The sequence below is a fragment of the Astatotilapia calliptera genome, chromosome 22, assembly GCF_964374335.1.
Source record: "Astatotilapia calliptera chromosome 22, fAstCal68.1, whole genome shotgun sequence".
NCBI lineage: Eukaryota > Metazoa > Chordata > Actinopteri > Cichliformes > Cichlidae > Astatotilapia > Astatotilapia calliptera.
Genome location: NC_137442.1, coordinates 4,427,423 through 4,715,780, shown reverse-complemented (window position 1 = coordinate 4,715,780; position 288,358 = coordinate 4,427,423). Strand labels below are relative to the sequence as shown.

The 288,358-nt window shown below is 39.6% G+C and overlaps 3 protein-coding genes and 1 long non-coding RNA gene across 4 annotated transcripts in view; all 4 read left to right on the top strand.

Annotated features, from left to right (window-relative positions):
- Positions 1-44,615: 44,615 nt before the first annotated feature.
- Positions 44,616-51,262, top strand: LOC145423660 (uncharacterized). Its single transcript, XR_013904718.1, has 2 exons — positions 44,616-44,756; positions 51,059-51,262. It is a non-coding gene; the product is annotated as an uncharacterized LOC145423660 (long non-coding RNA).
- An 80,969-nt stretch (positions 51,263-132,231) lies between these two features.
- LOC145423726 (uncharacterized) lies at positions 132,232-153,451 on the top strand. The gene is made up of 4 exons (XM_080296477.1): positions 132,232-132,287; positions 140,998-141,616; positions 143,749-143,886; positions 152,910-153,451. The coding sequence occupies exons 1-4, from the start codon at positions 132,232-132,234 to the stop codon at positions 153,336-153,338; spliced, it is 1,242 nt and encodes a 413-aa protein (XP_080152603.1). The 3' UTR covers positions 153,339-153,451.
- A 12,136-nt stretch (positions 153,452-165,587) lies between these two features.
- grin2da (glutamate receptor, ionotropic, N-methyl D-aspartate 2D, a) lies at positions 165,588-264,136 on the top strand. Its single transcript, XM_080296374.1, has 12 exons — positions 165,588-165,769; positions 173,370-173,510; positions 214,351-214,465; positions 225,752-225,957; positions 230,103-230,271; positions 236,810-236,963; positions 250,601-250,726; positions 253,218-253,330; positions 257,472-257,588; positions 258,456-258,616; positions 263,161-263,230; positions 263,877-264,136. The coding sequence occupies exons 1-12, from the start codon at positions 165,666-165,668 to the stop codon at positions 264,036-264,038; spliced, it is 1,638 nt and encodes a 545-aa protein (XP_080152500.1). The 5' UTR covers positions 165,588-165,665; the 3' UTR covers positions 264,039-264,136.
- Positions 264,137-277,596: 13,460 nt separating this feature from the next.
- The window catches only part of LOC145423659 (uncharacterized), an 11,012-nt gene continuing 250 nt past the window's right edge, over positions 277,597-288,358 (top strand). Inside the window, exons 1-3 of the mRNA XM_080296373.1 lie at positions 277,597-277,770; positions 279,070-279,240; positions 285,301-288,358. The exon at positions 285,301-288,358 is cut by the window's right edge and continues 250 nt beyond it. Of these exons, the coding sequence (XP_080152499.1) occupies positions 277,720-277,770; positions 279,070-279,240; positions 285,301-288,358 (3,280 nt within the window). The 5' untranslated portion in view covers positions 277,597-277,719. The remainder of the gene's footprint in view (positions 277,771-279,069; positions 279,241-285,300) is intronic.

Below are 288,358 nucleotides of genomic sequence, written 5' to 3'. Positions count from 1 at the left end.
GTCTCACTCTAAGCATAATCGGGTAACAACACTGACAGAGGTTCAACTCTTAGCTGTTGTAATGTGCCGTAAACAAGCTGCAACAACAACATCAGCTAGTGTTCCCATGGCTGTTTATAGGAAGTATTTTCCTATGTTGCTCCCAACATTACAGCTGGAATAACTTCAGTATTCTCCACTAATTAGCAGCTGTCAGTGTCTGAGTTGCAGTCATACACTCTATCCCTCCAACTTGTTAACCCAGTAATCTACTGTTAACTTAATAACATAAGAGGAATGCAAAGTCAGCAGACATGATGCTAAAGTTAAGGTTTTATGTTCTTCTATTTATTTAATTGATGAACTGTTGAAGGACTTATGTTAATATTTTGGTTCATTTTTTTTTTTAAATCTTCTAACCTTGTACTCTGTACTTAAGCCCTACTTCAAGTATTGTGTTACTATCGTGACAGACAGTGTACATCTCTTTTCATACATGAGGGGAAAACCACTCTTAATAGGAGAGAAATGCAAAGTGTACAACTTCTAGTGACCTTTTTAAAAAAAAATACTTCCACTACAAAAATGTCATCTGTGGTTCTCAGAAATGCTACTTTAATTTCATGTATAATACTCGATGCCTGGGCTCCTATTTATAAGCTGTGGATAGCCTCTGGGGAGTCTTATTTCAAAAATGTCAGTTTTATCTGTCATGATGGTAATTGCATTTTAATTGCTTAATTGTTTTGTGAATAATCTTGTGAATTGAATTGAACTGAACTGATGTCATTGTGGCTACATGTTTTATCTACCAGAATGTTGTTCTCAGGTGAGCTTAGGTGGTATAATTTCTGATTTGTTGCCATCATAGAAATGATGCATGCAGTATATGTAGAGATATGCAGCATCAGGCTGCCCATCTACATTGTTTTCTTTTCCTTTGTCCCATGTGGGTTTGAGATTGTGCTCTGTGGTTATGTGATATAAAAGCGAAGGAGCCTCTCTGAATGATAATTTGCTGTCAAAGTGATTGGATCAAAACTGAAAAGAATGACTTTTCCCCATTTTGCATAGAACAAGCATACTTGAAAAGGCAAACTATCCAACTCTGTGACATGATAGCGCATAAAAAAACAAGCAGCAAACGGAATGAGAGAAAAATTTCAGGTCGACTGTGCAGATCATACTCCCAGAGGCATTCATGCATTGTTTATTTTTCCCTTCATAGGAGCCCTGAGGGAGGAGGAAATTACCTTGTCGCTCATCAGCGTGCTGCTATAATAGCTCTGTGTATTGGCCGTATGGCAGCAGTAAACATGGACGCTGGAACGTGTGCAGCTGTAGGCGGGCGGGACAGGTGCTCGTATGAATCAAGTGGGAGAGTGTGTGTATGTTCAGGTAAGTCAGCGCTTGTGTGTCGCTGAACCATCTGGGCACACTTTGCTCCAAATGTGAGGATGGCAGAATTTCTGTGTGTGTGTGTGTGTTTGTGTGTGTGTATCTGTTAACGTTTCTACTTCTATGCAACTCTGCATCTGTTAGTGGAGAATCAGCACGTGTTAATGAGGGAGATTACACTTCCACGCTGCATTAGACACCATCACTCAGCCACAGTCAAAGGTCAGCTGATGTATTTTGTGAGGGTAGTTCATTGTGGCGGTCGATGACATTGACTAGTCTCATAGGTCAAATCCCAAATTAGCCTTCTGACCTCTCCACTTTGACGTTTACTCATGAACATTGACTGTAAGCGTGTCTGACTTACACTTTTCTGTTTTTTGTTCCTCTAGTTCTGTTTTTGTCAGCTAACTCAAAATCACGGTTTTTAAGGTGCCACTTTGACTTATTTTTCCTCACTTGCAGTTGGTTATGATTACAACCAATACTTATATGTGTCAGAATTTCAGAAGTCTGTCTATATTTGTTCATATGAGCATATTTTAATGCAATCTTCTTTACTAAAGGCAGGTTCAAACACCGGAATTGGTAAAATTAGGGTAAGTCTATGAGCGTCTTGACAACATAAACTCAATATTATCTGTTGTTTGGTTTTTCTATTGTATGTGAGTAAACATCTGAAGAAAAAGACAGAAGAAGCTTTTGAGAGTGCAGTCTCACAGTTTAACCAAAATTTATAGATAAAATGTCAATCAGGATCATCAGTATCTAAATCAAATAGCAGATGAAGAATAAGGCCAAACTAATTTGGCAAGCTAAATCTGTTTAATATTTGCTGTACCTATGTAAGGATCAGGATTAGAATCTATACTTTTACTATAATCTCCTGGCACCATGCATGAGAGCAGAGTGTAGGTAGTGCTTATGACTCCAGCATCAGCATATATTTTTCCAGTCTTGCTTTTAGTTACTCAGTAACAAAGATTGTATATAAAAGCTGGACATAGTTGAAATGAGGTCAGTCCCTGCTCAGTGAAGTCCTGTTGCAAAACCATCACCATCCTGTTGTTTTTGAAACTGCATATGAAGAGTGAGGCATGACTCTGACTGTGAAATTGAGGGATAGTGGCTCACTGAGGATTTGTTAGACAACCAGAAGTCATTTTCCATTTAGAGGTGTCGCCCGCTGCTGGTCAGTCTAATGTAGTCTAGAAATGTAATTTTAGCCATGTCACCTTCACAGTTTGGTTTTTTCTGTCACACGTGTTGACTGTATGTTACCGAGATAGCAGTAAAAACATATATTCAGCAATTTGCTTTCATCAGTTAAAGCAGCATTAGATCAGACATGATGATCTAATAAGCCAGTTTAACATGCTTCATTTGCAACAAACAACACCAGCGATGAGCTACGTACAAACCCTGACCAAGAGGATAAATGATGAATGGTATGGATACTGAAAGGAAATCTTTTCTGCCTGCACCAATAGAATCAAGGCTTATGAGCAAAATAGAATCTCAACAGCAGCAATCACAGACTTCTGTTTTCTTTTCCTATCTTGTGGTTCCTTTAAGTATCACAGACCCGAGCTGCAGAACACGAGGCTGCTTTGTGGAGTTTAGTGACTTCGGTTTACCAACCCAGAACAACTGTGGGTGACACCTACTGAGATTACCAAGTGCAGCTTTAAAACACCTGGTGTGGATAAACGTCACAATCAGTATGATTTTTCTTCATGTACATGCAAAATATGATTTACTGGGGTAGTATTTGTGGAGACTTGTTGACAAGCAGATCACTGACACATTTGGTTCCTGGGAAACAAAACCTCGCACTCTCAATGGGGAAAACAATAAAAACTCGGAAAATTTCAAACTGTTCCTCAGCTACATCTAGACTAAAAGATGTGTCAGCACTCAGAAATCACAGATGCGTGTCCTCTTCCTCACGAGGAGTGCAGAGTTCTGTCAGATGCAATTGCCTTTTGTTGTTTTCTGATAACTTGAAGTAAGGAATGAAAAAGAATGACACTTCATACAGTGTGAAGCTGAGTAAACATAAAGGCGTACACACTCGGTTTCTCTCTATTGAGAGTCACAGACTAACACAGATACAGTGCTGTGAAATGCGAATACTTTCTTCCTGTTTTCTTAGTTGTTTTGCACATTTGTCACACTTAAATATTTCAGGTCATCAGGTAAATTTTAATATTAAAGATTTTCAGAGTCAATAAAAAATACAGTTTTTGCAGGAATCACTTTCCTTGGTTAAGTTGAGTTTAAATGGAACACAAAGGTTCATCTCCTCTTTCAAAAAACATGTTGATGATCCCCAAGAAAATATTTTTTTTTGGAAGGTCTGAGTCCTGTTGCATAAAACTAGCACAAAATTTCATGAATAAATGATGCCAACAGTCAAATGGTGGTGGAGGTGTGATGGTCTAGGTCTACTTTGCTGCTTCAGGACCTGGATGACTTGCTGTAATTAATAGAGCCATGAATTCTGCTCTCTACCAGAAAATCCTGAAGGAGAGAATCCGGCCATCAGTTTGTGGCCTGAAGTGAACTAGGGTTATGCAGCAGGACAGTGACCTGAAACACAGCAGCTAGTCCACCTCTGGATGGTCCCAAAAAACGAAAACATAGGAAAAGTAAATGTACTGTGTTTAAATATTAAAACCTAAATTATAAAAATAAATCCATCCTGTATTAACATTTATTAACAATACCTTTTTGCTTTTTACTAAAGTGACTAAAACTGCAAAAGACTGTGTGATTGCCTTTTACATCCATGAGTGTTTGCAGACACTAAATATGAGTTACAATTGAAAGAAGATCGTTATTTCCATCCACACTAATTAAATTTGCCATTATTGCTCTGTTCTGGATGCTCTTTGCCCTTCCATGGTTTTGCACAGCAAGCAGAAGGCGGCAGCCAGACCCTCCTGTACAGAACAGAGCCAGCATCAATGACACTAATTAAGGGTGTACTCATGCTGGAATATCTGTAATGTGCCTGAGTGCGCCGAACTGCCAAAGTTCAGTTTGTTTGACTAGTTCAATCGCTGTGTGCTTTGTCTGGGCACGGTTACGTGAACCTGCTCTGCTTGAAAATGTGGGTCTGCTCGGATAGCGCCATCATTGTCCCCGAATGACAGCTGCCTCTGTAAAATGGCTTAATTGAAAAATATGTTCCGGGACAATGCGTTATCACGTTTCCAATTAAACTACAAAATGGATAAAATCATTTACTTTTCAAAGGTGTGTTGAGGGGTGTAGGGGATGGGAGGGGGTGATGATGTGATAAATGGATGTGTATTTTGGCCTGGATTGCTTTTTGGTTGAACCTGATACCAGGCAGCTGATTCTACTGCACGTTAGATACAGCATGGCGAGGAGGAGCTGGGGTAGAGTTGTGTTGCAAAGCAGCTTGTAGATGTACATTCATTTGCACTGGAAACTAGTGCATCAGAGGAAAACCACACCCATCCATCCATCTCCTTAACAATTTATCCATTTTAGGGTTGAGGAGTGTTTGGGTCTATCCAGCTGTCAGAGGGCAAAACGTGGGGTTACACCCTGGCTAGAACGCCAACCTATCCCAGTGGCTAATACAGTGAGAGAAACAATCATAGTGGATCACATATCTTCTACCCTTTTTTGGAAGATTATTATGGGGTTTTTAAGAGGAGAAAAAATAGACACTGTTATTAGAGCTTGCATTTGCATTGCGTTTATAGAACAAGCTCTTATCATGACTGCAACTTAAATGTTTCCAGGTCATCTAACTCAGTTAAGAAGCTTCCTAAGCAAGAAAGAGTATTCCACCACAACCTGGAGTGAATTTTCCACCGCACTGGCTGCCTAGCATCAGTTTGTCAATGACTTTGTTGATACTAAATTGAATGGGAAGAACTTCCAGGTGCGATATATTGTTGGATGGCATTGCTTAGCTCAGTCTTCCCACTTTTCATCGTTTTCCTCATCGTTGTCACCTGCTCTTTTTCTTGTTTCTCTGCCAAATATGAGATAACATCCTATATATCCCGTCTAAATTTATGCCTCACATCTAGTAACGATGTTGATGTGGGGTTTTAGTTGTTATGACAACACCAGAGTGTCGTGCGGCATGGCTGCAGCAGGATTGTGTGTTGAATGTCCAGCAGTGCGTTGAGCCACCGTCTCTCTGCTTGTTTGTCTGTCCCTGCCATCCTGTCTCCCCCCTCTGTCTCCCTGTCCATGTGTCTGCCCGTTTGCCCTTCCTAATTGTCCCCCGGGGACAATAAAGATTGAACTGAACTCTGTGATCTGTGAGTGACTGATCAGCTGTTTGTTGCTGGGGTAACGCAATCTCACTGTATGAGAACCTGTCGACCTTCGCAGCTGTCTATCTGCCCGCCCGTCCGTCCGTCCGTCCTTCTCCTCGAGTCTGTCAATCAGTCCCGCCGCCCCACCCCCCCTCCCCATGACTCCATCGTCTGGCTGTCGTCGTGCCGGTTTTACCATCTCCCCGTTTAATGTCTTCCCATCTCTGCTGCCTGCCTGTCTGTCTGCCCACATCTCCAGTTACATCTCCAGCTTGTCAGTCACTTCTTTAGCCCAGCCGCCTGCCTACATGGCAGGCTTTGTTCATATTTAATTCACAAACTCCTGGGTTGTTCACAGCTGCAATTTGAATTTGTTTGCTTTTTTATCACAGGCCATCAGAGAGGGAGAGTGTAGAAAGCGATTAATCAGGAGCCAGAGCTTCTATTACTGAATGGGGATCCTAGAAAAAGGCTTTCCAGCTTATCACTGGCTGATAGTAGATCTGAGATCAGGAGGTTTGGAAAATTACATTTTCACATGGCAGCTTTGCCAGCTGGAAGATTTTCTGAATGAAAAGAAATGATGTTTCCACAGGCTGTGGTGTGCACGCTGCCATAATACTGTGTCAAACGCTCCGTAAGCCTCGTTTGGTGCTTGTTGGCATGACATGAATCTATTATCACTATTGTAATCTTGAGCGTTTTTCACAGTTTACAGCAGTGTTGAATTGAAATTTTACTTGGATTTCAAACATTAGCGCCACATTATTCCTCAAACATTTGTATCTGCTCCTCTTCTCCATTAGTAATGCAGTATTAGAGAGCGACATGCAGACAGAGGCTATTTGGAAATTGGATTATTGCACCATTAGAGGAATTACTCCATTACACCAAAACACATGAACATTTCCTGCAGACTCATGCCTTCTTGTTTTCTATGCTTAGCGTTTCTGAAGATCAAATCATCTTTCTCCACATTTCATTATAAACGTGGCATCATAATGGGCCAGGTTCAGATTAAAGCTAAGGTGTTCTTTTTGTGAGCGTGTGTGTTTTTCCTCCTTTTCCATTGTTATTAATGATAAAAGATAAAACATGTGAACTCTAATGTGAAGGGAAATGCAGTACCATGAGGTGCTACAGCTGTGGTACTGGAGCTGGCTTATATTAGGTTGTAATTAGTTTTAATTCATCTTGAGTTTTTTCCAATTTAGTTTTACCCTCTTCAGCTCAAATCATCACAGCTGCACATTGGGCTTTATTAACTTTTCTTATTCTAACTCTGGTTTCAAAAGGTTTGATTTCAAAAATGTTAGATTCGATTAGATTAGACTTGGAACAGAGGGAAAGAGTATAGTCTAGTCTTGCCAAAAGTAAACAAAACCTTCAAACCAGGTGAGTCTTCTTGGATTTTTATTCAGACTAACAAGTGTGAAAACTTGGCAAATTTCAAAATGTGTTGTTAAAATGTGAAAACTAGACAGAAATCAGGGCTGTTTGCAGCAAAGTAAGCTTTTTCTTATTACGTCTCCCTTCAAGACACTGTGGATACAAAGACATGAAATGCAGAACTTCACATCCTGTCGTCCGTGAAGTAGCTTTGATGTCACTTTGTTAAGTTTTCCTGGCCATTTTAATGTACTTCAAAACAGCCATCCATCTCAAGAGCCCTCATTATTTCAAAGACGAACTATATTTCATTGAAATTTACTTTAATTGGCAAATTAAGAGTCTGTTTATCTACTGTAGTCTTCAAGTGATATCTGCATATTTAAATCTGGGTTAGATTACCACACTTTACAGTAATCCCCTTACAGCTTGGGTACAGTGAGAGCAAATGTGTTATTTTTAATAAACTTTACATATGTGGAAATCTTGCCTTGTGACAGTCTTCAAAAAGCCAAAGGTTGTGTCTGCATTAGCACTGAGAGAACCACTAGTAGCTGCTGTTATTTGTACATCAAAGGTTGTCAAATAATTTTAAAACTCCCTTTCTTTTAAAGATGTGGCTTTAAGAAACTCATAAGTAAGTCAAAGGCATCTGTTCATTATCAGAGAAAAGCAGAAAACACAGACGCTGCACACTTAGACACACATTTTCTATCCATTAAGCTCCAGTAAATGTCGTGGGAGAGCTTGTTAAGGCCATTGAGTGCCTCAATGTGCTGGGGGACGAGATGAGTGATGGAATAAAACAAAGGGAGGGTTGGCATTGTGCCTTTCATCCTCCTGTGTCTTTAGCAGCAGACATGTTATTAGTTTGTACTCTGATTAGACACAGGACTTGTCTAAATGCCCAAGAGTCACTCATTCTATTAGTCCTCACTATCCAGTATGCTTTATTCAATCACTACCTTCTTCACTACTAACCTTCTCCCTTTTTTCCCCCTTTGAGTCACTTTTGATTACTCTGCAGATTACAGTGATTGCTTTATTGATTAAATGAATATTAATTTTTAACCTCAGCCTTTTCTGTACAGCGGCATTGTTTGTGCAATGTGTTATGAAGAGACTGGTGCACAGATAACACTGAACCTGTGCTATTGGATTAACTCAGTAACAACTTCTTTATATCAGTGTGTCCCAACCTTATTGTTTCACATTAGAAAAATCACACGGCACATCACCAAATAAAAATGTTGCAGAAAGTATATTGAGAATTTTTCCCTGCGCACCAGGTATTGGCTCGGTTTGTCCCCAGTATACCTGACCACACCTGATCATTTCTCACAGCACATAGTGGTTGGAAAACACTGCTTTAGCAGATGATTATTTATTCATTTATTATGACCACATTAAAAAAAAAAATAAAGATGTGACATTAGACCAGGGGTCTCAAACTCCAGTCCTCAAGGGCCGGTGTCCTTTTCCATGTGTCCCTGTAGCAACACACCTGAATACAATTAGTAGGCCCTCGAGGACAGGAGTTTGAGACCCCTGCATTAGACTATACAGGGTGGGCCATTTATATGGATACACCGTTGGATATTACATCACCAACAATTCTTCCTATTGAAATCTGCTGCAATGACCCGGTTACTGCGTTCACCAGATATCAACACAATTTCGATCCGTTCCTCACGTGTTAACCTCTTCGACATGTCAATGGCTGTGAACAAAGAGAAACTTGTAAATAACTCATGAAAGAATAAAGTTACGTTGAAACCAAGCACACCATTGTTTTTCTTGTGACATTACCAATAAGTTTGATGTGTCACATGGCCCTCTTCCTATGGAAAAAAACAAAAGTTGTATCCAAGATGACCGACTTCTAAATGGCCACCATGGTCACCACCCATCTTGAGGAGTTTGCCCCCTCACATATACTAATGAGCCACAAACAGGACTTTAATATCACCAACCATTTCCATGTTATTACGGTGTATCCATATAAATGGCCCACCCTGTATATTATTAGATCAATGATGAGCTGACAAAAGAAAAGTTGATTATTGTAGTGTGTCACATGAATAAAGTTTAATATATACAGTGAGTGTGTGTATATCTGAGTGTGTATTTCTGTTAAATTTTGTGTTTACTGAACATGAAAGTGTGCCTCACGTTTTAGTGTTGACCAAACAATCAATACCCAGATGCCTAGGTCTACATCTGATCGATTAAAAAGGGCATTACCTCAGGAAAAGCCTCATTCCTTTGTGGCCACAGATTACTACAGATCAGATCATTGGATTACTAGTACGAGCTGTCATACTGATCAATTCTGACAGAAAAATAAGGACAATTCTGTGCTTTCAATTTAGGGCATTAGGTGTTTCAGTGCATACCTCTTTCATATCTCATATCATAAAAGTTGACACAAACGTCATCCTACTGCGGCCATTATGTGTTCAGCAGAATCTTGATGAATTTATATTGAATTCAGCTCAGTGGTACCCCAGCACAGACTGCCGTCTCATTTTAAAAGAAAGCAGGTCACACCGCAGCAGCTTCTGATTCTTAAAGCTTCTGACAGCTACACTGCTATCAGCATCTAAAACTACACTATCGTTGTAGCACATTGTCAATTGTGCTTGTTTTAAGCAGTTTGACACAGTATTTGAAACGACGTCGATATATGCCACATGCGTAGACATCCTTTTGTGCACATTTGACATTTTCCTCACAAAGGCAGCTTTTTTCACTCTGAACTCTGTGCCTGCAGCTACCTGGTGATGAAGTGAAAATAAATAAATAAACATAAAAATAAATAAAGCAAAATTGAATGTGAGATGTGTTTAAAGACATGTCATAGAACCAGAAGATAATGTCACTCCTGTCACGTCTGAGACGAGGGCAGTGCGGCAAGACCAACACTTGTCAAGACCAAATGCTGTAGTGCTAATATGGGTTAAGGTGGGATTTTTATTTTTTATTTATTTTTTGCTATGTTATGTAGTTACGTTGATAAAGTCTGACAACTCAAAATCTACAAGCTGTCAACGACTTACTTAGAGACTTAGAGTTGCTTGATGTTACTTTGCAGTAATATCAGTATGCTCAGAGATTTCTTTTTTAAATTTATGGTCAGACAATGATTATTTCAGACACAGCATGAAAAGTGTAGCTGGTGTGTTAGTGGGCTAAAAGATGTACAGACACTATAGCCTCAGTCACACAGGCCTAGATACTGGTTGCAACATCCTGGCAAGCTCTGGTCGCTAATAAAACATTTGTATTCCCCAAATGGCTCGGGAGTGGTTGTTAAAAGTTTCGGGCCGTTGCTAGGTGAAACTGGCGGTAAGGAGGGAGCTACTCCAAAAAAATCCTTGTGATAACTTTAATCACTCACCCGTTGCCGCAGTTACCCATAGTTTGCATGGAAGATGATGATTTGTCTGCAGGCAGCCTAAAGCAGCTTAAACATCAGATTTTGTAACTTCATGATCAGTTAAAACTGGAAAGGTTTTCATTTGTGCCAATTGTTCTTACTAACTCTGGGTCTCGTGTTTGAATACATTGCTTTCCTATAGTATCCAGTCCCACGTTTGGGTCACAAACCGCAAAGGAAGCTGAAATAACAAAAATAATAATGAAATAAAAATTTATGTCCATCCAATACCATTCTTGTACAAATATACTGATCAAAAATGGCATGTTGGACCTGTTTGAGAATGAACTTGTGCTTTTTTCACAGTGCAGTAAATGTTCATCTGCTCTGTCTGCTAAATCACTTTTGTCATTGCCAGCTTACCTGACATTGTGAGAAAAGTCCTGCTGTGCTAAACACCGCCTACCTCCTGAGATGATGACAAACTAAATGTTAAGAAGCATAATCAAAATAGCATTTAAGAGTAGAAAGGGTGGCCTCGGAGGTAGGGAACAGGAAGCTATAGGGTTTAATCTCTAATATCACACTGTACACCCAGCAGCAGTGCCATTAACAGTAGCTGACCACTGACTGACTCATGCTGTGACTGAAGGTTCCTTTACATTCACACAGCTTTACGTCATCCACTCAAACAGAAGATGTTTTCCTCTTCAGGGTTACTGAGACTCTTTCATTTCTCTTTTATCATCATACCTGCACGTAAATCCACATAGAGCTGTGGGCAAACAGGATCACACTGGAGTGTCAAATTTATTCATGTTACATGAATATTTAGCTTTAGTGAGGAAAAAAGAAAAAGACAGCTTTACATCCTAAAATAAAGGTTACATAACAATGACTTGGTAAGGTTGGTAAAGTTTAAAGATGATGATCTTCTGTAATGTGGCGAGTTTCATTCAGCCCTGGTCTCCTCACTGCATAGATGTTTGCCACTTTCTAATAACATCACTTCACTTTTTTTCTTTATAATAAATATTGTCATTTTGTGGCATTTTTTAATTCACTTATTTAAACAGGACAGTCATGATAGTTTATGATTTATTGCTTAAAGGTTTAAAATAAGTAACACATGGTGTCTAGCACTAACAAAAGAAAAAAGAAAAATGGAATATGCACTCTTAGAAAAGTATAATTGTTATATAATACACTCCCATCCTATAGCCTACCTTAAACCTTATTTATTTCTCTGACTTGCTGCTTAATAATAAAGTGCTGTCTGCCTACACCAATGCTTTATAGAGTACTTATTGAAATACTCAAACTCAAAACTTCATTTGTCTCTACTTAACTTATTCCAGTGTTTTTAGTAAAATTATGTGTTCACACGCTTGCACGTAACCTGCAGCTTTGCAGTGCACTACCATAATCCAGCACTTATTGCACTCAAAAAAATGAGTTTGTACATTATTTTGTTTAGATGTTGGACCACAAGAAAGTCTTCTGCCAGCAGCAGAATGCATACATTCCCAGTGCTGATGGTGCTGTCAGTGATTTGTGTTTTTACCAATATATCTACATATATGTTATAAGTAAGGATGCAAATTCATAAGAACTTAGTGATTCCAATTCCATTATTAAAATAACAGTTTGTCTCTTTATCAAGTCTCATTGGGTTCTTATTGGCTCTGCTTTCAGTGTCACCAGTATCGCTAAGCAGCATATCAAATTAACTGCATGCTTTGTGGTCAAATATTTGTGCTTATTGAGGGTGTGTTTGCATTTTCTCCCAATACAACCGTGGAGGGAACAACCAAACTCCAGAGTAAGAGCACAACTTGCACTGCTCATGTGCACTGCTCACTGCTCATGTTCTACGACTCGCATATAGTGCATATAGCTGTAGCAGTGTTTGCTGCTACAGCTACACATGTTTCTTTTCCAACTATTTATTTATGAGTGACTTATGTATGTATGTATGTATATATATATATGTATATATTGTACTATTCTTAGTTAGCGTATTGTCTGTCTTGTCTTAATGTTGGTTTAAAATGGAGCACTGTAACAAAAAATAATTTCCCCCAGGGATCAATAAAGTATTCTGATTCTGATTCTGAAAGTGTTCTGCAGCATGTGCACTAATGTGAGTATTCTGATTGAGGGAACGTACTCTTGTCCTCATTTTTAAAACTTTTTCCTGAAACCAAAGTTATATATTTGTTGTACAGAGTGGACAATAATTGGTCTATAGGGGTCCTGGAGTGGTTTGAGGAGACAGTAAAAGTAGCTTACAAGTTGGCAGCTCCAGGTGGCAGTAAGAAGATTCTGTTTGAAAATGTGAACTTCAAAACCCCCAAATCCAGTGTAGTCCATTTTTGATGCCTCATATCAAAGGGAAGTGAACACACGAGAGAGGCAGCGAGATCTAATGTTGGTGGATGGAAAACTCTCTGTCTGGGCTTCTTTTCAGCTGGTCAAAAATGTGAGGAAAACAACCACCAGACATTAAACTGAGCAACTGATCTAGATGGCCTTGGTTAAGAGAAGGATGACCTATTTATAAACTATTTAATGACACAATAAATGTCTTTTTTTGTACAACATGTTTGAGCCCTGAACTGACAGCAGGCTGCTGAAAACAAGACTTCCTCTAAAGAGCAGCCGCTCCTTCAGTAATCTCCCCTTTATTCACCACTAATTGCGATCATTATTCCACAGAGGCGGTGAGTGATTCCATTATAGCCATCTCTCCAGTCGAGGCTTCTCCATTTCGGTTGCTCTCGCCTGAATCTCCCCATGGCTGTCAGATCCCCTCAGATTTCCTCAGATCTATAAACATCCTGAGCAGCAGCATCAGGGGAGCGGGCGACAAAAGACTGGAAAAGAGAACAGTGCTGGGTATTGCTTTTTTTCAAGAGCGGGAACCGAGAGAAACTGCAGGAGAAAAATGGCTGAGACACACGTACCTCAGGGAGAATTCAGTCATCTTGCACAGTCTCTCCTTCTTGTTCATCTCTGTGACAACTTTATAAAGATGAATTGCACAGAGGTTAAAGAGGTGAACTTATGACTGAAAGGAGTCTGTTTGAGCCCCAGAGAGGCTATGAGGATATGCTGTAGTTCCACTGAGCAGGAAAATGGACCCAGCTTGCTAAAAATAATAGTCTGTGATTTAAAAGTGCCATAAGAATCAAGTCGAACTCAGTTAAATCAAAGTGGTGCTAATGAAGTAGTCACATCATTTTCTGAGGATATATAAAACCTCTGTATGACCTGACTTAAGTTGCTCATAATACTACGCAGCAGGAGATGGAGAAGGCTCACGAGGCAGATAAGACTTAAATATAGTGTACACTGCATATAGAACCTGTTCTCTATTCTTAGTAAAGCGGGCAGAATTTCCTTTCACTGCTCTGCTTTGAAGAAAATATAGTCAGTTTTATCAAAGTTGGATATAAATATGTGAACAGAGCTCAAAATAAATCTGCTGTGACTAAAATGGAAATTGAAGTGGAGTCATTATGTTCACTCCAAACTCCATATTTGTGTTTGTAGACTGAGAGTAGCTTCATATGCATCAGCGTGACTTTGTGCTGAACATTGGGGGGGGGGGGTCAAGATCTCTGTCTAAATAAATAAATCTGGGTAAATTTCAAGATGATTAAACATGCAAACATGCAACTATTTTGTTGGTAATAACTGAAATGAGTAAAGAAAATCAACAGCCATTTTATGCAAGATAATTCATAATTTTATTGGGGGGGGGGTTATTGGTTGGGTCTGATTTTTGGAGGGTCATGACCCCCCTAAACCCCTGGAAATTATGCCCCTGTTCATATGATTTTCACAATAATTATAATCACAATAAACGATATTTATACAGAAGCTTTAAAAACAGGGTAACATTATGTTGCTTTAATCTTATTCTGGGCCTATACTGGGTGCACTTCATCCACTGTCACCCCTCCTTTGAAGGCTCCTCCTCATTTACAATAACTTTCTTCTGACTGGCTGCCCATGGCAAACAGAAGATTTTAACATTAGATCGATGGGACTGTTGTATTTATACTGGATTCCATTAACCTTGGAAGTCAGATTTTGGAATTGAGAGTGAAGTCACTCCTGAGTTGAGTTGGACAGGCAAAGAAAAGCACGATATGTTTAGCGATGCGCTTGCTGTTGCATCATGCTCATGGATAGAGTCTGTGTATGGCTTATTTAGTGAGTCGCACACACACATTAGCAGCAGCAGCAGCAAAGATTACAAGTTTCACAGTTTTCCTACTTTTTACCTTTACTGTTGGATTGTTAAGTCGTGGGGACTCCGCATGTTCAAGTTAGAAATCGGACTTGAGGGGATGTTCCAGATGAAAATTACAAGTGTTGGAATTCAAAAGGTGATCAAAGGGTGCTACCTTTGATGCTGCCTCATTATTTGAAACCTTTGCCATATACATGAAGTCGGTGAGTGACTAAGAAAAAGGGAAAATAAGGAAAAGTGGCTTCCCTGAAGCTGTATCCTGCATTTTTAACATTTCACTGTAGAGTAATGTCAAATGGTAAACACAGTTGTTAGTAGGACACTGAGTATCTATGGGGTGTTTTCAAGTAATATAGTAGTGAATTGATCACGCTTGTGAATGATCCCTAGAATCACTCATCATAAATAATTTAAAGATTTTAAGCTTCAAAGCTGCCCCGTTTTCAGTAACCATCACTCCTTTGCCCCAGTGATACATGATGTTACGTGATGACTGTTAATTATGTTAAAAGCCTGATTTATCATTAGAAAAAAACAAACAAAAAAAACAAACAACTCTTTTTGAATAACACTGGTGCAGCTAAAAATGCTGTGCTGATTAAAGAAGTAATAAATGTGACTACTGGAGTGTCTGGAGCATCCGGCTCTGTGGGTTTGATTAGTTCAAAATGGTCAAAAACAAACAAAACAAACAGAAAAAAGTTCTGAAACTCAAGAATGATTGTTCTCAGAAATAAAGGCAATCCAGGAACTGACTCTAACTGGATGAGAAAGAAAAAAGTTGGTGATGTCACAAATGAATATGTTTAAGAAGCATTTTGAGACCCGAAAACACCGGTGCTCCAGACGGAGACTAGCTCAGATTTCTCCGTCTTTAACATTTTTCAGCTGAGCTTACGTGATCGATTAGACTTCTAACATGAAAAACTGTCACTGAGTAACTCAAAGTGTTACTGGAACACAAAAATAATGGTTGGTGAAAATTGCCCACTTCACACCTACACATATATTCCATTAAAAATCATGAATGATTTATAATTCCATTAAATGATTAATTGTCATTAAAAGGTTTCGATCAATCAATTTCATGTGATATTACTACAGAAATATCTATCTATCTCATTGATAAGAAAGGAACAGAAAGGCTATTTCAAATTTTTTTTTTGTCCTTTTTCAATAAATATAGTGAAGAGTGACAGGAAAACAGAGGAAGAGAGAGGGAAAGACAAAGGGCCACAGGTCGGATTTGAACCCGGGCTGGCTGCCATACAGCATATGGTCTCCTGCTCATCCTAGTAAGCTAAACCGGCGTCTTGACTCGTGTCTATTTCTATCACATAATTTGTACCATGGATGTATTGACACGCACGCAGTAGGCTGAATATGAATGATCTTTATAGTGAATAAATTGAAAAAAATTGCTGCATATGCTGCTCCTGAATGTGTCAAGCTTATAAAATATAAAAGAGGCTGACTGCACAATAAGCTAAAATATCTCCGTTGTACTACAAATACTTTAATTCATCTTGAGGTTAAGTTATATAATGCAAATTCAAAACAATATTTGAGCACAATTTAGTGATAAGTAATGAAAAAAACCCAATTATTCCATTATAATTGACCCTGATAGTGAGACGAAAAAATACCATTTTAACAGTAAGATGCCTGAGATAGAACCAGAATCAGTACAATACCTATAAGATAAAAGCAGAGTACAAAGAATCAGTAAGGACAAGTATCTGATATTTCATTAAGGAGAGATCAATTTGAAGGAACTGAGCATGATTTATTGAAGAGTGAGTAATAAAATATTTGGTGATTAGACTCTGACAAAGCTAGATAGCCGAGTCCAACAGTGGTAGGAAATAGGACAGGACCCCCTGGAGTGTAGGTACTCATGGTGGCAGAGATGAAGCAGGTGGAGGCTTGTACAACAATGTGTCTGACCAGGGTGACGTGGAGATGGGGAGAAGGCAGGCTGCATGAATGAGAAACTAAATGACAGAATAACGGAAGAGTGCTGAGATTTAAAGAACATGGGACAGAGGCTGATTGGTTCACAGAAGGTGGGAAAGAAAGTGATTGGGCCAGAGTGATGTCGACAAAATGAAGTTTGACAGCATGAGAAACAGAGTAGAACAAAGAGGAATTCAGGTACATGGGTAAGTACACACTGAGCTGTAACACAAGCACTGAGGTCGAGTGTAGAGGAAACTGACAAATGAAGAGCATAGAGAAAGAAATTTACAATACACACTCCACAGGTTGGTCGGTACATGTACACAGCTCCTACAGACACTGCAGAGAAGTAGGAAGAACAGGAATAGAAGCTACATTTTAAAAACCATTAGCCACATTAAGTCTGTTAAATTTAAAATGTGGACATTGGTTTATTATTAATATTTAATTGTACAAGAAACACTCTTATGCAAAATATATTGTAAAATTTTAATAAAAACAGAATGCTGGGAAATATAAACTTCCTCTCCATTCACACAAGAACACTGAAAACATCCAATCCTGAAACCCTGTAAATCCTGAAAATGAAGGTTATTTTGAATTTGATGGCAGCAACGTAGCTTGAAAAAGTTGGCACATGGTCATGTTTTCCACTGTGTGGCATCTCCTCATCTTTTAACAACAGCCTGCAAGCAGTCGCTGGACTTGTGGGACAGGAATGTTGTCCCATTTCTGACTGATATTGGATTCTCGCTGCTCAACAGTCCTGAGTCTTTGTTGTATTTTTCATTTCATGATGGGCTGAATGTTTTCAGTTGATGAAAGGTCTGCACTGCAGGCAGGCCAGTTTAGCACCTGGGCTGTTCTGTTCCAACGTTGTTGGAATAGATGCGATACGTGATTGAGCATTCTCTTGTTGAAATATGTGAGGCCTTCCCTGAAAAACACGTGATCTAGATGGGAGCACGATTCAGCACGGATGATGTCTTTCCAGATCTACAAGCTGCCAACTCTATAGGCACTAACGCATCCCTGTACCATCAGAGATGCAGGCTTTTGAACTGAGAAATAACAACAAAACAGATTGGAGCCTGTCCTCTCTCGTCTGAAGGGTGCCTTCCAAAAAGAATTTTATATTTGAATTTGTCTGACCACAGAATGGTTTTCCACATCACCTTATTCCATTTAAAGTGAGCTTTGAAACAGAAGAGACGGCAGCATTTCTGGATCATGTTCAAATATGGCTTCTTCTTCGACTGGTAGAGCTGTAAACTGCATTTGTTGATAGTTTAGAGAACTGTTTTCATGGAGATCACTTCTTGAGCTTATGCAGTGACTTCCATGACGCAATCATGTCCTTTTTTGATGCAGTGCCACCTGCAGGCCTGAAGATGATAGACATCCAATACTGATGTTTGCATTCATTTCTAGTCTGATTTCTCCAGATTCTCTGAATGTGTGATGATATTTAAAGCCTTCTCACTGTTATATTTGATTATTCTGAATTGTTCCACACAGTTTTGAACATTGTTGAACCTGTGGGTATTTTTACTTCTATAAAGTTCTGGTTCTCTGAGTTGCTCTGTGTATATCCAATCAGATATAGAGATGTGTTGCTGCCATCACACTAAAAACGAGCTGATATATATATATATATATATATATATATATATATATATATTTATTTTAATCAGATATTGAAATATCTCTGTATAAACAACAAATTTGTCTTTGATTCACTGCTGTGAATAAAACATGACTTTGAGATTCTCAGATCATTGAATTCGGTTTTTATTTACATTTTACGGCACTTCCGGGCTTTTTTGGAATTGGGGTTGTATGCAACAGTGATGATGTAAAGTGTTTTAAGCATGTTATATAAACCAAAAAGTTACATCCAGGTAAAAGTGGTGATTCTAACTGTTACTGACAAAGCAGAAAAAATCAGTTAAAACCAGATACAAAGGCTTGAAAACGAAAAGTTATCAGAATCAGAATCAGAATACTTTATTGATCCCTGGGGGAAATTATTCTTTGTTACAGTGCTCCATTATAAACCAACATTAAGACAAGACAGACAATACGCTAACTAAGAATTTAGACTTTAATTATGCAAAGGCACCATGAATCAATACAAGCAAAGCATCCCTAATACATTTTTTCCACTCTGTTCAACTCAAGCGCAGCTTCAAAAAGTGTACGTGTTGTCTTACAAGATAAGACAAATCAAGCTTGCTTCATGTTTTATTCAAAACGTATGCCAGTACATTTTCGCCCGAGTCTGAACTAGATCCACATCTGAGACCGTATCTTGGCCGAGTATTACAAAAAAGCGTCAGCGCCAATCTGTCAGGGACATGACCACTTCATCGGAAATCAAATTCATCAGTCCTGACATTAGCTGGAGGGGAAATAGAGAGTTTCATTAAAGAAGAGGCAGCAATATTGGTTAATTGACAGACATTGATGGAGTTCGCTTGCAGCATAATTCTCAAACTGCCTCTTATTTTTGTAGCATCTCAGAAATACCCAAACAAATCTCAGTTTGTAATGTTATTTATATACTTAGGAGGACATTTATCCATTTATGCCTCGTACTATAAAGTTAATTGGCACTTTTATATGACAAAGTCTGTTCACCTAACAACTGTCTGAACGTAACTGTAACCACTTACATTATATTCATAGAGGAAACTTTGTTTTGGCCCCCGGATGGATGCAACTATTTCATGTCCCTAAAACAAACTGTAAAAATGTCCTTGGACCCACTGATGTTGTGAAAACCAGACAGCTGGTCCTCTCTCTGAAAATTCAGCTCGAGCGGTGTGCAAGCTCTAAAATCAAAAGGCACTGGATTCCATTTTCAAATTTTCAAACTGCATCTTAATTGCCTGAATCCCATTTTTAATAAGTGCATGTTCATGTGCATACAAGACCATAAGTACACACACACAGACATGCAAACACATGCACACACATCGCATACAAATCCTCCTACTCGTAAGAAAGTAATTTACATATCACGTCTTTGTGTGGACCAAAGAGAAATGAATAAATTAGAAAACACGGAGCCGGGATAAATTTCTCACAGAGAGAAGATAGAGAGGGTGGATAGAGGGAATTATTAAGAAGAAAGGTAGAATTAGAAAGTCTAATGAAACCGGGAAGGAGAAAGAAGAGCGCCTTATTAAAAATTGAAAGAAGATGGGACAGAAGACACAATAAACAAAGTAAAATCTGACACTCATGTTGAATTTACAAAGTTGTCAGCCAGCTTACACAACACTCAGCATTTCTGCTTCAGGACCTTGTCATGTTCTGTGATTAAAGTAGCTTTGAGCCCCCTCCACATGGTGAAATCATAGTCAAGCTGGAGAGAGTTGTTGAAGCCATCTGCCTCATTAGGAACGCCTTGGCATGCGAGGCGTACACACGCTACCTCCTCTGAGGCTGGGGATTTAGATGGCTTCCTGCAGTACCTGTGGCATGAAGGTTTAAAGTACAGCTCCAACTTTTCTGATCCTCAGAACCTTGAAATACTCATCACGAAATTTCAAAACACTCACAGGTGTCAGTAAGAGAAATGTGAATTCATGTAATTATACTTTCTTTAGATTTATGCTTTTTTATATTTCATTTGTGGAGACTTATTGTACCAGAATGGGCATGTTTCAAGAAATATAATGCCAAAATATTGATCTTTAGCATTGTGGTCACTGGTCCAAATAAAACAGGCTGAACAGGGAGTTTTCTCCTGGGTCTCACTGTACTGAAATTTGCTGATTATACCCAGATACTATAGCTGTAGACATGTTTATCATTCTTTTATCTAGAGAGGACTATCTGAGTATGTATGATTGATGAGTGAGCCTTTTACTGCTGAGGTCAGTACTTATCTCTCCCTGTGCTTGGTCTGTTGGCAGTCTTTATTGTTAGTCAAACTTAAGTGCTTTTTGATTCACACAGAGAAAATCCTGATTTGATGTTCATATGATAGGATGTATGTTGTAGTGAATGCTGAGCAAAAGTACAGTCTCTGAATTCAATTTCCTCTTTTCCCCTAAACACTGAGTGATTCTAACTACTGAGGATGAAATTCATTTAAATCATATTTCACATTCATTTCCCCTTTATAGCTTAACAAGTTTATATGATGGTGAACGATAGTGTTGGGGAAAACAGATTAAGGTGATAATCCAATTTTATTCACAGCTAATTCCCTTTTTTATTTTTAGCATTTTTATCTCACAAACAACTGAAAGAGTGTATCCAATTTGTTGGAAAATACCTAAAAAAAAAAAAAAGAAGTTAAAACAGGGACTATATTTCTTGGTTTGAGGGGTTCAAACAGAAGAAAACTTGAATATAACAAAAGGCCAGCCATTTAATTAGGCTGATAAAAAGGTACAAAACAAAAAGCAAATACACACTGGGGGCGGAAACTAAACGCTGAACCAAAACCTTGAATGTGGTAAAAACCTGAACATGGAAAACTCTGGAGACATGGAAACATGACGAGAACAACAGATGACCTGACACTGAACAAAGGGAATGAGGAGATGGGGGAACAGGTGGGAACACAGCTGGGACAAATCAGACCTAACGAGACAAGGGGAAGCAAATCTGCACATAGGGCAGGGACTTTCACAATAAAACAGGAAACTGCATGGAACGCAGACACAACAATACAAACTTAACAACATGGACAAGAAGGCAAGAAACATAATTAAACTAAACTTGAGAAAACCAAATGATAATCCTGTTACTCAAAATTTAAAGGGATAACTTAAGAACTCAAAATGTAAACTGAAAACGCTGGGTCAGAGACCCAGAATCGTGACAATTTCTCCATTTCTAAAAGGGGGCACTCTATTGAGATTTGAATCCCCTAGGAAAACCACGGGCTTGTTAGCTCGGATTTTCCAGCCCTGCAACTTGCGGCTCATCCATGCTCGAAGGTACGTTGGCGTATGCAATCGCCCCACCCTCCGCTCATCTCGCACTTAATCCAAACTTATCTTAAATGGACACCCTGGTCTGTGGCTATGCACCCTTTCACACAACAAAATGCTGCACTGCGACACCTTTCTATCAGAACTGTCAATTAGTACTTTTTTGGCAACCGGACAGTAGCAGTGGACAAGCAGAGGAAGACGGTGGTAGTGAGCATCACTACCACCGTCTTCCTCTGCTTGTCCACAAGAAGCAAATGACAGCAAAATCAAGAAAGAGGAACACGAGAAGCTGGAGAGGTACCAAGGGCTCAGAGAAGAGCTCGAGAAGATGGGGAGGGTGAAGGTAACAGTGGTTCAAGTGGTATTCAGAGCGCTAGGTGCAGTGCAGCTTGAAGGATAAAGACCACCCACAAGGGACAGATTTATTATATAAATCAATAATTGCATCCTCAAATTTAACTAAAAAAACAATAAAAAATAATCCCTTGCAAAGTAGACTAATTATTAACAGTTTTGAATGTAAACTGACAAAGTGTAATGGGTGACCTAGCGTGACCATTTTTGCCACATCAGGGATCACTTGGACTAAAGTGTCCAAAACGAATCCTTTTTTCGTTTTGGACAATAATTAGTCACATTTACCAATAAACTAACTACACGCTACATTATTACATGCTGTACATATGTTCAAGTTTTCACAGTAGCTTTCAGTTCTTGGAACACAAACACATAGTCTGAAAGAAACAGCAGTAAATCTACCTCGTCGATCAGCCATGGAAGTAATGTTACTTCTGATCTGGCATTTGAATCAGTCATTTCAACCAGGAAGGATGTGTGTTCTGCTCATAGTGTGTGGTGGCTTCATTTATTTAGTACCACCTGCACAGATTTGTACCATTATTATACTGACAAATGAAGCATTTACAACTCCAGAGTTCTTCTCTAAAACGTGGACTTAAAGCCATCTGCAGTGTGTTCTGTCTTTGCTCATTCAGTATTGAGTTACTCATCAGATGCAGACTTTGCAAACCAGTCTGCACAGCAACATGTGAAACAGAATATGAAATCTTCTCACCCTTTGATTTAAAATGAGAAAGCCACCAATCTGAAAAGCATGTTTTATTTGACTTTATATAAAACTGAAATAAATACATGAAAAGAAATAAAAGTTGACTTTTAAACTCCCACACTGTCTCCTTGGGTCACCACAACAGGCCGGTTTGCCCATTTTGCCTTGATTTGATTTCATAGGTCACACTTGTGCTGCTGATAATCACCTTGCTTTCAGTGGTGAGCAAGAGTCTCACATGATTGTCTCAGTTCAGAGACTTGATCCACTAAAACAAAATCACACACCTCAATTGTTCATCTGATTCAAAGGCCAGACTGGTGCTCAACAACTTGTTGAGATAAAGCTTATTTAAGATTTCAAACTTTAAAACCTAGTGGAAAGGTTTGTGATAACTGGGATTCCAGTTCTTATTGGGTGGTGGTGGCTCAACAGGGTCACCCACTAGAAGCTGGCTCTAGGTTTGATCCCACATTTCTCCAATCCACATTAAACTGAAATGTTCTTGCTTGTGATGTTTAGGCCTTTAAAAATCATTCAGTCTAACACAACAGCACTGCCATCAGTCCTTCATAAGTGCCTGTTGTGTTATCAGCTGCAGTATAAATGCATGCATCTGCTTACATGAAAACACAGATAATCATTTTGACATTTACAAGATAAACGAGGAAGTCAAGAGTGTGAAAGGCTGCAAGTGAAAACTGCAGCGTCTCTGCTGAAGGAGGAGAAATAAAGTTCAATCCATCAAACGGCAACTAACTGCTACTCCTGTCAGTTTGATGACATTTCTATAGATCAGAGCTGTATGGGATTTGATCTGCCGAATAAGCATGTTAGTGATGGTGGTATTCTTGGAGTTGCTCCCGTGGTGAGTTTTAAAGTGATTATGAAGGATCTTGAGGCAGACTTGATGAGAATTTGCCTGTGTTTGGTTTGGCTGGGACTTATTCCGGCTTCCTTCTGCTGCTATGCTGCTGCAGCTGACTCTCTGAACACTGACATGATGTTTTCAAAAATGGCTTTTTGTCAGTGATTTCTCAGCCTGGGCTCTCCTGACAAACACATTCATACTCAGGGGAACCACCTAAAAGGAAGATAAATTGACCCTTGATATTCTTGTTGTTTGTCAGGATTTGGAAGCTCTGAATATTTAATTTAATTTCATATGTTTTTTAAGTTTAACTTTAATTTAAAATGACATTCTTATCTGAAAAAAGGGAGTGGTACTGCACTCCTTTTAGTATATTACTGATAAGAGTGAAATGAATGTACTGAAAGTTTGTAGGCAGCTTAATAACTTGTTAAACAAATAAAACAGACTCATGAGGCAAAATGACTACACTCAAAAATACATCTTATATAGACTGTTGTATAGTAAAGACCCTTTATTATTATTATTATTATTATTATTATTAATTCATAAAGCACTTCGAGGTTACTGCTGTTGTGATTTAGCACTATATTAATAAAACTGAAATAAAATTAAATATATACTATCAAATATGACATACTCAACATTTGGAGAGGTCAACCTTAGGATTTTTGTTTGAGTCCTCTCTGTATTGCTTTATTTTGAAACGTGTATTTTTGCTGCAAACCACTATGTACACAAATGCAAACTGTAACTAATATAACTCATTAGGTTAACTGATGATTCTAAATTGACTGGCTGTAGGTGTAAATATAAAACTGTTGATTGGAAACAACCATTCACAATCTTCTGTTGACTAATTTTGGTGAACCTGTGTGAGTTGTAGCCTCAGTTTCCCATGTTCAGCTGGGACCTGGTGTGGTCTCTTTAATGTTCAAGGTACTGCTGCTCGCAGGATTTTATTTTATTTATTTTTTCATATCGTTCTCTTTGAACCTTAGAGATTGTTGTATCTTTCTAGGAGCAAACCTAGCCACCCTGTTGCCTTTGGAGCTCCCCTGTGGAGTTATTTAGGAGATACCAGATCAATATAAAAAAAAAAAATGTGCAAGTTTAGAAACACCAGTCAAATCTAATCAAAAACATCTTCAGAAGATTAGAGACCAAAAAATAATAATCTAGGACATTTTCCATTCTTCTTTCTCAATGAGCTACTGTCACCGATGGCACACCACCTAATATGAAGGCTAATTCTATTAAAACAAGGTGCAGCAGCAGTAATAGCAGTGCAATAACTTGAACCACAAACGTAGCCTATGCAATTTTATCCTCTGGAAATTGTTTTAACAATAACTAAAGTGACTTAACCTTGTAACTTCAAGAACTCCATATTTTGTCACATAAAAAGTGAAACATGTTTCATACCTGGAATGTTGTCAAGCCTAACCAGCTGCTTTTCCAACACTAAACCGCATCAGTAAATTCCCTCGACTTTTGGCTCCTCCTTTCATATGAAGTGCAGCTAGTTAGTGGTCCAGTGACACTTGATGGAGTCATGTGTTTACATTTGGCTTGCACATGCTAGTATCACCTCCTCCGTAGCCTGGTTGTGCTCAGCGGTGTACATTTGCCTGAAGTGGTGAAACACATTGGATGCTTCCCATTTTGGTGGGAAAAGTTTTCTTGCAATTCTTTCTTAATTACTGTGCTTTGCTGGAGGTTTACGAAATAGCTTCAATTTAGGTACCAACTCACTGTAGGCCGATGTGCTGCTCTTGCTCCTAGAGTATTATTACAGATAATAGCATATGGCACAGCCGTAATACTCATGGATTTGGTTATTGCCATGACTTGGCTGTTATGTCTCTAGCCCCCTAACATTTTGGGAACAGCTCAATCATCTTATCTATGAAGGACTCTTTCTGGGCTCCTAGATATCTTGCCCATGCCTCATAATGTCTGGACTGTTACATAGCTTTTGTCTTAAGCACCTGGTTGCCTTTTTTGGCCCTTGTTCATGGCAGTGAGCTCATTGACTGATCAGAAGTACAGAAAAATGACAGCTTGATTCCTTTTGAAGACTTTCTGCTTTCCTAACAACTCTAAAAACTATTCTGTCTAATAAAAGCTAAGAGAGATTTGAGGAAATGACCTGGGGTGGAATTGAACCCAGATGCTCACAGTAGTCTTTGGCTTACAGGCCACCATCTCAACCATGTGAACTATAAAGGCACCGAGTCACTAACAGAGCAAATACAGGCTGCATAGTTTCTTCCATTATTCATTAAACTCTTTGCTGCCAACAGGGTTGGCAAACTGTAGAGTTACTGGAAACAGAAGGGCTTCTCCTTACAGTAACTTCAAATCAAATGAGCTTATTTTAGCAATCTCAGCAGCTGTGTAAGCAAATCTGAGAATTAAATTTGTAATTTAAAGTCAAAGAATTATGAAATCATAGTCTTACCAAGGATGGAAACGGATCATAAAACATTCCTGTAAACTGTAACTGTTTTTCTGTTAATTTTGAATACACTCAAACAACAAAGCTTATTATTTTTGATCACATGAGATGACACCACAGCTGTACCACATGCAACAATTTTACACCGAGCCCTTTTTAACTGAAGAAAACCAAAAATTCGAACACTGTTTTAATTTGTCAACTGTAATCCTCCCTGTAGACTGCAAATCCTTTAAAATGGACCAGAAAGGCGTTCATGTTTTCTTTGGCACACTTCCAAGGTAATTCATTTTCCTGTTAGTTCAATAGATTGTTTTGACTTTCATTTTGCTGGCTAAATTTTCAAGATGATAAATGTGCAGCTTTAGGATTAGCTTATGGTAATGCAACGTTTTTATTCATTAAGCACAGGCAACACACAGCTATACCCTCTGTATTTATTATGCTCTGATAAAGTCTTGTTTCTATGCTGTCAGTAAGGATTCAGACACTACTCATTACGTTTTTTCAGTAATTTAAAGTGATGCATGTAAGATTAGGTGACCTAAAGTTATGAACAGAATGACATAAGTCGTAATTGTTTATTCTTCACTGACAGTTTTGATGCTGTAGAAATATCTTCTGGGGTGAGAATGCTAACTTTAATAAAACAACTTTTTTCCTCATGAGGCAGCGACAACTCAGTGAAGGATCATGCATTCATCAATCCAACATGGCGGTGTATATTGCAATTTCTTTCACAATGTCAAAGTACAGGAACTGTGAGGATAAAACAGCAGGATAGTGCATATATAGTGCACTTCATGGTGACTGACTCGAAGTTGGCCTCCAGTGTTGTGCTCCATAGTCGCATTGCTAATGAATGTTATGAACACACTATTACCCACAGTGCCAAGCACTCCAGTATCCGTATGTGGTGCACTGAGATGTAAGCTTTCTTGTAATCAGTGCAGGTGCTGCACAGGTTGATCTGTCTGGTCTCAGAGTCCTGGAGTCAGATTTACTGATGTGTTGCATTACTGCAAACTTGGTTTCTGCATTAAAAAAAAAAAAGAAAAGCACTGCTGGTATTTACAAAGACAGCCGAGTTGAAACATGGGAACTCAGAGATTTTTGCAACTCACCCTGTTGCAAATGTATTTCTAGGAGTTCCTTTCTCTAACAAAATATTTATAAATTTTAGGGAGGGAATCATTTAATAAAAACATGACACACATTTTTTTGCTGTGTTAAATGTAGTTGCTATATTTTTTTGTACTTGACACCCAAATAAAGGCAAAGAGTAACATCCTTCTGGGCTTCTCTGTTTTTGTTTCCAACCTACTTTTCCACTTTCTCTGCATGCAGCCTTGTTTTTCTCTAGGATTACTGTGGCAGTAGCATAAATATGCTCACTGGTTTCAGCAGCACCGGTGGTGAGGATGGTTAGTAGAGCTGTGTGCAAGCACCTTCTCTGATGGGTGAGTGAGCTGAAGGAGTCATGCCCTTGGCTATGTGACTGTCTTGAGCCTGGCCACAATCTTTATACTCAGCTTAGTAGATTGATCTGTCAGTATAGGTGATTGTGCAACATCTAGCTCATTTAGCCTTTGGACCTCCAGCTTTGATAGTAGCTTTCTTTTAATGATGTTACAGCACTGAGCTATAAAGTGCATCTAGATCAGTGCAAATATTGGTCTTTTGTTGGCCCATAGTTCCTACATGCATTTTATTGAGTCCCTCATTGGACATTCTCAAAATAGCATCCAGTCACTTTCATGTTCTCTGTCCTCGTCCATGTAGCCCAGCTGCCAGTTCCTGACATGGATCTCTCCAAAGAAAAGAGAACTTCGGGGCCTTCTGTGATGATAAATAAAGAGCATTTTTGTTGCGAGATCGTAACAAGGTTAACATCTACATATCAACTTTGAATTAATGACAGCTAAGAGCAGGTGGATTTAGGGGTGAGACTCAGCAGGAACAGGTGTCTTGTAGACCAATTGCGGGGTTGGCAGTTCAGTCTGTCCACATTTTGAAATGTCATAAAGTAAACATCAGATTACTAGTGTTAGTCCAGCCAACATGTGTGAATAGGATACTCAAATATTAAAGTGTTTTAGAGACAGTAGAAGCAGCACAAAGGAGCACAAGAGTAAACAGGGCAGCAGAAGTACACTACCATCATTAAAAAGCAGTATTGGATTTATGTTGCAGAGAGAAGAGTATGCTATTCAGATGAACTGCATTTCAAGCATTGTTTCTCTGGCAAACATACTTGCTGCAGTCTCTTTCAGGTTCACTTGAGGTTCATGCAGGTGGTGTTTCTCTCTCTAGTGTAGTTGTGATGGATAGGGATAATCTACTGGCATTTCTTCCCCTGTTTGGAACCGTGTAATTTGATTTTGTTGTTTTTTATTTTATTGAAGTTATGGTTTTTGCATGGATTTGAACATTTCATTTACAAAGCTTTTTTTTTTTTTTTTTCTATAGAATTATTTTTCTTTTTGCTCTTTTTTTCCTTTTGAGGATGTGAATTGCTTTGTGTTGAATGCAAAGATTTTTCTTCTTTTTATTTCTATTTGTTTCCCTGTTTCTAATAAATTACGATATTCTCTGAAAAACAAATCTACATTTGTGCAATGGCCTGGATGATAATGAAAATATTCTCTTTATGGAAGCTATTTGTACCTTTTGGCCACATAGGGCTAGATTTACTAAACAGGGCAAACTTGTGTGTAATCTCCAGAACTCTACAACTTGTGTTAACAGTATCAGCACAGGTTTTCTATAAGGGGATTTTGTGGGGGAGTCGTGTTTGTGTGTGTCACACAAACTGCACACAGCTGGATTTGTGTTGGTCCACCACTAAAAACAGTCAAACGTCAGAGCAAGAAAAAGGTTATTAAATCTTGCCCTTGACTCATATTGTTCCTGTCATTGACTCATTAATACGGAAATGAGTTATTTCTTGCAGGAGCTTTCCTCTCTTCAGGAACTCTCTCTGCAGGAGGGGGAGATACAGGAGAGGTGGAGGAAGATCTCAGCCTGGGCGTTTACTGTCTTATGTAGTCTGGAAGATGAGTGGATGGTGGGGTGGGTGCAGTTTTCTCTGTGGTGGGGTTGGGTGGACTGTCCCGGGCTCTGTGGGGCCGGGGGGCGCTGCTGCACTGGGCCCCGGTCTGGATGGGCCTGGGCCCCCTTTCTTGGCTGCTACTTCGAAGCACATCTGTCCTGCGTGCTGCACAACAACATTGAATATTTAGTATTTACTGCTGTTTACACTTAGCTAGATTAATGCGATAGTGTTGTGTTTAGTATGTTGCTTTGGTTTTTTTTGCTTGTTTTCTATTCTTCTCTCAACAGGTGATCCAGGAGATTTTTATTTTTTTTTCTCCCCCCCTTTCTCACTGTCCCTCTCCCCTTCTGTTTTTCCTTTCCTTCCTCTTTCTTTCTCCCTTTCCTATCCCTCACTCATGTCTGTCCCGTCTGTAACAACTGAAAATAAAATATAATAAATAATAAAAACAAAGATCGACCAAATGGACCAATATGGCAATGCCACGATGATCCATTTGGCAAAGTAAATCCATTGGGTATCCTTGTTGGTCTTCAGACAACAATTCTGATGGCTAAAGAACCAAATGGGACAGGCAAAAAAAAAAGAAAAAAAAAAAGAAAGGAAATGAGTTATTTTGCTATTCAACACATGACCAGTCCAACACCAAGACAAAAAAATAAATAATAGCTTGTTTTTGTGCTTTCACATTCAAAGAGCCACGTACTGAATGAGATTTAAAATGTTATTCTGTTTGTTGACATGAGCAGGAACTGTATTAATTAATTTATTAACAGTTCCTTTTGCTGTGTATAACTGGATGTACTGGGAACTCTCTCTGGATTACTTTAAAATGAAAAACCTGAAGGATTCTCAGACAAGTTTTGTGTTTCCATACATGCCAGTACATCCATATGAGCTGTAAGTTCACTCTTTTTTTTCTTTTCTTAAATTATTTTTTACCAAATTGTAGACAGTTGGCAGACATTAGATTCTAATACACACTTCATCCCACTATACGTCCTGTGATACATTGTATGGACTGGGCTGTTTATACATTACATTATACAGGACCTGCTTGGCATTAGAAACTCATGGCACGGAGTCTCCAGTGCACAGTTTTTGTTATGTTAACAGCTTTGGCTGTTGGTATATATTCAGAAATACAAATTTAATGTAATTTAATACATTTTTAATATTTATCAGTATATGTCCCTACCCTCATGTCAAGGTCACGAGCTCTGGAAAGTGACCAAAAGAATGAGATCAGAAATGGCAGAGGCAGAAATATGATTTCTCCCAAGGGTGGTCGGCCTTTCCCTTAGAGATGGGGTGAGGAGTTCAGTCATTCGAGAGGAGCTCAGAGTAGAGCCGTTGCTCCTCCAACCCCAAGGAGCCAGTCGAGGTGGTTCGGGCATCAGATTCGGATGCCTCCTGGGCGCTTCCTGGGTGAGGTGTTTCAGGCATGTCCCTCTCAAGGAGGCCCTGGGGCAGACCCAGGATACAATGGAGAGATTATCATCTGGGAACATCTTGGTGTTTCCACGGATAAGATCGAAGAGGTAGTTGGGGAGTGGGAGGTACTGTATTTGCCTCTCTGCTTAGGCTGCTGCCCCCAAGACCCAGCCCCAGATAAATTGAACGAAGTGGATGGATGGATAGATACAGTCTTATTTTAGATTAAAGTGAAAGTTGTGGCTGGAAGCTGCTGTCATTTACAGTCACAGTAGTTTTTCCCTTTTCCTTTTCACATACAGGTGTGGAGCTGACAGAAGACAACGGGTTTGAGTTTAAACACATTAAGAATAGCCTGTTCTGTTATCATAATTATAATAAAAGCTTAGCAACAACTAGCATCCTTCTAGCTTCTTAAAGTCTCTGACTAAATAGGATGAAAGTGAACGGGTAAGACAGAGAAAAGATCCTCATCACTGGCACTCATGTCAACTCTGGTCAAACATGCAGTTACAAGCTGTTGGTGTTGCAGCGTAAAATGCCTCCGAACTGCTGTCCCTTTACTGTCAGACTCCTCCATGCTACGTAGTGAACCATGGCTCAGTTCACGGTCACTGGTATACATCCCAGCTTTTGGATCAGTATTGGACTGATATTCGATCCAAATGCCGGTTTGGTAGAACCGTACTGTGTGCATCACCACTTGATACCCCCGCTCTCCAATTTTACATTTGTAAAAGCAGACTGCATGAGGGACTTGAATTTATATATATCTGTGGGAATACGACTGAAAACACCTGAGCTCAAAGATTAAAGGTTTTTAAGGGGTTTATCATACTTAGCAGACAAGAAAACTTCAGAACCAGTGATTGAGAAACTCCTGCTGTTTTAAGACACAAAATGCAACTTGCTGCTTACCTGAGCTTATTGCCCAGAGCATTACTCTATAATATCCTAGCACATTAGTGCTATAAAAGTTGGTTATGCCACAATGTCGACACCTTATACAAAGAACACATCGATATTAATATGGCTTGGTGACATTTATTGGAAATTTAACTTCTGTCACCTATATTTACCTACTGAGAGCACAAGGAATAATAAAAAAAGTATCCCGAATCATAATTTCCCCTATGTTGACATTTCAGTGCCTTTCATTTTGTCCGTTACGTGTTAACATCTTTCATCAAAATCCATTGTTAATCAGGCCGACTCGAGCACCATTCAGTGAGTCTGATCCTGATTAAAACTCCAATTACAGATATTGTTTCATACACCTTAGCCTTTTTGTTTCTTCCCCCCCCGCTGACATTTCACAAACTGCTCAGACATCTTGTCACTACTGGCAGTAATATTGAAGTTGCTACTCAGACTTGTATCCCAGACTTTTCGTGCTGTAAGTCGATTCCTATAACGTTAATTTCTTCCTCACTTCATTTTACTTTGCCCTTGGCTAAACTGACAAGCTTCTAAATGTCATAGTAAGTTTTGGTGGAGCTGGAAGGTGGTCCGTGTCCACTTGTTTAACACAATGGTTTCACAAGTTAGATTTCCAGTCTAAAAATAGAAAACAAATATAAAATGAATTAAATGAGACTCGACCTGATCGAGCCGTAGGGAACAACAGCCAGGCCTGACCTGATGGTTTTGGGCTACGATTCAAAATTTAAATATCTATCCTCAAATCCTCTTACACTGTTATGTCATCAGTCTGTAGGGTTCAGTGAATTCTTGTCATGTTTATGAAATGTTGTTCTTCTCAGTGAATATTTTTTCCTCAACCTAACCACCTTCGACATTTACCTATGTGCCTTTTTTCCTGAGAGAAATGCTCGAACATGTTGTGCTCTGTTTCGTATATACTGTATGTGTATCAGAGGAATAAAAGACTTCGCTGTGTATTAAAATCTCAACACTCACACAAATCAAAGAACTAGTTATGTTAATTGTATTCTAGGATACATTAGTTGCTTTCATCATGGTATAATGTTTCTTTGCTTCTCTTACTCATGCCTCATTCTTTCATCTTAGCTCTTGAGAGACAGACACAGAGAAAGAAAGATAAGCCTAGATCCTTGCTGGGAGCTCATCTCAAAGATTCATCTCTCCTTGCACCTCTTCTCCTTGAGGACCAGTTTAAAGAACTAGAAGATCCTCTGTGATTGCAGAGCAGAAACAGAGTAGTGGGAGGAGAGAGGATGTGAATGAGCATAATGGTGTTTATAGACCGAGAGCTAAGCAAAAGTTTTTGTGCGGCATATAAAGTCTTTGCAATGACACGAACTGCCTAAAAATTGTACAGGGTGATGCAGACAAGGATGAATAAGCCTTCCTGAATTGTAAGTATTTCAAATTTGTCAGAAAATTCACTTGACTGAGGCTACGTCCATGGGTATTTTTGAAAAACGCAGCTTTTTCTTTGTGTTTGGGTCGTTTGTCCTCACGCAAACGGCGTTTTGGGTCACTGAAAACAGAATTTAAAAAACTCTTGCCAGGGTGGACATTTGCAAAAACTTTGTTTTAGTGTTTACGTGTGGACGACGCAAACGGAGATTTATTCACGCAACGTCAAAGGTGTGCGCTGTTTTTGACGTCACGTTGTGTGTGCACTATTGTTTATATGAGATTGATTTCTACAATGGTGGTTAGAGGCAAAAGATTGTTGCTGTTAATCTTACTATCTGCAGTTTTTTTTTACACACTTACACACACAGTTACTGTTCCTCCATTTACAAAGACAGAGGTGTCAGAGTGAACTTCAGACATGGCTTCCAAATTCAACACACACTCTCACAACCCAAATCCTGACGCCAGCGTCACTGTCAGTTTTGAATACATAAAATAAAATTAAATGTATGCATTTTGTCCACTCCTAAGTTGTGAGTCTACACCAGCCAAAATAAAATTTTAGTAATTAACATTTGAAATGTTAATTGAAAAGTAACACAAAATTAGCTGCCTTAATATTTAACCCTTGTGTGGTGTTCGTATTTTTGTTACTCAGCCAGTGTTCATGGGTCTGGTGGACCCGCTAGAGTTTTGGCTTTCCAAATTAACACTATCAAACAATTTTATGTTAAATTACTCAACAGATGTTTACTTCATCCCAATTACAAGACATATGAACAGCAAACATGGTTAATTTTTTCCCTTTACCTTTGTTAGATCACATTTATGAATTAATGTGCTTCTCGTTTTTCTTTTATATGAAATGTTATAAATAAATCAGTTATAATCAAGTGGAGTGAGTGGAAAGACACAACACATTTACACGTGAAAAAATAATTAATTGTTTAATTTTTCTTTTGAAAAAAACTGAACACGGGTCTCACAGACCCGAACACCATACAAGGGTTAAGGTTTTGTGAGGGCACAAATCCCCGTTTACTCTTTCCCTCCCAGGCTTCTAGACTTCTGATCGGCAAACATTTCTACATGGTTAAGATTTGTCATGTTCTTGAGAGTTTGACTTTGTTTTTGGCGTTTACATGTGGATGGAGATATTTTTTTTTCAACACTGAACATGTGGACGGGATTTAAAAAACAAAACAAACAAACAAACAAAAAAAAAGCCGAAAACGGGAAATCTCAGTTTTCAAAAATACCCGTGTACGTGTGGACGTGGCCTGAGATTCTTCTTATAAGAAATGGAAGATGGGATACTTAGCACTTCTGTTTGTGAGCAGTTGGAACAACATTGTGATTCACCTTCTCGGGGAGCCGGGGGGGAGGAACAGGTAAGTTCTGAAAATGTGCTACTGTTACTTTGAGCCCTTCCTGCTTTTTTTCTTTAAATATTTGTCTCAGCTAAATGTTTCCAATTATCCAACAAATTTCAATATTAGACAATGGCAAGTTAGCTTTTAAAAGAGTGCCAGGTGTTGTAGGGTTTGTAAACCTTTATTTATTTATTTATTTAATAAATAAAATAATGGTTTAAAAACTGATAAGTAAAAAAATCCCAGCACTCCAGCTATGCATTTTGCATCTTGGAAGAAAGAGTCTGTCTTTCTCCATCTCTACACGATAAAACACCACGAGCCAACAGAATTAAAGCACCTGTTATCCACCTTGTGCGCAAACCTTGAAGGTCTGTTTGAATGTTCACAGCCTTTAATTCCAACATGTCCAAAGTTTATCAAGTAAAAATATTTTATCCTTGTTTATCAAGTAAGATTTGAACTTGCAACAAACAAACTTATTTTCACATATATTATATCTGTGCTGGAGGAATACTTTCACACTCACTGACTCTCATGAGTCATAGGGTTTCTCTGCAAAATAGGTAGAATTTATCCATTTGTTGCTCATGAAACCCCGGTGCAAAGATTTCTGTTCTCCTACTCTTTGCCTTTTGTGTTGTTGGTATTTCACCACTGAATGTCAAAAAAGAAATAGTTACTCTAAAAATAGTGAAGTGACTATTTCTGGGCCCGTTTGGCCAAAGTATGACTTAAAAGGGAAATAGCTATTTTCTTAAATGGCACCTATTTCTGACAGAAATTCAATATGATAACGTTTTAATAACAACAGGTGATGTTTGAAATAAATGGTAACCACGTGTAGGCCAATATAATAAGGCTCTAGATAGCATTGCAATAGAAATTGTTGGTGGTAGACTGTGGGTGGACAACAAAACATTTGCTTGTTATTATCAGCACTGGTCTTTTTAAGCACTGAGCCTTTAGTCCAGCTGTTTTTTTTTTTTAAGTAGAAGATTAAAAAGTGTCTCAGTGACAGTGTTTACCAAGGTCTCAGTTCCATTAATTGTAGTTTCACAGTTGGGAAATTTTATATGTTACAAGTGTGACATCAACAGGTTGTTCTCTGCAGCAAAACTATGCTGTTTGTCATAATGTCATGTTGTCTGTCTGCCTTTATCTTCATCGTCTGTATTTTGTCTCCTGTTTGAGCTGGCTCCTTGTCTGTGGTTTGTAGTTTCCAATAGAATTGTTCAAAATCATACTAGAAACAGTTGAGACTGTACTCATGACTGTCCCCAGGGTAATCCAGCATTTAATTTGCATTGTCAGATGAGCTTGTCACACACAAGTAAGATGGCATGTTCAAATGAATATGCAGCTGATTTAGTCACCCAGTATCCCGACTTAATAATGTGGGAAAGCTTTTCAAAGCTACAGAAATGTTTCAATTGTAGAATTCACTTCGGTTGGTACAAAAATCTAAGTGCATGTTAGTTCATTTAGCAGCATGAAACCTACCTTTTTATCAAAGTTTTCTTATGTTTGCTGAGCACAAATTCAGATATGTAGAAGTGGCAAAAACCATCTGCAGAATTAGAGCGGTACACTGTTGGAAGAAGGTCCTAGGTTCAAATCCATCATCCGGCCCTGTTCTCCCCATGTCTGCTTGGGTTCTCTAAAGGGACTCTCTTCCTCCCATTGCCCAAAGACATGTAGTTAGCGTGAGTGTAAGTGTAAATGGTTGTCTGTCTCTATGTTTTAAGCCTGGATTATACTCTGCATCCATTTTAACGGTTAAACAATATTCAGCTCCTCCCTCATTTCAGCCCGAACCTTGCTCCTCACTCCCGTGGAAAGACTTTAAAGAGATGGGGCATTTCCAGGCTTCCTCTTTGGACACTATTGATTCAGTTTCTTCTGTTTGACTGCCACAACATCTTCAGCTGTTTTCCACTTCATCATGACATAAATATTTCCTTACACAGAGAAATGGGATGTAACAGTATGCAGACTGCAGGTTCATGAGGACAATGGTTCACTAACACATGCACAGTGTCTTCTGGCTGACAAATCTTTTTCTCCGGCAATACCTCTGAGGTTTAACAGAGCCTATGAACTCTTAATTTTGAGTCACAATTTTAGCTTTGGCTCCAAAGACAGAGAAGTGTAACACACCTGAAGACAGGCACTACAGTCAAACGGACCCTTTCCAAATACTGATCCTTTCCCAGTTCTGTATTAGCAGTCCTTCTTTATCAGCACAGTAGCTCCCTCACGATATCCCCTCCTGATTCACTTCACTGCTTCACTTTAGTCAGATCACTAGATTGGACAGTACATTTACTAATAACAAGCTAGCTGCAAACCACTCTGAAGCCAGCACGTTTACTCCTCGCCTGTCTGGAACTCCTGGTATCTTGGGATGTGTGTCACAAAAAAACCCATACAGGTCTGTAAGAAACTGTTTAGTAACAGTTGAAGTCAGCCATGATCTCTCTTTTTGGTGGTCTAAAGCAGGTTGTAGTCATGCTACGACGTCTTTCTTGCTCCTTGCTATTCAGTTCTTTGAATGATATAATTAAGGACAGACAAGGATAAGTAGCTTTTAGTAACAATGATAAGCATCCTGCTATTTGAAATCACCAGAGCTGCACTGAGGAAATACATCTTTGTAATGGCATCAGCTTTGACCATTTATCAAACCAGGGTTTCGATCTATGTGCAGGTCATGGGAGCACCGTTTACCAGACCTTTTTCTCTGCCAACAAATGCAGATGTATCATCATCTGAGAAGGCATTACACTGCACATTATACAGGATGTTATTACAAAGCCATTCGGCAGGTTAAAGGGAGAGCTATTTCCAGACTGAAGTGCTCACCCATCAACATCCACTGTGCAAGCGTCAGAGAAAGTGAGGACACACACATATTATTATATGGTTAGCATCCAGCCTCCAGACACCCCCTGACAGATTCATGAGTATTTCCTCTGTTGTGTCCTGCGGACTCTGTTTTAGTTCACCACGTGTGGTAACGGCGCTTCTAGTCTTACTAAGATGCTGCTATTGAAATACTTTAATGATTCCAATCTGCACCTCTTCTCATATGTATCATCTACTAAGTCAAATATGATTTATGCTCACAGCTGTGGTTGTAATTTCTCACAGTTGTAGCCCACAACTGCTGAATGACACAAATGCACACAAGCGTGTGCACACGCTCGAACACACTTTCTCACTCTGCAAGCTAGAGACATGACCCAATTTATCAAAGCTTCAACTTGTTGAATGTTGTTAAGACTGTAGCAAACCTGCTTTGGATCAGTATCCCAACTTAGCTGGAATGTGTGCAGCTTCCATGTTTTTTGGGATGCAGAATTATTTTGGATTTTGTGTGGAAAATGAATCTGAATTGTACCGTTAATAAGCTTTCCTCCAGTCTATCTGTGTCATGACATTTTTAACATTACATGTTTTATATGGACAGTGGATCAAATATTTTAAGAATGAATAAAGCAGTGTATACATGTAGCAAATTAGAGTAAGAGGGAGGTGGCTGAGGTGGACAGTAATTCTGAGTCGACTGGCAGATTTAAACCAACCAACCAACCAACAAACAAGAGGGAGAACCTATACATGTGACTCACAAAAATGTGAGTTGAGTGATCCACTATATTATAGTTGCAACTTTATTTAATTGAAATGCATTGTACTTGCTCATGGTACTGTTTTAAAGAGTGAAATGCACGTAGGAGGCAAGGAGCATCACAGGTTTCCTAAACTGCGATTTTGTGTCTCCTTGTTTGACTTTTTGATTTGTCTCTCTTCACACACAGCTGGGTTTGTTTTAGGCACCAAAAACCACTGGGTTGTATTTGGGTATCAGTAATTACTTAGATTTAAATGAATCAATTGTGGTTTGGGTTAGGATGTGATTGGTTCTGATGGGTCTATTTGTGAGTGAAACTCTTATCATTATTGCCATGACCAAGTATATTATGGCACCTGTGCCAAAAGACACTTTCTACACATCTCTGAGATGTCAGAGGGGCTGTTAAAAATGAGAACAAACTGGAGTGTCTGACATTATGAGTTATTTTTTTCCTGGACTGTTTTTTTTCCGGTAGTTTGAAAGTGTCAGTGTTTTGATAAAAGAAGAAATTATAAAGTGTTTTTCTCCTTTCAGTGATGTGCCTGGACATCTATGTCTAAACTGGCTTTATATAGTTGACAGGTGAATGTTTGTGCACTATATTGGAAAGTGGAGCACATCTGACAAGCTGCAGCACACATACTGAAATGCCACTGAAACAGCAGACAACTCCTTATTAACTTTATGGGTAATTTGTTATTTAGGAAGTCAGTTTTAATCATTTAAACCATATATACTGTTTAAACATAAGACCACAGAGCAGTCTGTGACATCACAGTGATCCCAGGCCCATTGCAGACAATGGCAATTAAAGGCGACTCAACTACTGCTTGTTATTTTTTTGCTTTACACTAAGACAGTGTCACAAGAATGATCTAATAAACTGCAGCTTCACTGTCTAAAAGAAATTACTTTTTACCAAAGTTAGGCCTTATTTTTAAAGAGATGTCTAGACTTGTTTTGACCTTAAGATGCCTAATGAGATGCTGAGTCCAGTTGTGGACCAGCTGTGCAGCGATAGGAGGGAGACGTGGTGATATTAATGCCAGGTGTTCTATTTTAGTACTTGTTCGAGGTAGTAAACTTTATTATCACTTTATTTCATTTATTTAGTAGTTTATTTGTGAAGAAAAAGAACAAGAAAGCAGTGCGTACATAGATTTATAGATAGATGTAGAGTAATATTACAGAGTCATTTGTTTCATGCTGTTCAATTGTGCAGAAAGATTAGTATCTATAAGCTGCTGGTGGAAAAATAGTGGCAGGAAAAATCCAAAATAAAACAACTGATCACCGAACATTTCTAGAGTTCATGTACACAACTAGCTAATGTTGTTTTTGCATTTGTGGCCAGATTTTAACCAGGACTTGACTGTTTTACAGAAAGTTTAAAATCCTGACTTTGGCTTAAACTCACAGTTTGGAAGTTCCAAATTTTTCTCCTTAATTAAGAATGAAATTTGTGCAAAGGAAGGCTGCGTTGTCTAAATCTATTTATGATGTATTTCATGTGACTAGTATGGTATAGAGACGTCAGCACTGACAGCACCTAATGATGAAGAACTGTAAATCACACGAGTGACTGATTAAGGTAATGAATAAACGGATCAAAACTGAGAAAACTGCATATTTTTATTAAAAATTTAGAAAGTTGAAATATGTATGGGAACATAGGTATGAAAAATTAGATTATGTGAGCTCTTTGAAATGGTGAGCAGGGTCTGATTTGCTTAAAAGTTTGAAGATTGGCCCTAATTTTACAACAATGTTGTTCATAGATAATTCCAATTTTCTGTATTCCTTTATTTTTGTCATCTCTCATTCATTACCTTTAATCTCATATTACAGTGTTTATATGTGGGACTTTTTTGATTAAGAACCACATAAACAAAAAAACCCTTCTGGTTTCTTCCATTTCATTACATTTTAAAGAATCAATATAATACATACGCTTAACAGGATGAGCTTAAAAGATGCAATTTTCTGCAAGCTTGACAACCCATTAGCAAAGTAGTTAAAAGCAGATGAACAAACATTAAAATAATGCTTAAATATGAGTGCAATTAAAACAAAAAACATAACAGTTGCCCCTAATGAGTATTTTCACTTTTGATATTTAAAGTAGATATTTTGCTAATAATTCAGTGCTTTGAATGCAGCTTCTCTTATCAAACGCTAATGATCTAGATACTAATGACAGGTTAACATCTATTTGACTCGAAAAACAAAAATGGATGAGTAATGGAGCTAGTGTCATCCCAAGAGGGGGATTAGTCATTAGAAATAGTTGTGAAATGCTTGCATGAGTGAGCGCCTGCATGTGACAGTGTGTATTTTGTTTATTTGCCGATGCACAAGTGTGCGTACGTGCCATCTTAATCTGTAAAGTGTGTGTATTTGAGTGTTACCCTCTTTGTATTTTGCCCACCAGTCTCTCTCCACTTTATTTGTACTCTGGCAGGCAGGTGGGCTTTTTCGTTTCGAGCCCAGAAGTCGATTCCCGGAGTCCAATTTACAACAGCACCGCAGCGTAAACAAGAACCAAGATGGCCGCCTGTCTGTCCGCCTGAGCCTTCATCTGATGATTAGGGCCTATTTTTAAATGTCTGCGAACCGGCTGACTGGCCGAGCGACCGGCTGCTGCTTGTCTTTTCTATATTTATGCCAAGAAGACAACATGTACTGTGGCAGCCATGGAAAGAGCAAGTGTTGGGAGGAAAAAGAATGAAAACACACACACACGAACAACAACAATATCTCTTTCTGTCTTTCTTTCTTTCTCTGTCTCACACACACACACACACACACACACACACACACACACACACACACACACACACACACACACACACACACACACACACACACACACACACTCGCTCAGGTCCATTAACGATGATGGGCTGGAAGATAACAGTAAGGCTGTGGGATCATTCATTTCTTACTCTCTGCTGCTGTGTAATAGTTTCAGTCCAGATAAGGCAGAAAAAAGCTAATTTTTCACCTTTTAGCGCTGAATGTACTGCAGACTTTACAATGAGGTTGAAGCTAAAAATAAACCCCGCGCACTCACAATTACAAGCATCTTACAATGAAACGGCTTTCGAGCATTTGATGATCAGTCAAAGTGATAACAAGGACGCAGTTTTCATGCAAATATCTTGTGGTGGGAACATTTTGTAGTAATTACACGTGAATGAGAGTCATTCTGACAACTGAGGAAGGTAGTGATTTACAGAGATACAAGCGATGTTAAATTAAGCTAATTGGCTAAAGATTTTTCTCATTTTGACGGCTAAATCTGAAACTGCAAGCCGGTGAATGTGACAGGAATCTGTTAAAGAGAGAAGAGCAAGCGGGGAACTTGTAAAGAATAAACCACAGCAGCAGTCGCTTTCTCCGCTCTGGACGGGAGAGAAAGCAGCCGTGAGAAAGAACTCTGGTTCCACAATTAGAAGATAAAACGGCAAAATGTCAAGTACATGTTTTTCATCACACCTCATTAATTATGTTTATAAGCAGCGAATGCTGATTCAAAATCAGAATATAAAATGAGAAATGCATTGTTTCACATTCATAACAGCAGAGTCCAGAATAACAACTCGATTTGAGAAACAAGTGAAATGAAAGAAGTGTGAGGTGAAGAGGAGGCAAACAAAAGCCGGAAAAACTAACAAAGCTTGGTGTTTTTTGCTTATCTGTGTGTTCCTTTTTACACAGCGTATATATATCTCCAATAAATCAACTTTAAAAACTACCAACCTACAAATCCCCATTTTTATATCACTAAACTCCTTATTTTTCTTAGCTTAGAGATTGAAATAGTTTATACATTCAGTATCTTTTTTAATTAAAAAAATCAGCCTTGAACTTCAGCTATTTTCTATTGTACTGAGTTAGACGCTATTAGTACAGCTTCATCATATTCTGCAAGCTGTGTATTAATTATCTTATATGAATTATGTCTATTTAGTAGATTAAAGAGTTCTAAACTACATAGCAATAAAGGAGCATGAAATAAAAATACTTGAGCAATATGAAGAGAAATGATATCTGATTTATACACGTCACCCTTCTAACTTTAATCACTGTGTTTTTAATCATTAGTTATTATTTCTGTCTGGCTCTCTTCCACAGCGTGTCTTTTGTCCTGTCTTCCTCACATCACCTGGTGGCTGTAGCTCAGGTGGTAGAGCAGATCACCTACTGCCTGGAAAGTTGGTGGTTTGATCCCAGTCTGCTCCAGTCTACATGCCAAATATCCTTGGGCAAGATACTAACCCCCTGTTGCTCTGTGATGATCCATCGAGTATGGATGATGTGTGAATGTTAGTTAGAAAGCACTTTGGAAAAACAGTTTAGGAAAAAGTGCTTGTGCGAATGGGTGTGATTTGGTGAATGAACAAGTTGTTTAAAGCACTTTGAGTGTTCAGATGAGTAGAAAAGCGCTATATAAGAAACAGTCCATTTACCTCCATCCGGTCACAGCAGATGGCTGATTGAGCCGGAGGTGTCTTCCTGTAGAAAGGGAGTTTTTCCTCCCCACTTTAACTAAGTGCTTGTTCAAAAGGGGTTTGATTGTTGGGGTTTTCTCTGTATTATTGTAGGGACTTAAGGTTGCAGTTGTTGTCATTGACTTGAACTGAACTATGTGGTGCAAATCAGCACTTCTCTACAAAGCAGTAGTTGTTAGACTTTGGGGAAGACCACAGTGGTGGGAAACAGAACCACTGCAGACAGGGATGCTGACCACCAGGAAATTAGGGTTTAAACTATTAGGAATGTTTATTTCTGTAGAAAAAATATGGTTTATTTTCTGTAGGGAAGACAAACCAAAAGGAATTTGTGATGATTATTACTTTTTTTTTTTCAGAAATTCCTCTTTGATTCTCATTTTTCTGTTTTGCTTGTATGCAGAATATAGGTTGTGATCTTTTTTTAAGCTTCTGAAGCTGGGCATGCCAGAAAAGGACTTCTGAGCTGTGTTTGAGGATGCTTATACTGGAAGCAGGTAAACAGTTAATGTGAAGAGCAAAAAGAGGATTTCAAAACCACCACCGTATTAATTTTTTTGTATGCATGTACATCAGGTAGCAATGACTGGAAGACAGAACAAGTCTTAGCGCTGATAGCGCTGATACCCACATGCTACACTGTAAGCGCTGAAAACTGGATTACATTTGATAATTTACCAACTTTTTCATTTACAGAACCTAGGGACTTAACATATTTATATTCTGCTGGGTTATACAGCATCAGCAGAGCTGTGTTGTACATATTGAGGCAAAAATCCCTGAAAAAATGACTCTCACTTTAAGACCATGAGTCAGTATTAGTTATGTTTAATGATTGCATCTTACATAACTCAGTTCATATAAACTGAAACTTTGTGGTGGGCCCAGGTGCTGATGGTGCTGATGAGGACTGCAAAAATACATCAAAATGAGTTTGCTATGATCATTAATCATCATGAAATTAAGCTTTAACCCCTATTTTTCTATGTTTGATTGACATTGATTGATTGATATTTGTTGTTACAAAAAGTTTGAGAAGTGCCACTAAACTGATACCTAAATGTTTCCATCTGTAGTCCAGTACGACTGACCAATCATGTTTGAACAGATTTTTGTTGGATGCTTGTAAAAAGTTAATGTGGAGAGAAACTGACAGATTTCAACTCTAAGATATTTATTAAAAACAAAAAAAAACAAGCAGACATGAAAACATTGACAATCATCTTTTAATAAGTGTCATTTTATTATTTTGTTAAATGCCTCATCATGAATGATGACTGATAGACAGATCAAGAACAAAAATCCTGGTTCTGTTATCGCCACTGGAGGCCATGAAAAACTGGCTTTTGCCCCCAGAGTCTAAATCAGCACACTAGCCGTTGGCTTCCCAAATTATAAACATCTGATTATGCAATTATGTAAAAATACTATCTGGATGAAAGCAATAACAAAGGCCAGCCAAAGTTCTGTTCTAGGCTAATGAGCTGCCTCTCTATTTCTTAATTTCCATAAACAGTGATTACCAAAAAACAATCTGTGTGCTGCACTCAGCAAGTGCACTTCTAAAATACATATTCAGTCATCAGAATAAGAAATATACTAGTGTAGATAGATACAAGGTTAAACTGAATTGCATAAAACATATTTGGATTTTTACCTTTTTTTTCTGTACATATGTTTGTGTCCCTCAAATTTTAGTGTGGACTGAAAATAGGAAGATCCGCACGAAAACACAGGTATAAAAAAGACGTTTGAGTGAATTGGTGAAAAATAAAGGAAGAGGAAAAGCATCCCTGGGGAGTGATGGAGAGACAGAGGTGGAGGATGAAGGAGAGGATGAGGTCTATGGTGGGGTAGGGAGAGAGATTAGTGATGAAGGCTACAGGAAAGAAGAAACAAATATTTAGGTGAAGTTAAAATAAAACAGTTTACATCGGACAACTTAGTTTAGCATTCAACACGTGTCGTGAGGAAGTAATGAGGACCCAGAGAGGTGGATGGGAGAGAGAGGGAGGTAGAGAGACGTTGCTAGGTGACGGAGCGTACATACTGAATTTTAACAAAATAACGGGAGAGGAGAGAGTGAGTGAGAGGGACAGAGAGGTAGCAGTCAGCAACATGTAGCCTCGCCGAGTGGAGGAAAGGTCGAAACTGTGCGTGCGCGCGATTCTTTGCTATTTTCTTTTTTGTCGGGAGGGGTGAGCTGTTTCGCTTTCATCCCGAGGACATTATCCCGCAACATTAGAATCGATCAGGCTCTATGCCGCAGGAAATGTCCAGCGGAGGGATGGACGGATGGATTGTGGTGCACGGAGAGAAGACGCGGAGAGCAAAAAGAGAAGAAAAAGAGTGCGGGGCTCCTGAAAACAGTGAGTAGATTCTTGTCATGTCTCAATTTGGACCCTCTTCTCTTCCCCCTTTTGCTTTCTTGTCTTTTACGCTGAAGGTGAAAATGTTGCGCCGTGTCTCAGACAACTGTCTCTGGCTTTGCCCTTCACATTCCGGCTGTTAGATGTGAGATGTTCTGCTGCATTTCTACGGGGCTCGTTGTGCACGTATGTGAATCCCGAGATACTTTCTACTGGCTCGTGCTGTCACGGCTAGGACGCAGCCTGCCGGTGCGCGAGGCTTTGACCCCTCTGTCATTGATGCGCGTGCTTGGTTACATGGCCGTGCGTGTCTGTCTTTCACCCGGACGCGCACACACGTAAGGACCGGTGCGCAATCCTTCCATCCCTCCTCAATCAGCCTGTCACGCGTGAAGTCAGAGCGCAAGTTGCTGCCAGTGACAGACAGATGAAAGCAGCTGTGATTCAGATGTGACATTTCTAAAAAACCGCATACATGCCTTTTCGCGTCCTCACCATACAGGCATTTGCATTCTGCAATTTTCCAACCGGTTGTTGCGCATATGTGCGTTTTGCCCTCTCCAGCTTCTGTCTTACTGCACCTCAGGGCTCTCACATATCTGTTACCCTCCACCCACTGTTTACCCCACCAAACCTCGTCTTTCTCACCCCTTTTGCTCTCCCTGCTTCAGTATTATTAGCTGTAGGGCAGCTATCAGATCCGGGATCATTCGTCTGTGTGTGCGCGCGCGCATCAGCAGCTGGTGCACCAGCAAGCAGCAGGCTGTGTGCGTGAAGATCACTCCCCAGGACAGACAGGGGAAATTGGGATTCAGAGCTAGGAGAATGAACCCCTCCCTGCTCCCTTCTCCTCCTCCTGCTCCTTCACTCCAACCAACACACACACACACACACACACACACACACACACACACACACACACACACACACACACACACACACACACACACTTCCTTAAAACATAATAAGATAAAACACTTCTGGCACTGATGATGATTTAGTTCCAGCAGTGTGTGCGTGTGGCTGATTCAACAGTTTGGATATACGCTTGGCTTGAGCCCACTGTGAATTGAATTTCTAGTCATGTAGTATAAACACACTATTCATCCCGTCTATTTCTATACAGCAGACTGTATGAGTGTGGCTGAGTCTGTAATTGAGTTACATGGCAGAGTGGGAGTTGATGGTCAGTGTGACATTAACAGTAAAGACTCCCATTTTCTATTCCCAGGGAAATAGAAGCCTTTCAGATGTGTGAAACAACTAGATAGGAGTGTGGATATGGATTCCTTTCTTACTTATATGCTCATAGGTATTGTTTACTGCCTTTCACTATAAGCTTCAAACTGAGATGAATGGATATATGTTGGCATGGTTCCTTTTTAATTTCATGGTTTCAGAAACTAGAAGTGCTGGAGCTATTGAGGGTCTATACCCAAGCTGAGAGCAACAGTATCAACATTTCTGTCTTATATTCAATCACGATTGACATCTTGGACATGTTTGTGTGACCTTATGCCCCTCGTAGTAGAGGAAAAACATCTTGGCTGTGCTGATCTCCTGCTTCCACCGTTCAACTGCTGAGGCAGCAGAGTTTTCATTATGCTGTTTCTGACGCCAGTGGGCTGTTTGGCCTGATCCAGGCGTTTTATCTCTTGTTAGGTACTTAAGCTGGACAAGGTGTGATGGATAAGGATGGTAGCTTTTTGGCTCAGACTATCACACACCGCAAGTCTTATTCCATATTCCCCCCCCCCCCCCCCCCCCCTTCCTTTTGTGAAGCCCTCAACTTGCCAAAACATCATGTGAGTCTGAGGTCATACACGCAGCATGACTTCAAAGGTGATGAGGATAAGGCGGCCTTTTGTCATGTCAGGGACCTTGAAATGAAACAAGAGAATAAATGGGGCAACTGCAGTTGCTGTCAGATTCACTGGAGGTTAGACCATGACAGATAATGGTCCAACAGCAGAAAAGGTGATAAAAAAACCCAGAGACTACAAATATTCCACTTTATAGGGCAAACACTTGTGATGTTAATTAAGTTTAAAATATACAGCTGCAGTTAAAAAGTTGACAAAAAGGGCACCATTTCTTCTTCTAAATGTACAAACTGTCCTTTTTCCATGACAGCCAGTAAGACTTAGAAACTTACTGTATATATATATATATATATATATATATATATATATATGTGTGTGTGTATATATGCATCACATATGTTTACATCTGTAATTCATCCCCTCAGAAGATTTTCAAGCTGAAAAACTGACCTCTGACACAACTGATAATCGCTGTATTTTAACCCATCCATCCATCCATTCGCGTCCGCTTATCCTTTTCAGGGTCGCGGGGGGCGCTGGAGCCTATCCCAGCTGTCATAGGGCGAGAGGCGGGGTACACCCTGGACAGGTCGCCAGTCTGTCGCAGGGCCAACACACAGAGACAGACAACCATTCGCACTCACATATTCACACCTATGGGCAATTTGGATTAACCAATTAACCTATCTCCACTAAGTGCATGTCTTTGGACAGTGGGAGGAAGCCAGAGTACCCGGAGAGAACCCACATAAACACGGGGAGAACATGCAAACTCCTATATTTTAACCCAAAGTGTGATATTTTCCTAATGCTAAAAAAATCCCTGATCTTCAGTGATCCATTTGAAATAACTAATGTTTCTTGTAGTGATCTGTAATGAAAGTACCGTATTACTATAATGACTTCTACCGTAGTTAGCATGTGCATTAAAAAGAAAACACTGAATGTTTGTGAAACACTGAATGCCTGCAAAAGTCTGGCAATAACCAAATAGGAGCTGAGCAAAATTGGAATTAATTGGTGGTTGAGCTGCACAAGAAAACAGAAGGTGAAACTGCTCTCTAATCTCCAGTGTGCACTGCTATCCAGTGGTCTTTATTGCCTTGTAGGTTCTACACCAAGGAGTACTGAAATCAGTGTAAACACTGCTTACATTTTGCTATTTTTAAGGGATTTTTGTCGAAGCAAGAAATTTTTTTTAGGAGCTTAAACATATTTAACTTTTTAAAAGACACAAGCAGTCTGTGGCTGCAGACCAGTTGCCTCTAATTCTTAGCAGGGGGAAAAAAGGGACAAATCAGGTCTGAAGCTGCAACTAGCAGCCTTTAGTTTCAAGAACAGCAGGATCATTATAGCTGCTCTACACCACAGAGCCATGATCTCCTGCACTAACAAATTAGCACAATCATTCATTCTTACAATATTCATACTTTTTCCACAATGTTACTGCACCAGAGCACGAGATTTAAAGTAGATGTCTACAGGTAGAGGAATCTGTGGGCTACGAAGTGGTGCATGTTTAAGCGAAAGGAAGAATTGCAGACTGTACTGTACTATATTGAATTCATTATTTGTGAGGATGATGTTCTGGGGATGTTTTCAGAAAATGTGTTTTATAAAGCCTGGTTGCCCTGCTGACATTACTCATTTCTCATGAAGGAGATATAGACATGAGGGCAGATATAAACTCTGCACAGCTATGCGCAGATGCAGCCTCTGCACACATTAGCATACTTTAAACAAAAACTCAGGATTCAGTGATTGCAAGGCCAGTTATTGTTGTACATTTTAATTATACTGGGAAATATAACAGCAGACATCAATGCAAATTTTGATGTGTAACACCACCTGCACATGTTCACAGAGGCCCAGTGTGATGGATACCCACAGCTTCTGGGGGATTACATCTGTCAGTGCATAATTCTGGTTTATTACAGTGTTTTACACACCATGTGAACAGCCAAGATCCAAAAAAAGGGCCAGAGATGATGATCAGACAGGTTGTAAACAAGACAAGAGATTAGCCAAATTTACTTGGTGAACTGTGAAATTACTATCCAGTGCTTGCCCTAGGTTGAATGCTTTAGGGATGCGGGTGGTTCACCATACTCATGGGCAATGAGTATGCTCTCTGTTGACATTTCAGATGCACATACTGTACTTTAAAGATTATCAGTACATAATTTGCTTTATGCAGTTCTTATACCTGCATTGCAGTCCCAAACCTTTGAAGGCATTAACCAAAAGAGCTGAATGTGAGAACGCAAATGCGTAGTTCAGTCAAATTGTCCATCAAATGTCTTTTTCCTGCCAGCTTCCTCGTACAAAGTTCCATATGCACAAAAAACTGAAGTAAATGTGTGTTCTTCATGTGTCCCACATCCTGAACATTTAAACATGGAGGACCAAAGTATTTCCAGACACGAGGCTGTCTGGTAAGCGGGCTGCCTTCTGCTATGTGTTATATTTGTGAAAGAGCAACTTCAGTCGATGTCTTGAGAAGCCTCAAGTTTGTTAGTTTGTTTGCAGTCTGCTGTTTTGGGCAGCAGGCTTCAGAAGTGTTTCTGTGAGCCTGAATGTTGAGGGCTGACTTTCAGTACAGCAGACATTTTACACTGGTGCAGGGAAAACAAGTGAAATTAACCAGGACTCACTACACTGTGACAGTGAACCATCATGCAAAAAAGGATGGGCCCATCTAAGTGGAACTGAGCAATACCTGTACCTTCCTTTGGGACAAGGCCAGGTGTCTGCTATGGAAAAGGTCTTTTGTGAGTGCAGTGTTAGAAACAATAGTTAAAGCCATTAAAATAAGAAATATTTCTTATCTGTAATTTTCTTTTAACTTGCCTTGAAGCCACTTAGACTTCCAGGTTACCGAGCGAACAGACTGTAAAATTAGTTTTAAAAATTGTGAGGCCAACAGAGTTTAACAGCATCTGGTAGCTTGTTAGCTACAGCTGTCGGGATGCTGGTAAGGCTAAACCGTGTGACTGCTGTCACCACCTGTAAAGTAAACGAAGAAAGAACGAAATAAGAAAATCTAAGGAGTAGGAGGAGAAAGGGAGGAAAGAACGGGTCAAGAAAGAAAAGGGACTACAGAAGCAAACTGACAAGGAGAGAGATATGACTCAAACCCCCCACTTAGTGTGCAGAGGTGCCTCTCTGAAGTTGCCACCTGGTCTGCTGTGTCTCTGTGTATGAATACAGCAGTAGAAGTTGTCATGTGTCATCACTTCCCACAATCCATCACAGCATAGTGGTGGCGAAGCAGAGCGAGTGGCAGACAGACAGAGCGACCGAAGGTTGACGCTGCCCGTCTGTGTGTGTGTCTCTTTCACCGTTCGCTGTCAGTCTTCCTCTCTCGTTCTCCGTCTCTTTGCCAAAATCATACACATTTAATTGTGACACTAAGCTGTCTGAATACTTCATTTCAGTCACATAATCCCCAAGTGTTGTTGAAACACATTTACACACACACGAGAGTGGGAGAGAGAGCGCAGGAGTGAGTGTGTGGCAATGACATCATATCCACTGAAGGGCTGCGACAGGCTAAATGAGTTCAGCCATTTTGGGTCATTTTCAGGAGTCGGATGGACTTTATTCAGTTTTTGCTTTATTGATTAACTTTGTTTTTTCTTGTTTTACCTTTTTTTTCTTTCCCTGTCTTTTCTGTTTTCCTGCTGTTGTATTCTTTCTCTCCCTCATTCATTCCTACCTCTCTTCCAATATCTTTGTCATTTTTATACTTTTTGTTCCTCTTCTCCTAACTTTGTTTATTTTTTCTTCTTGCTTTTTGTGTGTTCATTATGCTGATTATTTCTGTTCATCTTTGGTCTCTGATTATACTGCCACCATCATGCCTTTCATTCTTCCTTCCTTCTATCCTTCACTCCATCCTTTTAGTACTCGTTCCTCTATTTCGTCTTTCATTTTCTTCTTCTTTCCTTTGTCCATTATCTTCCTTCAGTTCTTCATTTTTGTCTTCTTTCCTTTTTCTTCTTTTTTCCCCATTTCCTGCGTGATATTCCTGAATTACCTGTGGAACATTTCTGTTATTTTGTGGCATTAAAGGAAGGTTGGTGTAAGGGTCAGGTCTAGGTTGTCCTTAATTGAAACCACATCCTTAAAATGTATTGTGATTGCATGCAGTGGTTCATATTTCATGCTACTCGTCTTCTATTTGCTTTGACCTTTTACCTTTTCTTCCTTCCGTTGCTCCACATTTTATGCTTACTTCAGTTCCTTTTGCATCTCTCTCTACTCCTTTTCAATAAATCTCTCCACTTCTTTTCCCCCATTCTCCCCATCCCTCATCCATGTTTTTTTCCTTCACCTCAGTACTTTTCCCTCACATCCTTCCTTCATTCCATTTTAGACTACTTGTTGTCTACTTGTTCCTCGCTCCTCTGTTCCCTCCTACTCACAGTCAGACCGTTCATGTTTGCTGATTTTATTTTCTTCATCCTTTTTTATCAGTGCGCTCCATCAGCCTTTGTGAATGGATGCCTGAGAGCAAGGAGATGAATGGACCTGCATTCATCTCTAGGTGTGTTTCATCATACACTGACATGACTCCCCTTGTCCTCCATTGCCCCTAACACACACACACACACACACACACACACACACACACACACACACACACACACACACACACACACACACACACACACTCACTCTTTGAGCATATCTGATTCAGAACCTGTGCCACTGTCAACAGTGTAGAGAGGGAACTAAGTAAACCTGCAGTGCCAAATCAAGAGAGATTGGCATGGAGGTGGGAGGTGAAGGAGGAGAAAGAGAAGGAAAGGCAAAAAAGAGATGATGACAGGACGTTGGAAGATTAAAGGACGTACTGTACTGTGGAAAAGTCTGGAGTCATCCCTCATGTCTTTAGATTTTGCAGGGGAAAATGGATGCAACAGTTATGTGTGAATATAGTTGAACCTTTCAAATGAATTAAGCATACTTCAGTCTTTTTGTTTCTCCCTGTTTTCTTTCTTAAAGAATGGCTTCTTGATACCCACCCTTCCACTGAGGTTTCTCATGAGGCTTGGCAAACAGTAGTGGATCTGTTGAAGGGCCTCTAATGTCCTCTAATCTTATATGTATGTAAATGGAAAAAAAAAACAACTAATGTCAAAAAACCTTTGGTTCTCCAGGCTTTCCCAAGAACATTCATAGTTCAAAACCACTTCAGAAATTACAAGAAAGTCTGGGTTCTTGGAGACAAAATAAAGAAATGAGGGGTGGCTCCAAACTGTTACACAGCACCGTAAACAGTATGGGGGCAAGAAGAAAAGAAAAGGCAAGGAAAAATGCAGAATTGTAGCAGAGGAAGCAAGGAAGCACTGAAGTTAAGTGAAAGAGGAAAATTGATAAGGTCTGATGGGATGGCAGAGGAGGGAGGAAAAAAGGAATACTGTGATAGAAGAAGGATGGTAGGAGTAGGACAGAAGTGATGAAATGAATGAGAAATAAAGGAATACTATTAGAAAGAAGTGGTTGCAAAAGCAAGAAGAGGTGAAGAAAAGAAAGGTGATGAAGAAGGGAAGGAAGAGAAATGGAAGGGATAAAAGACTGACGTGAAAGGAAGGACTGTCAGTAAGCAAAGGTAGGAAGAATGTAAAAAAAGGAAATGAATGATCTGCAAAGGGGGAGGGAAGGAAAAAGAGGGAAGAGATAACAGTGGATTGAAAACTGGATGAAAAAGAAAATGAAAAAAGTAAATTATGTAGGGAGACAGGAAGAAGGGAATTAAGTTGTGGGGAGGGAGGAAATAGAAAGAATAGGAAGAGTGAAGGTAGACCAATAAGGTGATAGATGACAGGTAGAGGAGATGGTGGGCACACTGTGAGACAGGTGTTACAGGGTCAAAGTTAATTGATGCACACCAAGTTAACATATCCCATTTGTGGACATGTTGTCAGGAATGTGTGTGTTTCTGGTTGGCTTGGCATGAAACAGTGGGTGAGGAAAAAAAAAAGGACAACAGAAAACATCTATTGTACCAGAGTCACCAAAGACTGATGTGACACTTAATGACATAAATTTATGAGGTGTAGATTAAATTAGAGCCAAATTAAATTTGCTCTCTATCTTGATGATGATGATGATGATGGCACCATATGTTGGCAGGAGAGGAGGAAGGACAGGAGGGAGGATGCCTGATTCATGTCGTCCTGATTCATGACTAACAGCAGATTTCTGGTTGTCCCAGATGAAAGTTTGTGAAATGGTCACAGTGGAGACAGGTATTTGTGGCAATCCACAGCTCTCTATCAGTGTGACTCTTCATTAACCAATATGCATCATAATTATTAGGAAATGTAGCGAAAATCAGACATTCAGGGGCGGCTCTGGCTCTAGAGGCAGACTGGTTGCTCACCAACTGAGAAGGTTTATGGTTCATTCTCTGGCTTCTCCAGTAGACAGGATGATGTATCTTTGGGTAAATAACCCCACATTGTCCCTGATATATCCAGTGATGTATATGTGTGATAGATAAAGCAATTAGAATACAAAATAAAATACTGTATTATTGTGTGGGTGAATGCACCTTATAATGTGAAAGTGCCCAGAGTGGTCGGGAAGGCTTAAAAGAACTATTTCACTATTAGATTATTTGCCATTGGTTATGGAGACCAACTGTTCTGCTAATTCAGTGAGGGAAGATGAATTGGTGGTGTGAATATAGCTAGTTACCTCTACGCTGAAACAGCAAGTGCTGTCAACCACAAGAAAAAAGAAATCTTAAGTAACTTTTAGCTAACCACCTTCCTCAGCTGTAAGACTTTGGAATATTTACTGCATTCTTACCAACCAAGAAGAAGCAGGAAAACCATGTGTTTGGGTTATAACCCCAGGTCTGTCCTGTCTTTCCACTACTAGTATTTTATCCCCTCATATTACAGAGCAAAACCCCAAAGCTCGACCCTTTTTTAACTTCTGTATGGAGGGGAATGACCTCTTGCCATTAATCCTGATGTGCTATGATCTTTAGGGCCACATTTACTGACATATTGTTAGTATGTTAGTAAATGCCTTATTTTTTGTACTTGATAATGTAATGAAATGACCATGTTTAATCTTAACTTAGTTTATAATGGCGGGACAGGGATATGTGTATGATTTTGGTTCTGTCCAAAATATCTCCCCCCAAATTGTTTATGTTCTAACGTGAATTGTGCCTTTTAAAACACACCAGAATTTACTTCACATAGACTTTGAACACTGCTGTAACTACCTAGGTTGTAATGTTAAGAGATTCTTTCTAGTTTAAGCATCTCGAACAACCAAGGCATGAACTGATTTGTGCAGCAGCCCAAAAACCTCTGTTATAAAACAAATGTGAATCAAGTATCTCATGAAGTTATCACACCAAAAGCCTTGTGAGCACAGACTTAAAAAAAAGTCTCCCCGTTGGGCTTTTTTAAGACTGTGGTTCTTTGCATAGAACAGCAGAATGGTTGCAGTTTATCTAGGCTACAGGTCATTTAGAGCTTTATTGTATAAGCCATCACTAAGACACTAAAACCAACCAAAAGACACTGAGAGCCAGTGGAGTTCAAATGCATGAGATCGAAATGTGGATTAGACCATCGGCATACTTTCAAGATGTTAGGTTGATCACTTTAATCTCAAATCAGAGTCAAAGATAACACAAAGGCTCATAGCTTTTGATCGAACCCAAGAAACCACCAATTCCAAATCCCTGGATGGTGCATCTCTTCTTCACCCGGAGGCCAGGACTTTCTGTTTTGTCTTTGCTGAACTTTAAAAGAGTTTTCCTGACTTTTTTGCTTGGAAAAGAATTATAGCTGCACTCAAACCATGCATGCCATTTGGCTCTGCAAAAAATTAGACACGTGTCATCAGCATAACTTTGAATTTATGTTAAACATTTAAATCGTGCACAAGTGAAAATTATGCAAAGATGTAAATGGAAGCTTTCTGAACGCGGCTTACTTCGAAACCCAAAATCAAATTTTCAGTCGTTTAGAGCGAGACAAAAGGCTTTCTCTGTTCCAAATAAGCCATACTTGTTCAGTCTGTCTTTCTAATTTTAGTAGGACGAACTTTAATATTTAAAATACTAACTGAGGGCTGCAGAGTCTCTTGGAGGGGGTTGTTAGTTTTTCTGATAATTGTTCATGTCCACTGTAATGTTAAAACACACCCGAATGAAACTGTCACACTTCCTGATGATCAATTATTCAAGTGCATTTTATTAGCAGCAGCTGGTTAATTTCTGTGCAAGCGTCGCTGCACTTATCTTCCACAGGACTCTACAAAGTCCTCCGACAACTTTCTTTTTCATTTGACTATATGAATGAAATTTATTTACAGAAGTTCACAGAAGCTTTGTGAATGTGTTCCACTTAGAAAATCATAAAGTAGAACACGCAATTTAATATTTAGAAAGACATTTGTGTAATGAATTGTATCAAACAGAGCACTCACATGAAACCTGAGGGAACATGCTTGTATTAAAACTAAAGCATTTTTTAACAAATTCAATTCCTCCTCATCAAATATTGTTATTGCCAGGCCTAAAAGATGTAGTAATGACTACAAACAGTAAATGAATGGCTTGAATTAACAGAGTTTTCATGTATTTGTTTCTATCAATATTTTTGCACAGGGTGAGCGTTTTAAGAGCTGTATATTTTTTTCTAATGGAGCGGGCATGTCAATGTTAATTTAAAACATTAATTTTACCAACATAAATGAACAATTAGCTTTGGGTTGACAAAAATTATATATCTATCTAACAGTGTATTGTTGGCTGTAGATTCTTTTTTTCTTTCCACATTTTTCAGACTAAATTGATCAGGCTTGAAAAGTTAACTCAGAGAGCCTGTAGTGCAGTTTGCTTTTTGTGTTAATGGAGACACTTGCTGGCATGTGTTTATGGTAGCACTGACAAAATGACAGCAATGATGTTAAAATGGAGAGACAGATCAATGCACCCAGGCCCATTAAAGTAGCAAAAACAAACAGATTTAAATCTGAAAAGCATTTTTTATAATAAAACCAAATATATTAAAAGAAATCATCCACATTTAGCATCATCACTGGTTATATTGCAGACTTTCTTCCACCACTGACCCACTTCGAATGCAGTTCACTCATTTTTGGCTGGACGAACCCCAGTTGTCCTCTGTTAGCCAAAAACCAGCTGGAGGCTAAGTGCCTTGCGTGCCTGCACTTGGGTAGGAGTCTTTAAGCAAGGTGAAAGTATCATTCATTCAGCTTTCCCCACCGCGCCTGTGCAAGGATTCGAACCCTGTCTAATTGACTACATTGCATTCACTGCACTGTAGTCACTGCAACCTTGAGATGTGGCGTGAGGCAAGGATCTCATCTAAACTGCACCCTAAGCCTCTGACACTGGGAAGAGTCACGCAGGCATTTTCTCAACAACACATCAAAAATTGCCTCCCTCTCCAAAGCTCCTCTAACAATATTCAGCTCTGATTTTGGGAGAGAAGGGTATTCAGGCTGGCTGTGGGCTAATAGCCTACAAAGTCAAAAATGCACAGTGGCTGCAGGCTAATAGGCAGCCGCGGCTGAGCTGACTGAATGGCTGAAAAGGAAATAAGGCTGGTAGGAGAGGGATCGAAAGGGAGACATGAGCAGGAAGAAAGGAAAGAAAGGCCAAGGAAATATAGGATGACATGGAGAGGGAAAGCGATGAACAAAAATGAGGTGAAGTAAGAGACAGAGAAAGACTGCTAATCCTCAGCTGATGCAATGCTACAGGTGCAGGTTTCACCCTCACCTCAGTATGCTCAGTCGCTTTCTTTTCCCTTCATCCTTCATTCTTTTTCTCACCACTCGCCTTCTGTTATTCCCTGCTGCCCTTGTCTCTGAGAGCTACATCAGGTGGGGTTACAGGTGCAACGAACAAATCCCTCACCTCCCTCCTCCCCAACTCTCTCCTCAGCTGGCTCAAGCCACATTAATCCAGTGATGTAGATTTACAGCGACAGGCCGGCCCAGTGAGCCCCTGGTTAGTTCTCTTCAATTCTAGAATGTTCTTCTGAGTGTCCTTTTGTTTTTTACCCTGGTCTTTCCTCCTCCTCCTCTGCTCAAGATGCCTTTCTCATGTTCCACAAGCTGTTGTGCCTTTTTCTCATTGCTACTGATGCTTTTGACAAATTTCTTTCAAATATTTCATGTAGCTGCTTGGCTAATCCCAAGTGAAGGATTAGTGCGACACCTGACCCAGTCAGTAAGTAAAACCAAAGATGAAGAGCAGCTCACTCTGCACACGTATTCAGTCTTATTGCCATTATATCTTTTGATGGAAAGAAGGTGAATTAATGCTTGCTGAGAGGCAACAACCACCAATAGTCTTAGATTTTATACAGAAAAGTGTCATTGCTTTCATGATTTTTTTGGTAATAAAGTTTGGGTCTGTTGGTTAAGGTGCATAATGCACTGTGCAAATGTGATGGCCTGGTTTTAAATCCCTCCCAGAAATGTTACTGCATGACATCCACTTGAATTGCTTCCTTATCCTTCACTCTCTTTTTACCTTGAAATGTTTTACAAAATAAAAGAAAGCTGAAAAAATAAATATATTTATTAGAAAAGCACAGCATCGTTCTTGCCCGTAAGTGTAAAAAGAGTATATTTATAACAGCTGGTCAAATTTAAAACCTGTAGTACAACATCTAATAATGGTCAGCTGTACAATAGTTATTAATGATTTGGTAATTTTCAAAAGGCAGAATGAGCACATCAGCAGCTGCAAAGCAATCTGAGAAAATTGTAAGGTTGCTAAATATTGATATGCCCACATATTTGTGTCATGTAGGAAAATATACAGAGAGGACGGTTAATAAAATAATCTGATAACGATTTTTAGCAGAACAGGCTGCTGCTGGCACAATGGGTTTATTCAATGTGTATTATTTGCAGTAAAACAGAAAACACTTAGATGTTTTACTGGATTTAGATGTTAACTCCAGAAACTACTAGAAAACGATATACTACAATATAGTATTCTATAAACTATTATTTGTATATACTATATATTTTTGTCAATTAAACTCATAAAAAGAATTTAACAATTGAAAACAGCAATCTGTTAAGTTAAATGTGAAACGGTAATCACCTCAATGCAATGTTGCCCTGAGAGCCCTTGTGCCCAGATGGTTATATGGATGTTATTTCGGAATGGTCTGTACCCCATGGAAATGGAGCTGCCTACTGGTTGAAGCCTCCAGCAGCAGGACGATGCTGCCAGGGCATAACTCGAGGAACATGATAAAGAAAAAAGTCCAAATTCCCAAAGTTCAAATCTGATGAAGCTCCTGTGTACCTGATCTCCAAAGGCCTTATCCACATGTCTCAGTGACAAACACAGAAGGGAGACCTAATTCACACGTGGTTAAACATACTATCAAATTGGGTATGTATCTGCGGCTGAGTAAAGTTTCCCATGTTATACTGCATATGCCCAAGTGGCCAGAAGAGAAAAAAAAAGTAAATTTAATAGAAAATATATGCATTAAAGAATAAGAAGGTAAGGAAAGAAGGCTGTATGTGTAACAAAACAAACAACTTGTTCTCCCATCTGTCTGCATCCATGTTTTGTATTACTGACATCTTGTGGCTGCAGTTGGCTTTTGTCTCTGGAAGCAGGATTAACACTACTTGCCCCCAACTTTACTGGAATCAAGCGCACTAGATTTCATAGATAACTGTGTCCTGTTAACAAGAGCTGGAGCTTGTCAAGTTGAAAGACTCATGGATATTGTAGATAACCCTCTGGTCTTCGACAAGAGATTTATGGTACTTAGTGTGCTAGACAAGCTCTGCTTTCACTGATCTGAGATGATTTAACATCTGCACTTTATGTTGAAACAGCTAGCCTTAGAAAGTGAATTATCATCTTATGATTTATCATCATAACACTTATTCTTTCTCTAACTAACCACCTTGGTCAAAATCTGTGCTGTAGTGGAATCAGCAAAGAAAGCACTGACAACAGAGAGGAGGTGTTAGCTCTTACTATGTGTAGTTTTAATTTAAGAAAAAAAAAAACAGACAAGTTGAACTGGTGCAGGTGTCACCAACACTTTTAGATTAGTGTCTCTGAGTAATCACTTTAACCAGCTGTTTTAATACACCACCTTTATTCGTCATTAATGCTTCTTATAGTAGAGATCTTTGGACAGTTTGCCAATAGTGGTTCCATAGTGTAGTAATTGACAGTTTTATCTAACAGTGACCGATCCCTAGTTTAATGCCAAAGGGAGCTACTTTTGATATAGGAGTGGTCAAAAAAAAAAACTCCTCTGCAGTTTTCAGCTAATAGTTAATATGCAGTAGATAACTATAGAGGTAATAACGTTTTACAATTCTTCAGCAGAAATCAGTGCAGAAAGGTGAAAATACCCTGGATGAGTGAAGGACGGTGGAGGGTGTCATCTTCTCTTCACAGGTGCTGTTACCACTGGTTCATTGAATCTTAAATAATGATTAGGTACGTAAGTAACTTCAACACAAATGCCAAGATCCAAGATTTCCCAGTTGAGCGTTACATTGTAACAAGGTGATCAATGTTACTCACTTCACCTGTCAGTGGTTTTGAAGATGACCTATGTATTGATTAATATGTGCAGGGATGGATTCAATGCAGCCACAACTGTTGGGAACATAAAAAGGAAAGATTAGTCACAAAAAATTAAAGGCCCTACTGTTGTAATGAATGTGGTTTTTAAATTAGAGAGTATTAGAGTGATTAAAAACTGAATAGTTAATACACATTTTTAAAAACCTACTTTTGCATATGCATGTAGATAAGAATTTTGTTTTGGTTTTGTTTGGGGTTTTTTTTTTTTTTTTTTTTTTACCAGAATATGTATCTAAAGATTGGAATCTAGAGTTATAAAATTGAATATACAGTTAATTTATTGTAGGGTTTAGTCCCAGTTGCTAGTGTCCACTGAAAAGCCTTTTTTTGCGTATAATTTAATTAAGGTGGCTTTAATTAAAGATGGATTTGGCACAAATTATTGAACATAATCAATAAATTGTGGACTGGAAACTGTCACATATCATTCAGTTTGACAGGTATTCATTATGAGTGATTGAATTCTATTATGGAGGGAGTAATGAACTGACTTCTCTGTAAGATATTGTGATGAGGTGGATAAACAACACTCAGACTGATTGATAATCACAGCATAGCAGCACATGCAAATAATAACTCTGGAAAAAAAGTAGGTTTCTTCCATTGCCAAACAGGCAGCATGTGGCATTTGTGTCAGCAGATGAGGAAAAATCACTTTGGCATTTAGAGCACATAAATAGCTTTGGTGCAACACAAACAGAGACTATAGGAAAAGATCAGGTATGTTCAAGCACATGACCTCCAAACAGCGAGCGTATCATCAGCCTGCGGGATAAGCAATGGTGAAGCAGCTCTGCAGCAATGTTTCATTTGGGTCTTTAGTTAAAATGAGTTTCTGTAGACATCACTGACTGTAACTGTAATTTAATTTCACCCAATGTCTTCTTCTGCAGCTCCAGAGCTTTTTGCCCAAAGCAGTTTCTGCCCCCTAGCTGCCCACAGTCCAGCCGGCTAATAAGATGATAAGCACCATTTGCTTGAGAAGATCTCTTTAGTTCTACCTAAATCCCTTCTAATTTGCTCATTTACCCACTTTAGTAACAACCTTTGTTCACTTTGGGCAGAGATGAAAATGCTATTGCACAATCAATCAGCTGTGCACAATTGACGATTACATTCAGACAGACTTTTGTGCCTCTTACTTTCTGTATTTCCTGGTGTTTCTATCATTGTGTGGAAAACGGATAAGGAACTTTTTTTTTCTTTGCTTTCCCTGAAGCTGATGTGACCTGTGCATTCTTGAATAACTGCCTCCTTGTAATATTAGTGAATTATAAGCTTATTATAATCGCTGCCGGGTGTTTTGGATGACTGTGTCGGCTATATCCATGAACCCAAAAAGCGACGTTCCCGTCTTATTTGCTCCAAGCTCTGCTTGTGACAGGTATTAAACTCGTCTGCTTCCTTTAAATCCTTTGTTTACACACAAAAGATTTGCTGAACATTTTTTTTGTTTTGTTTTCAACAAAGTATTAAATCTCACACAGTTTATAGTGTCTATAATTTTCTAGCAAAACATTTAGGATTCAGCGTTTTGCTCAAAGGCACGCTGGCAGCAGTTGTTAAAAACATGGAGCTCTTAAACTGTGATTCATGTAAAAAATAATTCGTTCACTAGACTCTATGCAGTCCCACCATTACTGCTTCCATAGAAATTAGTAGTATATGTAGCCGCTAAGTGCTTGTATTTAAATATGCTTAAATAATTGACAATCAGCATGTCTGACACCATAAAAGCTGAAGTTTTATTGATTTGCTGTTCCTTTCTGAGCAGAAACCAATTCAATTCAATTTTTTGTACACCAAAATCTCCCCCAAAGTAGATTGAACAAGTATGGTTTGTTTGGAAGGACTGACCTGAAAAAAAGACTTTCCTCTCAAACAAGAATATGGTAACACAGCTTAGATTTGCAAAACTGTATCTGAACAAACCACAAGCCTCCTGGAGTAATATCCTTTGTACACACCAAAAGACCAAAGTCATGATATTTGCATGTGATGCGGTGGTGTGTTCAGAGAAAATCAAATACAGCATATTTCCTCATACAAACTATTATGCACAGCCTTAGAACCTGGGCACTTTGCAGTCATTTAGTTGACCACCAACTCTTCTGCATATCAATGTATTTTAAAGGCCATCTGTATAAAAATATAGCTTGATAAAACTAGATCTTGGTAGAGGACAATGATCCCCTGCACATCAACAACTCAGAATGGCCAAAAACGAAGATAGATAAGGTGTTGCTGTGGTGAAGTACATGTCCAGACCTCAGCCTGATTGAAATGCTGTGATGGGACCTTAAAAGAACTGTACATAAAACACATGCTTGGAAAGCTCAATCAACTGAATGGGCATTGGAAGCAAGGAAGTAAGAAACACAGAAAGTCATATAGAAAATTATTATTTTTCTCAGTTCAATTCAATTTTATTTATACAGCACCAAATCACAACAAGTTGGCTTAAGGCGCTTTATATTGCAAGGTAGACCCTAGATTAATGCATACAGAGAAAAATCCAACAATCATAGGACCACCTAAGAGCAAGCACTTTGGCGACGGTGGGAAGGAAAAACTCCCTTTCAACAGGAAGAAACCTCCGGCAGAACCAGGCTCAGGGAGGGGCGGGGCCATCTGCTGCGACCAGTTGGGGTGAGAGGAAGAAGACAGGATAAAGACATGCTGTGGAAGAGAGCCAGAGATTAGTACACACAAGTCTATGAAAACGTTCTTCTTCACGTCTAAAAAATAAAACATGCTTGCAGGGTGTCGGCTAAAATGTGAGGGCTACTGTTTTTCTTTTTTTCTTTCTTTCTTTTTCTATTTTTAATTAAAACTCGTGATTACATGAAATGATAATATGAGTTTACTTCAATGCAGGGATGCATGGCTGTCATGGCTCCAGACAGGGAGCAGTTTTATCACATTCACTTGCAACAGTGCTACCTTTTTGCCATTCTGCCCGTGTGAACTGGAGACGTCATCTGATAATGTTCTGACCTGATTATCCCAACATTGTCAGGATTTCATGTGTGAAAATGGATTTTGAGTTGCAGTAGTTACTAACAAAAGGTTCTTTTAAGCAGTGACTAACAGCCAGATTCTCCCAACTCTGATTCAAACTGGTCATTACCCCAGTCGATTCTCTGGAGTTATAAAGGTCAAAATCGCTGTTTTCTATGTAAGACCATTTACTGGTGGCAACTACTATCCTATTTTCCGCATTAAGCAATTTTATCACATTTGCCTGACATGTCCTTTACTAATGGACATTTGATGCCATCTAAATTATTTGTGTTAACTCATAAATGATACAGAGCTTACAGGTAAAAATGAATCAGCTTGTTCTCTCAGACTCTCAGCTTGTGAGCAGGCAGGTCAAGCTCAATCACAAAGAAGGTTCTTCTATCCACGAGCAATCAAGTGTATAGATAAAAGGCTGTTAAAAAGTAAAAGTAAAACTCGAGGCAGTCAAGGCTAGAGGAGGTAAATGTTGTGTCAGCTCCACTGCTGTAGATGCAGATGAGTCACAATATGAAAGTGCCGTTGCCTTATCCAGACTCATAATGGTTATGAAGCGCATTCTCTAGATAGCTATCCGAGCTCTGTGGTTCTCAAATATTTTTGACATGAGGCCACATCATTACTTATAATTACACCTGTGTAAATCATAACTAAGGCTAATTACAAAGTGCACCTGGGCATCATCTAAAGGCACATTTTAACTTAAATAGACCAGAATAGTGCATTCATATTTGATTTTTGCATACTTTGATGCTGTCTTTGAATACTATCTATATTCAAACAAATTGCTAAAAAAATTTATTAATTAAAAAATGAATTATATTTTATGATTTAAACATTACCCTGCAAAATGGGGAATCTGGTGAGATTTTGGGTGGCATATGTTGACTGCATCCTTTTAATGACCAGGACTGAAGAGAGGAGGAATAAAAGGCACGGGGGATGAGGAGTGTGAAAGACAGATGAAATGGAGCTGCTGGAGAGGTGACGAAGAGGACAGTATCAGACAGATAGGACACAGAGTTAACAGTTTGTCACAGATCAAATTTGTCACAGTCAAAAAGGAGCCCTTGTAACATAATAGAAGCACGAGGTATGAAACCAAGGCTGGTCGGCTTTCAGAACCGAACAAGGTATTGACACCATACTATCTGAGGGGACATTTTTTTTGCCTGCTGATGAATGCAATAATAACATGAATCACTTTCCATTCAAACACAAATTTGCAGTAAAAATCATGTAAAGTGCTTCTGGACTCATGTAAAGGTTCAAAGTTGTTTCGGCAGCAGAGGTGGGTGGGGGGTGGCGCCATGCAATATAAGGTAGGTGGTGATGTTATGTGTCATCGGTGTATCAAAAATCTTTCACCAATTCATAAGACATAAATATTGGTGCCACCAATAAGCCTGTGAAATGCACATATCAATAAACAGTATTCACTCTCCCATCCAAATCATTGAATTCAGGCGTTCCAGTCAAGTCCAGGGCCACAGGTGACGACAAATCTGCAGAGTCAGAAAGTTTGGTGGAGAGGGGGATTATGGTGTGGGGATGTTGTTCCAGGAGTTGACCTCGGCCACTTAGTTCCAGTGAAATGAACTCTTAATGCTTCAGCATACCAAAATGTTTTGGACAATTTCATGCTCTCAGCTTTGTAGCAAGAGCTTGGAGACGACCCCCTTCAATTCCGTCATGACCGTGCATCAGTGCACGAAGTAGTTCCATAAAGACATGGATGAGTGAATTTGGTGTGGAACAACTTGACCGGCCTGCACAGAGTCCTGACCTCAACCCGACAGAACACCTTTGGGATGAATCAGAAACTCCGAGCCAGACCTTCTCGTCCAACATCAGTGCCTGACCTCACAAATGCACTTCTTGAAGAATGGTCAAAAATTCCCATAAACACACTCCTAAACCTTATGAAAAGCCCTCCCCGAGGAGCTGAGGCTGATATAGCAGCAAACTGTGGGCCAACATGATATGAAATCCTTTGAAGGCAGACCAGTGAACACTTTTGGCAATATAGTGCAAATATTAAAATTTTAATAGAAGTGAAATTAAGTCAGTATCGCCATTATTTTACAACTGACCAAATTTTAACAGACTTTCCAAATATGCAGCTGCTAACTCGGCAGAGACTTGTCTTCATTTTCTCTTTCTGAAGACTTAAATGACACACGTCTCTCTCGACACTTTGTGGCTTGTTTCACCAACTTAACTCCTTTTCACACTTCACAGTTCAGCACCATTGCAGCATATAATTTGCTATTAATCTTATGTATATGAGTGTTTTTAATCATATCACTAAGCACTGCCCACCATGTGCCCTGGCAGGAGTTTAATTGGAGACTCTAATCATCTATTATCATTCTTTCGCAAAGTGAGTCATCCACTCTGAGGTAAAGCTGCCAAAAGCCTGCAGACTCTTGGCCTTCCGAGGTTTGTAGTCAGCTACACCTGCTTCGGTGGGCTTGGTCAGGGATTTGGGAGATGCTTCGTGGGCGGGTGATTAAATATGGTGATGGGCCACAAAAGGAAACTTGACAGCTGCCAGTTAGTGAGCCAGTGAAACGTGAGAGGTGTTTAAAAAACAAAAACAAAAGCTGTTTTTAAATTCTCATTTAAGCGACGAGCACAGAAACAAAGCTACAAAAGAATGACAAAGATGGGAAATTCCAGAAAACAATGTGTGGTTATAAATAAATTTAGAAGCTTAACCTCGGCCACACACATTTCACAGTGATGTATAAACATTTTTCTGTATTACTGAAACATAAATCAAAGGTTTCCAGTGCTCCTTCTCTTAAGGCTTCCTTTTTTGTTTGCTTTTGTTTGTTTTCAAGGCTCCTGAGCTGACAGCTTCTATTCTTTAACCTGAGATAAAAATGACCTTGTGAGTTTGTGCACATCCACGACGTGTCCTGTTTGCTAATTTGTGAAGAACCAGTCTGATTATCTGGTGTCTGAGGTAAATAATTCACATGTTTTCACTCTGCATGGCCACTCCTTCGTGACTATGTATTGTGTATGAGAATTTATAAATATGGACCAAAGCAGTGTTCTGTAATGATATTCTAATCTTCTGACTGCTGTAAACAGTTGGTGTACATCAAAAGATACAAATACACTGCATGAAAGGAGGGGGGGAGGGGGGTTATCAGGCGTATGCTATATTTAATATACATGCCATGAAGCAACTTGAACGATTTTAAAACAAGTAAATATGTCAAAAATGGTATTATGCTATATCTGTGGTACACCATGAATTATGTGAACAAATATTAATCAACAAAACTTAAATAAATTTTGCCTTAAGTGCTCTTTTCCATCTCTATTAACCATGAAAGCATCATAAAATCCAGTTAAGGTAATATGCAGGTCATAGCAAAGACACCATCTCTACACCTGTGAAATGCTGGTATTTGCTATCTGATATTTATCTTCCAGGTGGTATATTGTCTGTGTTCAGTGCTGAGTTTTGCCAGATACAGTTTAAGGCTGCGCCCTATTTTTCCGAGACTCGTTTTTCAAATCTTCATGTCTTCTTTTGGTTCGCCTCCTTTGCTCTTTATTCCTTCTCTTTTCTGACAGCGAAAGACTCTGAGTGACAACAACAGACACCGTGGAGCAGATCTCAGTCCCTAAATCACCCATGGCAAATCTTTTTTCTGCCTTCACCTGTCTTTCTCTTTTCCAACTTTGTGTGAGCTTCTTTGTTCGTGTCTGAGATTGTCATTCTCTTGGTCTGTCTTTCAGTCTTTATTTATCCAGCCTTGGGTTTTGCTGAGCTTGCAGCTCTTTTATTAATTCAAGGTCCTCATTCACATCTCTACAGTTGCACACGTCATGGGTAGGAGCTGAATGTTTCAATGTTTTAAGTCTTTTTGTCCACTAAGGATGTAATACCAGTGACTTAAGCATGTGTTTGCCATTTCAGTTGCTAGGCGTCTGTCAGTTAAAACGAAAACAGATATTTATGAATGAATTCAATACATTCATAAATATCAATTCATGCTACATTTAGTCATATATGCTCAAGTAATTTCACTCAAATGCATTAACTGCAAATAGATAGCCCTTTATTTGTCACGTGCATATGCAATGAAATTAGACCCCTTCCGACATTACTTACATTTCATGTACATCACATTGGGAAAACAGGTCGGAGAGAGGTAGGATGGAAACAATGAAATATGAGGAGGAGAAAAAGGAGCTCCACCCAGACTGAGCTCCTACAGGAAGACGGTTTGAGAACAGGAAAAACCACGTCAGCACAGAGAGCTCATGAAGCTTCACACAACATAAAGGACGTGCAGTCATTTGTATGTGATCAACTGAAGAGAGTCTACCTGTGGTCAAACTGACAACTTAATCAATGAAAAAATTATTTTCAAATTGTTGTATTATTATCCAGTGTTAATTGTTTAGAGCATATTGCCATTTACAAGCAGCCTAAATTTTATCCACTTTATTTAATTGTATTAATTGATTTCTGAACTTACTTATACTATGTTTCTAACACTGATATGTATGAAATTTCCAGGGGGAAAAAAATCACACATTATATGTTTAAATTAAACTTGTGCACTTGTGTTAACTAAACCCACCACACTGTACAGGCCACAGCACTATTCTCAATACAGAGTTTGCAGCTTATAAAAGGTTACGGGTTCTTTTTTGACCTCGTTTCCTGCTCACCTTAAACATCCCCGTTTATTGACTCTGCCTTAAAAAAATAGGCCTTGTGAGTTGCACCTGTGGCCCTTGATTTTCATCAAATAAAGCTGTGTTAGCAAAAAAACAAGGAGGAAAAAGTCCTTAAGAAACGGTGTCTGGTGCTGAAGAAAAAAAAGCAACTATAATTCAAAATGTCATCTCTATACCTCTCTAGTCTCTGTTGTGAGTAATGGTGCAGAAAAAAAAATCTTCCTGACCTTCAAACTTTAAACTCTGTATTATTCCTCTAAGTTAGGTTTTTTTTTTTCCCATCACTTCTTTTCTCTTACTCCATCTCTTCCTTTCCACTCAGATAATTTTTTCTTCAGAGTTTGTTGATTGTTCTAAAACTACCTTCCCTAAATTTAACTTAAGGATCTCAATCATGTTTTCACACACAAATGGAGCAGGATGGAAACTTTGGTGTCTTGAGGCGGACTATGTAAAGATGTACAGCAGTTTGTTCTACAGAAAGAGGAAAACAGGAAAGTGTCTGAGGACATTTTAAGGATTAAAAATGCTCAAAATATTCTGCAATACATTCACTGTTTGAATGATTGTTTTTTCACCTCACATAACTGAAACATAGTCCCTCATTTCATTTTAAAAGATGTGACCTTCTGGGGGACACACTGTTTGGCCTTGGCAAAAGGTCAGAATCTTGATAGTGAATTAAAACATTTTAAAAAATGCAGTAATACAAGATTCACAGTAGGGAAAAATGGTTTGAGACCATGACTGATCAAAATTATGAACAAATGTTTTATCACTTTGTTGTGATCATGTCGTCTTCAAAATGTTTGCTGTGTTTGCGAACACTTTGGTGCATCAAGACAACAGTGAAACAGCAATACAATGGAGTCAGTTGTTGTTTGAATTCGGTCAAATTGGCACACAAATGCATAGAAATTCATTTTAAACAGAAATTTACATAAACTAGTTATAGTCAGAGTCCAGCCGAAATCTCAAAGAAATGAAAAAGAAATTTCAGAAAATCTCTTCTTGCAAGACAAGTTAGATTCATCAGTGCAGACTGAGTGTGAATGATTGCAATGTTTTGGCAGTCTGTATGCACTTATACATTAAATGTCAATTATTTCTAAGTTGAACAAAACATTTTTTTGGAGACAGACTGACCTGCAAGCAGATGCTGAATGCAAAAACCTAAATCACCAAACAACCACTGATTTTTAATATTTTCAAGCAGCTTGTTTTTTGTAAATTATGAATCGGAATTTCAAGAGCGGCACCACGCCTCCAAACACGCTCCTTCCGGTTGTCATCTATATAGGTTTCACCAGTTCATTCTCACTTACGTGCCCCACCCTCCCTCCTTGTTTTCAATTATTTAACTTCTTCACTTCTATTTAGTACACAGGGATCTGCCAGGCCCGGGAGCCATCGCCAGTCCCCTTCGAGGTCTTCCCCAAACTGCAGCTCAAATCATGTCCAAGTATTCACTTTTACCTACTAAAATGCTGTCAAACCTAAAATGAGGACGTGGTCCCAGCTAGTGCATTTGTACTTTTTTTTTTAAACACCAGTGGAACTAAGCACTGGGAATAAGAAAAGATCACTGAAGAAAGATGAAGACAATTAATTGAAGCAAAGAGTGCGATGATTAAACTAGACTCCAGTGAAACTAATTAGCAGAGCGGAGGCCCAACAATGGTAGGAACCAGGATGCACCTCCACCTCATTCCCCTGAGAGCCACACATTTGCCGTGGTGAAGATGAAGTAGGTGGAAACGTGGATGAGGGTCTCTTGAACAGGTTTAGGTGGAAATGACGAGGATTCAGGTCACACAAATAAGAGCCTGGATGGCAGAATGAACAGAGGCTGATTGGTTTGCCAAAGGAGGGCAAGAAAATTATTGGACCAGAGTGATGATAACAGAATTGAGTTTGACAGCGTGTGAAAGTGGAAGTGATGTAAATAGTAGTCTAGCAGGCCAAAATGCAGATCTCCCTTACCAAACTTAAGTATAAGCTTCATTATATGACTTTTAAAAATAAAGACAAACTTTGTTTTGTGTGGTGGCCTTCTGGAGATTTTCTAATTTTGAAGATTGCTTTATAAAGATCACATACTTCTCTGTGGTTCAAAACAATGTCACATGTACCCTATAAGTAAAAAATGAGGAGTCAGCAGCTCTGTTCATTCCTGACCTTTAAAAAGGAAAAAATATTCCTAATTTTGTTTGTGGATTGATGAGATGTAGGTGGAAGAAAACAGAAAGTGGGCTTTGAGTTTCATTATGAAATCATTTCAAGGTCAGCAATGAATTGGAATGATTACTAAAGCAGAGAAGTGCTTTAAGTGCTACGAAACTTAATAAAGGTATTGTTTGCTTCATTTGAGACCTTATTTGGAGACTTATGGAATGACAAATAAAAAAAGCATAAACTATCTGCTGGGGAGGATTTTTAGCCTTCTTTCTGAAGTAAAATACTAGACAATGTTCAGCTGCAACTAGCCTCTTTAAAATTCAATGAAGGTTGGCGGCATCCAGCTACAAGGTCACACAAAAAATAAATAAGTAAAAGGACATTACTTGATTGCCAGAGACAGAGTAATTTGCCCGGCCTTGTCCTTGCATCCGATGCCCAGACCTCTACTTTAACATTCCCCCAAGTGCAAGTAAAAAATGACTTATTTGGACTTCATATATGTAGCTGCATAATACCAGAAAAATCCTTAGTGTTTCCTGTTTAATTTAATGTTGCAAAGGGGCTTGTGGTTTATTTCTTGTTTCTGTCCTTGTTTTGGCCCCAGTCTAATGCAGGATGCAGTTCTAAAACTCTTTGTTTTTTATGTTACATCATAATGAAAATAGTCATTTCAAACATTATGATCCAGCCTACGTTTGCTTTACTGGGAAATTATCCTCAATTATACCATCATATTGTTAATTTGACATTCTCAGCGAGGAAATGAGGGGGATGCCAATGACATATTGGACTAGACTCTTTCAGTACATACAGAGGAAAGCTGATGTAAAAGGCTTCTGTCTGGAAGCAGTCAAAATGTGCCATTATTCAACTAATGACAAGTTTCCAGACTCATGCTCAACTCAAGGACGTAAAAGTTAATATGTGCGCCGTTCTGTGAGTCAATAGCCAAGGCAATATTTTTTCCACTATCTGAATTAACAAATGCAGCAGGTTTTAATCGCTACCATTTCTCAGCCTTAGGTCAGAGCAGAATGACATTAAAATATGTTTAACGATAATTACACCGTCAGTAATTGTTCAGGTGTTGTACCAGCTCTTTTTCTTCAAGGAAGGTTTTGCAGGGTGAACATAATGTCTAACAGTTGTGCCCTGCTTCACCATGTTCACATCTGTACGGCCCTCTTTTACTGAGCAAAAAGCTGTTTCACAAGAGAAGCTGAGGGTTTACTGCATTGCTCAAGGGTACATCAGCGCAGTACCAGCTGACTGAAGATACTGCTACACAAGCAGTCTTGCTGTTCAAACCTTAGAGCTCTAAAAGCATTTTTTTTCACATTTAAAAGGATTATATATAGTAATTTTGAGAATTTGGGCATTTGGGAATCTACTGTTATCTTCCAGATATCCCATGAGAGTTTGTGTTTATGTTTTGGAGGTGCTGTATTCTCAGAGTTAAATCATGTGGGGTATTTCCATCTACCAGTTGACTAAATATAGAAAGCCTTGATATTCTCTTTGGTAGGGTTTCCAACTTTAAAGCAGCAGATTTTTTTTTTTTACCTTTATTTTTCTCTGCACTTGGAGGCAGAAAAGAAAACAGAATAAAAGAAGAATGAAATAAAAACTTGGCATAACACAGTCTAGCACCTTTGAATTAATAAGAATGTGTTTGGCCACATTTGCCTGTTAACACATTCCACCTCATCATCACTGACTTGTTTCCGTTGGCCCAACAGTTGGGCTACAGCTCCAATATTCACTCGTCTTTAATGCGTGGTTTGGCCTTTATCAGTGTCTGACAGGGAACTACTCCCTGCATTGAACAGGCTAGCACTAACCTTTTTTGCCATTGGGCAGTGCCAAGAAAAGAGATCAATTTAACCTCTATAATGTCACCTACTGGTTTTTAAACTTGTGTTTTTAGTAAGGCTGTTGCTTTTTTTTCTTATTATTATTATTATTCAGTTCAGTTCAATTCAAAACACCCTAACACAGAGAAAACAGAAAAAAAAAGCCAAACAATCATATGACCTCCTATGATCAAGTGCTTTGGTGACAGTGGGAAGGGAAAAATTCCCTTTTAACAGGAAGAAACGTCTGGCAGAATCAGGATCAGGGAGAGGAAGCCATTTGACGTGACTGGCCAGGGTGAGGGAAGGAAGGCAAGAAAGCGACATGCTGTGGAAGAGAGACAGAAATTAATAATAACTAATGATTAAATGCAGAGTGGTGTATAAAGAGGGGTGCACATAAGTGGTCCGCAGGTGCGCATTCGCTGTCAAAATAAGACACGCACCAGATAAGGAGTTGCAACGCCCGTTTGCAGACATAAGACTTTTAGTTCTGATGGAATTCCAGTGGTTCCAGTGTTCATGAACAAATTCTAAAAGAAGATTTTGAGCTACTAAATGTTTGATTATGTTCATCAGGTAGTTTCTAAAATGATCAGTTGTTTATTACTGGGCGGGCGGCCTGTGGGTGCCAAAAGTTAGTAAGATCGGAGTGTTGAGAGTCATTTTGTTGAGCACCAAAACAAAAAACTGTCATCACTCATCCTTCTCTGTTTGTTCTTTTTGCTTCTCACCTCTCCTCAAACGTGTTTTGGGGCTCTTTTGTAGTTGTTAATTTTCCCATTGCAATTTTAAGTGTTCCTGTAGTTTTGACCACTACCTACTGAAATCTACGTCTGTTCTTGTAGTGATGTAACTGTCGGAACTTCCACTGTAACCGTCTGAATATGTAATCTTGTAAGAAAGTTCCTACTCTGCAGGCCTTTGAGGACGTGCTCAGAAAGCTTTTGAAGCAAGAAATTGTTTCCCCCAATGTTGCTACTCTTTTACAACCTTTTGCAATGACAGAGTAGATAAGAATCCCAAGCCATTGTTGTGTTATTTTGTTAATTGCCTTGGCTGCATAAGTCCCCACCAGCGTTTGTGGTCTCTTTGTGAACGTCAAGCACAAATCAGACCAGTTTCAGTGTGGTTTCCTAATTAGTGGAAAGGTGGTGCAAATCAATGGATGTTTGTATAGCAGGAAAGCAATTTATTTCCAGTGTGATATCAGGAGGGAATTAAAAAACTGTTACTGAAAATGACTGGGGCAATTTTAAGCCAAAGACAATTTACACTTTGTTTCCCTGTTGCTTAGGCCACATTATTCACGTTGTTTTTGAGTAAGGAGACCAATAACCATTTGATAATTGTTTGGGGTTTGTTTACCAGTCCCTTTGTTGCTGTTGACAACACTCTAGGCTTTTGTGCTGCCTTTACTTGCACAGGGCCAACATTAGTGGCACACTAAAAGCCCTACAGCAGAGAAACCAATTCTAATACACCAGTGTTCCACAGACATTTATTGAGAGACAGTGAAATATGAACTATATCCAGTTTTATCTACTTTATATCCTTCAGTCTCTTAAAAAAGTTCTTTATTTTCTTTCAAAAAGGGGGAGACAGTGCTTTGCTGGTGAGATTTTGGGTTTCTTTTCCCTAAATGGAAAGTTCTGTACAAATCAGTGTAAAGCTTTTTCGGAGAGATATCCTTTATCCAATGATGAAACAGTTCTATCCTGATGGGAGTGTACTCTTTCATAATGAAAAGGGCCCAAACATAGGGTAGAAAGAATAATTTGGTAGGTGAATAAGTTTTGTGAATCTTAAGTTTTGGACTTTTCAGTCATCTGTTCTCAACCCTGCTGAACACGAAGGTTTTGGATTCTGTGTTTATAAGGTGGGGGGCCAAAAGTCCCACCCCACCCCACCCGAGTTTTATAGTGGCATCTGAGTGCCTCATCAAATCAGTTCAGTTTCAATCCACTATTTTTATTTTTTTTTTGTGAAAATTGGGTTTGTCTTGACCGTGGTCATAATAAAAAAATAATGTAAGCTTTTGGTCTGAAGTCTCTTATACCTGAATTATTTTCCTGTTATTCATCTGCAATATTTTGTGACTGCAAATGAATAACTGGAGACTTTACATTACAATGTACCAAGCCCATATGTGCCTCAGTTTACAGACTTGCAAAAGCTTAAACAGGAATAACTATTCAACAATGGTGTCCAGGCTGTTCATATCAGTGTCTGCAACAGCAAATAAATCAATAACGTGGTACTCTTCTGCTGGGACAAGTGCATTCCTTTGAGAAGTAAGTGGTCCAATCTAGGACCAGTCTGTGAAGGATTTAACACAACTGGACCCCTAGTTTTTCCTTCCCCAACTTATCTCGCATATGGCTTGAACTCCTGTCACAGTGAGTGATGGGTCCATGTTGTTTTTGTCTTTTTTTGAAAAGAGCCTGAGTAGGCCACCGTATATTTGCATTCAGGACTGAGTGCTGTAGCTCCCTTTCCACCAGTTTGTTTTGCTACTGTCCTTCCCCCTCCTGTAACCAGTTTGTATTGACAGACATTACCAGGACACAAGAATCCATGGTGGGTCTTCAGACAGGTGAAAAAAAGTTCACTGACAAACAATTTGAAAAAGCAAACTATTAATATAATTTGGCTGGTCCTTCAAAGTGGACATCATGGTGGAGTTCTCTAAAATTCTTTACAAAAATGTCCAAATGTGAGCCAGTAGCAATTGGACAGAACACAGATCACTGGGGAGTTTAGGCCACCAGAAATCCAGGGCAGCAGCGGACTTCAAAGAGTTCAGCTTTTGCTGTGGATTCCCCACCACCCCCATCCACCACCTCCCATGGCTTCTCTGTAATATCAAAGCTGTTGACAGCTTTGGCTCTTGTTCACACAGACCTTTAAAGTATAATGATACATGTTGCCTCCTGAATTAATGTCCTGTTAAATTTTAACACCTATGTTTGGAATAAACTTCTACCCCCTAGAGTAAACTCCATCTCACATGAATGTGCTCTTATCAGTGCTTTGGTTACGGTGTGAAATAAAAACCTTCACATACTTCAGACGGTCACATTAATAATCCGAACACACTTTGATGACCTGTCATTCTGACAGTTTACAGAAGTCTGTGGGAGAAGGTAAGTAAAATCAGTTACCTTTCCTGTAACTGACCTCTTCTAGAGTGTACAGTATAATACTGACAAAAGTATTTCAGTGTGAGCAGTAGATTACACAGTAATCCACAGATACTCACTGACATACACACACACATGCAGACACAATCACAAACCAGGAAGAATCAGTCCTAATAGCAAACAAATGTCTTTTTGCTGTTAGTGACAAAGAAGTTAGAAATGATTCTTAAACCATTTACAAACAAATTAAGCTCATCACATTAGATTGTTCCCATAAGTTTAAAACATATATGGTCGATGTGAGCATTGTATTTTGTGTATACTAAAGCTGATGTTTGGCATCAGTTGGCTGTGACCGTCAGAGATGGGCAGTAACGCGTTACTTGTGACAACAGCTGTGTGCAGATCAACAATGGATCACATATCGATTGTGGGAGAGAGTATGAGCATGCAGCGTTTAAAGCGTGGAAGTACTGACCTTACTTTGAGTTTGATTCCATAAAAAGTGACAAAAACATTAGTGTCCGTTGTGCGTGGGAAGAAAACTTCTTTTTACAGCGAAAAAAACCCCTAAACTTCCAAGCAAGCCCGAGTGCGCAACGACGTAATGGGAAACTCACAGAGAAACTCGCGGATTCTTCAACTGACCGCGGCACACCTGCAACAGGGTAAACCTCCGCCTACCGCAGTCCTGCTTTACAGGTGAAAATAGAGCAACAGGACCGCTGAGTCTTTGACTTTATTTATTTTCTGCTGTGTTTTACTTGCATCTATTTGAAAGACTGAGTGTAAACACAAAAAATATTTTATTTTATGTGCTGGAATGTGTAGAAAATAGGTTTAAATGTTAAACTAATTTATTCAAGTCAGAGAATGTTGCATATAATTAAATTTTTGCTTGATGCATAAAGTTAAAAGATTAAAACTGATAAAACAAGTTAAAAAAAGAGACTTTTCCATTTGATTACATTTTGTATGATGGATTATATAGAAAAAGTAGAATTGGGCTGAAAGATCTATCACTTTATCACCTATTCAGGTTGTAAATCGTGTTTTTAAAAAGTAACTAAGTACTTTTGAAAATAAGTAATCAGTAAAGTAACGGGATTACTTTTGGGGGGAAGTAATCAGTAATTAGTTACTGATTACTTTTTTCAAGTAACTTGACCAACACTGGTGACCGTGTCACTTTCTGAAAGGATACTCCAGCATGGTACAGTGGAGATTAAGGAGTAATGACAATAACTTCCAATCTACTGTGCAGGTGGATGCAAGTGGTGAAGTGGGCCATCTGAAATGTTGTTAAGGACAATGGCAGCAGTGTTTGTAGCTGGTACAGCAGTTTCAAGCCAGCAGAATGACAGTACGTACAGCTAGCAACGGTTGTTTTTGGTGTTGAGGTCCTAGCACATCTCAGCAAATTTACAACATTCAGCTCTATACCTCATCTTAAAAAGGAATCCAAATTCATTTGGCTTCATTACAGACCATTCATCCATCCATCGTCAGGCTAGAAGGCTAAGAAGAATATCCCACTTGCTTTTCAGCAATATGTTTCCAGTTCCTCCCAATCTCCAAATTCTAAAGCCTTCCCACTCCAGTTGAGATATATCTTTTCAGCAAAATGCAGATCTACCCTGAAGTTTCGTCCAAGTTGTGTGTCCCTAGAAAACCTCCAAGAGAAGGCGGCAGCAGTTATAATCTGAGCTTTTCCAGATGTACAACACTACAAGGCTGAGGCCAGAAACTCTACAGAAGCAAATGCTAACTGTTAGCTCTTTGGGGTTTTTTTTCTCTTTTGCCAATGTAGTAAAAGCACACCTGGTTAGAAAACCACACGATGGAACGCTATCAGTCATGGATTGGCCTCCCCAGAGAGTTATTTTTTGTTAGCTCATTCTTTAGGTCAGTACATGCATCATGTTTGCTTCTCTCCCTTTAAGTTGGCTTTTTTTTTTTTTAAAAGATTGGATTCCCCTCACAAATAGCTAATTTGAACAGTAGGTAGATTCTACTTCTACAGTGTGCCTGAGATGACCCACTAAGGATACCCCACCCCTCCACACCCACTGACATCATACAGAGCCAAAGTATAAAAAAAATTGTTAAAAACAAAGCATTTAAAGCAGCCAGACATCTGACCTTCTGGATCACAGGGAGTACCTGACCTGATATTATATGACAGAAAATAGGGAAATGCTTGAATGGGAAAATAAAGGACCAAAAATAAAGGATCAGTCACTGTGGAGAAGACTTTAGCAACTATTGATGTTTAGTGTGAAAGCATTTTAGAGCATTGAGATGTGCATACAACATGGCATTCAGTAAAGTATATCACCATAAAAATACCAGAACAAAGCATGCTAGTATTACTACTGTTTAAAACAATATTTCTAACTGCTCAGAAAAAGGCAATTTTCACTTTGGTCAGCAGGGGCTCCGCTGTATTATCATACCTGCAGTCAGTCACACGTGCAGGATCCTTTTTCAATGCAATCAGTGCAATCAGCTGAGCTGCTGTGGCCAGTGTCACTTGGCAGTGAGAGAGCGACATGTCCCAGGCTCAGATTAACTCTGCAAATGCATTGCGAGTACCTCGAGCTGTTTTTCTGTGTTGTCTTATCCTTTCTCCAGTCCTTTGACAGGCTCGTAAATAATGCAGGACGACTTTGCAATGATAACAAGCTTGGAGGCAAAGCAGGCACACACAACAACAACATGCTCACACACTTTGTTTTTTATAGGTCTCCCCATATCACTTTCTCTTGCTCCAGGAGTTTAGCTCATTTTAACAGTGATTAAATTTACACACTGACAGTGTTCTCACTCTTTTTCCTTATACTCAGTTTGTTATATTTACAGTTCACACCTTTGTTATTGCCCTGCTTATAGACCTAAAGGAGAACCAGGTTCTCTGTAGTCCAGTGGAGCATCGTGGTTAATGGCTATTTCAGTCAGGTCACACACATATAATCATGGCGTGGAGTTTTGCAGTTGGATTCTATGTTCACATGTGCATTAATTAAAAATACTTGCTTTTTTGCTTTTTTTTTTTTTTTAGCTTTATAGTGAAGTTGAGCTCGCTGCCTGGCAGTGCATGCAGGCCTCTATCCAGAACCAGAGCGAATAACCTTGCAGCTTATTGATTTTTGCTCTTGTTTTTTTCAAATCCTGTGGAAACACCTGGATGGGAGCTCTTTGTAGTGTGCTGAGAGAGATATTACACTGAGACAGGGAAGGGTCCATAGAGGCCATCAGGAGGACTCTCACAAGTGAAGGAGTAAAAACAGCTACGGTTCCTATGGATTAGGATGTTCTTAATAGAGCATCTTAATCCTGATATTTAGTTTCATTGTTGCTTTGTTATAATAATGCTAATATAAAATTGATTCATTTCTGAATAAAACTCACTCATCTGTCCTTGTTATTATCTGATATTTACATTATTACATTTCAGGTATGACGGCAGCTACAAACTTTTGTTGACAAGAAAAAGCAACCATGAAGTCCTTAAGCAGGAATCCACAAACACCTCAGTGCCCAGCATGCAACTATTTTGTTAAAAACAAAGGCATCATTGTTGAAAATGAGCGTGTGTAACAAACTTAACAAAAAAGGGAAAAGACAGTTTGCTATTATGATGACACTTTCGTAAAAAAGATTAATTGGTTCCACATAGTAAACTAGAATCACAATAACAATATTACAGACACGTGTCAATGAAACAGAATGAACGCGGTCTTAATAGAGGCATTTTGAATTGAATATTCCAGGTGACCTGACTGAAATAGCCATAACCATGATGCTCCACGGACTATGGACAACCTGGTTTCTCCTCCAGGTCTATGTGTGGCGTTAGACCGCTGACTTTTACAGATTTATTTTAAACAGCATAAAACATAAATAGCATAAAACTGAGGAAGCACACTAAATAATAATGAATAACTGGTGAAAAGGACTCGCGTTCTGGTAAAATATTAAAAAGTTGCTGCTGCTGGTTTCCAGAAAAATGATGGCATTCAGTGACTGTAACTGTTCAAATGTGGTAACATTTGTGAAGGAACAGCCAGAAAGAAGTGGGGAAAAAAAAAATTTAAGAAGAGATAAGCCAATGGAGAAGTTTTGGCAACATAGATTGTAAATGGTAGAAAGAAATTGGAGATCGTATGGGTTCAAACATGCTCCTCTACTTGGGTCTTTGTGTTTGGATCTTCCAGGTTCTCACTGTGCCTGTGGGGGTGTCCTCCAGTTGCTCCAGCTCTGTCCACAGTCAACAGACATCCATGTTAGGTTAACAAGTGACGCTGAAGTGTCTGGTTCTCTTTCCGTTAGCCTTTGTGATGAAATGGTCACTTGTTCAACGTATACCCGATTCAGTGTCATCTGGTATAGCCTCTACCACTTAGCTGTATGAATTGTTAAGAAAATGGGGACTTCATTGATGGATCAGCGGCAGTGGTGAAGTGAGGAGTAGCCAGATCACAGCAAGACGTTTTTGTGAAACTTGTGTGTCAACACAGGTTTTATGTGGATGCTCCAGCTTCTTCTGAGAGTCAAAAAAAACATGTGTCCACAATGAACCTAAATCTCCCACAGGTGTGTAAAGTAGACAAAGTGTTAGAATAAAGTGCTGCATTAAGAAAGGGGATGTGGTTTTAGTGTGAAGCATTTGAAGATGTCTGTAAGACCAGAAAAGTGCTATTTGAATGCCAGTTTATTCCATTTCATAGATGGAAACCTTCTCAGCACATTTTTATATCAGCTGACCTGACCAAATTGGTCCCATCACTCTTCACTACCAAATCGTCCATAATTGGCTCACCAGTTTTATTCTCTGTTCCTGCCGTAAGGCAGAATGCTGCAGTTTCTTGAAAAAGGGGATTTGTAATGGAATCATTTTTAAATTAACTCTCTGTTTAGACGATTTCTTACACTTGTCTTAGAAAAAGAAGACATTTGGGACTCAGTAACAGAGAAAATTAACTTGATAAGATAAAATTTTGCAGTATTGTTTACCCTTTTGCACTTTGACTTCATTATTAAAACAAATAAGCAGAAGATAGATGAGAACATGTCAAAGTGGTAGATAACCATATTTACAGCCGAGCATATTTTCACAAAGCTACACACATTCAGAAACCCACACATAGCATAATCCCCTTTGGCACCTTGTCTTCACCTTTACTATCTGGTTCAGCTGTGTTGATGAGGTAGCCGTCTGCCAGCCTGGTGGCTGGACAGTCTTCAAGGATGTGAGTGGTGGTTTGGCTGCTGCAGCGTTCAGGGACATGTGAGGTCTGAGCACCCGGGTAAGGGGATTGTTACGGCCCTAGCAGGGCCTCCTCCTGAAGGTGCCTGTGTGGGCGTGTCACACTACCTCTTCTGCCTGAGGTGCCACCTTTCCCTTTTGTGCAGCTGACTCTCGTCAGTAATCAAGGAGATTTAAGCCCAGGGAAAGGTGAGCTCTGGGCCAGAGTGCCATTTGTGTGGTTTACAGCTAGTGAGCTGAGTGTTTTTGTGGTGTTTCCAGCTGGTGAGCTGTGTTTTGTGGTTGTCAGCTAGTGAGCTGCGTTTTCCTTTTGACTTTTTGCCTTACTGACCGACGCCTGAGTTTTTGTTTGTTTCTTTTATGGTGATAACGGCTTGTCCGTCTCTTTTAGTTGAATTACTTCAATAAAACTGTTTTATTTAACTGTTTTGCCTCCCTGACTCCTTTTTCTGACCCGGTCACTTTCGTTACTTCCCCCTCCCCGCCTAGACCCCTCAGGGGAACGTAACAAGTGGGGGCTCGTCCGGGATCGTTGAAAAGGGAGTTTTGAGTTGGAATTGGTTTTTGATTATCTGGCTGTTTTTTACCTTTGGAGATTCAACTTCCCAGTTTAGTTAGGTGAGTGTCCAGCTGAGCTTTGTTTTAAGTTCTTCCTTCGGGCACTCTTTTGTTGTTTTGCCTTTTTTATTTTCGGAGTAATCCTGGGCGGGGATTAGTTCCCTGTTGGGGGTAGGCAATTCAGGGCTCCAGTCGCTGAAGTTTCGCCTTTCAAGTTGCCTCGAGCCCGGCACGCTCCAGAAGATAGGTAAAGTTTGTTGTGCTTGGGAACTGGGTAAGTTGTGTTTGTTTATTGTGTAAACTGTAAGAGGTAAGTTGGTCATTTAAACTAAGTTGTGTAGTTTTGGAGTGAGTTGGCAGAGAGGTGTGGTTGTGTCTTAATTAGGGTGTGTTTTCTAACCCTTCTCCGGCCCCTAAAATGGCTGATGAAGCCATCAGTGCACAGGTGTCTAGAAGCTCGTTTGTAAGCAATAACGTCCACCTGGTTCCCGTTTTCTGTGAATCCAGTGTTGAGAGCTTCTTCAGTGTGTTTGAAAGCATAGCAACTGCATTACAGTGGCCTGAAGATGTGTGGGGGGTGATGTTGCTGTGTAAATTCACAGCTAAGGCTCAGGAAGCTTGCTCTGGTCTGTCTAGGCAGGACAGCCTAGTTTATGAAAAGATTAAAAGTGCCGTCCTCCAAGCCTATGAACTTGTGCCTGAGGCCTATAGGCAGAACTTTCGAGGTTTGGAGTTGGCACAGGGTCAGTCCTACCTTGACTTTGCTCGGGAGAAGGCAAAGCTTTTTGGTAGGTGGTGCTCTGCAAGCCAGGTTAACAGTTTGGGGTCGTTACGTGAGCTCATGCTTGTGGAGGATTTCAAAAACTCTGTTCCTGAGTCTATTTCTTGTTATTTAAGTGAGCAAAGGGTTTCCACTCTACAGCAGGCTGCCATACTGGCGGATGGGTTTACCCTAACTCATAAAACAAACGCGGTGGAATGTGACATCCCTTCTCACGGTAACACATCTTGGAGAGCTAGGAGGGAGCCAGCTAACAAGGCTGAAAAAGTTGTGGTTTCGAGACCCAAAACAAAACTTTGTTTCTTCTGCCACAACCCTGGACACCTCATTGCTGACTGTTCAAAATTGAAACTCAAACGGAAAGCCGACTCAAAGCAACAAGTGCCTGCTTTGAGAAAAGCTAGTCGTGGTTCTCAAACCGACCAGGTTGCCAGGCCTAGTAAAAGGCTACACTTGGAGCATAATTGCTCAATCGTGTCATGTAGTCAGTGTGAGAGGTCAACTAACCCTGAGCTGCTGCTGGTTGACAATGTCCCCGTTCCTCAACATGACCTGCAGGTGGACAGATCATGTATAACACCACCACTCAGACCTGCACCCCTGACTAACAAACATGCCTGTACCCGTGACCTGAGCAATCGTCTGAAAACTGTTGCAGTAAGGTCTTCTGACTGCCTGCTGTGTTCTCCACATGTGATGGCTCAAAAAAGCCCTAGCCACCACATGAGACATTGTTTTGAGGGTCTGCGGCCACCCTCAGTCAGTATTTTGAACCCGTTGAGATGGGGTTGGCAGCTTCCGCAGGCAATGCCTAACCGTTGCTATGGGGTTTGGTAGGTGGAAAGCCTGCGATTTGTTGATGCGATGGTTACGGACTTGATTAGTTGTTTTGGTTATCATAATCATTTGACAAACCACGGGTTTGTATTTATGGGAGGGGGTGTTACGGCCCTAGCAGGGCCTCCTCCTGAAGGTGCCTGTGTGGGCGTGTCACACTACCTCTTCTGCCTGAGGTGCCACCTTTCCCTTTTGTGCAGCTGACTCTCGTCAGTAATCAAGGAGATTTAAGCCCAGGGAAAGGTGAGCTCTGGGCCAGAGTGCCATTTGTGTGGTTTACAGCTAGTGAGCTGAGTGTTTTTGTGGTGTTTCCAGCTGGTGAGCTGTGTTTTGTGGTTGTCAGCTAGTGAGCTGCGTTTTCCTTTTGACTTTTTGCCTTACTGACCGACGCCTGAGTTTTTGTTTGTTTCTTTTATGGTGATAACGGCTTGTCCGTCTCTTTTAGTTGAATTACTTCAATAAAACTGTTTTATTTAACTGTTTTGCCTCCCTGACTCCTTTTTCTGACCCGGTCACTTTTGTTACTTCCCCCTCCCCGCCTAGACCCCTCAGGGGAACGTAACAGGGATGGTCAGGAGAGAATATGCACTAAGCTCCACAGCTGTTAATGCAGTATCAGTACAGTGTTCAGTGCTTGGGTTGATATCGTCTGTAAGTGCTTATGGCTATTAGGGAAAGAAAACAAGTCTGTGTCTGGTTCTTACCAGATTCTTTCATATTGCTGGCCCCCGATAGAGCGAGAAATAACCTTAATACCCCCCCCCCAAAAAAATTATATGTCTGACCTAGCTGGCGTAGAAGCTACTGTGTTTCAAGTGTTTACACAAAACAGATGCAGTCCAGATTGCTGCATATCTTTTGTACTGCTCTAAATCTGCACCTTTATGTTTCTTCAGTTGGTCAGTCAGTAAAGAAAGTATATTCAAATAGAGCTGTGCATATTAGTCCACTACCTTTTTTGCATTTGCTGACTTGTAAAAGCCTATATGACATTTTTTATTTCACCATTCATTAACCGCACAGTGAAGCCATCGTTTAACTATGTTAAACTTTTGTTTAAGCAAACAGTATTATTTAAGTTTTTTATGACTGGGCCAAGTGTCCTCTACTTTGGAAATCAAAATATGGTCACCCTAGCTAAGCTAGAAGTTGAAACTTTTGATGCATTGGTTGTTCAAAGTTGGAACCCTAACCTATGCTCATTAGCTCTTGGTAATGACCTAAAAATTAGCTAACAGTTAAAATGAGTTTCCTCTGTAGGGTATCTGGGCTCAGCCTTAGGAAGTAGATTAAGGAGTTGTGCTACTGCCCCAATGCAATGAAACGGTACCAGATGATTTGTTTCCAGCATCTAATCAGGAAGTTATCATTTTTTGAAGGTTTTCCAGGCACACACAACTGGAAGATGACTCCAAAGTAGAAACTAAACCCACTGAAAATATACTTCAAATACTTTTTGCCCCCTTTCTTTTGCATTTTTCTCACACCTAGATTTTCGGATCACAAAACAAATGTTAATATTAGACAAAGGTAAACTGAATGCATACGAAATGCAGTGCTTTCAAAGGCAAAATAAGGTATTCAAACCTGCCTGGCCTTGTCTGAAAAAGTATTTAACCCACCACTCCCTGTTAAATGATGGATTAGCTGCAATTAATCACGTTGTTTGGAATGCTAAGTGCAATTTCCACATCTAGACCTGATTACTGTCAGAACCTTTGTGACCCGTGTGCTGAAGTAGTCTTAAAAATCTCCAAAGCAGCACATCATGCCACAAACTAAAGAACCAGCTGAGAACAAAGTCATTGACATGGGAGTTGGAGAGCTATTATCCAGAAACAGAGAAAACTTGCAACAAGTGGCCAGGTCACAAAAAAATCCCAGAACAACATCTAAAGAGCTGCAGGGTTTACTTGCCTGAGTTAAGGTCAGCGTTCATTATTCAACAATATGAACGAGACTGTGCAAAAATAACACATGTGGGAGAGTTGCAAGGTGAAAACCACTGCTGACCCCAAAGGAAACACAAAGGCTCATTTCTCATTTGCCAACAATGTCATGATGATCCCCATGACTTCTGGGAAAGTTAAGAGAAAACGTTGAACATTTTGGAAAGTTTGTGTTCCATTACATCTGGTGTGAAAACTGACAGAATTTTCCAGAAAATGAACATCAGGCAAACGAACATGATGGTGATTGGGTGATTATCTGGGACTGCTTGGTGCTTCAGGATCTGGACGACTTGCTGTAACTGAAGGAACCATTGATTCCAATTTGTACCACAAAATCCTGAAGCAGTAATTAGTCATTATAAGAAGCGTTTGTGAACTAAAAGTAAAGAATGTGGGATACTGTTTGTCTGTGGTTTGCACTGCCCAGCGCATTCTCCCGAAGCAGGGGAAACAAATTCTGCCGGGGAGACCTACCTTGGCACTGCTGTTGTGCAGGTGGAGCCAAAGGCAAGATCAACACATTCTCATCCCAGCTGGTAACATACTGATGCTATTTAATGCAAATCATCGGTTACGCCGACGATTTGCATGTTACGCATTCGGAGGCATGAATTAATCTATACATGTAAATGTGCTCTGATATGGCTGTATTAAAATAAAAGTGTGACCAATATGCAAAAACCTAAGAAATCAGGATGGGTACAGGTACTTTTTCACGCTATACTTGTAATCTCGTCTGGTCTTTTTTTTTTTTAGCTTTTTAAACAATGAGTAATGTTTCGCTCATATTTTTTCTCTGGGCACGCTGGAATCAACAAGTCTTTTGTTGAGTCCATTTGGAGTTTGGTGGGTAAATGCTTTGCTTATCTGAAGAAACCAAAGAAGATTGCTTATTTACAACCTTAAGTCCACTTTGCTTTCATTTCTAATCATGCATGAATAGACAGTACTGCATCTTTGCTTTCTATGCTCAACTTCTTCAGGAGATTCATTCCAGCAGTTTTACCAGTGCTTACCCTTATGCCCCGTGGATCAACAAAACTGTGCAATAACCAACTGCTCCTATTCACACAATCAACCTGAAGTTGTTCATCCCTCCAAGATACTGTCAGCGTACGGACTGCAATGGGCCTGTTCTGACACATGTGAACATAAGAGGGCTCGAGAGTGGTGAGCAGATGGCTCCCCTCCACTGTTTAAATACTGTGTTTTAATAAAGGGCCATAAATGGCCTAGCTGTGCCACAGTTTGAACATTTGGCTAAAGGTGCTAATTGTAAATACCCCTCCCACACTCCTCCAGTGTTTCTCTTCCCAAATGTACGAAGCCTTTTCTATGGCACACTTACCATCTTCTGCCTCTGCCAAAGTCATTAAATGGCACAGGCAGAAGATGGTGACTGATAGTCGAGACAGAGAGAGAGAAAAAGCATCACTTTCTGCTGGCAGATTCTCTTGTTTGACATGACCTTCTGCAAAGTGTTACCACAGCCGTCTCATCACTCTTCCTCTCACCGCTTCCCAAATCAACTGTCCGTTTCCTCAGACATGACGAAGTTGGTGGGGGTGGGGGGTGTTGTGGCAGGCCAGATTCTCTTTTTCCCCCTCTATCGAGTGCCAGGTGGTTTATTGGCTGCTTGTTTTTTGACTGGCATCCTTGTGGGCAAATCTGACAGCAGGACGATGAATAGTGTTGAATGATGAATCAGTCTGTTTCCAAAAGGTTTTCTCCTTTCTGCTCAACCTGAAAGATGGACGAGCTGGTGGAAAAAACCCACTGCAAAATGAAGGGGATGTGCAGGAGGAGAGCGAGATGCCAGAGAGGAGCTAGGCAGCAACTGTGCTGACTGTATTAAAGATACTGAAATTACAAAGCTGCGATTTTCCCCTCAGGATTATTTTTGTTTTTCCCCTTCATCCATTATCTTTGTCACACCTTCCTCCTCCTTTCACCCTGTCATTCTGTTTATGCTTCCTTCTTGTTCCTACATGATCTCCTCTTCCCTTACTTGATTACTATTCTCCTTTCCCCTCCTCTTCATCATTTTTTCTTCCATCCTGTGTTTCCTACCATCCAAATTTCTTTTTTATCCTCAATTTAATTTTCCTCCTTTCCTTCTCTCACCTACAGTGACTCATCTTTCCCTCTCTTTTTCTTACTCATCCCTCCTCCTGATTATGTTTGTACTTTTTCTTACTTGCTGTCTCCATCTTTGTCATCTGACTTTTTCTCTGTTCAAGGTGGCTACAAATTATATGAGAAATGGGGAAAACTAAAACAGTCTTATTATTGGATTTAGGCAACTAGATGCTGACTAACACATATCATAATACAAAAAGTGTTGGTGCCAGTTTTGTGCGTCAGACCTTTTGTTTTGTACCAGAAGTGACAAATGAAGTCCTGAAGGTATAACGATTGTTTATCTTTTTAACTTGGAATTTTTTGCAGTTTTCCCCCTGTAATACTACGCCATACTGGATTTTAAAATAAAAAATCTAGATGTGACTGAAATGCAGAGTTTCACTTTCAGTTCAAGGGGTTTAACAAAACCATTGCATAAACTATTTAGGAACTGTCGGGGCTTTTAGAGACAAAGCCAAGCCAGCAGAAAATATTTCTTAAAGACTTCTTCATAATCCTAACTCTAATTATGTTTGTTTGAGCTCTGAGTCACTTGACATTGTTTCAAGATTTCAACAATTCATTGTACTTGCCAGCTAGCTAATAAGGCTAAGCCTAACCAAGTTACCCAGCAGCAGCAGGAATATTTTGTTACACCATAAGAATTAGTGATTTCCTAAGCAACTGATGTGACGGGTTACAATCATGAGTATTTGTCAAAGATCATTAAAACAAACTCTTGCATTAAAACACAAAACAAACACCCCCAACAAACTGGAACTGTTTTTTAACAACTTCGGGAATTTTTGAAAGCAGAAGACTAAAAATGTTTTCCCAGTTTCTTAAAAGAAAAAAACATTTCTTCAGTGGACTGTTAAAATGTGTTTGTGTGCCTTTCTCCTGAAACCAAACAAACACGAATTTAAATTAAATACATTAAAATGTTACCTGATTTAATTATTAAAATATAGTGGATGTGATAAATGTCATGTAGAAAACTACAAAACACATACTACAGCTAAAGGTGACACAGTCACACTAATAAAACACTAATTGTAAAATAATTAGGTTTGGTAGTTACTGTATATGGACTCCTGTAGAGTTCAATAAGAGTCCGCCCTCCAGAGGAAGTGGACTGTCAAAGTAATTTAAACCACGACCACAAATAAACACACACACACACACACACACACACACACACACGCACGCACGCACGCACGCACACGCACGCGCACACACACACACACACATCAGTCCTTGAGACCTGTAATCTTGGCTCCCCTGAGGTTCAAGTTTAGCATCCTGAGCTGCACAAACACCGAGTCATTAAGTAAACAGACAGAGCCAGAGAGAGATGCACCTCTCTCACACTCTCTTTATCCTGCACATGAAGTGGTTTATGTTTACTCACCTTGACTTTGCTTCAACACCCATCCTCCACCCCCACCCCACCCCACCGATCCACCATTTCTCAAATTACAATTAAGGTAACGACCGTTAAAAATGGCATCTGTAAGGTCACTGATGAGCTTTTCGTAATTACTTTGAAGACGCTTCAGCAGAGAGAAGCACCCGTCAACATCATCTTTCTTTCTGTGCATGCTGTTTTACTGCATACTTATGCATGTCTTTGCTTTTATCACCCCAAGTTTTTCAGTTTGATTTTAGATTTTTGCAGTTTGAGCAGTGGACCTTTGAAAATCATGTCTGGCTAAAGCACACTACTGAAATCTGTGTGGATGTGTCCACAAGGTTAATAGCCACACGTGTCAGCCGTAAAGAAGGTCAGACAATCACCATCTGTCTACGGTTATGAATGGGTTTTTAACAAGATGCTGTGCAAAAATACAAAGAGACAGAAAAAAATCCTCCTCACACATTTGAACTAATACTTTCCTTTTCTACTTTTATTTCAATCAACATTTACAAACACAGTTATTTCAATTATAAAACTGTGTAGCATCAAAACACATTTTGTTAATTAGAGACATTTCTCAAAATTAGTTGACAAAGTAGAGAAAAAAATCCAATGTATGAACGATGGAGAAAAAGATGACACAACAAAATTAACATCTTCACAGTATGTAGAATAATTTGGTCTGATCCTAAGTGGTGCTATTAGTTTTTCTTAGCTACTTTCTTTAATTCCTACTTCACGTGGAGGTTGGAGCACCCATTGTAATTGTTTTCATGTCATTCATCTGTTATTCCTTGTCAGCCATCATCAGACACTGCTACAGCACTGAAATCATCAGTCATCATGCACAGTGAGGTGCTGGAGAGGCTTCACGATACTGGCTTTCTGCAGGCACTAGACCTCAGTGTTGCCTGATGCCAGTGCTCGTTCATTGTTTTATTCAATGACTGTTGGTCCATCGATATGACTGACAAGATGTCAGAACTTTAGACTCTGTAAAAATGTTGGACTCAGTAATTCCACACTCACTAGTGGTTGGATACCCAGTGGTCTGATAGTGTGGGATGACCAGAATTATTTCAACCAGTAAACTTTTCATACTGATGCCTTTTAAGCGGTTGCTTTAGAGGCAGAGACCACTTGCAGTAAGTTAAAGTTGCCATCTTCAAAGTGATTTTGGTTCATCAAAGTGTTGATGAAACAGCAATAAGACAGATTCACTCCAATCAGCCTGAGATAGAATGTGGTGGCGTTAGCAGTCACATGCAGTACACTGTATGATTAATCTGAGATGAACTGTGACAAATCAGCAAGAATTGCTGCATAATGACATGGGCACTTTGCTTTTATATGGGTATATACAACCAGTTGACCACCAGTTCAGTCTTTCTTTGTTTCTTATTTGTTGCTAGATATTTGGATCATTGCTCTTTAAAACACCAGGTCTTATCCAAGAATGAAAATAATTTCAGCATAATCAATAAAAAACACAATTGGACCAATAATTGTATACAAATGGAGTAATCATAGACAAACCAGAAATAGAACAGCATCCCCCTCTTTGTAGGGTATTGCTTGCGCTCTACCAACTCTCTGGATTGTGTTAAAAAATAGCATACTGTGAATGTGCTTGTTTATGCAGGTACATTTTCTAGTCTTAGTTTGAGAGCTGAATATGTGCACAAAAGACACTCATTTGTTTGCTTTTCATGATTTGTGCAAATGCTCGATTGTGCATCCTTTTCAAGTTGCTTAGAATCATTGAGCTCCCATCACCCAGGCAGCCTTGTTCTCTGTGAACCACAAAAGAAAGGATTTCACATTGGCCTGCATGGTCATCCATACATTTGTTTGTGATAGATCCTAACACATTGGTCTGCATGCACAGCTTTGGCTCTCTGACACCATTTCCAATGCCAAAATTGCTTTCATGCAAAGATGGTGAAACACAACGATGTGGATCCAGCTACATGAGAAAAATAATAATCTGAAATCAGAATATGAAATAAGCAGAAGAGTTTAAGCCAGTGGGTGAAACGTCTGCAGAGATCCTCAGCCTATAAACTAATGTTTGCCTGCCATTAAGATTAATTAGCATGACATTTATGTTCAGATGGCTTAAAGAACCAATCTGCATTGCAGTCCTTGGTGCACGAGAAGATTTAAATCATGTGAATGAATTAAAGATTAGACTGGCTCATCTCTGCGACTTTACCAGAGTTTAGATCTTTTTTTTTTTCAAACCTCCGGTTTGTAAAAAGTTAGACTGAAAGAGGACACAATACACTGAATGAGAAAATGTGAGCTTCTCTTGACTACAACGTTTGACAGCTAGGCAGTGATTATAAACATGGGAATGAAGACATACAGTAGCAGGATGTCTTCATTACCATCTTCAAACTGAAGATGGATCACTAGAAGGCAAGTGTTAAAAAAAGACAGAAAAACTAAACTTACTTGAATTCACATTCATGTCACAACTACAATAAAGTGAACAGAGTGTGTTTGTGTTTCAGTTTGTTCTGGTGTGTTGATGCTGTGGTTGTTGCAAAAGTCCAAACCCACAGAAGTACCAAAGGCACTTTGTTAAATATTCACCAGATGTTAATGTAAGCCACAGTGTGCAGCAGCAACTCATGTTTCATAATCAGTTTTACTTGCTGCAACATGCTGTCCTCAGGCTACCTATTTATTTGAAAACATAAGGAATGAGAGGTTGCTCTGAACCACACGAGAAGCACTCATGATAATTATAACTTCATATCATGAAGAAACTGAACATTACGTGTTTTGCAAACATTCCACAGGAGGTTTGTTTCTCTTTAAAAAAATTTTAATTCAAGTAGCAGTGCAACCAGTGGAGATGGAAATAGTACAGGAGATGTTTTTGCCCAAAGTTGTTATATAAAACTAATAAAAATAAATCTAGATTTTAGAGAAAGTGTTTTAAAAAACGATAGCATGTCAAAGTAGTCGGGAGCAAATGCATGAGGAGGCTTTAGTGAATGTTTATCAACCCTCTTCCATCAAATGTTGGTGTTTTGTAGTAGAATATTCAGGAAATCTGAATACTGTAATGAAACAAACACTGAAATAGTGGCTTCCCTGTTTTTCTGTATCACTTATAGAAGAGAGGTGGAAGTTGTTTCTTAAACAAAAACAAGCAAGTCACAAACAAACATCTCCTTTTTTAATTCATTTGCACGTAATTTTCATATGAACGTAAACTTCAGGTTTCTGTTGTGATGTAGGCAACAAACATATGTTAATTAGCTTTCATAGAAAGTTTAAATCAGAAGGATCTATGATGAAGTGAAGTCTGGCTTAAAATCACCTTTTCAGGGATCTGAATCTAATTAAACATATACAGTAAGTAACACGTGTTAATACAAGTAAAAAACAAATGAAACTGCATCACTGAATACACAGTCCCTTGTTATATTAGCAGATACATATATATTAACAACTAACTTTAATATGTCAGTATATACAATTGTAGTATATAATAGAGATGGACCGATCCGATATTACGTATCGGTCCGATACTCACCTAAATTACTGGATCGGATATCGGAGAAAAATAAAAAATGTAATCTGATCCATTAAATATCACGAAAACACCTCACAAAACTTGCAACACGCTGTAACTCACCTCAGAACGTTAGCACGTCGGAGCAGTATGCATCACGTGATAGAGGTGGTCTGGATAGCATTTGGAGCTTCGCTAGCAACCCGGCATTTCATCTCCGACAAAGTTATCCCCGAGAGAAGTAAAGCAAGTGTGTAAGTCCATCTCTGAATGTTTGTAAAGCATTCCTGCGTTAAGCTTAACAAGCGATATATGGAGCGACTGCCTCTTCTGGCTGCTACTTCAATCATGAAACTGCTTAATGATCAGCTGATCGGCTTTTCTGTCGCGAGTCCGTCTCTCTGGTTTGTTTTTGGCCCACTTTGCACCAGAAAGAGGAAACCAGCGGCTGAACAACAGCAGCACGTTTAAGCTTGATCAGCTGTTGTTAGAATGTATTTAATATTACTTTCTACTCGAGGATTTTTTTCTACGTAGCTGACGGCTGGTAACTGTGCAGGGGCGGATCTAGCAAAGTTTAGCCAGGGGGGCCGATAGGGCATTAACAGGGAAAAGGGGGCACAAAGACATACTTTTCTTTCTTATTCTCATTTAAAATGTCTAGCTTTTAATAAATAATTATCCGAATCTTACACCCAAAGTTTTAATTTGATGTAAAATGAATAGAAGTCAATTACTGTATATAGTGACTATTAAGTCTAATATATATACCCTAGTAAGCTATAGTACTTTTTCCTTTGGGAAGGTACTATCTGTGCAGTCTGCAATTTTGTTGAAGAAAGATGTTGAATCTATTTAATATTTCTTGAAAAATAATTGATTTCTGTGCATTTTTTTTCACACTGCATCAAATTAAGGTTGATTACGTCGATTAAGCATCATGAGGTGGAGCGTGAGGGGTGGTTCCCTATTTTTTATTTATTTATTTTTGTTGTTGCTGGGAGTTGGAACCCTATTAGTTAGGTTGCTTAATATTTACGCTAAGTACTCTTTAAAATACCAGAATAGGGAGGATGGTGTAGGTCTAAGTTTATTAGATTGATCAGTATTGCTGAACTATGAAATATTTTTTTTTTTTGCATATAGGTATAACAGAATAGCTTTAGTGTATTTGTTGTTTTAAACTTGAGTATGAACTTATACAAAATGCAGCAAGATATTAAAAAAAAAAACGGTTTTGTTGATTAAAAAAACACTATCGGATTCATATCGGTATCGGCAGATATCCAAATTTATGACATCGGTATCGGACATAAAAAAGTGGTATCGTGCCATCTCTAGTATATAATACAGTATTTTTTTAAATGTAGCTCTCCTCTCAGCTCATAAGTGCACTTTCTGTCTGAAAGTGTTATTTTCTAATATTTTTTGTTAAGAGATTATTTCTGGCTCTGTGCATTATTTCACTGATTTTACCTGATTCACACTTTTCAACATGTTGAACTTTACAAATAATAGGTTTGTGTGCTCCACATAACCAGCCATATTAACTATCCACATTGCTCTTTTTACAATGGCTACAGTGGTCTTTTGTATGCTTTTGTATGTGTTACCTCATATCTCCACACAATAATTCAAGTAAGATAAAATCGCTGAACATTAGTAATGATTTCTGCTTCAGAATGTGCCTTTTTTCTCCAGCACTGTGATGCTCTCCATGTCTAACATGAGCAGATTTTATGGTCTAACATTACACCCAAAAATGTGTTCTCACACATTCTTTCTATACATACAGCTTCTACCATTATTTACTCAAACAAACCACTGTTTCAGTATATTCATTTCTGTTTTGTTTTCCTCTTTTAATAAAAGCTGTCGTAAACTCTCACTGGACAAAAAGATATTTGTATCATTCATGATTAATATGAAGTTCAGTGTTCTTGAGACTTTTCAGTAGTAATACCAAATGAAACCCAGATTTAAAGCTAATGCAAATACAGACTGGATGCCTGGCATTTGTGCACATTTATTTGCTGATGCAGAAAAATGTACGAGTGTTTTTATGAGTGATCTTAAACTGCTGCTCGGTCCATTTCACATTGTTGGAATCGCAGCTACACGAACACAGATTAACATTTTCAGTGTAGACTTTCATGTAGCTGTAGATTATTAATCACCAAGAATATTCAGTCAATAAAATTTATTTCACTTTGCTTTGGTGACAAACTAAAGTGTTTTTGGTGTCTCTTTTATCAGGCTATGAGAGACTGTCAGATGTGAACACACTGAGTAATGTTTAATGTTTAAAATTCACAGTTCTAATATGCAGTTGTCACAGTAGAAATAAACAGCATCACTGATAGTGCACTAAGTGGTAAAATAAATATTGTAGCTTGAGATAATGTTTCCTTTTTTCCCTGCTCGGCGTGCTTGCTATGACCATGAATTCATAAGATTAATGATTCTCTGTAGTATTTCTCTCATGTTTTAATTGCAGAACCAGTGTTGCATTTCACTGTTCCTCAGTTCAGCTATTCCTTTTAATTTTTCTCTGACCGAAATACCCTGTGCTTGGATCAAGTTTGTGGAAAAGAAGAGTCAAGTGGTGTATCAAACAACTCCTTTTGTACAAAGCAGAAAGTCGTTGAGGTTTTAGGCTCTGTCAGGCCAAGTTTGTGGAACTTGCTTCATAGTAAACCCTACTGGTTAAATAATCTTATACTTTTTACTGGATCATACTCAACACATCATCATCATCCAGACCTGAACTACTAAAAAACATGAAGTTCTCATGAGCTGATATTGTAGATAAATCTTGTATTTCTTACTGTAATAATTGTTTGTAAATGCATAATCTAGGACATAGGGTGGAGCAGAAACCTCCTCCTCCTTCTCATTATATAGCAGGAGACTAATAACACATCATATTCAGCTAAAGATGTAGGTGAGCCACCCCAGGTTATTAACTGATGCGACAGAGAAGAAGACATCGGGTTCTTTATAAAAACCAAGGCTGAGTCAGTGTTGTCCCAGGTAATGAGCTCGAGTTTTTACAGGGTGATTGATGTTAAAAGCAGGCTTGTGTTCACTTTCCATCCATCTATGTCACATTGGTTTATTTTGAATTTTTTATGTGGCTATTATCTGCAGTGATGTCATTGGGTTTTTTATATTGACTTGCAAGCTTAACAAAATATTCTAAGTAAGTAAAGTTTATTTATAGAGCACTTTTCACAGACACAAAGTCACTAAGTGGGTTAGAATCACAATAACAGTTTAATAGAATGGAATAGAAAATTAAAACACAGTTAATAGAAGTGAAAAAAACATGTTAAAACAGAATAATGTTCTACTGCTTTTTGAAGTTTGATTGATTTTTCACACTGGAAAAATCTTCTAAAAGACTCCACAGTTACAAATAGTTCTTTAGGTATATAAACAATCAATGCTGGATGCAGGCGAGAACACAAGTGGTGGAAAGTAACTTCATTTTAGAAAAGAAGTTGAAATTAAACTGCAGAAGATCTTCTCTGAATGTATTATTAAACAACATTCACTCTTTGAATGTCTCATTAAGAACCATCAGCTCTGCTCCGTCTGACAACTGTTTAAAACGGTTTCAGCATCACTTTGACTAATTTAAGATGTCGCAGCAGAGTTAGTCTTGTTCCCATCCTCATATAGCTGTCATCTCTCTCTCTCACTTCATGTTTCAATGTTTCCCCTCTGGACAGCTTTTGATGCATTTAGTAACAGGCCAGTCAGATAGGAAAATGGAGCTTTGTGGGGAAATTGGAGCTTCAGTTTTCAATCTTAGCCATCACTGTCAGGCACAATTTCAGTGATAGTATTAGTTTTAGTTTATTTGCAATATATCAACTCTGATCTATTTAGCAGAAACGGTTTGTCAAAACAGACCTCTATGTCTTAGAAGTTTATTTCTTGGGAGCCATGTTGCCTTTGCTACCACAGAGTGCTGTGATTTAGTGTAACTACAGCCATCACAAAAGGGCCCTGTCACATCTCTTTTTTGTGCTTGTGCCTGTGCTGCATTGAGTAAGGCATTGTTCTTTCTTCGATATTGCAAACTCAAATTCTTCCCAAATTGTTGGTTTCCATAGATTTCTGACTTGAGGTTTTTTGACTCGAACCTGCAAATAAAAGTCATTTCTTTGTAAACAGCAGATACAGAAACATGAAACAAGCTTGGTGGCTGCAATGATAAACTGAAAGATAACCTCACATCAAAGTGCTAATTACCTGCAGATAATTGTAGAAGCGGTATTTATGTGTGCAATCAGTGAGAGAGCTGCAGAGTTAGATGTTTTGTTGGACTGATGCATTTTGGAAGAAGACGTGGAAGATTTGAGAGCAGCAGATGTCAACTCTGCGTTAAAAGCCAAAAGCACTTTGTGGTAACTACTGTGAACTAAAAGCTGCATAAAACAAGAAGAAGTTAGAGTGGACATTAATGAAGATGGGACATGTTTTCACTGCTAAAAGCCTTTTTATGCCTTTTAGACCCGATGCTGTAGACTCGGACAGCAGTTTGACTGGAAACAGCTGAAGAAAGGAACAATGTTTTGTTTAAATGACAAAGATAAGATCTAATGTCTGTTCTTTCTGTATACAATATATCTTTGTGTTCAGTCCGTGTGGCTTTAACTGACACTTTTAACCTTGATTTGTTACAATTTTAGGAATATTTATATGCCCCTCATGACCTCATTTAGTTTGGTTTTAAGTTGTTTTAATTCTTTTTCCTAGGGTTTCACTCTCTATAGCAAGAGGGTAGATTTGTAGACATGCAAGATTCACTCTGATATTAGCCAGGAACATGACAGCACTCACAAATTAGTCAGAGTCTAATTCTGAGAAAGGATTACAGCCAAACTTTCAAGATATTACCCTGGAAAGCATCCAAAAGCAAAAGCAATTGACTTAGCCTGAATATATTAAAATGTAATAATGATAAAACAAAGCAGCACTGAATAAGTGTTTATAAATGTCTACACTGGAAGATCTAAAAGGACTGCTGTTGTGGAACTCCAACAACAATGTCTCTGTTGTATCTTTGTACTCTTGATGCAAAGAAATATAAGAAAAAACAGACCCTCTCCCTCCTTTTTGTGCTTTTTTATGAAGCTATGCACATAAACGTTACAACAGTATTTGGGTGAAGAATGGACTGAGTAAAAACCTGACCTTACCACACTGGGTGGGGTGTAATCGGCTGAATGTGGCTTTCTGTTGGCAGACTGTAGGGAGCCACAGATACCCCGTCTGCTTCTATCTATGGCCAGATAGAGGCAGTGTCCAAAGTATGTGGTGTAATGGGCTGATCTGTGGACTACTCTTGCTTGTACTGTTGTTGGACCATCACCGAACTGCAGACAGAAGCAAAGTTAATGAAACCAAGTGTTAGAAACAATGTGTCCACTGTAGTCACTGTCTGTACTTTTCAGGCCGTCATTTTTTAAAAAAATGTCCCAGTCTTCTGTTCCACTTGAAACAATGAACATTTAAATTACACACATAGGTCTCTGCTGAGCTACATGCTGTTGGGTTTTTTTGAGTACTGCACGGGAGCACATTTGTCAGGAGCCTTCTGCTGGCTCTGCAGGCAAATACTGAAGCAAATGGATGCAACTGGAGCACCACACAACAAGCATAACTCGTTGGGGCAACATGAATGTGTAGCACCCCACTGGTGAAGTTGTTACAGGGTAAAAGAAGCACAGATGTCTGTGTGCAACCTCCACAGGACAACTAAACTGGTAACTGGGCCTCAAAACTGGAACAAGCTAGTTAAAATATGAAGAATAAATCGAAGAAAAACACATTTTTAGGATGGATGTCTTTTTGAGAAAAACTATTATTTTTAGGACATACTCAACCTGTTGAAAAACGGCTCCAACACATAAGATGACAAGTAAAACTAAATCAGTCTGGTTTGCATAATGACTCAAGGGATAAATGTATCACAAACACTGTTTGTCATAATCGCTGGCACATCTATTAATTTCAGTTGCTGGTCTGCTATAACTTTCAGTTGATTGTTTATGAAGCTGAGCATTTGTCATTTTTGGATGTGATGGAAAATGAATGCGCTTGAGACTAAGCTGCTTGCTGATGCTGTTTGTGCTGTCGGGTGAAAACAAAAAATTAATAAAATTTTAAAGTTTCAAGGAATCTGGAGTTTTCTCATGAATTGTCAGACTCTCTACATATAGCACCCTGGTATCAATCACTTAGTATCACACATTTACTAGTTACCACATGCGTAACAGAATATGAGAACCAGTCAGTGATTCTGCACTGGGAGTTTTGAGCCCATACAGGTGGTAAATAGTTTTGGGTGGTCCAAAAAAACTTAATGAATGTGAGAAATTATAGTCCTAATATACCCTCCTATCCTTCTGTGAAAAGATTACATTTGCTACTCAGATAATGAGGATTTATAGCCTACAGGACTATTCTAATAATGAATCAAATTAAGTTGTATGAAAATTGGAAAGAATGACTCATTTTTGGCTTCTCTTTTATTGTAGGGTTGTCATTAGGTTTGCATGCATTACTAACTAGAAGAAAAGTTAGTTTAATTTTGGTGGAACTAATGTAACAAATCATTGCAGAGACTTAATTCTGACTTTTACTTTCCAGGTGTCTCGAAATGTTCTCCTGGTATTTCAAAATTCGGAACTTTTTTTCTTCTAACATTTAGTTTTGTCAAAACTTACTTAATAACTCAAAGTCAATAAAAATAATTGGTGTATTATATTATGATAGTTGTAATAAAATAATTTAATTTAATTCAGTTTTACTAATAGAGCTCCAAATCACCACAACAGTTGCCTCAAGGTACTTCATATTGCAAGGTAAAGACCCCACATTACAATAATGCACAAGAAGAAGCAGAAGAAAAATAAAACCTCTTTCTTTTTGTTCATTATTTAGTTTTCCATGAGCCGATCATCATGATGACCAAAAAACCTTGAAATAAATACATAACAATAAGATTTTAAAGCTACATGAAACAAACACTAAATGGCTCATATTATTGTATCTTCTCTTATTATTCATTAGCCATGACTTACATCCTCCGTCCTTGCCAGCTTCCCACACATAGAGAATATGGATTTTTTGGTTTTTGTCTTTAATATTTTTCATCATTTTCTCATGTTTGCCTGACTGAAGATGGACTGTAGTACTGATTTTCTGTTTTTTCTCTGTTTTTTATCAGCTTTGATGTCAAAATTATTTTTACTTGAGCAGCAGCAGGGGTCTCATATGAAGGTATTTAGTCACTTCAGGGGTCGCTCGTATAACATGGTCACCACTTTCAGGATTTTACCCTATATGTCAGTGTGTTTCCACATGAAAAGAAATAGGACCGTGGCAGTAGACAGATCGGAGGTAGAAGGTGCAAGGCTGTTGATTCAAAATTGTTCTGATTCACTCAAACACGTATGATAGTAAGGACAAAATTGGCTGGTGCACACGTTTTATGAATCCAGAGGTGGTTTTGTTCATTTATTCTTTTGCAGGGTAAGAACATTTCCATGCACATATTGGTGAATGAGGATTGATAATAATAATAATGGATTGCATTTATGTAGCGCTTTTTGGGGCCCTCAAAGTGCTTTACAATTCCACTATCATTCACTCTCACATTCATACACTGGTGGAGGCAGCTACAGTTGTAGCCACAGCTGCCCTGGGGCAGACTGACAGAAGCAAGGCTGCCATATCGCGCCATCGGCCCCTCTGGCCATCACCAGTAGGTGGCAGGCGAAGTGTTTTGCCCAAGGACACAACGACCGAGATTTTCCAAGGTGGAAAATAGGACATGAGAGAAGAAAAGCGTGTACGTTTTTTAGAAGAAATGGCAAATGAATGCAAAAATAAGTGGCTCAAGGTGGAGAGATGTTCACAGATCAGATAATTGGAGGCTGAACTTAATCAATGTATGTCGACGGGGTCAATGGAGGCTTTGCATTAGTATTTCAACTCTATGAATGACTCTATAGGAAAAGAGGACAAATAGACATTTTTTCTAGATTCCAAGACAAGTCCACACATCACCTTGTCTAAAATGTGAAAAGTAAAATGAAGCTTTTTGATGGCTTTTTGTTTGACCTCTCTGTCTGTACATTGCAATTAGTGCAAAGGCTGGATGCAGAGCAGTTCTGGCAGACTCATTAGTAGTTTCTTTAGGGGTCTTATTAAGCAATCAAACACATCGAAGTGACAGAACCGATTTCAGTTATTGCGAACTAAGCAAGAAATACACCTACAGTTCCACAATGGTCCTTATACACTAGGCTTTTGGCTTGTTACTTGTCATGTAAACTAGGAATATCAATATTTTTGCATACAAATTGCAAGTAAAGGATTTGGATTCTTTAATCAGTGCACCTGCCCCTATAAAATATGCAGCAGCTACTTTAGCAGAGCATCGGAGAAAGCGTTGCTCAACACTTTATAGTCTATTAGTTGGGTAACATCGCTGCAGGCAACTGGTTTATTGAGCTGCCAGTTTACACATCAGCGGCACTATGAATAAAACAGCCTGTCTGGTCTAATTTCCTGCTCCTTGTGTCCATTTCAGTTCTTTATGGACTCAGAAAGGGAGCAGAGTGTCACTGAGTGTTCATGTGTCCAAGAATGATTATTTTTCTATTTGTAACAATAATAAAATCATAATAATCTAATTGCTATAAATTATAGGTAAAAATACAAATCTATAGTCATGCTAAGAGCTCTTATGCCGTACGTTGTCACAGTGAACCACACTACTGCTTATAACGGCTTCAGTTACATTTTAGCTGGTTTCACTTCCTTAGTTCAGCTGATCGTCATAACAAAACACATCATTGAGTATATTTGATGATGAAACAAATGAGTAAGATAAACTCGAAATTTAAAATCCAATTGATTAAGATTATTCCAATATATAGGACACAAATATTGGTGATAAATGTCAAAATCCATTTAATATCAGGTAAGACTTTTGGAGTCACAGCTGAGCAGATCACTAAAAACATTAACCAACACTGACCAGATATTTCTTCTGATGCTGAACCAGAGTTGTCATCCTTAGAGCTACAGCTAAAGAAATAACTCAAAGCCCTGTTTTCCATGAGTTCACTCTGTTGGTGTGCTTATTAAGCAGTGTCAAACACTAATGGGGTGATGAGATGAAGTTAAAACATGCAGGGTTAAAAGAAAGCCATTGGGGGAAAAACTGTGTCCAGGCATCACTTGATTAGCAAAGTCACGTGTGGACTAGAACCTCTAGATGAGTAAGATCTGCTGGCACTGGTTTTTACACTAATTAAGCTGCACAGTGTGTTAGGGTCAAAGAGCAGTGAGTCTGTCTCAATTACTTCATCACTGCACTGCTAATGTGGCCAGAAATTTCCACAAAAAAGGCAAAGGGGGGGGGGTTAATCTCAATGAAGACAACTATGGAAGTCTCACAAGCTTTAAACCAACAGGTGTGAAACTGGCAGAATTACAATAAATGTGTGTTATTTGGATTTTCAAAGTTGAAATAATCGCAGACCAGTAGCCCCAGCTGACATTATTCCAATACGACAACAACGTTTTCGCTGTTATCATTCACCAGAAGCCAGTGGTGGCCTTATCTAGGTTGTAAATGTCAAATGACCAGTCCAAATGATTAAGCATAGCGTTGGGCCTACAAACTGCAAGCCACTTTGGGACCCAGTATACTGTAGAACCAAATATAAATGGCAGCCACTGGAAATAACAGTCTTCTTTTGACTGTCTTTCCTGGCAGAACTAACGTTTTCAACTAGTATTTAGGAAGACTTGAATGAATTGCTTGAAAAGTTTTCCTGTTTCTTTTGTCTATGAAATCTGAAATGGTTTGATTAAAAAAAGCATCAGCCCAAAGGTGAAGATGTGGGCTTGTCAGCAGGAAGATAGTAGTAATGTCTTTGTTATATTAGTTATACTGGTAAGAGTTGCAGGTGTGTCTTTGAGCAAAGCATTAAACCCCCCCCCCCGATGCTCCTGTTTTTTGGTCATGACAGCTTTAGGAAGTCTGCAGTCAAAAACATCATTATGTGCATTACTGAAATATTTATTTAAATGTATTAAGTTTCTGTTTATAGCAGATGTGGATCATGAATGTCCATGAAAAGCAGTTTACACTCATATAATTGAATTTCATCTATTGCTGTGTGTGTGTGTGTGTGTGTGTGTGTGTGTGTGTGTGTGTGTGTGTGTGTGTGTGTGTGTGAAGGAGAGCGAAAAAGAGAGTGAGTAACACTGAGTGTGTAATGGATGTGTGACCTTCCACGTGTGCTATTATGTGCTATTGTGTTTCTGGGGGTGTGGCTGGTTTGGCGTTGTCTTGGTACATTATTAAGGAGGCGGGACTGTAGGAGGCTATTGGTGTTTAGGGGGTCATGGAACAGGATGATGGATTATTGAATGTGTTTCCTCTTTCGAACAGGCAGCTTCACAGCTGCCGTTCTCTGCACTGCTGTGGTTTCTGTGGTTTCAAAGCTAGTACATCCATTGTAGCCACCATATGTTTCCTCTATAAAGACTTTTTCAGCCAAACTCATCATGAAATGTGAGGAAAAATTCATTAGCAGATTTTAGCCTTTTAGTAAATAAAGCGGTATTAAGAGCTGGACTTTCCCTGGTTGCTGTGAAACATTTAAACTTAAATTGTTTTCCTCATCTTCTCTGTCATATTTTGTGTTACGTGAAAAGACGTGCGATCTGTTTCCTTTTAGCTGTGTGATCGTCTAGCTTACCAGCCTTACCATAAAACACAGTCATGTGAAACAATTCAACAGAGGCCTCAGAGGTTTTCCTGCAAGTGCAGGTTGTCCAGTATGGCACTGTAGAGATCCAACGTCAATGCAACACACACATGCTTTTCTACTGTCCACCAACGTTCTGCCAACTAAAAGCCAAAGCTCGATTTTCAACAGAAAACAAAAGGAGCAGCCATATTTCTACTCTGCAAGACTGAAGCCTCCAATGCTAACCGTACATGTTTTTATAATGCAGTCAGTGTAGCCATAACAGTGTTTTTCCTCCTAAGATCTCTTTGGGCTGTTTTTCACAATCTTTGCTGTTGATTTTACCTGAAGAGTAAAACAAATACATCATGTGTCTCTGCTTATAGAGATGTATATGATTTAGTGTGAAGCCTGAGGTTTGCATTATTAACTGTTTTGTGACAAACAGACCTGTTGAAGAGAAATACAAAGGTAATGCAATAAATAGAGCTCAGAATGACCTTCTACAGCGAGTTAGTAAGCATCATAATGCAGCACTGTTTTGAACTCCAGCACTTTGAAAGACAAATATTTAACCTGCTTCTGAGTGTATTGCTCTTTGTGGATTTGACCAAATACATTCTACAATTTATAAGGACATGTTTCATGAGTCATCGTGGCTGCTTTCCAGCCTAGAGCCAGTGTAAAGCTGCTATGAAGGAGGAATTTGGAAAGTGTTACAAAAGAACATAAATGTGTTTAATTCAATTTGATTACTTCTGTGAGTTCTGTTTTTCTGTAGTGATACTGAAACACAGCTGAGGATTTATTTGGGCATTTATTTTAAACCTTAATCTAATTTAACTTTAAACTCAATATTCAACATTAAAAGCTGCATATTCAGAATATCCGTCTTCTAATATCCTTATAAAAGATGGTAATAGGTTTGCTGACTGTACACATGCGCTTTTTTATGTCTTATTATGTTTTCTGGACCTGACCTAGCAATGATTGTGGATACTACAGTCTGTACTGCATCAGTCCATCACTGTGAGCCGTACCACAACCCTGAAACTGACCCAGTTTAGCCTGCACTTTCTGTCCTGCATTTATGAATGAGAAGATATTATTATCATTTAAGGTTTTTGTTTTTTTTTGTTTTTTTTAATAAAAGACATTTTTCAATATGAAATAATCGGAACATCATGCACAGATTCGCTGTCTGATTAAAGAAGGCTAAGTGATTTTGGATATTACATGAAAGATGAGATGTCACAGAGCGGTCGTTACCTTCAAAATGATCTCTTATCTTCACTCTCCTGTCATCTCTTTCTTAGAACTTTCTTCATCTCTGAGTTCAATTTTTTTATATTTGATGAAATTTTGGATTTAAAACGTACATAGTTCCCCATGTTATGCTCAGTCTTGTTCAGTAGAGCTGTCAAGATGCAGAAGTAGTTTAATGGGACTTTACTGACATCTGCATGCATGAACATATGACAGGGCCAAGAAGAAAATAAAGGATGTGTGCAGACAGGACCATGCAGTGACTTAACTGACTCTGTGGCATCTGCTGGAAGGACTGCCAGGCATGAACCAACCATGAAAAATGAACTTGCTGTACGGTATTTTGTTTTAAACAGCCTATCACATTAACATGCTCATTGAGTGCCAGAATGCCATTCTGTTCCACCCTACTGTACTTTGCCATTTGATGGAAGCTTATTTTTGACAATGTTAGAATTCTACAGTATGTCTTTTGCACCTGCATCTTTGTAACTACATGTCCTTGTTTAGGCAGACACCAACTGTGACAGTATGCGCACACGTTTTTACAGTGGTGTGCGTGCGTGCGTTAGCAGTCATGCAGACACCGAGACAGGCCAGACAGCTTTCTGTTGCTCTTTTCGATGAGAGCAGAGTGTGTTTCAACATGTCGACACGTTCGCTGGCAGAAATTCTGGATATAATCACAGCGTCTGGGCGCGTAGGCTCGCGGCTCAGAGTCGTGTCTCTTAGGCTGGCTAAGTGCCTACAGTACGTCCAGTATCTTTTGGACTGCAGCTTTGGGATGACCACAGTATTAGCCTTCTTATTTATTTATTTATTATTCTTTTATCCACTGCCCTCAGGGAGGAGGTCATCCTCAGAGTGAAATGTGGCATCTGGGTTTTGTTTTGTGAACAGCAATATTTTACATTTTACATGCAATATATTAATCCAGTTGACAGCTATGTGTAGAGTACAAAATCCTCCAGATGCCAATCTGTATGTGTGTATGTACTTGTATTTTCTCTCTCTCTCTGTGTGTGTGTGTGTGTGTGTGTGTGTGTGTGTGTGTGTGTGTGTGTGTGTGTGTGTATCTGCACTGTAGCCTTCCTGAGTGGTGCCTGTGTGAGCCAGTGACGTTGCCATTATCGTAGACGGAGATGGATAGCCATGCAGCAGTGAAGGGTCAAGGATACAGCTGGCTCTTCCCCTGTGCACCAGCCGCACAAACACACCGAGGACAAGTCTTTTCCTTGTATTTAAAAAAAAAAAAGGAATCAAGATTCAAATAGATTCATATGCAACAATATGTATGAAAAAGATGAAATATTTTGTTTCTGCTATTAGCCAAGATGGATGTAGTGCCATGTTAAGCCAGTGCAGACTCTGGAGACAAGGTTAAGAAGGATGATTACATGAGACATTGGTTCACATTTAATCACCTGACAAAAATTATTATTTACTGCAATTACTTTTTTCTAACCTCCACCAAATGGTTTAAGGTTCTTACAATTTACAAGACCTGAGGATGCAGTTTGCAGATCATAAGATACCTGTTATTTTTGGAATGGTCACCAAGGTGTTTGAAGTTAGACCCAAAGTTTAAAGAATTCTCGAACCTTCTTTAATAGCAACAAACTCCAACACTCATGATAAGGAACAATTTTGGAGGATTACAAAACAATTTCAGTTCGTGACGTATCATGTCAGCTGAGTTATTTCCAGGATTCTGGCAATCTTTTTTTTTCCTTTACATATAATAATGTTTGCCAAAAGGTTGACACATGAACTAAGATTGTTGTGCTTTTGGTGTGATGTAGGATGTCTACTGAACTGTGGAGAGTAGCCACAGTTATTGTGCAATGTTGGACACCCAAGCATTTAGAAATGCTTTGGGGCTTTTTCCAGCTTCTTTAGAAAGATGCTGGGATTGAACCAGCATTCACACCACCCAGTCTTTTATGAGGACAGCGGACTTTGTCAGTAACCAAACTTTGTATGCTTTTATTTAGGGTAGGAGCACCTCCACAACCCACATCGAGTAATCCTCTCCATTATTGAATTATATGTCTTAGAATAGGATTTGGTCTCCTCTGCTCTGTTGACTTTCCTTTTTTAGCTTTAATTACAACTCATTACAAAGCACTTTGTTAAACATTTTTTCATCTAACAACATTTGAAAAGATTTTAGGAGTATTAACAACATACAAACTTTGTAATAATGTCTAAAGTCCTTATAAATGTTTAGAAATAGTCATGCAGTGTAGCTCAATCTAGCAAATGTCTGAGTGCAGATTTTAAGCTTCAGCAACAAATAAACAGGTGAGCTGCAAAAAGAACAAAAGAAAACATGAATGATATATGAATGTGATCCGGACACTAGGCTGTAAATGTGTTCATTCCAGCGGTTAACATGAAAACCTGGAGATCTACTTGATTTTGGAGAAACTAAAGTGACCATTCAAAGAACTGCAGTTTTTAGCACTTTTCAGTTTTACCCTTAGTGGTTGCAGTTTGTTACAACATCATATAAAGTCCCTTTATTTAAGCTCCAAGTGTATAATTGGTTCCAAAAAATGTGAATCCTATATTTAAAAAGTTTTCTACTTTTCATTAAGGTACAAAGGGAGTCGCCAAATCATCCCGAGTGACAGAAGTAAGATATGCAAAGACCACAAAGATATTTCCTATTATCCATGCTTAAAGTGACGTTGATCCCTCAGTGTGAAATATCAGAATTCCACTAAAAAAAGGCACCTTCATGTGAATAGTGTAGACCACTTCCATCTTACACACACACACACACTTTATTTTTTTTTCATTTTTTAAACCCAGTCCAAACAAATAACTTATCTGTAGGTTTCCTTAATTGCCTTTATGTGTCCTGACCTCTTTTGTTCCTTACAAATGTCATGAAATTGTCTCTTTCATTCAGCTTTCAGTTAAGGAATGTGTCCAACCATAAAAATAATGTGTTCCTCAGAGGATTTAATATTGAACTGTCACGCAAGATCAGTTTCCCAAACAACAGCCGATCCCCCTCTTCCCTTGCCAATAAACAAATGCGCAAAATGATAAATCTGTTATGGCCTGGAGGCTGGTTTCCAAGTTCTTTTTTTGGGGGGTGGAATTCAAATGAGACTATTGAGAGAAGAGACTTGAGAATTAAAATTAGGTGAAACTATTTAAGGTAGGAGTCAGGGAGACAAAGTTGGTTTTGCACTGCAGTGCACGAACCAGCAGCAGCTATTCATTCTTTTTATGTTCTCTTGTTTCTCAGTCCCTTCACTTTAATGCAGTTTAATCAAACTGTCAATATCTATCACGGGTTAAAATGGAAATTGATTTCCATACGTCTTTTACAGGATGTGAGGACATTTCTCACGAGCACTTCATAAGGATGAGGGGTCAAGGGTCCAGGCACACACACACACACACACGTTTTGTTTTGTCAATAGCATAAAATCTCGCTTATAGCTTTGCCGCTGTCATATATATCTACACATAGACACACATGCAGATAAGGAAACAGCTGCCTCAGCGTATGGTGCAGGCCAGGCTGCTTGCTAAGCCATAATCCAATCTGCTGCTGCTGGATATGTTCAGTTTATTGCCAGGGAGTGGTCCTTCAGGGACTCTGGGACTGTCACATTTGTTTGTGTGAATGTGTTTGTGTGAGTGTTTCTAGAATTTAGCTAACAGAAGTGTTCAGCTATGCGGTTGCTTGTAAAAAGCTGCTATCACTTTAGGTTTGTGTGTGTGCGTGTGCGTGTTTGATGATTTAGTGTGTCGAGTGAAGAATTTCCTGCTTTCTCTTGGGTGTAAGTGTGTTGAACTTCACATGACCGCACAGCTGTTTTGTTAAGTTAGTTGTTGTCGCTGCCAGCCTGTTGAAGCTCAAATGCAAACAGAAGGCTGATACTGAGCAGATTAACTCAGGCCACACAAACTACCCACGAGCAAATCCATGTAGTGGTCAATATTTGGGTCCCAGCTTGGTCTGGTGGTTACAGATATAGTCCTGCAACCAGACCAGCATGGGCTGGATCTGCAGAGCAGTCACCGAGACCTGCAGCGAAGAATTTCACAAGGCACCAAATGCCGGCTATGACTGCAAGAGTTATTTATGCAAGCTCCATTCAGTTTTAATCACGTAACATCGTTCACAACAACAATCATCTCAGAGCACTTTATATGTAAAATAAACCAACAATATCACAGTAGATTTTTTTAGAGCAAGTGTTTGGTAGACATTTACTAGAGTTATAGAGCACACACCATAGGGGAGCGAGAAGGTGTAGTTAATTAAATATGCTGGTGACTTATGCATGCATGGGGAGTAAAACCATTAAAACCATTGGGAGGGAGAAGTGCTCAGTGCATCATAGGAGGTCCCTCAGCACCTTTACCCTATGGTAGCTCAACTATATACATTAAGATTTCAGGCTAATCCTAAGAGTCTCTTCTAAGAGCTTCTAATTATCAGTCGTCACTTGAGACAAGAGACAGAAACGTGATAGCTAGAGGCTATACCTCCCAGACTACTCTTGGGGTAGGGGTCCTGTATTAGGATAATATGACACTATAGGGTTTTTAAGATATGATTACATCTGATCAAATTTAAGAGGAGCCAATGAAGAGAAGCTAGTGTGGGGGAAAATGATCTCTGTCTTATTCCTGTCTGTACCGTCACTGCAGGGTTTTGGATCAGCTTGAATGTCAAACATTTTGGGTGTAACAGAGATCTTTGGTGGTTAGTAAATTAGAGAGTCCCACGTGCAGGTAAAAGATAGAAGACTGCAGAGTTTAGTAAAGAAGAGTAAACAAATGGCTGAAGAAAAGTTTGCTTCACTCCATAGACATTACAAAACATCAGCTGGTGATGCAGAGAAGGATCACTGCAGATTAGATCTGAAAGTGTGCACCTGTCCTCACCCACAAGGGTGTTTCATGTGAATTTTTATTATGACCTATAAGTGCATATAGAATAGAATAGAATAGAAAAGAATACTCCTTTATTGTTAATGTACATATACAACAAAATTGAAGATGCTCCACCTCAACTGTGCTGGAGTAAAATATTAATAGTAGACAGCAGGAATAAATAGCCAACAGGAGAACTATATACAGTCTTGAGGGATATATACAAAAGAAGAGAAATATATACAAAAATAAAATAAAACATGCTGGAACAAAATAGTCGCTGAGTGCTCAGAGGTAAAATAGTGCTCAGAGATAGAGCAAAGAAAAGACTTGGTCTGAAAAGAGTGTGTGAGTGTCATGACTGATGAAGGTTACTATCATATAGGGTTTGGTGAGAGCCCAAATGGCCCAGGGAAAGAGGCTATTTGTGAGTCTGGAGGTGTGGGATCTGATTGACCTCTGCCCCATCCATCTGAGATGAGCCCGTCCATGGTGGTTTAATTGGCAATGATGTTGATTGGGTGGGTTGGTGTGCAGTCATAAGTTTACTGGGCATACAGCAGGTGCTTGAGAATGCAGGATGTGCTGAGCAAAGAAGGTGTTGAGCTCCTCTGCGAGTTTCAGGCTGCTGTCGAGGGTTGGGGGGCTCTGGCCTTTGCAGTAGGTGAGGTCTTGGATTTCTCTCCACACCTGATGAGGGTTGTTATCAGTGAGGAAGCCCTCTATCCTCCTCTGATAGGCCTCCTTGGCCTGTTTGATGCCTCTCCTGAGGTTGGCTCTGGCAGTGCTTTACAGGGAAATGTCCCTCAGCCTGAAGGTTGAGTTACAATTTCTCATCAGAGCTTGAACTTTGCCTGTCGTCCAAGGTTTTCGGTTAGGAAAAGCCCAGATGAGTTTGGTCACTGTCACATTAATGTAGAAAAGGACAGATTGAGCGAAGGTCTCCAGTTCCTGCTGTTTATAGATGGATCAGTCTATCAGATCAAAACAGTAGCCGGTAGAAGAGTATCATCTGGCAATGTTTTAATAACCTGGGTGCTTGGAGGTGAGAATGAGTGAGAATGAGCCTCCTAATATGCACTTTCTCAGTGTTGTGAGTAGGAAGGCTCGGTACATGTTGCTTCGGGAATGGTTACATAGGTCTTAACTGTGGAAGACCTATAGAACATAATGCTGGGAGTTATTAGAGCTGTCCTGAGTGTACCCTGCCTCTCATCCTATTGCAGCTGGCAACAGGCTCCAGCCTCCCACCCCTGCACAACCCTGAATTTGATACCTGTTAAAGGATGGATGGATGGATGGATGGATGGATGGATGGACTACTGTTATCTGTTACAGTTCTGTTTCAAACCGTGATGCAACATGACGTTGCATGGTGTATATTTCTGAAATGTAAAGATATTTGGGTTAAATTAAATTTCAAGCTTAAGTACTTCATTTTCACATTTACATTTATATGAACAAAGGTGAAAAAATGCATTTTCTCAACGGGGTTGTTGTATCCCTGCAGCACTCACTAACACCAACAGGACTAAAAAGTCACAGACCTCTTCAAAACGAATGCTGAATTAGTGCCTCTAAGTGAAACTCAATAAAAAAAAAAACACCAAGAGTTCAAAGAGTCAAATGGAAAATATTAAAACCCTTCATAAATATTTAATTTCTTTTGTATTTGTGATTGTAAAGAAAGTATAATTAATGAACAAAGTGTATAATGACCTGCAGGAAACAGCTGACAAAGCGAAACATAAATACACACTGCAGGCTTTCAGCCTGCTGTTTATTTTATGTAGTAAATAAACACAATTTATAGAATCTGGTTTTCAGGTTTCTCCAAACAAATGGGGTGTATTGTAAAGACAGTTGGAGAGCTGCTGCAAAGACTGCCAACTCATGATTTGAAATGACATTTAAAAGTTTGAAAAGGCAAACAGAGGATAATGCCTAATTTCTGACAGAGCTCTGACATTTTATTTTTTTAATGTCAGCTAGTGGAAAAAAGCCTAGTGTGTTTTTTTTTTTTTTAAATAGCCAGTAAAAAGTGACTACAGTTGTATGAGGCTGCATTAAGAAGGTAAGAGACAAATATAATGGACATCTGGTGTTTATCTTTGTTTTTACATCCGCATAATTGCTTAAGTTGATTAATGCTGAATCTCAGGAAACTCTCAGCAGCTTTCTGAATGAGCTGCACTCAGTGACAGTGTGTTTTCACATTCCAATAATTCATCCTGGTTGCGATAAAAGCATGCATTAGTCCTTCAGTGGCCTCGGGAGAATGGAAAAGTCTGAACTTTCCAATCTCTCCAAGGTAAAAGTATGTTTCTACACCTTTAATGTACTGCTAAGATTTCAGGTCAGCAGAGGCAATGTCACGAGAAAGTCCAAAGAATTTCTCTTACCAGGGGTAGAAAAGCACAGTAATTCACTCAGTAGTGTTATAAAAGGGAGGTATTCACTTGTTAGTGTTGCACTCTGTTTATTTTTAATTGCTTTGGTAAATTAAACCAGATGACTACACTGCAAAATAACTAAAAACTACTGAGTTTGACCCCAAAGTCATTGATTGAAATCCTGTGCATGACCGCCATCTTCAGGCTTTATTTTTGACTTTCCATCTTCAGAAACTGTTTGTAAAAGCAACTTGGCTTGGACTGGTGAAGAATCCCAAAACAAATCCATCAGTAGAAAATATTTGGCTACGTTCTCATGCTGCCTATATTTCCAGTGTTCAGGGGCTTACACAGAAACACTCCATGTTGAAAAACACTTTCTCTGAAAGTCTAAATCAAGCAGACCTGCCCTTATGCCACGAGTTGGGAGTAACACCACACCCAGTTTTTTCTGATAAATAGACTGATTTACTCATTTCCTGTCCCAGGAATTGAACCTACAATCTTCCCTCCACAGACTTGATGGCAAAAAGCTTAAATTGTAATTAAAGCCTTTTCTGATATGATCTCTAGCTGCTTTTCCCATTGATCAGCCCTGAAGAGAACATCTGATTATTGGCTGCAGAATATCAAGCTGAATGTATTAGACTCAACATACTGTGATCATTAGTATTAACTGTGATTATCCATCTCAGTGAATCAGCTAAAATTGCTCTATTATACTAATCTTGGCTTTTTTTTTCAACCACAGCTGCTGTGAGTCAAGTGAAATGTCATTTAATGCGTGATGCGATATGATGCAGAATTCTGCAATTACCAATTATGCTAACTTAACACGCACTGTCCATTTTTACAAATCAATTGTGCAGCTCTGTGGCAAATGAAATGTATAATGTTGGCATTCATCAGCACAAAATGTATTCATAATCCTAAAATGCAGGCTGCCAGAGCCGGGAGCCAGACATCTGGCAAGATATTGGCAAGATATCTCAGCTGTCACTGGCAGGCCGGCAGAGCCAAGGAGATACTGAGAACCATAACCAAAAGGGTAATTGTAACATCTGACAGAGTGGGTGTTGTGTGAGTGTCTACAGAAAATCCAAATGAGAACATGTTGTTTTTTGGGGACAGTTGTATCAAGGTGTAATCAGAAACATAAGTTAGTATAATTAGTCATGACGATTTGCTGGGGTGGATTTATGTCTTTAAAACCGTAACATGCATGATGAGGTTTGAGGAAGACCACACATAGTCTTCTTAGTTATTTAGATAGCCGCAGTTTGCATCTACAAAGTGTGTCTGGAAGGCTTCATTTAAAGTCATATTCAATGCAAACCACATCCAGAGTTTGCAGACTTTACTCTAAGCTGCAATTTTTATTTTAGTTTTTTTCTGAAATCTGTACTTCTTCCATGATTTTTGCTGCTTGTAAAAAATTCCCATCGATCTCAGTTCCGGAGTCTTTGCATGCCATCTCCCTTGTGTCCTCTACTGCCTGTCAGCAAGTCAGTATGAGTAAATGGTTAGTGCATGTGTGAGCATGTGGATGTGTGGCACCAAGTGCACATTAATAGTCAGTCAGTCAACCGACCAGTGGAAAAGATCTCATAGGGCTGCTTTATAACCTCTTGAGCTCGAGTAACAGCAAGAGGCCTGCCCAAAGACTGTCAAGATACCTAGCATGCTGATTGAACTGCTAACAGGGTGTAAAACAGCATGTGTGCTCAGCTAACCTCTGCAGTGTAGTAAAATACATTTCTAAATATGGCCAACGGTTGGGGCTTTAGTCCGTTTTTTCCAATAACAATCCAATTTTGGATTACTGGCTGCTTTGCCAGAAACTGCTAATTCCTAATTTTTGTAAACAAAACTCAGAGTACAGTTTCAGACAGTGAGCAGTTGCTGCAGCCAGCAGCATTAGTCTTCTGTTCTTTGTATCAACAGCAGCACAGCACTACTTTTAGCTGGCTCTGTTCACCATAGCCAGTATGCCATGCTAATGCAGGGAAATCAGCTCATGTATTGTCTACCTCACTATGGTTTCTTTAGTTTCCATGGTCACATAGTATGCTGTGATGGAGTTGAAATTTGTAAAGTCTGCTTCCAGAGGCACAGAGTCTTGCACGCTCACTTGCCTGCAAATCAGTTAGAGGGTCCAGCAGCACTGAAGCGCTGGCATGGAAATACAGTATAATCTCTGAAGCACGTTCTGGGTATGCCCTGGTGTCTCTTGTTTGTACAACCCTAGAAAAGCATCCTGAGCTACCTCAAGCATTTTCTTTGAACACATTCTGTGGAGTTTTTTTCCCCAACCCATCTTCAAAAGGAGAGAGTGAAGAGGTTTACACCCCCTCTGTGACCCCAAGAGCTATGTGACCTAAAGCAATAGCTACTCATGGTTGCTTCCAAGACAAAATCTTCATAGGAGAAGAATGACTCACAGGCCTTCATTTAAAGACAATTGTTATGAATGAAAGGCAGAAACTGAGTTAAGCTGGTGAAAAGGGGCCACTGATGCCTGTCAGAGCTGGCAGCATGTTGCCAAAAAACAAAGTTGAAATGATGTGCAGCTCCATTGTTTTGTGAAGCACTTCCAGCTTAGTGGTAATAGATGGGTAAGACCCTTACCAATGTTACCAACATGGCAAAGCCATGATTGGCTTATGATTTTAATCAACATTTTATGTATTGAAGTTTTGTTTGAATGAATAACAACACTGGCTGCAATCTAGATACTTTTTCTATTTTTCTGCTTTTTTTTAAACAAAGTTCTCTGCATTGGCATTGATGGAATGGGTCCATTAAACTGAACGAGGGAACTAGAATCATTATAAATGTGGCCTAAAGCTCTTACAGTAATCAGGAAGAAATCCCAGCGTACAATGTCTTGTGGGAAATCTTCTCAGAGGACTGAGGGCTGTCACAGAAGCAGACTATTATATTACCTGTGGTTTTGGAACACAACACATAGGTGTAGTGTTTGTGTGCCCTTTGACTTATCTTTCTATATTTGCAATGCAGTTCATTTACTCCTTCAGTGGGTTTCAGGGAATTTTAGAATTGCTTTAAAAATGTTATTAATCATATACAAAGCACAAAGCATTGACAGGCCAGTGCTTACAGGATCCACCAGTCAGTCTTTCCAATCATCTGATCAATACCTTTTCATTGTTTCATGTTCTTATTTTAAACCTAGCCAAGGTTGTGGGCAATATAACGGCCCATTGATTAGCACTGTTACCTATAATGTCCAAATTCACCAAGTGGCTGACTGGGGCTTTCTTTATGGAGTTTTGTAGAGTGGCATTTTCTCTCCATGTTAGCTTGGGATTTCTCCTGAGTACTCCAGCTTTCACAGTCCAAAGACTTGCAAAAAATCTAAATTGGTGATTCAGAGCATGAGTGGTTAACAGTTGATCTTGTTTCTCTGTGTTAGCCCCGTAATAGACGGTGATGGACTAGGGACCTGTCCAGGAAGGAAACGGATTGATGGTTTATTTAAATGTCTGCTTTGCTTCACGTCTGGCTACAGCATACGTTCTTTCACGAGCATGTCTGAGCACTTGAAAAGACACGTGCTTTAAAGTGTTTCTTTACTGTGAGAATTCTGAAGCACGGTGTCAGAATTTGTCTTTAAAAATGCCATCATTTTAAATTATTATTATATATTATCACTGCATAGAGTACAGTAATGAAAAAGGAAGATTTTCATTTTTATTTAAATTCCTTGCTTGATTGTTATTCTGCTCTCAAGCAAGTATAAGTACCTCTTATTAACTGCTGTTAAGTAGAGTCCAGCCTTGGTGGTGGTGGAATGAATAGTAAATATGGCAGTACTGCAGTGTATGTGGACAGTAGTCAATGAAAAACACCAGTGCTGATTCAGGCAGACCACAAAGTCAATCTCATCTCAGCCGATGGTCTTAGTTTATACTTCTCTGTACTTTAATGCTGCTTTCAACTGTTCACAATGGGTCGCCACAGCGAGTAGCACCACATGTTTGAATTGGAAGATTGTAAAACAATCTCTCTGATGCAACCTCCAAGGAATTTCTGTCTCCTCTAGGGATCAAACTCTACACTTATAATTTATCTACTGGTGACTTTAACCTCTCTGTAGTTCCTGCACATGGGTGAAGAAGACCTCCGGTGTTGGCAGTTCCCTGAACATTGCAACTCCCTTTTTCGAACCAAAACAAAACATGCATTAAATTCACAAGTGCACATTATGCACACAGGATTCACTGCAGGCACAGATCTCTTCTCTCACAATCCAGAGCCTATAAAGCAGAAACTTCTCAGTCACACACTTATACACAATCACCAGCCTGGGAGCCAGAACGCCGTTTCTCACAAACAGGAATGCCCCCCTTCAGCATCTCATCACACTAGCAAGTCATGGGGAAACCTCACAGTAAAAGTGGATAGCAGTTGACAGCCAGCAGGAGACCAGTGACTGGCTGTTTTTGTTTTGGGGGATGGGGGGGATGGAGTGGGTTAATGGTGCACTGCAGAGCGTCAGGGAAGGAAGAATGGTGGAATGAATCAGAATGCGTGGAAGGTTGGTAAATTGGAAAGGAAAGTCATAGATTCACTGTTTATTTCCACTGCTGACATTGCTTTAAAGGCTGCATTAAGTGCATTCCAGGAGCAATGGATCTTCCACGTTTTTTCCATTCTGCCTGCTGATCTGGGTCAGTTTTTCCTAAAATTCAAAGAAATGATTTTGACCCAATTAAACTTTCCATCAGTTTTCTCATATTGTTTGTGTTCTTACCACACTTGTGGCGCTAACGAGGTTTCAGTGAGAAGCAGAAGTCTCCTGTGACTGAAAAGATGAGTTGAATTATAACTGACAGACATATCACTACAGACAAATATTAGAATCAGCAGTTATGATACAGTGGAGCAAGTATGCTTGAGCAAAGGCTGAATTCATCTGAGGATCTTATTTAATATCAGTGCAAGGTACTAGAAACTGTCCTGTTTAATTCACAGGAAATGAATCGCACATACAAGCTCTGTTTATATGTCTAAAAAGCAACTTCACACTCTGATTTACATATGATTTTTATTAAGTAAGTTTCCACTGCTGGCATATGTTGACATGACTTAACCGGATCTGTCTGTAACATCTAAAAACATGTTATTTTTTTGCCACCTTGAGACTTGAGAATGAACAGTTACCAGCTCCCAAACAGATTAAGTGGTTTATACCACAGCATTGTCCAGCTTTACTAGCACTATCATCAGGGATGGACTGGTATATTGGGCATTTTCCTGGTGGGCTGATGCACTTTTGTGTGCCTGGACCAGCCTGAAGGTCCCCTGTGCACAGGCCCTACAAACACTTCTCTCGGTTACTGGCTAAGTGGTGAAATTTTTTAGCTGGAAAGATGAGAGAAAACAATAAAAAGAAACAAATAATAGATGCAACAAAATGTGTCAAATTAACCGACATGTTGGGTCTGCAGCACCGTGAACAGTAGTACCAGCAACAACTAGGCCGCAAGGCTGCTGCTGTTAGCACCAGCTGTGGAGGAGTGAGGAAGAGAAGGAGGAAGATGAAATTAAAAAAAAGTCCCAAAAAAGCACCACACAATTTCTGTCAGTAGCTGCTCACACAGCAAATTTCCCAAAGGTTTGTGTTGATCACAGCAAAATACTAATTTTTCTTGTTGGCTGAAGTGAAATGAACAGATACCTCAGTAGACCATGCAACAAATGGATAAGACTTGATTACTATAATCTCAAAAGAAATTCATTTACATAAAACATTTCAGACACCCAACTTCATCTTCTACAGCCTGAGCGTTAGCACAGTCAATAAAGGCTGTCTTTATATGGAAATGGGGTTTCTGTCATGTTTAATTCAGGCTTCTGTGTGATATCTAGTCATCCCTGTGGAGAAGCAAAGCCTCCTCTCTCTGCTTTGAAGACAACCACCAGAGAATGAGCTGATGTCATCAGTCAGGACTCACTGAAGCCATCTGGGTGGCCTGTGTTAGCCTATTAAAAACCCTTTATGTTGGGCTTTTCAGCATTTTGGCAGGTACATCTATCGTGCTTTTATTGGCCTAAGGGATGCTGCTGTATTGATTAGCTGGCCTACTTCCCTTTTTTGAGCCAGCAGGATAACCCAGAAAAGTTTGGAGCAGCTACTGGCATGTCAGTGATAGTTATCATGATAGGTAACTATAGTTGAAATATTTTTTTCCATTTTCGAAGACAAAAAGGTTGTTTTGACCTCTATGAAACACATTTCCAACACAGCAACTCCTGAACTGATCACAAAATGTTACATATTTGATGTTAGTTTGTGTTACTCATGTTTGCAGACACAGTTTCTTGCAGCACAGAAATGGAAGTTTGTTAAATTGTTATAAATGTATCAATTCATGATCATGGGCACGTATTGCTGTGCCTCCAGTTGAGCTGCACAGTCAATTGAATTTTAATGGCAATCATTATTTTTGGCGTCCACAATTAAAGTAATATGATTAACCAGTACTGAAAATGCAAAGAATAAGCAAATCTTATGCCTGTGCGTGCATGAGGCAACCAAAGCTGCACCCTGCACCCATGAAGTTTCTTGAACGTATTCTGGACAAGTAACATGACATTAAAAGGCAGATACAAATGAAATGTTTGGCACAGCATAAGGAGAAGAGCCTGTCCCTCCAAGTAAATCATCCTCTGTTGTTTAGAAATCCTTTGGATTTAGCACAAGTGATGTTAATCAAGAACAAATCATATGCAAAGAGTGATGTAGTAACTGCGCTGCAAAGCAAACAACCAAATTATTCAACCGCCTGAAAAAACACTACAGGCTGCAGTATGATGAATGGATGAAGGTCAAGAAAAACAATGCAATGGTTGCTAATAGAAAGTGGCAAACATCTCCCCAGCACACCTATGTAACATATCATCGTTACACACTGAAATCACCGACCAGCGGCACTTAGCCGAAGATCTGTGTCTAATAAACACAGTGACTAATGGAGGCTTCAAAAAAATGTTCAACATACTGAACAAAAGATGCTAACTCGATGTGCACTCGTTTTTCCAAAGCTATAAACACCAAGGCCCTAAGCTTGTTCTACATAGTGTGGTCTTTTTGTGACAGTGTAACAAAACAGTCTGAATAATAATGATTAATTAGTGTGATCTTAATACTGATTAACAAAAAATGTTCTAAATATTTTGGCCATAAACTGTTTTCCAGCTTGAACAAGCTGAAAGTTCCTCTTTGGTGGCAAAATGTGGTGGAGGTGAAATAATCCTAAATTTAAAAAAAAAATAAAAAATAAACGAGACAGTTTGAATCCCACAAAGGGTCAGTCACTTTATTTTTACTGTTTCAATTTTTTAAAGCACCACAGTATTTGTATTGCTTCTCTACACTGACAGGCTGGTAGCGTTTCTTTGGCTTCTCTCTCCTGTGATAGTATAGCTAAACATCGCATAAATCCTATTTTACATCAGTGATTTCTGTGTGGAAGAGAACAAGATGCATTGCTTCTGATACAGAACTGAACCAAAGTCTGGAAAATCTGTAATTTTGCAGCTTTGCAACTTTAAAATATAATATTAAAAAAGTAGACTTTGAATGCCCCTACCTAATAAAAATAACAACTATATTAGTGCTATCACTTTTGTTTTATTGAAAACTTCAATATATTCGCAAACGTTTCATAGTTTCACTTTCTGTGTGTGTGTTTGTAGAAACAGGGCAGCCATCCGGCTTATCCAGTCCAGCACCAACCAAAAATTAATCCTGTCAGGCTGTTGTTCCAAATGGTGTGATTGCAAATTCTGCATAACAGAATCATTGTTATTAAATGAAGGCTTTCTTTTCACTGACATGAGTGAATTAACTTGGGAATGGTCACACGAAGTCTTCAGGTTGTATCGCAGTATCCCAGCCTGGCATGTCCGGTAAGTCAAGCAAAACTGAAATGTGCAATGTGTTAGTAGATGCAGATGATTGCGAGTGGATTAACGTGCAGCTCCTTGTTAAAAATAAAGTGATAGGTTTGCTCGCGGAAGGTTTTCCAATCTAATATGCTAGTCAGTGTTTGTTATGCTGTAATAAGTATGAGGCAGTAACTTAAATTGAGCAAATAGAAGTGTATCAGAGGTAATCAATTCATCCTGTGGAACAGTGGGGCACAGGAATGAAAGCCTGCTTGAAGTGTACGCCCGGCTCCCTTCTGCTCCTAAACTAAATCAATGTGCCGGTCGCTGTTTGAGGAAATGATGTAATATGACAGCACTCTCCTGCAGTTTCAAGCCTGATTAGATTTAGTGTGTAATTTTATTTTGTTTTACTTTATTTTACACGTGTAAATACATTCTGAGTTAAATTAAAGACAATAAATAAAGAAGATCTAATTTAAATAAAGTAAACAAATTCAACTATGTTCATGAGCTAACTGTTTACATTATTTCATATTATTTTGTGGCACTGTGTTTGGATCTGATTAAACTCTGACCCATGAAATCCAGTGACCTATTTTTCCGATGCTCAGCTGGTTTAACAGAAGGGGGAAAGTCACTTTTCAAAAGCGTGTGAAAAGGGACCTAACAAGGGTAAGAACAGTTCAGTGATGTTTCTGGTGTCCCGATATGCAGTATCTGTACACACCTGTAGTGTAACAGACACAGGTATTCTCTGTGGCTGTGGAGCAAACAGCAATTACAGTCTTTCTGCTTGTTCTTCACTGTTTGCAGTTGCTCTTCAGTGAGTAGGGTCAGTGCAAGAAGTGTGGAGTAAAAATGGCCACAGAGTTAAATATTTACACAACTTACATGACGCTGGAAACAATCTGGGAGGATTGGAGCTCTGGGAGAGATGGATTTTAGAAAGACAAGAAATAAACTATGGGCTCTATCAGCCAAGATGGTTCTGCATAATTAAGTTGTTTTTTAACAACAGATGATGGCACATTTATGACAGTTATGATGAAGATGATGATGATGATGATGACAAGATTATAGACAAATCTAAGGATCTTAGAAAGAAAAGTGACTAGACTTCTTTAAGTTTCCTGAAGATGTTTCACCTCCCATCAGTTCTAAGAGCAAACGGTGGAGACTCCCAGGTATTTAAGCCCTAGTGGGATACCTGGCTTTTCTTTCCAAGCTCCTTACATTATCATGACCTGTATGACTGAGAGTGTACACAGACATTAAAGACAAAGTTATCTACTAGCCCAAGTGATGTATCCTTTTCATCATTAAAAGCAAACACCGATTTGTACTTTCCTGTCGATGTGGCCTCTATTTCCAGGTGTGTATTGTACAATTATTTTCTAAATTTCATTTTGAGTTGGAATTGGGAGCATCCCCTTCATAGCCAGCAACAAGCTTGTTTATCTCCAGCTTTTGCCAAAAGAAACCCACTGAACATGTTCTTTTTGTTTGTTTGTTTTGTGGCAACTGAAGGAAAGATCTAATTACTCTAAAATTATTTCTGTAATCGATCAGATATCTGAAAGAGGAACTAAGAAATCGATTTCTCATGACAAACCAAACATTTTCTGAGCAGATCAACGAGTCTCTTTGTAACGACAGTCTTTGTAACTTTGTAACTACATTATATTTTTGTCTTTTACAATGATCACTGTGACAAATTGGGCAATTGTAGTCTTAAACTCTCACCTTTTCATCCCTGAGAGATGGAAAACTATAATAATATAACATACTTCAGTGTATGATGTTTTTAAGACATGAACAAAAAAAGAGCTTTTTCCAGGAAAAGGGTGTAAACAAAGACAGAAAGTAGCCATTTCTAGTAGCCTAGTAACTTAAAGTAGCCAATAACCTGCTGGAAATGCTCTGAATATCATCCAGGTCAGGCTCATATCAGTTACACCCAGTTCTGCTCATTGTTCACCCTGTTAAATATTTTTCATGACAGTTAGTACTGTGCAAAAGTCTTGAGCCCCCTCTCATTTCTTTATATTGTTCATCCACAGTAAAGACTTTCTTCTAATATGTTAAGTGGTCTTCACAGTTCTCCAGCTTCTGAAAGGTCTTTCAAAGTTTGTCTTTGGACATTGACTACTTTTGATTTATTTTTCAGTCCAGACCTTGTATCTGACCATTTTCAAAGGAATGCATTTTCTTTATTTGTTTATTTGTTATTCAGGCTACTTAACACTGACCTGTGAATCATTCAAGCATTTTAAGCACCCAACTCAAAGAATGAGCCAGTATTGTGTCATCTACAAATAACAGATTAGCAATGAAACAATCTATTTTTTTATTTAGGCAGTTTGTTTAAGCGTTTTTCCATCAGCAGCCTGCTGGAAAAACACATTATTTGCTCCCATTTCTTAGCTGTATCTGTGAAAAATGCCTAAGATATGGAGATATCTCAGCATGATGTGCTGTGTGTCAGACATTAGAAGGATAAAAGGGAGGCCTGAAAGCTTTTAATGCAAAGAAAAAGTGAAAAAAACAAACAAAAAACAGGGGACGTGAGAGATGCATCTGCCCTTCAGCTGATCCATTAACTGTTCAGTGAAGCCTCATCAGAAATGGTGACAGTGGAAGAGTGGCAAACCTTTTTAAAGGAAGAGAGTAATGGCTGTTACGTTACTCTACAAACGTGTCGCGATCCTGATGTTTCTAAACAAGAAACGTAAGAAACTTTGATTATGGGTTCATCCTCACAAAAAGGTAACAGCAGAGAGAATTTCATGGTTCGATACAAGAATTTAAGCTATATCCCGACTGCTTTTGTGCATATTATGGGATGTCTGTGGGACAGTTTGAACTCTTGTTAGTAGAGTTAGGGCCACATCTGAGGAGGCGATTGACCTGGATCACCATCCAGCTGTGTGTCTGAGGTAAAATAGTACCATTTAACTATTTACATCTCATTGTGTAAATGAATTGTTTGACTTGTGATCAAACTTGTTGACAAATGAAATGGTCTGATTGGTGAGATTTGTTTATTCGGATCAGAAAAATCAAGCTTGGTTCGAAAAAATAAACGGCCCAACCTCCGTCCAGTAAAATGATGTGGTCGGTTTGAACAACTGCATTAAAAATATAAACACAAAATCATAACTTTAAGTGGAAATGGGTCTTATGGAGTAACAAATCTAAAATATTCCTTTTTTTTTTGTTCAAGTAGGTCAGTAGAGAGGTACAACAGTGACTGTCGACAGCCGTCAGTAAAATACAGCGTAGGCTCTGTCTTGATATGAGGCTCCATTTCAGCCAATGGCTTCAGGTCAAAACTGAGGGAATTATGAACACAGAAAAATACCATCAGATTTTCATCCAGCATGCTGTACCATCTAAAAGCATCCGATTAACAATGGCTTCATTTTTCAGCATGAGCCCCAACTATGCAGTAAAAGCATGCCTGAATAGAAAAGCACACAATAAAAGGTTCAAGATGGCGCCGAGTATGGCAGCCTCGTCGCGAGCCCCCCCAAGCAACGGCTTTCTTCTGTGTTTAATTTTCCTTTTCCTTTATTTTTTCACGAGCAGCACTTGTCTCCTTGTGTACGACCGACAAACCTTACTGGACATAAAAGACGGTCTTTCTTATAACTTTCCGGAGTTCAAGTTTTGCAACACGGACGCTCCGTTTGCAGACCCCCCATTCATCTCACCTGAGACGCCTTTGTTCTCTGGCCCTGGAGGCCGCAAACGCCGACGCAGAGGGAGAAGATCTGGCGTTCTGGTTCGACTGAGACGGCGCACTTACAGACCACCGTTACCCAGTTTATTACTGGCTAATATGCAGTCTCTGGAGAACAAGCTGTGCGAGCTTCGGGCACGGATCTCATTCCAGCGAGAGATGCGGGACTGCTGCGTGATCTGCCTCACAGAAACCTGGCTATCGGACAAAGTACCGGACTCCGCAATACAACTGCCGGGGTTCTCTGTGCACCGCGCGGACAGGTCACAGGATCTTACTGGGAAAAGCAGAGGCGGTGGTGTGTGTTTCATGATCAACAACAGCTGGTGTGATTATGCGAACGTGCACCCGGTCAAATCCTTCTGCTCACCGGACCTGGAGTACCTGATGATTAAGTGCCGGCCATTCTGGCTACCGAGGGAATTTACAGCAGTGATTATTACGGCTGTTTACATTCCCCCACAAGCCGACACTGACCGTGCACTCAGGGAACTGTACAGCGCGATCAGCAGCGAGGAAACCGCACACCCAGAGGCAGCGTTTATCACAGCCGGAGACTTTAATAAGGGAAACCTGAAGAAAGTCTCACCAAAACTCCATCAACACATCCTTTTCAACACACGTGGAGACCGGCTACTCGATCACTGTTACACCTCTTTCCGGGATGCGTACAAAGCCCTCCCCCGCGCCCCATTCGGCCAATCAGATCACTGCTCCATCCTGCTCCTGCCCGCCTACAGGCAGAAGCTGAAACAGGAAGCTCCAACCCGGAGGGCGGTGCACTGTTGGACGGACCAATCGGAGTCTGCGCTGCGGGACTGTTTTGATCACGCGGACTGGGAAATGTTTCACGTGGCCGCCAGAGACATTGATGAATACACAGACTCAGTCTGTGGATTTATCAGGAAATGCGTGGAAGATGTCGTCCCATCCAGAACAGTCAAATCCTTCCCAAATCAAAAACCCTGGATTAACGGAGATGTTCGCGCAGCATTGGCGGCACGGAACACCGCCTTTGCCTCTCCTGTACTCACTCTACACCTACGACTGCACAGCCACTAACAGCTCCAACATCATTGTGAAGTTTGCGGACGACACTACAGTGGTGGGTCTTATCACCAACGGTGATGAGACGGCTTACAGGGAGGAGGTCAGCGCCCTGACCCACTGGTGTCAAGACAACCATCTCACCCTCAACGTCGCAAAGACAAAGGAGTTGATAGTGGACTTCCGGAGGTGCAGAGAAGTACACACCCCCATCACCATCAACGGCGCTGCTGTGGAGAGAGTGAGCAGCTTCCGGTTCCTTGGTGTACATCTGGCTGAGGATCTTACGTGGTCAGTACACACAAACAAAACAGTGAAGAAGGTGCAGCAGCGCCTCTTCTTTCTCAGGAGACTGAAAAGGTTCGGCATGAGCCCCCGCATCCTCAGGACCTTCTATCACTGTGCCATTGAGAGCATCCTCACTGGATGCATCACCACCTGGTATGGCAACAGCACCGCCTACAACTGCAAAGCTCTCCAGCGAGTAGTGCGGTGCTCTGAACGGATAATTGGAGGTGAGCTTCCCTCCCTCCAAGACATCTACAGGAAGCGCTGCCTGAGGAAAGCGGGGAGGATCATCAAGGACTCCAGTCACCCCAGCCATAAACTGTTCAGACTGCTTCCATCAGGAAGGAGGTTCTGCAACATCCGGTCCCGTACCAGCAGACTGAGAGACAGCTTCTTCCATCAGGCCATCAGACTGCTGAACACGTCATAGACACCTCAGCTTCACTACTGGAACTTCAACACTATGCACTCCACACTGTATATAAATGCCACTTGTTTTGCACATATTCAACTCTGTATATTTTATATATTTTATTATTATTATTATTATTATTATTATTATTTTTTTTTTTTTTTTTTTTTTTTTTTTTATTATTATTATTTTTTACTATTTAATTTGTAAAAATGTGTGTATACACACACACACACACACACACACACACACACACACACACACACACACACACACACACACACACACACGTAGGAAAATATTTAGTATACACATCCAGAAATGCATACACTATTATATATTGTACATATATTTATTAGTTTCAGGTTGGCCATTCTTGTATTTTGCTCGTTTGTGTTGTTGTGTTTGCACATCTCTGTTGCTTGTGGGGCTCGCACACAAGAATTTCACTCGCATGTGCTGTGCCAGTGTGCCTGCACATGTGATGTGACAATAAAAGTGATTTGATTTGATTTGATTTGACAATAGACTCCTCCCCACAGCCTGGACCTCCTGAAGACTATTTAAAGAAATTAGAAGCAAACTTGGCTAAGAGAGTTCAGTATGTGTTTAAATACTGAGTTTAAAGCTTGTTAGAACTGTACAAACTCAGCTAATATCTGCGTCTCATTATGTCACATTACCTAGCAAAATATAACAAAAATCAGGTGTGGCACAATATTTTTTACAGTACTGTAAACTGAGATGATGCTTTGTGTAATTTGAGTTCTCGAAAGTTCAAAGTGTTCTTCTGTATAAGACTGTCTGGTAAGCATTAGGTACCAAACAAGTGTAATGACCTGAAGTGAAATGAAAGAAGAGGCCTAAAAATGCAGCGTTGGCTTTACTCTACAAGGTGATGTTTCCTGAGCTCTTTTTCTTATATGCTGTCTAATGAACACTGAGCTACAATATTTCTGCAGCATAATCACAAAGCAACACGCTTACAATGAAACACTTCAACTTTGTGGATGAAACGCTCTGAGGTAAAAATTGAAAATTATGTTCGTAAATTGGTTCAGCTCGGAACAACGGTATTTTTGCGAGTTGAGGAATAACAGCTCCCCTATTTTCTCACATACAGACTCAAACACATCCATTATTGCCATCTCCTCCCATCGTGACCAACGGCTGTGTGAGTCCTTTAATATCTGCCTGAATAATGCAAAGGCATTTCACAAACCAGGAGTCGTTCCTCGCCTTATTCCAGGCCTCGCCGCTCGGCACAGCCTCGGCGAGAGATATCAGGAATATTTCTTTTTCTCCTGTCTCCTTAATATCTCTTTTCTCCCTTTTCCCTCCCTGCCTTCCATTTCCTGTATCTCACTCTTCTCCCCCTGCTGCTCTCCTCATTATATGCTGCACTTACTGTAGTTTATTGCTCCAACCGTCTTCTTTCTGCTCTTGGGCTCGCTCGTCCTCTCTGCAAAGCAAGTGAGTGAAAATGTGTTCATGTGAACATGCTCGCCATTGCTCTGATTTCTTCAATCAGTCACCCTCTCTGTCTTGGCTAAAGCATATCTTAACCATTCTTTATTAGATTTTCCCCAAAGCTACAGTACTTGTTTCATCATCTGTTGCGGTTAGTGCTCTTAATTTCCAAAATGAGAAGTTTTCATCACCTTAATCCCTGTGTCCCATCTGTTTCTTCACTCTTAAGGCTCCTCACAGACTGGAAAAGCCAGGATAAGGGATGCAGAAATGGAATTAAGGGGAGAAAACAGGAGGAGAGAGGTTGGAGAGTTGAAAAGGAGAAAGATGAGAAAGTGAGGGAGGCAGACTTTGTCAAGAAGCCTGCTTGTTCAAAGCAATAAGTGATGTTTGGAAAACAGCCAATATGGGAGAAGGTGACAGTTATGGATTGTGTGTGTGATTGTGTGTTTGCAGCCAGAGGAGTGTGTTTGAGTGTACATACACTTGTGTGCTTTTCAGTAAGCACACATTGTATATACTATATACTTTTAACTTCAGTTTAAACTTACACTTAGAAAAAAATATATAATATTATAATATTATATTCGTGATATCAATGAAACATTAAAAAAAAAAAAACTAGGATAGGCTCTAATTATACCTGTGACACAGAATTGGATAAGCATTTAAGAAAATGCATGGATGGGCATGCGTGCACTGACCCTTAAGAGGCAAAGCCATAAATATGTGTGTTTGAGTCTAATATCAAAAGTTACATCTATCTTCATGAAGTTGATGAAAAACGCTTTATTTTACCAAGTTAGTACGTTTCTCGCTGTTACACGCATTTGAATGGAGTTCTCGCCCAGCACAAAGTATATGTTTTCATTTTGTGAATAACTTGAAAATCTTAGCTCAAACCGCTGCAAAACCTATTTCCTCAGCACGGGGATGCTAAGGAAAATGTAACATCTGTTGCATGTGGACTTTTTTACAATGACGCTTTTTTGTGTATTTGTTTATTTATTCATAAGCACAACGTAACTGAAGTGCACATGTTCAGCTTTAATTCCAGGGGTTTAAGGAAAAGCATGCACTGTTTAGCAATTACATATCCTTTGCAGTCAGTGACTGCTGTGTTCATGCTGCAGCCACCTTCAGTTGCTGCTTGTTTGTGGGTCTTTCTGTATTAAATGTTAAAGATGCTCTACTGGGCTGATTGGGATAATTTTTGATCAATCTCTGTCTTTTGATGCTCATATCAAATCTGTGACCCGCTCCTGTTTTTCTCATTTAAGAAATATTGCTAAACGTAGGACTGTTGTCTCCAAAGGTGAACTGGAGATGCTTGTCCATGCCTTCATCTCCTCCTGGTTACACTATTGTAACGCACTCTTTTCCTGTCTGTATAGGGCTTCCTTAAATCACCTTCAAGCGGTCCAAAATGCCGCAGCAAGGCTTTTAACCCACAGTAATATATTCTCCCATAATGTGAATGTGTAATGTGATCGTTTATATCAGGATAAAAGACCATGCCTTCACTATAAGGACTAATATCAGGATAGTAAATCTGTGGCTCCTGTTGCAGATTACATTCATCTAAGATATATACTTGTATGGTGCAAAGTTTGTGCTGTGTCTGTAGAAGTGCTATTTCATAAGGGAAATGCATTTCAGTGCTTTGGCATACTTCTGTGCTAGCCTGAAGGCAAAACTAGGAAGGAGGGGGGTTAATTAAAGAAAGTGACTGGAATAAGGGAGTGTGTAACAGATTGTAATGAAGGTAATAAGAAAGAAAGATGGAGGATGTGTGTAGGTGATGTTTAAAAAGCGTGTGTGCGTGAAGATGATACATCGACGAGTACTGCTTATGTCTCAAGTTCTAGTACACCCAGTCAGCCTCTCAGTTAACTCGCTTCCAGCCTCATAAATCATTCACATACTGAGACAGATGTAAGTACAAATGCATACACATATATAAACACCACCTGGAAACACATACACAACATTAACATTACTGTGTTTCTGCTGGCTGATTCGACCTGTGCTCAGTGAACCTACATTTGTAAGTTATGTGTACTTATGCTGTCCAGTAAAGTGCAAAGTTACTGATTATTTTATGATATTAGTGGGATTTTCATAAATGAAATGTAGTGGTAATATAGGCTGTGTATAATAAATAGCATAGTACCTCAAACCTGCATTCAGTTTATTGGCTGCCAGGAACCAGCGACTCTACCGGTTACTCTTTTGGTAATTTTTGCTCATGTTCACTTCGCGTTCACTGTTTTTATTTGCTGATTTGTTTCATTTTCATTCAGTTTTTACTTTTCTTTTTAACTCTGCTCAAGTTTGGCAGCAAAAAACACTTGGTTGTGTTTAGTGAAAGGTGATGGCTTGAGCTGAACCTTTTACCTTCAAAACATTATCCCTGGATGTTGGGAAACTCAGTAAGCATGCAAAACAACAACAACAACAACAACAACAACAACAATTCTCTTTGTTCTGGAACTGAAACACTGAATGCCCAGCTATGACATGTCAGAGTGTCCTCCTGTGAAAATGGATGGGCATAAAGGACCGTTTCAGAGAGGAAAAGTCAGAGAAATTGTTGCAAATCCTGAATTTCAGTTTCCCACTGCTGAAATGTGTGGTAGTAGGTGCCTCAACAGTCTCTAGATACAGTTACAGACATAACTTTGTTGAACAGTGATTCAGGTTTGTATTTGTACCTTCCCTTCAACCTTTATTATTCGAGCATGGAGGAATGGAGATGCCCCAGAACAGTGCCAGACTGTCAAAGAAGGAAATGTCAATAATCATTATAGTCTCTTGACTATATTTTATTATAGTGGTCCTGAATAAACTTCATAAGCTTTGTTTAGCACGTGCAGGAAAATGTCAAAATATTTGCTACTTTAGGTTGCATGAAGTCAACAACAGGCCCTTTCCACAGCAGTGGAAAACCACAGGTGTTATTTGGTGAATAAATAACAGTGAGCCAGCATCCATAATGCTGGGACCCTGCAACCAAAGCATCGAAACACATTTCAATCAGAATCAGTTTCTCTTTATACCTCGGTGTCTTTTCCCTACTTCCCTACCCCCCCAAAAAGCAAAAACCTCTGCTGCATCAGCTATTCCACCACCTCAGGCAAAGCATTGGTATGAATTGCGCAGCACAGTAACCTGTAATATGATGTTACATGTCAGCTGGTAGCCAAGACACTGATGAACGAGGCCCTGATGGATAAGCATGAATGAAGCATTTGATCCTGCATCACTGATCCATGCACAAATGTAATGCTCTGTCTGAATGCATTAATCCTTCACAATCATAAATAGTTCATGTCAAGAAACAAAGCTAAAAATGAGAGAGAAATGCATGTTACTGAATCATCTTGAATGTACTGAAACTCTCATGCATCCTTTTCTTATTTTTAATACTTAAACAGCATCGTGAAAGAGGGCAAAAATGCTGCTAGTACAGACAGAACCTACAACTTACCTAGTAATGGAATCATACTTGATTTCTCTCTCACGCATTAAATTGTGCAATTTTCACTGTGACTCTATGCACAGAGTATCTACACAGTTAAGAGACCTCAAGTCCCCCTGCTTGTCATGAAGCTGGAAGAGGAGTTTCCTGCACATGTGCAGAGCTGGATGCTCAGCAGGTTGCTGCCTGTGATGGTCTGCAGGACGAAGGCTGCGCGCTCTGCTGATGAGCCAGTGCGATGTGCATGTGTAACTGCATGCTGTGTGTAATAGTGAGAGGACATGTCCATGCACTAAGTTCATTTAGCCATGTCTTTGATATGCTGATAAGTATGCATGCAGTGTCGTTTTTGTGACACGGTGCGTGTTTGTGCGCATGTGTCTCTCAGTAGTGTGTAGATTTATAGGCATGCCTCCATGCTCTCCAATGATGTGGGACTGAGCCATGAATCAGCTCAGCCTGTAATGAATTCTGATGGCCCACAGGAGAGAAAGGGGAGGAAGAGAGGAGGAAGATGAAGAGGAGGCAGTGTAGGAGGGAGAGGAAGGGAGATGTAAAGAAAGGAGAGAATATGTGGAAATGACAGGAAAAGTGATAATGGGAAGAAAAAGAATGTAAGGAAAAAATGAGGAAGGTTGCCACGTATGTGTGGGTTTAGTCAATTTGGTCCTCACATTTAAAAAAAAAAAAAACGGACAATACTACTGTATAAGCTCTTCCATCGTCAAAGTGAGCAGTTATTTTATTGCTTGTTTTTTTTGTTTGGTTGTTGTTTTTGACAGTTACATACATGCACCGTCCACTTTGTTTGGTACATCTATTCAAAAGGTTGTTAACACAACTGTATAATCAGCCAATCACACGCCATGTCTACATGACTTTGAACTAGGCATGCTTGATTGTGCCAGCTGGGCTGGTATGAGTTTTTCAGAAACTGCTGATCTACTGGGATTTTCCTGCACAACCATCACTAGGAGAAGACAAACTAAAAAGTCAAAATAGTCACACACTCAGCAATATCCTTTAATTGCTATGTTGTATTGCTGTAATTGCTATTCTATTGAACATCAAATCTGTCTAATTTCTAATTATTTTTTATTACTAATTTGACTTCAACAAAAAAAAAAAGTCACAATTTGTACTAAAGTGCTATCACGCATAGATCTTGTGGCGGTAAATCAAATCACTGTTAAATTAAATCTATTGTGTTTTTTTCTTATTATCTTATTATGGTCACAGTGGCAGGTGCAATATTTTATTGAGTGTAGAACAGCAACATTAGAGTGCTCTAAATACTGTTTCAAACAGGGTTTTTTTAAAATCCGTTTTTCTGTATAATGTCAAAAAAGTGGAAAACCCACACTAACTGTGAGTAAAACGGCCCCGCCCACCTCTTGTTCAAATCTTCTTTTTGCACAGTACAGCCAATTAGAAGCGGAAAAAAAAGGGGGTGGGGGGTTAAAGCAGCATGTTGCAGTCAGAGGATGAAGTGAGGTTTATGGGATAAGATAAGAGTAAGATAGAGTCCAAAAATAAAACATATATAAACAAGCATAATAGGCCCCTTTAATGATCCTAGTTATTGTTGTTTGGTACATCATATTGCACTAGTGAGAATGCCTCTTACTGTAGCAGCATGGTTATAAAAATAAAGGGTAGATTTTTTAATCTCCTGCTTTTAATAACTTACTCTTTCAATTTCAATCAAAACTCCCATTGCTAACTTTCCTTGTTCTTCTTTATATCTAACGTTGTGCCCTACACACATTCTTCACATTCTTTACAAAGCAAGCAAAGAAGCAATTATTGAAACGTTCTGTCAATCAGCTTCTCCCATTCTGTATCATTTTGTATTGCTCTAAGCACACAATTACAGCACAAGTCCATTCTGCCTCTTTGCAGAACATGAAAGCCCAAATCAGACAATACAGCACCAAGCAAAACATTTATTTTCACATCAGAGAGCATATACTGGTCCACATCAAATCATCACGAGTGATTAAATAATTAGTGATTGATTCGTTTTTAAAGTAATTAAAGTCCACACTGATCTCATAACACAGTAAGCAACTATGGTAAAAAAAAAAAAAAGTTTATTTTTTAAATAAATAAATCATCCACACACATACATAATCTTTTTGTCACAGTTTATTACAAATTATTATAATTATTTGTAATTAATAATAATAATAATAATGAAAGTCTTTCTGCTACTTAAAGTAACCACATGTGGGACCCTAGTGTCTAATGTCTTAGCTAAGGTGTGACACTGAGATTACCAGAACAAATAAACAAACAAAACTACAAAATATAATTTCTTTATTTGTTTCCTCAAATAAATAAAATACTGGAATACTGGCAAAGAGAATCCAATTTCCTTAGCGTGATGTATCTATGAAAAGTTCTCATAATTAGCATTAGCTAAAAATGTAGGCAGAGTGCAGTAAAGTTAATTAATTTTGTAGCAGCACTCGGTGGAATGAGAGTGATTGGCTCTACTGCCAGCATGAGAGCAGTATGTTCTATAAGAAATGCAGCAAAAGAGAAAAATGAAAAGGAACATGAAACCCGTGGGTGCCATAAGTAGCCATAATCAATACACAGGGGAGTGGCCACGCTCGCTCTGCCCTCAGAGCCGGAGGTTCGTAGCTCCTAAGGAAACACACTGTACTCCACTTTGTGAGTATGCTGACATAAAGTGATGTTGATTGATCGTTGCGTACATTGCCAGCCGCTCCTCCCCCCACTCCACGTCTCCCTTCCCCCTCTGCAGACGCTGTTGCCACTGCATTTCTGCATATCCTCTTTACACCTTTTCTCTGTCTGTGTGGTTTCTTTTTGGTTCTTGCTGAACATCTTCATCTTTCTTTTAGTAGTCATTATTTCTGTGCACACATAACCATACTCACACACTCACACACACCTCAACCTGCAGATCGTTGTTTGAGCACAGCTGTTGTGTTGGTCATACAGGGAATTTAAAAATTTTAAACATATATGGTTTGACACGTACAGGATTTGGTGTCTGCTTTCACAGCTCCAGTTGTTCCAATGCTTCTGGTGCATCCCACGGTTTCTAAGGCAGCAGAATACTGATTGATAATCAATCATGTATTAGCAGCCTTCACACAGGCACAGAAAAACATCCATCTCTCCAGCACTGCAATGTGCTAAATGCACAATGTGCTCTAGCATCTTTCCCACAAGCCGCCGCTTTGACATTTCTTGTTCTCATCCCTCCGGAGAGTGTTTGTGTAGGATGCAATTTGTTTTTCCAACAACAGCTTAATTTGCATCCAGGTTTTGACACATTTACTGCCACCACAGCTGTTCACTTCAGATTTTTCATGCCTTTTTTTTTTTTTACATTTTTTTTTTTTAAATTAAGCCTATTAAATGTCAATTCCGGTAGCATCAACAAAAGCACATTCAATAAAAAATGAATAATTAACAATCCTAATTCCACAAACAAGGTTTTCCTTTTTTTTTTTTTATCAGAGGTGCTTTTTCATATTATTTATATCAAGATTTTCAACAAAAAGGTTCATTTGCAACTATTTTTTTACTATTTTAAATCGATATAGGACCTGTTAGAATCAGCTAAGTTCTTAACAGAGGCCAAGTAAATTAGCATAAATATTCTTGAATAAGTCTCAGATTTGGTAAACTTTCACACAAAATTTAAAATGTAACCACAACATTGGCAGAACACTTACATGTATTGGACTGGTCAATCTTCTGGTCATTTTCCCTTCCAGAAAAATGAGATGGTTCACAGTCAGATATAAGATAGGTGTGATGTTAAAAATGTGTAACTTGAAAAACTGGCATGAACTTTCTATCTTACTGTTTATGTAAGTACCCTTTTCAGGATTTTTGATGTGTCTGAATCAACCTTTGATGTGTGGCTATCCGCAATGGCGACAGACAAGTTTCAGGAGCTTCCGGGCTTCTTATTCTTCTATGGCTTCCTGTGCCACCCATCAGTCATAATTTATGCATAATCACCTAAAACAGGGTAACATATAGCTAATTTGGCAGCAGGTAATAGTAATAATTGCTTTTCATGGGAAAAACCTGCTATCTACCTACCTTTGGTAACCTACCTAGTTACCAAACATAGTTTTCCTTGCTTATAATTTTTGTTTTGTCCATTCTTCTTTTATTGTGCTGCCATTGTCTTTCCTGTTCAAGTCAACTTTGCAACCAATGCGTGCCATCATTGCCATCGGGCTACTTCCTGTTGGCTCATTGAAGAACTGTGCACAGCTGTGTGGTTTAGCCCTGGTAGGTCTAATTCAGGTGAATTTCCAGTTTTACAGACACCAACACAGGACCATGAATACTGCATGACTTGCATGTGTTGTTTGCTGCTCTGTGTGCCAAGTAGTAGATACTGCCTCTAGGTTAAAGCCATATGCTTACACTGCTCTCACTGCAGAGGCCAATCAGTAAACCTCGATGCATCAGAAAACTGTAGCCACTGTATCTCCGGCTTTCTAGCACTCTCTTTTCTGCCTTTCATTCGTCCTTTCTTTCTTTGCTATAACCATGTAGACTATGACTAAAAGAGAAGTAATTTCCTCCAAAGTTTGAAACCTTTCTGCATTTCTTTTATTGCATTTGACAAGTGCGCAATGATCCACGTCATTTCATGTATATTTGCAGCCTCCAAAGGAGTCAAGAAAAATTTGATTCGCGGTAGAATATGTGGTAGTGTACCGTTTGGATTCGAGGTTAAATTACTGTATTTTTACCATTCACAACTCCAGAACAGCTCATCAAGTAGTTGATGTCACTTTGAAGGCAGGCTTAAGGCTGCGGAAGTCAAAATTCCTGCTACATGTACAGGATGCTAAATGATTTTCAGTTCCACACTTCTCTTTACACAACTGCCCTGTGGCACACGTTAACTTTAATCGATACAATGAAGATTATCTTGTCCTCTAAAAAGATAACACAACATAGAACAAGATGAAGTTTTAACGATGCCGATGGGAAAGTGGGTCACTGCAGCAGCAAAGAGCAATATTGAAGAAAATATAACAGCTACAACACAGTGAAGATTGGAGAAAAGATAACAAGCGACCTTTATCATCATTAATCAAATCACTGATCAGACTCAGCCAAAAATAGCTTCAAAGTATTTCCTTTCTTAACGGACTCTGTATGTGCAAAGACACAGCTTTTCTACAGTATGGGGTATTAGGCTACTTTACATTATAAATTGCATAAAGTAGCACAGGTGACTTTGCTGCATCCACGTGTGCCACATGATGAAGTGTGTCCCTAAGATGTGCAGGCAAGAAAATAAAAGAAATTAAATTAAATGGACAGGTTTGGTTCAAGCATTTACCATTTACTTTAAATAAACAGACAGTCACTGAAAGCTGTGATAATGCTGGTGTCTTGACAGCTTTGTGCGTCTGCTGTTTGGCAGCCTGCAGTCCTCATACTGCTTCCCTTTCTCCGTGTATTTAAGTCTGATAAGTGTCAACAGCTTGAGCCTGTATACACAGTACAGCCAAGGCCAACAGCATGACTAATGACTGGTATTAAGACTATGTAGCATAACAGGTATGATTCACATGCAGTCTCTCTGTATGCTCTTCAGCATTCATTACATTTTAAGCAGAGCGACTCTGATGGTTCACACAGAAAAATGTTACCTTACTGCTTTATTTTTCATACACTTGCAAGAAAATTTGAGCAACTTTTTCAGTTCTGAAAAAAACACCTAAATCCAAAAGAAAGTCATAAACATTCAATCAAGCCACTCATGTCTGACTGCTAAACGTTTCATTATAAAACCATTTGCATTGGTCTGCTCTTATAAAGCACCTCCAGTTTTCAGGCTTCAGGTATTTCACAAATCTTTGCTTTGTGGCTGAATAAATTTTGAGATTGCACTCGTGAGGTAGGATGATAAGACCTATGGTCAGGCTTATGTCTCAGTATTACACCAAGCTTTCAGGACTTAGTGTTTTACCAACTTTTTGCCAACGTCTTTTGGAAGAAAGTCAAGTCTCGTCACACACCTGCTCTCTATTTTCTGTTTTCCATATTACTATGTGACGGTGTCAATGTCACACTCGGTCTGGTGTTCATCAGGCTGAGTTTTAGGCTTTTTACGATCTAATGAACAACAACATTTTAATGTATCTTTGTAATGTTCAAACATGAGCACATCATTTTAATGTTTTTTAAATGCACGTCAATTTAACACATTATGAAGATGATCTTGCTAAAATAAAACATACACGTTTTATTTTATTGAACAATTTGTATGCTATGAAACACTAATCCTCATGGAAGAAACAAAGCCTCTGTCATGTGAAGAATTTTAAAGTGGCTACTAAAGAACATGCTCATAGGCTCGTTTCGTTTTTGCTTTTAATAAATTAAAAGCAGAAAATTAAAAATTTGCATTTAAAGGAGAGCTAAACTCCATATTTTATATTTGTGGACCCTACTTTCATATAGTGCAGCTCATTGCATGTGAAGACATTAAGTTCACAGTATGAAACAAACCATTTTAGAACCTGATATGATCATATTAATGACATTCTCAGTCAACATCATAAAAACGTTGGGCTGCTTATTGGTAATTTGGACCATCAGCGCTATAAAAATATGTAAGTGGCAGAATATATTAAAGCATAATAGGTTTACTTTAACAAAGGCAATTATATCTTTCTTCATATCATTAATTTAATTCACCAGCTATGAAATGCTAAAAAGAAAGTAGAGTTTGGAGACAATATGGAACCACAGCGTAATATATACTTTATATCCTCACATTCACTGTAATGCTTAGAAAAAGCTTCTGTTTGCCGGACTGCTCTTGGCAGTATATTACACAGCACTCAGGCCGAAGGGACATGTTTAAAGCTTTGTTTTGTGCTGTGCATTGCAGTCCCGTCAGTATATTGCGGAATGTTCACAGGAACAGTTGCAGTAAATGCACGCAATCCCATGAATATTGTATATCTTAAATACAGTTGAAGGTACTACATTTCACATCCGCATATTCACATATTGTAAAATGACTCCTGCTGCTGTTTCTTGATCCATTTGGGAACGACAAATGGCCCTTTATGAAACTGTAATATAAATCCATGATCCCCTACAATCCAGCCTTTTCCTTCACTGGCAGCATTGCACAAGAATCAGGATTTACTTTAGTGGCAGAGATCACATTTTTTCCCCCTTTCAGTCAGTTACATTCGATTTAACTCCAATTTTGACCCTAAAGCTAAAAACAGATAATGTTGTTACTGAAAAGAGGTTATCTGAGGGGACACCCAAAAAGAAAATTACAACACTTATCAACTTCTGGAATGTACTGAAGTGTGTGACTGATGGTGTTTGACAGCGTAAGAGAAACTAAAGCTGGATTTTTATGTGAAAGATACAACTGGGGTCTCTCTGTCCTCACCCGGGAAATCAGTTCTTGCAGACATTTTAGCAACCTAGTAATGCACTAATGTAGAGTAGATAAGTGATGTCTTAATATCTTATCCACTAGAGGATAGTACTGATAATGCACACTGCTCACATTAACATTTATTAATAGGAGGTGGTGTAACTAGGTCACAGTGCTCTGTACTGTAATATATACAATATATGCAAATTCTTGATTAAATTAAATCTCTGTGTACAATTATGAACTCTGAGACAACAGAGTTAGGAAATGCACGTAGCTGCCACTTTATTAAGCCTTAATTCTTTGAGGCATTGATTCAAAGAGCTGTTGGAAACGTTCCTCGTTGATTTTGGTCGAGACTGTGATGACAGTGTGACACAGTTGCTGCAGATTCATGATGTGAATCTCCTGTTCCACCACATCCCAAAGGTGCTCTGAACTGCAATCTCCACAGTCCATGGAGGTCATAGACACTATGACACCAACCTCACTGTCATATTCAAAAAACTGGTTTGGGATGATTTGAGCTTTGTCACATGGCACGATATCCTGCTAGATGCAGACGTCAGAAGAGGGTACAGTGTGGTCATAAAGAGATGGACGTGGTCAGCTGCAATAGTCAGTCTGTCGGGTTTAATTAATGCTTATTTGGAATTAAGGGACACGAAGAAAAAAAGCCCACACCATTACAGCACCACCAGCTTGAGTCACTGAGAGAAAGCAGGATGGATCCGTGCTTTTATGTTGTTTATTCTGATTCTACCCTCCAAAATGTAGAAATCAGAATAAAGACACATCAGGCCAGGCAACATTTTCTACAGCATTTTGGTGTCTAATTTCAGAGAGGCTGTAAGCTGTAACCTTAATTTCTTACCTGACAGCAGTGACACCTGGTGTGGTCTTCTGCTGCCGTAACCTTCAAAGGTCAATGTGTTGTGTGTGTAGAGATGTTCTTCTGCATATCTTAGTGATAACAAGTGATTATTTGAGTTACTGTTACCTTAGATCATAACAGTCAGACTGTTCTCTGACCTCTGGCTGCAACAAGGAATTCTGTTACAGAGAACTGCTGCTCACTGATATTTTCCCTTTTTCAGACCTTTCACTGTAAACTCTTCAAACTCCACTAGCTCAGCAGTTTCTGAAATATTCAGACCAGCCCATCTGGCACCAGCAAACATCACATTCACAGACACTTGAATCACCTTTGTAATCTTAGTCGCGTCTGTTTAATGTAAATTTTTGATTCACTTTCTTGTAGCAACCATGTCCCACTACGTTCGCTACCTTTTTGCCACGTTTTGCTTAGTGGGATTTCTCCACAAAGCAGCTGTCTTCTTTACGTAAATGAAACAATGAGAGTGACAGTAAACAAAACCAAGTGAAGTAAAGGCACAGCTGTAACAATAAACTAAAACTCGTAAGCTATAGAGCCAAGGAGAGCCGTGGCTTCATGATTTCTCTGTAGGTGTATCTCTATGTACTCACATCACTCTTTGTATTTAATACAAGTCTGTTTATAATATCTTTAATTATTTTCTATGTTCAGTATGTGATTAATAAGGGATCAGTTCACAGTAGAATATGCTGCTTGAATTATTTTACCCAATAGTTGTATTTTTACGGTGGTAATGATTCTGTAATATGATTGTGTTCCAGCCTCACGGGTCTCTAAGCTAATGTTTTATTTTATCATGCTGTTTAGATGCTTCATCTTCATCCACATATTATTGTGTCAGCTGTCCTGATCAAATCTCTGATCTCTACATTTTTCCTTTGGTAAAAAGTGGAAATAAAATAGTGTCAGAATCAGCCTGTTAGTCTTCTACCTATTTCAACTAGACAGTGAGAGGGGAGGAAATGTCTGTGGTGCCTCGGTCAGGCAGACTTACATGTTAACCTGCTGCAGGATAGTGTTGTTACCTCTTTTAGCTCTTACATGGACATCTTTAGTAGAGCTGAGCACAGTGTACAGAGTCTTATCAAACTATTGTAAAATTTAATCTGTGTCTGAAAAACCATCTTTCTTGACTCCCTCAGCAATTACAGTTGAGGTGCCCTCGAGCAAGTTGTTTAACCCGGAACAACTAAGTCGATATGTTTGTGTGTGTGTGTGTGTGTGTGTGTGTGTGTGTGTGTGTGTGTGTGTGTGTGTGTGTGTGTGTGTGTGTGTGTGTGTGTGTGTGTGTTGGGCACTTCCTAGATGTGTGAACGTGTGCAACACTTAAGGGCGATGCAGCCAACAAACGGTAAACAGGTTCCTCGTCAGCTGTTGAATTGTGGCTTCTTTTTTTATTATTATCATCATCAAGTGGTCAAAGTGCACAACAGGCAGCAGAAAGGTGTACATGACTGTCAGGTGGGATACCTGATGATTAACCTGACACAACAGATGGTTTGTTACACAGAGCCATCTGGGAAATTGTCCTTGGAACCTGTATGGGCAAGGGTAGGCACACGAATAGTTGCTTTTCATTTTGTGATTGGACAAGCAGTTTGTTTCACCATCTACCATGAGCCAACATCAACCAACCAAAAGGACACTGAGAGAAAAAGCAAGCTGCAGTGGTGCATATTAGTATATTGTTAAGGCTTATCTTTAGTTGATTTATCCAATTGGGTATTTCTAAGAGCCCATGAATGCCTACCTACACATATTTGCAACGACGAATCCTTGTCAGACTGATTATTTTATGACTGCAGACCTAAGACATATATACAGGGATCTGGGTAACCTCATGATGGTAATAATTTTGTTTAATGTGTAACGCGTATAAAGATAGGCAGCAATCATGGGACTTATAAGATCAGACAACTGATGAAGTATGAAATCTAGATCATTAAAAAAAATTACAGACTTAGACTTTTAAAATTCACTCAAATAGAATAATTTTCATGAAATAAATTAAAGATCACCTGCTCACCAAAGACTACTGCATTTTAAGGATTTGAATTATTACAGTATTTCAATATTGGATCATTTTAATTATATTACAGTTAATGTTGTCAAGTTGCAAAGGAGACAAGTGTCAGATTTTTCATTTTTGTCAGAGTAAAAGTCAACATGTTTTCATTCATTGCAACTATGCAAGCAGGTAGTCCTCCTGGCAGAAGCGTAGCTTAGACTGTAGTATACAGAAACTTCAAAGTGTGCATTTGCATAATCAACATCTTAAGCAACTAGTAGTGGGAAATATGAGGAAAATAATCATTACTTCCCCCGAGGATTCCTCTGGAAAACCATCAACTACAGTGCCAAAGGGTAGCTCTGGAGGGAATTTGCAGCAGTCTTTATTGTGATTGCCTTTTCTGTGCATTTCAGCTTAGCTGGAACATTTGGACTTTGGTCATAATGTTAGATCATGCACAAATTATTATTATTATTATTTTATAGGTAGAAATCATTATATACAGTAGTATGCAGCTCATTGCAGTCATATTGTGATTGTGGCTCAAGAGTTGGCAGTTCGTCTTGTAATTGAAAGGTTGCCGGTTCGAGCCCCGGCTCGGAGAGTCTCGGTTGTTGTGTCCTTGGGCAAAACACTTCACCTACCGCCTACTGGTGGTGGTCAGAGGGCCCGGTGGCGCCAGTGTCCGGCAGCCTCACCTCTGTCAGTGCGCCCCAGGGCAGCTGTGGCTACAATGTAGCTGCCATCACCAGTGTGTGAATGTGTGGATGACTGAACGTGTAAAGCGCTTTGGGGTCCTTAGGGACTAAGTAAAGCGCTATACAAATACAGGCCATTTACCATATTGCCCATCTACTGATGCACTGGTTGGCCCTTCTTTATCTGTCTTTTGCACCTACTTATATGTACACACCAGTGCTCTGTGCATATTCCTAACATTCCTTCCTTTCCACTTTCATAAATCCACAGAGGTCTCGCTGTTCACCCTTTTGCTCTCCTTTACAAACACAAACGGCATGTTCTCTCTGCAGCTGAATCTACACTCCTCTATCTGAGGCTCTTCTACTCCTTTCATGCCTCAGTTCATCTTTTATACCATTGTCACCTGCAGGTTTTTCTTTGTTTCTTTATTCCAGTTGTTCTCTCCATTTATTATCTGTGGTCTTGCTCCTGCTTGTTCCTTTGGGCTCATCCCCACAACGCCATGCTCCAACTCACGTCTCTGTCTCTGCTTAAAGGTGCAAAAAACAAACCCCGAAAAACAATCCAAATTTGTTAGAGATAGAAAGTTCAGAAGACAGGTTTTTATCTCGGAGGAAATGACCTGACCTGCTTACTGTGCTTTTTTCCTCCACTTCTAGTTTCACTTTGGCTGGATTCCACACTAAACACTGCAATGGTTCTTTTCAGGATTATTCATCATTTATTCACACAAATCATGACAAAGAGGACATAAGGTGCAGACGAGTTGCAAAGCTGGTAGCAGATGTGCAGCAACATGAGTGAGGCTATAGCCTATTAAATGGTGGTGTGTCATTTTGTGACATGCATGTGTGATTTGCAAATGGGATGGGCAGAAGGGCAGGTGACATGAGCTGGCACTGAGACCAGTGAAATAACACTAAACTGCTGAGTTTAGACATGTTTTGTTACTTGAATAAAAGGACTTCAGATGCAACGTTGGCCTGATAAATATAAAGGAAACAAGGCACCCGGTGTTTTCTTATTGGTCCATAGACAGAGAGGATTTGATGGTTTTGCTTAATGAGATTTTTCTGGTTTAATTCTGTTGCTCCATTATGAATGCAAGAATAAAAGCCACTATCCTCTCCAGACTTCAGCCCCATGTTGTATTTGGAATAAGAATTAATCCACGAGATCCTCGTTTTGATATGGCACCTTTGATGATAAAGTCACTGGAGTTTTTGCACTGCACTCTGACAAATGTGAATCTTTTAACTTTTATGTGCTGTCCTATTTAATCTGAAATGTCAGCAGAATTTTGCTGTTAGGGATGCAAGCGGTGTTAAGAAAATTAGCAGCTTCTGCCTGCCTGAATCCTTCCTTTGTTTACAGACTTGCAGGATGTCGGAACAGAAGCATTAAATTCAAGGATGAGTAGGTGTACTGTGTCATTTATGTACATTGTTTACTGGAGAATAAGTGTTTCACAACGCCTACATAAATCAGCCGTCCCACTTGAGATAATGCATAAATGCATACTTGATATATAACAAAGAAAAATAAGTGACTGTTTGAAATGCGTGTTATGGTTAGAGAAGCTGTATGACAGCAGGTCAGCTGCAGTTCTTCATTCAAACACGCTCTTCTCTCTGTTCCCTCTCCAGGGTCTCTTCTCCTCATCAGGTGAAGCACTGTGAACCGCCGACCCCCTCACCACCCTCCCTCCTCTCCTCCTCCCCTCTTTCCCTAGAGGCACCACCCACTACCCTTAAATCCCCAAACCCCACCTGCCAAACTCCCTCCGACAGCTGCAACTGGCCCCCCTTTTACCCCATGGTGGCCCCAAGGCCCGCCCTCTCACTGCTATTGGCTGTCCTGGCCTGTACGGGGCCCGCGCGCCCCTCGCCCCCCCTGCTTCTCCGGCCCCGGGAGAGAGAGAGGGACTCAGGTGGTGTCAACATCGCCGTGGTCCACTCGGGCTCCTCCCTGCTCCCGGAGACGCCGGTGGCGGGAGGTGCGGGGGTCGGGGAGCCGGGGCCCGGTCCGGGAAACGGTCCGGGAGGAGGGGGAGGAAGGGGAGTAACAGAGACAGCTTCATTAGCTGAAGTGGCCGAGATGACTTCATTTTCCTCCTCGTCACACCTGTCGCTGGCCGCGCTCGTGGGGGAGACGGTGATGACGCCCTCGGGTCAGGCCAACGTCATCTACCTGGCTGTGAATGAGAGCAGTCCCGGGACCCTGCTGCTGCAGCTGTGTGAGCTGCTGGCCACAACACCACTGCAGGTAGACAAACAAGTACACAAACCTACTGTTACATTCCCAAAGACTGTAAGAGAGAAACTGTTAACATCGCCAAAATTGGAACAAAATCATCATAAATAGTGATAAAAAAAAAAAAAAGTTCCCTTCAGGTCAAAATGTGATAATGGCTGGATGTCAAGATCCAATGTGATTACTCTTAAACATCTTATATATGATAATGTACATGACTTTTTGTCCCCTATAAATCATTTTTTGAGACAAATTTAGTTCACAAGAGGCAGAGCGATAAAGACAGCAAAGCACTAACAAATGCAACAACAGTTCAAATGTAGAAATACTGATGTAAACAATGCTGGTCTTCAAGAAAATTAATTGACTTTGAAAATATTTTTTAAAGATAAGAAAGATTAAGATTATATGCAGTGTGTTTGGTTCAGACTGAATGTAATCTGAGTAGCCTTAATCGGTTTTGGAATGGCTCTTCAGTACTATGATAATCATCATCTGTATGACGTACAAAGGATTCTGTATCACTGCAGCTTTTGTAATTATCACTATTAGATTTAATGAGGATTCATTTAATTGAAATTACCAGTTGGTCACAGTGATGCACTCTGACAAAAGGTGTTACGGAGGAAGAATAAAAGGAGAACTCCAAATCCTGCATAATTACTCACATCTGCACAGTTGGCCAGTCTCAGTATGAAGCGCTGTGACTGTCAGATGGACTTTGTTGGAAAGCATGCGTGAGGTTCTTTTCATTTACCTTCTTGATAGGTCATGTGGCTTTAAATGAATCAGTGAATGCTTTTTCATGCATGGGACCATGTATGTGATAATTCAGGTACTCTTACTGTGACGCGTCACAGAGGTTTCTAGTAGAGAAATGCATGTGTTAGGTCGTTAGGGAAGTGTCGTGGTTTGGTGTTTTGTGCTTTTATTCTATTCATCCATGTTCACTGTTCATCTATTCACTCATTCATTCATAGTATGACTCTTGTGGATGGGAACAGATCTGAGTTTGCAACTTGAGAGCTGCTTGTGACCATACAGAGAGGTAATAAATGTGCTGCATACTATACTGCTGATTTATTTACTCGGCCATATATTAATCCATCCATTCATCAACAGAAAAATACATTATGCATGCATGTATCCAATCTGTGTCTCTGTCTGTTTTCATGTTAGCAGAGTGAAGGGTCTTGTTATGAATGTCTTCGATCAAGTATGATATTAACTATTAAGTAACACTTGCCACCCTATCTCCAGGTCCTGTTTATAAGCTATTTGCATATCAAATGCTTCCCTTTGAGAATTGAGCTGTCATCTACACTTAACTTCAATCCACTTCCCCGAATCGCTACAAGAAAACAAGCATTAAGTCATCAAGCCAACCTCAAATCACAATAGCTCCACCTCATATTATTATGTAAAGCAATAGCCTCACCAGAAGTTCATGCATTTTTCATGATTTTATTTATAATGCGACAGGGATTTCTAGAAAAAAATTGTCACACAAAACACCATTAGCAACACAGATTTCAATAAGAAATCATATATATCGAGAGAGAGACAGAGATTTTGCAGAAATAGTTCAGCATGCATACAACAGCCACACCTAGCAGGCCCTTCAGGAGCTGAGGTGGCCCATAAGCCAGGAGCTTATCTGTTGTTTCTGTGGTGTGAAGCAGCTTAAGCAGCACAGGTACAACACACCCCATTGTCCTGACAGGATGCCAGTCCACTGCAGGGATTTAACTCTGATTATATCTCTGAACACTGATTGCCAAGCAGAGAAGCAAAGCCCAACATCTGATAGATGTTTCATGACTTCATTAAATTTCGGAAAGTCTTTGGAGAGATTCAGTTTCTGAGCAGGATAAGAAAATACAGTCTTCATTAGAATGAAGTGCTATCAGGAATTTTGTGAACAGCATGTGAATGTACTTATTGTTCCATTAACTTTTGCTCACTTGGTTAGTCTTTGAATTATTCTCGGGGTTCGGAGCGCCACGATTAAAAAAAAAAAAATAATGGCTTTGATGAATATAATTCTGGTGAGATGATTATGAAATTGCTTCTCAATGAAGCTGATGTAATGTCTTCCGTCTGATGTGCCAGGTTTCAATGTGCAACCTTTGTTTTACTTCCAGGGTTTAGTGTTTGAGGAAGAGAGACCGCCACCGCCGAACCGCGCCCCTCTGGCCCCGATGCTGGAGTTCGTTTCTGCCCAGACAGGGGTTCCCGTTGTTGCCGTTGGGGGAGGAGCCAGTCTGGGAAGAGAGCCACAGGTAAAAATGGATTACCTATCATTGCATCACCAACCCAGTTAATTTCATTTGAACTAAACCAAGAACTTTCTGTGGCTTGGAAGATGAAACACTTTAAGAAATAAGCCAAGTGATAATTGCCTCCTCACCTCCTCAGACCATTTGAAGGGGGCCAGGAAACAGTTTTTGGTATTTTTAATTAAAAGTTATATTTTATAGTTAATATTTAGTGAAACCAAAATTAGAACCAATGAAAATGTTTAGTGATCTGCATGAAAAGAAGTTCAAATTGTGCCTTTTAGACCTGGTAGTATCGTGCAATCATGTCATGTTTTCTCCAATGCTCATTTCCACTTCCATCAGCCATTTTTATTCCTGTCTGTTTAAGGGCTCCCCTCCCTGAGTTTCATCTGATTGGCTGCCTTGTCTGCTTTTACGTTCACCTCTTGCTGTAGTATAGAGTTTTTTTTATTACTAAGACAAAGTTTACACACCGATGTAAACACTGGAGTCTGTTCACCAGTGAAATAAATGGCTGGTATGTCCTTTTTCTAGTTAGCATTTAGGCTTCCACTGTTTTGTGCTTTTGTATTTTGCCTTCTGTTTGCTGTTGTTCTACAGTTGGAGTTTTGTTTTTGTGGAGCTTTTGGGTCCCTGTTCTGATTCTGGCATATTGTGAGTCTTAATTCATGTGATTTTCAATCTTTCAAGCTTGATGTTACCATATGGTTATTTGGTCGAGATGTTTCCAGTGTCATGGTTCATGTTTAGTTGTTTTAGGCCTTTCTGGCTCATCTTTCTGTGCCTTTTCCATTTTCTCTGTTGTCATGTCGAGCAGGATTCCTCTTGATTCAGAGCTTTGTTTTATTCCTGTTTTACTTTGAAGGACAGTTTTCCTTTCATGGCTTCATGATACCAGTTTTACTTCCTCTTCATGTGTGTAATCACTTTCACCTGTGTCTCGTTTTCTAATCAGCCAAGGTTTTTAAAAAAAAAGTAGTCTGACATGGATGAAGTGGATAACCTCGAAAGATGCATTTTTACTGGGACAAAGTTCCTGTTTTTGTTGGAGCTTAACAGAGAAATGTGGGCTACAGAAAAGCAAAGCAGGGATTGTGTCTATATTTGGATGTGACTGCTTTAAAATTCACTTGTGAAAACATGAATCTATCCATTAACTTAAAGCATATTTATGGTTGAGTAATGGCTAAAGCTCTACCTGCCATTTTTGTTTGCACTGTCTTTTAATTAGATTATGTACGATCACTAAATTACTGGCACATTTGTTCATTTCTGCTTTTGCTTCTGATTAAGTGGTTGAAGAATCACACCTTCTGCGATCTGACACTGGATAAGAATGCTTTCCTAATGAGCTTTTTCTTCATGAAAATTACATTATTGACTTGGCAGATTAGTTTTTAAACATTTACTTTGATAAATAATTAAAAATGCGATTTCAAGCAAGAAAATTAATGTTTTGCCCTCAAAGCTGAAACTTCATCAAATATTATTTTTTAATTGAATTGAATTTTTTTTGCCACCTGCAGGATGTCACTCCACTTTGTGTCTCAAGGAGCTGGGAAATATCAGTCCATTAGCTCCTAAAACCTCTAAGTTCGCACTGCCAGCCCGACTTAGTGTCTGCTGTTTGGTGCTGGGCAGGTGGTGTATAATAGGTTTATTGGAAGTCTTTTGATGGCTGCCTGCTGTGGTGGAAAATGAGTTTAATAAAAGCAGTGAGACTAAACCAGAAATTTGTGAACTGCAAAACCAAAACGAAGAAGCTCAAAACCTTAATGAGCGGTACTGCGGCGTTGTGATCACTCTCTGCAGGTTTGGCACTGTGAGGGATGGCAACTATTGTGATTTGATTGATTGTTAATATAAGAATATAAATTAGAGCAGCATTGCACCTTTTATGTAGATGAGCCAGACATGAAATCTGAGAAGTTATTAAAAGTGTACAGTTTCTCCTCACTTCTTTTCTCCACCTTGGTCTCAGCATACTGTAGAAGCAGGGCTGGCGCAGACTTGATTCAGAGCTCATAACTCTTTTAGAAAGAAAAAAAAAAAGCTTTAGAGTTGACAGATTATCTAGGCGTGTGAGTAATATGGATGTAACTCTCTCTATATGAAAAAGTCGGGTGTATGTCATACTTCCGGTAGCAAAAAATAGAGCTGGTGAGAAATATGTAACTTCTATCCTACGAGTCTCTCGTAGGAGGCAGTTATTTTCTAAATACTTTAAAAAGTCAGAAAACTGCTCCTCTGATCTCCTTGGTAAGCATGATGAAGAGAAAGCAAATGTCTGCTCGAGCTGCTCCACTTTTGTTGGTGCTGCTGCTGAGCTCGTCAGCATCAGCAGTTTCACAGTGAAGAAAAATGTGTTGGATTTTTGACATTAGAAGCAGACTGTGTCAGTAACAATGCAATCCACTATCGTACAGCTGGGAAGTGGTGGATTAGTAATTGCAGTAACTGTGTTTTTATTTTTATTTCTTTTTCCCCACCACTGATGTATTGATCACCATTTTAGTGGCAAAATTCGTGAAGCTGTTAGTAACCATGACTGTGGCATCTTCTTTAAAACGATTCTTGCTTTGTTCATTGTTGTAGGCCAATTATTTGGTGTTTGCTCTCCAGCTAGTTAATCTGAGTGTGGCAAGAAGGTAATGCCTTCTGACGGTGATTAGCGATAAGCAGCTCAAGCTAACAAAGCAGTTCACTGCGACAGGTGTGATGTGAAATAAGTGGGCCAATTTATTTTAAGTGGATCATCTTGACAATACGATGTGGTTATTGTGATTTTTACATAAATGAACTTCAGTTGCAGTTCTGTGAGTAGATGAATATAAATACTGGTTGATGATACACGTTCAGGCACTGAACTGTCGGCATATTCGTAATCAAAAGCAACTTTGTTTCTAGAAGGCTGTGAGGTTCCTTTGAAGTAGCACAAGGTACAGAATCATTACAGAGCCAGCAAAGACTCCATATGTTTATGCCGCTAATTCAAATATGGACGCTTGGGTTTTTACAAAGTCTAATATGTATTTTACCTTTTAAATAATCTTATCTGTAGACTCAGTGACCTGAGGTTTTTAAATCTGTGGTCTTGCAATCAAAGAAGAGGAGCTGCTGCAAACCTCTGCCAGTTGATAAAATGAGATAAGAAGAGACTTTATTCATCGCCAGGAATCATGGTTCTGACTCTCTTCTTCTTTCACTCTGTTCTACTTTGTAAATGTTGTTTGTCGTGCGCTTCAGTTCATCATACATCTGCCCTTTGTTCCGTTTCCTGTCAATTATATGACACAGCTGTGCTCAATCAGCTAATCAGTCACTCATATATACGCTGCAGCTTTCCCTTATTCAGATCCAGATTGTCTTTTACTTCCTGTAATCAACCAGCAGCCATGTTCAATTGTTGTTTATTTTCATTCATGTTTAGTGCTCCATGTGAATTATCGTGTTGGCTGCTCACTGATGGCATTTTCTGCTAACGGTATTCTTACTCCTGTTCTATAGTGGAAACCAAGGTTAAAGTTCAAGGTTACTTTATTTATACCCATAGCTAAATTTGCTTTACAGAAACATGATAGCATTTGGCATCACTTCACAAAACACACTCCTATATAAACCTGACAGATATACATTTGGTATTTAGACAAGATGAGTCAGATTAAAAGAAAAAAAGTTCCTATTAAGTTTAGTGATGGCAGCAGGGTTAGGTCAAGGCTGCAGGTTGTAGATATGACCCTGGGTCAACACACCTGAATCAAATGATTAGTTCATTACCAGGCCTCCTGAGAACGCCACAACATGTTGAGGAGGTCATTTAGCCATTTAAATCAGCTGTGATGGATCAAGGAACCATCTAAAACCTGCAGGACACTGGCCCTTGAGGCCTGGAGTTCCCCATCCCTGCTGTAGAGGAACCATTATTAAGAATTGATAAATCAATCAGTGTAACTGTTTGGGGTACAGGGAGGCTAAACAAGGCTGTGACTCGACTGGACCATCTCACTATCTGATTCAGTGAGCTTTTCTCTGTGATGGAGGTCTGACCGAACCATGCCACAAAACAAAAAGATAAAACAGACTCAATAAAAGAATGATAAAACAAAATAGGTTAATGAGTTGGAAAGTTATTTTGAATGCAAAGTCAGAGCTTTTAGCCTAATAAAGACAGTTCTCTCTTAAAATGGCTATCCCTGTGATGGACTGGTGACCTGTTCAGGGTGTACCCTGCATTTCCTAAGTTGTTTAACCCTTTAAAACCGGTCGGAGCGGGCACGCTCCGTTTTGCGTAACTATTTTTAAATCCTTGTAAACCGGAACAACGTTTTTTTTGTATATGAAACCGGAAGAGTTGTACTTACATCTTGTGCCATAAGTTTGCCCTAGGTCACAGTTTCCTTCCACATATGGCTTTGCAAAAACTGCATAAAAAGCACTTGCAGCAACAAAAACACGCTTTGCCGATCAAAAACTGTTTGCTGTTCAAAACACTTCCTGTTTGACTTTATGCTTTTCTGAATAGTTTCTGGGATGCTTAAAACTCAAATTGCACTGTTGGAAATAGTTTCTTTTGATGCATATGGTGGGGTTTTTTTTTGGATTATAATATTTATTTTCATTTTTCCTGCAGTATATAAAAACTGGTGCATCTCAAAAATAAATTTCGTGTTTGAAACTATTTTGTGCAACATTTTTGTGGGACAAACCTCTTAAATTTCTCTAACTAGAAATATATGGAACAAAAACAAATTTCAATTTGTTTGTACTTAATTGCACTTTTTTGCAATTTATGTAGTTACTATGGACTTAATGCATATAAAATTTGGGCTATAATGGTTGTATTGATGTATAGTATAGTCCCCAAAATGGCACTACATGTAAAAATATAAGATAAGAAGAGCTCTGGCGGACTTGGTTCTATGGTAGGTCTTAAAGGGTTAAGTAAGAAAGCATATGGATCATCATTGCAACTTAATATGCACACCTAACCTGCTCTGGAGGTTATGTTAATATTTTCAGTTTAAAACCTGCTGAAAGTTCCAGCTTTTCATGACGTTATGCTCTCCATTTGCACTATTTGCCTATTTGCACTACTCTGCCTGGTTTACACCCAATGTCATTTACCCATTATATTGTATATTGTATAGCTTTCTTGTTATATGTAAAATTGTATTGTATTTATTTAAATGTTTACTTTTAAATTATTTTACCTGCATTTTTTAATCACTCTTATATTTAAATGTTCATTTGCTATTTTATCTAGGGATTGAGAGTAACGTAGTTTCTATTCTCTGTATGTCCTGTACATGTGGCAGAATTGACAATAAAGTTGACTTTGACTTTGACTTTGACTAAGAGTGAAATAGATTCTTAGCTGAGAGAATGTGTCATATGCTGTGTGCTATGTGAGCACACAAAACTTAAAGCAAATAGTTTTGATTGACAAGCAGGGTGATACCACATCGTTGAGCTCATCTTTTGGGGGATTTTGTTGAGCTACCTGACACAAAGAAAGCATCATTATGTTCAGTGGTGCACATAAGTGGTCCGCAGGTGCGCATGCGCTGTCAAAATAAAAGACGCGCACCAGATAAGAAGTTGCAAAGTGCGTTTGCGTACATATAAAAGGCACTGTTTTTGTCTGCTAGAGTGGAATTTTCACAGCATCATTTGTTTGAAGCCAGCTCACCTCCTGCAACCACTTGTACGAGAATACGCGCTTCTTTTGTGGTTCTGAACACTGTTGTGGAAATTTATTAACAAAGCCTGCAGACACGATGAGCAGTTAAAACCCAACACTTTATTTCCCATGCATGAGGAGAGACGTCAGTCAGGGGGCACTGAGAGTTGTCTCTGACAATGAACAGTTCAGGTTCCTTTTAAACACAGTCACAGAACAAAAGGCTTTTACAGTTGAGGTTCACACCTTGGCTCTAAACAGAAAACCCTCTATCACCTGTGAGACTCTCCCCCACTGTGGGGCCAAGCCTTCCTGTGTGAGCTTCTGTCTCCTGGGAGACATTCACCAGGTCCTCACCGTCTGTTTCCCAGCGTGAGTGAGGCGTGAACCAGACATACTAAACTAAGTAACATCAAAGCATTTCATCAAGACAATACATTAAAGAGAAATCCCACAACAACACCAAAGTAATTGCTTAAAGGAGATTGCTTCTTCGACATCTTTAACAGTTCTAAACAAATGTCTGTCCTCCTCCAGAAAATCTTATGTACGCAAACACTCGTTGCAACTTCTTATCTGGTGCACGTCTGCGGACTACTTATGTGCACCCCTGGTTATGTTGAACATCCCTCTGAATTTTCATGTCTTGGATGAACTTTAGTTCTTGATTTTCTGCGAGGCAACCAGGCAGAGCCCATGGGGCAATTTAAGGTGGTGCATTTAAGGGCCTAGAGACTTAACCTGGCATGTTGCTTCTAATAGTTTGCTGGTATATTGAGATGTTAAGTTCCCTATGAATATAAGTAAGAATCTATCTAGTTCTGGGAACCTAATTGGCAGTTTGTGTATCAAAACAGACTTTAAAACAGTATACAGCATACATTTAGTTTAAGTGACAGCATCTGTGCTTGTAGAAGCATGCTGGTTGGTTGGAACTTGAGAAATCAGTAAGGCTAATTTAACAAGAGTACATTGCAGTTTACTAGCACTGTACTAGGATTTAGCTTATGTCTTGCCTTTTCCACTGTGACTGATTTAAATGTTATCTAGAAAAGCCACAATTGTTTGACCCCGCCAATTGAGGTTTAACACAACAAATGGGTATTTTTACCTCCAGAGTATAGCTTTGCATTTGAGAAATGTCTGATAAGTAAACTCTAATCAGTTCTTAATTGCCTTCGGGACGCTGAGTCAAACATGTTTCCTAATACGCTTTAAGAATTAATCAACCTTGTGTCACAAGTGCTTCTACAGCTGTGATTTGGGACACTACGTCAGTCATTCATTGTTTCTGGTGAGTGTTTAAATTACAAGAGTGCAAGTTTTCTTTCTTCTCTTTTGCTCCAGCTTCCAAGGGGACACATGTGCTTTGATTTTTGTTTCATACACCACCACCCAACTGCTCACTCGATGCACGTTCCCAGCACACTCTACTCTCAGCTGGGTTAAAGAAAGCAGACAAGCTTACATCATAAATCAGGCTGCTGGTTTGATATTTGACCTAGTTCAGTTTAGCGCAACCTGAGGTGAGCCCTGTCGACATGGATGGGTGGAAAGCTACGCCCTGAAGTTTCCTCTTTGATCATCCACATGTACCCGCAGATGCAGAGCCTTGATGATTAATTTAAACACATGCCCTCTACCTCTTTGTTTAATGTTGAGAAAGAGCCAAAATTAGTACAAGCTAAACCGATAAAAGCCTTGGACAGCAAAAGAGCGCTGGAATATGCACGCTGTCATGATACGTTTTTTACTATATATTCAGTGTTTAAGCTCACATTCATTCCAACTCTAAACCTTTATGGATTTTCCCATCCTGATACTTTGTTCTCATTTCAGCAAAAAATACAATGGCACAAAAGTCAATAGAAAAGAATTCACTGAGTAGCTCATCTGTCCAGATTAAGCATGAGTGGAGAAGCAGAGAGGACGGCCATCATTGTTTCCTTCATTGACACTGAAAGCCTTATTCAGAAACCAAGGACTTTTTTGACAGACTGTCTTATTCCTCTGAGTGCTCCCCTCTTATTAGGACTAAAGTCAGTCTCACACAAAGAAAAGGGCTAAGCTGGAAGAGAACTTGCTTAGACAGCTACTGTATGAATTTGCTCACTTTTACACACTTACAGTCCAGTATCACTGAATTACATCCAGAGCAGTTAAGCAGTGTGGATTTTAACTGCGGATCTTAGTGTTTAAAACAGGAAATTGTGTCAGTAGATGCACAGAAAGTAAGAACATGGTCATTCATTGTTGGCCATAAAATATCTAAGATGTGTTTTGAGTGCTTCGGGATAGGTTAATTGGAAACTCTAAATTTCCCATAGGTGTGAATCTGTCTGTGTTAACCTGTCCAGGGTGTACCCTGCTTCTCCCCCAAGACAGCTGGGATAGGCTCCAGCCCCCCCCCCCATGGCCCTAAAAAGGATAAGCAGCAGAGAATTGATGGTATATGAATGACTGATATTGTGTTTAACACGATATAGAAAAAGAGATTAAAAAAAACAAAAAAAATACAGAATCGCATGTCTCACGGCGGTGGTTCTACTGTCAGGAGAGTACAAACAAGACTTTCTTCTGGTCCAGCAGTTTACTGATTTGGTTTCATCTTGGATGTTTCCTGCTGCAGCAAACTGTTTTAATTTTTTAAAGAAAGCCCCAAAATCCCACTGTGCACTACCTCCTCAGCTCAGCAGTATGCAGGCACTGGTTTAGACTTCAGGAGTTGGTAGAGACCGTGTGTGTGTGTGTGTGTGTGTGTGTGTGTGTGTGGATGGATGCAGACTTGCCACTCATTTGTTGCCAGATTTAAAGCTTTTAACTTTTGCCGAACATGAACATTACAAGTAACACTGTATAATGTTGGCCTAACATCACTCATCTGTTCAGTTGGGTTGAGATCTGGTCACTGAGAAGGCCAGAGTGTGTGATTGATATAATATTCACATTCAGACCATTCAGAGGGCAAACATTACATGTCATGCCTATGAATGGGTCGTCATCATCATAAAAATGATTTGAGATAAATGTGATGAGTCAACTTTGTATTAATTTGCAGAGGCCATTCCCTGAAAAGGACAAGTGGTGTCAATCCATGCCAGCAGAAATGTGTAAATGAAACACAAGATCCCCTTTAGTGTGGGGGGTCAAGGGTTTAGCTTTTCATTTAATTTGTCAGGTGTGTTTAAAGAAGATGCCATTTCCCGATTATGATGCTGACACTAAATGGACCTTTTAAAGCTATAATATTATTATTTAATTAACGGACATTTAATTCTGTGTTTGCTTTGTCCAAGTCCCCAAATAAATTTCTGTCTCATGGCGTCTCCTTCCTATCTTTTAGGAGAGCGGTTCCATCTACCTCCAGTTCACCTGCTCCACATTGCTCCAGCTTGAGGTTATCTTCGAGGTGCTTGAAGAGTATGACTGGACCTCCTTCTCTGTAGTGACCACTCGTCACCATGGCTATGAGGACTTCCTGGCCATGGTGGAGGGTATGACCGATGGCTCTTTCATTGGTTGGGAAAGGAAGAGTGTGGTGATTCTTAATGTAACGGACGACCCCGGTGGGGCACGGACGAAACGACTGCTCAAGGACAATGAAGCCCAGGTAAGGCTGGAAACACAAATGTCATTTCCTGCTGTACACATCCATGAAAAAGGTTTCATTTATCTTATGGTGAATAAAAAGGAAAAAAAAATACAAAGAAATATATTTAACGAAAGATATCTGTACCACCTGCCACTCATTTTGATGAGCTGCCAACCTTGAAATCACTTCTGTAGCCCGAGGCTCAGGTGGGGGAGATCTGTGAAGGCTCCACAAGCCTTGAAGAAGCAGATGGTGATCTCTCCCTCAAAAATGATATTTTCCTCTATTGTTAATGTAACCTCATGCTTTCAGCTTCTAAGTTCATGTTGAAAGTCACAACCTTCAATGGTCTTGCCCCTAGACAGATAAAATGTCTCACACACTATAAGGCTGTACTGTTCGCTTAGGCCTTCAGCAGTTTTAAAAGTGCATTGCAGTATGTGAGGAAGATTTTAGCTACATACACAGCAATGGAGAGGTCTAGATTCTTCATCTAAAATCATCAGCCTTGACATTTGCAAAATACACTTTTGAAGTGTTCACATACTGCGGGTTCTTTATTTAGCTAACTAGCCTTCAACCCTTTAGCGTTCTGCTCAACCAATTGGTAGCACATTTTCAGGCCCTATATCTAACTGAGGCTTTCACTGAAATTGACCTACCTTGTTGAGTCTTTTTTACCAATTGGTTTACATCTGTAATGCCAAAAAAATCCTCCAGAAGGCACTGTGAATGGAAACTGTTGGGTCTTCTTATACCTCTCCAAACCAGGAAGTCAGAAACAAAAAAAACATCCAACATATTTTGAGTGTTTTTGATGAAACTAAGATAGGAAGATATAATTTTTTGATATATGATAGTGTTAGAGGACTTACTAAACAGATGTATGTCACTTGACAGCATTAAAAAAAGTCAAATTAAATGTTTAATAATTTTTTTAAAAAGTGGTCAACCAAACGGTTGATTTGTCCCTTTTATGGTGCTAATGCTAACATAACCTAAATGTTATCAAAATGTATTATTTGCCATAAAGTCAGACCACTAGACCCATGTTTATCCATTGCTATTGATAAATCACATTAAGTGTTAGCACAGCAAGAATATGTTGAAATAATTTCCTCAGTAAGTAATTTTTGTAACTTTCTGAGTTAATATTAGTAAATATTGTAAAAATCAAGAACAACATGTGGAAATCACAAATATCATGGGGATCTACATTCTTCAGTGCTCCCCTCAGTAAAAAGGAACAGAAGCGACCTCTAAGGGGCCAAAGTTGTAAAAAACACTATGCAAACCCATAAAAGAACCTCAGAAACCAATGGCTCTCAAAAGGTTTCCACCTGGCTGTGTCTGAACCAAGTTAACAAGCCAGCATCTAGAGTTGGACAACCATGATTCAGCTCTCCAAGACCACAGAATAAATGCTATAGACCCCAACGACCAAAACCACAAGCAGATGTGCTTGATTTGCACTGTTTTTTTATTTATTTATTTTTTTAAACAAAAATGATTTTGCACAGTAGCATTCAATCAGAAGTGGCCTGAATGTGAGTATTTTGTGCTGTAGCACATTTTTCACATTTGCAGATTAGAAAACTATGTATTTTGTTGCTTGAGATAATACTTTCCTTTGATGGAATGAAAACAGCAATGTTCACCTGCATGCTACTAGAAATAAACTGTATCCAATGCTCTGGATAGTTTTTGTTATTAATTTAAATTTAATTTGGCCCTTTATTGATTTTTGTTCAACTGTATTATCTAATGTACTTGTATTTTCATGACATTTCATACTTTTACCATTAAGTGACATCTCAACCGTTTGGTAGAGATCAATATTTTAAAAACTACAGGGTCTATTGAAAAATAAATATTGATTGTGATTATTACTCACCCAAATCAATAAGAAATGCAAACATTGCTTTTTTTCTTGCTGTGTACCTCAAAGTGATGTTTGTAGTGCAAAACAGCTAAGGTGAAACAAAACATTGAAGATCTAAACTAAAGATGGGGAGGAAGCGATTTTTTTATTTTTTATTTTTTTTGCATTGTGCCATTTGGAGGTCTGATTAAAATCATTCACACTGAAAATCTGTGGTCAGCTTTTTAAATGGGATGTGATTTAATACTAGCAACACTAATACTATTTGCATGAGTGTACACACACTTAGTTAGAATTGTGTGCAGTGCATTAAATGATGAATATGTCCCGCATTCGTCTCCTTCAACGACAAATACTCAGCTTACTTGGACACATGCATGATCAACTTCCTGACTGTTTAGTATGGTTTTGTGTTGCTTTTAATTTTTTAACAGTGCATATATATTATCACCGGAGGGGATGTTTAGTCGTAATCAGGGACAGGGTAGAACACCACAAAAGCCATTAGGGCTTATGATTTTATTTTTTGTGCCCTTGATGGGTTATATACTTTACCTCAGGTGCAGGTAGATTACGAGCTGTGGGTGGCCATTTACCATTTATTATAGATAGTGTTTCTCAGAGCCAGATGTAGACTTGGCTTCCCCTCTTGAACTGGCCCAGGGTACAGTTTCCTTAGCCGTGCCCAGGCATCAAATACTGGTCATGGATGAATGGAACTGTGGGTTAAATGCACTTTATGATATGGACCACTATTGTGAGTAAACCTTTAGTCGATAACAGCCTAGTTTACTGATACCCAAACTAACTGATGAATAAACGTATGAATAATAAGTAAGTAAAATTTACCTGAAGCGAGGATACGGTTTTTTTTTGTACCTGTGGTTGTGCTTGTGTCACACAAAATGTAACAAAATTTCCTTTATGGGTATTTAGTTTAAATAATCTATGGGTCGAGTTATTCTTCTTGTCTTTTTATAAAAATGGTTTCACAGCGTTGTCTGACTGAGGCATTTACTTTTTCTGTGATTATGATTGATAGAAATGCCAATCATAATATTAGGCTTCATGTAAATGTAGCCAATATGACAATCACCCACTCACATCACAGTGACAGTTACTTTATGTGAGGAATGTCGAATTCATTTTACATCATGGGCCAAATTGGGCTCACTTTTTTCCTAAATGGACCAGACCACTGAAACTCATCTTTGAGTCAAAGCTACATCGTACAGCTTTGTCTACATGATAGAAAATGCTGCTGTAGTAGATGAGAAAACATTTTCAGCATGACTCTTATGCTGTACAAAATGTTTAGAATTATATGAAAAGTGCTGGTAGCTTATTGGCCAGCCTGCTCTGTATTAATAAAACAAAGCTTTTGTTAATTTACAAAACATGTCCTTTTTTACTATAGATTTGTATTATTATTTCTGTAGTAAAGAGTAAAACACTTTGCCATTTTTTTTTAATAAGAATAGCTGTAAAACATATTTTCACAAAGTTACATTTGATTAAAACAAAAGTCCAACATTGATGTCCCCAGGTGTTATGTTTGACACCCTCGCTTTCTGTAATTATAGCTGTGAAAGAATTTTTTTATTTCATTACTCGCATACATAAACGTGTGCCATGATCATACAAGTAAAACATACCCAAAGAAAAAATGAGTTTTCTTCTATAAGCTGCAGAAGGACATTTTTCTAAACAGAAATCCAGATTAATCAGCTTTTTCCCCCAGATCAGCATATCAGCAATAACTATGAAGTTGAAACACTGACCCAGAACTTAGTTCTTTGAACATTTGTGAAGAAGGCTAAAGCATCGAGCCGTTTAAAATTGGCCCTTCACTTACAGTAAAAGCCCTATTTTGGGTCGACTGAGGATATGCTATTCATTTATTGTGATATCCTGGGGGTCCACTCACACCCACCTACACAGCATCTCCACAGATACATAGGAGCTTCGTAGTGTAACTACAACCTTTAGCTATTGCAGCTCTGCATTACTCTGCTCTTTTCACAGCCGGGATCATCGCTTTGCTAACTTCTGCATTGCTACTGTTTTACTCACTGAAAGGCTCGTGCACACAGCTCAGTGCAGAGGCTATTTCCAAATTCACTTTATATAGTGCCAAATCAAAAATATAATTACCTCAGGGCACTTTATATTGTAACATAAATACCCTGCAATAACACAGGGGAAATCCATATGAGCAAGCACTTTGGTGACAGAAGGAAAAACTCCCTCTTAACAGGAAGAAACCTTAGGGAGGGGTCAGGGAGGGGCGGGCATCTGCTGGCGACTGGTTGGGGTATGGAGGAGACAGGACAAAGACACACTGTGGAAGAGAGCCAGAGAGGGAAATTCTCCTTCCTTCATTTGGAAAAGCAACACATTCCTGTTATATATTAAGCTAAATATTATGTCTTGGTTTGCAAACTTGAGCAAAATAGATTTGAGGAATTAGTCTGGTCATGTAGTAGGAGTGATGTTGTGCATTACTTTCAACCTTGAACAACATAAAAGGCCATGAATGGACTGCTGTTAAACATAAGTTGAAGAGCATAAACATCACCTACAGATAACTACAGAAAAATTAGAACAGACATCTTCTGAGTTGACCTTAGCTGTGGTTTAACACATCTGATAGGGGGAAATTAGTTTCTGTTTACCCAAGGATTGTTTCTTCCCACCATACTTCTCGTCTCTCACTGTATCCGGTTCATACATATTGATTCCTTGCTCTCATCTTTTTTACTGTTGTCAACTTCAATGACTTTTTGTCAAAATAAAGTCCATCAAAGGGAGGAAGAAATGTAGACGGGATGAGTGGACCAAAGAAAAAGGATGAACATGAGTGAACATGATGTAATCTAATGAAAGTGAGATGAAATTTTGAACAGCAAAGTAGCAGCGAATGGCCTTTAGATCTTCACATGTACATATTCTGAGTTATTTTATTTATTTATTTGCTTTTTGAGGAGATGACTGTATGTTTGAGGAATATTTTTAGAAATTGTGACAAAGTGTTTGTCAGTGTTTTTCAAAGCAAAAGCACTGAAATGTTTTTATATCTATGAACACCTGGTCAGCATTTCACCAGATTTGTGAAATGAGGCTTCTTAGTTCTGACAGAACTGTCAATGGCTGCCATTCATTTTAAACTTGACATCTCTTTGTTGATGTTGTTCATTTGTTTGTTTCTGTTGGATTTAAAGGTATTTTAAGAGCTTAAACTGGATACACAAACCACCTCAGTGCTAAAATTCAGATGTCAGTAAACAGTCGCTCCCCAAACTCCCTTCTCCCATTTCCTTAGTAAAGTCACTTCCATCTCAGCAATAGTAAATACGAACAGGGCTGTAATGGAAAGTTTGGGATTGTCTCCAAGGTCATGCATCTTTTTTTTTCTCTCTCTCTTACTTTCACTGAAATGTTGCCCTCTGAGGATTGTGTTCCCCAGTCCCAGGGTCAGTATCATCTATCTAAATTTTTTATTTTCAAAACAAATATGTGAGTGCACGTCCTTGGAAAAAGTAGCTTACTCCTGTTTTTACTGTCTTTCAGGGTGTTTTAGAAGCAGCCCAGTTAGTTTTTGGCTCATAGATGGTTTTTTTCAGTCTCCTCCTCCTTTTTTTTTTTTTTTTTTTTTTTTTTTGTTTCTTGCTGCAACTGATCTGGTCTCTTTTACTATCAGCAGTATATTCTAATACGTGTCAGTCTGTTTTGGATTAGATGGAACTAACGTCCCCTTTGTTTTAAAGAACACTATTAAATGGGGTGTGCTGCCAGCAGTGTTGGGCAAGTTACTTTGAAAAAGTAATTAATTACAGTTACTTTTTGAAGAAGTAACTAGTAACTGAGTTAGTAACTGCATTACAAGATTCTAAAAGTAATTAATAACTTGAAAAGATAAGATAAGATAAGATTCCTTTATCAGTCCCACAAGGGGAAATTTCATGTTAAGGCTGCCGACCTATTGCACGCAATGGCAGCGCCATCTTACCCTCCAACCATACATACATTGCCCAAAAACATCACATGGGGAAGACAGGTCAGAGAGGTATAACAATGGAAAATGCACCACATGAGGAAAGATAAGGAGAAAAAGATAACTCCCCCCAGACTGAGCTCCAACAGGGAGATCAGTTTGAGAACAGAAAAAAAACACCTCTGCACATGAAAAAACTCTTAATACACCAAAGAAACACATGACAAGCAGCAGGGATGGGTAAAGGGTGAGAGACAGTGTAGACAGTACATCTGGGCCTGCAGCATAAGCGCTGGTCTCCTTGATCCACCGTCAGCATCGGAGGGGAATAAGCGTGGAAGGCATTTGGAGGGGGAGGGGGGATGAGTGCACATCTGCATGTGTATATATGTATGTGTGTGCGTGTGTGTATGTGTCCAGAGGTCAGCTGAGACAGTGTCCTAAGTAAACAGTCTTCCAGCCAACCCAGGTGGCCTTGCATAGAATGGGAAGAACAGTCTAAACACAGTCGTTATCAGGGTGTTGTTGTTCAGCTCCAGCATTGAGGCCGCAGCTGGCGCCGAAGTGGTAGCCGCATGAAGTGATGGTGGTTTTTACTTTAGTGGGAACAACTCATGAGAATTTCAAAGCAGTTCTAACAGTCCAACACTGGTCTCTCAATCTCCCGTGGGAGAGCCGTGAGCTTCTCCATGAGGTTATCAAACTTACGCTCTGTGATGTTGTCATTCTTGTGCTCAAAGAGCAGATTCTGAGAACTCACGACCACAGTGAGCTGCTCCAAGATGTGATCCAGTTTGCACTCAGAGGTCTTATTCTGAGTATTCATGGCACCCGTAAGCTTCTCCAAGATCTTATCCGTGCTGCACTCAATGAGCCCATTTTGAGAACTCACGCAGCCTTGTGGGGGTTTGAACAGCCGGTTCTGCTTTCGTAATTCTTCGATAAGCCAGGGCCAAGCCAGCTCCGATCAGCAAGAACCCTGTTATCATGGTTCCGAATAGGTAGATATTTTCAGCGTCTTCAATCGACAGTCCCGCCAGGCACACGACCCTTCAGTTATGCCACCCGTCCATCGTTCATCCGGCAGGGAAAGTACCTCCAGGACACTCAGGCTCACCCAAGCCCAGACTTCTCGCTGAGAAAAGGGTGTCAATAGCATTCAGAGACCAGTTGATCAAATCCATAATTCCTCTTTTAGGTTTTAGAGAACAGACTGTGAGAGAGTGTTCCAGGGAAAAAGTAATAAAAAAAACACGGGACTAGACAAGGACACAAGAGGCTAAGCAGGGAAGCTAAGGGAGAGGAGGAGGAGGAGAAAAGTGTGACCGCCTTCGTCAAGAGCAAAAGAAGAAGTCGAAACTATTGCATTACTTAAAAAAAAAAAAAAGTTTAACCCTCTGGGGTCCAGGGTATAATTGGCCATTTTTGACTACTTTCGATGTTTCCTCTACATTTCACCTTTAAAAACTATTTGTTTGCCTTGTTTGGTATCATTCTTTTCAGCACAACCTCACGTGTCTGAATTTACAGTTTTGTTTTCATTTTGTGATACTGTATTAACACAATTCATCTAAAATCAGACAAAAAACATCAAATCCCAGTAGAATGTTTTATTTTTACTGTAACAACCACAAACATGTTTAATGAATCATATTTCATAACTTTAAATGCAAATATAAATGGTCAATTTTAAAATCCTATGCACAAGTTTTGCAAACAACAAAATTATTTGCAGCCATTTACCTTTTTTACCCTTTTTTTAAATAACCATTTCAAACTATTTACAGAACAATTAGGTGTTCTGCATTCAATAAGATGCCACACAAATTATTTGTGCCACTCCAAAAATAATTTCTGTCCACTATAAAGGAGAACATCACAGCCTGATACCTGCAGGTCTGACAGCAGCAGGTGTATCACTCCTGTTTCTACCTGGAGACAGCAGTCACCACACAAAACTATCCACAACACTACACACTAACTACACAAGACAACACATCACCTACACACTCCAAACACGCTAAACGTCACAAATCTCTCACATCTCAAAACTCCCTCTCTCACCATCGCTCCTAAAACGTCCCCCTCTTCCTAAACAACCAAATGTCATGTTGCCATATCATTTTTGATTGGTTGACATGGTGCATTTATCCACCAACACAAACAGGCTCTTTTTTGTTTGCTCATAAGCAGAGAGTGCTTGCTGCGCTGTCCTTAGACAGCAAATGTGATGAAAATATTAAGGAAAAAACGCATATATATTGTTTATCATGACTCTGGTTTTACATGGCCTATCTGCACAATTTAAAAACTGGCACCTTGTTGCTTTGTCATCTTGAAGCAGTCATGTGATTGGCTTACCACGACTACTATATTCTTCCTCAGCCAAACAGCAGCACTCATGCGATCGTTTTGCCCCCTAGCTCCAGGTGTTGTGCCAAAAAGTGATCATCTGCTAGACAGTGATTGCCGTTTTCAGATCTTATGCCAACAGGCTGCACAGTAATTAATTCTCCACTATAGTAGGATACTTCCTAACGGGCAGTGTTGCTCAGACCTTGTCACCACCATCACTGGGCTGTTTCCAAATGCTGCTAGTGGGACTTGCATAATCCTCCCAAAATGTTCAATTCTTTGGTGGATATCCAAAAGGTTACTGTCTCATAATGTCTCTGTAGTGGTTTTGTAGTGCAGGTTTAGTACTGAATGGCATTTACAAAATGGTAAAAAAGACTGAGTGTCCAGTGAAGTACTCTACACAAACACACCTGATGCTACAATTATTGATTAAATTAGGTTAATCTTTACTGTGATGGTTCATAAACAACATATTCCCACTGAGGCTTTTATTACTGCTCTTCCTGGCTCCTGGTCCCCCTCTTTTTCTTTTTTTCTTCTGCTTGTTTCCCTCGCTGTTTCTCTCATCATACATTAACATGTCTCGCAAGCAGATGGTATCTGGATGTGAACAATCTGTATATCTTTAGACCTGTAATTAAAATTTGCCTCCAGTGCTTCCGGAGCATTCCACCACTCCCAAACATAAATATACCTCGGTGACCTGCCTTTAATCTTTCATTTTTCTTTTTTGTTTTTGTGATCTTTGAAGCTGTAGTACTGCATGGGTTATTGTTCACCTCAAAGCCGGCACATTAACATAACACAGGCATAAGATGAGGATTTGTGTCTCACTGACTGGTAAGTGAGACGGCAGGCTTGCTGTTTTTCTTCTGCATGCCTAATCATTACAAACCAAGCAGTGCACGAACAGAATGCAACGTGCAATGCTATTTTTAACTTTTCATTTATTATTATAATTATAACTTTCAAGGAACCAAATTACACTGTACACAAGAGTAGCAAAAATATTTTTTTAAAAAGTCTAGAGGTGAGTTTTGACAAGTTTCTTGAAGGACTCCAGTGACGGGGCATTGCGAAGCTCATATATGAGAGAGTTCTGGAGGGTGGGGGCCACCACACTGAAGGCCCAAAGGTTCTGATGTTGGTGCGAGGTACAGAAAACAGAAGGACCAATGCATCCGAGACTGTGTGTATGGTTTGCAACAGGTCAGAGAGATACTGAGGTGCCAGGGCATTGAGAGATTTGTAAGTAAGAAAAATCTTGTGAGTAATGTGTGACTTGACCAGGAACCAGAGGAGATATTGGTATTAAAGTGTTACACCACAACTCAGACCATCTTCTGAGTTAGTTTCAGTGATTTAAAAATTCAAGTTCACTGCTTCTGATAAGTTTATATTGGCCCCTCTCTGATGTTCTAAAGTCTGCAATAACATGGACATCAATAATCTCTAGGTGATGCCTCCATTGTTATGGATCTATATTAGCATTTAATGGATCTGACTTTACATTGGGAACGGACAGAGATCAAGGGCTGATTGAATTTGATCAGTCATTAGCATTTGACGCTAGTTTTAAACATATCATTTGCAAAAAAAGTTTGAAAGTAAGTCAGTTCAAAGCCCAGATCTCAACAGCTGTAGATCTTGATGTTTACAGTGACATATTAGCGTTTGTTCACCTATAACTCCACAACATCCCAGTGAGCTCGTTACACAGCTGCTGGACAAATGTACCCTCTGAACAGCAGTAAACTACCACATTTGACTGTCTAACTCAGCTATGAGGCCAATGCAGTGCCAAACAGTCTGTCAAGTAAAATCACCTTTGCAAACATTTGTAAAAGAATGGGCTCAATGGATTCAAGCGTAGTGCAAGAAGTCAGTTTGCAATAATATCCCTTACTGCTGATCATTGATTATCAAGGTGTGAAGAAATTCAGCAAAGTGGAAGTGCTCCTAAGACTCACACCAGCTCACTGGAAAGTTATCCATCATTTTCAGTCACGTGACCGACTCACTGCCCTGGCAGACAAAGCAGTGCTCCACCTTTAAGCATAAACAGTAGATAGTACTGCTGGAGTAAAGTAGGGATTTTTTCACCTCTCCTTTTCACCTCATGAAGAAAAACTACAAATTTTGGGAACTGTGATCCATATTCTGCCCATCAGCTTTATTTAAATCCCTGGCGATGTCTTTCCCAGAGCTGGAGTTTAGTGACATCTACAGGTATCTTCTAGAGATTTGCTGACTTTACCTGCTGCCAGGATGAAGCTTTCACAGTATGGACAGCTCCATGTATTTTTAATCTGGATGGGTAAATAATGCCACTATGTTGGAGGTGAAGAACAAGGAATTGTTCTTCATTTATTAGTAAAGTAAAGCACTACATAGCTATCTTAAACGGGCTACCACACGTAAATTTTAGTTTTGTTGACTTGGACATTTACAGTGTCATAACAGTAAAGCTGACAGAGTATCAATCCTACAGTTTAATGAGCCGTCGCTGACAGCCAAGGTTGCTGTGGAGAAGCAATGATTGGCGTGATGAGTGTATCTGATAGGACAGCAACTATCAGGCATTTTGGTCAAGTTTAAACTTGAAGACGTTCAAAGGATGGCTGCAGAGCAAAGGACCAGAGCACTGTTTTTGTCTGCCAGGTGGGCGTGTCCCAGTAGCTTTGACGTCACCTGGAAACTCTGGCTAGAGCGGGGTTGTTGAGGGACAGTGTTGTGCTGACTGGACAACCTAACTCCAAACCTCCTCTAGCATTAACAACAGCAGAAGCATTGTGTGCTGGGAGCTTTGTGTCAGGGCTTTTCATAGCTGGACAGTTCCTGTAGGTGTAATGTGTAGAATATCCAGTGCACAGTGAGAGTAAAGAATGGTAAGAGCAACTGAAAAACCTAAACAATGAGCTGAAACCTGTTAAAATGTTGTATTTAACACAGAGGATTGTTACCGTAACTGTTTCATAATAAATAAAAGTGCATTGGGTCCTGCTAAGGTAGATGAAAGCTGTTTTTTATAATGGACACTTTGACTGCTGAGATTATTAGTACGTAGGTAAGTCGTGTAATTACTCATACTAGCACTGCCAAAAAATATGATTATATGTGTGTGTGTATATATATACGCCATATATATGGTGTAAATTCACTATTTTTGTAGGGGACTTTCACTTCGACCTGGATGTTGACGCAGTTAAGCTCTGTCATGATAAAATATGACGACCCACAGGGATCTAAATGAAATGTTCTCTTCCAAAATGAGATGTCCAACATTTGAAAAATGAGTCACCTGTGCTAACAAAGTGATTGATGGGAGAAAATTATAACAAATTACATATTTTTGTGAGGGATGACAGCAAGCAGGGAAGCCAACTTCTTCCTTAGAAATCAGAGGAGGAGAACACTTTTAATTTCAGAGAAAGAGTGATAAAATTCGAGCTTGCAGATGCCATATGAAGGCTTAATATATGCTGACTGTTCAGAGGATGTGATTGATAGAGACTGAGTGTGAGCATGGACCTCATGCCGACTTTGATCCCATTTGCTGTCAACTGGGTAGGAGGGATCAGCGTCATCTCGCCATCCTCGGCGGTGAATGTGCAGCATGTGGCAGGATCCACACACTACTCGCCTGCTGCTCTCCCTGTGTGTTAGTAAAGCATTTCACATTTTGGTTTTGGCTAATTTCAGTTTTATAACCTCTTCAATTGTCTTACAAAACTGTGGCGCAAATTCTCCCAAAGTGCTTCCTGAGTAATCATCTGAAGTGCCCTCATCAACCACACACACAGCTGCTGTCCTCCGTCTCGCACTCCTCGAGTTTTGTGTTTTCTTACTCTCACTTTGTCTCTTTAATGTTGCCCCCCCTCCATTCAATTCCCCCTTTTTAATAATGTATGAAGAGAAAATGCAAGCAGACCAAGAGGCATCATTTTTCAAGTGCAGTTCACTGTGTTCTGAAAAAATAAAGTGAAGTATGAATGTGTAAGTGTACCAAGTGTCTTGATTTATATTTGAATATAATCTATTTTAGTAAAGAAATCATGAAAGTGTATTATAGGACCACGCAGCAAGAAATGGGGAGGAAGAAAAATCTTTTTTTTCTGCCTCTTCTTTTTTCTTCCTTCTCTCATCCACCCACTGCAGTAACTGTCTTCCTCTTTTTCTCTTCCTCCAGGTCCGCCTTCTGTACTGCTCCCTGGAAGAGGCTGAGCTCATTTTCCGGGCAGCTTGGGCAGCGGGTCAGGCCGGGCCCAGCCATATGTGGTTTGCTGTGGGACCAGCCCTATCTGGGTTGGGTCTGGAGGGGCTTCCAAAGGCTTTGTTTGCCATCCGGCCACAGGGGTGGAGGGATGAGCCACGCAGGTACGAACCCAGGATTTAAAATATCAGGGGTTCACAGGCTGCGGGGGCTTCAAACAGGGCTTCTGCGGGTTCAATGAATCTGTGGATAAGGTTAAATGTGTTGCATTTGACTCTTAAGTGTTCTCATCCATGTCTGGCTCTGTAATACTAAAACACACAGCATACTTGCTGAAAGACAAATCTCTATGGGAATCATTGGCATGCCCTTAAACAGCCCTCATCATTAATTCATAAAGTTCAAATCTTAGCCAGTTTTAATTACTACTAATGATCTCCCGAGCCCCTCCTGTTTGTTGTCCATCTGCTATTGGCCATATAATCCATAAATATGTCATTTCCACTGCTATGTCGATGACACACAGCTCTACCTGGCATAGTTTGGCTTTGATTCATGTAAAACCAGGTCAGAACAGTACAAGATATTAGTTTGTGTCAACTCTTCAACTGTTATGTGAAGTGCTAACACAAAGCCTGATTAAAGTCTTCTTTCACCCTCCATGGTGAAAGAAAAATTGACAAGACACTGAAGCCACATAAGGATGTGTCATATTTGTTGACAATGCTACTAGCTCAACCTAGTACCTGATTTGCATACTGAGATTTGATCAGATACTCCACTGAATCAAAGTAATTAGTATGCCTCTTATTACCAATGCCTCATGATTACATGACATTATCCAGACAACCCTTTTTAGAAACAGAATGAAAGTGAACACCAGATGCAGTGAGATCTGTCATATCCACTACACACCGGACACCAGACATCCATGCACTTTGTTTTGTGGGCTTGATCTGATTGGTCAGTCACAGTCTTTGAAGAAAGGAAAAAGAAAAATACATTTTATTATGTCTGGAAAATTAAAGATGGATAGTAATATTTTAAGGCTTTTACAGAGACCTGAATTTTACCTAACTTCAGTCATAGAGTCATGTTTACTCTTTTCTGTTTATTAGAGATCTAAAATACATCTAAATGGTAAACAACCACTGCGACTAAAATTGAATTATATCTGGTTTGAAAGTGAAATTTAATAGATGTTTCAATTCTGTGTGAAATTGTTGTGATCTGCTGCACAACACTGACTCCAGATACACAGATTAATATTAAGCCTCAGTTGAAACCTATTGTCCCTATCCTGTTGGGGCTGTCCGTTAGTTGATGGAGTAGTGCTGGTTTACAACAAGAATAATCAAGAGGAGTGTTGACGAGGATGAAATGTCCTTTCAAACAAATTTTGATTAAAAAAAAAAAAACAGCCTTTTTTTCCATACAGCTTTCCAATGACCTGAAAAGATGTCTTGTTTTTTTAATCTCAACATGTGGATATCCACCTGGATCTATGTTTTTATATTCGCAGTAAAACTTTAACATTTATGGTCTGCTCAGTTTGATGCTTTTTACGTGTTGCAGTGGAACAAGTGCAAAGCTTCACTCACGTAAAAAATTCTAGGTTTTTTTCTGTTTTATAACACATCCCATTCTAAGAGCATTCATGTCTATACTCTGTGAAAAACCTTTATTTTTGGTGTAATATGATTTTCCAAGCAGCTCATATGTGAAAATCCCCAAATCAGTAAAACCTTGAGTAAAATGACAAAATTGCTCAAATGTTAAAGCACATCAATTAGTGCTGCTACTGTACTGCTGATCCTTGTTAAAATGTTACATTTCTTTAATTAGGAATCTGTAGCTAAAGACTTTTACCTCATTTTGTGATCCTATATAAAGTATATGTTATGTTTCAGCAGACTGCTTCTAGTGCTGAAACTTTATGCATTATCAATTTTGTAGTTTCTTTTCTCTCTGCTGAATTGAGAATTCATTGAGTTTTTCTGTACGAAGCCTTGAAGATGGAGAAACCTTATGATTAAAAAATACATGAGAAGATAAATATTCTTCTCTTCATCCCTGAAAAGCACACTTTTTGCACATGAGTACACAGTTTAATTTTACAACCACCTGCATGTTCATCAATCAAAAAAAATCAATCAAAATTTATTTATATAGCACATTTTTTAGACCGAGGTACACCAAAGTGCTTTCCAGTAAAATCGCAGTACAAATAAAATCACAATAAAATATAAATTACAAATATATAAAATATAAGATAATTACATAATCTAAATACAGAGCCAGATGTAAATTACCCTAATTCGCCTTAAATGCCAGATCAAACAAATACGTTTTTAAACGTGATTTAAAAGACTGAATGGAATCTGACGCGTGAATATGAAGAGGGAGAGTATTCCATAGCCTGGGTGCAGCAACGGCAAAGGCACGGTCTCCTCTGGTCTTCAGCCGAGACCTAGGTTGCACCAAGAGCAGTTGGCCCGATGATCTTAGTGCTCTCTGAGGGCTGTACAGACAGAGGAGATCAGCTAAGTAGTCAGGTGCCATATTGTTCAGAATTTTATAAGTAAACAATAGAATTTTAAAATCAATTCGATATTTGATAGGAAGCCAGTGTACATTTTTCAGAACAGGGGTGATAGAGTCAAACTTTCTAGTGCCGGTCAAGAGACGTGCTGCGGCATTCTGGACCAGCTGCAGACGCTGCAGAAGAGAAGATTGTAGACCCAAGTAGAGTGAGTTACAATAGTCCAGTCTTGACGTAATGAAAGCATGAATGAGTTTCTCCATATCTTTGTGTGGTATGTAGGGTTTAGCCTTAGAGATTAGGCGTAGTTGATGAAAGCTAGTTTTTACCACAGTAGAGACCTGTTTGTCAAATTTGAAGGAACTATCCATGAAAACTCCAAGATTCCTGGCAGTATCAGTAAGGTAGTTAGCAACAGGCCCCAATGTGCCAGTCAATTGTCCCAGAGGCATATTTCGGTCAAAAACAATAATTTCTGTCTTCTTTCCATTTAAAGTAAGAAAGTTACGTGATAACCAGTCCTTGACATCACTCAGACAGTCAAACAGAGGATGTGGTGAGGATAAAGCATCCCCAGTCAGGTGAAGGTAGATTTGAATATCATCAGCGTAACAATGAAAAGAGACATTGTGTTTTTCAAAAATGATTATGATTCATGATGCACTCTCTGTAAGAATGACCTGATCTCTTCACTGGGATCATAACATTTACATCCAATCTAATCGAAATAAATTGACCGAGTGTATCCAGGTGAAAGATACAATTCTCTATTGATTTTTCTTTATTACCTTTAAACTCATGTCTGCCGCACCTCATAATGTGAAATGTGTGGTGGTTCTAACTCTTTATATAGTTCAATTATGCAAATATAAAATTTAGTTGCAACATAAATCCAAACAAGGTCAAAGAGATTTCCCTGGATACAAAACATTTTACACAACATGACGACACAGCCTTCAATGTGATTCCATATATCACCTGGAGAATGTTCACTTCACTCGCCATCTTTCTACCTTCACTGTCTACCAGTCATCTTGGCTCCTGTGAAATCCAGGATCCTTTTCTACCTTTTCAGTCAGTTTTTTTAATGTATCGTGTCACTGTCCTTGTAAAATGTACGCCCAGACTAGAAGGACAGTCCAAGTGAGCAGTTCACTTGTCACCACTTCCAGTGGCAGAGTTCATACTGAAACAGGTGCTGCATCCCAAGAACGAGGCTACATATGTTATAAGATGTACATGGAGTGGCTATTCTGACTGTCTAAATCCTATTAATCCATTCTCCAACATAAAGATTACAATGTAGAACGAATGTTTATAATTTCATTTCAACTAGTTACCACACATATTGCACTACAGTTACAGAGTCGAAAAGACAAGTGCATTAAGTTAAGGTTAACATGCACTTCACTCATATACACATGGCGAGGCTGCCATATCGGCCAGCACCAGTAGGGAGTAGATGAAGTGTCTTGCCCAAGGACACAACGACAGAGACTGTCCGAGCCGTGGCTCGAAACGGCGACCTTCCAATTACAAGGCGAACTCCCAACTCTTGAGCCACGATCAAGATTTACATTAAATATTGAAAACAGCTCCATACTAAACGAAGCCCATCTTCCTTGATATCTAGTGTGAGGTTTCTACCTGGATGGAGTGAGCAAGATGGCAGCGTAGTTGCAGCAGCTCAGTGTTCTGAAGCATGTGTGTGGGAATGTATGTGAATGTTTTACTGTTATATCTTATTAGTATTTTAAGTATTCTATCTATTTTATTTATTGAATTTTATTGTTTTATTTATATTTTGATATTGCTAGGGATGATGCAATGATCGGGGACCATTCTTAATTTCGTTGTTCTCATGACAATGACAATAAAGTTTCTGATTCTGATTCTGATTCTGATTCAATCATCATGGTTTCCGCTCAGTGATTAGTAATTGAAGCCTGGAGCTGAGTGTTTACACTGTTGCCATGTTTCAATTATTGGATGCACTATATATGTCTTCTCCAGTTGTATATGGAATGAATCTGAAAAATAACCCCGTCACTATATCGGTGTTTATGCGTTTGATACTTTTGAGTGTTTTCCACACTTCTGCTGCTGCTTATGATGGATATTTCATAGAGCTTTTCTAAATACCAAAAGTATTATTTGATAATCCATTCAACAAAGAAATGTTATCATTGTACAACTCGCAAATCATTTACTTTGTAATTCATGGCCACAAAAAGCGCTGTCACTGTAGCTATGATATGGTTGACATTGCTGCAAAATTTAGAAAATTTAAACCCAAAAAAGAGATGACAGAAATGCAAAAATGGAGGACGTAAAAATCCTAATGACTGGGATGTGAGCAGAAGACCAACTGCACTGTCATTCTGTATTAGTCACAAAGGAATTTATTATATCAGCGCTGACAAGCAACTTAGGAAAATTATAAAAGTACTAAGAGGCTGTGAAGTACAGAGAAAGAGCAGCCACTGGCCCTGTGAAGGGTTCACTTCAAAGGGTGAGCCACAAAAGGATTTGTGGCTATTGTACGGATACTGAAGTTGTAAATTCTGTGAACTGTCCTTGATAACATTCTTGACTTTACATTAGCTCATCACAGCAACCTGTTTCACAGAAACCAAGAGCCGGACACTTTAGAGGTCATCCATCCTTCCAATTCAGGGTCGCAGGGAGCTGAAGCCTATCATATAGCAATGGGCAAGAGGCAGTGACTAGACAGGTCACCAGTCCATTACAGGGCTAACCCAGAGAGCCAGTCATCCAAGGCCACCAATCACTAGTTAACTTAACTTGACATTTTTTGAATTGTGAGAGAAAGCCAGACTACGAGGAGAGAATCCACCCAGTCAGTGGGACAACTCCACACAGAAAGGCCCCAGCTGCTGTGAGGTGATGGTGTTAACCACTGCAACCTCTGCTGCCCTCAAAGGAGATGTATTGTTTTAAAATAATGTGTATTCCACATGTCACAGAGAAATACATTATTGCAGTCGGCACATGGACAAAAACTGTTGCTGGTTCAAAGCATTAAAAAAAATGTTAATTCTGAAATACAGTATGTCTCATAGATGAGAAGATTGTTTATGATATTTAACAGACCAGTGGGTGATTATTAAAGCCTACATTCTTTACCCCCCATGAGTGTGTTAGCCCCGAAAGGTCTAAAGCCATGACTCTCTGTTAGAGACGCGTACAGCTGGAGACTGTTGAGTAGTCACTCCTCTTATACTTGTTTGAACTGTGCTTGAAATCTTCTGCCTCAGGTGCATGCATAATCAGTTCATGGTAATGTAAAGTCTATGTTGGCAAGTTTCTGTGGTCATATAAAAAATGAGCAGGCCGAGGCCCTAAGTCTTACAAAACTCACATCACAGGGTCATGGGAAGTTCAGGATGTGGAAAGTAAAATGAAGACCTGACCTAAAACATCGATAATAACTGCATATCAAAAATCTGACCCTGTCTTGAGGAAAAACAGGTTTTTAATGCAAATCATTTAAAAAAAATGGCATAATAATAGAAAGTTAACACTTGGACCACATTAAAATTTTTAAACATATTTAAATTGTTAAAGAAAGAGTGATGGCTACAAAACTGTCCTGCTCACCAGCTTTTTTAAAGTGGTAATTTGCAGAATTATGTAAATGCTTTATGAAGCTGGCAGCATTCACATTTCGTGCTCGATTGGTAGAAGGCCTTGTCATCAAGACTAGAGCAATATGTACTGTTTATTTTACATAATATGTTGATGCATGCTCAATCAACCAGGTAAGGAACTCCCAAAAAGTTGATTCTGTTCATTTGGATGTAACATTTTCAGTAGGAGAAACGTTTCATCACTCTTTAAGTGACTTGTTCAGTCTGAAGTAGTCTTCATCAACTTTTGGGGATTTTCCATAATAAATAACAGCATTCTGTGTGATAGGATGTAAGACGTGGCAGTTGTTGTTTTTTAATGCAAGTTACAAATCAGTGTTGACTTTACAGCCACATTAAAAGCTGTGCCTTTTGCTGCAGGAAAGCTTCCAGCAGATCAAAGTCTGATCTATTATTAAATTTTCCTTAGACAAAGAGCGAGTCTGCTAATATTTATTAAGTCAAACTGAGAATGCTTGACACACAAATAAATTTAGAAACTGGATATTCAGTTTTTTTATTGAAGTTGTGCTTGGATTGGCTTGTTATCAGCTGTTTTATTATGCCTTTCTGTCACTAGGACATTCATCAGCTGCTTGACTACAAACTGACTTACAATGTCCAGAGTGACATCCAAGCACATTTATAAAGTAGCCTTTATAACACTGCTTACCTCATTAACGTTACGATCTCTATGATTCTACTGGAATTCAAGCTATGTAGGAGTAGAAAGATTTCCACTAGATGTAGGTTAGACACTTCAGACACCAAAAACAGAAATGCAGAGCTAAACAACGGCACTAAATGGCTACATTCCTTTGCCAAGGATGAAAATTCCCTTCATATGATGAGTGAACTGAGTGTGATAGTTGTGATAGTTTTCTGAGACCATCAAACAGGCTTATATTTTTTTTTCTATTTCAGTGTATTTAAATAAGAAAAAAACCAGCACCTCTTGCTTGAACATGTGCAAAAGGATTCTAGAAGTTGAAATTTAAAAAAAAAGAGTTCTTTATTATTTTGGAAGGTGTATATTTTCTCATGTCTACCTGATAAATATGTCATGGAATAATCTCTTTTGCCCTGGTAGCTTGATCTAATGTAATTCAATTAATCTGCAAAAGACTAAGAAACGAAATCTTTTCTGGTATGAGTAATATTTGTACACAATATAGGGTGGAGAAAGCAAATAAGTAAATAAAGTAAATAAAATAATCAAATAAATCTACTTGGTTATATTAGTCCAGTGGGATTACAATGGGTCATCAGGGAGGCTAATCATCTAGAGACAACCTGAACTGAATATTAAATGGTCAAATCAGCACAACTGTTTCCCACAATACTGAAAAAAACTGTACACATTCCAGCTTACCTAGTGGAGGAGTCATCTATTTTGTGAATTCACATTCATTATTTCAGGTTGTCATATGCATTTGAGTAGTTTTTCAAGCTTAAATCTCTGTCCTCTCCAGTATCTGTGCATTTCCTGGGACCCCATCAGGTAAAAAAAAAAAGACCTTTAAAACGAATCTAGTCTCTCGGTCTCATGTTGTTCTCTTTGTAATCCTACAGGCGTATTGCCAAAGGTGTTTCTGTCCTCACCCATGGGGCAATGGCTCTGCGGAGGGACCAGGGAGCCACCAGCCGAGCGCAGTACGCTGGCAACTGTCAGAGCGACGGCAACCAGACCCATCGAGTGCCAGACAGAATCAAGTAAGTGGCAGGAAGCGCGAGGGACAGAGGGTGACTTTGAAGTTTGCTGTATGTGAGAATCTAATGTGACTGGCATCAGAGTGAACAAGCAAACAGTGCAACGGCATGGAAAGGCAAATAGTTGCCAACAGTTTTAATCAAATGTCCTCATTCAAAGCAAACCCAGAGAGCTGAGTCATTCTGGCCTGAAAACAGCTGCTTTGTTTTTATAGCAACATTTTACAGATGGATAAACTCCACATAGAAAATCCATGTTTTCACTGCTGGTTTCATTCTGCATTTGTTAATGCTAAAGATTTACTGCGCAAATCAGCCACAACATTAAAAACACTGACAAGTGAAGTGAATAATATTGATCATCTCATTACAATGCAATATGCTGCTGGGAAATCTTTGGCCCTGGCATTCATACTACTTTGACACATAAGATCTGTCTAATTGTCTGTTAGAGCTCAAGGACACTCATTCCAAAGACCACTCACTGACACTGGTGCCAGCAGCCTCCCCCAGCACGACAATGTGCACTGTCACACTACCAGAGCCACTGAGAAATAGCTCAGGGAACAGCACGAAGAACCCAAGGCATTTAGACGGCGTCCAAACTACCCAGAACCCAAAACCGATCAGGACCCACCAAAATAAGACCAATCCACAGAGGCCCCAGACCGCAGCCCACACGACCCACAGGACTTGCTGACACTGTCACAGTGCCAAAAATCACAAGACACCCCCATGGATCATTTACCCATGCCCCAAAGAGTCAAAGGCTGACCTATTAGGTCTTTTAGTTTAGTGACTGATTGGAGTGCATTGCAATCATGCTGTCAAGCAAACATTGTTTTTGCTTTGCATTGACCATTAAATTGCATAATGAAGGAACGTGCAAATAGTTGACTGATTTAGCAACTGTGCAACATCGTTCTCAGTCTTAGTCCATTAGTGCTCCTTTATTCTGTATGACTGAATTGAGGCAGTTGTTTATTTAAAAACGGGCTGTTTGTTTCAAGACAAAACTTAAATATGTGAGAGCTTCACTAATGTAAGAAAACAATTGATAGATTTGTGGGGAGTATTTTGAGTTGTGCACTGCTGATGTTGAAACTACTGCTTGGTGCTTAAAACACCAGCTAATAATGATATTAAAATACTGAAAACCTTTTCAGATGCTTTTAAAAGTCTGTTTATATGCAGATTAAAACCTAATATATTTTCTCCAGTGTTTAGTGGAAAGTCTTGACTCAGACTCAAGTTCGTTAAGTTCAGTCAGATGACTTCCATTTGAAATGGTTCATTACAGCAGCAGAGTATAGTTAGTTTGGTAGTTATAGAGAGTTTGGTTTATCACACGCAGATATGTTACAAATAACATTTGAGTGTGATGGTGGACGCTGATTGATGTCAGGCAGCAGATGCAGGGCAGCAGTAATACTTACATGTCCGATGGAGGAGGAGGAATGTTTTCAGCTTACACAGACTGCCATATTGATGTCTGTTTGGTATATTTTGTGAGGAGAGTGAGGTGTAGTATTGTACCCTGTGTCACACAAATGGCTGCATTTCTAGTTTGACTGTGAATATACTGACATTAGGTGCAATGGATGAGTTGACAAACTGGTTATAACCAAATTTACCATTTGCATTTAGGACAGTTTGCCCTTCACAATCAGGGAGACTTTAAATATGTGAAGCAAAGAAATAAAATAGCAGAAGTCCAACTTTTAACTACAAGCTTGTTTGACTGCTCCTGCTCTTTGGCACAATTCCCTCTGGGAACTGTGTGGTGGAGTTGGGTTTTACTCTCAGCTGTGTCAGAGCTACAGAAACCATCTGGTAACTACTGCTACTGTATGCTTGTTAATTGTGTGCAGCTGTATTGCATTCACAAATTAACTGCTATTAACTGTAACACTTAAAGACCTTCTCCATCTGTATAGTGTTCTTTCAAGGGCACAGACCATCATTTTGACCCTTACCATCTTTTACAACGTGGAGTTCCAGATGGTTCCATCTTTGTAATGCCAAAAGAAAGTCATTTGTTCCGTCGGCTATTGGTTTTTAAACAGATTTTGAACATTTCCCCTCAAGGTTTATATACTGTTGTACACTTGGATCTAGTATTGTTTGTGGATGGATGAATGGGTGGATGGATGGTGTTGGTATGCTGTCTGCAAAGCCAAAGTCCCCAGAGTGCATTTAAATTGCATGCTAATCAAGACGAGTGAAATATATGCATGGAAAGCAGTTGGTGTAGTCATAAGTACAAAAACAATGTATTAATATTGTGTAAGTATTGAGCGAGAATACTAAATGAGTTGTGGCTGTGTCTTCATCACCAGCTGTTTCTCATATCTCGTGCCTCTGTCACAGCAAAATGTGTTGCTGGTATTAAATACTCCAAAGTTCATTTTTGGATAGTTTGTAAAAAAAAAAAATTGTAATGTCGGACTGTCTGGGGATATTTTTTTTCTCAACGCCGTAAAACTGCAAAAGATGCAGTTACAAACATTTACAGGTGTTTGAGATCAAAATGATGGTAACAATGGAATTTGTGACTCTGACACTTTGAGAATGGGTTTGTTTGTGGCTACCATTTTTAAGCTTTGAATTAGCATCATGGCATCAGGCATCTTGGGTTTTGTCCCCAGTGATGACTTTAATGGGTGCATTACTAAGTCATCAATTAATACTTGTTGGCTTACTGCAGATGCACTGAGCAGAAATAGCTCAGTGAAGGCATCTTGGTAGCAATACTTATACTGTTAACTGCACAGGAAGTCATATTTGTCAGATAATGTTTTAAAAGAAACACAGAAACACTGGATAGGCTCCAGTTCAACAACTCAAAATAGCTAAGGCGAAGCCTAGCAGATGGCACCAGGATGCACCTGTCATGAAAAACAGTTAAGCTCTCAATAATGCATGGCTTAAGTCTATGTACAGGTAAATTCTGTTATTAAAAAAAGTTTTCTCAAAGAGTGAACTCTGAGAAAACTTTGAAAATGTAGACCAACATTATCTTTGTATGATGCTGTTTATTTGTCCTGTGAAGTTGGGCATTTTTTCATGGACATTTACAGGAAACAACCTTTGCACCCAGCCACTAGTGGCCACTGGAGGAATGACAGTTTTGACACTTCTGAGTTTGCAGGTACAGGTGTCAAGGGGGGTATTAACCCCACCACTTTACTCCCACATTCTGTTTTTTTTTTATATTTGTAACTGCCCATACGAGTTATCATCAATCCAGGTGGTAGCACAGAGCTTTGTAAGCCTTGTGCTCCTTGAGCAAGAAAATGAACTGACAAGTGAACAAAACAAAACAATTCTGCCACATTAACCCAGTGAAACACGAGGCAGGTTTAAGGAGAGACTCAACAATAAGTCTAAATTACAATACTTAACCACAAGAAAGAAAAAGCAGTTGTAGTTTGTACGTATATGACAGATTGATGACAATATCAGGGAAATCTTGCCTGCACAGACGAGCAGATCAACTGCAGATGGATGGTTACCACAGGTTGCCTGCCTGCACTCTTTAATGAAGTGAGCAGGTTCATTTTAAACTCGGCAAAACATTTCATGCCCTTCAGAATCTTGCTCTCCATCAGCAGCAGGGCTGTCTGTCACGCTGACGGGCGCAGAGGCTCATGGGACTCTCATCGAGTGGCAGTGATAGTCCTCGCTACAGCTGCATGAACGACACCTGTAACACATGAAGGGTTTTTCTCTCCGGGGAGATATACACCTTTCCAAAAATATCTCTGCTCTGACTGAAGTGGCACTGCGAAATAAAACGTAACCTGTTTTTAGCTGCTGTGTGGCCTTATTCACATGCAAACAACTTGGGAACACTTAATTGTGAATTAATAGTAATATATGAAAAGCCCACTGGAAATCTTGAAAGCTCAACTTGTCATTTTAGAAGTTAGGGCTGATGAAATCCAATGCAATTCAATACAGTTTAGCTCACATGCAGTTAAACCTACTTTATGTACCAAGCTAAACAAGCGACATTTGAGAAGGGGCAAAAAATCTATGTGTAAATCTTTACTGATGGTTAATAAACTGTGCTGTCAGAGATGAGCAGTGCCCACAGATTTACAAATTAAATTTCTTTGCCAGTCGTAAACGGAAAGATTGGTTTGGGAGAAAGAAAAAGAATCCAAATAAATATGTTACACAGTGAAAGCTGTAAAATGACCCTAGCAAAGCACAGTAAGACATCAAATAGACTGTTTGACTATTTAATCTAGATTAAATTCATGTGGTTACAGTTAAAATCCTCCACTTCCTATTTGGAAAAAAATAAACAACTAAATAAATAAATAAAAGCTGTTTGCTCAGTTTGCAGTTACTTCCCATTATTGCCTCTGTGCACAAAACAGTTGGCAAAGAAAAAATGCTCATGATCACCTCCTCAAACCAAACTACGAGGCTCTTCTGAGCAAAGAGCATAAAGTATTTAAATAAATAAAAGTCCAGTCATGCTTCTACAGTGAGGATGACGACTGTACTCGGCCTTCAAGGTTATCAAATTCAAAAGAAACCTCCATTAAGACCAGCTTTATTTAATTCTTCACTTTGAATCTTCTTCAGACTAAAACAACTCCAAACATAAATATGTTCTTCACAACACCATTAATGCTACCATTACTATACAGTCATGCTCTGTGCCAGAGAAACAAATAATAAAGCTACATGCTTTTTAAACTACAAGACATGGTGTGGCAGTTGATACCTGTTTTTACTGGTGTAATATTTCCACTATTGAATTTGTCAACCTTGTCACAAACAGCGCAAAAACACTGATTGAGGAGGATTTTTCAAAACCCCCAGATGACATTCAGTAGGGTGGAAGCAGTGAATAGCCTAAAAGCTGATGAGTGGAAAATGTTTGACCTTGAAATGATATGAATTCAGTTTTTTATTCAGTTTTTTATCTGTTTCGATTCAGAGCCATTATAGGAATAAATGCTCCTTCATGACTGATCGTGCAATCTGTTGTGAAGCACTTTCTGAAAATGCCTCCCGTGCGATGCTTGTTGTTTGCTTTTGTTTTTTTAAAAGCTGCAAAGTAGTGTTACAGTACTCGTACCTTTTTAACCCCTTAATCCCTCGTATGTCATATTTGATACAGTTTTCCTGAGTTTTCTTCTAAATAAATTGCTCAATACATTTTTAAACAATAAATTGCAACAAATGACAGATGTAAGAGATATAAAACAAATGAAAATTCATATTTGCATTTTTTTTTTAATGTTTTGATTTAGCAATTGTCCATTATTAAAGAAATTTGAATTTCCTGGCGGTTATTTCATGGTTCAGGATTTAAACCATGAAATAAATTCATGCTATCTATGTTTTTATACAGAAGGAACCCTTAGCTTTGGGCTTATTAATGGATCTGCACAGCCAAGGTAGGGGAGGGGCTAATTGCATTAAGAGATTTGATTGGGCAATCCAGTGTCGGTAATGAAAATGATCGAATGGGCTGCTGTCAGCATTTGTACGACAGCTGCACAGGGGCCCTTAAAGCCAGCCCATTGGCCCAAAAGTGTGTCAGCCCACTGGGAAAACGGTATGCCAGATTCCCACTCCATGCATAAATTTCTTCTGTGTGGCTGCTGCATTCAGCCAACTCTCATCCTATGAAAAATCAGGTGGGGAAAAAGGATGTTTTGGAGCCGTTTTGCTTCATGACAATCTCCATTAGTCAGTCTTTCTACTCTTTGTTTCTGACAAGTGAGTAAAACACATAATACACAACTATTGCTACAGAGCTGTGTTCATCCAAAAAAGTGAACAACCAGCTGCTTGTGTAGACAGACTTTGCCACACAAATATCAGGATGTGGAGAAAGAAGAAAAGGAGGGGACTGAAAGAAAGGGAACGTGTGAGATGGAAGTTTGGCAGGCAGAGCTGGAAGAGAGTCGAGAGGACGGATGGATGAGGGAAGAGAGAGAGAGTAAATTGAAGATGTAGATGACAGCAGACAAAGGCAGCGATAACGACGATGATGATGGTGATTTGGCTGTCTGCTTGGAAATCATTTTGCAGCTTCCAGCCATCAGATTGCAAACAACAGCAGAAGTGCAGAATGCGAACACGTACAGCACAACAGATCGAGCCATAACAATGACATTCAGTCAGTGCTGTAAACTCACTGGAATACAAAACTTATAAAAAGTTGAAATAAACTACATTTCAAAACATGCCGTGACAAGCAAGACTTTAGCTTTTATTCAAAGATGCGCATTTGTGATAAAGAGTATTAACAATGTCAAAAGATTTGTTTTTCAGCAACTTGAATTTATTCAGCTACAAAGGATTCCAAAAGTAAAAGAAATGGGTAAAAAAATGCCATTTTATTGTCAAACCACCTGCATGAATTTGACTTTAAGAGTTTTATCTGGACAGTTGTTGCACTACATTGGTGTAATCCATTAGGGGTCCATACAGAGCATTCAGATAAATGACAGCAAAGTGGACTTTCCTGGTAAAGTGGTTTGTGACATTTCTGTTAACGCTACAAGCCAAAAGATTCAGTTTACTTGATACCAAAGACTCTATGAAAGACTGTCTGAAATGTTAACCCTGTGCAGTCTTTCAACGCGGGTCGACCCTGCCTGTTGCAAAAAAAGTAACATCCCTGTCAAGGCAAACTGGAAGATAAGGAAAGGCATCTATGAGCTTGTGGGTACTTTGTGATTACTCCTGTATATGCATGCAATCAGGTGCACCCTTCACTCATCACTTCTGGCAACATCCAAAATGATCAAGTCGAGACATGTTTGTGGGTAAATTGTTGCTTCTCAACAGGATGATGATTCCAAAGTGCACATCTTACATCATTTACTTCACACATTCCTGAGAAAAAATTGCATCAACAGCCAAGAATTTCTACATTTTTAGTTTTTTTTTTTCTTCTGATAATTTTGACAAAGGATGCAATTTTTGGAAAAAGCTACCTCTGAGGATTGCAAACCAGTTTTCTTTGGATCACATGGAGCATGGCGGGCCAGCCAGGGTCCTGCTGAGCTAGTGTTTGGCTGGAGTGCAGCATTCCCTACTAACAGTGGGAAGTTACACAATTGTTCAGCCTGATGCCCCGTTTAACAATGTTTTTATTGTTATTTTTATTTCTTAATCTAGTAAAATGTTAAAATTTGAGAAGATACTGACAAAGCAGATGCAATTAAACAGAAAGTGTGATGAGTAACTTTAACAGCACGATGGGGAGAACAAGTCATGTGTGAAATGCCAAGAAAACAATCTAGTATAGATTGTTTCCATTCATTTATTCACTGATTTATTGTCCCGACTAGGAAATTAGTTTTACAGAAAGGTCTCAAGAAATCGTCCATATATATATATTTTACAAAAATAAAAACAATACTAAATCATAAGACATAGTCCTGCAGTTATAAAAAACACATGACGGTAGGGTTCAGATTTAACATAAACTGATTTAACAAGTGGATGGGGAACAAAGTCTTTTTGGTCTTATTACACTTACTCATGGTGTTCTGTATCTGCAGCCTGAAGGAAGCAGCTGGGTGGGTCTGGCTCTGTGACTCTCCTCAGTCGCTCGGGTCTTTCTACCTGCAGCTCATATATTGCAGGTAGTGGATTCTGTGGGAGGCCTGTTACTTTGCTGCCTGTTGTGCTATCTTTGGTTCTAACATTTCCAAACCGAGCAATAGAGTCATCATTTCTCTACCTACATTAAATATGTGCAACTTACTCAATAATTACAGGCATTGATAGCGATTCTTGACAACTGCCTCCAGATTGGCATCAAATTATTATCAATGACCAATTCAAAGTATTTATATTATAAGATGTTCCACCGATTCAATATATCTACACTTCATATTGGTCTTCAATCGGGGGTGAGAGAACTTTTTGAACTTGATAACCATGTCCTTGGTGTTCTCAGTGTTTAGCCGTAGGTGGGTTTGGTCTCCACCACCGGCCGATGTTTATCTACATCAGTATTAAGCGTGATGATGAATGTGTTGTCTGCAGTTGTTGCTATTTCGAATAATAAAGAATAAAAACACTCAACACATTTTGGGTTAGAATATTTGGCTGATGGGAGTTTTCTAGTCTACTGTGAGTCCCTAAGCCCTCAAGGTGTGTCAAAAGGAGGTGAAGTAAAGTGATGCAAGCATCTTCTGCCCCCTCTCTTTGCTCAGCCTCAGCAGCTGTTGTTATAGTGCCTGACCATTGTACAGTCTTCTACTGCTGTGTCTGTTTTAAAGATACAGTACTGAGAAAATGCACCTGCAGGCTATGGGTTTGTTAATCAATTTACAAACAGTGCAGCGCTTAAACATTACCGTACTTAGTGCTGTAAACAGTACTGTAAGTGACAGTTACAGTGGTTTAAATGCTTTACTGAAGTATGAAGTTGCAATCTTTGTTTACTTAAGTTTCAAATCTTCAAATGATAGAGGCTTCTTTTCAATCTACTATTTTTATCAGTCAGACGCACTGAGCTATTTAACCAGATATACACTGATCAAACGTAACCTTATGAGTACTGACAAATGAAGTAAATAACACTGAAATTGGTAAGTGCAGAGATTTAAGCTTTAAGAGTTTGATGAGAGAAAAATTGTAACGGCTAGAAAACTGGGTCAGAGGATCTCCAAAACTGCAGCTCTTTTGGGGTGTTCCTGGTATTAAGTAATCAATATCTGGCAAAAGGAAGAATCTGGTCCAAGGAAGGAACAGTGGTGAACCACCAATGGGCTCACTGATGCACGTGGGGAGAAAAGGCTGGCCTATCCAGTCCCACACATGTTCCACTTTAGCTCCAAAAGCTGAAAAATGTGATGCTAATTCTGATAGAAAAGGTGTCAGAGTACACAGCGCATTGGAATTTTTTGTATATGGGGCTGCAAAGCTGCAGAACAGTCAGGGTGCCCACGCTCACCATTGTCCACTGTTAAAAGCACCAACGATGGCTGCAACAACAATGAACTTCAGACCTGGACCACGGAGCAATGTGGATAGCTGCGCATGTGCGTCGCCTACCTGGGGAACACTCGACACTAGGATGCACTATGGGAAGAGCTCAAGTTGGCAGAGGCAGTGTACTGCTGGGAAACCTTGGGTCCTGCCTTCCACGTTATGTTACTTTGACACGTAGTACCTTCCTAAGCATTGTTGCAGACCATATATACCCTCTCATGGTGTTCCCTGATGGTTGTGGCCTTGCAGCAGGATAATGCGCACTGCCACAGAATGTAAATGGTTCACAAATGGATTGAAGAGCGCAACAGTGAGTTTGAGGTGTTGTCTTGGCTCACAAATTCCCTAAATCTCAATCCAATTAAGCATCTGTGGAATGTGCTGGACAAACAGTTTTAATCCATGAAGCCCCCACTTCGCAACTTACGGGACTCAAAGGATCTGTTACTAACATCTTGGTGGCAGATATCGCAGCACACCTTTGGGGACCTTGTGGAGTCAATGGGCCAGAGCACAATATTAACCCTCTCAGGCTCAAATTAAACTTTTTTTTGCTAATGCACAACCAAGTCCTGCAGTGGTACTTCTGAGTAAAAAAAACTCATAAAATATGTATGTGGGGTAATCAGGTTGTTAGTTTTTATCTGTTGCAAATCGGCAACACCTGCCTCGAGAGGGTTAAGCAGGTGGCCATAACAGCATACATTAGTACTGAATGAATTACTTGGAGATCTTAGGTTGAGACTATATAGAAGTATTATTGCACAAAAATTCCTTTTGCAATAACCGTATACTGTATATTTGGGGATTTGGAGCATTTCATTTTCATTATTTTTCTAATTTAGAGAGTTTGCTTATTGGTTGGATGAAGCAGAATTGCAGTCTTGGTGGGTTTTTTGGTTTTTGTACAGACCAAACCTGATATACAGCAGGTATACTGTATTTTCATCAATTACAAAAGCTAAATGCTGCTTTTATATTAATGCATGGGTAATACTAATATATCATAATCCTCACATGGGCTATTTTCCTTTGGGTACTTTTACTTAAAACATTCATTACAAGGGTGGACAGCACATATCAGCTATTTTACAGTTGTACATTTTCAAATGACTTGCTCAGACATGCCCTTAGAGAATCCTCAACTCAATCTGTGATGATAGTCGAGCTCTGTCCCTTGTCTTACCTGTACCCGAAGCAGTACATCGCCACCTGCTCAGCAACTGAATACCAATGAATTAGCCTAAACCTCACTTTATAAAGGCCTAAACTTAAAACTGTCACTTCACCTTTTCCAATAATCAGAATCCTTTTACCAGACTAATGAGGGGGAAAAAGCTACTTTAGCAGGACTGAAAGAAACACTAACTCTTGGCTTTTTAAAAACTCACCCAGGTGAATCCGGGTAAAAGCCAGTCATTCTGAGCATGGCGATTAAAGACACTTCATTCATCTGACATGCAGGGAAAGTAGGAAGGATTGGCTTAAAAAGGATTTAATGCCTTCAGACAGCTGAGACATGCAGTGCATTGTAACTGAATAAGTAAAATGCACAAGTGTGGACTGAGGGGGGGGGGGGGGGGTGTCTAGAGGAGGATCGGACAGAAGGGAGACAGTGAGTCGGGAGGACCAGAATAGGACAGCCAGGATGTGTTCTGTCTAATAAGAAAAATCACCGTAAAGGAGCACATCTTTTCCGTTTGACAGTTCTATTTGTGTTTTTCAAATTGCGTGTTGTAATTTTCACTAAATCAAAGCATTAGCTTAAATATAGAAACACAGACAAGCAGAATGTAGGCCATAACATGCAGGCAAGAAGGCAGAAGGGATGGAAGAAAATGGGTACTGTGTTATAAGTAGCTGCCGTTAATTGCAATATAGCGTATTGTTTCTCACTCAAATGATAAAGCTTAATGCAAAAACCTAATGAGATGAAGCCGAAGAGGAAGGTCAGAATAGGAAAAAAGTTGTAGATTAAAAAAAGGCTGAGAAAGGGAAAACTTAAAGCAGGGGAGGAAGCTGGAAAAAAGAGCATGAGGAAGAAATAAGGCAACGTGAAATACAAACAGGAGAGCAGGAAGAAGATGATGCCAAAAGTGGTGGGAGTAAAGGGAGACAGTGGAGGAGGAAGAGTCAGACTGAAGCTTATCCAGTCACCTCAAACCCTCAGGGGGACTGACTGCTCATCTGGAGCGGAGGAGTGTCATGCCACATGCTCGCTGTCCATCTCACTCTTTAATAACCACTCCACGTGAGCTTGATTAACCACAATCTTTCAGGATAACCGGAAAACCTGTCTAAACTCTCCCCCTGACTTCTGCAAGATTTCAGAAACTGCATCACTTTGTCCTTTAAATCTTCTTAGTTATTTTTTGATCATGCCATCACACAGCAGGTGAGCTTCTGATTACATTAACTAAAGCATTTCACTGTCCTTTTCAAAACTACAGTATATATTCATTTAACACTTAAACCTACAGTGCCAATAGCTAACAGTGGCATTTATGAAGTGTAAACAGTGTAAATAAATCTAAAAATATAGGTGACAAACATGTAGGTTGCTGTCAGATGTACCAGTGACTCACAGTGACTCAACTGAAACAGGAAATGTAATCAGATGAGATCTCTGGGAGCTGGAAGCCAAAGTTACTGTCAAATAAAATCCTAATTAGTGATGTGAGATGGGACTTGTTTGCACAGTTTATGTTGAGGATGAAATCTACACACATTTAATCTGATCAAACTGGTAAAATGTGACTTTATTGCTTTTGCTATCACATGATTTTGCAACCTTTATGCCTCTCAATAAAAAACAATTGCAATGAAAAACAGGAACTGTAATGGAGAAATATCGGGACTTTTCTCATCTGCCATTCCCTGCCTTTCCTTCCCTCCTTTTCACACCTTCTCTTGTTGCTCATCAAGATGTCGACTTGTCACCTTCCCATCTGTCGAGTTTCCTGGTCTCAATTTTGGCAAGGGCTCCCTCTCGTTCGCTCTCCTGGCTCACACATATATTCACTTTCTTTGTTTTAATTATTGGGTGAGACACCTTTCCACCTTTTCCTCTCTGCTGGTTTTCTTTCCTGTTGCACTTTCTCAGCGCTTGTAGTTCCCTCTCTCTCTATATATATTTCTTTCCTTTATATTGATAGGTTAACACATATCCCAACAGTATCAGTCAGTATCAATAAATCTGAAATTGTCACTAAAAATGCTTCAATCTGAAGGTTACTGGGAGATTAGAGTCAGAACTAGACAAGAATACACCTGACAAAAGGTGGACCCGTTTAAACCCAAATAAATATCACTTAAAACTGTTTAAACATGAACATGCAACCTTGAACTCTTCTAGACATCAGACATCAAATAACATGGTGTATTTGCCTTAGTGCAAATTCATCTAAAGTGGACTATTTTGGTCCTGTGCTGGGGAATTCTCAGAAATATGTTCCTCGCCCGAGTAGTGCTTTTGAACACAGCATTAACCTTGATTCTTCCTTTAGCTCTCCATTCAGAGCTTGATTTTAAGGAACACCTGAAATCCATTGTTCAGTTTCTCTTGGTGTTGTTTCTCATTCTGGTTGCAGGTATGCGGAAAATGGAACTCTTGAACCATGTTTAGGGAGTTTTCTTTCTGTTGCAATCAGATCCTGGTGTTATAGCCCAGCTCTCTGTTTGGTTGACTAGTGCCTGGTAGTAAGACGAAGTCATCCTTAGCATGAAGTCCATATTGTTGGTTTGTCTGTTAGTTTGCAGTCTTTCATCCACAGTTTTTAAGATATCATGATCAGATTTTGTGTAATGGTAAAAAATAATAAGAGCTTGAGTTTGTTGAATTTTGGTGAAAATCAGGTCAAAGTCAGGATGTGAAAATCAGTAAAAACATATCAACAGTTTTTATGGACTGTGTTCAAACTTGACAAGGATACACTAGAGGCCTTGGGGGATATGCGTACCTAGGTTTGCCAAGGATTCAAGTTTGATCTTCAATGTTAGTGCCTAAGATCAAAGTTGACCTTGGAAAAAAATTACATTAAAACACAGAGTAAAATATCATATTATAGAAAAGGCATGGAGAGCTCAGTGTGACTCCATCCATCCATCCACACATCCATCCATCCATCGACAGATGGTGCTGTTTTAATTTTTGCCATATAATGTCACAGTGTTGCAAAATTACACCCTGCATGAATACATATTAAAATCTCAACTTTACTTATTAAAATGGTCTATTTGAGTATCTTTACCCATATGGTTGAAGCTTAATTGGCTGAAATCGCTTCTAGAAGCTGTAATGCTTCAAGGTCAAAGGTCAGGGTCACACAAATTAGAAAAAAGTTTAATTTCCATTGAATCATCAACAAACTTTAAAGCAACATATGAGTCACTTGGGGACACGAGTAGGGATGGGTATCGTTTAGGTTTTATCCGATACCAGCACCAAACCGGTACTTTTGAAACGGTGCCGGTGCTTAAACGGTGCTCGAACCGGTGCTTAAAGAATGGAGAACACAAACTTTGTCCAAAAACCTCTCATGTTTAGCTGTTTCCCACTTTTTCTTTGGTCATTTTAGCCTTTCTGGCCAGGGTGAAGGGAGCATCTGCCATCAAACAGGAAGACAGCCGCATTTAACTACGACGGTGTTTGCTAGTTCACCTTACATGCATTAATGTAATAACGTGGTTAGCTTACTCAACGTAAATTACACACGAACAACATTAAGCTACTCACGCAGAGAAGAACGGCTGCTGCTGCCATCATCATCCTCATCATTTCTGCTACACTGGCAGGGCTAGGGGCCAGGACTCTCCTCTTCGGGTTTTTGGGGGATGTTGCTAACTCCGGGTCCGATAACAGGCACCACACCCGCAGTAGATGTGCTTGGTGTGAGGTCTCGCAGCAACTTTTAAAAAAACGCTATGCATTGCCAGGTGTTTCATCCGATTTGAGGTGTTACCTCCTTTGACAGTATCACAGTATCAGCTTAAAGCACTTGTTGCAGGCTGCTGAGTTTGCATCTTTTGCTGTGAAGTACAGCCAGACTTTGACAGCTTCGCCTTGGGCATTTTTAATCTGTAGCTCTGCTCTAAAAGAACGTACGTACCTGGGCCCGCCTACTATCCTCGGAAACGTAAAATGATTGGCTAGAATTCAAAGTGTATCACATCTCAGGAAAAAAACAAAAGCACTGAAATAAAGCACCGAAATGTGCGCTGCTTTTCGGTCTGGTTACTACCGTTTATGTCAGAATGGCACCGGATACCGGTACCCATCCCTAGACACGAGCACTTTCTGTCTTTCTTTAATCTCGTTATAACAGTTTTTTTATATACACTACTATATGACTTCACAATGACACAAAAACAGTAAATTTCAGTATCACCAACACTGACTTTAGCACAAATGATCTATGAAAACAATACTGATGCCTTCATTGGGGATTCCTATACTACCAATGCTAACATTAGCATAAATGATCTATAACAAACGTCGATGTCATCGTATTGTAATAAAAAAACAGGCTGACATCAGCACGTTGTAATGAAAACATCATAAAACATCAATGCTCTAGCATAGCCTTTGCCCCTAGGGGGTAGTTGCGCTCTCTGAGTGCTCTTGTGGAAGGATGGACTCTGGATATCAATTGTTTTTCTTTTTATTCATTTTTAACAGGTATTTCCTTCAGCTGTCTTGTTTTAGCCATTTTTAAATTGTGTTTTGGCTCTGAACTATTGCTTTAAATTCATTACATGTACAAGTGTTTGTATTTTCCCCTTTTTCTTCAGCCATCACGCACCAGGGTGAGTTATAACAATGACAAACCCTGGTTTACTCCTAAACTCAAAAAGCTGTGGCTGGCAAAGAGTAAGGCGTTCAGAAGCGGAGACAGGGACTGCTACAGAGAGGCCAAGTACAGGTTCACTAAAGAAGTGGACATTGCCAAACATCAGCACTCTGAGAAGATGCAGCAGCAGATCTCAGAGAATGACTCGGCCTCTGTGTGGAAAGGTTTTAGGAATATTACAAACTACAAGCCTAAAACCCCCCACTCCACTGATGACTTGCTCTTAGCCAACACCCTTAACAACTTCTACTGCCGTTTTGACGAGCCATCAGGCAGCCTTCACACCTCCAACGACCCCAACAATAGAGGCACTTTGGACACTCATTCCCCCACCTCTCCCCCCTCCATAGAGCCATCACCACCTTCAAACTGTTCACCTGCAACACCCGCCCCCTCACCCCACACAAAAGAGGATTTCACACCACCTCCTCCGACCACAACTCTTCATATTCATGAAGCAGATGTGAGGAAGCAGTTTAAGAGTCTGAATGCTCGGAAAGCTCCCGGCCCAGACGGTGTGTCTCCTGCCACCCTCAGACACTGTGCAAACGAGCTGGCCCCAGTGTTTTCTGGCATCTTCAACTCCTCACTGCAGGCATGTCATGTGCCTGCCTGCTTCAAGTCCTCTACCATAATCCCTGTCCCCAAGAAACCTAGGATCACTGGACTAAATGACTACAGACCCGTGGCTCTGACATCTGTGGTCATGAAGTCATTTGAGCGCCTAGTTCTCTCCCATCTCAAGACCCTCACGGCCCCCCTCCTGGACCCCCTGCAGTTTGCATATAGAGCCAACAGGTCTGTAGACGACGCCATCAACATGGCCCTACACTTCATCCTGCAGCATCTGGACTCCCCAGGAACCTACGCCAGGATCCTGTTTGTGGACTTCAGCTCTGCCTTCAACACCATCCTTCCAGACCATCTCCGAGGCAAGCTTTCCCAGATGAATGTGCCTGATCCCATCTGCCGGTGGATCACTGACTTCCTGACGGACAGGAAGCAGCACGTGAGGCTGGAAAAGAATGTCTCGGACTCCCGGACCATCAGCACCGGCTCCCCTCAGGGCTGTGTTCTTTCTCCTCTGCTCTTCTCCCTGTACACCAACTGCTGCACCTCCACCCACCAGTCTGTCAAGCTAATCAAGTTCGCAGATGACACCACCGTCATTGGGCTCATCTCGGACGGGGACGAGTCTGCCTACAGGAGGGAGGTTGAACGTCTGGTGTCTTGGTGCAGCCACAACAACCTGGTGCTGAATGCCCAGAAGACAGTGGAGATTATTGTGGACTTCAGGAAGCACACAGCCCCACTCCCCCCATCATCCTGACTGACACCCCCATCACCTCTGTGGACTCATTCCGCTTCCTGGGTACCACCATCACCCAGGACCTGAAGTGGGAGCCCACCATCACCTCCGTCATCAAGAAAGCCCAGCAGAGGATGTACTTCCTGAGGCAGCTGAAGAAATTCAACCTGCCAACACGGACGATGATGCAGTTCTACACTGCAATCATCGAGTCCATCCTCACCTCCTCCATCACCGTGTGGTACGCTGGAGCCACTATCAGGGACAAACAGAGACTGCAGCGTGTTGTGCGCTCTGCTGAGAAGGTGATTGGCTGCAGACTCCCATCTCTGCAGGACCTGTACACCTCCAGGACACTGCGGCGTGCAGCCCGGATCTCAGCTGACCCTTCTCACCCTGGACACAGTCTGTTTGACCTGCTCCCCTCAGGCAGGAGGCTCCGGTCCATTCGCACCAGAACCTCTCGCCACAAGAACAGTTTCTTCCCCTCTGCTGTTGGACACATGAACAATAACCACATGATTGTCCCCGCCACTAACACATGACCCTACGCTGTGTCACTGCATCATTTCATGTTTGGCACTGATCACCACCTGCACTCATGTATATATCTTTCTACGTAGCACTCATAATTCTTATTCTCATGTATATATCTCATGTATATCTCATGCACATATCTTTCTTTCTACATAGCACTTTAATTCTTATTGTCTGCACTGAAGCACCGCAGCAATTTCCTAATGTTGTAAACCTCAACATCTGGCAATAAACCCATTCTGATTCTGATTCTGATTAATCTGCTTTGTTTAGTTTTTCCTCTTGCCGATGCTGCGGGCCACCTGTTACTGGTTTCCTTGGGTTCTAACTCATTTTCCTCTTTATGTAGGAGCTTCAGTATTATTTCTGACTAACTGGCTTATCTAAACTGTCTCTGCCTTGCCTGTAACAGGTCTGTGTGCTTTTACTATGAGCTGGTAATATAACAAAGTTCATAGATGGCTGCAAAGGTTGTATAGTTCTCCTTCTCTGTTATCAAAAACAAGACTGTTTGTTGGGAACAAAAAAAGAGTTTAAATTATCTGAATTTGGAACAATCCCAGCATCTGTTAAGGAAACATGCCAGTTACAATTTAATAAGACAATCTTTTCCCTCATAAACTACAACAGCAGGTAGTGTGGGCTTTCTGTGGTGAGACACAAAGTAACTGGAGGTTGGGGTCACAGACAAGCAATTACCATTTGCCTTTTCATGGACAAGTAACTGAGCGTAGACTAATAATCCTGTTTTTCCTCCATTTTACGCCCTGTTCAGATGGCCATACCTCACCACACTGCAGTGCGATCTTTTACCTGATTATACCAGTTTGTCAGAGCTGCTGGTGTCTTAACTTTTGTACAGGGCGGTGATTGTATGGTGATTCTCGTAAACCCAACAAAGCACGTTTTTTGTATTTAAACTTAACCAGTGAGTGAAATAAAAAAAAAATCAGAGCATGAATTATGAATGATGGTATCTAGGCATCCAGTATTGCCCAAGCCAGTAGCTCAATGCACCAGTTCCAGTGCACACTCTATGCCGTATTGGCATCTAACAGAACAGAAAATTCAACGCCTTAAAACAAATTCAACAGACGTGTACTGTTTTTATCCCAGGAATCTCTAAAACACTGTGTGACTTCTTTCCAAACCATACTGTGGAGCTTACGCTAATATTTTTGGGATAGTAGAAGTACATTAATATTTAGAGGTGTCTTTGTGCTCAGACATTCAGTGTCTACCGTAGCCCTGTGAAAGACTGCCAACCTGTCCAGGATGTTCCTTGCCTTACGTCCTACGACAGCCGGGATAAGCTCCATCCCTCCTGCGAGCTTGAATTGGATAAGCAGTTTGAAAAATTGATGGATGGATGCCATGTCTACCTTTACTGAGAAGTTTTTTTTATATTTCCTTAGGACAGCACCAACAGTGTGGGTCTGAGCTTGCATTCAGCCCATGAAATCTGCCATACCTAACAGGGCTGCTGTAAAAGCATGAGAGGAGAGTAAAAGGATCTCCAGCATTTCAGCCTTTAACTCTCTTCAACTTTCTGCTCTTCTGAGCCTGTGGTTGCTTTTCTCTGTGTGTTGTTACCTTCTTCGCTTCTTACCTGCATAATTTTGAGTGTTAGTGCAAAATGTCTGCTTTGAAGAACTGACACGAAACCTGAAATTTGCTTTTGAATAACAAGTAGACTGATATGGCCTCAGGTCATGATATCTGTCCTTCTCCTCTACCCTCTGTCCTCCTCTGTGGCGTCTCTCTCTCTCGCTGTCAGCACTGACCTGTCATGTTCTGACTCTCTTCTTAAACATACATGAAGTGTGTCCCCGAGAGTCGAGTTAAAGTTACATGACTCGTGTCCGCGGCAGTCGGAATAATTTAGTGACATGGAATAACCAATGAGAGGGCAAGCTGAGAATGAGTTTGGTAAAGGGTGCTTAGGGGATTTTAAAGAGGAGGGTCAAATTTACTGCATAATTATACCAAGGGTTTGTTAATGGTTCTGCCTGGAGTAATGGTGGCTCTAATGTTATTTTGTTCTCTCCTCATCGTCTGACCAATTATGTGACAAGCCCTCAAAACACTGGCTCCATCTTCCCTTTAACCAACATCTCTCTAAAATACAGACAAAAAATAACACCACATTAGTAAATACACAGTGTTGTTAGACATTGTTAGACATTGTAGAAATTAGCACAGTGTTTTAAAAGTAGGCTTATTGGGTTATTGTTTTTAGGGCCTTTTTTGGGAACTTTCAATGTATTTTTTTCTTTTTTTGAACTTGCTGTAGGTAAGCTGTTTTTAATTTATGGCCCTGGCACTGGGAAAACAATGCACACATAATAAGCACAGATGCCTACTAGGTGTACATTAAAAAATAAAAGCACATCCTTGTTCCAGGCTTCAGAGTTGCCCGTCTTACATTTTCTCTAAACAATATGAGCTTTTCCTTCTGTGTTTTCCCCATTGTTCATTAGACCGATTCACATTCCCTTTGTGTTTCTTCATTGCCCAAAACCCAATTTGCTTGACTCGCAGAAGTAAATGCCTTTGCCTTTGTCTTTTTACAATAATCTGGTGCATTTGTTATATATTTTTTTCTTCAGCAGAAAATTGGTTTTTTTTGGTGTTCTTTGTTCTTTGGTTATTGTGCTTCTTGGATTGAACCTGACTATTTGAATACTTGGTCAGGTGAGTTTTCAGTTTCAACATTTACACTTGTTCCAAATGAGACTTCAGCTCACCTCACTGTTTCATGAAACGTTGTTATTAGATTTGGTGATGTCTTGCGCTATAGTGGATACATATCTAGTGACTTTTTGAGCAAACAGTTGCAGTGCTGTCCTGGGAGTGGGGGTCTCATCCTTCAGTCCCTTCGCCGCAGGCGCACCCCCTTCGGTGTCTGCTCCGGTCAGTGAGCGGCACAGAGCAGCAGCAGTGAATGAGCTGTTTGCTCATACACAGTATCGTCTTGTGGTTTGTTACCCACACAGAGGTTGTGTCCACTGTACAGTGAAAGAAAAGAGTAACAAAGACATGTTGTCACTAACTTTTTCTTGCTGAAATCACGGAACAGCTGATCGCTGAACTTATTTTTACCTCGACTGGTTTCAGACAATATTATGGATAGGACTACCTTTTGGGGACAATAAACAATCCTATTATTGTACATAAAAAAATAAACATTTAGAAAAATTACTTAGCTGTGGGTAATATTCAGGGTATGGGGTTAGACTGCATATCAGGAAAATCTTGCCTGGGGGTCAGAAACCGTCTCACCCCGACCCCTGACAGCCTTCAAGGAAAACAAACAGCCTCTAAGAGATCAATAGGAGGCAGCATTATGCTGAGAAGTTTCGAGGCACAAGCAGAGGAACTAAGTTAAGTAGCAGTAGGGACTGCCTGCAGTCAGTTACTCATGCAGTAGTGCATTTCAGCCTGTCGGCAAGAGCAGCTGGTTAGTTTATGTTGATGTAGAGTTTTATGTTTGCATTTTGTTCATTTTATATTTTTATCATTACTGTAAGGTGTTGTAACAATCTTTGGATTCAACTATGCAATTGTGCCCCTTTGTGGTAACACTTTATAATAAGTATTGTTAATTAATAATTAACTGATGATATCTGGAAGTCGTTGTTACTGCTCAGATTTTTTTTTAATGTTTATTAACAGTTTACTAGGTTTTATCGACATCAGTTGCAACTTTGAAATAGCAAGATTGTTACTGCTATGAAGTTCTTTGTAAACCATTTGTGAAGCATGGATTGTATTTACAATAAGAATTCATGCTAGCTGGTTTACAAATAACCTTTAGACAATGAGACGTTTTATTTCAACAGAGCCTGTCTCATCTCTTGAAATCCAGTATTATCAAAACTAAAACATTTTGTAGCTGACGGTATGTAGTGGTGGATTTTTTTGTTTTATGATTTTTTTTTGTGATTTCACAGAATTTTCTGATCTGTCTGATATTATATTTGGTAGAAAATGAACTCCTCAGATTTAATTTCATTCATGGAATTTGTCGACTGATTTGAGTCTGTCATTCAACTGGTTTGCATCTTTCTCCATCATATTTTCTTCTGCTCCTCCATCTCTCCAGGTCTTATACAGATATGCCCTTTCTCTCTTCTTATACTCCTTTTAACTTTTGCCTTGTCTCTAATTTTTGTTAATGTCTTTTTTCATCTTTTTAGTTATTAAATTACCCCCCACCACCCCCTCCCCTCTGTCCAGCTTTCCTTCCATTCATCTATCTGTTCCTCTCTGACCATCTCTGCCCTCCATCTCAGCTCCTCTGAGAAACAAGTTCACAAAGACATCTGATGTGCCGCTTTTGCATGTAAATTGGATAATTGGATTTGGACACAATGCATAATGACGGCATGCAGGAAGAAAGGATGGAAAGAAGGAAATCTGGGATATGAGGAAACATGAAAAGAAGCAGGAGAAATGGAAGAGACGGGAAAAGTCAAAATGAGTGTTTTGTGCATTTGAATGAATCAACACACAAGTGAAGATGATGAATACAAAGTTAAAGACCATAACATGACGGAAAAACATATTTTATGTAAAGCACTCACTATCATTAGATTTTCAGGTAGTATTATCTTGTGGCTTCACTTCACGTTTACTTTGCAGCAGAGTGTGGGATGGGAAGTGTGAGGCTCTGGTTCTCAGCTGTAAAACGGTGGAGTGCCCACTCTAGGAGGAGAATGAGTTTCTGCCCCAAGTGGAGGAGTTCAAGTATTTCTGCGTGTTGTTCACACGGGGACGGGAGACTGCCTGACAAAGTGGTGCTGCATCGGCAGTGATGTGGAAGCTGTAGTGAAGAAAGAGCTGGTCAATCTGCATTCCTGCTTTCATCTATCGCCATGAACTGTGATGGCAGAAAGGATAAGATTGCTGATACAAGCAGTCAGCTGGAGTTCGGGCATAACTCAGATAATAGCTGTTACTACTACACATCAAAAGGAGCCAGTTAAGGTGGTGCTGGCATCGGACTAGCCCACCCTGTGAAAGAGCTGGAATAAGTTGCTGGGGAAAGGAAGCCTTGGCTATTTGATTTTACAGGATTTCTTAAGCACTTATCTTTTCTTTATAGATGCTTGAGCCTAATTTAGGGGTAGTAATAAAAGCCCAACAAACAGCCTTTGCTCCAGGGCTCACTCAGAGGTTATTGTAATCGCAGTAATTCTTTTAAAAATGTTTTTATTAGAAGCTCCTCTGTTCTGTTTCCCTGTTGCCGTGTCTCGTATGTGTCATTATGAAATGGCTTTTTCCGCCATTTACACATCGCAGCATTTTTATGACCTCACACTGTATGCATATAATGATGGCCCGCCTGAGAACGAACGAGGACGAGAAGCCGCTAACAATCACATTACCTGAGATGTAATTTAATCAGTGAGGAATTGAAGGCCTCACTTAGACTCACCTTCTCGCCTCAGCTGAAGAGCACCGAGCAGATGCTGGTGATGTGCAGTTGACTCGGTGCATTTGCTGCATGTTAAATTACCAGTCGTCGGTAACGGGGAGCGGATCTCCTCTGGCCCTGTGACTTCCGCCTCCATCACCGTGAAAGCTGTCAAGTCTGTGAAACGCGTGCACACACTCTTACACACGATTGCACTCCCCTGTTATCCTTGCTGCGACCTGTGCTATCAGTGCTAATGAAGGTAGTGTGATGATGGCAGCGAAGCGCTAATATGAATGTGTGCCCTTCTGTTTTGTTTGTGTGTGTCCAATACAAGAGCTGCCACTCCTGCTTATAAACATGCAAATGAAGCTGTAAAAGGAACATTAAGTTCCTCCCGATGCTGTTTGATGTTGAAATAGCTACTCTTACTCCGCAGTCAGTGCTCTCTTTCCTCCCCTCCTCATTCTTTCCTCCTCCCCCTCAGCATCTTTCTCTTCCCCATTAATTATCTTTCTGCTTCTCCCTGCCTCTCCATCACTTCATGTTTCCTCTGTCTGCTTCTCTTCAGCTGTTTCCTCTTTGCCCCTTAGCTCCTTGTGTCCTTCCCCTTCCTCCTTTTCTGTCCTCCTTCCTGGAGTTTCCTCCATCTCTCCTTAACTCTTTCCCTCTCTCTTTGCTCCAAACAGTTACTTCCTGTCTTCGTTCTCACCCTCTCTGTTTTGTTCACATTTCCCGGTACTCGCTCACTTTGACCTACTCTCCCTCCCAGACGCTGCTCCATTTCAAGCACTTTATTACATAATTATGCAAATTAAAACTAATTTAAAGACACTTTATTACACCGTTACAACCTGTTATTTAATGTTTTATTGATTGCATATTTTGACTTATTACTCCACCCTTAATTTGACATTTTAATATATAATATTTATGACTGAGTGTGGTAGCATGTAAGCCTCGACCTTCACAATGATGTGGCAAGGCCGTGGTGATGCAGGGAATTTGTGTGAGGGTTATCACAATGCCAGTTTACCAAAACACTACTACTATGATTCAGGTTAAACAGAACATATGATCAGTACAAATGCTTATATCTCAAACAGCCTCCACAAATGTATTCTTATTTAGCGTATTGTCTGTCTTGTCTTAATGTTGGTTTAAAATGGAGCACTGTAACAAAAAATAATTTCCCCCAGGGATCAATAAAGTATTCTGATTCTGATTCTGATTCTGATTACGTACTTATTGCTGCTGTAAGGAAAGCTGGTGAGGAGGCACGTTTGTGCGTTTCCTGCGCTTCCTCTTCACAGCAGACATTTTCACTTGTCACAGCAGAGAAAGCACAGGTACATTAGGTGTGTTAGATGAAAGCTGCATTTCACTTAGGGATGCCCACCTTTTCTGCACCCTGGTTCACTGTCATGGTTCACTATAAACCTCACGGCGCTTTTTTCTATTGTGCCAAGTCAGAGTGTCCTCCGTGAAACATGTTTATTGCATATCCTACATGCTTTAATGGGGACCTGCGCTGCTTTAGTGGATGCTCATATCAACTCTTACCCCCTCAGAGGTCTATTAGTGGAGTTGTTACATGCTGTCTTTGTGGAGGAAAGAGCTAAGCCAGGCAAAAGATTCAAGTAATAAAGTCAGAGTATGTACACATAATAGTAACTTGACACCCTAAGATGAGAACAGGCTGGTAGAACACCATGTTTTGTTAGGGACACGTAACATCTGTGGCATCCATTGTGTGCACATTTTGTGCTTTGGTAACACTTCGAACCAAATGACAGAAAATGCACACTTTTCCAAGGAAACGTGGTTTAACCCAGAATCCACACCAACCATATCATTTTTATGTTAAATATGCCCGGCTCAGTTCAGTCTTAGCTTTGTAATAGTTAAACTAAAACCACCTGAAATGAAAACCTACTTTACCACGAGAAAGCCCACTGGAACAAGCCAGTGATGGAACAAAAGATTAAAAGATGAAAGACAGAAATTGATAGACTTTGGTAGAGAATAGAACCAAGCAACTGGAGCATTATGAGATTTAAAGTGGGAGGAAGGGAAAGGAAAAGACAAACAGTTTAGAAGGGAAATGAGGGGTGAAAGACAAATAGAGGAGGAAGCAGTATGCAACAGAAAGGATGATTTGAGTTTTAGGTCAGAAATGGAATGGAATAACATGCTGAAGTGAGTGTTTCTAGTGATATATTGCCCATTTTCATCCTTGTTGAAAAAGCCAAATACTTTTGCATTTGGTGCACAGATGAATCAAAGGCCCGGCTGCATGAATAATTTCTTATTTGTCAGCAGGACTTTTTATTTTTATGTTTTTTTTAAACCCGCATCTCAAAAGCACAAAATAATTATTCTGCTATGGACCACAGACCAAGGGCATAGTCCTTCCAGACAACATCTTGGTTTTTATTTGTTATCATTATTTATTTATTTCCCTGCTTACATTCTCTCTCATTCTTTTTTTTTGACTGTTGCTTAGTGCTGCTCTTCCTCTCCAGTGACGGCTCGAGTGGTGAGCTGTGCACCGTGGAATATATTGATTATTTCTTATGATGTTTTTTTTTTTGTTCACACTTTCGTTATCCAGCTCTCAGGGGCTCAAGATCCATCTGTTCATCATTTGTGTAGTGACAAATATACACAACTCAAATTTTTCAGTTTTTTTTTTTCTGCAAAGGCTCGTTCAAGTCTGCAAAACTTTTTTTAATTAAAACTTTTTTTAAATCAATTTTATCTATGGTTCAGACATTTTGAACTAAATATTTATGAATTTTAGCAAAGGATGATAATCTCTGGCTCTCTTCCACAGCATGTCTTTATCCTGTCTTCCTTCTCTCACCCCAACCAGTCCCAGCAGATGGCCCCGCCCCTCCCTGAGCCTGGTTCAGCTGGAGGTTTCTTCCTGTTAAAAGGGAGTTTTTCCTTCTCACTGTCGCCAAAGTGCTTGCTCATAGGGGGTCATATGATTGTTGGGTTTTTCTCTGTATTGTTGTGCCGAATTGAGACGGTTGTTGCGATTTGGTGCTATATGAGTAAACTTGAATTGAACTGAATTGGAAACTGGAGGTGCCTGAGTCAGATGGTTCACATACAACTCACTTTCCAGGAACATTTTAACTATAAATTTAAATGAAACCATCACTACAAGTTCAGAAAACTACATACCTAACACAATTATATACAGATTTTGTCAAAAAACTGTTTTCGGGACCTCACAGGCTCCTCTGCAGAAACGCCACACTACAGTGTAAGCTAGGACACAAAAGCTGATCAAGGGGACTCTGACGAATTATTACAGAAATCACTTCAACTAGTTTCTACAACCAAATTATGGATGTAAGACAACATGTTAGACAACATTATTTCATATGTTACCAGAGTCATAGCTCTGCTGAAAGTTGAAGGCTCTACTAAATACCACTTCAACAATACATGTGCACTGACAGACTGACTGGAATCTCCAGATTTACAGGAATCTCTGCCCTGAGAGATCCAATTATGAGCTAGTTAGTTTCATGCACATGCATCACACAGAGCGGTGCAGTCAAATAGCTGCACGCACACTTACAGCCACACACTAACCTTTTGTTGCACATAGGTGAGCAGCATGAAAATGTGAAATAAAGGTGGTTGTTCAGCAGCTTATTTTCAGCTCATTAGTTCGACCTCTTTACCGTAGCAGGACACTTTATTTTAACTTAGATGAGACACGATACTGTAACTTACTGCAGTTTGGGAGAAATTGTCAAGTTTACCAATTTACTCTGTTGTGAAAATACAATTGTGCAATGAGGAAAAGTTTATTTTTTGTATGCATATACTTTATATAGTTCTTAAAAATAAAATTGGAATAGGCAAAAACTGTGAATGGCAAGTCACACAGAAATGGCCAAAAAATTTACAATTACTGCATCTCTGTTGAACAAATCGTGAGTGGCCATTTTCTGGTGGAGGACAGTCTCCTTTAAGCCATTCTACTCATGTCTCCTCATTGACTTGCTGTTTAAATTCCAGCAATTCAGGCTTTGAGAGAATGGCTTTTGCAGAGCTTCTTCATGATGACATCTCTAGATGTCTCACAAAATATCCTGTAATGATTTATGAATATTACACGTAGCCCATTTAGTTCACACACCACATTCTGCGCTCCTGTAGTCTCCTTCACTGCAGAATCTGAATCACACAGGAGTCACGATAGCCTTTTCAGCTGTCAGGCCGCCTCTCCCTTTGGAGTTCATGGTCACAGGCCTTTCATTTGTGTTGTGTGATTCAACCCGAGCTCATTTCTACCTCTCATACACTGTGCGTGTGTGTGCGTGTGCGCGCGCGTGTGTGTGTGCACAACAGCATAAAATACAAGCAGTATTCTCCACACTGTAAGAGCAGAGACAGCTCTGCTGGTGCGTTCAAAACCAGAGGACAGGACTCTGGCCCATAGTGGCTCTGTCATGAAAAGTAATGAACTATGAATCATATCAGTCGATATGAGAAAGAGTGAATGAGTGAGAGAGTCCAAGAGAGAGCAGGAAGGAACATGAAGGGGGGAGATACTGATAAAAAATCACATTGAATATTTGCTGCATAGGGCTAGCATTTCTTTCTTTATTAAATCTTCTCTTTATTCATTTTACTAACTGTTATGGCATGTCTAGGGTTGGCCAGACCACAACGAGTGTGATCCATCCTCAGACCTCAAGCAGCCGCGGCAAACAGTTGGTACAATTTTACAACGATTTATTTGTAATATGTTATTTTACTTTGGATTTTAACACTTAGAAGGAGCTGAATGCAAGTTCACAGTGGACTTTATTCCAAAACAACAAACGCAAGGAAACTATCTGAATTATTTACCAAACATATCTAAAATGAATAAACCAGGTAACAATAAGGTGACTCCCTAACAAAGACAAACAGGAGAAAACTATGATCAGTCCACCCCTACAAACTCCTCGATGTAGCAAACAACATTAAAGGTTTTTAGAATATGCTTCACAGGTAAAGGTGTGGCTGTTTGGGATGAGCAGAGGATAAATGACTGGCCGGCCTCTATAGAGGGCCAGGAGTGACAAAATGAATTATTTAAATAGGTCATTAAATAATTTATTAAATTAAATTTACTAACTTGCTAACGGAGATTTGCCACGTTAATGCGGTTATGGTGTTAATGTCATTGTTAACGCTGACAGCACCACTATTTAGGTAACCAGTCTGTATCCCTCCATCTTCTGGGTCCACCAATCACAGAGAGGCACCTGTACACTTAGATTTGCATATTAAAAGCAGCACCTTACGACATCAGTCATAACTTAGCAGTTTTGTGATAATTTAAGGATTTAAAATAATGGAGAAAAAAAGTTAAATTGAGATTTAATTGGCGGTATCCTCTGTGTCAGCAATGGGAGGTAGGGCAAGTTAATTTGCTTGGTTCCCTTGAAAAACCATAAGTGCTTCTAGCATTACAAAATGCTGTTCAGTGTAAGGGCAACACCTAATTAGCACCAAAGTCCATCCAAAGAAAGCTAAAATAATATAGCACAATCCCATCATTGTAGCTGGGGAAAGGCTTGATCATGTGTAAAAGGTTGTCACACAACCAAGTAGTCCAACAAAGGCACACCTGACTACCATGAAATTAACTCTTATCTCCATAACTTACCTTGTAACTGTTTTGATGTGTTCACTGCTCTTACTGAGGCTACTGGCTTGTGGTTGGCTCTGAGTTCACTGAAGGTGACGGTAATTAGTGTCTGATGATTAGGTTTGTGGTTAGAAATGTTTTCACGGTGGACTCCTGCAGTTTACTTTGGCAAACTTTGTGTCTTTACTCACAGTGAGACGCTAAAGACATGTTAGTGTGTTGCTGTTGTGCGCCCTGTAGTTTGCTGGTCAATCACTGCAAGTCTTTTTGATTGATTGATCTATTTTTAGTTTGGTCAGTTTCTGTAGTTTTTCTTTTTTATTTCAGTAACAAACAATGATGCAACTGTTTTTTGAACACACTCCTGCATGGATACATCATTTCTCAACATCCATTTTAAAACTTCTTTGATATGATAATTTATTCATGACAAATAAAGAAAATATTGTCGATTTGTTTCTTCGCTCTTTTCACAAAAAAAAAAAAAAAAAGTACCTCTGTGGTCAAAGACTTTCATTTTCACCAACAACATTTTCTGCTTTTTTCCGACCACACTTCCCCAAGAGCCAGATGAGCAAGAGCAAAAGTTACAGCTTCCAGATGCACAGGCAGTGTTAGCAGGCTACATCAGCTTAATTATCCTCTATGAAAACTGGAAAACTTAGCTTTCCAACTGGATTAAGAGTATCAGCTGATTTTGGCATCACTAAGATCATCTCAAAATTCTACATACTTCATGATAATGAAGTGGAAAAAATGAAATTATTTTTTAGCTTTCTTATTAAAAATAAAAAAAAAGAATAATATGCACTTTGTTATCTGGTGTTTAGAATTTAGTCCATTTTGGAATAAAGCTGTAATATGACAAAATGTGGAACAAGTGAAGCACTGTGAGGTGAGGCGAGTGTCCAATTGAGCTTTTTACCTTCTTTCTTTGGGCATTCTTTTATTATTTTGCTTTTTAAAAAAAAAAAAAAAAGTCACTATAATCCATGGGTGGGCATAACTTCCTTGTTGGGGCTAGGCAGTTCAGGGCGCCAGTTACCGACGTTTTTGCCTTTCAAGTTACTTCACGCCTAGCATGCTCCAGAAGATAATTAGGTGAAGTTTGGTGTGTTAGAGATAGGGTAAATTTGCATTTTCCACAGATAGTATTATGTTTAGACAGATGAAACCACGGGTAGTGGCAACTATCTCAAGCAAAAACCAAATACTGCTTATGCTGGACCCCCTTTTTCAGATCCTAGACAAGCCCCCACTCGTTATATTCTCCTGAACTAATCCAGAGGATGTAGGGAAGCAACAAAAAGTGTCCAGGTAGAAAAAGGAGACTAAATGGTCAAAGCAGAGACTCTGTTCATAATTAAATTGAAAGAGACAGACAAGACACTATCACCATCATGAGAAATGAGACAAAACAAATCCCAGAAGCTGGTCAACCAAAGAGTAAGTTAAAAAGTCTGAATTACTAAACAACACCCTGTCTTGTCTTAACTACTGTGACCTAATTGCTGAGTAGAGTCAGCTGGACACGAGGGTGGCACCTAAGGTTGGAGACAGAACAGGACACACCTACTGGGTCACAGTATTTCCTGCTTTCTGACAGTAACAAGAAATATGATCCTGCCAACCCTGAACAAACCTTTCACTGAACTGTGTCATGTAGCCATGTGCTGTACTTGATTTAGATGTGATTTGTGAAAGAACAAAAAGTAAAAAAATAAAAACACAGAAGGACAAAGACTGTTGTCGTGATTATTTATTATTATTATCTACAGAATAATTATACATTTACAAAAGTATAAAGTATAAAATTTCAATGTATACCCAGTACAAAATTAATGCCAGTATAAAAGCATAAATTTAGACAATAATCTCAGTGTCACGTGTTCTCTTGTAGACAGAGGGGATACAATCAAACATAATTAAAACAGTTAAATGCCATTTTAACAAGCCAGATTTTCATTCCCTTTCCAAATTGCATTACTCAACCTGGTGTGCCAACTTCAATATTTAATTTGAATTCTTACACAATAAACTGAATGTTTCAATCAAATAAATAATTGATAATTTAGGCTACTGCCATGTTTTTCTGCTGGTCAGAATAAGAAAACAATCTGCTTCGTTGCAGTCTTTGTTTATGAAATCTGTGGAGCGATCATCATGCAAGAGTGGCTACTTTATTATAGCATCACCACCAACTGGAATAACTTACAATGGATAGGGGTAGATTCAGAATGGAAGAAATCCATTTCCAGTTGTATTGGTGTTTGCACTAAGTTGTTTCAAGTTTCAGTAGTAAATTTTAAAGATGAGTCGTCTGCATTTCTCTTTCAAAAATGCTGAATAATTATATCCATGGCCAAATGCATTCAAGATAAACTATCTGTAAACAAGGTTATTCCTATGTCAACATCCTAATAGACTTTTAATGTTTAGAGTTCTGGAACACTTGTGCAAGCTTTCAGTACAATATATTTTCTTTGAAAAGGTGGAAATCACAAAGCTATCTTCCTGTAATGCTTTGTTCATTTTTTTCTTTCCTCCTGAAAATATATTCAGGATTATGTAGCATCAACATGAGAGTGCAGATAAGAGGATATAAGATGAAGAGAGATGGTGAATAAATGCTGACAAATCTCTGACTTTCATTACACCGAGCATGAAATGATTCTTGATCATTCCAGCTAACTCTCTCTCCATTGCTGTTTTTCATCTTTCTCGTTAACTCTCCATCTTGCTCTCTACGCATCTCTTTTTTACTTTTGAATAAGTTGTCATGGTTACAAAGAAATCTTTTCTGCAACAGCCTGCAAAAAGGCTGAATGTTTTCACTGATGGAAAAAATCACACCAACCAGCTTTGGTGCTTATTAGGGCAGGACTATAAACCATTAGGACATCCGCCATATCAAACAGAGAGACAGGCAGTCTCTTTGTCATGTCTCTGCCCAAATGGATCATTTGAACAGTCTCTCTCTAATGTACTGCACACCTCCCGTCTGAGATATTCCTCTGATTACACTGGGGAATTTGATGTTCTTTTCATTTGTAATGGACTGAATGAAAAATGATATTTAAAAATCAAAAGTATTTTTTGATATTTTTTTTCCTCATCTTAAGATATGTTCATAGATACTGGGATTGAGACAAAATATGTGATAAGATATTAGAATTCTTTATTTATATATATATATATATTGCTTTTTAATGTTTGATGGGTTCTCTAATTCCTTGATAACCTTATTTTTGTCAAAATGTAACCATTTTTTGCCTCTTTTTTGGCAAATTTTTCCACCTGTTTTTCCAGCATATTAGATGTGAGTTGCTGAATCTGAAATGAAACAATATTGATTCATCATTTTCACCACAAGGACTCTGTGAATCTGTTACTTGCTTATTGTTTCTGTTGTGTAATTTGAAACAACTCCTGCCCTGACAGCTCCACTTGTAGTTGCCAAGCTCTTGAGTTTAGTGTGATTGGTTAGAAGAAACAACAGCGAGGTGAGTGTGGCCAATGATAGAACAGTGAGCTAAAGGTAACTGATAAACCAATAACCAAACATGAAGCATAATTATTCATAATCAGCATGGAATTAATATTCCTGTAAAGTTAAGACAAACAAACCAACAAAGACTTTTCTGCTAAAAGGAGCAGTTGAAACATGTGTTAGCCCCATCACCATCACCATGTACGAGGATCCTCACATCCACTGGCTACCCTTTAGAATTTATTAACCTTTCATTGTTATGAAACATTTCTGTCTAAGCCTATTAAATACAATCAAAGGTTTCCCAGTCAACAAACTTGTACTTCATGATGCCCCTTCTATCTTCTCATGGTGACTTTGTTATCACATCACAGAAACAAAGTTTGACTTTAGTGGTAGATTAGGCTGTCTGCTAATCTGGAGGATCAGTGTGAAGTCCACATGGTGAGGAGTCCTTGGGCAGGATACTAAACATCCACTGCCCCTGATGGATCCATCAGAAATAGATTTTTTTTTTTTAAGTGCTTAAAGTGCATAGATTAAAGTGCTGTATGAATGTGTGCGTAAGTGGATGAATGTGGCTTGTGGTGTAGACGTGCTTTGAGTGCTCAGCAAGAGCAGAAAAGTGCTGAATAAATACCATTTTCTATTTTAAACAGGAGTATTAGCCCCTTTTTTTGTCACGGCTGAAGCATCGAGGCACAGGTGCCGAAAGCTTGTGTCTATTTCATGTTCTGAGATTAGAATAGGTTGTGTTTTTTTTTCTTTTTTCCCCCATTTATTTGATGTTAAACAACACAGTTTTTTATTTATTAAGCGACTGGTCAGTCAGTCTCTGGCCTTAGTGAATGATATACTGTAATGACTTTACCGTTAACTCACTTTTCTGCCATAGAACAATAGACTTGCTTGCCCCCTTTTTTGTGACAACTAACACAGTTATTATAAAAGAAGATGCTTTAAACAATAACAGAATTTAAACAATGTAAAAAAAACAAAAAACAATATGCATTCATTGTTGATGACATATAATTAGAACCAGCAAATTTGACCAAATATGTGGGCAGCCGCTGGCAAAATTCATGTCAGTGTCAAATCAGGAGAAGCCTTTGTGAATAGAAATAGAGGGTTTACCACAAGGTGCAAACCACTGGTTCCACTTTAGAACAACAAGAAGAGAATAGATTTAACCACAAAAGGCCTGCATAATTCTGAAAAAGAAAATGTTTGGACAGATGAAACCAGGATTTACTGGACAAGAAAAGTATGGAGAAGGAGAGAAACATGATCTGAAGGATCCCACATGATCTGCCAAACATAGTGCAGGCAATGATATGGTATATATGGGCACCTATGGCTCTCACTGGAATTGGGCCATTAATGTGTATTCATGATGTGAGTGCTAACATAAGTAGCAGGATGAATGTGAACTGTAGGACTATATACTCTCTGCTCAAAACTGATCATTTTTTCACAGTGCCAACAGATAATGGTCCAACACATACTGCAAAAGCAACCCAAGAGATTTTAAAGGTGAAGGAATTAGTTATTCTTTGATGGTCAAGTCAGTGTCAGTCCCCTGGTTTCGATTCAGTAGAGCATGGCTTTAGTTATCTAAGACAAAACCAAAGCCAAAAACACCCATGAGCAGCTGACGGTGGCTGTACTAAAGGCAGGAACTCCAGGCCTCAAGGGCCAGTGTCCTGCAGGTTTTAGATCTCACCCTGCGTCAACAGACCTGAATCAAATGTTTAGTTCATTACCAGGCCTCTGGAGAACTTCAAGACATGTTGAGGAGGTAATTTAGCCATTTAAATCAGCTCTGTTGGATCAAGGACACATCTAAAACCTGCAGGACACTGGCCCTCGATGCCTGGAGTTCCCCCCCCTCCATGGCCTAGGAGAATATCTCAAGGTAGGCAACACAGAATTTAGCAATGTCCATTGGTCCTAGATGTCAGGCAGTATTAAAAAACATTTTTTAGCCTCTAAAAATAGTTAATGGATTTTGGGTGTAATACCTTGAATTAAAGCTGAAAAGGGGAGGGGCTGACGTTATCATGGTGGCAGTGGTTTATGGTGTACAGAGGCCAAATAAATAAATAAATACATACACTGTATACAACAATTTTTTTTTGGTTAATTTTCAGCTTCTGGCTAATGTTAAGGGAAAAATGGGAAAACATTGATTCTGACCTCAACATGCTTTCTGTGTTAATGGCACAGTTTTTCTAAAGTTAGCATCAGTATTGAATCAGATCTAAATACTTGACATCCAATTCATCCTACTGAAAATCAACGCTAAGATGAGCTTCTTTCTGTCTAGCCCAGGATTTCCACAATCTTTTGGCGAGCTTTTCTCTGCCCCTCTGTGAGCTGGAATAGATGTAGGCCTGGGTAAACTTTATTGCTACAAATGAAAAGGTGGATTAACCAGGGTGAGCCGAGTGTTATCCTCCACTGAATCCCTGAATTATTTCCTTTTCAACATTGATGGGTCTATTTCTTTCCCTGTCTTGCTTTTTTTCCCCTCCGCTGTCTTTCTGTTCTTTAATTTCTTCTTTTCAGCTGTAGCCCCATGATATTTATTTTACTCTTGCCTCCCAGCTAGGATGCTCATAAAACGGGTACTAATTCCACTGGGAACGTTTCTTCCTCCACTGTTTGATGCACAGCAGTCACATGTCTCAGTAGCAAATTCATCGATTACATCAGGCTCCATCTGAGCTCAGCTGTTGTGTAGGTATAATGCATAGAGCCTGGTTTCCCGCTGAGTCTGTGAGAGTCTCCTGCTTCACTCTGTCATTCTTTTTTTCTCTTTTTTTTTTTTTCTGTCTTCACGTGACTCTGCCTCCTTGGTCACAAAGTCACAAGTTGTTTGTGTTTTTTTTTTTCAGGAAATCATGTTAATTTTATCACAGTCAACATTACTGATGTAAATATAATATTTACTAAAACGTATTTGCATTCACTTTTAAAACATATTGAATCTAAAAAATATGTATATCTGATGACTTTTAATAGCTAAAGACCTCCTAGTGAATAAAGGGAAGTTGGCAAAACATTAAGAAATGGCTACTACAGCAGTGAAAAAGAACATGTAGAAGACACTAACAAAGCTGTGTAGGTGTTTTATGGATCAAGCTGCAATGAACTGCTCCTACAGAAGCTTCCTTGACAGATAAAAATTTGTGTCACTGGGTGGTCACTGTGTCTCTAGCTAGCTTATGAAAATAAGATGGATATTTACACCCCTTTTTTAACAGAAATTTGCAAATATGAATAAAGTGTAAAACTACATAAATAAGGTGAACCAAAATATATATTCCATCAGACTTCCATGTCAGTCCCATTAACCACTATCAAACCAAATCCACAGATATAAATCCATAATTTATCTTATCAGATGGCTAGAGATATGACAGAAGAGAGAACACTATTTATTTATTTTTTACAAATTGTATGATGAATTTTAACATTCAACATTTATACAACCATAATAATAATATAAGAATATAAGATAATATAAGAATATAATAAGAATAAGAAGAAGGGGGTATTGGGATATTCATGCTTAACAGTGTGCAAAGTAAAGTTAGCAGTTACCAGTGACCTACCCTGATTGAAAATGATAACAACAACAACAACAACAACAACAAAGAATAAATCAAGTGATTTCTTTTAAATTTCAAATACTTGTATGAGGAGTGACATCAGAAGGTGAAAAAAACAAAACTGTGACAAAAATGTTTAATTATGTTTTATTTTTAACAAAGGTGTTCCCTGAGGCTTTAGCAGATGTTTCTTTGGTACATGTAGAGGAAGATCTGGGCAGTTAGCATGAGCACTGGCAGCTCAGTACACAAACATTCACAGAAAAGGAACTCGCGGCTCGTCTGATTGACAAGTGGAACCTACAGGACAGAAAACACAAACAAAACCAAAGCTTTCCATTTAAGACGTCACACATTCAACAGCGATCTTGTAAGGGGTATAACAGAATAAACCATTGAGATGAAACCTTGCACTTACTGAAAGGTGACTCGTTACATCTTATCTCTGCCTTGAAAAGTAAAAATAATGAACTATTATGCTATTAACTATTCCTTTGATTTGACATTGTTGGGGAGAGGATTGGTTGTTAAATTTACTTTGCGGGTTCAAGAGCTTCTTAAACTCATCTTTTGGATTTTTCCTGTAGCAGCTGCTGGTTCATACCGGTAGCCAGTGTTGGGAAGGTTACTTTTAAAATGTATTCCGTTACAGAATACAGAATACATGCCCCAAAATGTATTCTGTAACGTATTCCGTTATGTTACTCAATGAGAGTAACGTATTCTGAATACTTTGGATTACTTAATATATTATCGTGCTTTTTACAACAATCAGAATCAGAATCAGAATCAGAATACTTTATTGATCCCTGGGGGAAATTATTTTTTGTTACAGTGCTCCATTTTAAACCAACATTAAGACAAGACAGACAATACGCTAACTAAGAATAGTACAATATATACATATATATACATACATACATACATAAGTCACTCATAGATAAATAGTTGGAAAAGAAACATGTGTAGTTGTAGCAGCAAACAGTGTGTTAAGTGGATGCGTTGTACAGGGAGATGGCCACAGGCAGGAATGATTTCCTGTGTCGTTCAGTGGTGCTTTTCGGTAATCTCAGTCTCTCACTGAACGAGCTCCTGTGACTGATCAACATGTCATGGAGTGGGTGGGAGGTGTTATCCAACATTGTCTTTATCTTGGACAGCATCCGCCTCTCCGACACCACCTTGAGGGAGTCCAGCTCCATCCCCACAACATTGCTGGCCTTACGGCCAACGTGAATGTACTATTGCTGTGTGATTTATTACTGTTACTGAAGGTCCGCAACTCCGAACTGTAGTAAAGGGACCTCTGACTAATACGGCGGGGTCCCTGTCGGCTCGTAGCCGAAAAATAGCTTTACTTTGTTGTGTGGGTCAACTTTTCTTGCGAGGGACAGAGAGAGGCGTTGAAAGACTGTTCCAACGGAACTTATTGTTTTCGGAGGAAAACACGAACACTGTGTAGAGTCGAGTCTTACTAGCTTACTTAAAATTGGGCTCATCAGGCACTCTTCTTGGCTGCAGTGGTTATTATTATATTTACATGCTTCCAGCTCCCGTTTTTCCTCGACGACAACTCGTACCTTTCCACTCGCCTTTTTCTCCCTCCTCGCGCTCACAGACACATAACGTGTATGGCAGTCCATTCTCCCTGCAACACGGACTATACTGCCCATGATGCTACATTCTTTAGAGCTATGCTGTCACGATCCTGGGTCTTATGACCCAGTGTTTTGAGTTTTAGTTCATTTTGATGTTTTAGTTTATGTAAGCCCTTCAGGTTCCTAAGTTCATTTGTTATCATGCTTAAGTGTTTCTAGTTCTTATTATTTCCCCCTCGTGTTTCCAACTATGGTAAATCTCCCCTGCTTTTCATGTGTTTCATGTCTGTGTCTTACATTGTGAAGTTTGGGTTGTCATGTCTACGTCTCATTATGTTTCCTGTTTTATTGTGAAGAGGTCTGGTGTTTCTGTGTTCATCGTGTTCAGTTTTACTCTTACCCTGTGGCGTTGTTATGTTCATGTTGATCTACTGTGCCTTTCTGTTCCATGTTTCAGGTCCCTATGTTCTGTCTCCCCCAGTCTGTTAAGTCCACATGTCTTGAGTTCCGTCAGTGTGTTTCCTGTTTTACTTTCACAGTCTGTTCTATGTTAATGTTTCTAGTTTTGCTTCCCTTGCCTCGTCCTGCTTAATTACTCTCAGCTGTGCTCTCCTCCTGTGGCTCATTCCCCCTCGTTATCCCTCAGTGTATTTAAGCCCCATGTTTCTCTTTGTCAGTGTTGCGTCCTCCATCATAGCTGTGTGATTTTTCCCTGTGGCTCCTTGTGCTTTAGTTTTTCCCAGTTTAGTTTATTTTGTATTGTTTTTCGTGTCCCACTCCACGCCAGCAATAAAGCTGTGTTTTTTGAGTTTAACTTTTGACTCTGTGAGTTTGCGTTTGGGTCCTACTCTTGCCTGCACACAGCCGTACTGTGACATATGCTTGTAGCATTCTGCCTGTTAGCTTAGAACAACAACAACAACAACAACAACAACAACGAAAAGGCGCTCTCTCACCCAGGAAACACACAGCCGCAGAAAGAGAGAGAGAGCGTCGCCCTGTAACCATGGCAACCGTAACGCTGCCGCCTGGAACAACAGAACGTAGCTGTCAAAAAAAACCCAAACAGTCCTGACCCGCGACAATATGAAACAGGAAAGTACCGCAGTGTAATCCATTTATTTCAACAAAGTAACTGTATTCTGAATACCACCTTTTTAAACGGTAACTGTAACGGAATACAGTTACTCGGATTTTGTATTTTAAATACGTAACGGCGGTACATGTATTCCGTTACTCCCCAACACTGCCGGTAGCAGACCTATTTGCTCGTACCCATTCTCAGTGAAGCACTTCAGTGAATCATGTTTCTGTGCCACGCAGCCCTCTTTGTCTTATTCTCTGTATTGCGTACACTCTCGCTGTCTGCATCTGTCTCCCTCTTCTGTTGCACTCTTCTTTCTCTCTGTCTCTTACTTTTATCCTAGTCACAGTTTCCAAGATGTTCTTTTTTTCCCTTCCACCTTATCTTTATTTCTCATGCTCTCTCTCAACCTCCTCCAGCTCCTGCTGCTCTTCCAGACTTTCTTGCTGCTGTCACTGCTGGTACCCTGCATCTCTGCGCTGTACTGTACCGTGTGTGTGTGTGTGTGGGGGGGGGAGATCAAGAGAATTTGAGATGGTAGGGTGGAAGTAAGAAGCAGAGGCAAAGTAAAGGATAAAAGGATAGTGGAAGTAAAAGGAAAAAAAAAAAGGGAGGTGAGGGTGGGAGGTGTGACATTGTAGCCTACACTCAGCTGCAATCCAGCTTTACCTGGCAGAAGGGATGGAGACATTTCTTTATCGTGCCACTGCGAGCCTCGAGGCAGACTTTTTCTCAGGTGTAAAAGCAGGTGAAACAGAAATACTGACGACCTCGGGGACCTGCCAGATGTCAGGCAACATCAGCTGCTTGTGGGCACAGCAGCGGGTTAGAAGCCTTCCATTTTCAGGAAAGTCAAACACTTTCCAGTCATGAAATAGGTACTCATGAATTCAGAGGCACATACACAAGTGGCTTCTTTTTGTAAAAATGCCATCAGAGGTGCGTGGTCTACGAGGTTACATCTGTAGCTGATGTGCCGAAGGTGTTCTCACTGTTTTGGCTGCTGAAGTTAATATCCATTAAATGAATTCTTCTGAATATTCAGAATGTGAAACAATTTGCAGTAGATTTGGCATTATTCAGTTTATTACGATAACTGGTGCTGAAAAAAGTGGGTTGATGCTTGTTTTATTATTTACAGGTATCTCTTCAATAATTATTCTGATCTTAGAGTTTCTGACTGGAGTATATTTGGAGTAGATTGTGCATTTGAGTTGCAGTTACATGTCAAAAAAAAAAAGGTAATGATGACTATGTCAAAAACATGAGAAGTTTGAAGTGTTTTCAACCAACCTACTTGCAAGGTCATGCAGTGTTGGCACTTTAATTTCCCATCAAGAAGTTTCAAGGATTCTGGTCAGCTCAGGCCTTTCTGTTTGGAGTTTTCATGTGCTTTCTTTGGGTCCTCCAGCTCCTCCCACAGTCCAAAGACAGTGGCCATTGTAACTGTAGTACACTCAATAATTCCCTTGCTTGTGGAACCATCTTTATCAGCAATAACTTGAAGTAATCATTTTCTAGATGACTTTATCACTCTTTTTAAATCACTGTGGAAGAGTTTTGATCCACTCATCATAACAAGGGTGCTTCAGTTCAAGGTTTGCTGTCACTTGCAAGTTCCCATCACAACATTTGAATCCGGTTGAAGTCTGGACTTCGCACAATTGCATTACCTTGGTTCCTTTCTTTGTCAACCATTCTGGTGTGCACGGGATTGTTCTTCTGTTGCATAAACTTTTTTCAGCCAAGCTTTAGCTGTCGGACATTTAACTCTAGAATACTTTGGTATACAGAGATTTCATGATTGACGCATTGACTGCAAGGTGCCCAGGTTCTGTGGCTGCATTGGAAACCCATGCCATGAAGCTCCCTCTGGTGTTAACACCTTTGGCGTTAACACCAGAGGTGCTTTAGAGCTCTGCAAATACTGAGTCAACATGTCGTTTCCACCTCAGCACTCAGCAGCCTCACTCTTTAACTTGATGTTGTCCAACACTTTGTGGCTGAGATGCTGTGGTTTCAAAGTGCTTCCACTTTGTAATAATACCACTCTTTGCACTGTTGGTATCTTATTACAGTCCCATGCTGAAATTCAGTGAGCTCTTTAGAACAACCAAATCTTTCATAAATGTTTGCAGAGGTAGACTGATTTTATCCACCTGTGGCAATGGGCCTGCAAACATCTGAATTCATATTAATCAAATTCACCAAATTCAATTGAATTCTTTTCAGTATAGTCAGATGTTGGGCTGCTAATAGTTTAGTTACTACGGTATATCACTTTTTCATCTTGTTTCTGCAGTGTATATTTTTGTGTTTCCACGACTGATTACTGTTGATTAAGGGTTACTTGAGTTGTTAAGGCTTTCTTTCAGTGAGGTTGCTTGTTTTTGGGAACATGCAGGCTTCATTAGGATGCTTTGATGTGCTCTTTTCCAGGTGCTTTTAGGGTAGATGTTTCATTACAAAACATCAAAGGCAAAGCCTTCTCTTTCTCTCTCACTATCTGTTTTGCACCAATGCTACTTGCTTCTTTTCAAGTATTAAAAGTGCGCTCAAGACCTTCATGGCTTACACTCATATTGTTCTTCTGCAAGCCTCCCGCTGTTGTAGTTGAAGTCGGGGAAACATTTTAGCGAATTTACTGCTTTATCTTGCGTCCCCCTCCAAGCCTCACCTCATCTTGTCTTTGCTTCACCTCATGGTCTCAGCTCCTCAACAATGTCATTTCCTCTTAGAAATGTGTTTTTGTCTTTAGCACAGAATCCCTGATGTTTGTTCCCTGCAGTGCAGGTCTCAGCCCTACCTTCACAGCTCTGATTACTTGATTCTTGTTTCTGGACTTTTTCTTTTTCCTTTTGCTTCTTTATTTCTTTCTAATAAAAAGAAGCAGAAATTGCTCAACGTTTCTGCTATTTTTAATTTCTATAAGAAGTAATAAGGTTGAAAATTGTGTGTTGCAGATTTCCTAGAACTTTTACATTAGACACAGGATAACAAGGATAAGAATAGAGTAGAAGTGAGCAGAGCTTCATGCTGTGGGTTCATGGATGCACTCAGTAGACATCATGGAAATCCATCAGTGAAAAATAAGTTGGCAAAACAGACGCTTTTCTGGAAACAAAGAATTTTGTTGCAAATTAAATGAGACAAATTAATAACAAATTAATGCCTTAAAAACAGCAGAAACATATCATCATTCCCATTTTCTATTCCACTCAAATTGATTGATTTCATATTTGAGGTATATAGATTAAAGAAAAAAGAACTTATCTGCTCTCCAATCTCTGTTGCAGGTACTTCACCAATATATCCATAGGTGGACGGGACTACTCTTTCAACAGTGATGGCTACTTATCCAAACCGCTGCTTGATGTTATCTCCTATTCCAACGGGAGAGGCTGGGAGGAGGTCAGTACATATCTGTGTAAATTGGCACTAATTACCCAAACGTAGCAACTAGATAGGCTAACCACAATTTCACACACCATCAAACATGCTAACTCATCACTGCTCAATTTCACCTTTTATGCTCTCTCTGCCTGAAGCTCATCTCTTCTTCCTCCTTTCCTCTCTCCAATATTAGATCTCCCCTAGGCCCCCTCCTTTCCATCCTTCTACTCCTGTCTGTGTTTTTCAGCCTTGTTAGTAGGTGCTAATGCACAGTCCAATATCTTTGCCATCAGGAGCAGTTGTACAGTAATAGTACTAAATCCAAGGTCTTCCTCTGTGGGTACTTTAAATTCCTCAAGCTTTCCTTCGACCTGAAGAAATAAGTAAACCTTTTTGTTCTTCCCACCCTGTTCCATTTGCTCCTGACATTTTAAGACTCAATATGTTTACTGGCAAGTAGCAGACTCAAGGTCTCCCTAATTTTGAGAATGAAAACCTGAAAGGAAAAAAAATCAAAATTTTAAAGAAAAACATAAAAACACACACACACACACACACACACACACACACACACACACACACACACACACACACACACACACACACACACACACACACACACACACACACACACACGCACATTGTTTTAATTGCATAGCATCACAGTAAGTCCCTCATTGCTGTAGTGTGTTACCTGTCTACAGTCGCTCAACACTGACCTAAAAGTTGGTCTGGACATTTAAAATGATTTAAGGAGCATTTAAAGAGAAGATAACACAAAATACTGCAAATATATATGTCTTTGAGGAACAAGAAGTACTGATATTTTTACAGCAAATTATAGTATGCAAACTAAAATAATATTAGAATCAAGTATTTTTGCAAATTATTTTTAACAGTAAGGAAATATTGTTTTGAACAAATCTGCCAAGACTGTAAATTTCAAAGGAAATTTCAATCACATGATTGTTTATGTTAATGTCTCTCACAGCAACACTTCTGTTTCTCATGTTGCTTCAGTTTATGAATTTTGGTTCATAAACTAAAATTTTGGTCGAGTCACTCAAAACTCTAATTATTGTCTTTTCCGCCATTCAGTTGTAGATTTGAGTTGTGCTTGGGATCTTTGTCCTTTTGCATAACCCACTTTTGGCCAAGCTTTAGCTGTCAGACAGATGGCCTCACATTTGACTCTAGAATACTTTGATGTACAGAGGAGTTTGTGACAGTGACAGCAAGGTGCCCAGTTCCTGTGGCTGCAAAAGCCCAAATTACCCCCCCCCCCCCCCCCCCCCCCGACCATCACTTTTGGTAATTAGTATGAAGTGTTTGAGCTATATTTTGTTTTCTGCAAATGTGCCGCTGTGCATTTTGTTCAAACATGTCCTCTTTGATCTTGTCTGTCCAAGGGACATTGTTCCAGAACTCCTGTGGGTTATGCAGATGCAACTTTGCAAGGCATTCTTTTTAGAAGTTGGATGCTTTACTCCTGGGAACCCTTCTAACCAGGCCACACTTATTCAGTGTTTTGTTTTTTGTTGCTTTCATGAACTTTCACATTTAGGATGGTAACTGTTTTTACCCTGCAGGCTTAAAAGCACAATGCGGTCACCCAGGTCCAAGATTGTGAATGCAATAACTCGAGGAAAAGATGATGTAGGAGTTTGCACTTTATACTATAGGTGCATCTGCTAAAAATCTTCATCGAATTTCAGTGACCTTGAGGACCTAAAGGTCAAAGTCAGAGGTCAGGTTTTCTCAAAGTCTTGTAAATGCAATAACTGAAGAATGATGTCACCAAGAATTTTGAAATTCTTTACCATATCGACTCAAAATTTCAGAAAATTTTAAATCTCAGTGGCCTTGACTTCAAGGTCGAGGTCAGATGTCAACTTTTTCTGAAAATCACCTAGAACTTCAAATTCATACCATAGGTGCATCTACTATAGGAGGCTGAGGCACCACTGCCACTGGCTGCCAGCATTCTTAGGCTTCTCAGAGCGTAGTACAATATGATTTAGGGGTGTATTTGCTGGGGCATACACGCCTGCAAAGATCAGCAAATAGCCAAAACATCTGCTTTTATAGAGGTGGCCACACTGCAATTGCAAGATTTGGTCCTCGTTGTATTATGCTGATTATACAGCATATGATTATAGTGAACTAAACCATGAAATATGAACAATATATCAAAGAGACAGTAAGAAACTGTGGAAGTATTTGAGAGAACAAATGAAATGTTTTGCTCCGTTTGATGTGAGATTCAGTTGTACAATCTCATTTGGCCATTCTTTTGTCACCAGCTTCACTTCTTCTCTGTGTGTCATGGCAAATATATGATCTAAGAGGGCCTCTAAGATTCTCTCTTCACTTGCCCACATTCTTGATAAAACATATTAACTTGACAATGCTGCACTGCAATGCTTGCAGCATGCTGCAATGCTGGACTCTGAGGTTTAAAAAAAAGTTATACTTAATGTTGGTGTGGTTTGAGGGTAGTGGTGGTGATGGTGGTGATTGTTTTGCAGCAGATAACAAGCCTCACATCAAGATTCAGATCAGTGATAATATTGACGATGCTTAGTGACTGCTGAACAACGGGCACTTATTTTGTAACGTCTCAGCTTTTTTAGTTATGTCTTTTCTCACCCGGTCTCGCTTTGCTTTTGAGCTCTGTATTTCTGCTGTATTTCTTCAGTCTTCTGGCAATAGTTAACCTTACACGAAAGCGACGATTTATAGTTCTGCCTGGTGCTAAGAGGCAGCAAACTGAAGTACTGCTCTATCAGTGGGAATCATAGTACAATCTTCAGCCCTTTTCTGAAGCATCTCACCTTTCCTGTATTGAATTTTTGCTGAATGAAGGCTGCAATATTGACAGAGGAGATAGGCTTCTGACTAGTTTTCCATACACTTGGGGTAGATAGAATAAAAAAATAAAAATAAAAAAAAAAAACTGGCTGCAGCAAGCAGAAAAACTGAAAGATAAGAGGTTATGTTGCACCGTTGTGCTGCTCTTTTATATCTTATGCTCAGGTTATTTTGTAGAGAAATTCCCCAATAGAGAAGTTTACCCCAACTGTGTTGAGCATTTCAGCATTTAGCTCATCATCTTTGGTTTACCAGGCCACAACCACATCAAACAGCAGATTTAAAGAAATGCTAACTAGGTGTCAAACATATTGTACTTGGCATTTAGGGGTGAAAAAGCGCATTTATCAGCTTAAGGATGAGAAATGCAATGGAGATTAGAGATAAAAGAACAGTGTGTTTAAATTCATCATGGACACAAACACAATTTCTAATGTTAGCTACAGAAGATTTTCACAGTATTATTGTAGGGTCTTTACCTCTATCAGTCAACAAAATGCTGTGGATGAACAAAAGAGAAATGTAAATCAAATCAATATTTGCTGTGACCACCCTTTGCCTTCAAAACAGCATCAGTTCTTCTAGGTACACTTGCACACAGTTTTTGTAGGAACTCGGCTGGTAGGTTGTTCCAAATCTTGGAGATCTAACCACAGTGGATGTAGGCTTCCTCACATCCTTCTGTCTCTTCATGTAATCCCAGAGACACTCGATGATGTTGAGATCAGGACTCTGTGGGGGCCATACCATCACTTCCATTACTTCTTGTTCTTCTTTATGCTGAAGATAGTTCTTAATGACTTTGGCTGCATGTTTGGGGTCGTTGTCCTGCTGCAGAATACATTTGGGGCCAATAAACAATCATTTCTATTTCTGAAAGCATTCTTTGTTAACAGCATTTTTCACACCTGCCTGAAACTTTTGCACAGTACTGTAATATAAAAGTAATATTAAATAAAGAAAATGATATTGTTGCACACAGGCTTCCTTTTAGATCTCAAACAAGATGTGGAGGCTATAACTGAGACTGTTAGAACTTAATTTTTCATTTTGTTGTTTGCTGGATTGTTACTTGTTCAGACTTCTATTTGACTTATAAGCATGGCTTACATGGTTAAAATTTCTTTAACATTGTGCAAAAGTCTTGTGTGACCCTTAATTTCTCTGGTGTTTTGTATAAGAGAGGCCAGGCTTTATGAAGGTTTTTCAGCTGCTTTTTAAATCATTTTCATTTCAATTCTTGTACCTGAAGGAGAATATATTCTCAAAGTAGGTTTTAACTTTGCAAACATACAAATGAAGGTGTAGTATTGTCTGTATAAGACTCTTATTTCATAATCATTAGGAGGTGGTGATACTTTCAATGTAAAGTGCAGCAGCGGATCAACAAACACTAAATAAGAAAATAAAACATTTCTCATTTGAACTGAATCTGCTGTGATGCCGAGTGTTGGCTTTGGCCTTAAAATTACTGCAGAGATTTACCAGAAACGTGCAAAGCACAGAAGACTTTAAATAAAAAATACAGGTGGTTCACAACGGGCGATTTACTGCATTAAAATGATGCAATCCAAACATCAGTAAAACCACTGCTAAGACATCCACGTAATATATTTCACAAATCATGTTATTAAAGTTATGCTTCCATCATTAGGATTCAGACACTCCTCCAGTTTCCCATAGATTTTGGGAGGTTTATTCCCTACATTCAAGTTGAGGGGTCATATGATGACAATGATGCTTTGCTTCACAATCTCAAGAATGATATATCAGTTATATGAAATGGGTGTCAGCTGGTACTAATCTCTACATTGCATAGTTTAAAAAAAATTGTAGTCTGTGGGAGCAGGAAGCGTTGTTTGTAGTCACTCAATAGTGACTGTTAATTCTCTCCTCCATGTCAGAACATGCTCCATGCTCATAGGGAGATCATTTGTTGCTGGACTTTTCTGCTGGTCAATGTGAGCACAATAATCATATCATGTGATTTAAGGCCATATGTGCTGGACACCGTGTACATCAACAGGGATCTTGGTTCACATTGCTTGTTGGACTCTGCTGGGATGCTACTGATTCTAGTCCATACTTTTTAAGGGCCAAATTTTAGATGCAGCCAAGGGTGTAAAGTTCAGTCCTCTCAGGATCTTTTCTCTGCTTTTTGTAGATGACACAGTTCTGTTGGTTTTAAGTGATGGGGAACTGTGGCAGTGAATAGATGAATGGATTATAATGTTGTCTAATTTGTTGTAAGAATGTGCACTCCAATACAAATGATGCTGGAAATGAAAGGATTCTTGTTGATTTTTGATGTTCAGCTGTCAGCAAAGCCTTATTTCACATGAGGATTTGAAAATCTTGTTCTGTAAATTTTATGGTAAATGGTAAATGGCCTGTATTTATATAGCGCTTTACTAGTCCCTAAGGACCCCAAAGCGCTTTACATATCCAGTCATCCACCCATTCACACACACATTCACACACTGGTGATGGCAGCTACATTGTAGCCACAGCCACCCTGGGGCGCACTGACAGAGGCGAGGCTGCCGGACACTGGCGCCACCGGGCCCTCTGACCACCACCAGTAGGCAACGGGTGAAGTGTCTTGCCCAAGGACACAACGACCGAGACTGTCCAAGCCGGGGCTCGAACCGGCAACCTTCCGATTACAAGGCGAACTCCCAACTCTTGAGCCACAATCGCCCCTTTATGAAGTTGGCTGTTATGTGATGCAACACTACAGCAAGTCATATTGCATTTGTTTGTTCTTTGAGAGAAGCGTAAACATTGGAGTTTACAGAGGATCAATGAGCAAATAAAATAAGAAAGATGACTACCTTTATAATCAATCTGATAAGAGACCTATAATCTTAAACCACACAAGTCCTAATCCAATTTCAGTTGAGTTTAAAAGTGTAATAAGAGTTTTACAACCTCACAACACAGAGGGATGTAAGTGCACTGTGGACTTGATAAGAGATGTGGATCGATTACAGTGATTCAGAAGGTACTTTGCGAGAGACCAGGCTTTCAGAGTGGACTTGTACACAGTGTACACTCCCAGCCACCTATAGAGGATAGGAAAATCAAATTAGGTTTTAAAAACGAATGCAAATTATTAAAATAATATGCAGACTAAGTGTGGCGACAATAAGAAAACCATTTAAAGCATTTTGGTTAGACTAACCAGTGATCGATAATGTCAGCACAGGTGATGCATGTATTAGATTGCATCACTAAAAAAGCTGCAATGTAGGTATGATTTTATCTAAGTTTAAAAACAACAACAACTCTACAGTTTTGGAGTTCACTGATTTTTTTTGTGCCATTGTTCCCCTTTAAAATCTCAAGGCCACAGCCTCAGAACTTTTCAAAGTCTCCACGTCTCTGCTCATCAATACTTACCTGTTCTTACCAAAAGCCTTTTTTCATATTTAATGAGAATTTAAAATACAGCAACTCCTGTTTGAGTCAGATATACACACAGACTTTTTATAGCCGGATCTAGAGACTGAATGCTCCCATCTTGATGTCTTGTTTTGATCTTTGTGTATCAGAATATATTTAATTAAATCACTCTTTACTCAAGCTTCATGATGTTGACACCATAATTTATAATGCTTTTAGAATTGTCTCTGCAGCTTTATGAGAGGTTTTGCTTGGAGAGCTTGATTACTACAATTTGCAGCTGTTGTGCACACATAACAGACCAGCAGAGTAAAATACAGCCAGACATCACTTAATAGTGGTTTTGAGGCCACTGTTGAAAAAAAGGTTGCATGTATTCTTACCGTTTTTGTTAGAAGGATTTTTGTCTTTGTGTGAAGAATCCATCTACATCTGCCTCTTTAAAACATTGGAGTAGGGGTTTTAACTAACGCTAGCAGATGACTTTTTTTTAAGAAGTTTGGAAGTTTACATGACTGAGAAAGATCACTTGGAAAAGGAACAGAATTCAGGACAGTGACCATTTAACCAAAAATATAAACAATAATAAAACTGATGGTAGGACCAAAGAGTCAAAAATAACTTCCACAAATGAACTAAAACCTCATTTATTTATTGCCATATTTACTCATATTGATGTAAACTCATAGGCAGCTCTTATTTTAAGAATATTTATAGTCTTGTAATTGAATGTGCTTTGCTACTTAGTAAAAACCGACTGTTGTAACAGTGAGTTGGCCTGAAACAATCTTTGCAATTGCTACTCTCATCACTGAGCGTTTGAGTGTTTGGTCTTTGAATGAAAAGGTGCTCAGATAGTGATGTGTATTATCTTCGCAGCTGCAGCAGCAGTGGTTTGTTTTATAGTAAACAGAAGACACGCAGTGTTACAATGAGCTGTGTCTGTGTGTGTTTGTGTGTGTGAGAGTAAGCAGAAGTAAAAATATAAAGAAAATCAAATATTCTAAATATTGATTTTAAAAGCCTTTGTAAGAAGTGGTGGGATTATTGTCAAATTATTGACAAGAGAAGGGTCGAAAATCAATGTTCTGTATGATGATCGATCCTGCAAAGCATTTTGGGTGCAGTGACTGGTAGACATTGTCTGAAGAAATGTCTGAAGTGTTATGTTATGAAAAATTTAAAATTTTGTAATTTTGATATTGATATTGATAAAATCCCTATAAAGATCTCTGCTTTTCATCGCCAAGCTTTTTTTAGCATGGACTCTTATTTACAAGCATAACTTTAGTCCACACAGTTATTATATCTGGAATAACAAGGATGTTTTATTTAAAAGAAAATCTCTCTTCTTAGATAGTTGGTTTAGGGATAACATTATTTTAGTCAACCAATTATTTGATTCAAATGGTACGCTTTTCTCCTATGAAGAATTTTATTTAATTTAGCTATAAATCGTCATGATTATACAAAAGTATTTGGCTCAATACCATCAGGGGTTTGTATGCTGTTTAAGAATCAACCTAATATCACTTCATTCCACAGGCCGTTGGCATCTCCCATACAAACTTTTGTTGGCAAGATTTGCTTTTCTAAGCAATCTAAAGACAACAATAAATCTATCAGATCTTTATTTCAGAGTACCATAACCACGCTACCATATGCCATTTTTTTCTGGAACGAAGTTTGGAGACTCCCTAATCAGTTTTTAATTACCAACAAAATTAAAGATATTTCTTATAAATTAATACACAGAATTTATCCTTCTAAAGATTATCTTCAAAGCAAATTCAATTTAGACATTGATACAAGCTGTAGCTTTTGTAAAACTTCCAAGGAGAATAAAAAAGAAAAAAAAAAAGTGTTTCTCTATGGAAAGGGTACAGAAATTCAAATCAGAGACACAGATAACATTTTTGGTTTGTGATAAAAGGCCCGTTATTGACAAAATGAACTAACTTTGTCTTTGTTTATAAATTATCTGATTTGAAATATTATTTTTTATTTGAAATGCTGCATTTAAAATATAGACACTGGGCTCACACACTCAATGGATTAGGGCTGTTCGATATAACGATATATATCGGATGACAATATAAAAACGTCTATCGTTTCATTTTATGCTGTCGTTTGTTTCGTGGTGTCACAAAATAAACTGTTTACAGCAATATTTTTTCATCGTTTTGATGGTCACTGTAGTGGCTATATTAATTTTGAAGTTCTCTCTTTCTCTTATGTTTAATATAACCACACTATGGACGGACAAGCGCCTGTTTTTATGTGTTGTGGTTAGCAACAACGACAAAAACACCATCGCGTGTCCGCTTGTTTATGTTCCACATAAACCTTTCACAATAAAGCTCAAGATCCTGTTGAGACTTTTCAAAATAAACTGAATCACGTGAAAGAGCAGATTATTTACGGATGAGAATTAAAAAAGAGCCGCCAGGTGCTAAAAAATAAACCTTAGACTCAAACGTTAGAACAGGCTTTTCCCCGCAGCACGCCGTGTAATAAATACTCACAAAGAAAACAGCGGCCGTTACAACTTATGTCTAAAAATATATAGTTTCATGCATCTGTTAAAACACTCGACTCCACATGACACGCAGCTGGAAACACTTCCTGCAAGTCGAGCTGCCCGAGAGTCACAGAATTTACAGAAAATGTTACATTTTTGTGATTTATATCGTTGGGACGATAGAATTCTTATATGGATATGAGATTTTGGTCATATCTCACAGCCCTACAATGGATGCACACAGGATAGTAGCACGAATACAGTTTCAAACTCTGTTATAAAATTCAGTTCATAATGACAGCACAAATGTATACAAACACTATTCAACTGACTGCAAGTAACAACTCAACTAACATGAACAATGGCAGATAAGCACTAGCTACTTCTGAATAGCTACTTTGTGCATCCAAAGACTGGAGGGAAATATAATACATCGGACATGCCCTGATTTTTAAAACAGACTTTACTGTGTCATTCACACAAAGTCAGAAATGGTTGCATTTTGTCATAGATGACCTGTGTTTCCAGCTCTATTTGAACTACACAATAATCTTTAGAGATGGGATCTGAGAAAGTAAATGGTGTAAGCAGGGTGTCTGGTTTGAGAAGCTCTTCTTTTTGAATATGATGTTCTGTCGGCCTCCTCAACCTTCAGCTGACGCTCAGTTTCCATGTATGTGCGAATATACAAGGCAAAAGGAAAAACTGTGGAAAAGTGGGATTAACATTGGTTCTTGTTTACCAGAGACACTGTGGTAAAATAAAGCATGAGATGAAGAGGCTCATTTGATGCGGGGTCAGCACTAATGCTGGCAAAGAAGGAGCAAACCTGGAAGGCAAAGCTTTTCTCAATCAGTCCAAGCTTGAACTCTCAGTTTTTGTCATTAGCTGTAGCAGCGTCTTTATACTTACGCCTGTAGTGATGAAGTGCTTTGAGAGACTGGTCTGTCAGCACATCAGGGCCGGTCTGCCTCCCACTCTGGACCCCCACCAATTTGCCTACAGGACAAATCGTTCCACCGAGGACGCTATCACCATAGCGCTCCACACTGCGCTGAGTCACCTGGAGCACCGAGGAAGCTATGTGAGAATGCTCTTTCTGGACTTCAGCTCAGCATTCAATCATATCATCCCGGAGATCCTGGTCCAGAAACTGTCTCACCTGGGACTCTCCACCCCCATCTGCCTCTGGATCAAGGACTTCCTGACAAATAGACCACAGTCTGTCAGACTCGGCCCCCACCGGTCCAGCACCATCACACTCAGCACCGGATCTCCACAAGGATGTGTTTTGAGTCCCCTCCTGTTTACGCTCTACACATCCGACTGCTCCCCTACCCATCTCTCAAACACCATCATAAAGTTCGCGGATGACACCACAGTAGTTGGACTCATCTCAAGGGGGGATGAGTCGGACTACAGAGATGAGGTCAACAGACTGACTGAGTGGTGTTCAGTTAACAACCTCCAACTGAACACCACGAAAACTAAAGAACTCATCTTGGACTTCAGGAAGGGCAGAGCAGACCCGGCCCCACTTTACATTCACGGGAGCTGTGTGGAGAGGGTACACTCCATGAGGTTTCTGGGCGTGCAGATATCTGATGACCTCTCCTGGACTGCAAATACTACAGCGGTGGTTAAAAAGGCCCAGCAGCGTCTCCACTTTCTGAGAGTGCTCAGGAGGAACAACCTGGAGGAGAGGCTGCTGGTGACATTTTACAGAGCCACCATAGAGAGCATCCTAACGTACGGCATAACAACATGGTATGCAGGGTGCTCAGCTGCAGACAGGAAAGTACTGCAGAGGGTCATCAACACAGCCCAGAAGATCACTGGCTGCTCTCTGCCCAGCCTGGAGGTCACTGCAAACTTTCGGTACCTCAGCAGAGCTGGCAATATCATCAAGGACCACTCTCACCCCAGCAACCAACTGTTTGAACTATTACCGTCAGGCCGACGGTACAGGTCACATAAAACCAGGACAAACAGATTCAGGGATAGCTTCTTTCCCAGAGCTATCACCGTAGTAAATAAGCACAAAAACAATTGAACCTATTCCATACCGTCACTGTCATTATATTATGCTGCTATTCATACTGTCATCATATTAATGCTGCTATCCTGTATATATTGTACATACTATTGTTTGAGTACTTACGATTGGTTTTTTTTGTACTTTTTATATTTTACATTTATATTTATTATTGAAACTTGCACCAAGGGAGTGGCACTCCAATTTCGTTGTACTCTGTACAATGACAATAAAGGCTATTCTATTCTATTCTATTCTATTCTATTCTATTCTATTCTATACCAGCTGCTTGAAATGAGTTTTCAACATAAGGCACCCAGTCTCAGTCTTAGAGATGACGTGAACAAGGAACTTAAACATTTTCTAATTATATTGCACTATATTTTAAACCAACATACAAATATAGAAGTGACCAGATGTTTGCAGCTACATGTCCTGAAATTAGCTGATTGTGGGTTTGAATGCTCTACAGGTTGGCTGGTGGGAGAATGGACACCTGCGACTACGGTATCACCCCTGGTCTCGCTATGGCTCTTTCTTGAAGCCCCTGGATGACTCCCAACATCTTCGAGTGGTCACATTGGAGGAGAGGCCCTTTGTCATAGTGGAACCTGCTGACCCAGGCACTGGCTCCTGCATCCGGGACTCTGTACCCTGCCGCATGCCCGTTAACTCCAGGTAATTCACAGCCACCACCCCTGGATGGACGAACAGAGAAGTGAAAACATCAAATAATCCATTCATTGCATTGCAAAAAAATATTCAATTATTCAAGTGTCTAGCTGTTTCCACACATCAACTCCACATGAGATCAGGAGAACATTTGGAATTGCCATTCCTCACAAGTAGAGGGAATACATACGACTCTGGGCTCAGTTTTCCTACTGGTAGCTAGGAATGAGGAAACATCAGATCACTGTGATTTTGTTAAAAAATGTAATGTGCTGTTCTCTCATGGGTATGAACAAGACATGCATAATTGCTCAGTTAAACACCATTTCATGTACAATCTGTCATTTACATTCTCATAAGCTGCTCTAGCTGGTAATGTCAAAATGTTTGGGTTTCATGCATGTATAAAAACTGGTTGAGATTGTATTTTAGTTCATATGATTTATGTACAGAAAAGCAATCTTCTAAACAATAAACACAACTAAAAAACACTTCTAAAAACTCCACAAATTAAATGGTTATTCATAGCATCCAAAAATCCATCTTTAGCCTGAAAATGTGCACGTCTGTCTTCATCACTGCAGGGGTGAAACCTTTGGTTTGGCTCACAGAGAGAGATCATATATGGGATGTACGGTGGCCCTGAGACGTCAGGTGCACTGCAACTTACAACAACATCAGCAAATAGGAAAATATTGCAAAAGCATACAAAAAATAGAAGTTAAAAAGACAACAGCATCACAAAACAGCTGCAGAAGCTGAAACATGCAACAGATTGCACTTCAAAGAATGTTTGTTGGTGTTGTGAGCGAGAAAAAAAATGCAAGAATATTCTGTTCTTTTTGCATAATTCAAATAATACTGATGATATATGTTTGCAGTTAGTTTTTTCCCCATCATATTATTTTCTCCTCAAACTCACTTCTGTTGTGTTTACTGAGTCCTTTTGTTTATCCGTTTATTTATTTATTTTTAGCTTTTGATGTTTTTTTTCCCATTTGCTGGCTCTTGTTCTTGTTTGACCTCCAAGAACCACCATAGGTATACGCAAAAATATGAAAAACAAAGTAATTGCTATGAAAACAAATAGAAATAGAGTTGCAATATGTTTTTGTAACAATTTGAAATAGGTGGCAACGCAAGATGACCTGTTGTTTGGCCATAAGCTGAAAAAAACAGAAGACTAGATACCCCAGTTTTCTATCAGCAAATACATCAAGATTGTTACAACAAGAGGTGCTTCAGTACATAATATGTGTTTTCTCCTTGTGTTATTTTCTCTGAGCTCTTATCAGCTGGCAAACGGTAGTAGAGAGTGGGAAAGAAGTTTCAAAAAGTTGTTAGATAAAGACCATCCTGAAACCACAAGGACCTTTGCCTTAATCCATTGTAAAATTGAGCTGTCTGGCCACACATCAAAGAACAGGACAGTACATCGTTATCGTTTCCAGGTGGAGTGTACATACAGAAAAAGGTTTAAAGAAAGGCTTACCTTCTGTGACCAGTAGATTAAAGAATAGAAAACAGCTGAATTATTTTGGCTGAATTTGAGAAAATGCATTTGTGTCTCTGTCTCTCTGTGTGTGCATATGTATGAAGTTAGTTGACATCAGATTAAAACGTGTTGAAAGAAACATGGATTTCTTACAGCTTTTTAATAGAAGTATGATGGAAGAAGCAAAGTAAAGGCAGGTTAATCTTTTCTTGTCCTGCAGAAATTGGGCATGTCTCCAACTGTGTGTGTGTGTGTGTGTGTGTGTGTGTGTGTGTGTGTGTGTGTGTGTGTGTGTGCGTGTGCGTGTGTGTGTGTGTTCTGCACCCCTTGTCTATCCCAGATAAGCTTCCTTCCTGCCAGTACTGTATATGACTTGGCCAACAGAGAGATAACAAGTTCATCCTCCATCAATTATTTTGGCTGAGAGTCAAGTTTGCTCCTTTACTAATCAACCCACTTCTTTTTATTACTTTCCATTATATGCATTTCTATACTTGCTTCTTACTCTCATTTTTCTTTTTTTAATTACATATGTAAGCATTTTCTGTTTGGCTGATTTGCTATCGTTTTTCTTCACCTGTCACAGCACCCTTGATCTGCTGCACTGTGTTTGCGAAGTTGTTTTTCCTTTTATTTTCTCCTGTGATCACCACCAAGGTCACGGTTGTTTGCTCAGTTTTTAAAATAAACACACAAAAAATACCTGAGCACAAGCAGGCACTAAAATGCAACTGTATTTTTCTCAACACGTTACTTGTCCTTTTTCAGTGTCACATCGCTCCTGTAAAATGCCTTGAAAAATAACATGCACAAAAAATGAACTGTACTGTAAAAGGATCTTGAGCAACAGAACTGTAGATATTCAGTCATTGTACTTGACCAGAGGAACACTGACCAATGAATCACACAGCACAGAAAATATACAGCAGATGAACAGTGCCTGAATGTCATGTGTTTAAGAAATAGGGAAGAAAGATTCAACAAAGATCTGAGACAGGACCTAAGAAATGCATCTCGACATGATTCACATAGTAGCCTAATCAGAAATGGAAGGGTGATTGTCAAGAAGCCATTCATAAGCAAGGGTGAGGAATGCTGACACAAAATTACTGACAAAAAAAGTTTCAGTTCAAATTGTCAATTTGTTTTGGAGGAAGTTAGGAGAGAGATACAACTCTGAGTGTCTACAGCCAAGATCAAAACACACGGAGGCTCAATTATAGTTTGGAGCTACATTTCAGTCAGTGGTTTTGGGGATCTTGTAAAAATTGATGGAGTTATAAATGCAGAAAAGTGCCAACAGATTTTGATCCGCCATGCAGGGCCATCTGGAAGGCATCTGATTGGCCACAGCTTGATTTTTCAGTATGACGATGATGCCAAAATGACTGCCAGTGCTTCAAACACATACCTGTATAGAAAAACACACACTATGAGCCATTGAATGGTCTCCCTAGAGCAGGGATGTCCACCTCCAGGCCTCAAGGGCCGGTGTCCTGCAGGTTTTAGATGTGTGCTTGATCCAACACAGCTGATTTAAATGGCTAAATGACCTCCTCAACATGTCTTGAAGTTCTCCAGAGGCCTGTAATGAACTAATCATTTGATTCAGGTCTGTTGACCCAGGGTGATGTCTAAAACCTGCAGGACACTGGCCCTCGAGGCCTGGAGGTGGACATCCCTGCCCTAGAGCCTGGATCTCAACATTATTGAAGCAATGTAGGGTCATTTTGACAGATAACAGGACAAACATTAGCAGTGTCCAAAGAAGAGCTTTAAATGTCCTTCCAGAAGCCTGAAGAACAATTCCTGAACAAAGCAATTATGTGAAAGTTTGCCTAAAAGAGCTCAGGAAGAGTTGAAGAGTAAAGACAATCATACCAAATACTGACTTTCTAAAAAAATAAACAAACAAAACCATTTAGATTTCACAGTTTCTTTAATAATAATGTTATAATCTATACAAACGTAAAGAGGAGTTAAATATTTCAATCTTGTGGGTTTGACCTTGTTTTGTCAGTTAAGACTGCCAAATGCACATTCTGCATTGTTAGAGAACAGAGCCAAGAGGGGGCCATAGCTAAGTGACTGAAGGACCATCAAATGGCCACGAGCTGTAAAGAGCTGATGGAGGGCACAGAAGCCACTTGACTGATAGTCATCTAAATGTACTTGGATTCCCATATGTCCATATAGATGTGCATGGTGCTTTGGTAAAGTGTTTGCTGTATGAAGCAAGGGAGAAGGGAGACATTTGAAGGTCTTTGCAGGAAATTTGTTTCCTTAAATTAGAAAAAATGAGTTTATTTCCATTTTAATAACGCAACACTTTTTCCTCCTGAACTGTCTGACCTGTCGAGCGTTGCTTTCCCTTACACAACAGCCAAACTGTCAGTATCGATCCACTCACAGTCCCTCGATAATAATTCACACCTTCCTCGCCTTCCTCAGCTTTTAGTTCTTCCTCCGTTATGAGCACCTCAGGGGGAGAACATATGCTCATTTTCTCACTCCCCAAGAACCTCACTTCTTTCATTTTCAATTTCTTTAACAGAAAAGAACCTTGTTTAGATCAAAGTGACCTGAAAAACAAACTTACAACATGTTTTTAAGAGAGTGTTTTAACTATGTCACCTTTCTCTCATCATCTCCTCAGTTTGGTGGTGGATGGTGTTAGACCCATGAAGCACTGCTGTAAAGGGTTCTGCATCGATGTACTAAAGCGCCTCGCCAAGATTGTAGGCTTCACCTATGACCTTTACCTGGTGACAAATGGGAGGCATGGGAAAAACATTGACGGGGAGTGGAACGGCATGGTAGGAGAGGTAAGCCTTCGAAACCTCTTGTATGCTGCCTGTTATTTGTAGGACCAGGGGGGATGTGGGCAATGTTTTCACAATGTTGGTTCGACATCTGTGTAAAAGGTGGAGCCAGCCTAGCAGGACAACAGGAAACAGGCACTGCTGTTGTAAACATCTCTACATTTAGGAGACACCAAGGTTTTTATGGTCTAAGCAGAGGACTGACTCAACCAGCATATAGATGACATGCTTCTGATTACAGGGTGTTGACTAAAATTACACAGTGATAGACACTAGAATAGGCTGGCCCATCTATGCGTTTATCCACTCATTTGTCCAGTCTCTTATTCAGGTTAGGACCACACTGCTACCTGTAATAGTAGGCATGATACTGAGTCAATAATCTTCATCGTGATAATTTAGGAGTTTTATATGTTGTTTCATAAGCATAAGAACCCGAGTTTTCTGAGTGACAGCTGTGTGCTTGGTTTCTCCTTGTTGAAATGAATAAATTTGATCCCTTATTTGTTTAAAACAAAGCATAATATTTTGTTTTGTTTAACTCTTGCATGAAAAAAGAAAAGTATAAATTTGTACTACATTTTTGCCATCAGTTCTTTTCCTTAGCAAAGCTATTTATGTTCTGTTCAAGGGTGTTTGTATTTAACGCACAAGTAAATAACTTGTATCTAACTCTTGTCACTCTCTGACAGAATGCAAATAGCAGCATGTGGGAGAGATAAAGTGGAAGTTTATAAAAATGTGTGCTCAGTAGCAAAAAGATCCAGCTTGCACACAGCATTTCCTCTGGGAGTGTGTTCTAAAATTTTGCAGCCCGGCTCACAAACACACCATGACCCTTTTTTGTGTGCCTCAGTAAGATATTGTAGTTATGTTTTTAATTCTCCGTTTTCCCAGTACAGAGTGCTGCTATCATTTTTCCTACTCTGTTTTTCTTTCTTTTGTTGTGTTTACAAAAAGGGGTTTGATTCGAGGGCTCCTGTGAAATTCTTTTTATCCTGCTTCAAACCTTTTAAAACGTGACCCATTGAGAGAGAGGTTGGACCTGAATCGAAGACGGAGCGAGGAAATATGGAGGGAGTCTGTCAGAAAGATTAGTGCTGGAGAAGTGTGTGTGTAAGTGTGAGTGTGAGAGAGAGAGAGAGAGAGAGAGAGAGAGGGACAATGCAGACTGTGAGATTGCTTGTACATGACCATGTGTGTCTTGGCAGATACCATGGTGTTTCTGTGATGCCAGTCCCCCCTGCGGCGGCTGGATTAATGAAGTTGGTTTAACATGGAGTTAAACATGGGAATGCAAATTATCACAGTCTATGTGTATTTGTGTGTGTGGACTTTGTGAGGGCAGTTTTATTTCATACAAATGAAGACAGTTTTGGAAAAAGTCATACGTTTCTGGTGGCTAAGGTTGAAGATTGCATGTCGTTTTGCATAAGCATTTACTCGACTTGGCATGAGCTCCACAAGTCTGTGCAGTACCTTGTAACATGTTATCCCATTTGACAACGTTCCAAAAACATTTGTGCATTGCCAGGACTATTTGGCTTTCCACATTTTCCAGTAATCGTTCGATGGGATGGAGATCAGGCGAGTGCAGAGTCCGTGGCACCTCCTTGATGGGCGACCTCAAACTACTGCAATGCTTTGTGGTTTGTTGGGTCTCATTTGTATGGTGGTGCACTGAATCCTTCTCAACAATGATTAATGTTTGACACTCCTGAGCTTCCAAAGTAATTTGCCCCTACCTTTGTTTACCATGGTCAAACCTACTCATGGTGTCTTCTTGAGACACTGAAGGCCTATTGACCATTGGATTACTCTGCAATGCTTTGGATATCCTGTAAGCATAATTTTTAAATATGCAACGTGGAGTCTACTGGTCCTGACTAAATATTATTATTATGTGATCACATTGTGAGGACAGACTGTGTATGCTGTGCTTCATTCTCAGATAGGCCTCAGAGATGCAGGTGGCCTTCTTTCTTGCATTACAGCTGCCTCTTGCTCAGCTTTGCTAAGTAACTCATTAAGCTGCCTAATTATCGCAGCAGACAAACACATGTGCACAGGGACAGCTCCGCCCACATGAACCCTCTTTTTTTTTTCTTTTACTTTACCTGTCATATGCACTTCTGTTGAAAATATGCAGCAGTGCACTGTTTTTATTTGTTTGTCCTTTTCCTCCTCTGTGCTGCTATTTCATCCTATTCCAACCAACTATCATATCCTGTCAAAGTTACATATCACCAAGACAAATGCGTATAATCCCTCAGACATCAGCAAACCAGCAAACCAAGATAAAGACAATGTTGGATAACACCTCCCACCCACTCCATGACATGCTGGTCAGTCACAGGAGCACGTTCAGTGAGAGACTGAGATTACCGAAAAGCACCACTGAACGACACAGGAAATCATTCCTGCCTGTGGCCATCTCCCTGTACAACGCATCCACTTAACACACTGTTTGCTGCTACAACTACACATGTTTCTTTTCCAACTATTTATCTATGAGTGACTTATGTATGTATGTATGTATATATATGTATATATTGTACTATTCTTAGTTAGCATATTGTCTGTCTTGTCTTAATGTTGGTTTAAAATGGAGCACTGTAACAAAAAATAATTTCCCCCAGGGATCAATAAAGTATTCTGATTCTGATTCTGATTCTGATTCTGAAACCTCAGTGACCTTGCTTCTCAAGTGAAAGACTTTATAGTTGGGCAGTTTTTCCTATTTTTCATCATTTCTATCAGAACCTATATTATGACCTTCTTCTCTGAATGCCTTCAATCAGCCAGTCATTTCCTACATTCTTAAAGTTATTTTTTTTTCTTCACCCTTTACAGTGAATCACCCTAGTATAATCATTTTTGTTCGCAGCTTGCAGCAGTGAAGCACTTCCTAAAGAGAAGTGTCACAGGTGTTGCTTTCAGACCTCGCTGTATTCAAAAATCTTGAAATTAACAAGTTGAATTAAGTGGGGTAATTACCATGGAATGATTGAGTTTGACAAGCAGAGAAGCAACTAATGACAGGTTATGAAAAGTGCGAAACCTGTGCGTTATCAGACTCTTAGAGAAGTTTATGGTCTCCAGAGGCTTCACAAACTATTTTTCCAATAAAAAAACTTTAGTAGTTGAACAGTTTCTGGCTGGATTTATTAGAAGAAGGTTGATTGATCTCATGCAGAGAGTGTTGACTTGCTCAGTATGTATATCATAGGCAATAAAGGGCATGAACATAGAGTTTTTCTTTTCTTTTCGGTCACTCTCATCTGTGCTTCTTTGAAGAACACAATGTGGCTGTGAGGTTTATCTATTAACCAATAAGTATAAAGTAGCAAAAAAGAGAAGAGACAGAGTAATTCCAGTGCGACAGTTATAAACACTTGAATTCATTACATTTTATTTATTTGAATAGTCAGTCAACATCATTGTGATCAAGTGTATCTGCAGATTTTACTTCAAATAGTAGACTGTAAGATAGTGCTGTAAAAAAAACTGTCAAATACTTACACCAATATGCTTCCTGGGGTATATTTGCGCTCAGCAATACATTTTGAATACCATTACACTCTCGATGTTAAAAGTATTGGCTGTATCTCAAATAACTGAACCCACCATGTATTAAGCTGACTTTGGACTTTATTTTGAGGACTGTCCAATAATGTCCAGCAATGTTTTTCAAAAAAATTGGCAAGAGATAACAGTACATGGTAACTGATGAGTAATAGCTGGCAGTTGTTGTTATGTTGCCATCTGAGCTTGCTGGGTTGTAACTGACTTCAGTTAAAAAATACAACGTTTTTAAGTAGAATTGTAAGAAAAGACAGCTATATAATATAAATGTGTTGTTCATAAGCAAACAGAGGGGAAAAAGTGAAGGAATACAGCTGTGCACTGTAATTCAGAGCATGATATCATTTGAGTAGCATGAGATAGGAGAACAGTTGGAGAACTGTAATGCTAACCCACCAGCAGCATTGCTGCCAGTATTTTACTGATTATCTACACATAAATCTTTAACAGGGTGGATGTGGGAGTGAAAAAGGAACAGAAATAAAAAAATAAAGATGTAACACTCTGCATCAATCAGATTTAACTGTATCACACAAACTTTCATTATTGCAGCTGCTGATTTGCTGCGTCTGTAGCAGTTATCATCTTTCACCATCTTTATAGGTGTAATTTACCATATTTAATCATTAGTGATTGCATTACAGACATATCTGAACAGCATCAGTAACAAAACTGGAGGTAACTGTAAGATGCCATTTTACATGGGAGATAATCATCTATTACCAACACAGTCTCCTGAAACAACACTGATTATTATAATGCAATAAAGTTAAAGTTACTAGGTTAAAAAAAAACAATCAATGGATTGGAGTTTATTGTATGTAAATATCAACATTATTAATCTAAGTATAAAAAGATGAAATAGATAGTTTTTCATGTTGGTCCCTTTGCCAACCTAAAACCCGACCGTTCCACTGGCCTCTCTTGCAGCACCAGCCAGGAAATGAGCTGCTAAACTGTGACTGAAGTTGTCCAGTTGCAGGAGGTTAAAACAAATTAAAATCCTAATTAGAGGAATGTTGCTGCACTAACGAAAGTGGGAGTGCCAGAAGCAGCCAGCTCAGTATTTGGTCTTTTAATGTTTCTTGCAAAAAGTTAAAAGACCAAATACAAAGGATTTTTAATTATTTCAGCAATGCCTAGTTGGTGATTAGTGGTATAGTAGAAGTTGAGAATCCTTCATGGAAAAATGATGGAACAACTTTTCAGTCAATTGTCCAATTACTTTTCAGCCTTTGAAAATGGAAGACTGATTAAAAATGGCTGTACATGCAAATAGTTCATACAATGCTTTTTTCTCACAGTTAATAACTGTGTGAAACAATGTATCAATCAGTGCTTAAGATTTTAACAAATAAGGAGGAAGAACATTTTAGAGGCTACTTTATGAGCCTGATGAAAAGCATCTCCGTTGTGTCTGCTGAGAGACTGCAGAGCCTTTTGTCTTTCACAGACTTTTGGTGCCAGGCCAGACCTGACTAATGAACTTCTGGTCAGCAGCCAGCTCCTCTAACCTCCACAGTCCCTCTGCTGCAGTCAAGTAACCTCTGCTTCCTGCCAGGCGAAACACCAACAGGGCTGTGAATCCCCTGACTTCGTCACCTTCTGTCCGCCTGAGCCTCGTTTACAGCTGCCTGAGGAGCTGTGAGGAGGACCACAGCACAGCTTCATGTTGCAAGTCATGGCAAAAGGATCCCTATGCTGTTTGTTCAAGGTGTTTTAGTTATAGATAGTTATAGAGCAGAACATTGTAGCTCTATCCTACCAACTGCCAACCATTGAGACCAAAGAGGTATATTTTGGTTAGTGCTTTTTGAAAATACACATTTGCCAGAAGAAGAAGAGCTGGTCTGGCTACATTCCAAGAACTAATCCAAGAAGCGATCAAGAAAATTCCACCTGTTAATGTCCAGTGCTTGGCTGGAAAACCTACATGATAAAGTGAGCATTGCATGAGGTAAAATTTATGTGCTATAACTGCCTATAGAGTCTGTTCATCTTGTTGCTTTCTTATTTTCTGATGAGAGTGAGAGGTTGGATCTTGCCAGGAAAAGTCAAGATTCTTCCTGGTGGGTTTTTCGGTCTCCACCGGGAACAATCATTTCAAGAATTCTATTCATAATTTTTATGGACAAAATTTCTAGCAGTAGTCAGGGGATGGAGGGTGTCAGACTTGGTTGTCTCAGGAGCTCTGCTTTTTGCAGATGATGTGGTTCTCTCTGGGTGACCTGCAGCTTGGTTTGCAACTGAGTGCAAAGCATTAGCAGTTCCAAATCTGAGGCCATTGTTCTTAAAAGTAAAATGATGGAGTATCCACTGCAGGTTAGAGATGAGTCGCTGCCCCCAACTAGAGGAGTTGAAGTATCCTGTAATCTTATTCACAAGTGAGGGGAGAGTGAATTAGGAAAACAACAAGCTGGTGAGGATGCTATTCTGGTCTGTTGTGGTGAATAGAAAGCTGGGCGGAAAGCAAAAACTGTCAGTTTACAAATTGATCTTTGTTTCTATCCTCAGCAGTCACAAGTTGGTAGTGACTGGAAAGTGACAGGTGTTGTTTGTGTGCCAACACAGAGTTTCTTTCCTCCAGGGTTTGGACTTCTTTCAGATTTGCCACAGGACATCAGCTTAAATCAGGTTTTCTTGGTGTGTAGTAGCTGTGAAAGTCATTAAAAGCACTTTGTTTGTTATAGTGTTGCTCATATAAATAGACACAACATGCTGATCTGAAATGATAGGTCTACACAGAACCAAGTTATGGCATTTCTCCTGCACAATGACTATGAGAAACTGTTGTTTCTGTCTATTCCTTTTTATCTGTATACAACAAAAATGTAAACATTATTTTTTTTTAAAATTGAATCAGCTTTGAGTGAATCTGTTTTTTCTTGGTTCTTTTTACCTTGTATATAATGTTTTATAGCTCTTTGTGTTTAACTTCAGATCTCCTGTTTTACAGGTGGTGTCCAACAGGGCAGACATGGCCATCGGCTCACTCACCATTAATGAAGAGAGGTCAGAGGTTGTTGAGTTTTCGGTTCCATTTGTGGAGACTGGCATCAGTGTCATGGTTTCGCGCAGTAACGGCACAGTATCACCTTCTGCTTTCCTTGGTAAGATGTTTTTAATAAGGTACACTTTAGCATTTTATAAGTCTGTCATTTCTCCAAGTCAAGCTTAGTACCTGTAACATGCCTGCCTACCTGCAGATGCAAGCTACTTTGCAACCCATCTCCACCCTAGCTCCTTTTCATTCTGTGTCATCTTGTGTCTTACTTACTGGGGTCAGGTTGTATATTTTCCCTTGCAATTGCTATCGGACAAATCTGAAGTTCTGGTGAAGTATTTTAAACCATCAGGACAAATTGGCAAAAATGCTTAAATCAATACCTTATTTGCTTCTATAAGCTGTGTCTAAACATCTGATAGAACTCAATGAGCAGAGGCTCACCTACAATCCAAAAACAATAATTGACATTGCATTCGTAGTTTATGAGATTGCTGAATATGAAGTCTACGTAGGAATGTTTATTCTCCATGTTCAGCTTTAAAGTAGGGATCATAAACTCAGTAGTCTATTTGTATTCCACTAAATTCTGTATACACAACATTAAAATGGGATTTATAGATGTGCATGAAGCATCACAAACCCTTTTCAAGCTCTCTAATGCAAAATTAAATTCTACTCTAAATGGTGCTACATAAGAGGAAGGTAAGAATCCCTTTAAAAAGCAATTCAGGTCAGCTGTGGATGAAAGACGGGTGAAGAAAATATCGCTAAACTAAATTTAAATTTTAACTTTGTGCACTGCACAAAATGAAATACCGGGCTTATAATAGGCCCAGTAGAAAGCATAAAGAATATATACTTAGAAACACTCACATGTTATGCACTCTCTCTGTGCCCTACTTAGCTTGAAACAAACCAAAGGGGATTTTCGCTGTTTTGTTTTTGTCATCAGTCGGACTTTATTCCCTTCCACAGGTAAAGATGAGCTCATCAAAATAACTGAAATTTACATGTTGAAATACTTTTACTAAAAGACATCCTGACTGAGTGAGGTAGAGCTGTATGTAGTTATGTAGTGAGAGCTGTGTGGCAGTAGTTAGAGAGAGATTAGAAGAACAAACAGCTCTTAAAGTATTGACCAAATATCATTTTACCGCTAGTGTGGAACATCCTTCTAAATCCACCTCATTGGCCAAGTGTTTACACGAGGCCCTGAGGTCTTATTATACAGCAGGCTGGTACTCATGTAAAAGCAGAAGAGTTTTAACTTGGAGGCCTGACCCTCCTGTCTCGTGTTGAATTTAAAGTTTGTACTGAGTTTTTTTGCTTTTGGTTTGACTAGCACCGAAACCACTTTGATCAGGTTAAAGAAGAGAACACAGTTTGTGTTAAAATACACTTTCAAATCTCAGATTTCTACATTTCACACGTCTGCATGGAGTCGTCTATAGTCTGGGTTGCTTTTTGTTTATCAATGTTCAGAATGGATGATAACACATTTTCTATCTTACTAATAGGTGAAGGAGGCTGACTACATAGGAGGCACATATAGGACTGCAGTGAATAATAGCAGTGTGAACAGTTAACATTCAAAGCAGCTGGTTCAAGGAGACTGAATTAAATGATTGTTCAAGGGGTCATAATGCAAGACAGCCCTTGTTTTAGATATTTTCATTACATACTTTTTCCAAAACATACAAAAATGAAGGACGCATCCTTTAATGTTCAGCTGAACATCCAGAAAGTTGATTCTGACTTCATCTCAGCTCACTGCGGGTTTCCCAAACCTTATAAACACTCGTTTGCATAATGGTCAAAACTAGCACCGCTGACTAACAATGGGCTGTCAGAGCCATTGTTAGTCAGTCCGTTGCAGTTTCTCCTGCTGAAAACGCAATGTCCATGTGAACATAATCAACTTTGTGGGATTTCCTTACCTGGGCGATTTGTGTCAAGATGTTCAGCTGAACATTTTATAAACACATTATAAAACTATTGCTTGCTGCCCATCAAGAACACCATGCAAATGCTGCACAGTCATATAATGGAGAGGACAGGTGTAACAGGGCATAACAATTCAAAATCAACCTGAATCAAAATTAATTTGATGAAACTGTGGGGTTATACGAGGTGCAAATGAAAATCTCAACTCAACTCCAGACAAAGACCATAGCTAAAACAAATTTAACGTAAGATGTATAAGACTTCAGCACTGCTGCTACCTGGAAGTGCCATCGTGTCCACATCCACCTGCGTTAGACTGTATCTCTTATACTGTGTCACAACAGTGACCCTGCAACCTGAGTTTTAGAGACGACAAAGTTGCAGGGAGTCGAGTAGAATGTAATGGCAGTCACCAATAATCTTGGTAGCCAAACAATTTTTTACAGTGTTGAGGTACACAATGGTACAGTACATATCCGAGTTTGTTTCCCACAGGACATTACTGTGCAGCTCTGACCCTGGGGTCCTATTCACAATGCATGATGTCCAAAAATAAAGCTTGAACATCTGAGACTCTTTCACACTTCCTGGAACGTGGTTATCATTAAATCTGATATGGTTTTTGCTTTTTTATTAGCAAAGTCACATTTTATTTTTTAAATCACAACTACATGAGTCATCAAAAGAGGACCCAGATGCATAAGCTATTATTCACTAATGGACTTTACAATGCTTTCAAGTTTCCTTTAATCTTAAGGATTGTTGAAGGATTAATTAATTAATGTACTAAAACAGCCTTGATAGCTTACATAACGCTGTACAGTACTGTACATTCTTTCTAAATTATGTAAGTGGCCTTCATTTCTGATGTGAATTTTGTCTTTCAGTTGAAAAGGTTCAAACTCCCAGCTTTGCATCTCAAAGCACAGCTCAAAATGCACAGTTAGCTTTACTATTCTCAGCGTTCAAAGAAGCCCCCACAGCAATCCAACTTTTTTTTCTCCAGTCATTTTAAAAAAAATATAGCTTATGCCTCAATCAAAGTTGGCCTCTCCTAAGATAACACCTCTTAATTTACCAATCTTCTTAGACTAATTCCACGCACTTCCAACCATGAAAAGATGGAATTTGAGAGAAGTAGAGAGTTGGAAGCAGAGAGAAATGACAACAAAGAAAGGGAGTGATGGATGAAGAATGTGCTTAGGAGAAAGAGATGGTGTTACACAGAGAGAGAAAGTCCTGTCATGTACCACTATAAACCCAACACAAACGAGAGAGAGAGAGAGAGGTTGAGTGGCTTTGATAGAGAGACTGATAGAGCTGTGTCAGATGCTCTCAGATATTTTAATCTGAGCAGCGGCTGGTTGACATGCTGCTGTGCATTTGTGTGTGTGCGTGTCGTGCAGACCAGATGAGATCATACCCTGTAGCAAAAATGACTTGTTAACACAGAGCAGCGTCTCAGGCGACTACTTTTTAAACCCACCATCTGTGCTTAAAACCTGCCTGTGTGAATGAAGCGCATATTCTACTGCCACACATACTGTGTGCATGACGTTATAAATCAGACCTGCAGACCATCATACACTGTATGACGAATTATGTCATAAATAGTTTAAATAGTTCCTATCATATTGTCCTATACTGTCCGTTTCTCTATAGCCCTTAAAGCCCAGCCTGTAATAAAAGTGCAATTTATTTATTTTTTTCATTTTTGCTTGTTTAATAACGACCAAGTCTGCTCTAAAAGTTCACTAATATTCCTCCATCATAGACCTGACTCCTTCGCAGGACTCCTTAAGGGATTGATTTCATACTGGCACAGCTGCAGTAGTACATCTATCCATCTGTCAGAGGAGATTTAAGAGACAATCTGAAACATGTCATGGTTGGACGGAGGTGCAAGGCTCCTAAGGCCATTTTGTCTAAAGTCTGCTGGGCCACAGGGCTGACAGCAAGTCCATACTGTTGCTTTGGCCGTTTGTGTGTGCGTATGTGTGTGTGTGTATGAGCACATGTGAACGCATGGAATATAAAAGAAAAAATTAGGGTCAAACAGAGGTAAGAGTGAGCACAAACACGTAAGGAAAGGTCAACGCTCAAGGAAATAATCAAGTGAGGAAGAAGTGCTCTGAGAGGCAGGGCAATCCTTTCTGACGGAGGAGTCTCAGAAAAGCCAGAGAATAATAACAAGAGGTGAAGAGGGAAACACGTGCAGGCCAACAAGAGGCCAACTGTGAGAAAGGCAGCTGCAATATGTGGACAAACCGCATGATGCTCAACTTGTTTAAAATGCACTTGCTGTTTGTTAGGCCTTGTAAAGAAAAATAGAATAAATGGTAATGAAACCTAGGAATCTGATACCATTGTGGTTGACACTGTGGTGTAGTGGTTAACATTGATGCTTTGCAGCAAAAAGATGAACGGTTTGAATCCACCAGTGAGCTGCTGTCAGTTTAATTAGTGGTTCTAAATTGAAGATAGGTTTAAATGTCAGTTGATGGTCAAGGTGATGAGCTCGTGCACCTATGATAGGCTCCAAAACCTAGAATTGGACAAACAGTTAAGAAAATGTGTGTCATTTATAAAAGCTTTGGCTCTTTTTATTAGTTTTAGTTTCTTCTTTCAATGTGGAAGAAAAGGTCATTGGCCAGGGTTTTTATTATAACGACATTATCTTGATGATAAGAATCTCTGAAAATGTTAATGTATAAAATTAAAAGAGACATGCCGCATTCGAGTTATTTTTTTTTCTTCATATTTTTACATTTAAATGACAATACAGTAAATCTGTGAAAGTTCTCAGACATCCAGGTCATCGTGGTCTAAGGAGCTTGAAAAAAAAAAAAGCATCTGGACTTCTTTAAGTTGCTCGAAGACTCGGCTGTCCATCTGCATCTAAAGGACAAGGGTCACTCTTTCGAGGACGCCAATGTTCACATTTTGGACAGAGAGGACAGATGGTTTGAAACAGGAGTGAAAGAAGCCATCTATGTCCACTGTGAGCCGACCATCTTTGAACAGAGGCGGGGCTTACGACACCAACTGTCTGCCATCTATAATCCAGTTTTGAGATCCCTTCCCAGATGCCTTAACGCCCACTCACATCCTGGGCCATCTGACCTCAGGAAATCACATGATAGGGTGGGGCCAGGTTTCACAATGAGCTCACCCGAAACCTTGGCTGATTATGACCCACACCCATTTTCACACCTTAGCTCGTGTGATTGTGTTACTGGGGGGGGGGTCCATGTCCCTCCCGGGAGACACTCCCACAGGGCTTAAATCTGGGACTTTCCACCATTTGACAGTAGAACTGAAGAAGCTTCTTGGATGGTGGTGAAGTCCAGATGCTCTTTTTCCAAGCTCCTTAGACGACAATACAGTAAATTAAACCAACAAGAATAAAGCAGTAGGCCTACAGTACTTATAGAGGCTATTTTATCTTAAATAAAATAGATGCATTCTGCAGTGGACTCATTGGTTTGATATCCTCAAAGTTGGGCTGAGCTCCTTCTTTCTGTTTTCAGTCTCATGCTCTTCTGTCAGGTTCTTGTGTTCAGTTTGAAAAGCATGAAAACATTTTCTATGGCTTTAAATATTTAAGACTGTCCTACTGCGGTCCCCTTTTTTCAAACCTGACATCCTCTGAAGCAGCGTTTTCTCACTAAAACCTTGTTTGATGTCTCTGTTCTGGTCTTTCTCTGTACTTTTCTTTCATGGTAGCAAAACATGACATGAGAATGCATGCAGATACCTCCTGCACTTTGAACTGCACATGCTTGAACTTTTCCAAGGGTGCCCTCTGCATATTCCCAGACCATTCCCACATTAGGGAATGATCCATTAATAATAAGGAAGTAACTAATTTATCATGATTTGTTGTTACTCACATTTGATTGCATATCTGTTACTGTAACTAATGACTAATTAACAGATTTGAAATACCTAAACATTATTTATTGAGCAAGCTTCTCTCAGCATCAATGAGACAGATAAAATAAAAATGACTGTACAAGGATACTCAGAAAGAACTACATGCTTCCCCTGACCAGAGCAAAATGATCTTGATCCGCACATGAATGAATGCATTTCTTTCCTTTTACTCTTCGTCACCTTTCTACCAAGTTTAATGAAATTCAGCTTAGTAGTTTTTGTGTAGCCCTGCTGTCATAGAGATGAATAAAACCATGCCAAACGCATGCTGTACCACCGCCTCAACTCTCGCTTTTGGCAGAGGAATGGCTGACTCTGCAGTTTTTATTGTCCTGGTGCGTTTACTTGCCTGCAGCATGCATTAGTGCTTCTTTCAAAGCTGGGCTCACAGTTTTCTAAAGATTTGTTCTCTTTGTTGTGCTACTGAATGAAAATTTATTATTTATTATTTCTCTGTTTTTTTTTCTTCCTTTACATAATATTTTCAAATCGCTACAATCTAAACTCAGAGTAATAATTGTGACGTATTTAATTCTCTAAAGTCTCAGTGACCTTTGTGAATGTGAAATAGACACAAAGGTCTTATTACAGACACAGAAACCCCAGGCTACAAAGCTGAGAGGGAGACAGGACACACACTCAAAGCCTGGATAATAACAAACACTTAAACTGTCAAGGGACCCAGTAAAGGGGGATGTGAAAATTGAGCGACTGAGGAGAAATAAAGACAGAGGTGTGTGTGTGTGTGTGTGTGTGTGCGTGTGCGTGTGCGTGTGCGTGCGCTTTGTTTTGAAGAATGGTCAGCTGCAGTAGAAGGCCTGCCACTCATATTGGCATTTCAGAGGTAAAAGCTTTTATACACTAACAGTAAAACAAAACTCCCAAGTCATAATTTGTGAGGAGCTTCTTAAGAGTTTCTGTGAGCTTAGTGAATTCAGCTTCTCAAAAAAAATTCTGTGTGTGTGTGTGTTTGTGCTTCTATAAAAGTGAGTGATGAACTATGTTATCTAATGTTCAAAGAGTACTTCACTGATTTAGCATTGCATTCACTGCAGTGTTGTCTCCAGGTGGGCATCTTATGAGCAAACAGGTGAAATTAAGCTGTATTTATTTTTCAAATGCAAGTTTAAATTAAATATAATATTTCATATTCCAATATTTCACTTTTCCCAAATGTTTGTTATCATTCAATATTAAGAAAAAAAAATGATAAAGCAACAGTGTTACAGTTGTTAATATTACCTCCTATACAGGATTCAGTCATTGTATTGGTATTAATATTCCCTGAGACATTAAAATATATGAGGTAACTGTACTTCTATATGTGTGCCTCTGCACAGTTAAGCTTCAAATGCGTAATGGCAGGCAAACCTAATTGTACTTATCGTTTCCCTTGGCCTGCTGTATACGTAATGCAGATTAGCATACCATTTACTGAAGTACTCTGGTGGGATGAGGCAGAGAAGGTGATCGTAATTGTTTATGGCACTCTGGATTAAGCCGGTAATTATACCAAATCATTGTGGAACTTTGTGCACATGCTATAGAAGCAAATCAAATAACAACTACTTAAACTTGCGTTACAGCAATTCAGCTGTTTCTAATTGTGATAACATACCAACACCATGGCTACCTGTGCATGCTGACCCGGTATCAGTGTTGAACTAGTAAGCTGTATTCCTTATCGTGAGCATTGGTGCATGAGGTAAAATCTCAAAATAAATTAAGCAGATGAACTTTATTTATGCACTTCATACTGTAATGACATTACTGTGTTAAATATGTCATAACTGTGTCCATGTCCTATGCTGTTCAGCTTCTAACTGCATCAGCACTCCGTTTTATAATGTTGTTATCATTCTCACTAAAACAGACTTATGACATAAGGCGACTTTTCTGGGTTATTCCTACTCTGGTTCTATAGAGAACTAGGGTCACCAGTTTGAATCTTTCTATTACTGCTGGGAACATACTGGCAACCAAATTGAATTAATAATATTGTCACTTTACTTAACAACCACTGCTAAAATACCCCTGAGCAAGGCCGCATAACCTTATTAACCCAATGCTAGGTTCTTGTACTCCAGTGGCTCTACTTGCTGGCACCAGTACCAGACTGTGGTTATACCTGGTGGCTTCCAGGTGTGAATATTAAAGAGGCCATCTTTGAAAAAGAACACGTGTTAATAGGAAAATTGTACTTAGTAGTCAGTATAATCTTTTAATGATATAAGTTGGCATATGGTAGAATGCTGCATGTAATCATTTGTGTGTAGAAGTATATAGTTGGTGGCATATTGAAAGAATGTCTCATCCTAGGAGGTCTGTAACATTCTAGGGTGTTCACCCCCACATCCTAGGAGCATGAGAGAGGTCGTACCTTGTCTTATTGTTTTACGGTAGGATTAACGTAGCTATATTTGTTCTAGTCTAAGTGCTTTTTGGTTTGATGAACTGCTGGACTTCGAGACCAGCAGGTTTAGGGAAGTCTTTATGGGGTCTCTCACACACACACACACACACACACACACACACACACACACACACACACACACACACACACACACACACACACACAAAAGCACCCACTGAAGTATAAATAAAGACCGGGGCAGTTTCTCAGTGCGAGTCTCAGTGCTGGAGGCTGCCCTTGCTAGCAAGAAGTTCTGTGTGTTTCACTTCTTCTGTGTGTGAAGAAGTGTTTTAGAGTATATTTCTTAACAACACGTGTCTTGAATTGACTTTCCCTGTTTAAATGCACTCCTCTGCAAAATGGTGATGTAGCTGCTGGAAACCAAACATCACTGAGAGAGTACATAACTCACTACAAAACCCAGCATACTTATGTCATCGATAAGTGAAAGTGAAGTAAACCTGATCAAGTTCAATTTTGATTCAACTACCCAAAGACACAAATACCTCCCAACACCTGCAGGTCAATAAATCCACTGCTGTGTCTAATCTGAACTCACAATTCCCCAAACTTTGCTTGTTCAGCGTTCGCTGCTGCTGAGTTTGAAAATGCCTTTACACCAAAAAATGTAATCAAACATATCGAATCACTTCCCTCAGAATATACTAAAGAGAAGCTCAGCACTACTTCCGAAACTCTCACACGAAATGCTTTGAAATGGTTAAAGAAAAGAAATCATTTGAAATGTCTCACAGATACACAAAAATGACTTGCTACAAAATTGTCATTTGTATGATGCTTAATTGAAATTAAGTACAAGCCACAGAAATGTTGTTTGTAATTCTTTAAACCTACTCGAGCATTGCAACACTGCTGCAGTTGTGCTGCTATTGCCACACAAATTAGCTGCTTTACATTTTGCTATCAATTTATTTACGACCATGGCAGCATAATTCTGTCCAATGACGCTGCAATAAATCCTCTTTTGTGTGGGCACTTCAACAAGGACCGTATTGATTCTTCATTGGTGCTACGCCAGGCACATGTACATTAACTCTGCTTGTACTTGTTTTGTTTCATTGCACTGTAGTCTGTCGTGCCTGTGAGGTGTTCCTAAAATTAGATATTACAAAGATTATTCTACTCAGTAGCATAATTTTCAACATTCTGTTAATGACTGTTATTATGTACGCTCTCCTCCACTATAATAATAGACACAGAAAACAAAACAGTCATTAAACCATTTTCTTTGTATAGGAAAAGTCATTCACAAAACAAGCAGGCAACCAGTATTTATTTATTGGCTTTTATTAAAAACGTCAGTGAGTGCCTTTCAAAAATCAGAACGCGTCATTCAAAACTAGATTTAGAACCTGAAAAGAAATAAATTAATATAAAAATTCAAAAGAAATTTGAAGAAAACATTTAAAGCGACCGTGGGCATCGGCTAGATTCAGCACAAATCCAGCAAACGTATCCATCCAGTCCAACTCTTGATTTAATTTAAAATCATTAGAAATGTATAATTCATTGACTCTTATGCAACGTTGATGTTGTTTTTGTGACACACAGTTTATTACATTATTAATCATCCATAATGTTGCATGGCAAACTTAAGGTTTCACATATACTAAAATAAACTCAGCATTTATTTTCATTATAAAACTTTAATGCGGGTTGCAATGAATAATGTTTTATAATAAAAAAAACAAACTATTATTCTGTAGTCATCCTTTTCCCCAAAAATGTTCTTTCTCTCTAAATGACATTTTAAGGTTGAAGTTACTTTATTGTCTCCCTAAATAAATAAATACATTTTTATTTATATAGCACCTTTCAAGACAGAATCACAAAGTGCTGCACATAAGATTACAAGTCATAAAAAGATTTAAAAAAGAGAAAATAAAACAGGCAAAAAATTAACCAAAGGAGAAAACTGTTTTGGATGAAAGGAACTGCTGCATGAAACCAGATATTACTAAACATCACAATAAAAACATATTAAATGGGTGCACATAAAAAAACAACATCTGAGCAAAGAAGCTGTTTGCACTGTCAACCTTAAACCGATGCAAACATGCACATCTTCATACATAAATTACAGGCACCAAAACCTCTCGCTTTACATGTTTAACAGCACACATGCAATTGGTAAAAACCGCAGTTTTTTTTTTTTTTTTTTTTTAAAGTGTACTTTATTGGTCCCCGTGGGGAAAATCCCTCTCTGCATTTAACCCATTCACTCAGTGAAGCAGTGGGCAGCCACTGGGCGCCCGGGGAGCAGTGTGTAGGGACGGTACCTTGCTCAGGGGTACCTCAGGGTAGCTGTTCAGGGGAATCGAACCCCCGACCTTCCTATCATGGGGCCACCACTCTACCTACTGAGCTATCCCTGCCCTTATCTTATCTTGTTATTGTTATCTTGTTCTTTAATAAATGTAACTGTCAGGTGGACAGATTGTTTCCAACGATTGTGTTTAAACAGAGGAACCTTGTTCAGGATAGTCAAACAAAGATTGGTTTTCAAATATTAAACATTATCAATGTGCTGTAAACAACATGCATTATTCACCTATTCATACAAGCATTTCTTTCTGTGCCTAAGTGCTTTCTGTCAGTGCCTTGCCCAAGGATATTTGGCATGTCTATTGGAACGGCCAGGGATCAAACCACCAACCTTCCTGTTAGTAGATGACCCACAGCCACCCCACCTAAAGCACACCATCTGAAACTGATTAGGACAGATATAGCATGAAAAGGAGAAGCTGGTGTGGAGTTGGGTTGCAAAGTAGCTTGCAGATGCATAGCAACTTTAGGCAGACTAAAGCAGCTTAAACCACACTCCCAAATGGAATTTGTCACTTAAAGTTGTGTAATCTGACCCATCAGATGATATGGGCTGGCACTGGCATCAGCCCTCTTACTGTGATTTCAGCTGACTTTGTGCCTGCTTGTACGAGCATTAAGCTCGATTAAAATTCAGGTCTCCTTGTGACAGCCTCCTTGTGATTATGATGCATATCTAGTTTCATGCTTTTTCTGTTAAAAATGTATCCTCCATGCATGATTTTGAAAATGTTTCTACCAAAATTTTTATAAAAAGAAAATGATTATCATAAACAGAATGAAATGAAATTATTATTCAATTTAACAATGAAAACCTAGCTGAAATTATAATGCATCGTCGCAGTCCTTGTGGCACACGGGTTGGCAGCCCATGCAGCCTTAAAAGCATATTAACCCTGTCTGGCAGTAAGTTTAATGGATAATCCTGAGCCTCTCCACCTGCTCCCTCACTGTGTGTCTCTCTGCACGGGAGCCGCAGCTAAAAGCCTCGTATATAAACGATGCTTGTTACTCTTTGGTATGTCAGCACACAGTCACATTTGATTTAGCATCTCATCCTGGAAGTAACACAAGGAGAGACTAAAGTGTTGATGAGGCGACCCAGTAGCTCAGCCCATCTCGCCAGTGCTGTTTGATTAGTGTTACATCTGCCAATGTCAGTCTAGGCAGCAAATCCCTCACTAATTTGGCAAATCTCAGGAGAATCTGCTTGTTTCCTCTGCCGGCAGTTAGACTAGCACCCATTACTTGATATGAGGAGAGACGATTTCCTCCTGTCTACATCCAGACGTCTAACAATTTAATACAAGGCTGCTCATTTGCTGTGTCATGCAGCTACACAGTGGCAGAAACAGAAAGTGTCAATGTGTAAATTATTCAGCACACATTTCTTTTCTTGAAATGTATAATACATGGATGCTCGCTCCATATTCATGGACATAATAAAAACATTAAAATCAAATCCCTGACTCGGACTTAGATGTTTTATATTATTTTTCATTAAAATATTTACATCCCATTCAATGTTTCATCACTTCTGTGATGCCTCCTGCTTTGAGATATGTCTTTTCTCTCATTACAATTTTTGTTTTGGTTGAATTTACTATGAATCTGAGCTGACACAGAATAGAACCAACAACCTACAGTATCTAGCTTTGTTTTACTATCTTGGTTTCTATTTTTCTCTGTAATTTTCAAAATGTTCAAATGCAGTCTCCAAACAGTTGATTCTGTTCATCTGGACGTAGCATTTTGGGGGAGAAACGTTTCGTCACTCATCCAAGTGACTTCTTCAGTCTCAGCTGACTGCAGGTTTCCCCAAATCTTATAAACAGCACATTTGCATAATGACTGAAACCAGCCCACTGAAGGAACAATGGGCTGGGAGGTCAGTTCCTTAATCTTAATTATGCAAGTTCTCATGACCATTGATCAACAAGCACTGACCAAAACCCACTGATCAAAGACCACTGATCAATGGCCATTCACAGAGAGTTGGGGAATGGCTGCAATCACAGCATTGTAAGATTTCGCCATCTTCATCTTACCATTAAGACGTTCAAATGCAGTCTTTTTACAAAGACAAAAAAAAGCTCAGTTGTACCAGTGGTAAGGTCACGCTTGGAGCTTGACACTCTGCTGTGTCTGAGTATTTCAGGGTAAAAGGATCAAGCTCCTGTGTAAATTAATATGGAGCGAGCCATAACTGCAATTTCAATGGCTACTGGGATGTGAAAACTGTGTGTGCTGTATAGAATCAACCGCCAGAGTCGATAAAACCCTGTAAAAAGTTCAGTTACTTTGCACCAAAATATAGTTTAAAAAGTTGTTGTTGTTGTTTTTTATTTCACTTGCAGGTTGAAATAAAAAAAGTGATTTCACTTGCAGGTTGGGGCAGCACGGTGGTAAGCACTGTTACCTCAAAGCAAGAAGGTCCTGGCTTCAATTCCACTATCTGGCCAAACTGTGTGGAGTTTGCATGTTCTCATTTTCGTGGGTTCTCCCGGCTTCCTCCCACAGTCCAAAGACACACTTAGTGGGGATAGGTTAATTGAAAACACTAAATTGCAACCATCCAGGGTGTACCCTGCCTCTCGCCCTAGGACAGTTGGGATAGGCTCCAGTGCGACCTGTGACCTTGAAAAGGATGGATGCAGGTTGTACTTGTACTACAGAGTGCTGACGCTATGATTGTGTGTAGCTCATCCCAGTAAACTATCAAACAACTTCTCTTTGTCGCTGCCTTACGATGCCTCTTGTTTAGATCAGGTTCACAGTGACATTGAGAAACGTGCAGCGAAAAGTTTTTGTTTGCTAGTTTAGAACAAGTGATTTAACCCTCTGTGGTCTAAGTAACCTTGTGTGCTAATTCTAACCCTCTGCATATTGGAGGAGCAGACTTTTTTTATAACATCCACTGCACCAGAAACAGTTGGTGCATGGGATGACAAGGGTCTTCTCAAACCTATAGTTGTTAGGCATCAATCTTTGTTCACTGTCCACACAGATTCCCATTTTATGAAGGGGTAATTAGTAAATGTCAGGAAAACTTCCTAAAGTTTTCCTATTCGTTCTTGTGTGTGTGTGTTGGTGTATTGCAGAGCCCTACAGCCCAGCGGTGTGGGTGATGATGTTTGTGATGTGCCTGTCGGTCGTGGCTGTCACCGTCTTCATCTTTGAGTTCTTCAGCCCCGTGGGATACAACCGCAGCCTGCAGAGTGCTAAGAGTAAGTGACGGAGTCGCTCCAGTGTCTGCACGCCAATCAACCAACCACCACTGCTCATTTCACAACATTATTACCAACTTGTCACTTTGTCAGTTATGTAAGCGAGGGGGGGCTGATTTGAGGAGGGTGTTTGTCCAAATTATTATAATTAAGCGTTCCGCTTTTTTTTGACTTCACAGGATTCAAAACAATCACTTCACACCCACAATGTGGCTTATTTAATAATAATGAAACAAACACGGACTGCGTGGTGGTGGTTGATGTTGACGTCTTTACAGTACTTGTCACTTCACCATTATTGCAACTATTTACTGTGTGCGTCTCTGCCCCGACACATTTATTTTTAATTATAACCTGGAAAAGTTGTCCTTTATGTTTTAATAAACTGACACAAGTAGAAGTGAACTCATTTTATGTGACAGGTAGATGTCTGTGCACGCTCGTCATTTTTCTTTCTTCTGTATCAAACCGCTTCAACTTTCATCTCTCTTTATAAGCATGTTTAAATCTTATTCTTATCTTATTATATAATTGTTTCTATAGTTTATATCCTCACAAAAGTTGAATAAGCTAAAGTTTAAAGGTCTACTTACCAGTTTTTGGCAGTTGCATCTCTGTCGTCCTCTTTTTTTCCAACATTTCCAGGGTGTCAAATACTAGTGTTGTGTCAGAAGCTGCCAGCTTCCCAGAAATACAAAACCTTGAGACACTGACCATTGCAATGGTATATAGTATAATACGGACTATATAGCAGTCCTTTTTTTTCCAAGAGCATAAAGCTCATGGAAGGGTTTGGTAGCTAGAAGATGGTCCACTTTGGGATCTTTTAACATGCTTTCCCTTGCTACTTGGTCAGAGTTAATCACCAGATTTAGGAAAATATTATGGTCCCTACACATTAAACATTTAAAAGTACTGTTTGAGTTTAAGGAGGGTCTATATGTGATGAGTTCCCAACTTGTGCTCACACTTCAGTGGCTTTGACAAAATAGCAACATATTATCCATTCTATGACTTAAATACGTCAAATTAACTTCCACTTCACTCAAATATAATACACTTTAAAGTGTAAAGACACTATAAAGTGCCTTGTGTGCTTAATTTGTGCACTCATTACTTGAAGAAAAGGTACTTCAGATACTTCAAAGTAATCCTCCCACACATCTGCACCATATCTACATGCTGACTGTGTTTCCATAAACGTGCAGCTTCACCTTTAATGTTGAACAATGAGCTATAGTCAGTGTCTTTTTGTTCTTTTATTTCTCATCCTTCTGAGACTTCACAGCATAGTGATTCACAGCGTAATGACCTTACATTCAACACCAGGGTGTCTGCTGCCAGGTTTAATAACTTTAAATAAGTCCTCTTCTCAGTTACGTCTGTTTGAACTTTCAACATGAGACATTTCTTAGATCACTGCAGGGCAGCTGGTCCATACAATCACTGCAATTTAATGCATGTTAATGTTGTTAATGTTGACGTTCTGTATTGTCATAGCAACAGCGTCCACATGTCTAATTTCTACTTTAATTTCAAAGTCTGGGCTCTGTCCCTGTATTTCCAATTAAAAGTCTTAAAGCAACAGTGGACTGTGACTATTCAGATAACAACGTGCTTCTGTTCGCTAGCATTACCTGATTTCAGGCAGACTTGCAAATATTTCATTCACAATGTCACCAAGGCCACACAGTTATGCGCTGCTCTTTTATGGCGGTTAACCAAACTATTATAAAACCGACTAGTTTTTGTCTTTGAAGCATCTTGGAATTATTTTTTCAGAGTACAGAATACTTTCAATAGTGTTCTGTAACTTTTGAAATACTTTTCATATACGTTTTATATAAAACTGTTTCTTCTGCGTCTCATTGTCTTGAAAATTCCTGTTGGATCAGTCCTGCCCCACAGAACCTCCACTACGTGTTACCTGTTGGCTTTGCTTTCTGTGAAACCACAAAAGACTAAATTTTACCCAGAATCATGAACCCGGACCTGGAACCTGGACCTCAGCAATGATCTTAAGTGACTAAAAGGAAATCTTTATGAATGAGTGAAAATATGGGAAATATTTCTACTACTATTACCATTGCTAGTAGTAGTTATAGAGGATGATAGTACATGCTATAGAATATTTCCTCTGTGGCAGCGGTGCTGAATCAGCCTGTTAGAGATGGTGCACCACTGCCTGCCAGTAAATGGTGCAAAGGGTACTCAGGATTATCCATCATGGATAACAGTTCAGTGGCCTTCTCCATATGGATGTGAGCAACATGTCACAAATCTTAATTTCTTTGTTGCTACTCAAAGAGTGATGCGTTTCTTCCTAAGAGCATAAATTTGGATATTTAAGTCATCTCTTAATATTTCTTTGAAAATAGTTTTTTTTTCCCCAACTCTGGCCATAATTCATCACCCAACACAATTTCCAGTAATGTCTTAAACAGGTATTACTTTCCTTCATAAACACACTGTCTGTCTGTCTGTTTCTCAGAGTCAGGGGGATCTAAGTTCACCATAGGGAAATCTGTCTGGCTGCTCTGGGCTCTGGTCTTCAATAACTCTGTGCCTGTGGAGAATCCCAGAGGAACCACCAGCAAGATCATGGTAAATTTAGTTGAATGGCTGTGTTTTTTATTTATTTATTTTATTTTTTTATTTATTAATTGTGTGAATGACTCATCAAACTAGAGCATCAATTACAGTCAACTCCAGGTTCAGTATTTATTGGTCAAAGATGCAATTTTAACCATTTTAATTGTTTTAATAGCAAAAACTTTAGCACTTTCCGAATCAATCATTTGGGACAATTCTTTAAAAAAATCCACTGACCAGCTCAGTAGGAGCAAACAGCTGGAATGACCACAGAAGAGCAATAAAATTCATGTCCATTAAATTTGTTCCATGTTTAAGAAAAATAGCTTCATAGCAAGAACATTCTCGAGGAGTAAGTTTTATCATCATCACGGTCTACAATGAGCAGGTGACTTCATATAATACAGAGGACTTACAACCAAGTGGAGTAGCACAGTTTTGCAGTGGTTGCCTCACAGCGAGAACGTCCTGGATTTGAATCCATGTTCTCCTCATACTTGGGTGGGTTTTCTCTGAGAGCTCCAGTTTTCTCCACATTACAAAGTTTGAGCTACTTGGCAATTCTAAATTAGTCATAGGTGTGAATGTGTCAGTGGTTGTTTATGTCTCTGTACATGGACTGCCAATCTGTCCAGGGTGTACCTGTGTGACAGCTGGGCTAGATTCCAGATCCTGAACTGGGTATGCAGAAGACAATTGATGGATACAACAATGTATAAATCACTAGTTACGCACAGGAACAAGAAGACCAGATTGCACTTTGCCAGAAAACACATAAAAGAGCCTGCAGAGTTCTGGAAAAGATTCTTTGGACAGATGAACCCACGATTAGAGATCAGAAAGGAAAGTAAGGAGAGAAAGAGCTCATGAGCCAAAACATAGCACGTCATCTGTCAGACACAGTGGAGGGAATGTTGTGCTGTTAGTCTTTATTGGCTGTAACTGCTAATAAAAGTAGCAGGATGAATTCTGAAGTGTACAGGGTTGTACTCCAAATGCTGGCAAACAGTGCAAATGGATAGTGAACCAAAGCATACTGGGAAAAGGAACCCAAGAGTTTCTTAAGGCAATGGAATGTGAGATGAGAAATCGGATTATAACCAAAGCGCTTAACCCTATTCAGTTTTATAAAACCAAAGGCCGACAGAGAAAGAGCAACTGAAGGTGAGTGCAGGGAAGGTCTTTACTGCAGCCACCCTCAGGAGGTAACACAGCGTTTGGAGATCGCCACAGGTTCTAAACTTTAGTGCGTCATTGAATAAAAAGGATTTTCATACTTGATTTTCATTAAGTATTAAAAACAATCATTTTTACTTAAAGTGATGTTAATTTGTGGTGGTCTACAGAAGCAAAATTATAAAACTTCTATCTATTAACAAGCCTAAATTAACAATTTTTGAGTCAAAAGTAGTTCAACTTTCAAATGACTACATTCTCACCATCAAGCGGATACCTGTGTGACATTAAACTGTAGTCATTAAAATTGTCATGTTTCAGTGTAATCTAGGTGTCTACAAGACAATTATTTAACAGACTGTTTAGTCACTTGTTTCACTGTGGTGGTCCTTTCAGTACCTGCTGTTACTTTGGGCTTGCAATCTCTAATGCAGAGTAAAGCCACAGGAGGGGAAAACTCGAGGTGTATTTTGTTCGACTGCTTGCCCAAGTGCTTTTCAACAAAACCCCAATCATCTTAAGAGCTCATTAGCTGCTTGATAGGCTTCACAAAAGGGGGTTAGAGCAGAGAAGATGATTATTCAACATCGTATGTGTGCTTTTTTTTTTTAACCTGGATTTGAAGTTAGTTGTATTTCAGCCTGCAGGTAAGAGTTATTAATGGTTTTCTTGCCCATCGAACCATTTCCCATGTTCAATTTAAGATTAAAAAATCCACTGAAGAGAAAACTGTATATTTAAGGTTCCCCTTTAGCAGCACCAGCACTCTGTATCTGATATGTTTTTGCAACACTTGCCAGCCAAAATATTCTACGAGGCAACCACGTCTAATTAAAAGGAAAAAAGAAAGAATGATTACAAGATAAATCCAATTTTAATGGAGGTTTATTTGCCAAATGACTTCCACTTCATTTTTCATACCTGCCTAAGCCTATTCAGGGTTATCAGTAAGTACCCCACTATGCGCTGGAAGGATAATTGTCAACCATTTATTATTGATATTAACCATTTAAACAGATTTTACATCAGTCCACAGGTCGATAACTTCCCAAGCAGTCCGTCGTTCAAGCCTCCACTGAGTTTTATTTTTTAATTATGCTGATTTGCCACAGTTAGTAGGGGTGTGCATTTACTATCTTAATCACTAAGAAAATTATGCAAATTAACTTTTGGCATAAACAGAGTACTGTGGAAACAAATAGTCCTATTCACCACAGTGCAAATTTATTGCTCCGGCTAATCCACATCTCTGCTTCCTGGCTGAATGTCAGCATTCAACCATCTTATAGCAATAAAAGCAGCTCTTCTGTACGGCTAAATGTCTCCATCCCGAATTGCCTAAAAAACCTTTTGAAGAATCATATTAATTTGCTAAAGTAATTTGGGGTAGTTAATATATTTTGATTCCTTACTCAGACAGCAATACTACAATGTGAAAACAGCCATTATCTGGTGAAAATCTAGCGTTTAAATAATAAACAAACTGAAATATTAACCTCACTTGTTGCAGTTCTCTCATAAAAGTCATAATCTTTATCTGATTTAATGTGGCGTTCTTGCTCGTTAAGGGCTTCACTTCATGAAAACATACACACACACACACACACACACAAACTAACCCGATGCGACACCTTTAGGCCATGACAAACACTGCAAACTCTTCCTCTGAAGGCTGTTGTTTGGTTGTCGCTGGATTGTCGCTGAATATGATACCCAGTCATATGATCCCCACTAGTGATCCCCACAGTCATCAGGAGGAAATTTGCATCAGTTTGGCACAGAAGTTGATTACTCTTTAAGTAAACATCAAGAAGAAGAAGAACTCCTGAAGAAGACGGTGGCATTGACGTGCCAAAATAGGACCTCCAAGGAGCAATCTAAAAACTGCAGTGGTGCTGGAAGCACTCCAGAGGGGCGCAAATATGTAACCTTGAAGGAGTGCTTCAAGGTGATTTCAAATTTAAATGCAGTGGGGGTTTTTCTTCCTTTTTTAACAATTTTTGATTTCTCACCTTATGTTTGCGTTTCTCCAAAAACTATTAAAACAAATCAGTCAGCCACAGTTTTGTACTTGAGTCTCCAGGCCGTTCTCTAATCTGTCTTCTTCTTCAAATGGCAGTTTGTTTTTTTTATTTGTGCTGCAAAAGATAATCCACTTTGTTTATGCTGAATACATTTGAACACTTCTTTAACAATAAAATATTAATTTCTGCCAACGAGTATCTGTGCAAGAAAAGCAAGATTATGTAGCAAATAACCAATCAAATAGCTATAGGCTAACAGGCAATCAGCCCAAGCCTGGAATAAATTTGCACCATCTGTTTTCTGAGCTAAAGGCTATGTGAATGAAATAGCAGTTCAACTGCTTGAATGATGAAGGATGTAGCGCTTGAAGCTTGAATTATACAAAGCACTAAACATAACATATGTCACCAAGTTTCCCTCCTTTGTGGAGATGCAATATTAAATAACTTTTACACAATATATTTTTTTATTTGAAAAATACCTTTTAAATATAATTAATTACTTAAATCATGTATTTCAAAATTGTGCTTACATACTTAACCAAGTGCTTTGATTCAACTAGCATATTTGCATCAATGGTCCTAAATGAATTTTAAGGTGGGCAGAAGGTATTTTTATATCCACTGTGATGGACGTGATGATGTAAGGAGTGTATTGCATGAAAAAGGGGGTTTTCTTTCTTCCCATATTTAAAAATATGCAACTAGTTTAATATTATTTACAATTTAAGTTCATTTAATTGTGCGACAGATTCCTGGGTTGCAGCTTTAGGAGGCAGAAATGCCACGGTGGAAAGTATGAACCGGCCCTCCAGGCAAGACAGAGTTTCAGAGCTGTGAGTTTAGCGATGAAATGCCAGGGAGTGGAAATAGAGTCACCGGGATCCTAAAATACTTTCACACCTGTCAGGCTCAGTCCTCATTGATCTTACTCCACCACGTTCTACCTTCAGGTGCTGGTGTGGGCCTTTTTCGCTGTCATCTTCCTGGCCTCCTACACTGCCAACCTGGCTGCCTTCATGATCCAGGAGGAGTACATTGACACGGTGTCAGGGCTGTCAGACAAGAAGGTATGATATGGATGGATGGATGGATGGATAAGTGATTTACAAACAGGTGAATAGTCATATGATGGACTGAATGGTTAGCAAGAAATTCCACATATTTGATATTGAGAGAATCATGGGTATTTTACCTGATTTAAAACTTACAACACCAAAGTCTCCCAGACTCAGGGTCATCTTTCAAAATAAATACAACCCTGTTTCCAAAAACATGGATTGCTGTGTACAATGAAAAATAAATGAATAGAGAGAGATGCTAACACGTTCTCCGGGTCAAAGGTCATTTTGGGTGGAATAAAGAAGCAGGGAGAAGCCGGAATCTCTTCACTGGGATCACAAATCCAAATTTTAATTCATCTTTGCACATCACAGAGAGTATATCACCCGTCTGTTATCGCCACAGACTAAAAGAAGCTACAGTTCCCTCCCCCTCATACCTTCAGCAAACCAACATCTTTTTGGAATCGGGGTTGTAAATACGATTATGCCACAAATATTGCACTCTCTCATGTCTGCCTTTAAGAGAGCACATCAGAATAGCTTAAGTTAACAGAAGTGGAAAACTGTGTACTTTCCTTTTTTTATTATTTTGATTTTTCCAGCGCAGTTTCACCACAACTCACAAAACTGTGTCCCGCTGCTTTGACACTTTAAAACCTCATCTGTTTTATCAGTCTCTCTCTGCTTCTGAGCTCTTTAGAAAAGTGTAGCACAGGGGCTCTTCTTTGAAAGTGAAGTCTTTGAATCTTTGCAGCTCTTCATCCCGCAGCACGGATCGGCTCCTCTCCCTCATTTCAGCTACCACTCTTTAACTTCCGTCCTTCCTCCTGTCACTTTAATCTCAGCCCACCTCCTCTTCTTCTTCTTGTGCAGTTTCAGCAGCCGGCAGACCAGTACCCACCACTGCGTTTCGGCACGGTGCCAAATGGCAGCACTGAGGAGAACATCCGCTCCAACTATCCCAACATGCACCAGTATATGATTCGCAACAACCAGAAGGGTGTAGAGGAAGCCATTGACAACCTCAAGACTGGGTAAGGATAGAAGAACTATTAGCAACCACTTGGAGTGTGGATTGAGTGTGGATTTGTCATGTGAAATAGAAGAAATTAAAGCCTACGTGTTCGGTTAGATACGAACAGAACAATATTGGAAGTAGATCGGGACTTGGAAGAGCATGAAGTAAAAAATGTCAGATATTGTTACAACCGAACGCAACCACACTCTGCCTGCACTAGACATCTCATTTCTACAAATATACTTCTGCTGTCATCCACTCTTTTAAACAGCACCCAGATTCAAGTTAAAGCTGTACATTTTTGACAACAGCACTTACTTTAAACAGATACCGTGCCATCTCCCCTGGTTTTTATATATCTTTTATTTTTAACTTGAGGCGGTGTTGTCGTCCACGCTCGGTTCAATTACAGGAGCCGTTTTTGCCTGACTCACCCTGTTAGCGCATTGATCTGCCTTGCCTCGGGAGCCACAGCAAACTGTTGTAACCTGTGCAGCCCCATCAGGATCATGGCTACTAAATGCAGTTGGAGAAGAGGTGTGGAGGGCTGGAAACTTTTAAATAATACATGCTAGCAGCAACCGCAGTGCGGTGGGAAAATTGCGCCATCTCAGCACTGGCTGACACTCGGGCGCCTCTTGTCTTCAACGGGGGTGGGGGGGTTTATTATACGCCTGTGGGACTACAAAGTACACAAAGCACTTTCCATAAAATATACACTCGCTCATTGCGTTTGATGTGGAAGCGGGCGAGGTGGAGGGGAAAGGGGGGAGTGATGCAGATTAGGGTTCAAATGTTTAATGGGACAAGCAAGCACACACACACAAGCCAGCAAGTAGCGGGCACAGTCTTTAGTAGATTTGACGTAGCGTGTTATTAAAACACAACGATGCATTCCTTTTTATCATACTCACTTGTCCTTCTTGCCCCTCTTACATTAATTTTCCACCTCTCTCTCTATCTCACTTCAATCAGTCTGTCCGTCGTCTCTTTCATTACACACTGTTTATCTACCTCTTCCTTATCCTTCCCTCTCATCCTGACATTATAAACAAAGGAAATATCCGTCGAGGCAAAGTGATATGAAGATTTCTGTTTGATTTGCCTGCCATGGCACTGAGCACCGCCTCTCCATCTCATCTTTTCTCCTCCTGTGCTTTCCTTTTCTTCTCATGATGATTTTTTTTCTGTCCTTTGACTGGTCTATTCCTCCCTCTCTCATTAACTCCTTGCTCCCAGTTCATCAACTCCTGTGTGCTTCCTTTGCCACCCAATAATAATATCTGAACTTCCCTTTTCTCTCCTTTTGCTGTCAGCCACCTCCTCCCCTCCTGCTTTGTGTACCCTCTTCGTCACCTTTTTTTAAAAAAATCTTCCACCCTTCAACTGAGCGCTTTCCCCCCAGTAACAATTTCGTGGATCTGTGCAGCTCCCTGAGTGTGAATATAAATGAATGTGAAGTAGAAGAGCAGGTGTAGTGACAAATCTATCATCCGCTTCTCAGATGTACATCACCAGTGTGAGCTGAGCTGTTACATTTAATCCATTACTTGATGATGAACTGTTGTAATTCACTTTTGATGTATATCCATTTTGCACTGCTTCTACTCCAGTAGCAGATTTCAAATGATTCATTTTTTCCCTATACTTTAATCTTGAGATTTTTTTTCTTTTTAATTATTACTGTTACTACTGGATCACTGGAGAAGATTCTTCCTGGAGTAATTTATATTTGGTGGTATGTCTCTGCCCTTGCATGTGCACAGATAGAAAGCCTGAGGTGAGAGAGCAGCATGCAGAAACAATCTGGCATCAGTGAGAAGTGATATAACAGTGATCAAATGAGATGTGGCATTAAAAGAAGAAGCTAGGACGGAGCTGGGTTTCAGATGTTCAGAAACCACGGGGAGGCTCGCTGTTATCAGCCGGTCTGTGAGGATTACACTCTGAGCTTCAGTTCTTGTCTTGCCTGAATTAATGCTAGTCTCAATCTTTTAGATTATTATAACTAAGAATTTCCTCATTTTCCCAAAGAGTGAAACCACAGGCTGTGTAATTATCACACCATATGATGTAGTGTGTGAATTTAGGAAACCCTCCCATGACACCCTGGGAGTTGCAGTTTTGAGAATGGCACTTGGTCAGTTTCTAATTCCTAAGATATGTACAGCTGGATAATGTTGCAAAGAAAAAATGCATATAAATGCAACTGCATCACAGAAAACTCCTTATATCTGCAACATGATTCAGATATGAACCACATTATCCAAAGTAGCTACAAAACCACTGCTGTAGAAAATGAATTAAAGCTGGTTTGATTGATTGGTAATTTATTTCAACATGTGAACAATATACATTTAGAAGAGAAAAATAAGAGAGAGAAAAAATACTATACAAAATACATACAAAAAACGTTCTGATTAATTTAGATGTTGAAAGGGAGTGGGAAGAAGTACACACTTATTTAATCCCAAAACTTTGCCATAAATTATCAGTTAATATCTAGTCAGCTTCCTTACTGATATAATTTGTAATAAAAATAGTGAAGAGATTTCTGATATACTATATACTATAATATCACATCATGATTATTATTATTTTTTTTAAATAGAGATATTCAGCTGTGGGTAGTGACCGAATGAACGAGATCGCGGATACAAGCGGCAGAAATGAGCTTCCTCCGAAGGGTGGCTGGCCTCTCCCTTAGAGATAGGGTGAGAAGTTCGGCCATCCGGGAGGGGCTCAGAGTAGAGCAGCTGGTCCTCCACATCGAAAGGAGTCAGCTGTGGTGGTTCGGGCATCTGACAAGGATGCCTCCTGGGCGCCTCCTGGGTGAGGTGTTCCGGGCATGTCCCACCGGGAGGAGGCCCCGGGGCAATGTTTGGACTTTGCTTTAATTCCATATTCAGACTGTTCCACAGTTTCACTCCATGAACAGAAACACAAAAGCCTTTTCTTGTAGTACGTACCTTCCCTGTTTTGAAGTTACAAAAACCCCTTAAATTATAACTTCCTTCTTTCAAAAAAAAAAAACATACTCTGAATATTACCTGGCAGTTCTTTATTTTTTGCTTTGAATAGAATTTGTGCTGTTTGGAATTTCACTAGATTGTCAATTTTCAATATTTCAGACTGCAAAAATAGTGAGTTTGTATGTTCCTATAACCTGCATTGTGGATGATTCGAATTGCTTTTTTTGAAGAGTAAAAAGTGAATGTAATGTGGTTTTATAGTTATTGCCCCAGACCTCTGCACAATAGCTTAAGTATGGTGAAACCAGTGAACAGTATAGAATATGAAGTGATGTTCTGTCGAATACCTGTTTTGCCTTGTTTAGTACTGCAATGCTACGTGATACTTTGGAATGAATATATCTTACGTGAGCTCTATTATTACCCCCAGAAATTTATTTTCACTGACTCTTTCAATATCAACACCATTTATTTGAATCTTTGCATTTGTATTTAAACTACTATTTCCAAATAACATAAGTTTAGATTTATTCAAATCTAATGATACTTTGTTTTTATCAAACCAGAACTTCACTTTAGTTTTTTCATTCGATTGATTGAATATGTGTGATAACAGATCGTTTTTCACACACATCACCAATGAAACACCTTCCTCTACCTTCTGCCAGGCGCAGTAGGCTGTTATTCATTGCAATAAATGTAAAAGTATCTTTATTTTAAACCGTTATCTTCTCCTGAACATTACCAACTACCTTTTGAGCTTAAAAAGAAATCAAAGACCTTACAACGTAACAAAGGAAATGTCCAAAAGATGCTTTTACTGCTGTTTTAACCTAGAAACACACCTCGGGTCGCTGCTGTTCAGCAGGGTGAAATTACCACCACTAAGAGGTGCTGCTAGGGACTGATAACAACATATAATGGGCATTTGATGGGCTGATAAGATTTGAAACAGGTGGGTATGACTAATGCAGTCCAACAGCTTTGATAACAGCCTTTACATAACACATTTACAGACTGATCTGCCGTAAGATGAATTTCCTAGTTAGCTTTAAATATCATCATTCACAGTGATTTATGGTTTATTTCTTTTTCAGTTAGATTAAATGTTGTCGCAATATACTAAGCCTTACCCAGTCATGTGGTGGCTTTGAAAGAAACAAGGCTTTTGTAAACTTCCTGAACATTTATGTAAAAAAACTGCATTTTTTTGAGTAGCTGCAGTCAGAAATTACAACAACTGTTTGAATTTTTCCTTCTGAGCAAAAGTGAATTTCACATCCTTTGCTTAAATTACCCCCTCCCCTGTCGCTGCATTCAATTATGCTCTATTCAAGCTATTGTAGGAGGAGAATTGGCATCTCTTCCTCCATTTATGAATGTTTCACTGTGTGATTGTTGAAAGTTGGTGAAAAGCTGTTTAGAAAGAGCCCTCTGTTTGCTGATGTCTTTGTAGGGACATTGTCTCACTGCTGGTTTGTCCATCATATCTTGTCATTTTGTTCTCTAGTTGCTTTTGTCATTTAGATCCAGGTCAGTGATTTCCATTGCTTTGTTGTAATTTTCCTCCTTCATTTCTCCCCTGCAGAAAACTAGATGCCTTCATTTATGATGCTGCAGTGTTGAACTACATGGCCAGGAAGGACGAGGGCTGCAAGGTAGGAAATGCATCTGTGCACAGTGATTTCACACCTCTGCACAGTGACACTTTCGTGCATACGGGCAACCATTGCTCAAGTTTCTTTGTCCTATTACCATGTGCAAAAAAACAAAACAAAAAACATAACAAGCATGCTAAATGAGCACTTGTACAAGATGTACATCTGCATTAAATAAATCAAACACACCCAATGCATTTATATTTCCCCCTTGCGGCCTGTAGCTAGTTAATATTGTCATTTCTGGTTGGCACTGGTGTTGATTTATTTATAAGTTTGAGTTTGATACGGCTCCCACAGCAAGAATGAAAATCCTTCCTGGTGATCATTTATAATAAGGTCTGTGGGAGGCCTGAGCTCCCAGCAGCCTCATACAACAGCCACTGCTGCAGTAATTATTACAACTGATGTGGATCTATATTAATTCCTCCACTGAAACAATATCCCACACTCTGGGATGTCGATATTAGAGCTCAGCCAACTGAATTTATGTGACCGTGACAGTACACAAAGAAATTACAGTTAAAATGAAACTAATTTATCTTTTGCTCATTGCCATCTGCGTCTTCATATCTGGCTCTCTGTGAATTAATGTGTTTGTGTGTATACGTGGATTTATGGACCTTTATGTGTTTAATTCAAAAAGGTTATGACCATCGGCTCTGGTAAGGTGTTTGCCACTACGGGTTACGGTATTGCACTGCACAAGAATTCCCGCTGGAAACGCCCACTGGACCTGGCTCTGCTGCAGTTAGTTGGAGATGGTAAGTTAAAAAGGGACCAGAAAGCAACACGTAAGATGCGCTAGCAGGAAGGACGAAGGAGAGAACAAGAAGCACATAGTTAATGCTCATCTTACCAACTTGAAAACCCCAATAAGTAATAATAAAAGAAAAAAATAGCATAAAGCCAATCACAACCTGGTTGTGTCCTTCGCCTGCTCCGGGGCCTCCTCTTGACAGGAGGAGCCCAAAACACCTCACCTAGAAGTTGCCCAGGAAGCATCCTAGTCAGATGCCGGTACCACCTCCAGTGGCTCCTTTCTGAGTCCATTCCAAATCACCATCTCATCACGTATCGCTAAAGGAGTCCAGACACACTTCAGAGGAAGCCCAGTTCTGCTTATCCACGATACCTTTACCACAAATAAAGTTAGGAAAGTAGATCAACCTATAAACAGAGTCATCTATTTCTTGACCACAACAGACCGGTAAAGAGTCCACATTACTGCAGATGCCACTTCAGTATGTTTGTCAATCTCTCCCTCTCACTCATGAACAAACTTAAACTCCTCTATCCGTTTCCAGCTGGGAACCATGGCCTCAGACTTGGAGGAGCTAATTGTCTCCCAGTGCAAGCTGGACGAAATGACTCAATGAAGTCATGATCTCCAGAACAGAACCTGAAATCTGAGACCATTGAACTGATACCCCCACCCACTGGGTGTGCCTGGACATTCTGTCCATAAATATTTTAAGCAGAATTGATGACAAAGGGACGGCCTGCCTGCGCAGTCTGACTTTTGTCTGCTGATACGAACCAAGCTCTCACTAGGGTTGTTTCAGAAAGAGCTAAAAGCGACTGTCAGACACTTCAGGCACTGATAACACCCGATTTGCCTCATGCTTTGCTCCTGTTGGCCTGTAACAGGAGGAGGAACAGTTACTACCTTGCTGTCTATATTTCAGGAGCAAAGGTAATACTTTTGTCAAGTAGGTCTTCCAGCTGAGCATTAGACAGTCACATCAGGAGGTAGAGTTTTCCTGTCTCCTAGGAGAGTCATTGCTGCTCAGACTGGGGCTCTTTTTATATACAGCATGAGCATCACATGCCCCAGCTCTCAGGTGCATTTAATCCAGTCACATTCCCAACATTTGGATTACTGGGAAGTTCCTCATGTATATGATGAAGGTAATACTTTTTTTAAATGATTGACAGAGTTTTATTATTGTCACGTTATGTTGTATTTTACTTTAATTTTAGACTCATAGAATATATTAATTGAACAGATAGTTTAATTTATTAAAACTGTGTAGGGAGAAGTGGATCCTTCAGACCGGGATCCTCTGAGACCCCAAACCATTGTTCCTAAAAAAAAAGCACCAAATTAAAGTATGAACAGAAAATAGTAATGTCAAATCATTAGCAACAACGTGACAAAGTCATAAAATATTGAAATGTAAAAAAAGTTCTGTGAGATCTTTGAGAGGTCTGTTCAACAAACAATGGTTAAAGGAGACCGATCACACCTTGGATTTGTATTTAAACTACTATTTCCTGGATTCTCATGCTAAACAGGGCCAAACTTTTAAGTAATGAGGTCAGTGTATCTATATGGTATAAGTAGCTGAAATGGCAGTGAATCAAAATCTACTCTAAACTCTGTGTTTCAGCCAGTTTTTGTTCCACTCTTGGCTCTGTATGATGTTAGTTCTTACTAAGAGCATGGAGGTCCCAGTCATCTGCTGTTGAAATCTTCTGTTGAGCAGAGCTAACTCATCAGACAACTGGATTAAACATACAGTCTCCTCAAAGCTAAACAGTGGATTTCAGTCAGTGGATATTTTATATATATACCTAATAAGGATTATGCTGAGCTACATGTCATGCAAAGCTACTCTGTTACAGCTCAGTTAGCTTATTAAGTTACTTGATTTCGATCGCCATTGTTGGTCGCCATTTTCTTTGCACTCCCACCGCATTTCATGTAATCTCCTTACTGCCCACCAGCAAACAGCACATTCAAAGGAAGAGTAGTCACATGTCCAAAACATTTATTACATTCATGTCTGTATTCATGACTGCAGTACTGAGGACTATATTAATTTTCCTTTTTAAATGATCCTTTCATTAATGCGTCCTAATTACTGTGCTAATTACTACAGAAGTAAAAGGTAATTCTGATACGCTACTTATGCCGTTTGTCCCTCTTACACCATAACCGCTCCACAAACCAAGACATGTCAAAAGCTTTGATTGAGAATTACTAAGGAATCTGCTCATTAGACCCCAAAATATGGAGTTAGCACCCAAGGTCACCAAGTTATGCGCCTCTGTAAACAAAATCAAAAACCTTGCAGAATCTAAACATGCTGTTCAACCTCACTGACATGGGTCGATTGGGAAGGTGGCAACACTTTTAGTGAAAATGCAGCTAAAACTTACATTTTTAGGGTAACAGCAGGTTGACCAGGAGTCCTCTTTATGAAGATTATCCAAGTTTTATACATTTTAAAAATGGCTGGGTCATGATGTTCAGGAAGAGCGTGTACTGGAGAAAAAGGTTTTATTTATTTATTTAGTTATTTTTTTTAATGTTTCTAGTTCTTTAATTCCACTGCAAATGAATAATGATCAAAAAGTTTACACAGGTTTTGTGGTGATGGTTGAGTGTTATAGGAGGATAAAGTTTAAAGCTGGGGGTGAGGAAGAGAAAAGAGGGATGTGGATGGAGAAAGGTGTGATAGGTGAGGGTCAGTAGAGAAATTAAAGAGGTGGTGGTTGTGAGAGAGAGGAAGATCAATAGAGAAGGTCAGAGGGAGGAGGAGCAGAGAGGAAGAGGGAGGGTCGTGTGATCTCTGCTAAAGCTGTCAGATAACACGTACACACACTTGCACACACACATTTCTCTTTTTCTGGTTCATACACTCAGTAACACTTCCCATATTCTCTGTCTGACCTGATTATACACAAATACACATACTACACAGCAGACTTCAGACAGACTTCACTCCTCTAAATATTTTACCCTCAAAGTTATTGTTTGGTTTGTTGCATACACATTTTGCCTGTTTTTTTTTCCCATCCTCTGACTTATAGTCTGATAGTAATTTCAGCCTCTTTGCATTTTCTTAGGTCTCTGTTGAATTTCAAGACTTCAGTTTTTGATTGTGTTGCTCATGATGACGTAAAAAGATCACAGAAACTGGATTTAAACACAGCTCTTCTCAGACTTTGTTCATGCTGCTATGACGATATCACATTTGGTGATCATGAACATTTCCAAGAACTCTGGCTATTTATGTGTTAATCACATTTTTATTTACATATTTGTCATTAGTAGCTCAGTAATGGCAAAGCGTCCAAAGAAGATTGATGAGTGGATCTGTTCAGCACAGAAAGAAACAGGAAACACAAGAGGTTTGGAAAAAAACACAGATCTGAGGAGCAGTGAAGGAGCTCAAAGCGCTCATTGGTACTACAGAGTACATTTAAACAGTGGTAATGTTAACCAGCCTGTTTCTCATTGTTTCAGTCCTGGTCTCTTAGCATGCAGCTGAAATACTGAATACTTGAACCTCTGGGTTGTTTGTTTTAAATAGTCTCCAATAAAGTTACAGCAAATCCTGCAGACAAGTGAACATGATCTGTGGCACCAATTCAACATGATGACACTGAAAACAAGAGAAGGTTCATAGAATTTTGTGGATTACAGCCAAAGGAAAACATGAGATAAATCTACATTTCCAGCTGTATTTGAACATCCATCCGTCTTTCACTTATCCAAGTTTAGGGTTCAGGGAGGCAGGAGTCTATTTCAGCGGCTTGCTGTCTTGTCAGAGGTCAGGAGGTATCAGAATCAGAATCAGAATCAGAATCAGGTACAGTGAGGAAGAGCCTGGACAGGTCACCAGTCTGTCGCAGTCACATTCGAACTTTCAAACTTTCCAAGTGTGACAAAATAAGAAACACGTACTAAATAAGTAGATACCCAGCTTTGGTCTTTTCTGATCATTTCTGGCAGCAGAGGTCGTTTTTATGAAAGCATTTGTCAAGTTTCTGCTGTGCCTATTTCTAACCAGATGAAATGTTCTGTTATTTTTCCTTTATGCGTCAGCACTGATTCTGAATACAAATGTATTAAAACTGCATTTGAACTATGAGAAAAAAGAATATCAGGAATGAATTTGTACCCAATGAACTACAAGGACTACAACATTCATTCAGATGAATTCTGGTGTTAGATATTTGTAGACTATGTTTCAAAAACATAGTTTAATATATTTTATAGAACCTGTAGGCTGTTGTCAGCTGGGCCAAAGACTTCCTGTTCAATGTACGAAGGAATTCAGTTATGCATTTAAAATTTTACACCTTTCAAAGCCTTAATTTGAAATACCGAAGGAAAACAGATGTTGTAAGGGATTTTTAAGGAGCATACAATTCTGCTGGTTCATAGAAAATTATAAATAACAATGCAAAAAAAAAAAAAATGTTTAGACCACAGAGAGAAGGGATGAACGCAGGTCTGGAGTCTGTGTGTGAGAGTCGAGAGGGACACAGCAGGAAGATCTTGACAGCCTGGTGGACGAAGCTGGATGGAAATTAGCTCCTAAACATTGTCAGATCCTGCCTGGATCTATGCAGTGTTATGATGTAACAAAAAATGCTTAAAGTTATCCAGTAAATGTCAGTATATTAATTAAACCATGTGACAATGCCAATAACCCCTAAACCACTGACAAACAGGAAAGTTGGAAAAGTCACAAAGACGATTAGCACACACATATCTGACAACAAAAGACATAAAATAAAACTATCCTTTAAAAACCAACGCCACACACATTCTTACTGGCTGTCCTTTCTCATACCAAAAATATTTGATATATTTATATACAAATATCTGATTACATGGCTTATAAGTCTTATCTGCAAAGCTGACATATGATTGGTTCCTATAGTATTTTATAGTGAAAAGCTAGAAAAGCCAAATTGAGCAGATGTCATTAAAATGCATCGGCCTTTAGGTAAAGTGGATTCCTCCTGATCTGAACAGATAATAGAGAGTAGAAGAAGTGGATAAAAATCTGAAAAGCACACCTGCATAAATAGGTAATGATGTTATTTATCCAGGGCTGTGAATAACATCCATGTTCTGTGTAATAATCCCAATTTGATTAAAAAACAATAATTGTGTGAACAGCACTAGAGGACCTCCTCAAACTGCATTTCACATATTTGGCTAATTGTGATAATTGCGCTCTTTAAAATCTCAACACCGAGCTACAGCAGTTTCATAACCAACCCCAAAGACATGACATGAATTCATCATGCACTGCACAAGCAGCGTGGCCCTTTAAGAGTCCTATAATGTTTCCTAGCAATGCATCTCTTTGTTAGAGTGCTGTCGTTTCCTTTCTTAGCACATGACTGGTCAGTCACCAAATTGCCTACTCTGGGGAGCAATTTAGCCTCTTCGCAATTAGAGAGAGCGAGAGGCAGGTGGAAAATGCCTCAGTGGCAGCGGTGACAGCAGCTCCCAGGGGAAGAGAACACTGGAGGCTGATGGTATGTGATACAAAATGTTCAAACAGAGATGTGTGAGTTTGTCCTTAAAATGAGATGTCTAGCTGTTTGGTTGGATGACAACCACGACTGCAAAGCTGTCGCTGTAGAAAAAATAGAAGAAATTATTTTTAAACGCTGGGTCCTTAAACTTTTTAACATATTATTAAAAAGTTCAAGTTTCTTCTACTTTTGTTGTTTGTTTCCGGCTTCTGAGAGGATTTTAGTTCCCATTTGGTACCAATGTAGTATTGAGAAGTCATGTTTGATCAGGATTTGGTTGCATGCAGGTAAGCTAAAGCTAAAATCTAAACAATTTTGTTATTTAACACCTTTTTTAAATATTTTATGTGCATTTCTAAATAACAACTGTAGACAGAACAGGAAGTCTTAGCCTTAGACCCTTGTTGCAGCTCTGAAATACTGACTGATCAGTTCCCTCATCAATCTTCGTTGTGGGAACACGGGCAATCTCCCTACGAGTCTTGTAAACATTCTTGAACTAGCCTTCCTCAATTCAATCATTTATCGATTCCCTGATAAAGAATCGTGTCTTCTTTTAGCTACCATCTGTTACAGCAGCTACCACCTGTTGAACTCTGATTTTGTCGTGCTGCTGACCCTCATTTGCTAAAGTATAAAGAGGAAAATTCAAAACACAGCAGATGCACAGCAATACTTTTGATAAAGAAAACTGTTTGAAGATGAGGCATCTGTGTGTCAGGTCCCACGTGGCTGCAATGTATTTCCAAGAAATAAACTTTCTTCAAAGCGATGCCGAAAAGGACAGAGATCCAGGAATGTGCACTGTTAGAAATGCTGATGTTGCACCTGAGCTCAAATCCCACAGTAGCATGCATCCAAGGTTCGCCTCCATTCCACTTCCCCTTTGTGTCACTCACAGTGATTCATGCTGACTGAGCAAAGCCAATAAAAACACCTCACACACAAAAGAATGATAACAGGATGTGAATATGAACAGCTTTTGGCACTAAGGGTGGAACAAACTAGAGCAACCCTGGGGAAATTGATTTCATTTTTTCTTGATGTTCTTTTTTTTTTTTTTGTATAAATGGCTTTGAGTCTTCAGAGACCCAGATGTTGATTTTCATTTTATAGATTCAGAACAGAGCCACAGATTTTTCTCTGAACCTGCAATTTTGTTTATAATCCTTTGTTTACTTTGCACAGCTGAACCAAAGCTGCAGATTGTTTGTGATCAGCATTTAAACATAAATGAATTAATGAACAAAGCACTAAAAATGGCAGAAAACGAATCCTAATCCCCGAAACAATACATTTTTATCTGTATAGAATTTTACCATCTTAAACTCAGCAAAGACATTTGATGCTGCTTTTTCCAGCGTACACTTTCATGTATACATGAAGAAAGTCTGAGGACAAAATGTGTACACTTAGCTGTTATTACACCAAGTGTCTTGCAGAAGTACCTTTAGGGGGGAAAAGGATCGGTTTAAGAGATCAATTAGACTTGACGACCTCCTCCACCCGATTCCCATCACTCTCGCCCAAAAAAACAGCCTTTGCCTCTCCATGTCCCAGTTCTTATTTGTACTTTTACATTTTGGCTGATGTCTGAACAAAGCAATTTCTTTCTGTGATGGAGGAACTGTATCTCCTATAATTTACTTCTGTCACTCACACGAAGCAGTTACAGTAACTTCAAATGATTTGCTTTTTTCCCAGCAGAGTTCTCTTTCGGTTATTTATATGCTAAATATTGCTGCTGTCCACAGTGTTACAAATAAAACTTAATCCAATCCAAATATTACTGATATCACATTAAATGTGATCCAAAATTGAAGAGACCAGGCCAAATGAACTATATGATCAAGCAGACTTGTTAACAAAAAACACTTGACTTCCTCTTTTAATAATTTCCAATATGCCCAAATCTGTCTTGGAAAAAATGGCTTTTAATCAGTATTGTATAAGGGAAATGATCACATGTTGGTGATTAAAGCTCTTTTTGTGAAGAATGGACGCCATGATCTCCATTTTTGCAGATCATCTGGTCAGTCAGGGTGCTTCTCCCCAGTTTTGGGGATTTTGAATGAAACTTTACACTTTTACTTGAAAAGGTTAGCAAATTATTGTTATTACACAATGACAGCATTAGCATTGATTTGGAAAAAGAAGTCTAGAGAAACTGAAAGCCAAACCGATATAGTTTTCCTGGCCTAAGCTCATGAAGAAAGGGAAGCATTTCTTCAGTGGTTTATAAAGAAATGATCAAAACTTATATTTGTGCTTCTCGTTTGTCACCTCTGTGCTTATGTGTGTTTAAGAGCCAACTAAACGTTATAGAGTGTGTCCACGTTTATGCTATTTATAGTTTTTATGCACACACAAACTTGGAATTGATCATATACACAGTTTTATATATTTGACTGCTTTAGAAGACATTGTAGGTGAAGTATAAAACTGCCCCAGGTCATAATACAATGTTCTTAATGCTATTTCTGCACAGATTGGATAAAGGGGATATTTATTATGCCCCTGAGAGGATTAAAGAATAAAGGAGCTTAATTCCTCACTGCACACCAACATAAAGCCATTGATGTTATAGAGGCACAGGTTAGAATATTAAGGAGTAGCATAAATTGAATTGTTCCCAAATCACAACAAAACTGCCAAAAATCAGCAGAATGAAACACAGATTCTATTTTATGGTCTGTCTTGGTTTGCACGCCTGCTCCTTTCATTTGTTGAGACGATTCTCCATCTTCACTCCGTGGCATTTTCCTCCTCAGCGCAGGTAAAGGAGGAAATTCTGCCTGTCTGTCAGCTCTTTGTAGGGAAGATTTCTCCCAAAGAGCAGCTTTATGCAGCCATGATTAACGTATTTACAGGGAGATAAAGGGAGCGAGGCAGAGAGCCGGGCAGAGGGAGAGAAATCAACTGAACATTCATTGAAACTTGATAAATTAGATTATGGGAGGGAGCCATACGCAGAATGAACATGCGTATTAGCCTTTATTGTGAGGATTTGCGCAGGAAGTGGGGTGAGAGGAAGAAGGGTCAATCGAGTTGAGCTCAGTTTAATTCAGCTGTCAGAGAACATTTGAATTCCTCCACGACTGTTGGCGAAGTGAAACGTGGCACACAATCCCCTCACGCTTGACCCAGATTTATTTTATTTTTTCTTTCAGATTTGATGTTTTAGTCAACACAGCGGAGACTAATCCATGTGGCAGGGCTTTATGGAAAGGTTTTCAGACAAGGTTAATTAACCCACAGGTCGATTAATATTGTAACAGTGAGGATTGGGAATTGGAACCTCCACATTCCAAGTGTATTTTCAAAACAGTGTGTGTGTGCTAGATTTAAAAGACCTCTGCACCCTGGTCACGCACATCTGTCTGCATGTGTGTGTGTGCATGGGAGGGAAAAGCATGATTTCTTCCCCGCTGCCTCCGTCTTTTTGATTAATGCATTAATAGCTAGCACTAAGACTCCCATTACACTGGAGCTCAAAGTGTGTATCACATGAGTGTGCACGTTTTTGATAGTTTGAACAGGAAGAGTAATGTTTGTGTGCATTTCCCCCTTTCATCTCCCATGTGCTGTCGCATCGCTCTGCCCTCGGTGTAGACACCAGGCCATTTCACAGCCCGCTTCAAAGGGCTCCTGTCTCTTGCAGTCACTGTCTCTAATTCCCAATTTCCCTTTTCGATCTCATAACTTTTGCTGCAAATCTTTTCCTAAATCCTTTAAATCTTTTTCTTGCTCCCTTTCCCTATTTCCTGAGCCTGTTCTTAGTGTTCGTGCATATTTTGCATTCATGTGCTTGCGTATTATACCAACTGTAGTACAACTTAAGTATACAGGTTTGTTGACTAGCTGTTTGTAAGATGTTCTATAGCATGTCAAATTTACATTGTGGTGATTAAAATCCCTTCTATCCTGCATTACATAAATATACAGATGTGCTCCAAAGTTTACTTGCACTCATCATGGGTGCAGATTTTCTCTAATCCAACATTATAAACACAGGGTCAAATATATACATGTACATCTCAGCGTTCTTAGTTTTCTTGTGTTGTTTTATTTTGTTAGTTCATTATTTATTTTATGGTTCCTAGGTTGTTCAGTTTCGTTTATTAGATTCCCCCGTGTGTCTCTGCCCTCTGTGTCTCCCTGTGTGTCTGTGTTTATATTGGGGTGTGAGTTCTTGTGCCGTGTTTCCCTTCGTGTTACGTTTTCCATCCTTCCTCAGCGCGTCATGTCTGTGCTCTCCCTTGTGTTCCCTCGCTCCCTCGTCTGCCTCTCCTCCACTCCCACATCATGATTCCCATTTTATTGCGAAGGTCCCGCGTTTGCATGTTCATTCTGTTCAGTCCAGCTTCCCCTGTCTTATTATGGTTATTCCTGTCAGCTGTGTTCCAGAGAATACACTAACTAAGAATAGCACAATATACTGTATAGAGGCATATATATACATAAAAGTCACTATTAATAAATAGCTGAAATAGAACATGTGCAAGAAGGGTGTAGCTGTAGCAGTAAACAGTGTGTTAAGTGGATGAGTTGTACAGGGAGCCACAGGCAGGAATGATTTCTTGTGTCATTCAGTGGTGCTTTTCGATCATCTCAGTCTTTCACTGAACGAGCTCCTGTGACTGACCAGCATGTCATGGAGTGGGTGAGAGGTGTTATCCAACATTGTCTTTATCTTGGACAACATCCGCCTCTCCGACACCACCTTGAGGGAGTCCAGCTCCATCCCCACAACATTGCTGGCCTTACGGATCAGTTTATCGAGTCTGTTGGCATCTGCGACCCTCAGCCTGCTCCCCCAGCATGCAACAGCATAGAGGATCGCACTGGCCACAACAGACTCATAGAAAATCCTCAGCATTTTCTGGCAGATGTTGAAGGACCTCAGTCGCCTCAAAAAATAGAGACGACTCTGGCCCTTCCTGTAAAGTGCTGTGGTGTTTTTAGCCCAGTCCAGTTTATTGTCAATGTGTACTCCAAGGTATTTATAGTCCTCCACAATGTCAACACTGACCCCCTGAATTGAAACAGGGGTCAAGTGTTTCCTGGTCTTCCTGAAGTCCACGATCAGTTCCTTGGTCTTTGCCACGTTGAGCTGCAGATGATTCTGCTCACACCACGTGACAAAGGAGTCGACCACAGCCCGGTACTCTGTCTCATCATCCCTGCTGATGCATCCAACCACCGCAGAGTCATCAGAAAACTTCTGAAGATGGCATGTCTCTGTGCAGTGGCTGAAGTCTGTGGTGTAGAGGGTGAAGAGGAAGGGGGAGAGGACAGTCCCCTGTGGTGCCCCTGTGTTGCTGATCACCTTGTCAGACACACACTGTGGGAGACGTACATATTGTGGTCTTCCTGTCAGGTAATCAACAATCCAGGACACCAGAGAAGCATCCACCTGCATCGCTGCTAACTTATCACCCAGGAGGGTCGGCCTGATGGTGTTGAAAGCACTGGAAAAGTCAAAAAACATGACCCTCACAGTGCTTGCCGGCTGGTCCAGATGGGTGTAGACACGATTGAGCAGGTAGATGATGGCGTCCTCAGTTCCGAGACGAGGCTGATAAGCGAACTGAAGGGGATCCAGGTGTGGTCTTACTATGGGTCGCAGCTGGTCCAGGATGAGCCTTTCCAGGGTCTTCATGATGTGGGAGGTCAATGCCACGGGCCTGTAATCCTGGGGGCCACTGGGACGTGGCGTCTTTGGTATGGAGTCGGTGCAGAAAGTTATGTAGCCTGTGATACACTCAGTAAGCCCATTGATGTCCTTGGCGTGAGGCTCACAGAGTGTTTCCCAGTTGGTCACCTCGAAACAGCCCTGTAGTTCTGCTAAGGCCTCCTCTGACCACCTCCTAATGCTCCTCATGGTCACAGGTTCCCTCCTCACAATTGGCACATAGCGGGGGGTGAGGTGAATCAGGTTATGATCTGACCTACCAAGTGGGGGAAGGGAGGAGGAGCTGTATGCATCCTTGACGTTAGCATACAGTAGGTCTAAAATTTTCTCTCCCCTGGTGGGACAGTCCACATATTGTCTGAATGTTGGTAGTGTATTGTCCAGTGATACATGGTTGAAGTCACCCGAGATCACAATAAAGGCACTCGGGTGCTGAGTCTGTAACCGAGCTATGGCAGAGTGGATAGTGTCACATGCAGCTGTGGGGTTAGCAGAGGGAGGAACATAAACAGCCACCAAGATGACGTGAGAGAATTCCCTGGGTAAATAATACGGCCTGAGTCCAACAGCACACAGTTCAGTGTCAGGGCAACAAATCCTTTCTTTGATTGTTATGTTGGCAGGGTTACACCACCGGTTGTTAACTAAAACAGCAAGCCCACCTCCTTTCCGCTTACCGCTAGCGATGCTGTCCCTGTCCGCCCGAACAGTGTGGAAGCCTTCCACCGAAGCATTCTCGTCGGGAATGTCCTGGTGCATCCATGATTCAGTGAAACACATCAGGCTACACTCTCGGTATTCCCTCTGACTCCGTACCAGTGCTGAGAGCTCGTCGATTTTATTCTATAACGATCACACATTTCCCATTACGATAGACGGCAGACACGGTTTATACCTCTTCTGCGGGTCTGGCCAGTGAGCCGGCCGACATCAGGGCGATCAGCTGGTCTCTGGAGTAAACAGTCCGTGTCGCGGTCCCGTTCCTTGATAAAAGTAATAGTTCCACGGCCACCAGAAGAACAAAAACTCTCTCAATCCACATGATTGAGTGAAAGATAATAAACAGATGAAAATACAAGTCAGAAAATAAAGAATACGTAAGAAAACAGAGCTAAACGAAGAGTAAAAGCAGGAGTAACTGTAACAGGCTGCATGCTGGTTGGCGCATGCGCACTGAATTTAGGTCAGCATCTCCCTGAGTCCTCTGTCGTGTCCTCCCTCATGCTATGTGTTCCCTTGTGTGCCTCTCAGTGGCATTTAGTTTTTATTTTCCCTGCCTAGTTTAGTTTTGTATCATTTCCTTGAGTCAGCAAATAAAGCTACGTTTTGAGGTTATTCCCGTGTGTTGTGAGTCCTGCATTTTGGGTCCAAACTCCTGCCTGCCATACAGCGATTCATGACAGTACCAGCTGTCAAGCATGGAGGTGGTTGCATCATTATCTGGGGCTGTTTTGATATCAGTGGCTCCACAAAGAGAATGGAATAATGATGAAATAGGACTACTTCTGCATGCTTTAAGTTTAAATCAACAGCTAGACTAGACTTGGACAGAGCTGAGTGTTCTAGGAAGACAGTGATCCCAAACACACATCTCAACTGGTTTTGGAATGGGTAAAATGGGCTAACCAAAACCTAGTCTCAACCCTATAGGACTAAGCTTTGAAGTTGGGTAAAGTACATGCTAGGAAACTCTATCAATTCTGCCAAGAAGTGTGCTCAAATAGTCGGAATTATGCAACAAGATTATAGATGGCTACCAAATACATTTAACCAAATCAAGTGGGGTGCATGTATATATCTGAAGCAATATGTATACCTTTACACCTGTGTGGATTAGAGAAAATCCTAAATAAATTCAAACTTTGTAACCAATCGTTGTTTTCTAAAGTGCTAAAAGTTATATGCTGTATTTCAAAAAGTCCAAAATTACCATGACATCCATGTCCATGGTGTCTATGTAAACATCTGACCACAGTTGTATATTTATTTCTTTGGTTTGCTAACTCCAATCAGTCTCATCTGTCATTCCTATTTTAACAATATACAAACAAAGCTTCGCTTGCTCCTCTCATTTCTCTCTTCCACGCTATATTTCATCATCTCCTAACTCTATATTTTAGTTGTAACAATACACTCCTCCATTCCTCTCATCTCCTGTCTCTTCGCCTCTTCAGCTTTCCTTCTCTTGCCTCTTTCTTCCCTTGGGGGATCAAACACCTTGCTCTCATAACAAAGGGGTGGTAATCCTCTCTATATATTTTTTTCTCTTACTTTCCATTTTACACTCTTCTTTTTAAATCCTTCTTCCTAATTGTCTTTTTCCTTCTCTCATGATTCTTCCCCTTTCTACTATCTTCCTCACTTCCCCTTTCCCCGTTTTCGTCCCTGCTGTATGGCACTCTTCACTGAACCTTAAACCTCTTATTTTTCTTGTCTTTTCCCCACATTCCCTTCATTTTAATCTTCTTTTTCTCCCCTTACCCTTTCTCTTCCAGATGAGATTGATATGTTGGAGCGTCTCTGGTTGTCGGGCATCTGCCACAATGATAAGATTGAGGTATGATGTTTTACAACTTTTCTCCATTAACCTGATGAATATATATCCTCTTCAGCTATTTCAAAATGAGCTTCGCGTCAGTCCTCTTCATCAAACACCAAACCAGGGAATCACTGGTGTTTATTTATTTATTGTTGTTTATTTATTCCTCTTGGCAGAAAGTATGTATGACAAAAATGGCTAAAATCACAGGACTAACTCAATCTCTCATAACTACTAGATGTGACCTCCTAAAAAAGCAGGAACCTTACCTTATTCAAAAATAGTCATTTCAATATAGTCGCCATGCTCTGCTTTCAGTGCTTCTGCAATCTTTAGTTTGCTTCTGTTCTGATTATGTTCACATGCACATAAATGTGCACTGTCAAAATGGCTTCAACTTGAATTTAATTTGGGGAAACAGGACAGGAAAGTGGTTCAGTTAGTGAGCGAACATTGTGTTGATGTGGAAAGAAAAAATGTCTCCACTGCTCCTCTTGGTTTTACAAGGGTTGAGATCATTTATATGGGATTTTTTCCCTAACATGCCCCAAAATGTTCCTATTCTTATCCCAATCAGTGTGTGGTAGTGGGACCACATTATGTTCCCTCAGTTTACCCCTATTTTGTGCCACATGCTGAGCCCGCCTCTAGATATAGCCCATCACTCGTATTTCCTCCAGGTGGTACAGGGTCTGCATGGCTTTCTTTCATGCCTCATAATGAGAAAGCAGAACTCAGTGTGGGAAGTTTGACCCTAAGACATTAAGAATAAAACCATGTTGTGTTTATCTTTTGATGGGCAGATTTGTAGAACTTTTTAGCCCTCAGATGAGATATTGTTGTCACCCTACCGGGCGGACAGCATGGACATTCGGGAATGAGGCAACGGAGGAGTGTCAAATTGATAGGATAGGTGTATCTGCTAAAAAGCTTGAACAAGTTTGAATCACAGTGACCTAAACCCAAAGGTCAGAGGTCAAGTTTTCAAAAAGATCGTATAAATGCAATAACTCAAGAATGCTGCATTTAGGGATTTTCCAATTGATAGCATATAATCTCTAAAAACCTCTGGTGAGTTTGAATCTCAGTGACTTCAACTTCAAGGTCAAGATCAGAGATCGAGGTTTTTTAAAGATTTTGTGAATAACTTGAAAACAAGTTGACGTACTGTAGGATTTTGAAACCAACACTATAGGCGAGTCTACCAGGAGACTGAGGGGTAGCACTGGCTGTTGTCAGTATTTTTGGTTCTTGTTGGTAATAAATACACTTTCCTGTCCTCCCATAACCTTTCCCCTTTCTCTCCTTGTCTGTCAGGTGATGAGCAGTAAACTGGACATTGACAACATGGCGGGGGTCTTTTATATGCTGCTGGTGGCAATGGGCCTCAGCCTCTTGGTGTTTGCCTGGGAGCATCTGGTGTATTGGAAACTACGGCACTGTGTTAAGCGATCGGGCGGGATGGACTTTCTCCTGGCTCTCAGCAGGGTAAGAGGGAAGACTCATTCAACAACAATAGTAATCAAACTGCTATCAGGCACATAAAAACTCTTGGATATTTAAATGTAAAATCATAGAAATTATGTAGAAGTAATAGAACATAGTCGGGATATTTTCTCTAAAGATACTAGTTATTGTGTAATTTCAATGAATACTTATCATTAATTGACAGATGTGTACCTTACATGCCCAATACAGAGCATTAAGTAAAGTTTGATTGATACACTATGCAAAATAACACAGTACTGTGCAGAAGTCTTGAGTCACCCCTTAATGGAAATAAGTGCAGCAATTTATGCAAACATAACTGATAATGTAGTATACAAGTCAAAAACAGTTTTTGTAGCCTAACCACTGAAAATCAGTATTTATGATTACCCTCGTTTTTCAACACAGCCTGAACCCTTAAGCAAGCTTTTTCCCCCTTTCTCTGTTAAGATGACCCCACACTGTTTTAATATTAATTTTGAGGTCTGAGTTCTGGAGAGACCAAACTGTGACCAATGGTGTTCCATTGTGTGCTTTTCTATCCAAGTATGAATCATTGGAAGTGTGTTTGGAATCATTGTCATGCTTTCAAATGAAGCTGTTGTCAATCTGAGGGTTTCCAGATACTGTTGCATGGTGGATAGATATCTAATGGTACTTTTTTGGATTCACTGACAAGATCCAAAACCACTGACTGAAATGAAGCTCCAAACCATGACAGAGCCAGTCACTGTGTTTTACAGATGCCTGTAGACACTCACTGTTATACATCCTTAGGTCCCGTGTCAGTGTTAGCTGGATTATTTCTTGAGAAAATAACAGATTCAGTTTAGGCCTGTTACGTCTTTTGTCTTCTATTTGTCTAGATCAACAGTCTCAAAGAACATACAGCACATGATACGCCAAGTTTCAGCTGATAGTTCTTTACAAATCAACTTCTTGGTACAATAATACTATTTTATGCTAAACATAACACTGGCTCATGTTTGAATGATGTGCTTTTTTGTTTAAATGGTTTAGTGTTAAGTGAATAAAGCAAAAAAGAAGAAGATAAAACCCTTAATGAGTGAAAAGGCAGCCAATATTGAAAGTCTAGCATACTAAGGGTTGGCTCAAGACTTTCACACAGCAGGATTAAATCTTTCTTCACTCAGGGAACGATTTGCTTTTTGCACTGATAGTTATTCACTGTTGAACTTTTCCTAATTGGTCACTCTCACTCATCTCAAAGTTGAGAATAGTTTTTTAGGACCCGCCCCCCTTTGTGCTGTCAGTAATGTTTTTTCAACTGTAATTACCTGGATTCAGCTTAACTTTTAGGAGACTTTTTAGGAGACTGATGAAAATGTTCCACACTGCAGTGCAGGACGTACCAGAATATATTGTGGTAAACCATGTGTTTTTCATATGCTCAGACTGACTACTTATTTTTGCTTTGGAGTCGATGCCAGATGAAAAGATTTCAGTGAAGGACTTGCTCACTCTTTTGCTACTTTGAAATAATATGCATGAATTTAAAACCAAAGATGCCTAACGATGGTTTGGATAAGTATAGTTTATCCCTGCCAGATGTAAAGAAAATGCTCAAAAGTACCAGTAAGAAGTGAGAAATAAGCACATGAATGTTTTCATTCATTTTGAGCCACAGTGAAGCAGCTGATCTCACTGATTTGTGCACTCTCACATGAGAAGGGAGAACTAATCAGTGCAATTTGTTAAAAATTCACAAAAGTGTGCTCAAGGAGAACTGGTAAATGATTTCTGCAGGCCTTGTGTTGTGACAGACTCAAAGGTGAAGACATATTTGCTAATCTACTGTTCTTTTTTTTTTTTTTGGCACAAACAACACAATGAATATCCATCAGTGCTTACAGCCTTGAGGTTCACTCAAAAGAGATAGAAGGTTAATAGACTGTTTTCAGACACAATCAAGATGTGGACTGTGCAGAATTGGATACCAATATCAGGACTTTTTTTCTTGCACTCAGCAGGGACAAGAGCAGACAGCCAAAAACGGGAACATCAGCAATCTTTATCCTTGGCATTGTTCCAGGGTTAACCCAAAGGTCCAGGGCAGAGTGATCACTTAGCTGTTGCACGTCTATTTTCTTTTACTGCCAGTACAGTTTTTGCAAGTTCAGCTTGGGGTCATGGAAATACTTTGTGCATATGTTGCAGTGAAAAACAGAAGAAAGAAGAAAGTGATGAGAGAAGAAATGACTAGAAAGATGAGAACTGGGAGTAAACAGGAGGTATCAAAAGGGATGAAAAGGGGATGGATGGTGTAGTGGGAGGGAGGAAGTGAGGAGAAGTGGAAAGGTAAGGGAGGGGAACTTTGAGATAAGAAAAGAGTTGGCTGAGGAGACAGCTGGAGGTTTGGATGGTGGAGGTAGTGGAGCATAACAGGAGTTGGACGGGGATGCCGGAAGGAGGTGGAGGAGGAAAAGAAAACACAGGGACAGATAGGAGGAGGAATGACAGAGGTGAGGTGGAGGGGAGGGTGAGACTGTTGAAGTGTGAAGCAGGCTTCATCGAGCACTACAGAGATATTTTTATTTGTCAGAAGATGCTGTGATGCCTGATGTGTACCTGTGGCTGTAACTGTAATACCACCATGTTGGAAGGAAAACAAAAGATTGATTTATTAGCTCCTCCTGTGACACAATGCAGCAGAAATGGCTAATTTACACAGATGGGAACACTGGGGTGTTTATTTCTGACATTTGGGATCCATCATACTGTATGAGTAGACTACTCAAGTGCCACTAGAGTCTGAGTCTACTAAGTATTGCTTTTCCACTGTATAGTACGCATTCTTCTACAATAGATTTAGTGACGCAAATGTAGATTTGTAGGTCTGTGATACAACAGAATAGAACTTATTTGGAAAGCGTCATAAAAGGAAGGTCGAGATTTGATCATTGCATTGCACTGATTATGCACACCTGACTTTAAGGAATTTAACCTAAGTAAATTCAATGTTTAGCTTTTTTACGCTTTGATATAGTGAAATGTATCCATGTGGACTGTTTTAGTGATTTGCCTGATTTTGGTGAGATCTGCTGATGCGAGATGTCTCCTTTGTGTTTAGTATAATGGAACTAAAAAGCCCCGGCCTTGTGGTACCAGAAAAAAATAATAATGAAAGGAAAAACTCAGCAGCACTGTTTCTTTCCAGAAGTCATGACTCAGACACAAAAACACCCACAAATCTTCTTGTTGCAGATTTTGTAGGAACTATTTTCTTCTTCGTCTCCATCCACCAGCCAAAGTAAGTGTGCAGATAGCTAGCAGTTGAGCTAAGCTTAAGGGGACCCCAGTAATAAAGGAGTATAATCTGGCAGAAAGAAATACTTTAGATTAAATGTTTTTTTATAAACTAGAGGGAAAAGACTGTTCCTTTAATGTGCACGTACCACACACACATTAACTGTGGTTAAGTGTACTGCCTGGAGTGATCATTTAGGAGGCATGACACATAATGATCCAACTGCTTACTGAATTCAGCAGATAATTGTCTCACATAGACACAGTCATATATTACATGGAATTTGTACTGGGGATATGGAAGGGTAAAGATGCTTCCGTATCTGTTTTAAGTGATTCCTGACATTTTTATTCTCTCTGTTACTCTGTTAGCTATGTCAGGTAATATGTGTGTACAAGTGCATCTGTTGGTTCTGTGTGTAATGATACAAGAACCAAGTGTGATTTTCTGTATGCACTTATATTTGTTTTTACCATCTTGGTGAAAATCTATTGTGTTCTTTGCAATCTTTGATATCCATGCACGTATTCCCTGTTGGGCTTGCTGTCAGATCCTTTGGAGTGCACGTTAACCTTCCTTCATACATTCAGAACGTTTCAGGATTTTAGAAAACTCTAGTCTCTAGATCTCTAGACCTTAAGAATAAAAATATCACTTAGATGTAGAAGGCCCAGTTAGCTTCTACCTCCTGTGCTATATCCAATGCTTGCTGCAAAGTCTTTGCAGCTGGCCTGCTTTAACCCAGTCAGAGACTCCCAAGTTTCAATTTCACAGTGTACTGCGCCCCATGCTCTGGGGACTGCGATAGCACTTCTGCCACTAGGTTTGCTGATTCATGGGTCCAGAAGGGCCATTATTACAGTCCCTCCATCAGATCTGGGTTCGGGTGAGGAGCGGAGATTCACAGGAAGTTCCACACATTTTATCATTGAGATCTGGCAGATATTGGTAGATCATATAAATCATTCTCACATGTGAGGAATAATGGAGTTGTTTTTTTTTCCTTTCTTTCTTTGATTTACATAGCTATTTAGTAGTGCTAATGGATTACCATCTGTCTACAGTAAGCTGTAACAACACAAAGGCAGGAGAGAAAGAGCATCCAGACACAGCAGAGATGGAGTTGCTCACCTAAGACAAAGTTAGAATTGATTACTCCTGTTTGGGATTTAGAATTGCAAAAGTTTTAAAATGTTTAAAAATGTTATGATGCGCCAATAATTTACCCATCAGTCTGACTCACCCGTGTCATGTGTTATTCATAAGTTTTGCTGAAAGGTTGCTGAAGAGATGGAAAATACTTGACTGGTGATTTTAAAGTGCTCTCTCCAGTTTGGAGTAGTTCATTAAAACCAAGTAAGAACAATCTTTATTCTTTTTTTTCTGCTCAAATGACAGAAAATAACAACAGCAGTACATTTGAAAGTGAGCCTTTCTGTCCTGATATTTTCTAGCCAGAATGGAAGGTAGTCCAAAATATTTAATATGAGAAAAAAATATCAAGATTTAATTTTATATCCATGTTTAAGTATAAGTATAAGTACAAAAAAAATCTTTTTTGTTTTCTGGACAGTTTTTTTTACAATAACATGGCAGAAAAATTGAAATCTACACAAAGTTTTAGAAGCAGAATTGTTTTTGTTGCCACTGAAATCTCCTCTAGTTAAGATCAAAGAAAATATTTTAATCTTAATTTGTGCATTGGGAAAATAAGCAGTGTGAACACATGAAGCTTGTGTTTAGTTTCAGTTAAGTAACCAAACTGGCAGCTGGAAAGAAGAGCGGTTCAGTTAAATGAAGCTTCAGTCACCATTTGTTTTATTGCTCAGTGACAAAATAGTTTTTGTTGCTTCTGCTCTCCCCTTTGTTTTGACTCCTCTCCAGAAGCTGGATACTACTTGCACATAGCGCTCTCTTCAATTGATTTTCACAGTGCTTTTGGAGAAAACATAGTCCTGTTCCAACTGAGTGACACTTTGTTTGCTGAAAGCTTTGTTTGGTTTCATAGTGGGAAAATTGACAATCCCAGAAGCCTGGTAAACTCAGTCCAAAGTTGTGTTTGTTTTTTTCCCCAAAACTCATTAATATTTAATGGGCAGTACTCTTTGACTACTCTCTTCAGATGAGATATGACCGCGCAGAAAACAATAGGTAGTTGGAAACCACCTACAGCAAATTCCCACCATTCTGAGAGAAAGGAAAATTAGTTATTTACAGAATAGAATCCATTTGTTTTGAACCTGCTAAGCTACGGAGTCTGTGTTCTCAGTCTGAATAATATTCTGGTAAAAAGTTACAATGCAGGCAATTTTAACTCATGCTCTGTGAGGTATCTGTAGCAGCTGCCTGAAAGAGACTTTCTTTATAACACTATGCAGTATCTCATTAACACTATTATTCTATTTTTATGGTCTGTAACGATACATTTACCATCAACAGAAGTGTGTTTATAAAAATGTGTCTCTCACACTTGTCGAATGTACAAAAACACATTGTTTAGTGTCAGTTGAAAATGGGTTGAAGAATGGATCTTGATTTTTAGAATGCTAGTAAAGGTTGAACTCATGGTCCTGCTGTACTGTATTTCATCCATACACAGTCTTCTGTGGATAGCTTTCACATGGTTTGTAAAGATATCAGATCAAAGCTGCTCTGTGGGTTTCCTTTTCAAAATTGGGGATGTCAGGCTCTCTGTGTCTCTCTGTCTCTGACACATAGACACACAGTTCTTTCTTATCATACTTGACAGCCTGCTCGTCTAATTACAATCTCTCTGTTATCTCTCCACCCAGGGGATGTACAGTTGCTGCCAGTTTGAGGATGAGACAACACCGGGAGGGAGCAAAAGCTCTTTGCCCCAGTACCACACCGTGACCAACATGCCTAGTGCACCCCAACAACACCTTGTTACAGCCACAGTAAACAACACAACTGCCATTGCCATGGTGCAGCAGCAACAACCGCAGAAGCACCACCAACAGCAACCAGGGCAGACCTATACCACTATGTTGCCTGGGTCTCCGCCAACTGCTGGACACTCAGCAATGGCTCTTGGTCCCTCAACTAGTCCCTTACTAGAGGGCCCCATGCCTTGCTCCACTTTCTTGCCTCGACATGACCGCAGACTGGCTGTGGTTGATCGCTGGAACAGGCCAAAGCCAGAAAAGGTTGTGAGCACAGGCAGTTCTGGAGGCGTTGGTGTTGGAGGGATAGCTGGTGGGATCACTGAACTACAGGCCCAGCAGCAGTATCAACAAAACCTTGGGCAGCACTGGAGCCTGCAAGGAGGAGTTGCAGGTGGAGCAGTGGGAGTAGGTGACACAGGGCTAGATGAATATAAGCGCTACTATGGTCCTATTGATCCAGAGGGGCTAGGATCTAACTCGGACCAACAGGCAGGGGGCCCCCAGCAGACTCCCAAAGCCAATTCTCGAGGCCCCAAGGCCTCAGGTATGCCAAGGCTACCTCCTAAAGGCTCCCAACAAGGCCCGGGGCACCTAATCTCCAAGCCTCCTCCACCAATCCCATCTTCTCCACGAAGGCCTCCCTTCTGGCGACGAGGCAGCTTAGCTCAGACAAGAAGAAAAGGCTCAGGAGGTCCCCTGTATGAGAACATCCTCCCTCTGGGGAGGCGAGGAGGTGGGCGATATGGAGCAAGTGATGGAGGTGGAAGAAGAGGACGTCGTCCCCCTCCACCTCCACCTCTTCCTGCCCCTCTTTCTTCTCCAACACACACCCCTACCACTCCCTCGTCCCCATGCCATTTCTACTCGTCTTGTTCCAGTGCCTCGTCTTCTTCCTCTTCTTCCACATCATCCTCATCCTCTGCTTCATCCTCAGTGTCACTTTCTCGTTCAAACTCACCTTCTTCTTGCTCAAGTGACAGCTCCTACAACTCCTCGCTTAGTTTTCGGTATCGAGCAGGTGATCGGGATTTTATCGTAGATGATGAATATGACTCAGATCTCCTTACAGAGGAGTCCAGCCTCCTTCTTGGGAGGAAGAAAATTCGATCACGCCGAATGTCATCGCGCTCACTGCCGTGCAGCCCGCCACCTCCACCAGTACCACCACGCAAACCACGGCCCCAAAGAGATTATGGTAGAGAGAGGACTGGCAGCCAACTGGCCCAGTTACAGGAGTGGTGGGCATCATGGGGTGACAGAGACCGAGGGAGAAGTGGAGCAACAAGCCGAGGAGAAGGAGGAGTGGGTAGAGAGGAGAAGAGACACCACAAAGAGAGGGAGCGTGAAAAAAAGAGAAGGAAGAAAGGTCGAAAGAAAAAGAAGAGGGAGGAGAGAGAGAGAGAAAGGGAGCGAAAGCGGCGCAAAGCAAAGAAAAAGAGGAAGAAAGATGATAAGATGAGGAAGAGAGACCGGAAAAGGTCAGAGCAGGAAGGAGGGGATCCTGAAAAAAGAGAGGAACTCAAATCAGGAACACCAGACTTCCCATCTTACCCAGCACTGAGGCGAGAGTCCTTTCGGAAAAAAAGTGAGAGCTCAGTGAGAAGTTACGGATGGAACATCCCAGGTGAAGATGAGCGAAAAGAAAGAGAAGAGAAAACCAGGGATGATGGGGAAGACAGCAGAGGAAAGGAAAGACACCACCGGCGAAGAAACAGCAAGCACTATCACAGCTCGAGCAGCAAGCCTTCTACATCAGTCAAGTTCTGGGGAGGGGGCAACCCATCCTCTGATGCCATTCCATCTGCCTTCCTGCCCTTGTTGCCTGCCTCTTCTAAAAGGAGGAAGAGTAAAAGTTCAGACAGGGATGCTCTAGGAGTAGAAGGAGAGAGGAGGCCATTGTTGGGACGGAATGAAAGAGTGGAGGTGCACTCCAAGGAGGGGCTGTCCTTCCATGAGTGGGAATCTGAAGTGGATGATGAAGAAGAAGATTCGGAGCGTGACAGGAGGAAAACAGAGCATGTGAAGAGGCGTGGAGGAGGAAGGACAATGTCTGATGATGAGCGTGAACGTGATAAGGTAGTCGGGATATATTCTGATGATGACGGTTCTTCAGGGGAGTTTGGGAAATTTGAGAGATACTGGGAAGATCACGAAGGTAGAGCAGTGGGAGGGATTGGAGGGGGAGGTTGGTTTTTCAGTACCTATCCTTCCCGGGAAAAAGCTGGCAGCATCAACAGCAGAGATGACCTGTTCCTGGAGCGAGGAGAGAGGTGGGGAACAGCGGAGAGTGGCTGGGGATCAGGGGGAGGTGGAGGTGGGGGAGGAGAGCGAGGGTGGGGATCAGGTTCGCACTGGCCCCCACCTCCTCTCACGCCACCTCCTCCTCGACGATACTGGTCAGTGGACAAGCTCCACATACAGGATGAGAAGAGGAGTAAGCGCAAATCAAAGGATAAGGGAAGAGGGCACGCTGCTTGTTCCTCCTGTCACTCCCCGAGACACCACCCACACTCCCATTCCTCCAAATGGGCTCGCGTAACTTCACGAAGCCAGGAAGAGCTTTACCACCACTGCCAGAGCTTTAGTGGTCCCATGAAGTCGAAACATGACTCTTCATCTTCGTCCAAACCCGATCGGTCACAGAATCCATCAAAATCTGGCAGCCAGTCAAACCTCAGTATCCAGCAGCGCACACAGAGAACAGACAGGGATCGAGATCGAGGAAGACAGGCTTCCCCTCCTCCAACACTTATCCCTAACATGCCACCTCCGCTCCCTGCCCTTCCAGCTCCACCCTCCTCATCTCTTTCTATACATGTTCCTCCACCTACTCCTTCCTCTTCTGTATCTTCTCCTTCTGTGGTCTCATCAACACCAGGGGCACCCCAAGCCTCGTCCATGGCTTCGGCAAGTGCCAAACTGCAGTACCAGAGATTGCGCTCTG

Coding starts and splice junctions, on each gene's coding strand:
- grin2da (XM_080296374.1), top strand. CDS start 165,666: ATGTGGTTTGCTGTGGGACCAGCCCTATCTGGGTTGGGTCTGGAGGGG. Junction 257,589..258,455: donor CAGGGCTGTCAGACAAGAAG/GTATGATATGGA, acceptor CTTCTTGTGCAG/TTTCAGCAGCCGGCAGACCA. Junction 263,231..263,876: donor GGAAGGACGAGGGCTGCAAG/GTAGGAAATGCA, acceptor TAATTCAAAAAG/GTTATGACCATCGGCTCTGG.
- LOC145423726 (XM_080296477.1), top strand. CDS start 132,232: ATGGCGACAGACAAGTTTCAGGAGCTTCCGGGCTTCTTATTCTTCTAT. Junction 132,288..140,997: donor TTATTCTTCTATGGCTTCCT/GTGCCACCCATC, acceptor TTCCCTCTCCAG/GGTCTCTTCTCCTCATCAGG. Junction 141,617..143,748: donor TGGCCACAACACCACTGCAG/GTAGACAAACAA, acceptor TTTTACTTCCAG/GGTTTAGTGTTTGAGGAAGA.